Source organism: Leptodactylus fuscus, chromosome 7, assembly GCF_031893055.1.
Source record: "Leptodactylus fuscus isolate aLepFus1 chromosome 7, aLepFus1.hap2, whole genome shotgun sequence".
Classification (NCBI taxonomy): Eukaryota; Metazoa; Chordata; class Amphibia; order Anura; family Leptodactylidae; genus Leptodactylus; species Leptodactylus fuscus.
Genome location: NC_134271.1, coordinates 73,651,974 through 73,906,208, shown reverse-complemented (window position 1 = coordinate 73,906,208; position 254,235 = coordinate 73,651,974). Strand labels below are relative to the sequence as shown.

At 41.7% G+C, this 254,235-nt stretch overlaps 1 protein-coding gene across 2 annotated transcripts; it reads left to right on the top strand.

The window, feature by feature from the left end:
* The first annotated feature begins 55,227 nt into the window (after positions 1–55,227).
* Positions 55,228–195,530, top strand: ZNF469 (zinc finger protein 469). 2 transcript variants are annotated; one of them, XM_075282142.1, is made up of 2 exons: positions 55,228–55,305; positions 182,900–195,530. In XM_075282142.1, exon 2 carries the CDS (start codon positions 183,092–183,094, stop codon positions 194,879–194,881), a length of 11,790 nt encoding a protein of 3,929 aa, XP_075138243.1. In that variant the 5' UTR covers positions 55,228–55,305; positions 182,900–183,091; the 3' UTR covers positions 194,882–195,530. The 2 variants fall into 2 exon arrangements, with proteins under 2 accessions (XP_075138243.1, XP_075138242.1); XM_075282141.1 differs by lacking the exon at positions 55,228–55,305 and adding an exon at positions 122,816–122,916.
* Positions 195,531–254,235: the final 58,705 nt, after the last annotated feature.

Here is a 254,235-nt window from a genome sequence, read left to right as displayed (position 1 = left end):
CGAGGCAATTGAAGGTCTGGCCAATTGATCAGAGTTCTGGCAGTGAACTGTAAGGATGACCTTATTATGTACTAAGCAATGCGAAGAGGGGGTCTAAACAGTTGCTTACAAGAAATAAGCTAATAGCCAAAGAAGACTTGGCTCTGTCCAGGAGTCGTAGGGTTAAGCCTCTCATATAAACCAAGTTTATGGAGTGTGGACTGATTTTTCATGTGGTAATAATATGAGTTATGGAAACCTAATGGCTTAATCATACCTTCCTTTGATCTCCACAAGCTAAGTAAACAAACAACTGCTTCTCCAAGTCTACATGCCAAGACATATTGAGCTTGATGCAATGCTGATGAAATACCAATTCCATAATGTTAAAGGTTGGATGCAGTTAACATTTGCTATGTGTTTTATAGCTCCTGGATCACTAGGTCTAGAATGCATTCAGAGACTAAAGAAATGGCTAAAAGAGGAAGGATGCAGGTTCTATATACTCTGCCAAGCATGAATGTTGTGTGCAAGCATATTACTGTAAAATGGAATATAATACAGGGGCAGACAATAGGATTTATCTTTCTGTTTGCCACTGTCCATGGTACTGATAAGACTGATAAGACGTGACTTCCTGCCAATAATTTGAGGACCGCAAAAGATCAGGCCATGACAAATCAGGTACAGGATGCAAGTAGCAGAAAAAGAATGAATGATATACAAGAGATATTGTGGCAGAAATATGTACAATTATAATAGAATTAGCAAAGAGTTTGGGAATACAAATTTCAGGGCCAGTGGACTACATTTTCACATGCCCAAAGAAATTGCCTTTATACAGTATCTGGGGCTGAAACATACATGCATGTACTGTACAGAACATGCCAATAGTACAATGTTTCTTAAAGATCTGCAGGAGATTACAACAAGAATCTTCCTGTGGTGGCTGTTGTATCCCGCTACAGTAAATTTCATTACAACAAATCAGATTCCTCCGCTTTTAATGGAGATGTAACCCAAATGTGTTCTTTCTTACTTTTTACTGCATAACTTTCTAAACTCCTGTAAATCCAAGTATGTGCAAAGCTATTCGGCATTTTCATCAGTAAACTGCTGTTAAAAGTGGACTAACAATTTGACATCAGCTCTTTGGAGGGGGATTTAGTAAACTCTCTACAATATTAATGTGGTGTAAAAAAGTCATATGCCTTGTTAAAGCCCGGTTTTGTGCAAAAATGCGTGACTTGTCCTATTTTACAGCACTCATTCAACTTTTCTGAAAACGCGGCAAGGCTTGTCAAGTATACTATAAGTTGCTCCAGAATCTGGCATACATTATATCACAAATCTAAACCAGCTAGATATAAACCTAATTCTAAAGAGGCACCAGGCAGACATATACCTAATTCTAAAGAGGCACCAGGCACATCCACACTGGCATATGCCAGAGTGATACATTTCTGCCATTATGTCCCTCCATGATGACTTCATTGCTGTTTCTATATTTTTTATAGCCGGGTTATGGCCAAACCATATAAATTATAGGTTGATGGGTTCTTATTGCATTGAGAGTCACAGACATATCTGGAATATTACTCACTTTTAGCTGCCTCCCCTCTCTAAGTCACTGGGTTTAGCATCTGATTCCTCAGCACACACAGTGTTTCACAGTGACCTTTGCAGCGGGGCAACACATTCAGTAAGAGGTGGACAGAAGCAATAAGATCTTTAAGAATGTCTCGTTCATCCTAAAATATTTCGCTGTAGCTTTTGGCAAACTGGAAAAGCCCAACACAACTGCACGTCTTTATAAACACTAATAAAAAACGGTCCAAAAAGCCAACTGGCATCCTCCAGCCGTCCAGAGAGTCTACAATCTGCAGCCTGATGCCTCATTTATCACCAGGAATTAATAAAATCTGCTACAGAAAAAAAGAGCTAGAGAGAGAGAGACTTATTTAGAAGGAAACCAACATGTGTCCAAAATAAATCTTAGGTGACAAACGTAGCTTATGAGCTACTTGAGAGGTTGCAGCACATACAGCAGTCATAGACATGTGCTGGGTATATAAACACACTGTGTGCCAGGATACCCCCGTGCCAAAGCTATATCCAGTTACATATTTTGCATCTACAGTTAAACTGTGTGTAGTGAAGCTGTCACAACTTTGAATGTGTAGATGAAACACTCCGCTCAGTACACTGAGGCTCACAAACATTCCACCTTGGAACATTTAACACTTTTTTTATAGCTTAATGTGACACTTTAAATACCTTGCTGTGCCTGTGCGCCATTGTTTCATATTCGTTTATTTAACCTTTGCAGGAAGCTGGCAGAGATTTTTCTACCAGAAACATACGCTAAAGACATTCAGAGATAAGCAGTAGGTAGAGCAAATTTATTCTTAAATGGAGCCAGAATATAAGCTAGGGCATGGCAATTATTGTAAAATAACTCAATTAATAGGAACTTACCCACATTGATTATTACGATTATTTTTCCCCCATGTTGCTCCTTTCCCAGACTGCCATTGGCTAATGGATATGTCAGTTACATTAGGATCACTTTAGCATTGTGTTCTCCATCATTCGCATCCCCTGGGGGAACTGAATGACAGAGAGCCAGAGCACTAAAACAACGGTTACACGTGGACACCAGCAGACCCTATTGACTATAATGGGCTGGGTGTCTGCCATTTTTAAACTAAAAGAGGCAACGAGAAAAGTCCTCGGTGTAGGACTTTTCTCTCCATCTATTTTCAGCAGTTTCTGCGATGGAGTACATTATCCAATCCAATGTGGATAAGTGAATAACTAAAATGTAGCTATTGTAATGAAAGTAAAATGTTCAATTAATTGGGATTCTGATTTAGGTCATGGCCCAACTCTAGTATAAGCCCAACTAAATGATTTCCTTTCTGCAATGTGATCTTTAGCAGAAACATTGGCTAAATATAGTATTTCATTCTCTAACATGGGCTCACTGTAGCCTTTTAACAACTAGAGATGTACCGCACCAGGTTCTACCGGAACATTCCAAATTGTCTCCAAGTTTGTTTTTTTTACAAAACCGAACAAATAGAGGTTTGTTTTGGGTGAACTAAAATGCCCACCGAGTTTAATGAGTGACAAGGGAAGGTGACAAAAAAAAAGAAAAAGCAATTATACTCACCTTGCATTACCTCTTTTGGGCATTCATACAGCGTCCAGCACTCTCCTGGTGATGTCATGAGCCCAGGTTCACCACTGAGGCCTGTAGTTGGGCCACCAGCGGTAACGCTGGGCATCATGACGCCATCACAGGCCTCAGTGGTGCAAAAGAGGTAAGGGGGCGTTCACACTACCATCTGTGTCCGACAGGTAGTGTCCGCTCAAAATCTGGCACGGACATTAGGAGCGGACACTAGCTGTGTCCGTGACACCTGTCATTTATTTAAATGGGCATCGGGTGCGTTCTTTTGCACTCCGTGCCCTTCCTTCACTGTCCGCATGTAAAGATGTCCGACATTTCAAGCGGACAGAAAAACCCTACAAAACCCTAATTTCACTGATAGTAATAGTCACACAAGCAAACACTCTGCAGGAGATTTGTGTCCAGGACATCTGTAATGTATTTCTAACACTGGAACACTTTAATATGACACAGAGGGAAATGTCTCCTGATATATTGTGCAGACATTTCTGACACAAGCGTAAACTCCATTGTTTTATCACTGAACTGGACATTGGCTGCACTGTCTAGTGAATTGAATTGCATTTTTCTTATTTACAAGCATTCCTCACTTTTTAGTGAAGGTATTTTAACACTTATGTAAGCAAACTACCAGGCTACCATTTATGTATATATGCACCATAGTATGATACACATTCAAAATAAGCTAACCAAACCCAGTGTAGAGCTGAGACTTGCCAATAAATATCGTTGTTTGCAGCATCATCCTGACCATCCTTTAGGGGCAGATGTTTTAGAAAATATATAACAGACATGTTTGATTTCATGCTGTCCAATGAGCAAATGTATAAGATGATCCGAGAAGTGTCTAAACAATAAAATAAACATGCACACAAGAGAGCCGAGCATACAAGTCTATAAAGAATACTGAAAGATTGTTCTTATGGCCAACAGCTTATCTTATTTATTGTGTATGGACATCTTAAGAAACACAAGGAACATATATTTGGCAATGGATATTGTTAATATTTGTTTGCCATTGGTGGTCATGCACATTTACTTTTCATATTCTGTATATGCAGTGGTGCTTGAAAGTTTGCAAATTTTTCTACATTTTCTATACTTTTGCAGAAATTTGATTTAACACTATATCAGATTTTAAGTCCTAAAAGAAAATAAAGAAAACCAAATCAAACAAATGAGTCACAAATGTTACTCTTGGTCATTTATTTATAGAAGAAAATGGCCCAATATTACATATAGCAGATAATTTAGTGGTGACTTTAGACGGGATCAATGGGATGTGAATCAGGTGTGAGCGGGTGACCTGTTTTATCTAGAGATCAGGAATCTATCAATTTGATCTTCACAACACATATGTGGAAGTACATTACAGAATGAGCAAAGGAGATCTTTTAGAACCTCAGAATAGTGGTCGATGCTCATCAGCCTGGAGAAACTTCCAAAAACAGCTTTAGGCTGGGGCCCCATGGACTGGAAACACCGTGATTTGCCTGCAGCGGAGACGCTGCTGGAAAAATCGTGGCATTGTACAGTGCAGGCAAAGTGGATGGGATTCATGCGAATCCCACCCCCACTTTGCGGAAAGATCACAGCACGGACACGCTGCGATTTGCAAAGCCGTTGTGGCTTTGCAAATCGCAGCATGTCAATTATATCTACAGAAACGCCGGCGGCTTTCCCGTAGATATAATGTTAAGAGAAAGTCTTCAGAGGAAAACTCTGTGAACTTTCTCTTAAAAGCGCTGCGGAAAGAACCGCAATGCGTTCACGCAGCGGTTCTTCCCGCAGCGCGTTAGTGCTGCAAATACGGCCCATGGCTAAGGCAGAAACATAACTTTTTTTGTTTCAAATTTTGTTGCTATAAAAGGAACAGGAAATATATAAGAAGTTATACTTCTGCCCTCTGCTCAATCCGCTCCTGATATTGGCTAAAAAAAAAAAAACGCAGCAAAAATAATCTGTGTTTCCGCAACATGGGGCCTCAGCCTTAAAGAGTTTGGACAGCAACATTCCATAATCAGACAGACTGTTTAAGAACGGAGGAAATTTATGACCATTACTAGCTTTTACCCGCGACTTCGTCTGCGGTGATTTGAGAATTGGGCAGACACAGACGTGTGAAACTGTAAAAGTGCTTTAAAAGGTTTGGTGGGCTAGAAAATGTGATTTGATGTGTTATATTGTGTATGTTGTGATACAGACAATGTGATGTGTTATACAGCCTGTGTACAGGAGTATGTATGTATCAGGTACTGTATATAGCAGTGATAGGAGATACATGTAATATATAGTATATACAGCCTGTGTACAGGAGTATATATGTATCAGGTACTGTATATAGCAGTGATAGGAGATACATGTAATATATAGTATATACAGCCTGTGCACAGGAGTATATATGTATCAGGCACTGTATATAGCAGTGATAGGAGATACATGTAATATATAGTATATACAGCCTGTGTACAGGAGTATATATGTATCAGGTACTGTATATAGCAGTGATAGGAGATACATGTAATATATAGTATATACAGCCTGTGTACAGGAGTATATATGTATCAGGTACTGTATATAGCAGTGATAGGAGATACATGTAATTACAATGTGATGTGTTGTATTGTGTATGTATAGTGGAAAGCTATATGTAAATGTGAGTGAGTAGAGTGAGGGCTACTCCTGAGGTAACAGTAAGGAGTGTGCAGGCAGGTTGAGGCAGGAAATGCCAGGCAGTGTGTGTGAGTCTATAGCTGGGGCTAGGAGTCCTGCTTTTGTGAGTCTCCTGCTAGGAAGCCATGTTGTTTAGTGGCACCAAAAGTAGCCTGTGACTCAATCCTGAGGGAAAACTATGTTTGTGGAAAATTGCACGCAAATCCGTCCAGGCGTTTTAGTGTGATTGAGGAACAAACATCCAAACTCACAAACATCCAAACACACAAACTTTCACATTTATAATATTAGTAGGATTACCCTTCTCAGGAGCGGATGAACAAGAATGATCACACCAAAAACAAAGCGTATAATAGACTGCAAACTTACAAAGAACCCAAGGAAAGCTCTAAGCCATTAAAGATCTTTCTTATATTAGCTAAGAAGGACAGTAACAGTGTGTATATCAGGATTGCAAGGGGAAAGCTTCTGCTCTCCGAACAGAACATTACTGTCTGTGTGTTCCTGATAGCTAAGAAAAATGTAAACACATTTCGGATCATGTTCACATTGACCCGTACAGGTTTGGCATCCTTCAAGCAAAAGTACCTAAACATTCAAGGGCTCACCAATAAAGGTTTCTAAATTTTCAAGTAGATTATTTTTTTACAATTTTGGTGACTTTTCCAGTGGTGATGTATTAAAATAAAATTAGTATACAAAATTCTGGACACTGCAATTTCTAGCATGGTTCAAAAATTGTGAGAGCATTACAACCAACCAGCCAATGTAGAATTGTACACTCTGCTTGAATACCTCTATGAATACCTCTATGGACATAGAACACCTTCAGGTTTGACATAAATTTTCTAGTTAAGCATGGTCAATGGTTTTCTCCAGGCTCTTTGTAGTAGGCTCAGGAATACATCCGGTAAGCTCATCAGCACAATGACAATAACAATGTCCACCTTCACATATTTCTACTTCCAATGTGTTTTGGACTATATTTCACACTAGATCATGTGCCAGTGTACCACATCTTCCGGACTCTATAAAACCAGCTGTTCTGCTGCATGATACCACATACACATCTCTTCATGCAGTCTGCTCGTGACCTGCTGCTTTGTTCCATAAATGACATACATCTGTGCACATCATATGATCTGCAAACCTTAGATATTTGAATTTCCATCCCTTGTCAGCCATCTCTCATTTACTGAAGATTAAGTAAAGTGAGTGTGTCCTAAATGTTCTTGTTGTGATGGTTCAGAGACCCTTCTGTTGTCTGGGTCCCATATGTGCTGTGTTCTCTAGATCATCTCCCCACGTGCAGCGTGTATCTTCGCTTTTACATATAAACACAGCTCTGTCTTAATAGCGATCGCTGAATCCAGAGGAGCACAATGTGATATCATTCCGACACCCTGCAGAAAGCAGAGCAACCTCCACAGAGAGACAGCTACATAAACAGAGAAGAGAGGACACACCGGTGTAGTCCTTGGAGCTGCCAGAGACCTCACAGTAACTGTCTGGACCAAGTGGATTACATTATGCTTCAATGTAGTGACTAGTGCTAGATTATTGGGTGCCTGACTAAGGGAAGCTTCTATCCAAAAGTAGAGCACTGTAGTAAATGCAGCGTGTACATCCCCACGTCCTAAAATTAGTAATAGAAGATGTATGTACAGTACTATGCAAATGTTTTAGGCAGCTGTAGAAAAAAAAATGATTCAAAATAACAATGTTTAAAAAAAATATAAAATAAAAATAGAAATGTTAGTTTATGGGGGGCGCTCACGCTACCGTCATTGTCCGACAGGTAGTGTCCACTGTTAGTGTCCATTCAAAATCTTGCACGGACATTAGCAGTGGACACTAGCTGTGTCCGTGACATTTTTCATTCATTTAAATGGCGATTGGGTGCTTTCTTTTACACTCCGTGCCTGCCCTTAAGTGTCCGTTCCTAAAGATGTCCGACTTTTCAAGCGGACAGAAAAAACCTACATGTCGGGTTTTGCTGTCCACTTGAAAAGTCGGACAGCTTTAGGGAACGGACACTTAAGGACAGGCACGGACTGCAAAACAACGCACCCGATCGCCATTTAAATGAATGAAAAATGTCATGGACACAGCTAGTGTCCACTGCTAATGTCCGTGCAAGATTTTGAACGGACACTAGCAGCGGACACTACCTGTCGAACAATGACGGTAGTGTGAACGCTCCCTATCTTGTCAATTAACAAAATGAATTGAATGAACAAGAGAGAAATCTAAATGAAAACAGTATTTGGTGTGATCTCCTTTTGGAGGAGGAGTCCTGGAAGTGAAGATTTGGCCCCCACAGAGCCATGATCCTAACATCAAGTCTGTCTGGGATTACATTATTATTATTGTTTCTTTATATAGCACCATTAATTCCATGGTGCTTTACATTTGGGGGTTTACATACAGTACACAAAATATACAGGTGGATATAATACTAACAGTGATTGGCTGGCACAGTGGGGTAGAGGGCCCTGCCCGCGAGGGCTTACAAATAGGGTTGAGCCGATCTTGAGATTTCAAGATCGATTTTAAAATCCGATTTCCGATCATTTTCCAGCCGATCTCGATCCTGATCGCGATCGTGAAATTTGCTCGATCACCGATCGGAATCCGATCCTTTCCAAACCCGATCCTCAACCCTAGTCAATGCTTCTCTATGGGAAAAGTCACTTTTAGGGTTGAGCCGATCTTGAGATAACCTCCGATCTCAATCCCGCTGGAAAAGATCGGGTCGGAATTCCGATCGCGATCGTGAAATTTACTCGATCGCCGATCGAAATCCGATCTTTTCCGATCCCGATCGCTCAACCCTACTTACAAGCTACATGAAAAGACAGATGAATTGAGCAAGCCTACATCCATAGAAGGTCTGTGCTTAGTTCTCCAAGACATTTGGAAACTCCCTGCTGAATTCCTTCAACTGTGCCTAGAAGAACTGATGCTGTTTTGAAGACAAAGGGTGGTCACACAGAATACCGATGTGATTTAGATTTATCTTATGTTCATTCACTTCATTCTGCTAATTGACAAAAATAAACTATTAAAACTTCTATTTCTGAAAGCATTCTTACTTATTTTAGGAAATTGCAGCATGTCAGTTATACCTACAGAAGCACTGATGGTTTCCCTATAGGTATAATGGAAGCAGAAAGTCTGCAGAGGAAATCTCTGCTGACTTTCTGCAAAAAGCGCTGTCTGAAAGCCTGCGATACATTGCGTTTTTCCTGCAATGATTTTATGATTTTTTTTTACCATCATCCATCACTCATGGTAAATTTGGCTCCCCAGTGGCCCTGCACACCTTATTATCCACAGTGGCTTCTGCATCCTTAGAACATATCTTCCCACCAGAGTGTAAGTGTCCCTGGCAGGTCTACAAGTCAACCTGGTTGGGGGTCACTGTTCTAGATGGACATATTAATCTGTACTGCAATTTATTACAGCTTTCATTATGACTTTATAAATAATTTAAAGCCACATTACAGCTATATCTTTGCGGTCTAGAAAAATACATTTATGACTTTCTTTCATACATGTTTCAATATTTTGGCCTGTATTACAAAACTTAAAGAGTTATTTATTTGGGAATTCTCAGGAAGCGCAAATGTACTACATTATGCCATTTCCCAGAAACACCTGGCACCCATACAGCCTTAATTTACAAGTGTCCATAGACAAGTGCCTGCTATATCTGGAGGAAACGCCGTGCTGGATGTACACGCATGTACAAGCATGGAGATTTGTTGCCTTTTAAATCAGTTTTATTCCACAATTTCACTAGCAAAAAATATTAAAGTAGAAAAAAATATTTCCAGTGCCAACCAAAGCGGTAAATCCTGCTAAAGGGCAAAAGACCTCTGCACGTAGACAGTCCAATAAACATAAATAGGCTGTCATGACTCATGTATTTCACATTTTGAGAAAATTCATCCACAAAAAAAGTGTGGTATGCTATACATTTACAAGTGAACATATTAAAGATCAAATAGCCACATACATGGCCAATAAACATGAGAAGCAATAGAAAACTTGCGAAGGTTTTGTGCATTGACATGGCTGCATATGTGTGATTTTTAAACAGATCATTAAATAGCCACATTATTTTACCAGAAAACCACTGTTTCACCCACAAAACCACATGGCATGTGACCGCACTGTTCAGTGGGCGAAACAGCTGTTTTTGCAGCAAAAGCATATGGCCATTTGACAATCAACTGAAATCTGCAGCAGCTGCATGCTATGGATTTCAGCGGCATTGTAATTACTTTCCATGCAGCCTAATGTGGAAAATCGCTACAATGGTGGATTTCCTTTACCACTACATCCATCACCTATTTGTTATTTACTTACCTATATAGCGCCATCATACCACAGCACGTTACAGAGAAATTTTCAACACTGTTCCAAGTAGGGCTCAAAATTCAAATTCCCTATCAGTATGTATTTGGAGTGTGGGAGGAAACACATGCAAACACAGGCAAAACATACAAACTCTCTGCAGATGACATCCTTGGCTGAATTCAAACCCATGTACTCCAGCACTGCAAGGTTACGATGTTAACCATTGATCCATCTCTCACTATCTACTTAATTGGTCAATCCTAAAAACTGGTCCACAAACATGGTAAAATCATATGCCTCACAGCTACTGTGGATCAGGGTCTGAACAAATTTAATCTGTAACTACAATGGTTTTCCAAGCACTAGGATAGCAGAAATATGATCACAGGTAGGTTGTGCTAGTGTGATCTGCCTGTGATGCTGCCAATTATTCAAGTGAATTGCCAGGAGGTCCCTGTTTTCAATTGCAGGTCAGATCCACCTGGAAATTCATTTGAATAGCTGGAAGCTTCTTCCTTGGCCTGTCCCTCAGCTCTACCTCAGTGAAGTGTTTAATAACATTGATCCAGTGTGGAGGGAGCCAGTTAGTTTTATGCTGACAGTACATCGGAAAGCTAGTACAGGTGTACTACACAATTTTCTGGGGTACTAAGATAGCATACAACTTGTCTGCTGCCTCCACACTGGATTGATATTATTACATTTCAATTCATTTACCACAGAAGAAAAAAGTTATTTTTTATACTGCTGTTTTATTGTTCTTCAGGTTAAGCTAGATTGCTAGAATTATGTTGGATACAATGAACTGCGTTGATTATTGGTTTCAATAAAATGGTCAATTGTCTGGGGAAGTCTGTGTTTTTTGTTTTTTTTTTAAATACTTTGGTAATGCCTTAGCAACTGTCACTCTGACAGCGCCCATTACTAAGGTGAGGCTTTGTGTTAGCCAGAGAAAAGACTAGCACCAAGTCCCCCCTCCCCCCACTATTATTACCACAGTATCCAATGCCATATGCCATCAGGGGTACTGGGAAGAGCCAGGTATTGGCTGGTTATGAAAAGTTGTGGAGAACCCCATGTCATTTCTTCAATTATTTATTTTTGAATAAAAATAAATAACAATGGGTCCTCCCTGATAATTCCATAGATGGCCAGGTATTGGATAATATGCCGCTCCTCGCAGCACCCTGATGGTGTTCGGAATCTGGGTAATACTTGGGGTGTTAGTGCTATCCTTTTAACCAGCTACCTGGGAAAGCCTGTAATAGAAGTAATCTAATGACAATGTGTGGCCGTTGGCCTCCTCGGGTGGGCAGAACTCTGGATACAGCAGTGGTAGCACTAGCAACAGTTGTTGCTACAAGTGTCCATACTCTTACTGTACATTCTTTACTAACTATATAACTTGTACTTTCCATCTGTGTATATTTAAGGCACCTTTCTAGAGTGGTTTGGTTCAATGCCACAAAACACTGCTCTAATGGAACTGTTATATTCAATGAATAGAATAAAATGTAGCAGTCAAGAATAATGCACATATACACAAAGATAGCTGATGTCTGAGTGAGAAAAATGAGCAAATGGAAGTCAGAATACCAGACAAGCAATGGAGAGTTTGTATACAGACAAGAGGCTATCCGGCCAGCAAGTGTGTCATTATTACCATCATACAGTTTCAGCTGTGTTTATAGACAATATTCTGCTCTCACAACTAAGCTTAAGGATGGAGGTTAATGTCATGTGGGACAGTGTCTGACAGACAGATGGTGTTTAAGGGCATGACCTGCAGTAAAAGCAGAATAGGATATTGCAGCTTGGAGACTTCCTCTTCCCATGGAATGACAAGGACTTTTCTCCCCAGCTTCCAACCAAAGAGTCATAAACCACATTCAGATGTCCCACACCAGAAGGAAGAGGGGCTTAATGCTTTTCCCATCTGTACAGATAGAGGGCAGAGCATTGCTTAACTGATACACAATTGCTGCGTAACTGTTAAGATAATTCTTATAATGACTTCAATAATTGCATTGTTTCATATAAGACAATATAATACCTCTACATAGGTCTATACATAGTGGCTGAAGAAGTGCTCCATAAAATGCTACAGAGAAATTTTGGATATTTAAAAAATGGATCTATTGGGAAGATCAAAGCTTAAAAAAAGTCTTTCTATGAAGCGGCAAAAATTAACTTAACCTTTATCACATTACACACTATTGTATTGCATGATATATAATGCATTAAAAGACATGTTAACATCTTTTGAGTCAAGCTACTCATCTATATGAGGTTCACCATAAGAGTAGAAATTTAATGCATTGAATGGGACACTGCTGAAGCACCCATAACCGCCACTCTTCATAACATAGCCAGGGGAAACAGCTGATTAGCAGGGTTTCCAATAGTCAGACTTCTTAAGGATAGGCCATCAGTTTTGAAAAGATGGATGAAGAGGAAATGTGGCAGATTTGTACTTTCCTGCTACATTTCTTCTATTTCTTCCATTTGGCACAACTCTGTAAAATACACTTAATTGTGGATGCAAATACAGTAGCTATGTCCATTCTTCAGTCTGCCAGTACCCCATGTGAAAGTGCGGCATTCCATACCGTCAGTAACGTGAATAAAAAGGAGCAACACACATGGTTCTGATTTCCAGTAGGGAATCTGGGAATGTAAGAGATAGATTGTTTAGAGAAAATTTCACTATTGATTAGGCTTTCTTGGAGAAATCTTATAGCACACATCAACATGGTGGGACTCATACCATCTGTTATCAATATCACTGAGACGTATAAAGGGAACAGAGGCCTGTAGAGACGTTCGGATTCATTTACCCATATAGTTGAAAAATAAAAATGTACAATGTTACCGTTGGTATTAAACACAGAACAGCAATGTCTGACTTAATAATATCTATGGATGTGACTGGAATATATTAAAATATCATCTTCTCTTGAGACTACAAGTTGTAGGTTTCCTGCTCTGCTTAGTTGAGAAGTCTAAACAGAACCTCAGAAATGTAATTTAAAAAAATATATATTTCCTTCCTTATTTCAACAACTACTGAGCCAATTCCATTTATATAGGCAGATGGAACAGCAGTAAGAAATTTGAAGGAGAAGATAGGTGTAAGCATCACCAGCACCTCTGTCCCCTCTAGACACCGCTGGCAACACTAGTAGGGCTATTCCAATACACGCTAAATCACTGGATGAGCCTATTAATAGTTGAATCTGGAGTAAATACAAGGAAAAGCAGAATAACACATTTCCATGATATTGCTGCTATGTTCAGGAAACGTGCGCCAGTGGCAGGGTGTAAGATTAGTGTGCATCATGTACACCCATCCTATAAGAGGGGACCTTTACATCTCGTGTTAGTGAACACACTGATTTGCAGCCTCATAGTAATGTGGTTTATAGTTAACATGACATCATGCAGTGTCCACTGCTGTCTCCACCACGCTCGGCTCTGCATGTCTGCAGACCAGGTATTTTCTGCCTTTTCCTATATGGTTGATTTACTATGGTCTAATCGTTCACGGGTAATAAACACTGTGCAAGGGGAAGAGAACATAATATATCATTTCTTCTCAACACACAGATTATTTAACTGTTCAAAAATATGTAATTTTCTCTAAAATTCTTAATCGATTTGAAAAAGATAAACGTTAGTATCTGTCAGAGTTTCTTAGTGCTCTTTCATCTATATTTAAGGGGGTTGTCAAGGAATTTGGTATTTATTACCTGTCCATAAGGTATAACAGAGATATATGAACAGTTGGGGGCCGCTTCCAGCATCTGTAGTATACACAACACAAGGCCATAATCAGTTGGCTCTGTGCCCTGTGTGATAGCTGGGCCACACTCAGTGGCGTAACTAGGAATGGCAGGGCCCTGTGGCGAACTTTTGACATCTGAAAATCCCCCCCCCCCCCCCCCCCCCCCCGAGTATAGTATAGTGTTTGTGGGATTTACGGGCCCCCAGCCTTACTTACCGATCCCGGTCCTCCTTCGCAGAAGTTGAAGCACAGGCAGCCATGAGCAGGAGCCAGGATCGGTAAATAAATAGGGCCTGTTACCTGCGGGAGTTACTCCAGCATGTAACGGCCTATTAAAAAAAATATATATAAAAATCCACAGCAGTAGTGGCTGCCACCGGGCCCCCTAGTGTCCGGGGCCCTGTGGTAGCCAATATCCCAATAATTGCACCCCTGGCCACACAAATCAATGGGAGCTGAGCTGCACTACCAGCACCCAGCCACAGCACAGGGATTGGAGCTAACTTCCAGTGCCCATTCTATGCATAGCAGGATGAAATAAAATGTGATGGTCATCTATAGGGCAGGAATTATATTTAGCAATTTTAGAAATTATAATTTGTTGCTCTGAATAGAGAGAGCGTGGGGCTTATGTTGAAATTAATCTTCTTTATAAAGATGGCAGCGAGCACAGATGATGTTATTTCATCTCAAATATGGTTTTATCAAAATACATTGGGCCATATTTACTAACACTAGTATGACATGAAGCAGGGCTGTGCATCCCCTAACACCATGTATGCGTCACAATCCCTAGTTATATTTGTCTTTACACACTGAGTGTGAATGGGAGGCCACATCCAATTTCTACTACTAGAAATCACACAATTCCGTGTCTCCTAAGTGGAAAATGAAGAACAAAATGCTCTGAGATTCTGTATTTTCCCCGTCTACAAAGCACAAAGAAATGACATGAGTTGGCAATGGCACACATTGGAAGGAGGGTTCCATAAAGACAGCATGTTACATGGATTTTCAATGCCAGTAGAAAAGATGTCACAATGCAGCATCTCAGATTATGGAATTTGCGGGTGAGTAAACCACACAGACTATTTATGTAACTTGCAAACTGCAAATAGCTCTTAAGTACAGAGGTTTAGTCTTGAGTAATGCCACTCTTTTCTTTGCCCTGGTTATAGCTCAATGCCAGGCAGTCAGACTATGCCCAGTATTAATGGAGTCAACCAAGATTAAGGCAAGAATCACTTGGGTTCATTTACAATTGACAGTAAGCTTGGTAAACATAGGCGAAGTCTACATAAATGCTGGGAATAGAGTCTGCATGCGCTCGGTCTTAGCCATGCTAACTCATGATGACTTAACATGTGTTATGTTAAATTTGGCGGATTGTCTAGAGCCAACCAAACATCCCCCAGGCTGGACACCCACGGCTGGTGTTTTTTTAGGAGTAGTACCCAGGCCAGAGGTTGTAGAAGGAGGGGGATAACTGTAAATAAACAGAGATCTCTGTGGGATCCTGGGCCTGTAGCCGGTATATATATAAATCATCTGGCTCCAGAGCCAGTGCAGAATAACAGCAGGCCAATGAGACATTGTTTCCACAGACAGACAACGCATTACCAACCACATGTTAGATGTAGCAAATGTCTCCTTGGCATCATCTAATGTCACCTCTGGAGCAAAGAGACCTTTATACTCAGGAGTTTGTTTTACTGTTTTCCTTACAGTCTACGGTCAGGATTTTGTCTTCAGTCATTTTTAGTTATGCTGCTAAAAACATTTATTTTATTGTAGTGATTCTTCAAGAACATCTGTAACTAATAACCAATAGTCTGGATTTTTTTTTAAAATTCAGAATCCCAAGTAAAATATGTGATGTTAGCCTGGGCTTTTGTTTGTGAAACTGGTCATAACAAAGAAGATGTCTCATAAAAAGTTACTGTTGTTAGCATCACTTGCTACGTTTCTGTATAAAGTGGTAGGTCAGGAAGCCAACTGGGATACACCCCATACTGTGCTATGGAAGAAAGCAAAAACTGCCATTTGAGGTGACAGTAATGCTCGTACACTTGAGATTCACATGACTATATCTATATCTGTCTGTCAAAGTGGACAAAGATACAGCATGTGAATAGAAATTGGGTAAAAAACGGGAAATATTGGTCACAGTTGCAGCTCCTCCCGGACACCGACCTGTGAGGTGGTGGAAATGCAGAGAAATTGGATAAAAAACGGGGATGGTTGATGGAGCGCTACTGAAAGGCTGAAGACTCAGGATTGGTTCCCACGCTCTGTGTACCTTGCATTGGACTGAAGAAGATGCCAGTCCGGTGTCGAAACATTTAGCCATTTTTTCTGTCCTCTGGAGCCAATAAGACTTTTTACTCAATCCTGAGTCTTCAGCCTTTCAGTAGCGCTCCATCAACCATCCCTGTTTTTTACCCAATTTCTCTGCATTTCCACCACCTCACAGGTCGGTGTCCAGAAGGAGCTGCAACTGTGACCAATATATAATATATATATATATATATATATATATATATATATATATTTTTATTTTTTTTCTCCCCAGACACAAGGATGCCCAATGTGTTTTTGTTTATTTTCATCTGTGGCTTAACGATAGCAGCAGATTTTAATTTTTTTTTAATGTAAGTATATTTTTTAAATGTTTTTATTTTTTATTATTATTATTTTGTTTTACATTTAGACCCTATGGCAGTGTTTTGGCAGTGAGAAAAAGATCCCAAGCAAGTATCCCTAAATAACTAAGATAACTTATAGATGTTAACAAAATAAGGTTTTGTTTGTAGCCTCCATCAACAGTTATTTAATGGCTCCCTGAGCGCCACCAAACTACATTTAGTATAATGGTCCCTCAGTGCCCCCACAAATAGCATAATTCTCCCATCAGTGTTGCCACATGTAGTAGTGTACTTACTCACACATTAGAATGGCCACCTCAATGCTTCACATATAATATAATGGCCCCCACAGTGCCCCACATGTAATATAATGGCCCCCACAGTGCCCCACATGTAATATAATGCCCCCCACATGTAATATAATGGCCTCCACAGTGCCCCACATGTAATATAATGGCCCCACAGTGCTCCATGTGTACTCAGCTGGAATTGAAACACATTTTACCAATGCACCATTTCAACTAAAAAAAATCCATTTCTACTAATGTAAATTTGCCTAGAATGCTTTAAATAGAAATGTCTCGGTAGCCCTAGTAAAGTAAGTAGTGTAAAGCATCATTTTGTCATAGACAGTAAGGGGCAGCTCTGTAGGGGATTTCAGGTCCCAGAGTGTAAGGATTAATCTGGCTGAATTACATGATGGACATTCTGGCAGCAAGTCTTTGCACCTGTGGCTTGGCTCCTAGTCAGAATTTTGTATTTCAATGAGGAAGAACTATGAAGTGGAATAGAAGCCAAAAATGTGCTTCTTTCTGATCTGCTTCCATCTTGCTTTTGGCTGGAGGAGCAGGTGTCAGTATGTGCAGGGCGTGTGAGGAGGCTGTAGCAGTACACAGCTCCGGGCTTTAATGCACAGGGCTGGGAACAACTCCATTCACAGCATTGATCATTCTCAACACGGCAGCATGTATGTCACTGCTCTTCACAGCTGAATGTAATAAATCATCTCTTGAAAAATGATCTGTTGTAAACTTAATAATTGTATCTTCCAAATTGGCATTGTGCAAAATATTCATTTCCCAGTGTTAAAGATTAGATAGATTGTCATCCTATAAAGTGGGATTACAATGAAGAGTCAGAGAAAGATAAATACACAGACACTTCACAAAGACAAATCTGTTGATAACATTTACAGTAAATGTCCAAATTCACATGTGAACAGCCATATTTGAGCATCTGTATTCAGCATTCAGACATCCTGTGTCTCTACTGAACCAAGCTTGGATCTGGTCTGAAGCTGATCTTACAGGCATTCTCCACCTACATCATTTTAAAACATGTCAATAATAAAGGTGGAGTCAGTGGATGGGACCAGTGGCGTAACTAAAGTCTTGTGGGCCCAATGCAATCTTTTGTTCGGGGCCTCCTACCTCATCCCTACAGCAAATTCTTGATAGTGTTGGTTACGGGTGCTAAGGAATTTAATCATTTTAGCGTGGTTAGGCTAATCTGTGGGTCTCCTTGGTTTATGGGCCAGATGGAAGCTGCAATCTCAATACTGATGCTAGTGCTTATGGGCCCCCTAAGGCTTCTGCGCCCTGGTGTGACTTAACTCTCTGCACCCCCTCAAGTTATGCCCCTGAATGGGACCCTTGACTGATCTTGAGTATTAGCAATGCCTCTTCATTCTCAATGAAACAGTAAAAGCACACACATAACCAGTTTCTACAACAATGAATAAGAGTTCACAACATCAATTCACAATCTGAATTCCACTTTTGCCATACCCTTTCTTACTACAGGGTAATCCACTTAAAGGTGATCCTTGATTGATATAATCTTTTCATTTTTTAATCCTATACATGACATTATTAGGTAATATGAAAGTTACTTCTAGTTTTATAGATCCCCTTAAGTGATGAATCATTGCGGACATGGGGTTCCATATAATAGTCCATAATACATGCTCTTTACAGAGACTGGTGTAGAGGTTAAACAAAGCAATGACTTTAAATTGGAAACACACTCTGACTCACAGATACAATGATCCATTTAGAATATCTGTCGCTGTATGCATTTTTCTTCAAACTCACATTAGATTGAGGAAAACCACATGAAACAGACTGTATTTAAAGATTCATTGCAACACTGAATATGTCTATAACCTTTGTGCAGTATGTGAGACTCCTGGGTTGGTGCATCAGAGATTATTCAGACCTTGTCTTTGGCTGTCATACTCAAAAGATTAAAAGGGTTGTCCACTTTCAAATCAATATTGAGAGAGCAATGCTATTGTTTGTATAAAAATAATATTCCAATATACTTTCTGGATCTGTTCCTCACAGTTTTCTAGATCTCTGCTTGCTTTCATTCATTTTGCTTACTCCCAGGGGATAAAAAAACAGTCCATGGTCATGTGATGTAGGGTCCATGGTCATGTGATGGACACACAGGTGCACAGCTCGTTACCAGGCAGATGTCTGATTACTGTAATGAGCGGTTCACCTGTCTCTCAATATCGCTGTTAATTAAAAACCCAATCAAAACAATTAAATATGTTAAAACATACCGTATTTTTCGGACTATAAGACGCACTTTTTTTCCTCCCAATATGAGAGGAAAATGTGTGTGCGTCTTATAGTCCGAATGCAGCGTGCGCAGTGTCTGTGTCCCGTCTGTGCGAATGAAAAGAAGAGCAGCACGGTGCCTGCCTGCTCTGCCCCTCCTTCCCTGTCTGTGTCACGTGTTTGCAGGAGCGAGATCTGAGAGGCAGGGAAGTAGGGGCGGGCCAGACAGGTGAAGGAAGCGTGGTTTCAAGCTTGCAGAGAAAACCACGCCTCTTTCACCCGTCTGGCTCGTCCCTCCTTCACTGCCTCTCAGATCTGGCTCCGGCAATGAAACCACACAGACAGGGAAGGAGGGGCGGGCCAAACGGAGGAGGAGGCGTGGTTTTCTCGGCAAGCTTGAAACCACGCCTCCTTCACCCGTCTGGCCCGCCCCTACTTCCCTGCCTGTGTGGCTTCATTGCAGAAGCAAGATCTGAGAGGCAGTGAAGGAGGGACGAGCCAGATGGGTGAAAGAGGCGTGCTTTCAAGTTTGCTTAGAAAACCACACCTCCTTCACCCGTCTGGCCCGCCCCTTTTTCTCTTCTTACATAGCTTCACTGCAGGGTGTCTCTTTCCATCCATGGATGAGATTAGATAGAATAGATAGACAGATAGACAGACAAATAGATAGACAGACAGACAGACAGACAGACAGATAGATAGATAGATAGGATAGATTAGATAGATAGATATGTTCAAATCACCCCCATAGCCCTACAATACATATAAAACAAAAACATTACTGTGAAACACATACACATTTGGTATCCCTGTGTCCGAAAGCCCCCGGTTCTATTTACATTGGTGAAATATTATATTATTAGGTTATTAAATATTTCACCAATTTTTTTTTCCTTAAAATTTTTTTTTTTCCCTATTTTCCTCCTCTAAAACCGTCTTATGGTCCGGTGCGTCTTATAATCCGAAAAATACGGTAACTAACCTTTTGGAAACTTTTCCTGTAGTATTTGTGTCATTAATACATTTTGTAACAAACTTTATTAACAAATTTTGGATAATTTCTGTGAAATCCTTTATTTTGTCACTCTTTTTTTCACTCTCTTCTGTATTGAGAACTGTTTCTGCCTGTCACGGAATGTTACTGTGTACAGGAGTACAGGGCTGTGTAATATGCAGAGAAAATGAGGTGTGGGGGAAGGTCACTTCAAACAGTTATATCCTGGACATTATAAAATATTCAAACTTGTCATATTAATGAGGCGATTCTCTTCTTCTATAAGACACTAAGGTTACAGTGAAATCTATTTGTCTATATCATTTACCGACACATCACTGGTTAAACACACAGTCGGGTTTAGGATATTTACAGTATATGCAAATGCATAGTGTATATATTAGCATCTGCCCGCGACTTCGTCTGCGGGTCAGCGTTGGTGCTGAGCCGCGTACATGTAGGCAATTGGCATCGGTTATGGTACGAGTGCCTAGGCCACCCCCCTCCTGCGGCACCCTACTCCGATGGCACCCACCGCCCCCCTCCTGTGGCGGCCCCCGCACCCACCTCCGGCTCCCCCCCTCCCGCGGCAACTCCTGTCCCCCCGCAGCCTCAACACTGACCTCTTATTCCCCCCCCACCTCCCTTCCCGCAGCGAACCCCCCCCCCCCGCCTACCTCCTGGCCACAGCTTCCATGCCCCCCCCCCCTTCCACCCCAATCCTCCGCCCTCCCGGCCCCCGGCGCAAAAAAAAAAAATCTATGATCAAAGAATACAATAATAATGGGCAGGATAGTGGCCTTGCAGCACTGGAGTCCTGGGTTTGAATCCAGCCAAGGACATCTGCAATTTTTTGTGGGTTTCCTCCCATACTCCAACATATACTGATAGGGAATTTAGATTGTGAGCCCTATATGGGACAGTGACTAACAATGCCTGTATAGCGCTGCGGAATATGATGACGCTATATAAGTAAGCAAAATAAATAAGTACTAAAAAAATATTAGAGCAAAATTAAATAGAATATGTATCTGGTTTTAATTAGTAGAAAAAAATAGGATTGTGTAAGACCCCTTGCAGACAATTGTGGCCGTGATCAGTGTGCTATCTATGTATTTCACGGATAGCACACTGAACCATTAATTTCTCTGGAACCGTATACATGACCGTGAATTTCATGGTCATGTGTGCAGACTGACAGTCTTAGTCACAGGTCCTATTTTGTCCTATTTTGGCGGCTCTTGCTTCCGTGGCTCCTATTTATTTAATGAAAGGGGCACAGAAGCACAGACAATGCACGGGAGGTACAGATTTGACATCCACATGTCTCCCGTGCCTTTAAATTACGGCCGGCCATCAGCATACAGTTGTCTGCAACCGGCCTTAGGCATACAAACAATGCACCATCTACAGAGAGTCAGAGGAGGCATCCTCAATGGCACACCTTTGATCTGTCTGTTAATGACCGGTAAAACCAACACAGCCGCTCTACAATATCACAGAATGGGTTAACTATGAACAGCGAATGGAATACATGAAGACCTTGAATTTACAATTTCTGATTCTCCCTCATTCATCAATGCATTTCAGACAGCCCATTTCTTTTCCCTCTTCTAGATTATTCCCATCTGTACTATAGATCGGCCTGGTTGTGTACATCAAACGTTTAATACAGTAGTTCATGTGATGCACATGTCACAAAATGCTCTTCATCCACTTAGTTGGGGATTTGTTTGCTCACATCAGGATGAATTAGATTTGTCCTCAAGAAAACATTTTGTCTTCCATTATAGATGTGTTTTTATTTTACAGAAACATTTACTGTGTATATTGTAGAGAGCAGAAAACTATTTGCACACACATACTGCAGACCTCCAAACAATATGCAATGTAATAAAATACACAATAATACACATCACCATGACCTTGAAATATAAGATTCCTTTCTATTGAAATATAGTATTTCTCAGACTTTAGAATGCATAAAATATATGTGAAAGTAGGAAAAAAAAACAAAAACATATCTTTCAGACCAGATGCACAAACCTTTCCCCAAAACAGCTTCAAGTAAAAACCAGTTGAATCTTAGTATCCTACAGTGCAGTATTTTAAGGCAGCATGTTCAAGGCAAGACACTTTATTTCACAAGTCACAAACAGCAGCTGTGAATGTTCTGCATATTTATATCTTACCTCACCCTTCTTGACAGGTTGGTATGAGAAATGACTGTAATGTCCTCTCTCCCATATCATTGAAGGTTTTACAAGTATTCTCTTTACTTTCATCCTTTAACTTTCCTTACACCCCAATATTAAGCAGGCATGTTTCATGTGAAACTCAAGTTATGTTACATAATGATGTCAGGTTAGAAATGTGAGTGGTCTGATCCACAAGATATTTTTAAAGAGAGAACCTTTCACGTCCTCTGGCGCCAGCAGTATTATATACCGCTAGAAAGATTTGATGGTATGTGCCCGAGTCATATTGGTACCATTAGTTTTGGTACTTACATCCCTTCACCATCAGAAGGGTGGGCTTTACTACTCAGCATCAGCACTGGGCGGTAAGGATCACCCCATCTAACAGTAGAAGGCTATTTAAGAGTACTCTTTGGGGGTTGTTCCTTACTGACCAGCGATGTTGCTAGGCTATGTCGCCTGTCCTTCTGACAGTGGAGAGATATTGGTGCCGAAACTAATTGCACAGATATCTGCAGCATCGGGGTGCATATCAGGAGAGCTTTCTAGTGGTATTTAAAGGGGTTGTCCCACGTCACATACTCACCAGTCTTCGTTTCTTTGAAATCTTCTGTCTTCCGGCTTTATTTCGTCATAGGTGGGCGGGGTCACATATGCAAAGCCAAGCGGCGAGATGCCGCCGGCCCTGCGTGCGCGTTCATAGACCAGTCTAGCCTTCACAATGCAAATACAGACCTGACAGGGTGCCGGGTCTGTATTCGCATTGTGAAGGCTAGACTGGTGTATGAGCGTGCACACAGGGCCGGCGGCATCTCGCCACTTGGCTTTGCATATGTGACCCCGGAGCGGAATAACAGCATCGCTTCTGCCGGCACAGGTGAAGTCAGCAAAATCGCTATGCTTCTGCCCTGCATGAAGCCAGCAGCGGCAGAAGCGATGCTGTTATTCCGCTCCTCCCCCCCCCCCCTTTGTTTAGAGGTAGAACTAGCAGTGCTGCTCATATGTGGATATTCCTATTCAGTCCTGACAGTAAAGCTAAGCTAGAATGGAAGTATCCAAGTCCTGGAAAAGTTATCTCAAGAGTGTATAGAGAAATGGACAATACCTCGTATGTCAGTCATATACTTTACTTCTAGCAATCCAGTTATCATTATGAATGCTTATCAAGAAGAAGACTTGTACAACATGGAAATGTTGTCCAAGGGTATGTTGCTCCTTTTGCAATAACACTTTGACTTTCAGAATATCTGAAGTATTCTGACTTCAACCCTGTTTAATTTTCTTATTCTTATTCTTACCCTAACAACTCCCATATGCACTCTTGGCTTGAAGGGTGTAAACAGTGTCTGAATAAATGTCATTATGCTTTATTACACTATACATGCACTAATGTCAGTTAGCAAGTAACCTAAAGGGTAGTTTAGTTTTCATGAGAAGCTGAAATATCTGCAGGATCTTTCTGGGCAGTGTATTCTCTGGCTGTATAAGCCTTCATACACAATTTACTATCTGTTTTTTGCTGCTCATAGCTCATTATGGCTGCAGCACATTTTGCATTTCACCCCAAGGAAACCAATAGTAGAAGAATTAAATAAGGTTTCCCACTCCCCCATTTATTACTTCTACTACTGGTTTCTTTACATGTAATTCTACCAGAAGTAACTGTATAGCAAAATAGCAAAGACATCATTGAAAAAATCCCAAGAGAATATAATATGGGAGAGACAGGGACGCTGTTTTCCAAATCCATTTTATGACAGCTATAAAGATCCCTGACACATAAAAATAGAAATCTATAACCACAATAAGGAAACTCCTTGGTGTCTATGACTAATATCCCAGCAATAACACATATAACCTGAAGTAGATACAAGTACATAGTAGATGGTTCTAATATTGTATGCTTTGAGATACTGCAGAAACCTCTCAGTAGTATACAGTAAAAATACAGTGCAGACATGTAAATGCTATGAACCAGCCCCTACCCTCTCCATTGATTTTGTGAAGAAAAACAGTCCCTCCTCCCTCCACTCTACTAACCTGTCTTGATTTTGAAGACAACAAATAGACTGAGCTTCCTTAGCAACAGGGAGTGAGCAGCAAATTATCTAGAAAAAGCCACCAAGTATCAGCAACTTTAGAGAGTTTAAGGTAAAAAACGGCAACATTTTTAAATAAAGTGCATTACATATAGATCCAGAATCACATGCTCTATTAAATTAGTCTAAGTTGTCTGAAAAGTCAGCAACCATTTCAGTGGGCCAGAGGCAGGTAGACAATTTGACTAGAGAGTAATTTTATGCAGCTCTGTTTTTCTCTTATTTTTCTGTTTATATGTAAGTAGACAATATAAAAATATAATCATAATATACTGTTTTTGAGGGGTTTTTTTTGTAAATTAGTTGTTCAAATGATATAGCCCCTAAGAAAATAAAGGTTGCTGCCCACCTGAAGAATCAGAGATAGTGTATAACCATCCAGGGCCATATATTTTGTACTGGAAAAAAACTTTAACATAAAAGTAGAAAAAAAAACGGAGCAGGTATATGCAAAAGCACACTCTTTTGGCACGCACTAGTTGTAAGGGGGCTTTATGGATTTGGTGAATACACAGAACACAAAGAAATAATAAAACCTAACATGTACTGTACATGCCTGACAGAGCTAACAAATGAAGTTTTGGATTGTGAGTGGAACAGAAAGATACACTGATGCCTGTAACATTGACTTTAACCTGCCTTCCCTACGGGGAATTTGCATTCCACCAGCAGTCAGCCTGTAAGTGACAGGCAGCTTTCCGTAGATGGCTTTGTGCTAGCACATGGATTACCAGGAGACTCTATGATGGAAAGAAGTTGTAGCTTTGGGCTTGCCTGGCTGCTATGACTTGTTTTTGGAGACAGCAACTGGTTACTTACCCAGGTTTCCTGTCCATCATTATAACAATGTTATCGTAAGACAATCACATTTTCATGTTTAAAGAAGCGCTACGAGGAAGCAGCTGTAAGAAAGATCTTTCCAAGAACTGATACTTTACTGATGGCACAATTGTAAAATGTCACTATTTAACACCTACATACATGACACTCCTGAAAACAAAGCCGGCATTAGATGGATGTCATACAGAAGACATATTCAAGTTTGTAATTTGCCCTGTTCATTTATCAAAAACATTATATATATTAAAAATAACATAAAATTATAATGATTACTGTATATTCATAAAAAAACCCTATTTATTAATTAAGTAAGGTTCTGTTTGTAGTGACATCATGGCTTACATTCTTACAGGATTCATAACTTATCACCGAATGCCTCCGCATGGAATTGCTCAGTGGACTGCACAATTCCACAGAGCAGAAAGAAGTATACTGACATACATCAGCCTGACACAGGCCAGAAGAACACTCTTTTGGCCTTCATCAGTTGTATCGGAGTCTATGGAAACAGACACTGCAAAACAGAGTGTGAAAGTACCCTTAGGCCAGGTCCATGCAGTGTTTTTTCCAACACAGAAAATGCATTGGAATCAACATGTAAAAACAACTCAAATAGTTCTCCTATTGTATTGGAAGTGACCAATGGTATCTTTTTATTCATTTATTTTTTTTAAAAGAATTGTCCCGCCTATTATTGCCATTGTTTTAGAGATGGAAACCGTGGTGAAACCATGGCTGGTGGCCACGTACGGATTAGATTGAGTGGTGAATCAGTGTGCAGACCTGTGGCAGAAATTCAAGGCTCAACCTCGGGATTTCACAGCAAAAATACACTTCATTTTTTCATTATGTATGTATGCAATAACTCCACATAGCAGCAATATGATAAAGAGGTTTTCCAGGGATTACTGATGTCCTAGCCTCAGAGTATCTCATCAGTGGGGAACGGATACACAAATCAGCTCAATGTATATGGTCTACATGCTGCATAATGCAGCCAGAATGGCATTAAAGGTCCGAGATGCTACAGAGTGGTCTTTGCTTTATGACTATCACAGAAGATGGAACAAAAGTGACCTTGTCAATACTGAGGACATGTTTACATGTTGCTGAAATACTTATTTTGCGTTATGGAATTAAGTGCGAAAAATATGCAGTGTATTATAGTACCAGCATAGTGATTGTGATTTCCATACTTGTTAACATGATGCAGAAAAACAACTGCTGCAGAAACTGATCTGTTGTATGTCAATTTATACTGCAGATTTTACCATCTACAATGCATTTTCGCCCTTTCTTAATAATTTTCTGACACTGAAAATCTTCAGTATTTTAACCCTGTGTAAACATACTCTAAAAGCAATTACCATTTTGTGTCAGTATATTATACTATATAACATCATATCATTAAGCGTCCTCATATCATGGTTTTCACTGGTCATTGTGTAGAAACAATACCATAAGATACTACTGGTGAACTGATAGAGTCTGGTTGGAAGTGAAAAAATTTCCAAGTGATGTACACACTGCCATATGAAAGTGTAATAGTATATGTATAATTCTGCTGTGGCCAGGCGCTGGTTGCTGCATCAGCTCTCCACTAATAGATGTAATTCTGCTTGCATTGCTTGCTTTGCAGAATGATGAGATCACAATGTTTTTTACTAAGACAAACATCAGAAAACTTTCCTGGATAACACTACAGCTCCAGAATCCATCATTTCCAGTGGGACTTCTCCCAGATCTCTCTTGGCACAGCCTAAACTAGAAGGCTGGCTTCAGGGGATCCCACAGACTGGAGACAAGGAGAGAGAAGCGCTAATACTCTGGGCACCTCTCCGACATAACCCAGTCTGATGTCATAACCATATAGTCTGTTGTTGCCAAAACTACCCTTTAAATAATACTGTGGTCTCTAGATTCAGACCACAATCTTTGTGCAATATGCATTTAACTATTTGCTGCCAAGAGGAAATAAAGTTTACAAATGCTTTCATAGTAACCGATATAGAGCTATCCTTTAATAAACATATAGGATCAGTTGAGTCATAGTGTCAGGCGTGAAAAAAGACTTAGCGTAAGCCCAGAAATTATTTGGTAAATATTATTTTTTGCTTGAGCAAAATAGATTATGCATCTCCTATGTATTCTACAGTACTCTGTCTATAGTTGTAGTGTGACCAATAGCTGCACCACTGGTGTCTTTCTAGCACAATGGCAGCTATGTGAATCTATTGAAATTATGCCATTAGTTGGAACTGCTCTCATTAAAATTACAGTGAATGAGGTGGAAGTGGACTGAGTCAGATACTTGGTGGGCGCCTCCAAACTGCCTTAAAAAAACACAATTTCCCCGGCAGTCACTTAATTCATTCCAATTTACAGACACCCCTGAACTCTCCCGTAAGTCTTAATGAAGCTAATTTGGGGAGACTCAAGGGGTTCTTGCTCGTCTGCACCCCTCCATCACCTCATGGCAGAGTCAACCTCTCCTGTACCGAGGGCTGGACAACACTTCTATAGAACTTTGCCTGGATCGTCCTGCAAAACCCTCTGCCTCCAATTCCTTGTCCCTTGGCCGACATTGGAGACCAAGGACATCCTAAAATTTGCAGTCTGATTCCCTCTGATATGATTATAACCTTTACTGCTGGCAGGCATCTGCCCTGTCTGACTATGGAGCATGTAGGCGCCATTTTTTTCTTGCCTTGTCTGCACCTTCTACCTTGTGGCTGCCTGAGATCTGCCTTGACCTCACTCATCATCTAACTAATTACATTTTTGCGGGTGCTCACTGCTTCTGCATTACTCATTATGTTCTAGCACACTGGGATGAAAAGCGGCCAATATACAGATATCAGGGGCGTTGTTATGTCACAAATTGGTTGCAGTCTCTAGACTAAGTACAGAGACTCTTTATACTGGTCCGGTGGGTGAAGCCTAGGCAAAGCCATCATACCCACCTCTTTAATGGTCCAATGGTCTACTTGATTGCTAATGGCAACTATGTTCTGTTCAAATACAGATTTGACATGAGATACCATGAGGGAACCTAAAATAAACTTTATACTGAACATAGAACGTTTGGGTCCACATGCGAAGTGGATTTCTTCGAACATGGAGGGACTAGGTTAAAGGACTAAGGACATATAATGAATTATATGACTAGGAAGCAAAGAGAATACACACAAAGGCATGACTCTTTATACGCAGCTTTGTCTGAGGCACACTCTGCAAATATTACCACCCCTCTACTTCTAGATATAGAGATAAGTATGTCCCAGTGTAAAAGGACTATGACGGCCACATGGAACAACAGGTTGTCCAAAAGTTACTTGTTTTGGAAATAACGTATCAGTTAGAAATATAAGTGAGCGGGAAATAAACCTGGAAAGTTCTTGGCAAGAATAGCAGGCAAATATATTGTTGAACGAAAATTTGTCTCCAGGCTATACACCCGGACAATAGATTAGTTACGGCCCAAAAAGAAAGTCTACAGGAATTCACTATTACGCAGAGCTATACAACATTCCAAAACACCCCCACCACACTCTGGTATTGCTATATGAGGGAGGCCAATAGTAGGTGCTGTGATAAACCACACAGAGTAGGAGGACCTCTATTATTGTATTTGAAGGAAGGACAGAGGAAGAACCAATTTCCCTTTAAACTGAAAAGTGAGTCAAGTCCCTAGGAATTTGGCTTTCTAGAGACATTGGCTCTCTATATGAGCTGAGCTATAAACCAGTAATAGCATTGACCTGAAGTCAGTCTTGAGAGGCCTTGATTTTTTCTTACTATGGTCATATACATCTAGAAATCATGGTCTTCCCATGACTATTATGTTATCTTACCATACTCCTTTCATCGCAACGCAGAAAACGGCTTCCTCTTTTAAATAGACAATTCACACTCTTTATCTAGCAGAAGAGGAAACCTAGAATAGCTTTATTTAAATTACACTGAACAAAACTGTGAGGTGGACTTCATTATCCACATATAGAGCATTGTTGTTTGGCGGCTCAGTATTGGATTGGCTCCTGCACCAATTGTTCTGACACAGAGTTTGAGGGCCAGTTCTTAAAAGATAGAGCTTTGTCCTTGTTACTACATTCCTCTATCACAACATTATCAGTGGGTGTCATGGCGATTATCAGTAAGCAAGTCATTACCTCATTCAGATCAAACACCACTTGGAAGATGAGAATATGGAATATGTCATTGACAATTGAAACTGGGCCTCTATGGAAACAATACATTCGATTCGCTCAATATAAATACAACCACACACAGTCTGGAGGGGAATGACTGTGTGGTTATGAGAATTTCTGAGGTTAATGGACAGAAATACTCCCCCAGGCCTACAGTTGAATGATGAAAATACTTAATGCCGCAATGTATGCAAATATGCAACTTACATTGCTGCATAGAGGCTGTGTTTTGCCTAAAATTAAGATCCTAATGGAGATGATGGATACAGCAAAATTTTGGAGTCCAAGAGGTGGATCTGCTTCATTATTTGTGGAAGTGTAAAGATATTGAATGGGTAGGAGAAAATGCATAGATAGGAAATTACATATAACATTCCAGAACGGGTATTCTCGTACAAAGAGACATTCAAACCATTACTAAACACCACAAACCTCCTTTGCTTATATTGTGGAGAAGTAAGTTGATATTTTACATGTGGATGTCACATAGCGCCCACGCCAGTCATCTGTTCTTTAGTAAACTAGAATGGATCCTTAGAATGGATTGGCTGCATGCAAATACAATAAAGGGACTCTGGAAAGTTCTTTTCTACCTGAGGTAATGTTATATTCTTGATATGGGTGAGGAGTGGGATGACACCACAATTTGAGGATTGTTTATGACTGTTTTATGGATGGGGATTGGTTGATTTTATAAGTTATCCTATAGATTATAGGGTATGAAACATACAAAAATTTGCTGTATTTACTTATTTTAGGTGTTGTACATTCTTATGCGAACCGATTGTGCTGGTATTAATATATTGTTATGACATGCTTATGTTATTTTTTAGATGAGATTGGTATTTCTGACTTGACCATAAATAAAGATAAAAAAAACTACAGTGAATATAAAAAATCCTGGTAGAATCTAAAATTCTAGGAGATTCTCTAATACCTTGTTATTGGTGTGGCTCAGCAGGGAAGATCTGTCTATAAGCTGCGGAGTATTTGCCAGGCTTCAGCAACAGAATTGACTACTTTTGTGCTTATTTATTATTATATTGGGTTCAAAAGACAAGTAGAGAAACAAATTAAATTAACAATATTTTATTGTTATTCATTTTGGAATGGATTCTAACCAATGGAGTTGAGGCCCAGATATCACATGCTCTCACTGGTGAGGTTTGAGCAGAAAAAGTTTGAGAACCACAGATCTACAGAAAGTGGTGCATGGACACATCTAGTTTTAGAAATTGTTCTGACAAGCTGACAAGTGAGTGAGTCTTTGCTGGGAAAGGGGGAGTAGCTTAAATGCAACAAAATGCACCAAATTGTGCAATCATTTTGGTGTATAACTTTGGCTCATAGTGCAACGTGATATAAACTTAGGCTAGACAGTCTAAATTGGGATGAGATTTATCTCCCAGCATCAGCTACTGCGATAAATATAGCACATTAGCAGATACAATTTTACCCTGTATATCTATTAGCAAATGTGGAACATAGTCTTCACATCAGACTCAAACCATAGGACAACTTATCAGTACAGACAAGCAAGAATGGCAAAATTGTATAGAGCCAATTAACCTGCGAGTGCGCTGTGGAAACTACAGCGAGTGGCGGAATCCCAGATACAGGAACAGAACATTAACTCCAGACCAATGTTATGACTAATGTAGATCTCCTGGGCCGAAGCTGTCTGAAGTGATGATGAGAGGTCCAGGAAGGGCCATATATGATGCCATTGACACACAGCAACAGCACAACTATGTAGCAAATTCTGCAAATAACAAAAAAGCAATGTGTGATTGTGGCCCTATTTTTCTCCATGTTTCTAATCGGCAGTTTGATGCCATGCTACTGTAATATGCTTCTCCTCTCCCATTCTAAGTACAATAAATGCAGTTTTAAATATTGGAGATCTGTAAATTCAGGCTACTGATCCACAAATCTGATTGATCACATTCTCCAAATCCTGCTGGCTTATTTATAGATCAGGAGTTACCCCCCCCCCCCCCCTCCCTCTATTACTTGTCTGCCAACAGTAGACAATGTGCCAGTGGGATGCCAGCCAAAAAAAAAGGGAAAGCCTCTACCATAAAGGAAGTGAGATCATCATTCATATGGCTTACATTAACCCCCTACCTTCTGAGTTGACGTTTAGTACATTTTCTCATTAAAAGGTGTAAAAGCCAAAATTCCTGTAGGGGAATAATATTTATGAATTATAAACAAAGAATGTGCTATGAATCCAATATACAGAAGGGCCATATTGTCATGATATAGCTCACTCAATGCTGATGTCAGTTACAGGACATATACGTCAGTATATAAAATAGCTTCTGTGCAAATCTTCATTTTTAATGCTTCACAGAATAGAAATACTAGCAGCATTCTCCAAAACACATTCCTGAGTGCTAATTTTAGGAGAGAGGAAATCTTTGTGAGCAGTCTTAGCAGACGTGAGTAAAAAGTGCTCAAAGTGTTATTTAAGCTAACTTCTACAGAGACTTTCCAAGAAAAAAAAAAGGAGATCATTTTCATAGCTGCGTTCCAGAAGGAAGTGGAGGGGAAAGGGGAATCTGACTGGTATGTTTCCATCATAGCAAATGCAGAAATTATTCATGACAGAATGAAAAGGAACGATTTATCCAAGCACTGCTGCTTTGTTGCTTCCAGGAAGGGTTAATATAGCGGAATATGTCTCGCGTTTCAGCCAAAGCATAATAAACAATGAGGCAGAAAGAGGTGTTACCTGGGGGTTAAAAGAAAGGCTCAAACGGCTTGGAGCCTGGATTGTTCCTACTTCCAATATAGAAATGATCTACACACACACATAAGAACAGTATAGAAAGAGATTTGCTGAGAACCGATCTAGTCTATATCAGATCCTTATAATATTTCTTAAGGACTGCTATAACTAAATTAAACAAATCTGTAAATGCCTGGGTAATAGTGCAATTCCTTGGACTCTTACAAGGTGTTAAAAGCAATGGTGAAGAGAAGGGCAACAGCAAATATGTTGTGTTTTGCATGTCAACCAATCAAATTGTACCAGGAAGGCTGGAAAATGAGTCATGCGTGGCCACTGTATTGCCTTCGCTACGCGGCTTAAGAAAGATAGGAAGGCTCGGGAGCTCGCTTTGATTGTTAAAATATGTACATTTACTGATCTCCTAGTGGCTCGCCCTTCCTTGTCCCTTTTTCATCCACTAGTAGCAACTTGAGCTGACCTATGTGATCTAGCATTGCATGCCACACCGTGACACCTCAAAACCCGCCAGGGCTATTATGAAGGGGGCAATAAGGCACCCATGTTATTGGTCAAAATGTTGCGTGATTACCAGGCCTCTTCTACTCCTCATGCAGTGCGTGATACCTCATGTTTTCTCCATCACCACCCTGAAACCATTGCTACCACATTCCAGAACTATCACGCTTAACTGTATAACCTCCCTTCGTGGGACCCAGCTGATACATACTCTGACCTTCGAAAATTGAGAGATTACTTAGATAGGTGTTGTCCTCCTCCATCCCTCCCTCCTTCAGCTTTGGATTCTCTTAATGTTCTGATCTCTAATGAGGAGTTTACAGAAATACTGAAAAAAAGCCCTAACAGCAAAGCTCCTGGCCCTGATGGTTTTGTTTACCTATACTATAACAAATTCAAGATGGACATCCTCCCTTATATGTGTTGCCTCTTTAATTCTTTTGTCAACGGCAACCATATCCCACAGACAATGCTTCATTCCCACATTACCTTAGTTACTAAACCAATAAGGACTTGCAGGAGTGCTCCAATTATCGCCAAATTGCACTTTTGAACTCCGACCTCAAACTTTTTATGACAGTTTTAGCTAATCAGCTTAACGCTTGGCTTGCCTCTCTCGTCCACAAGGACCAGGTGGGTTTTGCTGTTGGGAAGAGACAACACCAGGAGGGCTGTGGAATAGATCAATGCAGTCAATTGTTCTGCTACACCCACTCTACTCTTTAGCTTGGATGCCAAGAAGGCTTTCGACTTCTTGGATTGGTCCTTTATGCTTTCCACTCTGGAGAACTATGGCTTCTCAGGGGCCTTCCCAACTGAAATTAGGGCACTCTATTTCCTCCACACAGCAGTTGTTAAACTTCCCTACACATCTTCTGCCCCCTTCCCTATTCGCAATGGCATTCACCAGGGTTGCCCCCTGTTCCTCCATAATTTTTGCCCTCTCTATTGAACCTTGAGTGTATGAGACAAGGACTTCAAAATTAGCCTATTTGCTGATGACATCCTTCTCATTCTCACTATTCCCCATACCACCCTTCCAAATCTCCTACACACTGTGCAGGAGTATGGTAACCGTAGCGTCTCTCGTTATAAAGTAAACTCTTCAAACACAGAAGCTCTCCCCATAGACATCGCGCATGGTTCTGTAAAACTACTCCACCAGAATTATGATTTTCAATATAAGCTCATTCTGTTATTTGGGAATCCAGCTATCTTCCTCCTATGTCACCTTATACTTATTTACCTATCTGTGTTTGTTTCTTGACCTCCGATCTCTTGATAAATGGCACCTCCTACATATATTCCCTATCGGTCACACAATGGTGGTAAAAGATGACCCTGCTTCTGAAACTGCTGTATTTTTTCAGACCCTCCCAATAGCAGTTCCCCGCTCTGTAATACGTTCTCTTCAAAAGGCTATTTTACACTTAACTTGTAACATGAAGTGTCACTGGATCCTGCATTTGGTGATGTTGGCTGGTAAGGCAGATAGGGGGTTATCACTCCTGCACATCCTCCACTACTATTGGACAACCCATGACCCTTCTGCGCTGTATTCCCTTTTGAGCAGCCCCGCAAGCCTGTACAAAGTGGTTAGAGACTAAAAATCTTTGACTGGTGCCTGTACACCCCAATGCTTTTCTGCGGTCCTGCTCTCCTTCCCTTGCCCGCCATCCTCTCCCGTTCGGCCACAGGAAAATGGCTGACGGACATGCACAGTTGGCAATTTTGGACGAAGAGAAGAGAAGCGCAAGAGAACAGGCAGGAGGCGGTGAAGAAGACAGAGGCCATCACTGGGGAGTTTTCAAGCAGCACTGGGGACGACCCCAGTGCTGTTTGAGCACAGGGGAACGCCCCCAGTGCTGCGAGAGAACTCATTTACATAAGGAAGAAAGATGATATTTCTCAGGAATGGCGGCACGGCTCAGAATAATAAAGGAAAGAGAAGAATAGCCTACGTGTATTTAGTTCAAAAAGGGTATTGTAGTCATAGAATCCCTTTAACATCATTAACCAAATCAATGAGATATACAATATGACTGTATCCACCTTCTACTGATGTGAGTGGAAACCTTGCTGACTATATATGATGAAAGGACTTCTTATTCTCTCTATTTTTTGTCCTAGGCAATGAAGTTTCCTGATGATTGATCTGTTTAATTTAAGCATTGCCAATTTAATCTTTTTTTTTTTAAAGTCCAACCTTATGTTACCCTGTCGTAGAACCCCAGACACTAGCATAACCCTGATCTCTGACCCCTTAACAGGAACGCACATACAACAATACACACTAGATTTGGTTGCCCATTCTACCCATCATCAGGTCAGTGAAATTATTTTTATAACGCCTACATGAAAGGACAGTTTAAAGTCTCAGAGGAAATGTGTTTAACTTGATGTTTGCAGAAAGGACCTCTTTACTGTATGTATATTCAAGAAGTTGATTTATTTTTCCAGAATTAACATTAATCAAGTGGGAAGGTGAAGTCGGCTGGTAACTTCCCGGTACAGCATGGGATTTGCTCCTTTGAGTGATTGACATTCCTATTCTGAAAGCCTTCCTCTTGTATATTTGCTTAGTAGTTCCTTAGATTAAATCCGTTATTTCGACAAAGAATTTAATGCAGTTTTCTTCCAAACAAGGCAATACAGTATTTACACAAGATGGATCTAAATTCCAACCCAGTTATATGAAATATACCATTTTACTAAACCTTCCACTGTTGAGCGCATGGTGACACTCTAGCGGTTTGCTTAAACAAACTTTCCTAATTAAGAACAGGGTTACAATTCATCAAGTAGCCATAGTCTGAAGATATTTTCCGAGAGCTTCACCTCTAAATCTGCAAAGTGTTATGCTATGGAAATTGCGGTTCTACATTTATTTCATGCAACTATTCTGATAATTAGATCTATATAGTGGAAACCTCAGCTATGGCCACAAGTAGTGAACTAGGCCCTTACATACTACAAAATGTATTTTGTATTTCAATATTGAGTGACCCTTTAAGATCTGACCGTAGCCTTCATCTAATATTTTGTGAAAGTCTTCAAAGACGTTGTTTCATTTTTTTCGATTTGACATTTTCCTAGCTCAAAATTGAGAAAACGTGAAGGTTATGTAACCCGAGACGTTTATTGTGCCAAGGTTATAACATTCAGTTCATTCTGGGATGCCCTTGGTTGATCTTAGCATAGTTATAAGAACTATCATATGTATCTAGTTTCAAACACATTACACAGCACCTAAACCGAGTCTTGAGTGTCCATGTTAGAGCACATTTAGGCAGGCAGCTGGAATCCATGTCTACGAGTGAGGGTGGTGGAGGCTGAATCAGGCCAGTGAAGACAATATAGGAGACAAGTGTCCTTTGTTAACAGGTGGTCTTATAAAAGGTTGCTCTAATGTTGGCCTCTTGACAACAGTAATTGCACCACAGAGCACATCCATACTTGTTAGGCAAACACTGTGCCCTGTTCATTAATGCCAAATAACTCTGATATCCAATCTCCATATCCTTCCAAAACCACTAATAACTCTTCTGCAGGTGAGGGAAACTTATTCTGAGCTGACAGTCACAGCAGTAAGGTAACCGTGGGGTAATGAGGGCAGGTTAGTCTCAATGCATACATTTAGGATATTTAGACACAATGATGAGGTTATCCAATGGCAGAGTAAACCAATGTCATGTTACATGCTTAAAACCACCTTCTTTATCACAGTAGATTATAATTTACAATCCCTGATAACAAAACTACAGGAAGTAAAAGATAAACTAAATTGCATTTGGTCACCAATCGGCGAAATTCAGATTTATAAAATATTTAGTATAAAAATGGAAATCTTTGAAGTTTACTTAGTGGGTAGTATAAGAGGTATACAACTTAGGTTTGATTTTATTAAATAACATGTGTATGATATTCACCTTCAGGGCATATAACAGAAATATGATAGCTGCCAAGATGGTAAAACACTATTCTGTCAATGGGATCATTATACAATTCATGCACTTACACAATGAAGAATTTTCCATTGGCTTATGATGTATAAATACTGGTGCACAGTTCAAATAATTTCCAAATTCTTGGTTGTGACTCTACAAACACCTAATAGCACAGCTGACCTGGGCATTCTGTTTTTGTCTATATATTCAATATCATTATTTTCATAAAAATATCACTGTCAGCCTTGCTACAACATTTTGTACACATAAAGACTTCAACAGGAGCTAAAACCAAGGTGATATACAGGATTATAGCATACGTCTATAACAATATCTGAACAAATGGTGGATATCTCAAAAATAACATCAGCTATTTATTATATTAACTAGTAAAAAAAAAATCTCAACATGAACCTATAAAACATAAAGCAACAGATGGAGTGTTAATGAATGGCTTTAAGAGATGCTTTCCACCAACACGGGTATAAAGTAACAGATCAAGTCCATTGAAGCCACCAATGAGAGTCTCACAGGATGCAACCATGGGCTGCAAAATTGAAAGAAGTCACGATCTACAAGGCCATCTCATAAACTTTCTGATGCCTGTGTGTATTCAAGATATTTGGCTTTTTCCCAAAGCACACAGCTCACTGTACATGAAAAAGCAACCTGCAGTGCCAAGCAGAATCTATGGCCAGTGATATGTCCTTTTCTTCTTCCTTCTACAACCTATTTCTCCGTGCCACAAGGCTGACTACAGAAGGATCTAAGCATTTAGATAGAACAAAGTCTTTTTGTGTTGCCCTGATATAAAGCTAGCAGTAAAGAAATCTCATTCTCTTGGGATGTTCGTTGACACTAGAAAGATAAATAACATCAATCATTTTGACAGGTGATATGTGCAGGAATATGCGTAAATGTTTGTGCACGCCTCCATTTATGCTTGTGTATCTGTTTACGCACAAATCTACAAGCCAATCAGTGTGCAAGTGTTTATGTACGCTGCGGCTGATGTGTATCTATTAGCATACGTGAGTAAGTGTCACTGTGTCTCGGGATGTGTATGCAGATTCATCATCAACCAATGTGTGCGCCTATTCATTCTCTCTATGTATATTTACTTAAAGGGAATATTTTCAGATCGGATTCACATGTACAGAAGTGCAGCTCGTGACGTGAGTTAATGTATGGAATACTTGTTAGTGATGGCCACTGTGCTGCGGGATATCAAAAACTATTTGAAATGGTCTGTTTTCACATCTCCTGTGTTAAAATTACTCTCTCATCACCATATTATAGAACAATATAAACATTTAAACACAGACTCATTTCATACAGGTCTATGTGCTCTATACTTGTGCAGTTTAATATCTGACAGTCTTTCTCAGTTCCCATTTTCAGATATAAGGTCTCGTGTCCATTATACATAGCAATATGAGCACATTACAATAAGTGTGCCATATACAAGACCATATAACTAGAGATGAGCGAACACTGTTTGATCAAATAGATATTTGATCGAATATCAGGCCGTTCAATGTATTCGATTCCAATCGAATACCACGAGGCAAGCGCACTAAAAATTCGTATCCCCTCCCACCTCCCTTGGCGCTTTTTTTGCACCAATAACTGAGCAGGGGAGGTAGGACGGGAACTAGGACAACACAGGCAACGAAAAAAAATGGAAAAAGTAATTGGCTGGCTAAATCAGGTGACCTCCAATTTATACGAATGGTGGATTTAACATTTGGTTAATTTGAGACTATGAACTATGTGACTGTGAGACAGGGATAGATGTACAGGCAGGGTTAGCTAGGGATTACCTTTATTTAAGTGGGAATGTTACTCACCCAGCTCTTTGGGGCTCTATCTGGTCGGGATCCCTGTCAGCTTGCGATATACGTGAGCTGACTTTTTCCCATAGGAATGCATTGACCAGCGTTGATTGGCTGGATGCCATACAGAGTACAGCATTCGGCCAATCAATGCTGGTTCTGCCGGAGGCTTGTCTGTGAGGAGGCGGAGTCTAAGATCGGACCAGAATGGAGACTGCTGTGGACCGATCTTAGACTCCGCCTCCTCCGACAGAATCAGCGTTGATTGGCCGAATGCTGTACTCTGTATGGCATTCGACCAATCAACGCTGGTCAATGCATTCTTATGCCGAGATATAGCGGTGCTGGCCGTGCGCTCAGTCCGGCTACACCGGAGATACAGCCGAGCTGAGCGCACAGCCAGCACTGCTACACTGGAGAACCGCTGCTACACCTGAGAACTGCTGAACCCTGCTGCACACTCAGCTCTGCTGCATCAGAGATGCATTGAATCCTGCTGCACACTCAGCTCTGCTGAGATGCAGCAGAGCTGAGTGTTCAGCAAGGTTCAGCACACAGTCAGCTATGCTACATCTCTGATGCAGCAGAGCTGAGTGTGCAGCAGGGTTCAGTGCATCTCAGATGCAGCAGAGCTGAGTGTGCAGCAGGGTTCAGCGCATCTCTGATGCAGCAGAGCTGAGTGTGCAGGAGGGTTCACATCTCCAGTGTAGCAGTGCTGGCCATGCAGGCCCCGACTACAATAAAGCCTGAAGCAGATGGGTCCTTTGCCCTATAGTTAGAGCAGTCTGTCTTTATGGCACAAGTACTAAATTTACTTCTAAATATTTATCAAAGATCCTTTCACTAAACACAATGGTGGAGATTTATGGAATTGTCTGAAATCTTTGCGCCCACAGCAACCAATTGCAGTGCAGGTTTCATTTTCATGAGGCTACAAAATGAAAGGCACACTGTGATTGGTTACTATATCCAACAAAGTTAGTTTTATGCATCTCCTCCAGTGTTTAGTGAATGGATTCCAACTGATGTTTCCAATTTTAACTCTTGTAACTCTTCAGAAAACAACATCTCCCACCACACCTAAGTCCTCCTCTTTTTAGACTGGACATATCCTGGAGATGATTGTTGTACATTGTGAGTTGCACACACAAAAATATAATTTTTTTTTTATAATGGAGGTACATAAAACACTGGAAACAGATGAAGACCAAAGTGTTCCATATAGTCTACTTTTTTCCATAATTATGGACTTGTAAGGAAACACTTACATGTTCATCCAAACGCGCTTGTACTGGTCCAGGGATGTAACAGAAAACAGATTGCTGGTAGGTTATCTAAGATGTCTATAACTTACAGCTATCCTCAAGCAATCAATAAATCAATGCAGGATGAGCAATGGTGACAGCTGGAGATGTAATCTGCCATTGACCAGTCTTATCCGATATTATTTACTACATGTGGAAACACTATAACAAATATTGGATTTTCCTAGGAAATCAGCAAATTCCTTTGTGTTCCTCCAAACAGGTAATAAAAAAGTGATGTCTATGAATCCTTAATTACATGAATTACTTCTCCTGGCACCAAGTACTTAGCATAATCTGCAGTTACACCTCAGACTCATTCCAAAACCCAGGAGACATGAGCAGCTGGGAATGAAATGATGTTGGCTTTCTTTCCTAACCAGCCAGTTTTAGGCCAAAAAGTCCTTCTACAATAAAGCCTTGGGCTGGGATGTAAGGAGTAGACATGTCTTAGAACTTCATTCTTTGTTTCTTTATTGACTTTTAGAGATCAGATTAAGTAAACAGTTTTGAAATGTTAACAATTGTGTGGAACCAGTCTGTTATTTCATTTCCAAAGAGCCTCAGGACAAGTATCATAGCTGTAACTTTTGAAGAGAGAAAGATATTGGTTACCCTGATTTCCCAGCTCACGCAGATTGTGGATCTTCACAGCGAGCTGTTTCAGATTTCAGCTTGGCTTAAGTAGAGGGACACAAGCCTAACTCTGTCAAGTTATTAACCAGTCACGTCTTAAAACAATCTGCATATTATGAAATGCATCTTTTTTCTTGCATCATGGACTGAAAAGAAATTTTAATGTTCCAGCACTGACTTTGTGGTCAGGCTTGAAGAGCAGCTCCAGAAGATGTCATTTCAATTTCATCATGGTGGAAGGCCCCTGGCAGATAAAAGGGTGAAAGATTTTTCTCCATTATAATTTGTTGACAGTTTAGAAAAGTAAAGAAAACTCATTGTTAAAGGGATTCTATCATTAGAATTCCCTTTTTAAACTAAGTACACATAGGAATATCCTTAAGAAAGACTATTCATCTGTTACCTTTATTACTCTGATCCATGCTGCTATTCCTGAGACACATCTTTTTTCTTCCATATGTAAATGAGTTTTCAGACAGCACAGGGGGCGTGAAAACTCTCCAGCGACGCCTCAATCTTCTTCTCCAGACCGCCTCTTCTTGCTCATTGCCTTTGTGTCTTCATCCAAAAGTGCCCACTGCGTATGTCCGTTGGCCATTTTCCTGTGGCCTCTCCCATTCGGCCACACTAAAATGGCCGAAGGACATGCGCAGTGGGTGCTTCTGGATGAAGACACGAAGGTGACACGGAAGAAAAGGTGGTCTGGAGAAGAAGATTGAGGAGTCATTGGAGAGTTTTCGAACAGCACAGGAGACACCCCTTGTGCTGTTTGAGCGCAGGGGAGCGCCTCCAGTGTTGTCTGAAAATTCATTTACATATGGAAGAAAGAATATATTTCTCCAGAACAGCTGCACAGATCAGAATAATAAAGGTAAGAGAAGAATAGCCTTTCTTAAGGCTATTCCTATGTGTACTTAGTTAAAAAAGGGAATTCTAATGATAGAATCATTAGGCAAAAAGTTTAAATTCAGCTGCTGGTCAGTCCCAAATAGGCATAAGACAAACTGAACGTGGCCACAGCCTTGAGCAATCTAAAGAATTCTTATACGTGAGTCGCAGAGATGACAATGAGGTATGAGATGGTTAACACACTGGAACAGAGATATGCCAAAGAAGTCTTTAAAAAAAAAAAAAAAAAAAAAAAAAAGCACAATAGAGAAAATTAGCAAATATCTTGACTATTGTGTGTTAAAATCTATTTTGTTCTCAAATACAAATTTCTTTGATGCTTCAGCACTGAAATCCTGGTTTGCAGTCAGAGTGTGGGCAACATGTGCATGGGCTTTTTATGATCTCCCCAGGTATGCATCGATTTCCTCTGTATATTCTTCCACACTCTATAATATACTGCTCTTCTCAACCTATGACACTGACACTTTATAATAGATTTAGTAGGTAACTAAGTTCTATGTAAGAGTCCTTTTACACAGGCCAATTGTTGCCTGGAATGAGTACAGACCAACAATGAAACAAGCTGATCAGCGTTTGTTGACTGGTAAGAATACACGCTCAGGATTTTTTAAGCCCAAAGCAGAATCGGACTAAAAACATGTCCATCTCTCATTATAGGTTGTAATCTTTTTTGATCCACACCTGGATTTGTCTTCAAAAACTGAATCCAAAAACCTGATTATGTGTATTTACCTTTAGACAGCCTGAATGGGAGCAAACGATTGTTAATACAATATTTCATCCATATTCAGTTTGCATTTTTTAGGAAAGTGTAGGAGTTGGTGATGAAACACCACTTTCCATTCTGCACTCAGCGGAAAAGGGAAGCAAACGAAAAACTATACAATGCAAATGGGCAATTTGTGGGTCAAAGGACACCTGGAACTCTGCTTTCCGCTGTTTTGGAAATCTGATGCGTTTGCTCAATTATAGGCTCCTGCAAATTCATTAGGACATTTGGATATGATTAGAAAGACTTCCATGCTAGCCATACGTGAGAATACAGTGTAGTCTTCTGACTATTCCAGGACTTGGGCTTTTTTGACTCCTATAGATTTGTGTATGTACAGTGCATGATATCCCAGTGGTTCTCTCATTCCACAAAATTCACTAAGTGACAAGCTTACGTCATGTACTATATGTGTGCGACCAGCAGAGGATCCGAATAAACATGCACATTAGTTACTACCAAATATCTTTAGACCATTCTCTGGTCTTCTAATATGCTAGTGTTCAGCAGGCAAATCTATTATTAATAGGGGTTAGCTAAATATTTACTGGGTCATACAGGTTCTCACCAGCATCACCAGGCAAGTCTGTGTAGAAAGCTTCAAGACAAGCAAGGACAATCTCCAAGAAGTAATAAATCCAGGGGTTCGTATAAGGAACATAACTGCAGAGGGGATTGAAAGTTGCTCTGGATTGTTTCCTTCCTGTTTTTTTATTACAAGCCCACTATAAGTGGAGAACATACAAAAAAAAATATTTAAATTTACTGTCCAGGAAATGACATCTATTTTGCAGAGTACGTAATACCCTCGTTGCCCTGACAGATTACGTGTCTTGTACAAAATGCTCTGTTTTGCATATACTAATATATATATATATATATATATATATATATATATATATTATCTGTCTCAAGAGAATAAAACAATTAGGACACATAATTTCTTAGAGTTTGTCATCGATGCAGCTGTTGGTTAAACCCATTAAACAGAACCAATAACAGTGGTGACAGTAACTCGGTGACAAGGAGCCCAGACGGAAATGCCTCCAGAGTTCAAGATGGATCAAAAACAAACAAACTAAGCAAGATCAGATGCTCCCCTACAATATCAAAGCATTGTGTGTAGAATTCCTCTCTAAAAATACTGGTAGGCATTAGAATATGAAAATTGTCCTTGCACAGTCTATATTCGACAATGCAATCTATCATAAGAGTTAAAGCAACATTCCCATGTCATTATTTATGGCTGCATCCATAGCTTAATCCATTGGATATGCCATAAATAGCAAATTAATGTGGGCCCTACCTTTTGAAAAGCAGGGCTCCGCCTGTGCCCCCAAGTACATATTTGTTCATTCTCTTGCATGGATGTTATACAAATAGCCAAGCAAGCAACTTCTGCTATTTCTGTAACTCCTATGCAAGTGAATGGAGAGATGTGCATATGCAGCTCCTTTCCACTAATTTACAGGATGGGTCCAATTCTCAAGATTGAGGTGGTCTCCAGGACATAGGCATAAATACCATTATGACAATACCCCATTGAAGGGAATGTGTTACCAATTAAAAAAAAAAAAAACCAGAAACTGAAATCTCACTGTTTTCTAATTACTTTTAGTTTCTGATTTTTTTTATTCCAATTTCTGGCCGTAGGCAGCAGTAGAGTGAAGCCACAATACTCTGGGGTCTGAAGGGACACCAATTTTAGATTGATATTCATCTGATTGGACATAAATGACTTAGAGTTAGGCTGTCTGGTTGACAAGTGACAATTGATGATACATAGCTTGTCTACATTGGTCTATTACACTGCCCAATGCAAAGTACATTGGCAAGGATCAGTGTCCCATACAGCATTGCAGATCCGTGGTTAGCACTGTCGCCTTGGCAGTGCTGGGGTCCTGGGTCCAGCCAAGGACAACATCTGCATGGAGTTTCTATGCTCTCCCTGTGTTTGTGTGGGTTTCCTCCGTCACTGACATGGAATTTAGACAGTGAATGAAGACATTACCTCTAAACCGCGGAGGAATAAGTTGGTGCTATGTAAGAGAAATGATAGATTTTTGGAAGTGCATGTATATTGATATCAGGAGTTGTGCAGACCTGTCAACGCTGTCCTTCTTGTTGGGAGTCTCACAGTTTTCTGGCCTCCTCCATAAGTCACAGATATTTGTTTTCATCACTCCATTGGTATTCACTAGTGCAGACCAGGAACCAGGTGTACTGTGGGAATGGGGGAATGCCCTGCAGCAATTGCTGGGGGATTCCCCACAATTAAGAAATGTATTGTGTTTACTTTTTTCTTTAAAGGAGATGTATTACCAATTTTCTTTCTTCTCTTTTTTTTTTTTTTTGATGGCAGATTTTGTTATTATACATGCTTATGGGGGCTGCCATGTTTTCTGAGCTTCTTATCTACTCTATAAGCAGCAGTTAGAGATATACTTTTCTGTAGTCTCATAGCCTAGGCAGCAATAGATGGAAGTCAGTGGAAGAGAGAGGAAGAGCAGATAAGCTATGACATTACCTATTGTCCATAGTGGGTGCAGTGAAGGGTCAATGGTGTTATCTAAAGATGTGGTCCAGCTCGTTACAGTCACAGCACAGTAATCAGACATCTGCCTGGTAATGATTGGGGATATGCTGTTGCATAGTCATGTGACCAGTGAACATGATGTCACTTCCTGAGAAGAAGAATTCAGCTATTTGTTCTAATCCTAAACAACCACTATAAGTATTTTTGAACCCTTTCCCGATCCCTACTCCAACTTTGAATGGTCCCTTGGCTTTGATGATTGAATACCTGGTTCTAGCCCTTGCTAGGACATGGTTATACTTCATCTCTCTGCTTTGTTAGCTGGACATTACTACACAGAAGCATCCTGGGGATTGTAGGAGCAAGGGCCAAATCCTTGTTTAAGGTTAACGGGTGAATTTAATCCCTAAAACTCTGTTAATCCAAGCCCTACTGGCGGAAACCTGTTTAATGTAGCAGATTATACTATTGCAGATCTAAAAATAATTGGAGGGGTATCAGCTACTGTGGTCATGTGATTCTTCAAACATGGAATACTGATAGTTATTCTATTATAAATCAGCTTTGCAAAAAAACAAAGAAAAAGTGTTGTGAACAGTGTGACTTTCCAGGCAAGCCACAGTTAAGAATCTGCATCTTTTTCCTCCATTTGGCTCATGTTTGGCAGAGTATCCAAGCATCATATGTTGGATGGGAGCAGTGAGAAAGTTGTCATTTCGGCATTTCCAGGGCCTGGAGTATCAGTCCAGTGTTTGGCACCTTTGCGCAAAATAAATCAAAACAATTCTGAAACGCTAAATCAGATGCAGAGGTTGTTTGTGGGTTTATACACAGAAAGACATGAGCCGATCTGTGACGGCTGCTCGAATTCTGTTTTACAAATTTCTACATACATTTGCTATGAAAAGGCGTTATGGACTTCAGCCTAAAACAACTTTCCATATAGTCATCAAATACAGTATAACCAACATCTTTCTGGCTGTTGGTATGTAGCCATAAATATATGCAAACAAATACAGTATAAGTCACTATCCTCAGGATATATCTTATCCTCATACAGTACTGGAAATGAAGAGAACCTTATCAGTAGTTGACTATAAACGTGAAGTTCCTGCCATTAGATGTAAATCCTTTCCCTGGGCCCCTAACCATTATACCAACAAATAAAGCCTTTAAGGGTCAGGTCACATGTACTGTATTGGATTTGACAGTATGAAATGTATATCTTATGCATTTGAATGGGGTTCTACAAAGTCTGATCAAAGGCTATGAAAAATTTCTGTATGTCTTTTGTTCATACAGGGTAAAATAAATTAGTGCTACTTATTCTCTGAGACTGATCATGATGAATAAATCTGATATGGATTAGCCACAGTGAAAAGGGTTAATGCTCATGTGGATGTGTGGCACATCTCACTGCACATCTGCAGCAGCCCATATATATGTGCCGCATTGTGTCAGCAGTGTGTTGGTGACTTTTATACGCTATGTACCTTAGCACTCGGCTATCCTGCTCTGTAACTTTTCATGGTCTGACACTTTGTCACTGAGATGTTGTGGCTCTTTAATGATTCCATCTTTCAATAATACTCACAGATGATTGTAAAACATCTAGGGGTACATGCACATATGGAGATTTTATGGCGATATTGCAAGTGGAATATCTGCAGTGCATACCTCCCAACTTTTGAAGAACCGAAAGAGGGACAAAATGTGCGGCACGCGTAGCGCGCCGCGGCAAATTTAGCCACGCCCACTTTTGTGTTGACTCCGCCTACTCATTAATTTTTCATGTGCCCGCACACAGTATAATCCTCCTACAGTCACCCGTAAATTATATGTCCCCCCTCTATCTCTCCCCCAGTTTCATATACACCCTTCATCTGCCCCCAGTTTCATGTCCCTCTTCCATCTCTGCCCCCAGATTCATGTCCCTCCATCTCTGCCCCCAGATTCATGTCCTCTCCATCTCTGCCCCCAGATTCATGTCCCCACATCTCTGCCCCCAGATTCATGTCCCACATCTCTGCCCCCAGATTCATGTCCCTCCATCTCTGCCCCCAGATTCATGTCCCTCCATCTCTGCCCCCAGATTCATGTCCTCTCCATCTCTGCCCCCAGATTCATGTCCCCCATCTCTGCCCCCAGATTCATGTCCCCCATCTCTGCCCTCAGATTCATGTCCTCTCCATCTCTGCCCCCAGTTTCATGTCCACTCCATCTCTGCCCCCAGTTTCATGTCCACTCCATCTCTGCCCCCAGTTTCATGTCCACTCCATCTCTGCCCCCAGATTCATGTCCCTCCATCTCTGCCCCCAGATTCATGTCCCTCTATCTCTGCCCCCAGATTCATGTCCTCTCCATCTCTGCCCCCAGATTCATGTCCCCGAACTCTGCCCCCAGATTCATGTCCCCCATCTCTGCCCTCAGATTCATGTCCTCTCCATCTCTGCCCCCAGATTCATGTCCCCCATCTCTGCCCCCAGTTTCATGTCCACTCCATCTCTGCCCCCAGTTTCATGTCCACTCCATCTCTGCCCCCAGATTCATGTCCCTCCATCTCTGCCCCCAGATTCATGTCCCTCCATCTCTGCCCCCAGATTCATGTCCCTCCATCTCTGCCCCCAGATTCATGTCCCTCCATCTCTGCCCCCAGATTCATGTCCTCTCCATCCCTGCCCCCAGATTCATGTCCCCCATCTCTGCCCCCAGATTCATGTCCCCCATCTCTGCCCTCAGATTCATGTCCTCTCCATCTCTGCCCCCAGATTCATGTCCCACATCTCTGCCCCCAGATTCATGTCCCTCCATCTCTGCCCCTAGATTCATGTCCCTCCATCTCTGCCCCCAAATTCATGTCCTCTCCATCTCTGCCCCCAGATTCATGCCCCCCATCTCTGCCCTCAGATTCCTGTCCCTCCATCTCTGCCCCCAGTGTCATGCCGTCCTCTCCTTCATCTGCCCCCAGATTCACGTTCCACCTCCACATTAAACTTACCTTCTCCTCCGCTCCCTCGCCGCTCTCTGCCTGCCTCTCTCGCTGACACATGCGGCTGAAGGAAGGAGCTGACACAGGTCAGCTCCTCGCTTCGCTGCTGCCCGCCTCTCTCCCTGACACATGCGGCTGAAGCTGCTCGCGTGCTCACTTCGCCACTGCGTCTCTCTCTCGCTGACACATGCGGCTGAAGCGAGGAGCTGACATCACAGGTTTGGGGAGTATTCATTGTTTTTTTTTTATGTAACATTGGTGGTTGAGGGGGGCAGGAGAAATTAAGTTATGTGGGGGGTATTGGGGGCCCCACTTTTAAAAAGTTTGCACAGGGCCCCCCCAGGTACATTAAATCGGCGCTGGTACTATGCTACTAACATACACTATACAGCATATAAATGATTTAGAAGTGATTTTGGTGGTGGTAGATTTCCTTTAAGTAGTGAAAAAGGAAAACATAAATGACACAACGTCTGGATCAACAGTTGAGTTGTTGGTTGGCTAGAATTCACACTAAAATAATTTAGAGACCATTGTGGCCATCTACATGCCAGCTTCATTATAATGCATATGACAGGTGAAAGCCTAGACTACATGTCACAATCTGGACCATGAATATATGGTCTGCAGTCTCTCTTAAGAACAATGAATTAGAAACATTTTGGGAACGATGAATCAATAGATTTCCAGAAAACTATAAATTAAACTTGTGCTGCTTCTAAAAGATCCTTCTACAACACAGTACTCAGGGCAGGCATACAATGACTCTACCCAAAGATGGAAAATTGTTTCCTTAGCTAGGAAAAAATGAAACCAATAAAAAAAAAAAAAAATTATCTATAAATCAGAGTGAGAGTCCCTTGTTTGGGACTGGAATATTCCCACATGAGGGATACGAAATGCATCAGCGCCTCTTTGCAAATTATAGAAAAATTATTTCTTGCAATAAATTAATTGCTTGTATATGTCATAAAATAAATAGCTCCCAGGGTTTATGTCTGCAGATCATGTTATATGTTCTAGTACTGTATTCAATCTACTTTACTAAGAGAATGCTCGGTCAGGAAAGGTTTATTATCTCCACTAATTCCTATGATTGCATTGACTGTGGGGGCAGTAAAAGTAGCCCCCATGAGGGTGAATTGTTATAGAAACATATATAGGCTGTTCAAAACAAGACTATATATAGTAAATGTATGTTATAGGGACTAATATTCTGCTAACCTCTTAATGATGGTCCTTTACTTTGTGCAGCTCCAATAGTGTCATGAGTCTTACTGGCACAGACAAAATCAAGTGTGTTACAAATGCCACAATAAAACAGAGTCTGTTAGATGCTTATACTGCCCTCTCAGTAATGACAGACATGTGCAGTAATGTAACTAAAGTATTGTGGGCCTCAGTGCAAATTTTTGTCTGGGACCCCCTCCCTACAGTTGCCCCACACAGTATAATATGCTCCACAGTGACCTCCACACTATAATATACTCCAAACTGGCCCCACACAGTATCATATGCTCCACAGTGGTCCCCACAAAGTATTATATGCTGCCAAGACCCCTCATTCCTGTATCCAGTGCTATTATTATACTCTGGGGTTGCCTCAGACCCCAGAGTATAATAAGTAGAGGCCCAAGGAAGTGATTAAAAATAACAAACACTTATACTCACCTTATCTCAACTCTCCTGGGCATCCTCGCTCTGTCCTGCTGTTTTCATCATATCTAAGTAATGCAGACATGCACAGTGGCGTAACTATAGTCTTGTGGACCCCAGTACAAATTTTTGTCTGGGGTCCCCTACTCCCTCCACTGCCAGTGAGGAATGTAATGTATTCACTAATTGACAGATTTCTCCCTATGTGCAACAACAGAGATAAATCTGCAATTGACAGCTGAATGGAGAGTAGGTTAAGATTATTTGCATATCAGTAATGCATTAGATTTGTAATACATGGCAAGAAATATGATGAGGGTATCAGGAAGGGCTATTACTATTTGAGAAACTTGAGCCTCAATTTTTCTCCAAAGACCATTCCTGTGGAATTTGTGGCTGAAAACTGAATCTGAGCCTTTGTCTTCTGTTGCGGGTTTGCCTCATATACAATGGGGATAATGAAGCCTGAGGCCTCATTCCACAGTTTCTGTGGTGATTCAGACACAGATCCATGGCAAGATTGGGCAGGATGCTTCTTTTTTCATCATGCTACTTCCGCCCATTGAAAATAATATCATGCTAAGGCCTCAAGTAGCAAAAAAACACAATGGAAAAAAAAAAAAACACGGTGGAAATGCATCACTTTTTTTCTGTAGTGTTTAACATTTAGATTTTGCAGAGTTTTCCTCTGAGCACTTTCTGCCCCTATTAGGGTGCCTTCACACAGAGTCTTTTTCACACAGCGCAAAAAGACGCATGTTAAAAAAAAGCCATTGAACTCAATGGCTAACTACATTTTACACGTGTATGTTTACACGTGTAAAATGGACAAAAAGCACGGACGTAACTCCATATGAAGGCACCCTTATACCTATATGGAAAACCCCAATATTTTCGCAGGTATAAATCACATGCTGGAATTTTCAAAAATGCAAGTGTTTTTTTTTTTTTAAAAAAACAGCTTTTCTGCTGCAGATTTTTTTCTGCAATGTGTGAATGGGATTAGCCAGAATCAGTCAGCTTTTCCGTTGTTCTGGTCCATCGGAGTACCAGAGCAACGGATAGGTGGACTGTAACAATAGCGTTCACATATGGAGCCATACAGACCTATTAACTATAATGGGATCTTTCGGGTGTTTATTCTTTAAAACTGAAACCAATGAAAAAAAGTTGGACTTGCAGGACTTTGTCATCTGGTGATTTTCAATGCACACTACGAGGGAGTCTGCAAATGTAGCCTTAATAGGCCACAATATGAAGAAAGTTGTGCAGTTTGCAGATTAAATTGATAATTTGGCTGTTTGGAACTAAAGGGATATTCCCATTTTATAAAGTGATGGTATATTAATAGGACATTCCATCACTTTAAAATCAGTGAACATGAAGGGCCACAGTGCAGCCCTATCACAATCCATGGAGACTGCTGTTTTCTGCAGTGGCCAGGAGCCACTTCATTCTCAGGATCATTGGGTATCCTAGAGACAATATGACATCATTCTATCAGATGAGAATATCCCCTCACCTGGCAAAATAAATGTATGAAAACAAGCAAACAACCTGGCCCTTTGTGAAAAATTAATTGCCCCCCCCCCAATCAATTAACTGTGATTGACCACATTTTTTTGAAAGCGGAGTTTAATTGCACGAAAAAACAGATTGAGGTGGTCCCACAACTTCTCAATTGGGTTCAAGTCCGGGGAATTTGCTGGCCAAGGGAGTACGGTAAACTCATCCTGGTGCTCCTCGAAACACGCATGTACACTTCGAGCTTTATGACACATCGCATTGTCCTGCTGGTAGATGCCATCATCCTGAGGAAGAACAATTCCCATGAAGGGGTGAACATGGTCCGCAAGGATAGATGCATACTTGTGTTGATCTATCGTACCTTCCACAATGATGAGTGCACCCAGATGGTTGAGGACACGTGCCTTCTGCAACTGGTTATTTAACGTTAACGTCAAAAATAGGCGGTGGTCACATTAATATGACTGGACTGTGTATAACTATATACACACAAACACATAGAGGTGTAAATTCAAGCTCCTGGACCCCAATGCTAAAATATATAATGGGGCCCCCCACTTAGCATGCGCTATCTACAATTCTGATGAGTTCTTATGTTATAGAGAGGCCCAGAGGCTGCTGGGCCCAGTAGCGATTGCTATATACACACATATGCTAAAAGAACAATGAGCATTTCCCACTAGACAGATAGGACTAATTTCTCTGACTTTTAGCCTTATGTGAACTGCTTCCATAGGATAAGTAATGGCAATTCACGTCTAGTCAGAGCCAAGAACAAGCAACAAATATGTTTAAAGTACTTGTCACTCATTAAGCCTCAGGTCAAGTAATCCACAGCAATCCAAGACTTCTAACCAGGGATTATGGAGAAAGTCTAGCAATTCAATAAGGCATATGAAGGTCTAAAGTTCATAGTGAACCTAATTTGAACAATATTCTAATATTTGTTTTTGTATTCAGTCCACAGAATAAGGTTTCGTACATTTCTGCCATCTGGACAGCAAATGTGCCCTATTCTTAAATTCTAACTTTTCCTTTTTTTTGTCTTGTTTAGATGTGAGAGAAAGACAATTAAGAATGTTTAAACTGTGAACGAGCTTTATGGGAGAATAATTTAATAAACACAAGTGATCTGTAAGACTAAGACAAAAAACGGATAAATGTGCTTTGGCTCACCTGCAGCCTTCTCTACGGGCCCCCACTTCAATTTCTAAGGTTGAAAGCCACTGCAGCGGCTAACCCACTGCGGTCCGGACCTAAGATGGAGTTGGGGCTCTGGACAATTTAATTATATCAAAGCAATGGTACAGACACATAGTAGGGGAGATTCAGTTACGATATGTATATAGCCTTACCACACATTGGCATTGTTTGCAAGTAATAGTTAATGTCCATGTGTTTTGCAGATAAATAGCGGTTTAAAGCAGAAAAATTGCAGAAATTAACAATAAATTGGAAGTTTATCATGATTTACAATCAGAAAGTTAACAATAGCCAATTTGAGAAACAAAAGGTTCAGGATAGAATGAAATAATGTTGCACTGCACTGTAAAGTGAAGGCTATTTCTTTAGATAATCTCAAAGCTTGTCTAGTTTAGGGGCCATTCACATCACGCTTTACTCATCCATTGAGAAGACAAGTTTTGACACAGAAAAAAAGCGGTTTAAAACATGTTGCTCAACATTCCCAATAACATCGGTAAAATGGAAGTCGAAAGTGCATACTTTTGATCCAGTTTTATCTCAAGTACTATATGTCATACTTTGTTGTATGTAATGGACAGAAAACATGGTATACCACGCTTTATCATCCCTTCAAATGTACAGCAGATGGAAATATATACTAGCCATGATGGAAATGTATAACATTCTGAGCCCCAGGAGAGGTGAGTGATAATAAGAATACAGGTGGGCATCCAATGGTCTCCTGTCATCTTCTTCTGACTCAACATCACAACTTCAGCCATCCTAAGTGACCACTGAGGTCCAATCACAGGCCTCAGTGGTGACTTGGAGGCACTTGATATCATGCGGGGCTGGAAGAGGCCCGAAGAAGATTCCAGGAGACTGCTGGACATCCAGGAGAGGTGAGTATAGCTGTTTTTTTTTTTTTTCAGTCACCTCTGCTTATTATACTTTGGTCTGAGGAGACTTGACAAATGAGTAAGAGCAGGAGAACAAGAAATAATATATAATTAAACCGCTGAACTAGACCACAGAATTTGCCTTCATTCTCATGCAGCATATCACCCAGTCAAAGCGTTATCCCAGCATCTATTTTGTATAGGGCAGTATATTAGGCCAATGCAAACAAGTGCTAATGGACATATTTATCACTTATTGGAGCTTGTTCACAACCTGCATCTGCACATATATTAAAGCTGTAGTACACAGTTAGATTTGGGGCAGCCAAGGTGCTGACCAACAAGAAATACGTTGATTGACATTCATCTGTATCAGTCTAATTACACAGGTCAATGCAAGCTGTATGGGGGGAGGGAGCAATCTCTATTGCAATAGTTTCTCCACCATTCATGCTGTGTGGATTTTCTACAGGACTGTCCTGATAACACAAGCAATGGCTGCTGATAATCTGCATCTTTTATCCTGCATCAATGATACAATACGCTGCTCACTAGTCAGCTCATCTGTAAGACACTATTAGATAGGACTGTTATTGCCAATGGGTACTCCTAGGAGCACTGGTTGCTGGTAATTGCCTGAATAACGGGCTGTGTAATAGGGCCATCAGAGTCTAATGTTGTTGTTATCAGAATTCTCAATGACAAAATTATACAAATACAATAAAATCATCAAGTCTCACTAATTCTACAATGGAGATAAAATGTATAAGCTTGTCATCCAGCTCCAGTTCTTAAGTAGCTTCAACTATACCTAGCGCAAGTAGACCCATAAGTAGGTTTTCTAATTCGTTAATTAAGGCAGTGTATTATATATAAAAAAAAAACAAAAAAAAAAACGTCAGCTAAAATAATCGCAAAAAAACCCCCATGAAACTAAAGTTGTCATGTTTGACCTGCAGGCGTAGTCGAAATTATTCTGAAATAATGGAGGAATGGGGGTGGCCTCTGTTCAGGATTGTCATATCTTGGCCAGAGTGTAGAGTGGTTACAGAGAACTTCTTTCACCTTGGAGTGCCCCCCTCTATAAACCAGAACAGAGTGACTTCCAAGCTCAAGCCATCCTTGACTTATATGCATGGCTACTAGCTTGCATTACTGTCATGCTATACTATATTTACTCTAGAGCAGCAACGGCAGAGGAAAGGCTTGGCTACCATGGCTTTCCCTCCAAATCAGCTTCTTTCCAAGGTGCTGGAAGCAGGACCCAAAGTGCCTGCATTTTAAAAGGAGTTGTCTCCTTTTAAACCTTTTAAGACAGAATGCGTAACTACTGTGAATATCAAAGATGTGAATGATTTCTCTTGGGATCTCAGCTGTATTGATAAAAACTCTTATCTGCACTTGAACTACACACATCACAGATTATTGATAATGCTCAATAAAGCTTAAGTAGAATGTTGAAATGTGATTATACAAAAAGAATGACCTCCCACAGCCGATTATGTAACCCCCCAGGGAATCTGAGCGGGATGGCTGCCGTAAAATAGCAGATTGATGGATATATTTTTAAATCTCGCTACAAAAACAAGATTGTGGATGGATGGTGTATGGAAAATGACTCAAAGCAACAGTAAAGCAGTATCTGCTATGAGATATTCTGTGTGTCGGGTTACCAGCTAAAGTCCAGGAATGCTGTGGTTTCATGGTGAGGATTAACCCTGCTAATATCATGTCTTTAAGGGGAGCTTGGCTAGGGGACCAGCTCATGTGCGGTTCCGGCACAGCTCTATTTCTACTGTGGAAAAGCTGGGACAGGCAGTTTTCTATGAGTCCTATATAACTGGTGCCACTTCTTCTTCAGCCAGAACTACAGCAAAAATAAAATTTAACTGGCAAGAGACAACATCGTTATTTGTAGGATTTTCTTTCACATAGAACTGACATAAGCATGTTGAAAACAAATACAAACAGAGTTAAGATTTTCATCTATTGCATTGTATTGTATAACATGAGCTGCCTATTTGTAATATCACATAAGGAGTAAGTCTCTAGACAACAGGAACTTGTACAGTAAAGCAAAAATAAGTTTCTATGGCCCATGTCTGGGTAGTTAAAAGTATGTGATCTATTCACTTAATACAGTTCCCCCATCTTGTTTGTTTTATTCATACTCTTTACTTGTAGTAGAACCTAATATGTTTATTTCTCCTTTTCTTAGCTAATACTGCCAAGAAGTAACCTGAAATATTGTCTGTCAGCTCGAGCTGCTGTAACCCAAGTATGACTGTGAATAGGTCCTGACCAGGGTAAGCCAAACCGTTTTCTCCTACCGTGTCTATTCACTAGGATTATGAATCTACAGAAACTGGAAATGAAATGGCATGTTTTATAGCTATCTGATGGGAAATGATGTTCTTATGCTGTGTAAAACCTTTTCCTCGAGCCAAAGAAATGAAGTCTTTGAAAACAATCACCCTAGTGATCAGCAGCTTGCAGAATAATATAAACTTTTCTCTAGGAAGGAAAAAGCTTCCAAATTATACTGTACTGCCAATACACCTTCAATGGAAGCCGGTGGATTGCAGGAAAAAAAGTCTTGTTTATAGGACCATGCAAAAATATGGTAAAAAAAAGTTCAAGACAGATCCTTATGAACTGGGTTTTTTTTAGATCACAAATAGCTCTGTTGTACAGTTTTCTGTGCCCGCATTAGCCTAAGCGCGCACATTGCAGAAAAGCTGCTTTTTTTTTCTGCAGATTTTGTTGTGGGTTTTTTGAGCCAAAGCCAGGAGTGGATTGAGCAGAATGGAAAAGTATAAGAACTTTACTTATATTTACCATTCCTTTTGTAGCCATTTTTGGCTTTGGCTCAAAAAACTGCAACAAAATCTGCAACAATAAAAAAGCAGCATTTCCGCAAAGTGGGGCCCTAGCCTAAAAGGTATGGCACTGTTCTTGATTTAGTGTGAAAAGGATGAAATGTGTTTTTGAACACTGTGGCTGAGTCGCCCTGGCTCGGCTTTTTGGATTCACGGCACGAGCAGGCCCAACACCAGGGGCGGCAGTGCCTTGAAAAAGGGGAATTTGTAGCAAAAAAATTGGATTAAAGAAAAATAATATAGTAAAATAAAAGTTTGTTGTGACGCCAGTTGGAGGTTTCGGCTTGGGGTGAAGTCGGGCACTGTAGACAGGGCCTCTAGGAATAGGTGGTGATGGAGTGCCAAATGTTATACCCTCCCCAACTAGGGCAGGTCCCAGGGCCAGATTATACAGGTAAGGAAGGGATGATTTCCAGGAGGAGTAAGAGGAAGGATGACCAATGAAGGGATATAGTCCAGACAAGGGTTAACCAAACACTTACGGTTTACTTCTGTAGACAGCAGGAGATAACAGATTGGATGCACACACTGACCCCAACTCTGTATGTTACTGAGCCTCCAGGAAACTTGCATTCACTAGGCCTCATTTCAGTGAGTTACTCAATAGTGTAAGTGTTAGGAATTGATGGTCCTATGACTGCAGCTCCGTGCCTGTGAGGCCTTATCTCACCTCTGCATGTCTCCGGCCTCCTGTGCTGTGCTATCATACGCCATGCGGCTGCAGAACACACTGCACCTCCACACCCCTCTGCTCTCTCCTTTAGACTCCTGCACTCTCTGTTCTGGAGTTCAAAGACAGGCTCACTTCCAGTCTGTAGCTCCACCCCTCTTCCTGAAGAGGCAATGGCTGTAGAACTTTGTGTGTGCAAACAGGTTGCCTGGATCTCACTATACCTTCACAGTACACAATGTAGATCACATAAGATGACATTTGTAGTGACCCACTCTGTAGGGCGCTACATGGCCTCTACAAACAGATGATCAGTGGGACCCCGAGTGTCGGACCCCCACCAATCTTTAACTGATGACCTATCCTAAGGATCGGTCATTAGTTGATAATCTAAGAAAACCCTTTAGAAATCCAAGGGGGACCTGCCTGTGGCAAATCGATGCAAAGTAAATAGATGTGTTATTTATCAGTGTTTAAGCCCCACCAGGCAAGGAACAGGTTAATAACTATTTAACACTGGCAGAGTATAAAAGAATGGTCTAATATTTTGCAGCTGGTTCATGGAGAAAAGAGACGGCTTTATCAAACTGTTTGATGTTTCTTGCTCAGAGAAGGAAAGGCATTAATTGTGGAACAAATAAACCTGTTTCTATTAATGCGGAAGGCCATTTCCAGGAAGAGACAAAGACCTGCATGCCGCTTCATGTTTACAGTCCTCGAAGTATTACATGTGGTCAGGCACCCCTGTGGCAGCGACTCTTCTAAAGCTTACTGCTTGGAATCCAGGGAATGGCTGCAATGTCTAGGCTAGAAGTTGCCTTCTCTCTTCTTTCTCATTTATCATAGCTCCGTTTCTGAAGTTTAAGATTTAATTTTCCAACCAAGCTATGTACGTGACAGATGTAACAGAATAAACCCATGTAAATTATTTAATATGTTAATTGTAATCCCAACACAAGCTTGTGAGATAACTTGCATAGAGTAAAACACTCTGCACTCACACGACCATGCCATTTTTGGTAGCTTCAACATCCTAGAAAAAAACTACATTGTCGATTTTTCACAGCCTTTGTGCATCTGTTTTGCGTCTGTTCCATTCTGATTTTCAGTCTTTGATGGCTGAGTGTCATCCATTTTGATTCTGTTTTCAAAGGGCCCAACAGACTGATCTTTTTTTTAACCCCTTCCAAACATCCGCCATTCTATTACAGCAGATGATGGGTATTTAAATACGGTAGCTGTTCCAGAGCACTGGTTGTGGGCATTAAGCTCTCCTGCTTTGACCGAGGTGCCATTTTTGTGGAACAAGATTCAGGGCCAGTACTCAGTTGTTATAACAGCCAGGAGCTTATTGAAAGCTCCCAGGCTTGTCTCTCATTTATTTGTTTTACAGACAGCTCTAGGCTCTAAGACTTAAGGTCAGAGGTGAGAATGACAAACAAGATTACAATGTCTTATTTCTGAGTATATCATCACAGATATACACACATACAATATAATTTGCTAATCCTATTAATATTATAAATGTGAAAGTTTGTGAGTTTGTGGGTTTGTGTGTTTGGATGTTTGCATGTTCGGATGTTTGTTCCTCAATCACGGAAAAAACGCTCCACCGATGTGTGTTTGGATGTTTGCATGTTCGGATGTTCCATGTTCCACGGATTTGGCTGAAATTTTCCACAAACATAGTTAATACACCCGATTAAACAATAGGCTACTTTCCGTCACAATAGCGCACATACGTTTGTGCCAGGACCCCCACAAAACCCAAACTCACACCACCATCTCTGCAATCTCATACACTTTGGACCATAGCAAGCCACAAAATTCATATTGCCCTCTACAGCCTAGCCCCTAACCCCACACAATCTCATATACATATACTTTACCACTTTGCCCCTCACCTTAACGATACTCCAGGAGGCTCTCTTTAACGCTCCGACAATCCGTGACACCGCCCACCCATGTCAATACCCCTAGGAGGACTAATAAATGCAAAAAAAAAAAGTAAAAATATAAAAAAAAAAATTAAAAAGGATTAAAAGTTCAAATCACCCCCCTTTCCCTAGAACACATATAAAAGTAGTTAAAAACTGTGAAACACATACATGTTAGGTATCCCCATGTCCGAAATCGTCCGCTCTACAAAGCTATACAAATATTTTTCCTGTTCGGTAAACGCCGTAGCGGGAAAAATGGTCAAAAGTGCCAAACCGCCATTTTTTCACGGTTTTCATTCTGATAAAAACTTGAATAAAAAGTGATCAAAGCAATAACATTTCCCGAAAATGGTAGAACTACAAAGTACACCCGGTCCCGCAAAAAAAGACGCCCTATACATCCCCGTACATGCACGTATAAAAAAGTTACGGCTGTCGGAATATGGCGACTTTTCAAAAAATAATTTTTTAACACAGTTTTGGATTTTTTTTTAAGGGGTCAAAATGTAAATAAAACCATATAAATTTGGTATCCCCGAAATCGTAACGAAACACAATACAGCGGACATGTCATTTTGGTTGTACAGTGAACGCCATAAAACCAAAGCCCGTATGAAAGTCGCAGTAATGCATTTTTTCTTCAAATCCACCCCATTATGAATTTTTTCCCTTCTTCCCAGTACATTATATAGAATAAATAATGGTGGCATCATGAAGAAAAATTTGTCCCAGGAAAAATTAAGACCTCATATGGCTCTGGGAGCGGAGAAATAAAAAAGTTATGGGGTTTAGAAGGAGGGGAGTCAAAAACGAAAATCAAAAAATGCCATCGGCGGGAAAGGGTTAACTTCAAATACTTCTGTCCCAAAGTCACTATGTAAAGTTTCTCACAACACCGTATATATAGCAGCTCTAATACAAATTCACTTCAACACAAAAGTCTCACGTATTCTTTAAATCATAGCAAAAACAAGATACAAACTTACATTTCATATCCCATACCTTATACACAGTACGAAAACCTTACCCACGCCTGTATATACCCACTGCTACAATCACCGCAGACGAAGTCGCGGGTACCAGCTAGTAATACATACAAGTAAGTTTTTTCATTACAATTAAGGCTGGATTCACACCTTCGTTGCAGTCCTCGTAAGAGACTCCGCCTCAGAATCTGCTTAACTTCACTAGCGAGCAAACTCCTGCAAGGAGGAGAACTTTTCTATCCGCTGGTTTCAGTATAAAAAAGGCGGAAACCGGGCAGATGCCATTACAGCTTATGGGTTTCGCAAGTTTCCGTGGGTAACTGCTTTTGAGCAGACAGGGTCTCTGTCCATACTGACCCAAATGACAGAGATCTGATCGCTAGTGTAAACCAAGCAACAGCTAGTGATTTGTTCTTTTAACAGATTGCTGAGATAGCCAAGCCTGAGCCTACAAACAGCAAACATTCAACGCTGCAGTGTAAAGCATGAAGGGTAGAAAGGGTAACATTCCTAGTCTCTGTGCAGGTGAAAAGTAAGATTTCCTTTGTAGCTATGACTGACATGCAGTTTATCATATCTATGTCCTAATTGGGTAGAACTATAAAATATATTTAGCAAACAATGGGGAAAACAAATGACAAGTATAATAAAACCCTGTACATAACTATTTTAGCCCCTGTCACCTCAGGCACCCCAGTGCCCCCTCCAACTTTGTCCAATATACCGTAATTAAATAACTTGTCCAATACCAGAAATTACCATAAAACATAGGAAAAGAATATACTATATTTATGCTGTTTCTAGTTATCCCAGCTGGGTTTTGTGTAGTTGGGATGACGTTCCATATACTCCCTTCCCGTTACTTCACTTGCCTGAGTCGGCTTGTGCCATACACCGATCACTAAAGTAATAATAATAATAATAATAATAATACTGCATTTTATTTATATAGCGCCAACATATTCCGCAGCGCTGTACAATTTATAGGGTTCAGATACAGACATACATAACAAAGAACGTCATTTCACACAATGGGACTGCGGGCCCTGCTCAAAAGAGCTTACAATCTATGAGGTAGAGGGGGTGACACAAGAGGTAGCCAATCACTTGTATAAACAGTCCTAGTTTTGTGCCATATACCCGTCACCACTGAAGCCAATCATTTGCCTGAGCCGGCTTATGCCATGTACCGATCACCGCTACAGCCAATCACTTGCCTACAATAAATCAGTGAGTATAGGTTCTTTATTATTTTATGACAATTATCTTGGACAAACCGATTAAATACAATTTTTAACTGAACTGAAATTTAACTTGAAGGGAATTTTTTTAGCTTTTCTGCAAGAAATAAAAAGAGGTATCAATATATTGTTGAGCTGTAAGAGGTTCCAAACAGAGACTTGAAAGCTGCTGCCAAGTGATTTTCTATCATACTAACAGGCCCATGAGTGGATGACTTGGAGAGAAAGGCTCCTCTTACATGGCGCACCTTTCGTCTGCCTCCTAAATTCCATTTGAGAATCCTCACCATGCTTTAATTAGGACTGCGACCGGGCAGTGAACTTACGATCTGCCCCAACGGTGCCCCGTTTTCTCTACAGCAGATGATCATGCAAATGTGCCTGTCTAAAATACTGCTCAGAGCAATGGTGCTGAGGACAGAAATATGCTTTGAAATCATAAGCCAAGCTTGGCGGTGATGGAAATCCTGCAGATTGATGCATTAATAGTAAGATGGATGCTACCTTTTCAGCAGCACCATAAAATAATAAGGTGCTAAAATAATCTCTCCTCTGACATCCCATCCCTGGCTGGCCCTGTTCCATACCGATCTAGCTGGAGGTGTAAACAGAGCATCAGCCACATGTTCCTTATTAATCACAAGAACCGTTCCTTTTATTCAGCGTCTATTCTTATACTTTCTAATGATTTGGCAATGTGCCTCTGATCCTTCTAGATGATATCTCCACATCTGCTGACTCTTTCTTTTCTTCCGATTCCCTGCACACAAGTTATCAGAAGCTGACAGCTGATAATATTTAAGAGGTAATCAGAAACTGACAACTGGCAGTATAGAACTGATCGGAAATTGACAACTGGCAAAATTTACTTACAATGATCATAAACTGATGACTGGCAGTAATATCAGATTTATCTGCATATGTCTTTAGCTGGCACTTGGTTGATTGCTGGTTCCTTACTACATCTCCTAGTGGGCTCAGAAGTGAAGGACACATGGAAGACATCATCTTTTTATTGGGTAAAGAGGCATGACCAATTCTGGATTATCAGTTGGCACTTTCAGTCTGTAGGAGCCACTCTCCAAGAGATAGAGGCCAACTGTCAGATCAAACTGGTGGTTTGTAAGCTTAACTGACTGCTGGAGAGAAAGCGGTGTGGGCAAAAGACTGTTTTTCTGCTTGTAACAGTCCTGATCTATATCATCCTAGGTCCGTGGTGGCAAACCTATGGCACGTGTGCCAGAGATGGCACTCACAGCCCTCTCTGTGGGTATCCATCTGTGGAACAGATTATATTGTGTCGGGGACACTTTGCAGCAAATTGTACTGTGTGGGGGCCACTGTGGAGCAGGTTGTGTTGTGTGGAGGCTCCTCATTCTTTATATCACACAATATCTGTTTTATAACAGACAAATGATATTGTTACAGGCTGTAAAAACCTTGCACAGTCACTATAAAACAGATGTTGTGTGATGTAAATAGTCAACATTAATTGTTCAAAATTCTGCCAAATGCAGACTATTACCTTTCACTACAAAGTTATTTTGCATCATTGACAGCTCTGTAAAGCCCCATTCACACGATTGTATTTAGGGAGTCTGTAACTGTCCGCAATTGTGGATCCGCACAGTATTTAGTTTAAATTGCCGTGTTGGCACAAAAACAAACATTTTCCTTATACCTAGTGGGTTTGGGGTTAGGGTGAATTCACACTGAGTAAACGCTAGCTTATTCTGAACGTAAAACACGTTCAGAATAAGCGGCGTCTAAAGCAGCTCCATTCATTTCTATGGGAGCGGGGATACGAGCGCTCCCCATAGAAATGAATGGGCTGCTTCTTTCACTCCGTGCAGTCCCATTGAAGTGAATGGGGAGTGCCGGCGTATACGGCAAGCTCTGCTCATGCCGGAGCGTACACGCCGGCACTCCCCATTCACTTCAATGGGACTGCACGGAGTGAAAGAAGCAGCCCATTCATTTCTATGGGGAGTGCTCGTATCCCCGCTCCCATAGAAATGAATGGAGCTGCTTTAGACGCCGCTTATTCTGAACGTGTTTTACGTTCAGAATAAGCTAGCGTTTACTCAGTGTGAATGCACCCTTACTGTTTGGGCACTTGGTCTCTAAAAGATTCAAGATCACTGTCCTAGGCCATAGATATATTGGTTGGCATGCATTATACAAGTAAGATGCACAATAAGTAGTTCATAATTCACTCAAGGTACCATTCAAGGTTGTGGCATAATAGAAGATATAACAACGAAGAAACAGCCAAATATCCACTCATTGAAGAGGTGCTTGAAACCCTGACATAGGTGTTTCCTAGCCAAAGATTTCTGCACCTACTCTGAAAAATGTGAAAGAAGAAAGGGGCCAAACACAATCAGGACAAGTGAACGCATAGCCTAAAATTGACACTACAGCTTTGGATAGAGTGGGTATTTATAAAGACTTTGTAGCCCTCATATAGCAAGAGTTATATAAGGGCTGCATATTCTTCATGAATACTAACTATATCCATTGCAGTAGTGTCAGTTTTAGAAGTGACTGTTTCCTAGAACTGGTAATGGTAACATTGGAGGTGCTACGCCTGTAAAGGTGAGGAATGTTGGCATCCAGCTCCATATAAGTGGCTGTTTTTCAAATCAATGTGATGCAGATACAGTATAAAGTCCCAGTGAGACTAATAGAAAAGATGCTAAAAACTGTTAAAACTCCTGTATCTTCCCCAGCTTTAGTGTTGGAGAAATACTGAAGTAATCTGACAGCCTACCTGTCAGTGCTTCTGCAGAAAGTATTGTGATAAGTATGTGATTTCCAAGGCTGCCAAGCTATTGTGATGTTTCCAGCTACCGTTTATACTGTACAGTGGACGGCTCCCAAGGGACTGGGAGATTACAGATAATGGTATACTGATTTGTTCCTAGTATCAGAAGCTGTTCCATTATACATGAAATGTTTCCAAGAAATCTTATTTACATTAGCAGAGTAATTTTGTTCCTAGAAATGTCGCTGCACAGTCTCCTTTTGGTTTTAGGCTAAGTGAAGCGCTGACTGCATTTTATTAGAAAACATTGCCTAGACTACAAGGTAGATGTTAAGATTAAAATGTATTTATCATTTCAGTAACATTAGATATGTATATATAGACATTGGTGAGGCTGTGACATTCTTCTATCCGTCACTTAAATGACTTCCCAGTATTCAGATGCTCCCAAAACTAACAGCAGGGCTGAATGGTGCAACAGCCAGACAGTCACAAGAGCAATAACATGTAGCCTGTATCAAAAATGCTTGAAAAAGTGCTATCAGCACAAAACAGCTGTCCCTCTCCTCTCCTAGGCGTGCCTCCTGCCATATTGTATTTTAACATGGATTTCTGAAATAAAGATTCAAATTTTTATACTCTTCCAACGGTGAGTGCTCAGCTTTTTCTACTTTTTGGATTGAATTGAGAAAGTAGCCAGATATTAAATACATATATATAACAAAAGATGCTTTCTACTGCGACCTCTACCCAGAGCCCCGACACACATTTCGCACCCTGCTTCGTCAGGGGGCTACTGGATGGAGGCCGGAGGGGTCTTTATATTAGGTAGATACCTGTGTAAAAGACCAAAGGCGCCATTGGAGTGATGTCACAAACCACGCCCACATGGGAGTCACATGAGATGTGCATGAGACACAGAGTATAATTGTATAATACCAAAATTGAATAACAGTATACATGTATCTCCCTTATTTGAAATTTGCAATGCATATAAAAATAAGATGTACCTGGATAATCAAATGCACGCAGAGCACATATATTGAAGCCGTCAGCCAGTATCAAAACGAGGCTTGTGTTCTGGCATACGCAGTAGATCCCATCTCCCATATCAGTAGGACGCCTCTACACTGATTCATATCTGCATCCACACGTACACAGACATCCAACCTGCAGGCCCGTAAAGCTCACACTGCACATGCATTCCATGCATACAACTGATACCAGAGTCCCACAGATTCAGGTGTAAGCAATCGCTCCAACTGCACTGAATTTTGCTGCAAACAGGTGGCTATCATCCATATGTATTCATAGAAAGAAAAGAAAAAAAGGAATATAGTGAATGGAAAAATGTGATGACTGGTGGAAAACTGCAAAAAATAATGAAACGGTGAAAAATTATATATATATATATATATATATATATATATATATATATATATATATATAACGTGTGTATATAATGTGACAATAATGAATAAAAAGTTTTTTTATAAATCATGTGTGATTAAATGTATAAGTACAGAAAAGATCTGTAAAATACACATTACACTTTTTTTTCCAGATCTTTTCTGTACTTATACATTTAATCACACATGATTTATATTATTTATATGATATATATATATATATATATATATATATGAATTCAAATTCAGTTTACCTCTGTGGAATTTCTGCCCCTATTGTATTTATACAAAAAATGTTAGCGTTTTCACAGGTATAATTCAGATGCTGTGATTTTTTATTTTATTTTTTAATGTAGATTGTGAGCCCACGTAGGGCTCACAGTGTACATTTTTCCCTATCAGTATGTCTTTGGAGTATGGGATGGAAATCCACGCAAACACGGGGAGAACATACAAACTCCTTGCAGATAGTTTTTTGCCCTTGGTGGGATTCAAACCAAGGACTCCAGTGCTGCAAGGCTGCAGTGCTAACCACTGAGCCACCATGTGGCCCCAGATGCTGTGATTTTTAAAACTGCAGCTTTTCTGCTGCGGATATTTTTCTACAATGTGTGGATGGGATTAGCTAGAATCCCATCAACTTTCCAAGTACTATAAAACACAACTGTTCTTTGCAAGCCTATGCCTGAGGCTAAGGCCCCAGATTGCGGAAACATAGTGCATTTGGCTGCTGTGGAAATGCAGGGGAAAAAATGTTGCATTTTACAGTAACAGTAAAGTGAATAAGATTTTGTTTAATCTCATTCACACATTGCAGGAAAAAAGATGGTCTGGCCCCTTAATAATACTGGTGCACCACGGAAGGTCCCATTGATATCAGGGACCCGCATGCGGATGAGGTATAGTAAATCTGGTGGCCTGCCTTGATACCTGCCTACTATTTGTGAAAGAAGCTGCATTTTCTGTATATACATTTACTACCCTGTACTACAACCTTAGTGATGTATGTTTAGTATGAGAGTATAAAATATGCAGCATATGGTCACCAGTCAATGTTTTTATACTATGACTCTATGCATGACATGGCAGTGTAATATGCGTGAGAATATTGCGTAGCCGTTATTATGCTGATGACAGTAGTAACTGTTAATAGTTCTTGTGCTATATAACACATATAGGGATCTTGTGCGATATCATGCATATAGGGATCTATACCCAAGCACACTGTCCGCCAACACGAGATGATTCCGTGGTGGATTCACCTTCAGCGATCAGGAAACATTTCTGTACGGTCCTGGAGAACAAATCCAGGCGGGTAATGGAAGCCATCATTAATCTCTGTTCAGGTTGCTGCTATCATGTTACATGTCCAAAGTAAATCAAAACCTCAATGATCCACACAATCTCTTTGGATCTTGTAATGTGTCAAACAGCTTAAAAGTCAATTCATTTAGGAAAGAAACCTCCATGTGCCTGGCATCTGTTCGAGTGGAACTTTTCTCTTTGTAATTCTGCTTGTTGAGATACTGATATTTCTGACTGTATATTAATAATCCATGAATTATTAGAAACTTTGTAACAGATAATGCTAAGCCTCTGGATCTGGGCACTGAACATCAGGTATGCTGAAGGAATCTAGTTCCTTAGACAAAGATAGGAATCAGTGGTCATCAAATGTGGAGTGTTGACAGGAGGATAATATCTTAAGCCCTAATAAGCACATATATCAAAGGCCTGACCCTTACTTCTCCTATGTCCCATAATTATGGTGTAATTGACCATCTTTACTTTGTAAACCAGTTGAACTTTGCTGACAAGGACTTTTCAGCAATGGCCAATGAGAAGGCACATCAATGTGTTATAGATACACCATATATACACCAGTGTCTGTTCATAACCACAGTAGTAAGCTGAAATCAATGGGGATGATTTATTAACCCCTACATGGATGTATTTGGATGTGAGGAATTGTATAGAGGGCAGGGCCATAACTAGCAAAGACTGGTCCTCATATCAAACTTTTGACTTGGGCCCTCCCCCACCCCCACACACCAAAGTGTCCCTTATTCTGACAGTATAACACCCCATTTACAAACACTATAATGTCCCATAGTGGCTTCCAGACAGTATAATATGTCATGGTGGCCCCTTCACACAGCGTAAATGAAAATTGGCTCAAAGCTTGAGGGGTTAAGCAAAACGCACCAAAATTCTGGTATAACCAAAAAACTATTTAGCCTACTGTGTGCCACATTTCTCAGTTTGGACGTATAGCCAACAAAAAAATCTGAGATGTATGAGTGCTGCTTGGTTAAGGTTCACACACATGAGCAAGTGATGTATCAATTTATTTTGTGGCTCTATTTCTATTAAATAAAGGCAACATGTTTCAATGCTGGCATCTACATCAGACCAACTAAAAAAACAACAACTATATTTTCATAAATACATAATAAAATGTAATATGTAATATAAAAATATATAAATATATAGTATATAATACTTTGTATATAAGTATGAGATAAATAAATAATTAGACAATTAAATAATATTAAAATAAAATAAATGTATATGTAATTGGTTCATACAGCAAAACAAAATTCAATCAAATGAATGGTCCTAATATATAAACTACCATAATGGTTTATTGTTAGGTCATATGGAAAGGTGAGAGGGCTGATAAATATATGTGGTTAATACATGAAATAGATCTAAATATATAATTCATGTATCAGGTAAGGGCTCGTTCACATCTGCGCCCGGTCTCCGTTCTGCAGGTTTCCGTTTCCTGCACAAAACAGAGGCAGGACACGGAAACCTGCAGGACTCTTTCTCACCCATTCATTTGAATGGGTTTGAAAGCTGTCCAGCCATGAGTGGTGGTGAGCGTTTTATGCTCTCCGCCACAAAACCGTTTTTTTTAAATCTGGACACAGAGACGGACATGCAGTACTCTGTGTCTGGTTTAAAAAAAAAAAAACCTTTCGCGGCGGAGAGCATAAAACGCTCACCGCCGCTCACGGCCGGACCCGGTCTGTGGTTTCCGTCTTCTGCATGCAGAAGACGGAAACCACAGAACGGAGACCCGAACGCAAGTGTGAACCTAGCGGAAAAGACATGACAGTATTATTTGGAGTAATTTGGAGGGGGATTGTGAATGGTCTTACGGAAATCAAGTTCCCAGATTTCCTAATATTTTTCAATAGTATAAATTTAGGAAGTCTGAAAATTTGCTTAGATTTCTTACATTGGCTGATGCTGGATGAAATAATCTGAAATATCTTTAGATGTCTAGTCTAGATTTTTACAACCATTTGGATTAGTTTGAGTCTTAATTTTACTGCAAAATTTTAGCACATTTTTGGCATATTTAAGCAACTACCCTTTTCTTTTTTTTTAAATCAAAAAGTTTATTGAGTTTTTTACATTTGTAAAAGAACAAAGAATGTAATAGACAGTATTGTTACAATGAATGCACTCATGAAATAACGGGAATACTATAAGCAAAACACAGATGAGAAACAAAGACCCGTATGGGAAACAAAATCAGTGAAACCATTAACAGGTGTCGAAGTGAAGTATGAAACTGATTGCAGGTACGCGTGTTCGGGCAGAAAAACAGGCCTAACCGGGCGCCCCCAAATAGACCAAGCAAAAGGAGAAAGGAAAAATAGATGGTAAAGAAGCGACGAAGAGAGAGGAAGAGAAAAGAGAAGAAAGGAAAGAGAGAAAGAGAAGGAAGAAAAAGGGGGGGGGGGGAAGGGGAGTGTTCAGATGTCCAGCAAGTCAATGTTTATAAAGTATCCAGGGGGTCCAGGTCTTCACATAACGGTCGTGAGACCTGGAAGACCAGCACATGAGTTCATCGAAGCGAGATATTTGGTTAACCTTATCTTTCCAGGATGAAATCAGGGGAGCAGATGTGTTGAGCCAATACAATGGGATAAGAGATTTGGCTGCCACCAACAGGTGAGTAACTAAGCGGTCCTTTCCAGGGGTATAGTCTCCTGAAGATAGAGACAAGATCACGGTCTCAGGGGTGAGGCGGAAATAAGGGTAGCTGACGGCACGGATCACCTCTTCGACTTTTAGCCAGAATTCCTGTATCACGGGGCAAGACCACCAAATGTGTAGGTGAGTGCAACTACCCTTTTCTGAGAAGCTATATGTCCACATGTCTAGCATGTCAGAAAAAAACATTAGCACAAACTAGATGTGCCAATTTGCACTAAAGATGTACCATATTTACACCAGTGTATAGTCATAACTACTAATAGTTATCTGTCTAGTCAATAACTGATAGTTATCTGTCATATAATATAGTAACTAATTAAACAGTTTTAGTGTATGTAAAGCAATTGGAGTGAGATAGAAAACTTACTATTAGCTGCAGCCACCTCCACTGTGCAAGCAGAAATTTCACATTTGCATAATTAGATGAGATGCTCATGAGATCCACACAATGTACCAGCAGTTACCTTTAATGAAGGCCCCCCAATTCCTAACCAAAAAGGTTTCAAAACCAGTCTTGGACAGCATGGCAAATATGGTAAGAAATGTAGCTGCTACAGATAACGTGGCACAAATAATTTGTTATTATGGAGTAATACATTCTTTGGATACTTTTTAATCTTCCAAACATTCCTTAAGGGATTGCATAATGAATGCAGTGATCTGGTTTACTAGGAAAGTGTCTGTCATGATGATGATGTGTAGAACAGATGTGGGATCTTTATTAAAACTGACACACTGTAACACACATCCTCTCTCTGTTCGTGAGAAATGGCTAGGAATATTTTCCAAGCTGCAGGGAATCCGTATATCAGAAGTATCTAGGTTTTCACTGTCATTTAATATCAATAGCACCACCCATTATATGACATCTGCCACTACATTTTAACCTGTCAATACCATTCTGAAATATGAACTAGACCAAGCTCTTAGGTATGTCTGGAAGCTAAAATGCATTACCAAGGCCTATCTACATAAATACCCTTAATATCGCCATTTAGAGGTAATCTTCATACAGGATCATTCTTTTTGGATAGGTAGGTATGCTTGTGATGATGGGAGTTTTAGCATTTCCCTCACTCTACACATACTGTATATACAACCTCCTTCACTTAGTTTCTGTATTATATACTTAACCATTTTGTAACAGAGCACAAAGCTTCAAAGAGTGAAGGAGGTTGTAAATGTGTGGCATGGAAAGGCAACCAGCTCTTTTCATGCTAAAACCAAGATTTAATGGCCCAGAAAAGATTTTTATAAATGTGTTGAAAGAAATGAAAAATATACTGCTTTGCGTGCACTCATAAAAAAAAAAATCTGCTTGCAGCACATCTACTGATCAACGGTACCAAATGAAGTATTTCATGGCCTGTGACACAAACCATGTTTTACCTATAATACAGTTCACATGGTGGCTGGTCTATGAAAAAGTGAATACCATGCATACATAATAAAGAGGTAGCCTTGTGCTTTTATGGCATCCTATCCTACTAATAATATAAATGTGATGTTTGGATGTTTGTTCCTCAATCACGCAAAAACTGCTGTAGGGATTCGGCTTACATTTGGCACATGCATACCTTGGAACCTGGAATGAAACATAGGCTACATATTTTCCCGGTAAATGCCCCCACATCGCCACCTCTAGCCCTGACTCCACTGTGCCGCAAGGCTAACGGAGCTGAGATGATGTCATACACTGTTCTTCAGCTGCTTTCCGATAGGCCTGCGGCATTGTGTGGGCGGTGCTAAGGACATTGTAAATGCTGGAGAACATGGAGCCTACTGCAAGCTCTGCAGTAAGCGGCCATGTTGTGGGTGCACAAGAAGTCCCTCGGCTGTGTGCGTACGCTGGGGTACTGACCGGTTCTGCCTCCGCAGGGGAGGGGTCATCTGCGCCGCTGTCAACAACGACGAGTCAGCCTGCTGTGCCGCAGCGGATGCTGGCAGATGCCCCCTATGGAGTCTGCTAGACAGTCCGGCATGTAGCGACCAGGCAGCCGCTTTCTACAGTCGCACACAGTATCGAGTGCCTAACATTTTGTGAGTACGCCGGGTGTTTCAGCTCTGCTACCTATGCTGCGGGAGGGGGGGTTTTGGAGGAAAGGCAGGGGGGAAGGGGAATTTGGGGAGGAGGAGGATGGGTGAGATGAGTGAGGGGGCGCAAGAAAACAGAGGGGGCACGTGATGGGGGGGCCGCAAGGGACGAGAGTTTGGGGTGAGGAGCTGGGGGTCCAGGGTCAGGGTGGTTAAGTGGGGGGCATGCGGGAGGGGGCTCAGGGACCCATGGTACTGCAGGGGACCCCGGGATGGCAGGCGCACACACGAGGGTGGTTGGAGGGTGCTGACCCACACCTGCATACACTGAACAAGAGGGGAAGGAGTGGGTCTGTTGATGGGATGGAGTGTGCCGTTGGTTCGTGGGGGGAGGGAATGCCACGGACGAAGTCGCAGGAAGTGCTAGTATATAAACCTATTAGAGGTGGAGAATAGGAGAGACACCTCCACAATTGAGGAGACTCAGGCATATTACAATATTAGAAAGTAGGTTCCCGCAGGGTTTGTACTGGAAAGAGCTATATATTGTACATTTACTAGCCACACTTGTGCAGGCTTGAACTGGTCCCTGAGCCGATTGGCTTCCTGTTCACCCTGGTATGGGACAGTGCACAAATTGTACTTTGTACAGATATTCATCATACAGCATCTTAACCAGACTACGTATTTACCCAGTTCATTTGTATATACTGTACACACACGAGGTGGATGAAATGATATCTAGTTGCAGAATCAGGTCAACTAGTATCCTTCTTCTCAGTCGCAATGCGGGGGCCCCGGTCACCATTGCTTATCTGTTGCAGATCAGTTAGGGTATGTTCATACGGCAGAAAATGAAGAGGAATTCCTTTTCATTTTCCACCGCTGTCATTTTCACCATGGGCTAGACGTGACGGGATTCCAATGCAGTACATTAGCATTCGTTCCGTTGCAGCATCCCACTCCTGACTACGCCCGGATGAATGGACCTAATCAGGAGGGAGTCTTGAGCCACAAATCCCTGAATCCACGAAAAGATCGGGCAGGACACTTCTTTTTTCCGCGTCCTGCTGTTATCTTTGCCTCCCATTGAAAACAATGGAGGTGGATTCCGGGAGGAATCTGTTCCGGATTCAGGGGCAAAATCCACCCCCAAAATCCACAGCAAATATGAACATACCTTTAGGCAGGGCTCCAACACCTGACACTCCACCGCTGTTTGTAGAAAGCACACTGTTTGGACAATGCTCACACTGACACTGCACATCCTAGATATTGTGGTTAGCCTACATTTCAGGCATACATTACTACCACAAACTCCATTGTGTCCTTTTCTAAGATACAATAGCCAGTACATCTCAGAGGCATAAGACAGCACACACCAATATCTGGCAGCTATGTCTGGCTTTTACTTTATCATCTGCTTGAGACAGGTAGAATGAATTTCCTTCTGACTAAGTCCTGCTCATCTGTCTGCAGCTTGATATTTTGTGATTGAGTCACAACTGATGAAAATGCTTACTGGCAAGAAGCAGATGTGCATCTGACCATGTTTTATATCACTGGGATCATCTCATATTAAGCTCTTCTAAATTTAGTCCTCTGTGATATTAACGTAAGAAGAAGTTTAAGGCACTAGGTCAGAAATATATAAAGAATAATTGGATTTGCAGAAGTCGGAGCACATTTATGTGCCTCAAATATTCTAAAAAGCCAGACTATTCACACAGTACAAAATCATGCAACCTAGAATAACCCCAGTACAATGTTCTGGACAGAATTATGAAGGAATAATTCTTTATAATTTCTATAATAATTTCTTCATTCAATTTATAACCAGACAACTTGTACAGTGGAACAGCTCCGAGCCCTAGTCTTTCAACAATGGAAGAGAGCAGAAATGACTAGGCATAATTTTACCGCACAGAGGTTTCAACTTTGTTGCTTTGGTTAAAAAATGGATTTTTGGGATTTTTAAACTGACTAAATTTTGGGGGTCTCCGACACCCAAGCCCCCAGCCAATCAGGTGTTTGAAGAGGCTGCAGCCCTTGGATGAGCACTGCAGCCTCTAAAGTACTTACCAAGTACAGCACTGTACCTTTGTACAGTGACTGTGGTTGATATCACAGCTTAGCCCATTTACTTGAAAGGGACTGAACTAGGATATTGCCAGGTGACTGAAGAACTTGATGTCACTTGACCTGTAAAGTGAGAGCGGTTATCAGGGATTGCTGCTGCTTTATCCCAGGTGTGAGACCACCATCTTGCTTGTAGATTGTACTGCATTTTCATGGTGATAGGTTCTCTTTAAAGGGGTTGTTGAAATTCTGGTAAAAAAATAACGCCTGTATAACATGTGAAGTAGCAAAAATAACGTGTACGTAAAAAATATAAGTGTTTGCTTGAGTTCACATAACTGCTGGAGACACACACTGTTCTCATTGGTGACCAGGAGTGCACCTTCCATGCGGCAACCGGAGGTGTTGACCTGAGACGTTGCCTCATGGAATAAATAGGGGGCGGTATTCTTTTTCTAATCAACCGCTACTTATTGTATTATTGCATTATTATACACTCGGCAGAGGAGCTGACCTGAACAGGAATGTGGATTAATGAGTAAAAAATATTGGCCAGTACTTATTGTAATACAATAAGTAGCAGCCAAATAAAAAAAGTCATCTACTTGGTGGGACCGCATAACACCAGTGTCATGTAATGTTGGGGGGGGGAGCAATAAAAGGGAGTCATATACTCTGGGGGTTATACACTGTAGGGGGTGGCAAAAAAGGGATGCCATATACTATGAGGGCAAAAAAGGGGGTCATATACTGTTGAGGGGCCATAAAAAATGGTTGCTATATACTGTGGATGGCAAAAAATGGGTCAAATATTGTTTGGGGGACCAAGAAAAGGGATCATATACTATGGGGGCTGTATATTGAGAAGGGCCAAAAAAAAAAGGTGGTTATGTACTATGTAGGGCATAAAAAAGGGGCTTGTGTACTGCGTGGGGACCAAATATGGGTATTTGTTAATCTACAAATTGGGCACATGTCCTACAGTTTATACTAGTGGGGCCCCATCACTCAGCCAAAGATAGCTTGGTTAGGTATCTCTTTTTGAGGGGTGGGGGGGGCGCCTTTCTAGATTTCATCTCAGGCAGCAGAGAGGCTTGGTTCCATCCTGTAGGTGACCTGTAACATGCCATTTGGTCCAGCAAGGACCTGGAAAAGCAAAAGACCTGGAAACGGTGAGTAAGCTTTATTTACATTGCAGAAATGCAGCTTTTTTGTTTCAGATTTTGTTCCTTTTTTTTTGAGACAAAGACCAAGAATGACTGCAAAATGAATAGGAAATATATAGGAAATACTTCTACCTTTTCCCCAATTCACAACTGGCTTTGGCTCAAAAAAACACAACAGAACCTGCTACATAAAAAGCTGTGTTTCTGCAAGGCCCCACGTAGTGATAGACGGCATAAAAACACAGTGGAAAAAAACACAGTAGAAATGCATTGTGTTTTTTCCGCAGCTTTTTTCATTGTGTTTTCTGCAAGCTTTCCTCCCACATTATACCTATACCTAAAATGGCAGAATTAAGGTATAATTAACATATTGGAATAATTGAAAAATGAGGGAGTTTTTCCAAACCAGAGCATTTCCATTGCATATTTTTTCTGCAATGTGTGGATGGGATTAGCCATTCACTTTGTAGGTACTGTAAAATGCCTACAACTGCTGGAAAACTGACAAAGTTTTAATGAAAGTGATGTGATTTAAAAAATTGATGGGTCTTGCAGAACATTGGAACTCATAAGCCCGTATTTTAAATTGTATTTTAGAAAAATTATTTTTTGTTACAGTAAAATTAAAAGTGGAATGTGAAGTCATCTGATAACTTTGGATAGTAAACAAAGTGGCAATATGTTCCCAGTTTTAGCATACATGTTATTATAAAGAGGTCCCCTGGGGCAACTCTTAATAGCTTCTCCAGTTTGACACTAGAGCATCTGAACAATCCTACATTGTACTGGGAAGCTAACCACCTCTTCATTTCCGATGAAACCCCACTGGCTTATACCAGGCCAGGGGTAACTATATCTTTTTTTTCATGAATTTGTATACTTTCATTGTATAAGTTATTTGCCAAACCAACACTTCCCAGGGATATAACTGTAAGTAGGAGGAAGAGCCATTCTTACCTAATACCGGAAGAATTATTTATACACAGCTCCTCTTAGCTCTTAGTTGTGCTCAGTTAGCTCTATATTTATCAATGCTGTATGTATTTCACAATATAAATGGGATCTAAACGTATTACCTTTTTTTAAAAAATACTTTCCCAATAACCTCTACCACTGCAGTACTCAAAGAATGTTAAATAATATTACTAGCATCTATTGAACAGAGAAACTACTGACATTATCAAAGTAAGGCCCCGTTCACACGGGGCAAGAGGAGGTGGATTTTGGCACTGAATCCACTTCATTATCCACCCCCTCACAATATAAAGTATAAAGTATCTAGTGGTGCCAAAATCTTTATGTAGACCGCTAGCTTACTTTTTCCATGAGCGGCATGTTTAGTTTTATTGCGGTAAAATACCTTGATGGTAGGTCCCAGTACTTCAATCGGTCTGAGGACCTACCATCAAGGTCCCAGTAACTGCGGTTTTTACCGCAATAATACTATCTCCATCCTGCATATTGAAATACTCTCCTGAGGAGCCACTGTAGGTGGCGAAGCACATTGAGAGATTTTGGCACCGCTAGATACTTTATAGATCAGCAATTCCCCACACTCTAGTGATCAGCTGCTTACATATTGTTAATCTGAACAGCAAGACACTTAAGAGGGAGAAAGTGTATCATACAGCTGTCTGACCAGTATTAGAGACTATAACGGCAATCCTCTCTATATGTGTCTTTGAGCACTAATACAATTGACACTCAGGATCTGCAGTGTCACTATTAGAGGTGGGGGTTAGATTGTACATCTTTCTATCTATACAGGAGATAGTGATATATATCCCTGTGGTGGAGGTTGTATTCTAGCAAAAGGATACACTTACTGTTGAGTAACTGAATGTAGCAGCCTAAGTGACTAGATTGCGTTGACTATCCACTGCTCTACCCTCCCCCTTTATTTAGGGAATGTGAACATGAGGTCATGATCATCTAAGAGGCCTTTTTGATGTTTTTAGGGATATAATTCTTTTAGCCTACACTATTAAAAGTTATATTTTAGTGTTTTACTATCTTTTGTTTTTTGGGGGGTACCCCTTTTGCTAAATTCAATAAGAGAATGGGGGCAGATTATGTGAGAAGCAAAGGAGGAGCAGTGAGGTATTTTAATAGCTAGGTCACATGGTAGCTCTCAATAGCATGTGCAGGCAGCAGTGAGAGACATCCTGTTTGCACAGCAACCCAAGCTAGAAAAAGCAGGTTATCACTGTGATCACTTGACTTATTAAAGAAGGTGTAAGCAAAATAAAGGAAAGACAATGTGAGTAGATAACTATTACTAGTTAGGGGGTCAATCCATGTCTTATAGACAGATTACAGATCCATTGTGGTCACTTACATTCTCTCTCCTTCTTCCCTCATTGTATTATAATTGGATCATCAGATTTTTAAATTTAACAAAAATAATAATTATTAAATTTGCAAATACTCTGCTATATCTTAATATATAGTACATAAATCCATAATTTATTTTTTTTTACTTTCCACTAGAAACTGATAGCTCAGACTTGAGCCCTAACAGCTAAAATCTGAGAGACTTACATTTCTGTTCTGTTGCGGAACTTATTTTGCAAAACAAGAAGCATGAGGTGAACCATATTATTTGTCACTTTGGAATTAACCTTTCAGAAACTGAGGATCAACTTCAGTTCAAAGGTGACAACCGACCGTACTTACTATGTGCATCTCAGTAAAGCTGCCAAACACTGACTGATTCCCTAAGTTTTAATTGTCAATGTATGAAATTCTGTGTCTGAAACAAGTCAATGAGGGGTTAAATCTGACAGGTGAACACAGTGTATTATTGTCTTTCAGAAGGCTATAAACACTTTCTGAAAAGATGATAGATGTAATGCAAGAACTGGTCTGACACACACAAGCTCCAGTACATACACTATGTCATAGAGATTCTGTGTAATCATGTGGTCACATCAGACCTTGAGGCTTAAAATCTGGAATGCCAATCAGTTATGTGAGAGAAAGATGGCCCTGGCCGGGTCATGGGGTGAAACAATGAGCAGAGTGTGTAAGGCAAAATATCTCCCAGTAATGAGGATGGATAGTATGAGAAGAACGATTGCTGCCGCAGGCTCATCATCTGCTATTACAGTTAAAGAATTTCCAAAAAGATGAACGACAGAAGACGATGTCCCTGATATACTGTAAAACTATACAGCAGGAGTTGGACTTATCCCAGAAGCTACAATATGAGAAATATTTCCCAAGACGACATAACAACATATAATAGACCCTGAGAGTATTATCAGGTGGATCAAAGACTTATGCACTGGAGACATTTCTATTGGTAAATCAGACCAGTGATGGGACTTGTGTATCTTTAGGCCTTATTCACATGACAATGAAAAATGGCTATTTTTAAAACCAAGAGTTGCCTATGGCTCTATTCACATGTTTTTTTTTTTTTCAGAGATTGTTTTTCACGGGCATAAAAATACTGTTATGCTCTATCTTCGCCTGTTTTGATGGACATAGAATAAATTCACTGACGGGAGATCGATGGTCCTAACAAATCAATAAAATCGAAATTTTATTTAGGCAAATTGATAACATTTAAATGAACCAAAGTAAAGAAGAGCTCAAAGTGTATTCTAAAAGTAGAGCTGACACATCAGACTTGATTCAGGATATTGCCTGTCTGTGATAAATGCGGGCAGTGTATACTATCAGCCCCTATTCACATTCTGCTGCTACCAGTGTGCAGACTTTTTCCCTAGACTCTATCGCTGAGTCAAAGGACAGTTTCCAAGGACCACTATAATGTAGCTAAGCAGGACCGATTATTAGTCCTATCTGTAGACCCTACGCGTTTCCTAAATCATCAGGGGTCTGATAAAAATCCATAAATTAAATCAATAATTTTGCTCGGACAGTATGTCTGCATTGGTGTCAGCGGCGCCACTGCACTGAGCCCCAAAGGCTATGAAGGGAAGACTCCTCCCACATCCCCACCTGAGTTAAGAGGGCCGGCCAATGAGCAAGCACTATGTATTAGGGACCGCCCCAATGACGAGAATAATCATCATCGCTCACTACCCCCGATATACAGCCAATCAGAGGATGCAACTCTGGAGGCTTGTCCAGTTGCCAGGATAACCAAGATGCTACAACCACAGCTTCTCGGCCGCTGTCATATATGATAAATACATACCGATCATCACACTGAATCAGTGGATGGTAATGAAAGAAGCAAAGCAGATCACAAAGTGATTATGGCGACAACCCTATAGATACATAGGGCCATGCAATGGAGCATGATAAAGAGATACATAGATGGAAATAAAAATAAACCCTACAGAAGCTTTGGAAAGCTGGGTACTACACAGAATAAATGCTAATAATAGAAGCCATCACATGCTGATAATCAAATAATGATAATCATAATCACAGTGAGCCCAAAGATGTAGACCCTGCAGAGGCTTGGGAAAGCTGGGTACTAATCACCATAAGTGGTAATAACAGAAACCATCACCTTGTATAAGCCGAAAGATTTTAGAGGGCCATATAGTGAAACACAGTATGGACAGAGACATGTGTAACCCAGCCCGAATTTGGAAAAGCCAGCGACTTAATAAGATATATATGTATAAACCCGAGGGAAACACATGAATTAATGATATAAAAAAAACACATAAGGAGATACCTCTCGAATCAGAGAAGCTATGGTAGATTATATATACTAAAACCTAAGTGACCAATAATCCCTACCGAAGCTAAATTGATTATAAATATATATAAAAGTACTCCCAATGAGGAAGAAACGAACAATATATCGGCCGAATATATATGGATGAATGGAAGAATCACCAGATGATGCATGTAAAATTGATATTCTCATTTAAACCTTCAGGAGAGATACATCTCATCTGAAAACTCCAGCGGGTCTCCTTTGTCAAAATGATGTTATCCCAGTCACCTCCTCAAACCGGGAGATGGATACATTCAATTGCCTGAAACCTCAGAGAGTCTGTTCGACCCTGATGTTTCTCATGAACATGTTTGGAAATAGGGGTGTCACGTTCATGTGTGATGTCCAAGATGTGTGGGCAAGAACAAGTAAGCCACATATACTACCTCCATGGTCTTACAATTAACAAAGTCACAAATTTTAAAGTCTTCTCCTGTTGTGAGACTTCTGAATGTCTTGACAATCAGTGACAATTCAGAAATAAGCAGTGCATGAGATTCATGTTAAGAACCTAAAACCACAAAGAGGGGGGGACGCACTGACAGTCCTTTAGACTCCATTCTCCAGTGCGGCACAAAGTCCAAGGGGTTGGGGTTCACATCCTCATACATATGAATTTGCTAGCAAATTTTTTAGTATAAAGACCTATTTCAGACCACATGAAGCCAAGAATCCCTAGCATTATATAGTTTGAAGTAGCTGATGAGAACAGTTTAAGGTGTTGACGAATTAATATGAACCATCTTGTCTGGAGTTCATCTACATACGGTAGACAGACCGTCTTGACTGTTCCTTTCATACAACAGTAAGGTTTGAAGCCCATCCTCCCACACAGCGGATGTTTTCTTTTTAATCCACACCAGAAAGGGTCTCTTGCAACTGAGATATTAACTAAATAAGAGTCTGTAAGACACACGTGACCACTCATGGAAACAAGAGACTGATGAACATCACTCATACTGGTGAAGACAGACAATGAGAGATGCGAGATCTGAGCAGCTGGTTCTTGCATTCTGCTATATTTAAGCAAGTTAAACTTTTAAAACAGGAGACGGAAAAATAACAGGCAATTTGCCGTGAAGTCTGTATCAAGGAATGATTATGAGGTTTCCTGAAACCCCTTGATCTATCTGAAGCGAGGGAAGACAATTGTTTATGGTCTGAGTTTTATTTTGATTCAGGAAATTATGCAGTGATCTATACGCTAGCAATTCATAGCATCTGTGTTTCACATGGATCATACACACATCCTTTAGACCATCTAAAGACTGAAGGAAAGTGAGGCAAGAAGCAAGCTAAGCAAGTTAGATGCTATACTGCTTTTCAAGTGGAAATGGTATGCCGACCACTGAGAAGGGAAAAGAAGATTGCCCTACATGTGCTCTACTTCTCCATCCAGACAGGAGGCTAAGGGACCCATGTTCTTCTGATCATTGGGAGTCTCAGTGATAGGACCCAATCAGTAAGTCAGTGTGTGGCTATAGGATAAGTGTTGTAGGAAATCTGCTGTTATATCATTTATTATTCACTATTTACTATGCACTAGTGGAACTATATAGCTTTGCATGGGTCTATTTTGTTTGTTTGTGTATGGGGTTAAAAACTTTGTTTGCTACTGATACGAAGCAAATATTTGTTTTTTAAATAAATTTGTATTAAAATTTTTCAAAAGGAACATACAAAAGAGTGTGATGCAATACACATGTTAGAAACAGTGAAACAGTTGGTCGTATGAAAAGACCAGTAAAACAGAATGGTACGGGCACTGGCGTTTTGTGAAACGCCTCTTTGAAATGACATCAATTATATAACAATATAATTACATCAGAGAATAACAGTGTAACAAAGTAATAACACGAGAAAAAGTAAAAGGGGGGAGAACATAAAACCGGGTAGAACAAAGCCAATATCTCAAATAATGGCATGTAACATTTGGTGTATGTCAGTGAGGCTAAGATCGATGAGTCTGTGAGTTTCTATTGGCTAATATGGTTCATCTGATGTGATATGGAGGAAGTCCCTTAATATGGAATCCAGTGATGCCATTTTTACTTTTGTCATTATTTCACTGGTTTGCTATGGAAACCCAGTGTAAACAGCAAAAAATGAATGGGTTGTTAGGGAAACCTGGTCCAAAATTGTGTGTATGACAGTGTGGATAACAATGAAGAATTGGCAAGTTTTTATTGGCTAATACAAGCCTAATACAAGTAGAATGTGATATGGAATGTGATATGTGATATGTGGAAGCCAGTGATGCCATATTTGCTTGTGTGAATATCTTGCTGAGTTGTTATGGAAATCCAATATAAAACAATAATGACTGTATAACAGTGAAGATACAAATGACAGATTTCTGAATACTTCCAATTGTGATCCCAGGTGGTTATGTAGTCTCTGATGGTGGTTATGAGTCTGACTGGCTCACTTGTAATCCCCAGGTAGTGTAGTTAAGTAGTCTCTGACTGGCTCACTTGTAATCCCAATCCCAAGGTAGTGTAGTTATGTAGTCTCTGACTGGCTCCCTTGAAATCCCCAGGTAGTGTAGTTAAGTAGTCTCTGACTGGCTCACTTGTAATCCTGAGGTAGTGTAGTTAGGTAGTCTCTGACTAGCTCCCTTGAAATCCCCATGTAGTGTAGTTAAGTAGTCTCTGACTGGCTCACTTGTAATCCCCAGGTAGTGTAGTTATGTAGTCTCTGACTGGCTCACTTGTAATCCTGAGGTAGTGTAGTTAGGTAGTCTCTGACTGGCACCCTTGAAATCCCCAGGTAGTGTAGTTAAGTAGTCTCTGACTGGTTTACTTATAATCCTGAGGTAGTGTGGTTAGGTAGTCTCTGACTAGCTCCCTTGAAATCCCCATGTAGTGTAGTTAAGTAGTCTCTGACTGTCTCACTTGTAATCCCCAGGTAGTGTAGTTATGTAGTCTCTGACTGGCTCACTTGTATTCCACAGGTAGTGTAGTTAGGTAGTCTCTGACTGGCTCCCTTGAAATCCCCAGGTAATGTAGTTAAGTAGTCTCTGACTGGCTCACTTGTAATCCCCAGGTAGTGTAGTTATGTAGTCTCTGACTGGCTCACTTGTAATCCCCAGGTAGTGTAGTTATGTAGTCTCTGACTGGCTCACTTGTAATCCCCAGGTAGTGTAGTTATGTAGTCTCTGACTGGCTCACTTGTATTCCCCAGGTAGTGTAGTTAGGTAGTCTCTGACTGGCTCACTTGTAATCCCCAGGTAGTGTAGTTAAGTAGTCTCTGACTGGCTCACTTGTAATCTTGAGGTAGTGTAGTTAGGTAGTCTCTGACTAGCTCCCTTGTAATCCCCAGGTAGTGTAGTTAAGTAGTCTCTGACTGGCTCACTTGTAATCCCCAGGTAGTGTAGTTAGGTAGTCTCTGACTGGCTCACTTGTAATCCCCAGGTAGTGTAGTTAGGTAGTCTCTGACTGGCTCCCTTGAAATCCCCAGGTAGTGTAGTTAAATAGTCTCTGACTGGCTCACTTGTAATCTTGAGGTAGTGTAGTTAGGTAGTCTCTGACTAGCTCCCTTGTAATCCCCAGGTAATGTAGTTAAGTAGTCTCTGACTGGCTCACTTGTAATCCCCAGGTAGTGTAGTTAGGTAGTCTCTGACTGGCTCACTTGTAATCCCCAGGTAGTGTAGTTAGGTAGTCTCTGACTGGCTCCCTTGAAATCCCCAGGTAGTGTAGTTAAGTAGTCTCTGACTGGCTCACTTGTAATCTTGAGGTAGTGTAGTTATGTAGTCTCTGACTAGCTCCCTTGTAATCCCCAGGTAGTGTAGTTAAGTAGTCTCTGACTGGCTCACTTGTAATCCCCAGGTAGTGTAGTTAGGTAGTCTCTGACTGGCTCACTTGTAATCCCCAGGTAGTGTAGTTAGGTAGTCTCTGACTAGCTCCCTTGTAATCCTCAGGTAGTGTAGTTAAGTAGTCTCTGACTGGCTCACTTGTAATCCCCAGGTAGTGTAGTTAAGTAGTCTCTGAATGGCTCATTTTTAATCCCCAGGTAGTGTAGTTAGGTTGGCCCTCAATGACTCTCAATACATGGGCTATCATTAACCTGCACTCAAGCTATGTACTATAATTCCCCTCCTAAACCATTGTTCTCTCTTGGGTCTGATTCCAACATATGATTTACTCTGAACCTCTCCTTGTGCATGTGCTTTTCTGAAGGAAGTTCTCCTATTGGTCAGAATGTCTTCTAATGGGTGGAGCTTCTTATGTCATTTTATTCTGGCCCCTGTGGCTTCTTTCAGGCTTCTTTTGGCCTCCTGCTTTCACTGCCTCTGGAATGATTGTATTAGTTCTGCATACTAATATTTATAACCCATCCAAGGGGTGTGGTTATGATGTCATTCATGATGTGGCAGCACAGGATTGGTCTTTAAATCAATCCTCTCTCTATATAACAATAATCTCAGGGAGACACACACCTCTGTGACTTGCAGCTACAGGACTGGTTAGTTTTCAATACCTCAGTGCTGACTGGACAAGAGTTCCAACTCCATTTTGAACTGTCTCTGAGACACAGTCACCATAGCATCTGTAACCCAGTGACCAAGCAACAGAACAAAGTTTTATATATAGGCCCAAACATACAATAAAAAGCTGTTTTGCTATCTCATTGGGGAAGACAATTGTGCCACATTTTCTTTTATGATTATATTGTTGGGTTGTTATTGAAACCTGGTGCTATATTTGCTTTTGTGAACATGCTGGTGTTAGGATCGCATCCTCCATCTTGTATTTGTCATCCATCTTTCTCTATCAAAGATAAGTGGTTTGTCTCAAAAAGGAATTGGTTAGACTGATTGACATGGAGATGCTATGGGCTACCAGGAAATGGAATGCTAATGAATCCTTATCTAGCTGATCGACTTCAGAGCTGCACCTTTGTGTCAATGTAACGTGTGTAAACAGACGCCAAGAAGTAGTGGGTTCAAAAAAGATGAAAGGTGTTCTGAAAACTTCGGAGGCACCTGATTTATTCATGTGCCAATTTGGTGCAGACTTGTCGAGTTTTTTGGCCATGCGTAATGAACAGACATCAGAATTTTTTTATATATGTAAGATATGCACTAATGATTTTCCATATTTCTGAACCTGTAGGGAATTGTAACATTTTTGCTGAGCTTATTCTAGAAAAATAATAAAAAATGCTGATTTCACACAATTGATGAAAAACAGAAAGCCCCAAAAACGTGCCTGAACAAGACCAATAAGTATAGCTTAGACTTTGTAAATTGACCACAGGCACTGAGGAAATCCAACACATGCCAGCGGTACCAGTGTCAACAATCACCACATTAGGAGTGGTGGATTATGAGTGCAAGGCTGAAAACATAGTCATATCCTAAAAAAAATATCATCTTTCTGATTTGAGAAAAAAAAAAAAATCAGATAAGTTTCCCTGGTTTGCAAAACAACTCATTTCTTTTGACAATAAGTTGGCTGCAGTGGATATAAATGTAAGTAAGGCTATATTCACCTCTGCAACGGAGTCTCCATTGGTGAGTCAGGCACAGTGTCCGCCTGAAAATCAGCAGAGCAAGAAGTCAGTGAGATTCATCTGACTCTGTGTGTAACCGCTTTTTATGCAGTTATCCAATAGACTAGAACAATAGTTAGCAGATGCTAGTGTGAACCAAGCGTGATATGTTCTGAGCTGTCTCATACTAGGTTCACACCTACATTTGGGTTTTCATTCTTTGAGTCCAAATGGAGACCTGAAAAAAGTAAACCCAATCCATTTAAAAAGTGATTACCCTGCAAGGCCCATGGACTATAAGGGCTCATTCACATAGCGGAAAATTTTTCCACTATGTGGTTTTTTGGTGCAGTTAGCTGCAATGAGATGCCAATGCAGTGCAGTGCATCAGCATTCAGTTGCGGCATCCCTTTCCTGATTAGGCCCGAATGAATGGGCCTAAACAGGAGCGTGTCACTGATGCCATGGCTGACTCAGCTGTGGAATCCGCAGCAAGATAGGTCATGTCACTTCTTTTTCCACAACTAGCTAGCGGAAAAAAAAAGCGAGTGGCTACTATTGAAGTCAATGGGAGCCATTTTTGCAGGCGGATTCTGCATCAAAATCCGCCTGCAAAAAACTCAGTCTGAACATACATTAATGGGGTTCGCTGGGTTTCTGCCCGGTTTCCACCTTAAAAATGGGTAGAAAAATGCCATTTTGCAGGACTTTTTTCTCAACATTTTTCAAGGATTCGGGGACAGAAACCTCAAATGGAATCCAGGCACAGGTGTGAACCTAGCTTTACATAGTAGAGGATATCTTTAGTCTTTAGTATTTTCCTCAAACATTGTAATACTCATAAAAAATCTCATTAAGATCTGATGCAATACTACTTAGCTCAAATATAAAAAATTCTCGCTCTCCGCCCCTAGCTTATTTGAATTGTGAATGACATATGTGAATGACACCAGAGGGAACAAGAAGGGTCTTTTGGCCATGTATTACATAGCGTAAGATAAGTGTGCTACCTTGACTTACACTCTCCTTGAGCTGGGACATGTCTCACAAGCATGCTGAGGCAAGTTGAATCAACTGCTTGGGCTTGGAGAAACTTGAGCAGGTGTGCTTATAAACATTGACCTGAGAAGTAGATATTCATAAAATGGGAAAATTGTAGCTCTGGGCTACATGAAAACTTGCTTCATTGAGGAAAGAAGCACCTTGGCATCCTGCCACAGATTACATTATCCCATCCCTAAAAACTTTTTTGACCTATAAGTGTGAGATAAAAGTATGTCTATCAAAAATTCACAGGATTCATCCAAGAAGCTTTCAAAAATATCAGAAACCATCTATGAAAAACTAAATGTAAAATAAGGTAAATACTTAGAATAGGCCAACCGTTTGACTGCCACATTCAAGGTGTTAACACTTGACCCCCAACCGGGGGTTATAGAGCGCTAACACCTGCTCCTGATGCTGTGGGCGGCCGCAAAGTGGTTAAAGGGTTGTGACATCACAGGACTGCTTGGCTGCTGATTGGCTGCACACAGGACATTGTGGGTGATCCCACGTCCCCAGAGCTCCTTACCCTATGCCCTAAAGTGCAGCAGCCATTTTTAGAAAAAATGCAATTCGTTACCATGAAGTTTGAGGAAATCAATATTCAATGCAAATCAAAAATTTCCTGAAATTTAGGTCGAATTCCACCTCAGTAGCTTCGATTTGCTCATCTCTTATTATATTATATATAATTATATTATATAACTATATTTTCTTAAATAACAATAATAACTTTATTTATATACTGCCAACATAGTCTGCAGCACTCTACAAGTCATAAAATAAGAGGCCATAGCTATACAGTCATCTTTCTCATTACAACTAGAGCTTGTTTAGGGGACCACACGGTGGCTCAGTGCTTAGCGCTGGAGTCCTCGGTTCGAATATTGCCAACGGCAAAAAAACAAGGAGTTTGTATGTTCTCCTCGTGTTTGCATGGCTTTCTATCCCATACTCCAAAGACATACTGATAGGAAAAATTGTACATTGTCAGCTCTATATGGGGCTCACAATCTACATAAAAAACAAACAAAAAAAAAATCCCCAAAACTAGAGCTTGTTTAATGACCTGCAGTAACTGAGTAGAACAGGCAGCCTGTGATAGAAGTATGGAGATTTTACTATACATTGCAATGTAATGTATGCAATGCAATGCATTAGCATTGCAATATATTGTATTAGTTATCAGACCTCCTGGCGTTCAAGATCTCTAGGGAGTCTAAAAATAAAAGTAAAAAGTAAAAAAAATATATAAATGTAAATATTCCCTTTTCCTTAGATCAGTTATAAAAATAAATGCATACATAAATAAATAAATAAATAAATAAATGTAACACACACGCACACATTACTTATCTCTGTGTCCGAATAAAAAGTCAAACTGCTATTTTTTCACTTCTCATATAAGTTTAGATTAAAAAAAAAATCAAAACAATAGACATTCCCTAAAATGTTACAAATAAAAATATCCGATACTGCAAAAATAAATAAATAAATAAAAAACAAACCAAGCCTTATGCAGCTCAGTATATGGAAATATAAAACAATTGCTGCTATCACAATGAGGCGCTCTAAAAAGTTGTTTTTCTTGGAGTTAGTTTTTTTTGTTGTTTGTAAAGAAAAAAAATATATATAAATTTAGTATCGCCATAATCCTGACGATCCAATGAACACAGGTAACGTCATTTTGACTGGACAGTGAACACTGTAAAAATGAAGCCAATAAGAAAGTCACACAAATTCACTTTTTCTCTAATTCCACCCCACTCTGACTTTTTCTTTCAGCTTCCCACCATACTACAAAATGTAAGCTCTCACATGGCTCTCTTGGAAGGTGGGGAGTGAAAAACAAGAATCAAAAACTGAAAATTGTCACCGACCTTAAAAAATATTTTTGTCTGTTTTTGCAGATCCCTACACACACTGTAATGTATGGGGGATCCATAAAAATGGGTGCCCCTCAGATGTAATATGGTCATGAAAATGGACATTTTTTTTATAGCTGTTTTGCACCTTGATCATCTGAATGTAGCCCAAGGATGAATCCCCATGTGGCATAAAATGCTGTGGTTTGGCCACGGCGGAAATGTTGCAGCAAAAAACGCGGTATTTTACAGGCCCTTGGATGGGATTATAGTGAATCCAATGCAAACATTGCATAAAAATACCCGCAACGGAAATGCTGCGATTTACAAAGCTGTTGCGGTTTTGGAAATTCTAGTATGTAAATTATACTCACAGAAATGCTGACAGTTTCTGTATAGGTATAATAGAAGCATCGATGAAAACCCTGCGGACTTTCTGTGAAAAACTCTGATGCGTTTCTGTCGCGTTTTAATTTCCCACACACCTTTTTGACTGTGACTCACTACATGGGGCTTTAGAGTATCTTTTCTGCTTGTCAAAAGATATGCTAAGAAAGTGATAACTGATTGAGACACTGACACTGTACGGATAAGTTCACACAGGGTTTTTTGGTAGCGGATTTTGCACTGCAGCGGCTTCCAGTCGCGGCTAGCCGTTTTTTGGACCGGATTCTGAGGCAGCCCCCACGTCAAAATCCGGTCCAAAAATCCCTGTGTGAACTTACCCTTATTGCACTCCCAGAAGCATGCAAAAATGATGCTGCAGCTTGAGGCCTGCGCCCCACGTGGTGTAAACGCTGCAGTTTGCCAAAGAGAAAGGCACAGTTTTTGGAAATCTTTATAGACTTTCTGTTTAAAGCACTGCAGGAAAAAATCATGATGTGTTGCCGCTGTGTTTTTTCCCACAGCGCTTTTTTGCTGTGGCCTGCTACGTGGGGCCTTAGCCTAATTCACCTTTCCTGTGCTCAAGCTCTGCCCTGGTCTTCTTCCACCCACCTGAATGAATTCAGAGACCACTGAGGCCCATGTCACTTGGGTCACTCAACATAGTCACGATTGCTGAGGCCCAATCACAGGCACAAAATAATATTGTTTATCTGAATTTACGGATGGTTTTGATTACTCTCCATTAATTGCCTAGCCCTAACTCTAAGATCTATGAAATTTGGGAAACTGACTAATTTCTAGCCCCTATATAAATGGCCGTATGTGGGCCCTTATATTACCTCTTTCATGTTGTGCTGAGACCTGACTTCCATTATCAAACTTGGGGAGTTTGTGTTGCTGAATATAAACATGAACTGCACACTTCACCAGTCACTTTAGGGATTTCCCTCAGGACTCCATGTTACAGGGAAAAAACTAGAAAGGGAATAAAGATTACGGTGGTTTAAGGTTTCTCGGTTTTCTGGTAAATATTCGACATCCGAGTGAAAGCAGAATAGAACAGTAAATGGGGTGAAGATTGATACTCTTTTGTCCCATCAACATGCGTCAGAACTGCTGATTAATAGCGCTTTGCTTTTACTTATGCACAATGGAAACTATGTGTTACAAGTACCCTTTGTTAATATAATCATTGCTGTAGGGCTTACCATAAGTACAGGTTCCTTCTATTGTCAAGCCGGGCGTGGACTGGTTATTGGGCAAGCTGGCTCATGCTTCTTATAATCAGACAAACAGCAGGGTTGTAGGACTGATCCACAGTCACTGATAGACACCTTCTATGTTTTATTAAGGTTAAGTAAACATCAGATTTATTAAAGTGTATAGCACCTGCTGAAGATAAACCAGATGCAGTGAGGAAGTTGTAAGGCATTATATAAAGGAATATACAGTCATGAGAAAAATAACGTATACCCTATTTGAATTCTATGGTTTTATGTATTGGGACATGACAAAAAAAATCTGGTCATTAGAAGGTCTTAAAGGGATTCTACCATTAAAACACTTTTTTTTATTTTTTCTGGTTGACATGTAGGAATAGCCTTAAGAAAGGCTATTCTTCTCCTACCTTTAGATGTCTTCTCCGTGCTGCCGTTCCATAGAAATCCCAGTTTTTGTCGGTATGCAAATGAGTTCTCTCGCAGCACTGGGGGCGGGCCCCAGTGCTCAAACAGCACTGGGGGCATCCCCAATGCTGTGAGAGAACTCTCCAGCAACGCCTCCATCTTCTTCAGGAATGTTCTCTTCACACGTCTTCTTCTAGCACAGGCGGTCAACTTGTAGGCCTCGGGCAGAACCGACTGCGCATGCCCGCGGCCACAACAAAAATGACTGCTTACACGGTAAGTAAGCGGCTTTTTCTTGTGGCCATTTGCTTGTAGATAGTTTAATGTAGTCCTGTAGATACTTAAATGTAGCTCTCAGGTTTTTTATCCAAGCATTATGTGGTCTGACCTTGTGGTGAATTTGCTGCAACGTTCACTCCTAAGATCATCAGCTGTCTTTGATGTTTTCCACTTGTAAATAATCTTACTCTCTGTGGAATAAATCATTGCTGACATATTTCTTCTTTGGCATTGCATCAACACTAAAGGCTGAATGCTCCAGAGCAGTCAACTACCAAAACTGCTTTTACAGCGATAGTCAAAGTTGCTGAGGATTAGTCAATCGAGGGTATTTGATTAGCAGTACCTGCTACTTACCCTCTTGATTCCTAAGGAAACAGTAAGGGGGTACTTAATATGTTGTTTCTGCCTTTTGATCTAGTTTTTGTTCATGTGAGATTGTATTTTAAGATCTTCTAAGGACCAGATTTTTTTATATGCCCTGATATGTAAAACTATTGAATTTAAAGTGGGTGTACTTTACCTGTTATATGGCCATAGACCTATATCTCTATACTATTTTTTTAAATAATTGTGTTACAACTAAAATTCTGCCTTCTTATGTATACATCATAAGAAAAATGTTAAGGCTCTTGAAAGACAGGAATGAACAAAAAACTGCTGCAATGGAAAGTGGTAAAAGGAAACTTCTCTGGATAAATCATTGTAAGGGTATAAAATATTGACAACAATTTTTTTTTTATATCAGAACAAAATGAAATGCAGACACTGAGTAAATATGGTGTCATGAACCTCCATGAAATAACAGTGCCAGTCTAAAAAAGCCTTCCATTTCTTTCATTATTTTTTTTAAATGTGGAAGTTTCTGGTCTCCATATGTCTGTGACTTGATGGCCCAGCTCAGGGAGTGGTGTGTGAGTATGTATGCCTGGATCATATCTATTCAGGAATGTGACATTACTATTTTTTAAAATAATAATAAAAAATAGGTTTAGGGGCCCATATGTATTTGCTGAGTTGTAAAAACCTGCTAGATGTATAATTTTGTAGACCTTTTGGAATGTCCATTACTCTTCATGAGTCAGTAAATATAAAAACACCCTGAATGGAAGACTCAAACTCCAACAGAAGTCTTCAATCTGAGAAAATAATGGCAGAAAATAGAAACAGATAAGTAAGTAAGAGATGCTCTAATGAATCCTTATAGTAAAATATTAAATATTAATATTAAATGGCACCCATGTTTGTGCATATTGACTTTGTATTAACACAGCTTTTTCCACATCACACTTGGGCCCAGTCATTTATCTTTCAGGGGGCATTTACATGGAGGAAGTTGGCGCTGATTCTGCCACGATAACTCGTGGCAGTATCAGCGCTGAAAAAAAGACTCCCATTGACTTCAAAGGGTTCCGTTTTCCACGTGGAACCCATTGAAGTCAATGGGTGTCTTGTCTTTTTTTCAGTGCTGATTCTGCCGTGAGTTATTGTGCCAGAATCAGCACCAACTTCCTCCGTATGAGCGCCCCTTTAAGCATGCTCTACACATGTGCCAATAGAGTCACATACTTCTGAGTTGACTTGTATTAATATCTGTATTCTGGCCAAACTTAGACCAAAAGAGACCTCTTTTGACATAGAATAAGAGATGACAGGTAGACAGAGCCTTACAAGATATGTTTTCAATCAGGTTATCTTTTTTTAGGATATTTCATTATACTTGTGGGATTTGTGATTCATAAAGAAGGGAATTTAGCAAAGTAAGTATCTAGATGCATCATTATGTAAAGAGGATATATATAAAGTAATTATAAACTGACATGAAAGAATGGTTTTGCTGACATCACAATTTCCTTATTTTATTTTCTCATATAAGAAAGTATTGTCCACTATGTGATCTGCTTCACTGTAGAATATTCTCTTCTGATGCTTGACTGAAAAAATTATATTTCCATTGTTAAAAACTAAGCCTTCCATGGACAGTCTTAAGACTCTTCTTGTTTTACTATTAGTTACTACAGAGTTCCTCGTGTATTCCATTCTCTCCATTCCAGCACATGGACATCAGATCAGTCAGCCATTTTTCTCAAGGGATTTCCCTTTGCGATGAAAGCCAATGCCTGACACATCCTTTTGATTTACTTAGGTGATTAAACATAAAGGTACTTTTTACAAATAAAATAGTAAAACTCATTGAGGATTAAACATTGTTTCCTTATGGTTCATAAGTTTAGCTGGTTGCCTTGAGAACAGAACACAGGCGTAACCTCGAGGCGAGACGAGAGCTAAAGGCTCATGACAAGTTTATTACATTTCCCGGTAATGTCAAGGTTCCATGATACATAGTCTTATTCCAGCTAACCAAAAAAAAAAAACGTACAAATTAAAAAGTTAAAAAGTGAAGTAATATGTTAATGTGTCACAACTTAAGCTGTGTATACAGATAGGAATAATCTCAGAAGATTCCACCAATCTTCAAACAGGTGAAGAAATTATTGCAATAGACTTTGCCTGTGAGAATAAACGTCTGGCTAGGGCATAGTCACTCTGAGCGAACAGACATGTACACGGCTTATTTTCAGAAGCTTTGCACTGCTCAGGTTAGCAAAGAGCAGGAAGATTTTCATAGTTTTAAAATAAGTGAACATATCTAGGCCAGCATAAAACTGCAGGATGTTTAAAGGGGTTGCCTGGGATAAATATAAATCCCTACACTAATCTAAACACCCTCCCCCACGCCTACTTTCTAAATTACATAATTAATCAAAAATGTATAGTTACCCATATTACAGGGGCAGTCTGGGTACGGGAGTGGGCTGAGTGAGTTGGGAAGGAGTGGGCGGAACAGCTAGGGAGACAGGGAGGGGTGTTAGAGAGGGAGGGAGGAGTGAGAGAAAGATAGTGTGAGAGCCTACAACTACCAGAATGCATTGCATTAGCTAAGGCAGCAGGAAGCTACATCATGTAAACAAATGCATAAGATGCTAGGTGCACCCAGAGAAACCCAGAAATCACTCAAAACATTGCTATAGTTGGGTGCACTTATTAACCCAGCAGGAAGCTACATCATTGCATTAGCTAAAGCAGCAGGAAGCTACATCATGTAAACAAATGCATAAGATGCTAGGTGCACCCAGAGAAACCCAGAAATCACTCAAAACATTGCTATAGTTAGGTGCACTTATTAACTCATTATTAACACTAACAGACCTTTTGTTTAAAATATTTTTTGCCAGGAAAACTGCTTTAAGACCCATTCACATGTTGTAAAATGAAGAGGAATTTGAGGCAGACACCCTCTCTAGGTTCCTCTTCATTTTCCAGCTCCCTGTGACAGAATGCCAATGCATCAGACCCAATCAATGCCTAATTTATCAGCCTAATCGGCGGGAAGTCTTCTCGCAGACTCTACAGGTGAATAAGCCACAAAATCTGTAACAAGATTGAGCAGGATGCTTATTTTATCAGTGCCCTGCTGTGAATCTGGGGCACACAGATTTTAGGGTGGAAGCCACCACAAAATCAGCAGCAGATTTTGCTGTGTGAACGGTGCCTTACTTTCTTATATATCTAATTATATCTGTTTATAGGAAATATAAATTTTGGATGAGCTAAGATCCTCAGACACAAAGCAAAGTTGCATAAGAAACGGTATACAACACATCTTGGCCATTATGTTACAATTTCGAAGCCAATAATGGAGTTTAGAGCTTAAGCTTGATTTCCATGATGTTACAGCAGATTGTGCTACGCTGTCCAAAAGTTAAAGTCTGATTTAACTGAAAAAGCTGGAGCTGGAAGGAACATGCTAAAGAAGTGATGTCACCGGCACACTGCAAGGTCGCCTCTAGCTGTCTATAGCACAGGTATATATACTGCCTTATCCTTGGGGAGACTAGTAGCTGTAAGTTGTCACTCTGTCATTCAGCTGTTCACTGTAGATTTTTTCCATTCTTTCATTTCCAATGGGATATTATTTTTCTCATTTTGCAAATAATGTCACGGTCTGTGGCCTGAGTGTGAACACATGGACGTTCCAGTGACAAGAAGCATCCACCAGAGAAAACCGGTGAGGCTGCTCTGTACAAGTACTAAGCTGAGGGGTTCTCAATAGACAAAAAAGACCCAGTTTGAGGGTAGTTTCATTAAAAAATGTGTTTATCGTAGAACAGAATTAAGAAAATATTTAGAGCAAAAGAATAATCTTAATGATTTAATAACTTGTATTTCCAGATTTGGTGGCTATATAACTGCTAAGTGTAAGTGTATACAACAGAAAGGTGAATTAAGCTGTCGAGAACTTTTTTGGCCGGTGACCCATATCGAGAAAGCACAGCTTTTTTGGCAAAAGCACGCCATGTTTTGCATTACCTGTAAAGTGGATGGCATTCTGGCTCACACATCATCCACACATTTCAGAAAAAAATCGGCATTAGAAATGTTGAGAGTTCAAAAAATCAAGCGTTTTTGTAAATTGCAGCATGTCACTTATACCTACGGAAACAGGCGTTTTCCGTATAGGTGTAATAGAAGCAGAAAGTCTGCAGAGATGCGTTTTCGCCACGGTCATTTCTGCAGTGTTGTTTTCGGCTCCAGCTCGTTATTTGGGACCTTTAAGTGTCTTATTTGTAATAACAGTAAGCTTTTATTATCAAGAAACTTTAGTCTTTTAGTGAACATTTTCATTGCCTCCAAGGTAATTTCAACTTTTTACTTATTTCGGGGAAAAAACTATTTTACCTCGATATGCCCTTGAAATCCATGGCTTCAGCTAGATTAATTGAATATAGAATATCCTACACTGCTCAAAAAAATAAAGGAAACACTTAAGCAATACAATGTAACTCCAAGCAACACTGATTGACAATCAATTTCACATGCTGTTGTGCAAATGGAATAGACAACAGATGGAACTGATTGGCAATTATGGAGACACTCAATAAAGGAGGGTTCTGCAGGTGGGGACCACAGACCACATCTCAGTAGCAATGCTTTCTGGCTGATGTTTTGGTCACTTTTGAATGTTGGTTGTGCTTTCACACTCGTGGTAGCATGAGGCGGACTCTACAACCCACACAAGTGGCTCAGGTAGTGCAGCTCATCCAGGATGGCACATCAATGTGAGCTGTGGCAAGAAGGTTTGCTGTGTCTGTCAGCGTAGTGTAAAGTAGTAGTAAAAGCAATACCAAGAGACAGGCCAGTACACCAGCAGATGTGGAAGGGGCTGTAGGAGAGCAACAACCCAAGCAGCAGGACCACTAACTCCGCCTTTGTGAAAGGAGGAACAGAAGGAGAACTGCTAGAGCCTTGCAAAATGACCTCCAGCAGGCCACAAATATGCATGTGTCTGCACAAACAGTTAGAAACTGACTCCATGAGGATGATATGAGGGCCCAATGTCCACAGATAGGGGGTAGTGATCACAGCCCAACAGTCCATACAGGACGTATAGCATTTGTCACAGAACACCAGGATTGGCAACTTTGCCACTGGCACCCTCTTCACAGATGAAAGCAGGTTCACACTGAGCACATGTGACAGACGTGACAGAATCTGGAGACGCTGTGTAGAGCGATCTGCTGCCTGCAACATCCTTCAGCATGACCAGTTTGGCAGTGGGTCAGTAATTTCTTTGGAGGGCCACACAGCCCTCCATGTGCTCGCCAGAGGTAGCCTGATTGCCGTTAGGTACCGAAATGAGATCCTCAGACCCCTTGTGAGACCATATGCTGGTGCGGTTGGCCATGGGTTCCTCTTAATGCAGGACAGTGCCAGACCTTATGTGGCTGGAGTGTGTCAGCAGTTCCTGCAAGTTGAAGGCATTGAAGCTATGTACTTGCCCGCCTGTTCCCCAGACTTCAATCCGATTGAGCACATTTGGGACATCATGTCTTGCTCCATTCACCAACATCACGTCGCGCCACAGACTGTCCAGGAGTTGTCAGATGCTTTAGTCCAGGTCTGGGAGGAGATCCCTCAGGAGACCATCTGCAACTTCATCAGGAGCATGTCCAGGCATTGTAGGTAGGTTATGCAGGCACGTGGAAGCCACACACACTACTGAGCCTCATTTTGACATGTTTTATGGACATTAAATCAAAGCTGGATCAGTCTGTAGTGTGTTTTTCCACTTTAATTTTGAGGGTGACTCCAAATCCAGGCCTCCATTGGTTAATACATTTGATTTCCATTGATGATTTTTGTGTGATTTTGTTGTCATCACATTCAACTTTGTACAGAACAAAGTATTCAATGATAATATGTCATTCATTCAGATCTATCATGTGTTATTTGAGTGTTCCCTTTATTTTTTTGAGCAGTGTATTATTATATATCAGACATGTAGGTAGAGTTATCTGTTTAGATCCATAGCGGAAAACTAGCAATTGCATAAATCTGTGTAGAGATAAAAGCAGTAATGCTGTTGGGAAAATTGCTAGGACAGCAATTCCTCAGTAGCTGCTGGAAACGCTGGGAAAGAAGCACAAGAGACAGTGAGCTCTAATATGAAGCCCCCCACTGTCACTTCCTGTTTGCCTAGTCTTATCCTACGTAATAGGCGGCAACTGAGCAACAGACCATTCCTAAATACGTGACACACAAAACGCGGACAAGACAAACAACAAGAAGGGATGTCAGCTAGCCAGGGGTCAGTAACAGTTGAGCAATGCATTGTCAAAATCGATATCCAAAAAAGTAGTCAATAGGGAAAGCCAGAGGTCAAGAATTGGAATACAAGAATAAACAGCGAGAGAAAAGCCAGCACGCACAAAGCAATAGCAAGCACCAATGTGAATGTGAGCAAAGAATAAATAGGGGGGAAGAACCCGCCCTGAAGTTGATAGGTGAACAGGCTGTCAAACACAGGGCAAGACTAGAATTAACCAGTTCCTGAACAGAGGCAAACAAGGGCAGAAGACGGGTGTGGTTGAAATTCATTTACAGAACTAGAGCCATGTTCACAGAGTGCAATCAAAAACTCTAAGCAAGTAATGAAACTGCACACGCCTCCTGCACTGCAGCATATGAGCAGAGCATGACACAGTGACCCGAACAGGCAGAGACGTTACAAAAGCATCATTACTAATAGGCTATAAATCCCCTTCATTTGTTTAAAAGCAACTTGAAAAACTAAAATTGATGTTCTTCCTATACATTGTAAAGTATATTAGTATAAATTTCTACCCTTGTTCAATCAAAGATAATTGTGTTTTACCATCTTATTAAGTCATCAGTTTATGACATTTAGGCCACGTTCCCACAGAGTATCATGCCACTCATTTAGACACGTAAACACGTGTCAGAGCGAGGCGCATCAAAACAGATCCCAATGACTTCAATGGGCGCCGGCTTACGCGCGCTACACATTGAAATCAATGGGAGGCTTTATAATCCATTGATTTCAATGTGTAGCGCGCATAAGCCAGCACCCTAAATGAGCGGCACGTTACTCCGTGGGAACGAGGCCTTAGGACCTCGCCTATCCTGAGAATAAAGGAGTGGCAGCCTTCTAAGCTTTTTGTGCACTGTGGTATTCTCAGTCACCCAGCTGTGTAGAGAATATTAGTAGGGCTCATTGGGCACATTTATTGAGACTGGTGTGAGTTATAATAAATATATTTGGCTGAGGAGTCCTCACAGCATCATGTTCACTACACTGCTATACCCACATTTGCACAATATGGCGAGAATCGGGTTGTGGCACATATTTGGCACAAGAAAGCACCTTGAACAAATGTGAGCCACAATATCATCCTTTAATGTCAAAAGATTGTTGTGGAGGAATTGATAAATGTCCCCTATTCACTTGAAATGGTCTGTGCTGCAGTTCCATACACTGCGGTGGCTTGTGTTGCTGCTATACTTGCCCCCAATCCCATTAGATCCCGAATCCCAGCAGTACAAGTGATACCATAAGTAAAAAAAACATGTCTGAACTTCAGTTATACCTAAGGGGAACCACTGGCATTCCTGTAGGTATAATTGACATGTTGCGATTCCCAAAAACGTGCAGGTTTTGGAAATTCTTGTATGTTTTTACCGAAAAGTGGGCATGAAATTCTCTAGAATGCCATTCACTTTGCTCTGTAAAACAATTTTTTTTTTCTCACGCCATTTTACGGCGTTTATGCCATGTGGGGACCTGGCCTAAAGGGGTTTTCCTACAAATGTCCTCTGGGACCCACAGCTAGCTCTAAAGTCTCACTGTTCTGCTTTAACTCCCATTCACTTCCATGGAAGTTACCAAAATAGCGTAGCCAACCATCGATGACAGTCTTTACAGCAAGGTCACAGTTAAATAGGGCTTAGTGGAGGGGCAGCCAGGGCAAAGAAGCTCGGGAAGGGAGTTCAGTTTGACAATTACTATGTTATAGAAGATTCGCACTCCTATGTCCTATATCTCTCTGTAAAAGTCAGTTCAATACTGAAAGCTTCATATCAAAGTTTCCCACAAAAGTCCCATCTATACAATTCCAAGAATTCTAAATTTGGAAATTTTAAACTACTGTATAGTGAATTACTAATGTGTCTGATACAAAGGATTCTGACAGCGCAGTCGGTAAAAGGCCGGTGTCCCTGCATGGGAGGTGAGAAAAAATGTCTCTGTTTTGTCTACCTGCCTGTTAGTCTGGCTACATTCTGGTTAATGATTATAAATGTGTACAATACTTCACATCACTTCTCCGACACTTAACCACATCTGAAGCACAAGTGAAAGTTCTGGGATTTATTAGCTAGTTAAATAAACCTCCTTAGTGTGAACAATTCTCTAAATCTCTTTCTAATCAACAAGGTGCAATTACAAAAATGATCCAACTTTTGTAGGGGTCGAAGTGCAGAGAATGAAAGTAGAATCCAGGGAAAAAATACATGTGGTATCATTTCGGCAGATACAGGCTCTGGTTTGTGCAGTGGGTCAGCATAATGTACACATGCAATAATGGACAGCAATGTGATATTTAAAACATATAAAAGGTACCTGACTTTTTATGAAAAGTTGAAATATGTGCAGGGTCTGGGTACTCCCTTATGGCCTTATGCTGTAGTATATCTCTATAACTAATGTAACTGAATATACTGTTTGCCCCCCCAAAAAAAAAAATCACTCATCCAGATAGAAATGTTGGATTGCTGCAAAACTCGGCATGATATGTAAAAGATTACAAGTGTGGTCTGATTAGCCACTGGATCTTGCCACTAAAAGATGTATAAGGACTTCCCCCTCTGCTGTAACAAAAGGTTCTCAGAGGTTACTTTTGGGTAGTGTACATGTTGGTGAGAGACCCCTGACTGTTAAACATGCCTCTATAACACAGTCACAGACATTTTGCCCAGTTTACAGCCTTTGATAGGGGGTGCATCACTGGACTGCAGGATGGAGAAACAAGAGGGTTGTTATGATGAGCTGCCTGCTATCTAGCTCATTCTAATCTAGCTGTTCGGAGGTGTTGGGAGCAGTGGTCATGTGAGAGTATACACATATGACAAACAGGTTCAGAATGACACAGACAGACCAGCATTAGAGAGGATTGTTTCACCCACCAATCGGCACAAGTAGCTTCCAGAGTTTGCTTGTTCACCATCCAGACCCAGGGGGCACCTTCATTACACACCCTTGTCTCTGCCCTGACCATTCCTAGGTGCTTAGCAGAAGGAAATTTGGTGTGAGAGCACCCATTACATATCCTGTCATTGACAGACAGCCACTGACACCTTGGTTTGCAGTGGTGTCATAAACAAGAAACCTATTCACGCACTGGAATTATATCACCATTAGTGAAAAATCCAGATTCTGTATGGAATTTGTTTCAGTCCTGCTTTTGCTGTGGAGGGACACATTGCCCTTACTGCTGGTGGGATGATCTGGGGAGCCATCACATATGACAATCGGTCACACCTATTACTGTAGTGTTTCCTAGGAATGTCTCCATCAGATTGCAACATGGTTTATTACTAATGGATCATTTATGGCACAGGCTTGAGCAATCTACAAATGTGCAGCATCTACAAGTCCAGCTGCAACATCTGTGAGCAAATGTACTGCAGATTACCATATGGACCTGTGTGCTCCATGCATGACTGTATCTCATTTTGTATGCAGCATTGAGGCGGCTCAAGAGGGTACTAGAGACTACTTTCAATTGGACATTTTTCCCAATAAACGTATCCTTTTTCTTTAATATTACAGTCACTTCCATGTATCATCATTACATATACACATTTCATTTGATTCCATCTACTTCTTAGTGAAATACTATTTTTCTCAAAGAGCACGTATTCAGCCAGTTATCGCTACCAGGTTTTATTTGGTTCATGGCAAATAATACTGGTGTGCACAATACAACACTACAACACTTAACACTACACTCAACACTACTACACTTAATTTTATCGCAGATCTTGGTTCAAATGATGCTGCCTGTTCCATTATTGAGAACGATTACAATAACAGGTATGTATTGGGCAATAACTCTACTTCTTTGGTTCATGCAGGTGAATCCGTACTTTATGGCATAAAAAGAATTATTATTCTTAAGGGCCTCCATCAATGTTTTCAATAAGGAGTATGTTGCTGAAGGGCTAATTCTTAAGAAAGAGCCTCTGGTCACTACAACTTTCATGTCTTTGATTTTCTCTAGATGCTCCACATTCATTCCTTAAAGTGTCAGCTATGAGATCTGATATAGAATCACTTCTAACAGACAGTACCTTCCTTCTGGCCTGATCTGTACTTTAGAACAAAAGTTCATATAAGGTTGGTTCTGCAAATTTCTCACCTTCACACCATTCATTCCATGGTTCTGTTCTGTCTTAGGTACAGAAAAACAAGATGTATGCTAGAGATGGATCTGTTATATGAGGGACACCAATGGAGACTGACAGATTCATAATTATATAGGGATCTATAAGCTTTCCCTTTTGGTCTGTCATCTTCCTGAACAAAATATTGAAACTTGTAGGACTTTTTCCAAGGAATCTGCACTGGAGGCTGCTGATGGCTTCTTTGTAAAGAAATTTGTGCAGGGCTCTGATCCTGATATGACTGCTGATGGATGGGGTCATGCCTTTACCAGTGTGTGCCAATGCCGCTATCAGTCAAAAGCCAATATACACTTTTTTTTTGCCATTCACATGATGGTGTCTTCACTTTACCCTGGGCAGAGAAGTCACCATAAAAGTAGTGACTGTATACTAGATATATATTGTAGTACTGGCGCCCATAATAATTACTGTGTAGACTGATCTAACTGTGTTAGCATATACAGCTAGGACAGAAGATATAGGAGAACAAAAGAGTAGGGGAATAGGTGACAACTTTTTATAAATGAATGGTACATGTGAATACCGTATTTTTCGGACTATAAGACGCACTTTTTTTCCTCCCAATATGGGAGGAAAATGTGTGTGCGTCTTATAGTCCGAATGCAGCGTGCGCAGCGTCTGTGTCCCGTCTGTGCGAATGAAAAGAAGAGCAGCACGGTGCCTGCCTGCTCTGCCCCTCCTTCCCTGTCTGTGTCGTGTGTTTGCAGGAGCGAGATCTGAGAGGCAGGGAAGTAGGGGCGGGCCAGACAGGTGAAGGAAGCGTGGTTTCAAGCTTGCAGAGAAAACCACGCCTCCTTCTCCCGTCTGGCCCGCCCCTCCTTCACTGCCTCTCAGATCTGGCTCCGGCAATGAAACCACACAGACAGGGAAGGAGGGGCGGGCCAAACGGGAGGAGGAGGCCTGGTTTTCTCGGCAAGCTTGAAACCACGCCTCCTTCACCCGTCTGGCCCGCCCCTACTTCCCTGCCTGTGTGGCTTCATTGCAGAAGCAAGATCTGAGAGGCAGTGAAGGAGGGACGAGCCAGACAGGTGAAAGAGGTGTGTTTTCAAGTTTGCTTAGAAAACCACACCTCCTTCACCCGTCTGGCCCGCCCCTTTTTCTCTTCTTACATAGCTTCACTGCAGGGTGTCTCTTTCCATTCATGGATGAGATTAGATAGAATAGATAGATAGATAGACAGATAGACAGACAGATAGACAGATAGATAGACAGACAGACAGACAGACAGACAGACAGATAGATAGATAGATAGATAGATTAGATAGATTAGATAGATATGTTCAAATCACCCCCATAGCCCTACAATACATATAAAACAAAAACATTACTGTGAAACACATACACATTTGGTATCCCTGTGTCCGAAAGCCCCCGGTTCTATTTACATTGGTGAAATATTATATTATTAGGTTATTAAATATTTCACCAATTTTTTTTCCTTAAATTTTTTTTTTCCCTATTTTCCTCCTCTAAAACCGTCTTATGGTCCGGTGCGTCTTATAGTCCGAAAAATACGGTATATTAAACTATATCATTATTTTATCAAAAAATAATCCTTCACTTACCAGTCTGTTTTCCTCATCCTTCCTTGGATATGAATCCAGCCTCACATCAATGCTGTCTATGGATCAGAAAACAAATGATTTATTGCCTCATTGATTATAAACAAACAAACAAAAAAAGAACACAAAAAAGTTTTAAATCAATGGTGGATTGTCTAATACCCCTCTGTATGACTAATATTCTGCTGAGGGAAATCTATGACTAACCAGGTTCACCTCACATAGTAACTAATGAGACAGTTAGGGACAGAAGAGGATATATTAGCAGTCCTACAATAAGGTACAGTCCTATGAAAAAGTTTGGGCACCCCTATTAATCTTAATCATTTTTTGTTCTAAATATTTTGGTGTTTGCAACAGCCATTTCAGTTTGATATATCTAATAACTGATGGACACAGTAATATTTCAGGATTGAAATGAGGTTTATTGTACTAACAGAAAATGTGCAATATGCATTAAACCAAAATTTGACCGGTGCAAAAGTATGGGCACCCCTATCATTTTATTGATTTGAATTCCCCTAACTACTTTTTACTGACTTACTGAAGCACAAAATTGGTTTTGTAACCTCAGTGAGCTTTGAACTTCATAGCCAGATGTATCCAATCATAAGAAAAGGTATTTAAGGTGGCCAATTGCAAGTTGATCTCCTATTTGAATCTCCTCTGAAGAGTGGCATCATGGGCTACTCAAAACAACTCTCAAATGATCTGAAAACAAAGATTGTTCAACATAGTTGTTCAGGGGAAGGATACAAAAAGTTGTCTCAGAGATTTAACCTGTCAGTTTCCACTGTGAGGAACATAGTAAGGAAATGGAAGACCACAGGGACAGTTCTTGTTAAGCCCAGAAGTGGCAGGCCAAGAAAAATATCAGAAAGGCAGAGAAGAAGAATGGTGAGAACAGTCAAGGACAATCCACAGACCACCTCCAAAGAGCTGCAGCATCATCTTGCTGCAGATGGTGTCACTGTGCATCGGTCAACTATACAGCGCACTTTGCACAAATAGAAGCTGTATGGGAGAGTGATGAGAAAGAAGCCGTTTCTGCACGTACGCCACAAATAGAGTTGCCTGAGGTATGAAAAAGCACATTTGGACAAGGCAGCTTCATTTTGGAAACAAAAATTGAGTTGTTTGGTTATAAAAAAAGGCGTTATGCATGGCGTCCAAAAAGAAACAGCATTCCAAGAAAAACACATGCTACCCACTGTAAAATTTGGTGGAGGTTCCATCATGCTTTGGGGCTGTGTGGCCAATGCCGGCATCGGGAATCTTGTTAAAGTTGAGAGTCGCATGGATTCCACTCAGTATCAGCAGATTCTTGAGAATAATGTTCAAGAATCAGTGACGAAGTTGAAGTTACGCCGGGGATGGATATTTCAGCAAGACAATGATCCAAAACACCGCTCCAAATCCTCAGGCATTCATGCAGAGGAACAATTACAATGTTCTGGAATGGCCATCCCAGTCCCCAGACCTGAATATCATTGAACATCTGTGGGATGATTTGAAGCGGGCTGTCCATGCTCGGCGACCATCTAACTTAACTGAACTTGAATTGTTTGTCCAAAATACCTTTATCCAGGATCCAGGAACTGATTAAAAGCTACAGGAAGCGACTAGAGGCTGTTATCTTTGCAAAAGGAGGATCTACTAAATATTAATGTCACTTTTCTGTTGAGGTGCCCATACTTTTGCACCGGTCAAATTTTGGTTTAATGCATATTGCACATTTTCTGTTAGTACAATAAACCTCATTTCAATCCTGAAATATTACTGTGTCCATCAGTTATTAGATATATCAAACTGAAATGGCTGTTATAAACACCAAAATATTTAGAACTAAAAATGATTAAGATTAATAGGGGTGCCCAAACTTTTTCTGCTCCCCCCAGGCTGAAAGACATGTCTGTTAGGCTAAGGCCCCATCGTAGCATTTCTGCTGCACATATTTTCCGGCAATGTGTGGATGGGATTTGCTGGTTTTTGCCATGTGGGGACCAGCTTTAAGGGCTCTTCCAGGTCAACGTTTCTGGTTATTATCACTTTGACCTCTCCTCCCAGTGCTCATGACTGGTTGAGAGCCGTGATGATACCAGAAGCCCAGAAGCCCTCCTAGATGATGGAGCATGTGATCCCCCTCTCTATGCTCTTTTATTTCATGTCATATGTGGTTGCGCCCATTTCTGTAGGTTAGTTCACAGTAGATTTTTTTCATAAGAAACCAAAATTTTAGCAAAATTTATTTTAATCCAGTATGTTATAAACAGATTGGCCCAATCTCTCATTTTGTTAAAGAGTACCTCCAATTCTAAATCAATTTTTTATAAATGAGTAGTGACAGTGCAACTATGGCAAGTTTTTAGCAAAAAATATGAAAATAGGAATGTATTTATATAAAGAAGCAGGGTTTTTTTTCTCCTCTTTTACTGTATAACAACCTGGAAAGTGGCTGGTTTGGACTGGGAAGGAAAGAGTAGCTTCCATTCTATCTAGTAGGGCAGTCCAAGGCTTGGATTGCTTAATGAACTTCATTAGGTGTCTGCTGAGAAGACTCCTGAATAAGAGATCATTACTCAGGTTGATTTGTGAGTGGTCTAAATAAAGTAAACAATTGCGCCATTTTTAGTTACGCTAAATATTGTGTTAATAATACTGTGTAGTTCACAATAGTTAATGTGATGCCAAATATTTCTCTGTTACTTGCTATATTTGTGCCAGCCATTTAATATACTGTATAGGTTTGTTGTAATTTACTTTCTTACCCATGATCACACCTAATGATGATGCATATAAGGCTGGCTGAGTGACTGGCTCCATTACTCTCAATGGGAGGTTTTTCTCTTAATAGCAATAGTAAGCATACAGTGTCTGCTATTTATATTAATGAAGACTTTCCATACATCATACATCAGCATTAGGTGTGATCCTGGGATCAAGCCTATGAAAAAATACATATTTATTAATATCCACTGCACTGAGCTGACATCACAGTGCAGTCATGAAAGTGTATTGATCGGGTGTAGGGGCCTTTTTGGGAGATGATAGCAGCTCAAGCAAAGCATCTCCAGCACAATTTTACTGGAACCCCCCCCCCCCCCCTCCATAAAAATAGCTGTACTGCTACTGATTTATAGGGGAGGACTCTGGGATAGGGACTAGTTACATTTATTCATTTAGAAAGATAGATATAGGTAGAGAGTTGATAGGAGCAGGGGGTACAAGTAGTGCTGCACTGTGCTATACTGTAACTGTCTCAGGCTACATTCACACTACAGTGCAGTGCACTCGGCCATTCTGGTCTATATAATGAGTCTAGTACATGAGCCTATTCAGGGGACCGTGAAATTGGGTTGACAAATAGCATGTTCTATTTTTTTTTTTTGGATCAGGGACTGTTAAAGCAACAGTTGTATGAATAGACCCATTAAAGTCTATGGGGCTGTGTGAATGAGCCCTTACATATAGTATGACTAGCTGGGTCACGCTTTGCTCTTACATGCCAGTTAGGGCACATTAACCAGGAACTATTTATTTCTTGCAGTACCAATTAGTTATGTGCCCATTATATCGGGCAGATTTACAAGGACATTGTTCTGCCATTCTCCACCGTCTACTGCTTGTAATGCTAGTTAGTTACATGCCAGGTAGGTACTGTAAGGTACAGATACCAGAAAATATTGAAACTGTCATCCACACATTTATCTCTTGCAGTGCCAGTTATTTATATGCCAATGAGGTAGGGTACGTTTACCAGCAAATCTTGATAATGTTGCTTGCACATTTATTTCTTGCAGTGCCATTCCTTTTTAAGTTAGAAGCCACCACTCCTCATGTACAGCTTCAGCAACTGAATGTGAACCAAGAATGATGGCAAGTGAGTACAGATGAGCGTAGATAAGTCACAGCCCCTGGTTACTGACTGCAGTGCCAAGAAACCGTTTCCTCTCCATGTGCTAGTTGGTCTCTTTGTTCAGCCACACATCTGAGATACAGGTGTAGGATGAAGGGCAAATGCACACGGTGCTGGTTATTCTCTTATGTGAGCGAGAACACCAGGGGAGCTTTGATCATGATAACCCTTCAGAGGCTCTGCTACACTATACTAAACTACAATATGTCACCAAAGAAATAAAGAAGGGCTGACTGTACCCTTCCTATGCAAATTAAAGCCTTCTGCATTGGATGATTTCTGGTTATCAATGTGCATAACAGCTAGAGAACAATATCGCCATCTGCATGACACATGTGACACTGCAGATGGATAAATCATGCTGGTGCTCGGCTGAGTCCTGACAGGGAACGATATAAATAGACACTGCATCTATAGAGCCACATGTTACATAAATATAGGATATATGTAAAAAGCAAACTACTGCATTTCATTTCCTACACTGAAGGCTGAGGAAGACTGATCATGTGTTATTGGAATAATGAGGGTGTTCTTTCTGTCGGCACAGAGTACACCGCATATCAGAGCTCACTGGGTGTTATGGGAATACCACTTCTCCGTTTTAAGCAATTTCTTGAGCAACATCTTTTCAGGATTCTCTTTAATGTGCATATCTGACGGAGATCAATATAAACGGATTCAGTCATAGTGACAGGTTCAATTGAATATACTTTTTTCTCACTGGGAAAGTTAATACCAATAGGTGACTAGTACAAAAAAATTCATAACCTAACAGTTTTCCAGAAAAAACTCCAAAAAACATATATTTAAATAACTAAGTACACAGAAAATATATTAACCAGGCAGTGTGTGCTTCCGAAAAGAGTCAGAACTGTTAAGGTCCCTTGATGACTGGTTATGTGTGATGTAATGCAGAACACCTTTAAGAGGAAGCCTGCTATTTAACCATTTCCCAGGGTGGGTCTAAGTTCTCAGGCATTAACTTGTCATATTACGGTCATAAGGAAGTGCGTATGTATTACATGTGACCATCAATATTTCCCTTAGGTTTAAATATGGCTGAACCTGTAACAACTGAAATAATTATATTAGGTAACTAAATGTTGGGGTCTATGGAGCTGGAAAGAGCCAGCAAGTGAGGCCTCCTCAAAGCCTATTTTTTATATTGATGTATTCCCTTTAACCTAGAGATACAATCAAATGATGAGACTCCTATTAATGTAACTGACTATATTTGTCTAAATATATCGTCAGCTTATATTAAGGGGAAATTTACTATATGCCATTTTTCTAGCATACAAAAATCACAAATTGTGATTTGTTTTTCTTGCACCCATCTTGAAGACAGGCGCCATCTTATCAATTAACGTTATACCAGTTTCAAGCATAAGCAACTATATCTAGCTTTCAACTTTAAAGGATAACAATGTTTTTTTTCATACATTACATGTTTATAAACTTCCCAGAGCCCTTGATAGGAAGTGCAGGACTGAGACTCAGAAGATGGTGTTGTACATAGCCAAAGCTCATAGTTTACCAAATGAAAACCCATGTACAAACAGTTGAACTATGTCCATGAGGTGGAAGAACAATCCATTGAGCTAAGGTCTTATGGTAGTACTTCCTAGTCAGTCAGTGCCTTCCTTGCAGGGACAGTTTTCCCCTTGAACAGTGTGCTGTAAGTTTCACTCTCTATACGTTGTACTTTTCATACCCATAGTACTCAAGTGTACAAAGTAACTCACCTTGTAGGATACTCACATATAGCACAGCATTGAGACCACCATCGATCCAGATCAAGTATCCAATGCCTTTGGCTGTGAAACAACCCATATAATCAGGCTTCCTCCACTAAATTTGAAAGTTCCTTCAATTTCTCCATCTGTTAGCCCCCCTTTCCCTTGTTTCTTCTGCACCCATCAAATCCCAATCTATTGACTTTTGTCTCATTGTTCCAAATCACCTACTGTCCACTTTTTGTAATTTTTTGCAAACTTGAACTGACGATTCTTATGACAATATTGAAGTCGAGGCTTTTTCAGGCAACCATTGCAGACTTATGTAACGCACATTGCTTTCATGGATGTCTGTGATCTCACTATAACAAAGCAAACAAGTCACCTCCAGTCACCTCCACCTCCAGATATCGATAAGCTGGATGATGCTGTTTCTCTTTTCTTGGGAAATCTTCTTCGTGGCTGATCCTCGATTAGAGCCAGTGGCCTTTTGCTTGGGAGCAACCTAATAAAACACTGAGATATTAGAGAATGTGAGAACAGATTGTAATTTGTAGTATACAAGAAGAAAATGATTTTTGCACTACCAGCAGCAAAGCGGTAACAATCCGTTTACATAACAAGAATCTGCATAACTAGTCATATGCAAAATAGTTGCAAGTCAAATTTATGATGATTGTCTATACAATGATGGTAGTCTCACCTTTGAAGCTATAGTGGATGGTGAGATATGGGGTCTGAAAGTCACAAGTTCAAAACATTGTTACTTTTTTGCTTGTCAGTATAACTCACAACTCAATGTTTTTTTTCCGATTAAAGGCACTTTATTCATAAAGTTGTATCAATATTATAATATGTGGCTGTTTACACACACATGAAGCAAAGTAAATGACTTATCTTTTGGTCCACTCTCATTGAGGCACTATATAAGCAGGAGTGGAAGTCTGACAAATTTACTATAATTTACAACATAAACTGGTGTAAATTATAGTAAAATCCACAACAGCTTTTACCTTCTGCTGCACATACAGGTGAAATAAACTGTGTCTCTTAATAAATTTGTCACATCTTCCTCTAAGTCAGTTTCCACTAAGAGCAGAATGTCAGTAATTTCCACCCTAAATGTTTAGCGTAAGCCTGTCATATCTTTTGAGGATCTAAATGTTTTTGTATATTTTGTCATTTATGTAATCTAAAGACATGTGAGAAACATGATATAAGCAGATTGCATTTTTTATGACCTATTTCTGATGTTCTGGGCCCCTTGTAGAAATTATTGCAGGAGCAATTACTTTTTCCACTTGATCAGTTGCAATGTCTTCTCCTTTCTTAAAACATTCTGGTCTCTGCACTGAGGTCTACTGGTTGATAGCTACTGACAACCACTAATCTATACCATAGTGAAGTTGACAATTGGGACTACCCAGCATAATGTCACTTGGGAGATACACAAACCAACAGCACTGTATAACCATAAGCACTGTATTCCTATACAAAAACATGCTTGAGTATCTGAACTTTAAAGGACAGGGCCAATACAAACTAGTTGGCATGCAGCCGCTTCCCATTGCACTAAATTCTACAGAGACAGGATGAGCACACTGAGGCCAGATGGTGACCATACCACCGTCAAGAAGCAATCCATGCCATACATACTTGTATTTTTGCATACAGTATTATTTGTGGTAGAGGATTGACAAGCTTGTGCTGGACTGGAAGGTACTGGTCAAACGAAAACCACTGTAACTATTTACCCAAGGAGTATACAGATACACTGGGGATATTAACTGCCGTTTGTTTGAGATATTTGACTATCTGACATGACCACAATGTGTCAACAAAGCCTTATGTCGAACACCAAATTTTCATTAATTTTTGGGTAGAACTTATTAAGAATTGTATTTGATACTCCTTTCTTAAACAGAAGTGCACTGGAGTACAATGCATCACATTTACTTAAATAAAGTATGTCTCTTAATAAATTTTTTGTATCCTAAGTGTCTATAAGCCATACAATGAAATCTACAGCTGCTACAAGCAATTCCTTGATATAGTCTCCAAGTATTTTATAATGTAAAGAGTACCTTCTCCCACCTCGGCCAAGTCCAACTCTTAGAATCATTTAATAGATGCTGCTCCACTGAGTCCAATGCAAGTATACTCTAGTCGCCACCATTTCCAAGAAGTTTGTGCAGTTAGCTTTGGTGCTTAATTTGCTAACTTGACTTCCTAAAGTTAAGTGAGTGGTGCCAGGCAGGAGCAGGCAATGGTGCGTGACACCACCTTATTGTTGGTCCTCTTTAAGCTACATCTGCGCCCGTCTCTCTATTGTTTCAATCTGCCACAGGACCTGAACTGACCATGGGACAGAGAACCAGACCACTAAACACCAAACACCGGCGGACCCCATAGACTATAATGGAGTCTGTCATGTGTCCAATGTTTTTATACTTAAACCAACAGAGAGAAAAGTCCCCTGTGCATAACTTTTCTCTCCGCTGATTTCAGACAGCTCCTCTAGTAGAGACTCTGGCATAGATGTGAACTTAGACAAAAACCATGCCTATTTAGCAAGGGCTGTAAAATAATTTTGGGCAATATTTCTATGACATCCTCAGAATAGCAGGTGTGGAGCGTGCACTGGTGCTGAAATTCATAGACAAGAAGCTCTAGAATTAGTCAAAGCATAAACGACACTTAAAATGATTCCAACTTGCAAATGAAAGGAGCAACAGTGATAGTGACAGCAGATGCTTTCAGAAGAGAAAGCTGACATTGTCCCAGCCTTGGTACACAGAACCTGTAGCAGCTTAACTCATGCATGTTTGCATATGTTAAAAATATTTAGTCCGCTGCTAAAAAAAATATTAAGTCTGAGATGTGGGGCCAGATAAATATAATAGCATCTATGTGAGTGAAGGACTGTGAGCACAGAGAGGTACTGTGCCTCCTGTACCCTTTTACCCATCCTGTATACTGCTCCATTGCAACAGGTTAGAGGAAAAGGTCATGAGAGCCAGTGTTCATTAACTAGCTTTGTCCTAAACTAGAATTTTAGAGGGATTCAATGCAGAAAAAGACAAAGGTAATAAAAACCAGCTTGGGCACAGCATGTATCTTAAGAAAATGATCACAGTTGTACTTTCACAACATCCAGTGTTGTTGCAGTCTAATCTAAACTTTGCTTCTGTTCTTCAGTTCGATTTTTCTGCCTAAAATAATTGGAACCTGGCCAAATGCCCAGATACTTTTTTTTTTGTTTTGTTTTTTACATTTTGCCCAGACACTTCTGAATAAGCACTCATCTAGCAAACATTCTCAGTGCTGCCCGTAGCAAACCCCTTAGATCTCAGCTGTCATTGTCCAAACCAGGTTTAAAAGTAAAGCACATAACCTGTATGTGCTCCATAAACATCTGCATGGAGTTTGTATGTTCTCCCCATGTTTGCATGTACGCTGCTTTCATCCCACATGCCAAAGACATACTGACAGGTGACACGTAAAACAACTGAGGCCCGGTTCTCATCTGCTTTCGGTATTCTGTTCAGGGAGTTCAATTGGGGACCCTTCCCCCAATGGAAACCTATACGTATTAAAAAGCGGTTAACTAAGAAACCACACAGACTCCATAGCCTATAATGGAGTCCCTGTGGTTTCCGCTCAATTTTCACGCGAAACATGCAGAGAGAAAAGTGCTATATACCTAAAAGACTTATGTCACAAACTCTTTTAGACCGCATCACGGTTTTTCCCACTGCGCTTTTCACAGAAAGTCCACAGAGGATTCCGTAGGTATAATTGACATACTGTAAATTCCAAAACCGCAACGGTGTTGGAAATTGCAGCATTTCCACTGTACGTATTTTTTCCATAATATTGTTTCCATTTATTGTTTTTTTCCATAATATGTTTGCAGGGATTGTAAAATGCTGCAATTTTTTTCCGAGGCATTTCTGCCATGGCCAAACTGCAGTGTTAATTCCACATGGGGCCCTAGCTTTACAAAGAAAATACTATTGGCATACACATAAGGTTACTGTGTAATGCTAACCAATATCACTAACTGCTTTCTCTGCTCCATAACTGATTTTCAGCACCTTGTGGCCCATTTTGAATGCCTTTTTCCAATAACTTTGGGCTTGTATCCCAGCATACCACAGAACCAGTTAACCAGGGTTAAATACTATTACACCCCCCCCCCCCCAATTACCATTCCTCATAAGCCATGCTAGGCTTCCAGAGTACATGCCCTAAATTCCTTCTCACTTGTCCCCAACCAATATAATTGCAGCTGGTATGTTATATGCATGTTGAGAGGAGAATGGCACTGCACATATTCAACATCTCTGCTTGGAAGCAGAGAAGAAGATGAAGAACAAGGGATATCCTACACCTCAGCAGGGATCCCTATACACTGCTGAGGACCAGTTCAAACATCCCATAAATGGCATATGTGTGTCCACTGGTGGCTGCCTAGAAAGAGGGACGTAGGATTTTTTTTAATTTTAGAGAATTTTTTTTAGGTATCCCCTTACTAATGTCCTCATACTACTACATTTTAAAAACGTCCCTCTTCATATTTTTGTACGAATGCAAATGGACAAGGAAACCGTAATCTGACCCATAATCCTGGAATATATCACACAAATTGCAATTTGTATGACCTTTAGCGTCCACTCTTCCTAAATATCTTTGTCATGTACGTTCATTCACCTTGGATCTCAAGTCAGACACAAAGGAGTACGCAAACTGGTCATGGAGTAAGGACAAGGCAGGCAGAGTTATATCAAGTTATTCCATACACTTACTCATTCATACTGCTCCTACGATCGTCTTGTTTATATACACAGAGTTTATAAAACTCACAATGTGCTTCAATGGTGCAGTTGTTTCTCAGACTTTCTACAGAGGTGAATGTGAAAATTTGCTACAGAAATATTCCATTAAGGCCCTTAAGCGCATAAGAATAACCTTTGCAGTTTTGGTGAAGAAAGCATAGGAGAAAAATAACCTATATCTGCACGTAAAAATGGTTTGCATGGGCATTTAGATTATTACTAATGAACTACTGAATCCAGTAGTGATACAATAATGAACATCTACGGAATCCAGATATAAGTAAACACAATTTTACTTCTTAAAGTCTAGTCTAGAATAATATTAGAATTATATCTTAATGATCTTAAACTATGTCTTCATATTTCCCCTACTGTTTTCTTCTACCACTTGCAAAGGAATCCTTGAAATTCTTGGGCTTCTATGGCAGCGGCCTGTGTAGCTGGACCAGAGTGAAAGGGTTTATTCATGGTTACCGCCCTGCCGTCTTAAATTACCACACCTAGGGCCTCACTGCTCCCTGGGCTGCTGTGTTTTTCTTTCACTAGAAGGAATCTCCGATTCAGTGTCTAGGTTTGGATGCAGGAAGATGCTGCACCTATTCTGCAAGTCTCAATTTTAGCCGGAGGTGCAAGAAAGACATAAATAATTAAATAAATAAATAATATTAAATAAAGCATAAATATGCCAATATTATGTCACATATTTAGTGACAATCATAATATTAGGAAGTCACTCAACAACATGACATCTGCTAAAGGCATTGGAAACAGGGAAACCTTCATCAATCGGAAATGATCTGTTAATTGATAATGCTTTAGAGCCCTTTATGGGATAGTGATAGACAATGTCTGTAAAGCGTTGCAGGATATATGGGAGCTATACAAGTAAAGCTAAATAATAATAATAATAATAATAATAATAATAATAATAATCATAAATAGTAATCCAGTAGTAGTGTCGCTTCAATCTCCGGGCATGCATAGTGCAACGACCTTGAGAAATCTAAGAAATGACAAAAATATTCAGTGTAGAAAGTAAACTTTATATTAACCTAATTTGGTGGTACTTTAGGCAGGACTACTGGAAATATATCCACTGCCATACCTTACTGGATTGAGTTTGTATATTTAGGGACATTTTTGGGGACCAAGCATGGTGTAAACCTAGGCTAAATTCTGTGGATAACCTTCAATGTGATTTCAAGACAGTTTATACAGTAAACTCCACAGTAAAATGTGTAATAACCAGCTCTGCTTTATTTCACTGCCGAAGAGAACAATTGATAGCAAGATTTACTACATATTCACTAGCTTCTGTTTCTTTTTATAACTGCATAAAGCTGTCTTGGGTGTACTTCATCCCTAATCCTGAATACATAAAAATAGTAGGAAATAATACACAGATATGAAAGTGTTAGAAGCCTGCTCTGCTATTTAGGTTTCCTTGGCACCGCTTGTCCTTTGTCCTGACACCAATTCTCCTATTGGTATACCGTTGTATCTGCGCTTTGTTCGCTCAGCTTTTTTACCTTGATGATTGGGTTGCCACATCTCCCTGAAAACACAATTGTTCTGTATTTGCTAATACATAGATGGTATTCAAGAAATTGGGGTTTATGACTCTTTACAGTGGCATGACTACCGCTGTAGCATCAGAGGCAGCTGCCACAGGGCCCAGGACATTAGGGGCCCAGTGACAGTCGCTACCGCTGCTATCATTATACTCGGGGGTCTTTTCGGACCCCCGAGTATAATGATCGGCGGCCCAGGAGAAGTAAGAAACATAAAAAACACTGTTACTTACCTCTCCACGATCCAGGCAGGCTTCGGCCTAGTCGTCTGACGTCTCATGACCCCGGCCTGCATCCCGGGTTATGTGACATCTGACGTCATTGAAGATGGACTACTTCGGAGGCCAACAGTGTAGGAACCGGGAGATGGGTGAGTAACAGAGGTTTTTTTTATGTTTTTCTACCCCTGGGTCTCCGATTATTATACTCTGGGGTCTGAAAAGGGGGCCACTAAGGGACATAATACTGTGTGCAGGGGCCACTATGGGGTAAGATACTGTGTGCAGGGGCCACTATGCATAATAGAGTGTGCAGGAATGCGTAGGAGGGGGTCAGTCGAGGTCTTCAGTGTCGGTCGGGGGGGGGGCCCATGTCAAAAGATCGCCACGGGGCCCCGCCATTCCTAGTTACGCCACTAACTCTTTACATATAAAGAGTCTGTATATATGTCTGTACAGCTCTGGTCCTGGAGAGCCAGGATTCTGTAGAGTCTTTACAGAAATGTGAGGAACCAGGAAGGTTGGTAAAGAGCCAGTTTTGATATTGACTTCCTAACTGGGCAGTATTGACAAGCATGACTTCAGTTCATTGCATGGTTTGTATTGATAAGTGTTTCTAAGGTGCAGTTACTGGTAGGTATCACTCAACATTACGCTATTAATGGTGAGAGATACTTATTTACATGGCTGTTTCTGTGAGCATGACTTCGGTACAGTATTTATGGGGTTGGTTTTATTGCATTGTTTAACCTTGTTCTGGGATATACAGACTAATTTATAAACTATAGTAGTACTTGTCAGCATACCGCCTCTCCCAGCAGCCATGATCACCCAGTTACCTTCACTACATACTGTCTATTCCTTGCTAATTCAGTGTACCATTCATGTTCCCTTCCTGATTCTGCTCCTGCCGGGCCTGCCCATACGGCAGATGTGTGTGGCAGTCTACAGGTATAAAAATCTTTTTCACCTGTCACACTTAACCTGAGCAAAGGTTCCTAATTCTCTAGTATCTTCTAAGGGTCCATTCACACGGTGGAAAATGGTAAGAAATTTGGTGTGGAATTTCAGTGCTGAAAAAAAGCCTCCCATTGACTTCGATGGGTTCCTTTCTCTGCCAGTAGAAAAAGGAACCAATTGAAGTCAATGGGAGGCTTTTTTTTATTCAGCGCTGAAATTCCACACCAAATTCCTCACCATTTTCCTCTGTTTGAATGGACCCTAAGGCTGAGGCCCCACGTTGCTTAAATGAAGCTTTTTTGTTTGAGATTTTGTTGCGGTTTTTTTAGCCAAAGCTAAGAATGACTACAAGAGGAATGGGAAATATATAGGAAGTTCTTATACTTCTACCTTCTGCTTAATCCACTCCTGGTTTTAGCTCAAAAACCGCAACAAAATCTGCAACAAAAAAATGGCTTGGCTTGTGTTCCTTACCTTGTTTCCTGTCTGCTGAGCTGTATCAGCAATCTGATAACCCATTGCTGACTTGGCCTGTTTGTGACTACCACTACCTTTTCACACTCTTCTTTTTCCTGATTCCTTCAAGCACTGCACTGTAATCCCTGACTGGTCTGGTCAACTGTCACCAACTCCAGGAGCACTCCAGGGTAGTGACCTAGTGGTCTTTCTGTAGCAAAGTCCGGATCCTCATACAAGGTTTAAAGGTTGAAGACGTGAAGAAAGGGGTTAAACAAACAATGGCCTCAGGAGTGGCCCTCAGTCAAACTGGTTTGGTGACGCAGTGGGACCACAGCCTGCAATAGGTTTTGGATATTTGTTGTTAGGGTAAGGTCAGATGGAGTTTTTTGGTCAGGATTTTGAGGCCATATCCACCTCAGAGATGGCTCCTATTGAAATTAAAGAAGTGACATGCTCATTCTTCTGGCGGAGTTGCCTCGCGATTCGGCCTGAATACACTCCCTCCTCTGGACTAAGCCCATTCATTGGGCCTAATCCGGAGCAGAGTGCGCAGCTGGATGTCGGTGCAGTGTAATGGCTTTCAGTCGCGGCTACCCGGCTTTCGGTCCAGAATCTGAGGCGGTCTCCGCCTCAGTTCCGGACAAAAAATCTCTGTGTGATCTTACCCTAATATCATTGCTAGAATTAGCCCTGAGCCAGTATTAAGGTGTAGGCCTAACACAGTCTGTAACTAGTATTGAATCCAGATGAGTGACATGCGGTCAGTACCATTTTGTTTTTAAATATCACTTGTTTATTATTGCAGGTCCCCTAGAGAAAAGAGACTGTGTTCTTCAATGTATGTGCTAATATGTAACTAATGTCAAGCTGACATTAAACCCTCCTACAGGGCATCCCCTTTAACAGGGCATATACCCACCAATCAGCTTTTTTCTTGAAATGTTCAGAACCCAGCATTGCTAATAAGTGCACACATCAGGGAGTGCGCTTATGTTTGTAAGTCGTGACCTCTGCAGAAGACAGACATGAAATACTGCCCTATAAAGGTTGACACTAAGGATATTCCTATTATATGCTTAAGACCTCACATGTACAGCCAACAAATAGAAGTAAAGGAAGTTCATATGCTTTTACAATACAATAAACAGTAAAAGTAACAAATATGATAATGACATTGACTGCACAAAGCTTCTTTTATCATAGAACACCTGCCCTGATGATTCTGACACTAATATTATCCCTACCCGACGCAAATATGTGTTGTATTCCAATATAGGTAGAAAACGTCCTAAATCATTGTATACTGTGTGTATACTGTATTTTATGAATGCTGGCTAAAAAAAAATATATTCAGAGAGCTGCTCATATAATTGGATAGTACAGAAGGTTCCCAAGATTTTGTAGACCATGAGCCATGATGAATAATAAATGGATTTCAAGGACTATGATATTGATGACATATCATTACACTTAGACTTCAAAGTGAAGGTTTATGGAGATTCTGGATGCCAGAGCCCAAACAACTTAAGGATAGATTATCAATATTTAACTTCTGAAAAATCACTTCAGGCTAAGGTCTCACATAGAAATTATTATTATTATTTATTCATAGACAACATTATTTCCATCATGCTATACATTTGAACCCCTCTACCCAACTACTTACTGTTCCTCATCCCTGACCTGTTTCTCCTCCATAACTGACGAAAAACTCTCCTCCCTAATCTCCAAATCCCACCTCACCTCCTGCGTGCTCGACCCGATCCAGTCACACCTCATCCCCAAACTCGCTGAAGTCATTACTCCAGCCCTAACCCATCTTTTCAATCTATCCCTAACCAATGGATCCTTCCCCTCAGCCTTCAAACACGCCACTGTCACTCCTATACTTAAGAAACCGTCCCTTGACCCGTCCTCTACTGCCAACTATCGTCCCATCTCACTGCTCCCGTACGCCTCAAAACTTCTTGAGCAGCATGTCCACTCCAAACTCTCCTCCTATCTCTCATCCAACCTGCTCTTTGACAGACTTCAGTCAGGCTTCAGACCCCGGCACTCCACTGAAACTACACTAACAAAAGTCACTAATGACCTGCTAACCGCCAAAGCCAAGCACCACTACTCTGTCCTCCTCCTCCTCGACCTCTCCTCTGCCTTTGACACAGTTGACCACTCCCTCCTGTTAGAAATTCTCTCATCCCTTGGTATCTCAGACCTGGCCCATTCCTGGATCTCCTCATACCTCACCGACCGCACATTCAGCGTCTCCCACTCGCACACCACCTCCTCACCACGCCCTCTCTCTGTAGTTGTCCCCCAGGGCTCTGTCCTAGGACCCCTCCTGTTCTCCATCTACACCCTTGGCCTGGGCCAACTCCTAGAATCTCATGGCTTTCAGTACCACTGCTATGCCGATGACACCCAAATATACATCTCTGGACCAGACATTACCTCCCTGCTGGCCAGAGTTCCAGATTGTTTAGCGGCCGTAGCCTCCTTCCTCTCCTCCCGCTTTCTCAAACTCAACATGGAGAAAACAGAGTTTATCATCTTCAGCCCATCCTGTATGGCCCCTCCACCTGACCCATCTATCAAAGTTAATGGACCACAATTACCCCTGTCCCACATGCCCGATGCCTTGGGGTAACCCTGGACTCTGACCTATCCTTCAAGCCACATATTCAAGCCCTCAACACCTCCTGCCGCCTCCAGCTCAAGAACATCCACCGAATTCGCCCCTTCCTCACCCAGGAAACTACCAAGATGCTTGTCCAGGCCCTCATAATCTCCCGCCTAGACTACTGCAACACCCTTCTCCATGGACTCCCAGCTAACACCCTTGCCCCCCTCCAGTCCACCTTAAACTGCGCTGCTTGCTTAATCCACCTCATGCCCCGATCTTCATCAGCTGCTCCCCTCTGCCAGTCCCTCCACTGGCTACCTATTGCCCAGCGAATTGAGTTCAAGCTACTAACACTAACATACAAAGCCATCCACAACCCGGCCCCTCCATACATCTCTGAACTAATCTCCCACTACCTGCCCACACGTAACCTCAGATCCTCCAATGACCTCCTACTCCGCTCTGCTTTCATCTGCTCCTCACACAACCGTCTCCAAGATTTCTCTCGTGCATCCCCCATACTCTGGAACTCCTTACCAAGACACATAAGACTGACCCCCACAATCACAGGCTTCAAGAAGGCCCTGAAGACTCATCTATTCAGGAAGGCCTACAACCTCCAATAACACTATCACCGCACCACCATCTGTACAGTCTCCCCCTCTCCTTCTGTCTCTACCCCCCTTCCCTCATAGATTGTAAGCCCTCGCGGGCAGGGCCTTCTACCCCACTGTGCCAGTCGGTCATTGTTAGCATTATATCTACCTGTACATTCTGTGTATTGTATGTAACCCCCAAATGTAAAGCACCATGGAATTAATGGTGCTATATAAATAAATAAATAAATAATAATAATAATAATAATAATAATAATAGAGATATATGGAGGGGACAGGTTGTGAATGGCTTTGTATGTCAGCATTAACATTTTGAACTCTATCCACTGGGTGATGGATAGCCAGTGAAGGGTTTTGCAGAGGGCAGAGGCTGATGGAAAATGGGAAGAGAGGTGGATTAAGGGTGCATTCACACTAAGTATACGCTGAGCTGATTCTGAACGTAAAACACGTTCAGAATCAGTGCGTACAAAGCAGATCCCATTCATTTCAATGGGAGCCGGCATACGAGCGCTCCCCATTGAAATGAATGGGCTTTTTTCCCTATTGGTTTCAATGTGATACGCGCGTATCACATTGAAAGCAATAGGGAAAAAAGCCTCCCATTGATTTCAATGGGTAGCGCTCGTATGCCGACACCCAATCAAGTCAATGGAAGCTGGTTTTTATGCGCTCATTCTGAACAACTTTTACGTTCAGAATGAGCGGAGCGTATACTCCGTGTGAAAGCTCCCTAAGGGTGCATGCACACTACGTAACGCCGGGCGTGTATGAGAGCCGTACACGCCGGCGTTACAGCAGGGCTGCCGAACACTTCCCATTCACTTCAATGGGAGCGCTCGTAAACGCCGCTGTTACGAGCGCTCCCATTGAAGTGAATGGGAAGTGTTCGGCAGTCTGCCGTAATGCCGGCGTGTACGGCTCTCATACACGCCCGGCGTTACGTAGTGTGCATGCACCCTAAGGCTGTATTCACACAGAGTAACGCCAGGCGTTTTTTGTGTGTTTTTTGCACATAGCGCCGCGTTTACGCCGCGTAGCGCCGCGTATACGCCGCGTTAACGCCGGGCAACGTCACCGCTAAATAGCGAGGCGTTAACGCTGCGTATACGCGGCGTTAACGCGGCGCTACGCGGCGTAAACGCGGCGCTATGTGCAAAAAACACACAAAAAACGCCTGGCGTTACTCTGTGTGAATACAGCCTAAGGGTGCATTCACATGGAGTAACGTGCCGCGTGACCTGGCATGTATATGCCGTGTGAGATTTTTAAGAGCCATATATGCTCCCATTGATTTCAATGGGAGCCTGGATTGTATACGCCGCGTTATTTTGCGGCCGTGTGAATGCACCCTAAATACTGCAATTTGCAGCAGGTTAACTACCTGTGATTTTGAGGCTACTAACCAGCTGCGAGTACACATCAGAGAGCTGTGTTTTTTGTTGCAGATAGTGGCTGTGGTTGGAGTCACTTTTGTCTTTGGCTGAAAGAACTTTGCAATATCTGCAAAAAAAAAATAAAATGCAGCTATTCCGTAGCATGTAACCAGCCTTAGGCTAAGGCCCCATGTTGCAACACGCAGGAAAAGAACATTGCAGCATTTTTCAATGTATTTTCGTGGAGTTTTCCTCTGCACCTAGAATGCCTATATGGTAAACACCAGGGTTTCCTCGGGTAATGATACAGTTTTTGAAAACACAGCTTTTCTGCTGCAGATATTTTCCTGCAACCTGAGGCCTTCATATGCCCAAATTGCACTTCAGCCTCATTTGCATATTTCCACAAACTGCTTTTTCAAGGAAATAACTTTCTCTTGACCATATAAAGGTCTATATCATGGTACTCAGTACTACAATGGCTAGTTTGATATTGAGTGTTCTGGTGACAGATTCCCTTCAAAGAAATGTCCAGGTGACATGGCTATTATCCTATTGACAACAATCAAAAAGCCAAAAATCGCTGTGGAAAAGACTGCGGTGGAAACATATAGGGATTTTTTTTCTGCAGCACTTTTCACAGAAAATCCGTACAGTTTTCCTCTGCAGACTTTCCGTACCTATTTTAACTATACAGAAAACGCCAGCATTTCCATAGGTATAATTGATATGCTGGGAAACAGTGTCCTAGAAAATGCTTTTCTCTGGGAACTGGGACTCACATTCATGTCTACTTTGATATATGGGGGCCAATGTCATTACTCATAAGGGCCACAAAGGAGCCTTGCAGTATCTTTAAAAAGTAGGAATCAGTACTACTATAATACAGTCAATGTTAGGGTAAGTTCAAGCGGAGTATTTTGGTCAGGATTTTGAGGCCGTATCCGCCTCAAAATCCTGACCAAAAAGACGGCTCCCATTGAAATCAATGGGAGCCGCTCATGAGTTTTTTCCGGGAGCCGGCTTGTTCCAGCTCCCGGAAAAAGAAGAAAGGTGCTCATTCTTCAGGCTGTTTCACCTCACGATTCGGCCTGAAGTCACACCCTCCTCCGGACTAGGCCCATTCATTGGGCCTAATCAGGAGTGGAGTGCGCGACTGGATGCTGGTGCAGTGCACCAGCTTTCAGTCGCGGCTACCCGGTTTTTGGACTGGAACCTGAGGCGGCCTCCGCCTCAGGTTCCGGTCCAGAACACCTCGTGTGAACCCGGCCTTAGGTGTCAGGAACACTTTTCAGGAGCCAGTCTCTAATACATAAAAAAAAACCTTATATAATAGGGACTGGTAGACATTTTGGTGTGAATTATTTTTTCAATAGTCTTTTTATAGTGAGATTATATATAGTTTGCTGGAGTCCAGCAGTGTAATATATACCAGCAGACTTCATAATCACAATTTTTAAAGGAATTAACAATATTGTATTTTCATCATTGGGATTAAAGCAGCAGTTTACTGTACTGTCACATCCCAATGTCTTGGGCAATGTGCTAATAGTTCACTGACCCATTCTTTTCTATGAGGCCATTATCACAGGTCCATATGGTGGGTTGTGAGCTTGGACGCATAACTCAGGACAGCCCCTATTCCTGTCTGTTCTGCGATCTAGGCTCATTCATTGAAATTTATAGAACCATGTAGGTCATGGAAGGCTCTTCAAGATCTTGGGTCCCAATGCAAAATATGTAAAGAGTCCTCTATCTACCTTGTGCTATTTAGAATAGTGGTATCTTTTATGTGGCAGAGCTATGTTTGGGGCCCCTCAGAATTTAGGGCCTAGTAGCAACTGGTACCACTGCACCCCTTATGGCTACGTCCCTGGATACCATCCATATGCTGTCCCTGCCATTTTTTCATGGCCCCATATATGCACTCAGTAGTGTGCCTGTAGCCCCTCAATAAATGCTGGTTATATACAGTCAGAAGCAGAATCTATTCAACTGTATTAACTAAAAATCAATGTTGCCCAGTCTTAGAAAGCTGAATTCTGAGTCTTTAATGATAGTTAGCACTACTTTGATGATATGACAGATACCCAGTAAATGTTGATCTTTTTTATAGTATAGACTAGACGCATCCCACTAAAATTCACACACAATCTGTTGCACGTTTTCAACAGACTATCTTTAGTCTGATCCCCTGTTGTCCCATCTGGGAGATGTTTGGAGATCTGTAATAAATTTAGCTTCAAAAAGCATTTGTGTATTAATGCATTTGATAAAAAAAAGGGGAACCAGAGAAGGTGAATTAGCGGCTCTTAATCTGAAGCAGCAGTAGGTACTGACAGATGACAGAAGAAGTGACATTGCAGCCTGTAGGAGGGGATCCATGGTTCTAGCAGCTGAGCTGAGATTGAGCTTTTTTCGCTGTGTCTTCAGCCTTCTCCACACTGTGTGCTACTGGCTGGAGCCACTGGAGAGGGCGTGAGCTATACTGCCGGAGACTGTGCTCAGTAATGAAGCTCTCTCAGTCTGTTCATACATTACTACGGAACTAGAATACCGCTGCTGTCCTTCAATCCCAATGGTTGCTGCGGGCGCAGGAGTGGGGACGCCTGATAATAGCGTGCTGATGATGAGGTAAGAGATCTCCTCATCCACAACCAAATCATGGAAAGTAGAAAGTGCTTGCAGTCTTAGCAGCTGGTGACGGAAAGGATTTTTTTTCTTCTTTTTTGAGTACATTTGCTTAGCTCAAGATACCTTTCACCAATTTCTTTGCCATTTGCAGGATCTGTGGCTGGATCTAGTAGTAGTTGTTTTCTGTTGGCACCAAGTGCAAAGGGTAGAACACTTTGTGAAGTTTCCATGAACAGCTCTGACAGGCAGCCAGTCTATGGCACCGGATGGTATAAGCAGTTATGTGGTTTACAATTTACATGAAATCCAGTATGTGAGGAAAATGCATCCAGCTGCCAGAGTGCTGTAGTCCTGACAGTGTATAAGAAATAACTAAACTGGAGAACGAGTCTGGAATTATAAGGACTTTCTTATGTCACCTGTCATCTGCCTTGAAATGCCTTTGCACACATACACCCCTTCCATGCCAGGTGGCATCCTGATTGAATGATGCCTATGTACGCATTGTCAATTCCGGATGACAGATTCTAAAGCATTGGCTAGCTCCCCCTGCCTCTTATTTCGGAAGTTACTCCGGTTCAGCTGTACAGCACTTCTAAGGATTTTAAGTTAACCCTTGAAAGCTTTTACAGTACAACAGCTTGGATTTCCATTTAACCTCTATCGTCGGAGCTGGTATAAGTTATGACAATGTGTTTGATCATATTTGTGAATGTTGAACAGCAATGATAACCTTATTGTGAGTTGATATGGGAAGGATGTCTTTAAATAGCCAGTCAATTACATCATGTGATACCTAGAAGGATCTGAATGAATGGATGAATGAATGAATGAATGAATGGTTAAATGAATGAACAGTTCTTATTGCATGCATAGCCTTATTTAGAGACAAATGGAAACATTTTATTCTTTCTTACACAACGTAGTGGTTTTTCAACTAAGGTGTCTCAACTGGGATGGCGTTTTCAGTTCTGTGCCTCTAGGCTGAAGAAGGGGAGTGCACTCCGAATCAGCTGTAGGGGAAAGCAGCTGTCTTTGGAAGGGGAGTTCCTGACATTACTAAGGCGGGTTTCATACTCTACACTTAGGGGCATTCCTTTCTTTTTGCTACAGTCTGCGCTACTACTATTGTTAACCCCTGCAGCACCATACTATATGCAACACAAACCCTTTCCTACTGTCCCTAAAGCAATCAGGTAGTCTCTTCTTGCTTACTGCAGAGGAATTTACTTCTCTAAAGTCCCTTTTTCACTGCATAGTACTGGGTTGACTTAGATCAGTTCACTCTGTTCAGGTAGTTTGTTTCCACTCCAGAAAGTACCTGCCTCATGATTCTGGTTGTCATCTATGTGTCTCCGTTGGTGAGATCTAGGCTCCCTTGGTAATTAGCCTAAAGTACTAAAAGATATTTTCTTGTTACTTTTCACATTGTAAAAATGAAAAAAAAAAGTTGTTCCAGGGCAAGCTGAGGCAACCTGGTACCATGCAGTGGAAAAGGGGCTTACGTTCACCATTGCTTGTGTGGTTCTGGGCGATACGTACACTTTAACAATCACCCCCACACAGGAATAATTTGTGATTCTGGAAAGGAAAATAGATTTTTTTTGTCTGCTGGAACTGAGGGCCTTTTTTGTTTGATTTCTTCTGCAGATAATGACAGCAGTGAGCAGAGGTATTTAGACTAAGTGAGTACAGTGGGGTTATTCTCCAGGCACACGTGCAACCGTCTATGTGTGGAACTCCTGTCCAAACCATGCAATCTGCCAAGACAAGTACCATTCTCCCAATAGTAATGGGCGGTATTACAGACGGGAGCACTTACCATGGGCTTCTGCAAGTCTATTAACCTTACACTTTCCGGTACTGCTCCTACAAATTAGGTTAGGATTGAATACATTCAACTCACTGGTTGTAGCTGAATGACATTTTTATAGTGTTATGCCCTGATTGCTACTGAAATGCTAACAGTACTGCCCCTTACTAAAGCATAGGTAGGTCTGCTTATAAGAAAGCTACTGGCAGATGAAACTGACAGTTATATTATGGGGCTGTTGCTTCTGGTATTTACTGCTACACAAGGCTGGATGTGTACACTGGATTCTGTCACTGTAAGACGAGGCACTTAAGTGAAATCCCATTCACTGTTGGGCAGAGTAGACTTTGTGGTTTCCCAACTTTCAGACTGTTTAACTCTCAGTGAGCCTGTTAGGTCTAAGACTGGTAGAATAAAAAGATAGAATCAGTTAAGTAATGTGCTACTTTTGCACTAATAAAAGCATAAGATAGATAGATAGATAGATAGATAGATAGATAGATAGATAGATAGATAGATGACTATTATTATTGCAAGCAGGATAGAAAATCATGCAAAAAAATGCAATGACAGGCTTCACTGCTTGCAAAATGATTTGAAGGCTTTGATGTTGTCCTATATGTTACCATATGTTAGTATAATGTGATGAAATGTATAGAAACAAATGGCTAAAGTCCCATGGCCGGGCACAGATACATAGAAACTAAAAAGATGGCAATCTGAGCAAATAAGAACTATCTCAGTTCTAAGAAATGTTAGGGAAACCACATGCACAAGTGTGTCATTACTAAACCACGGTCATTCACAACACATAATGTAAAATCTGAGCGGAAGGAAAGATAGAGCATGGATTCCACTACTCCCCCTCAGTGGAATTTATCAAGATGTAGTGACATTAAATACAGTAGCTTTTAGACTAATGTGGTATTGCCAAAGTAACTCAATGATGTCAATAAGTTGTAGCAATTCAATGGATTCAAAAGCAGATTTTTCTCAAAATGTGATGGCCTTCATTTTACAAGGTATGTCCTTCAGGGTACCGTTTACCATAATAATAATACATTTTATTTATATTGCGACAACATATTCCGCATCTCTTTACAAATTGTAGGTTTCAAATACAGACAAATAGATACATTACAGAGTAAAGTGTCAGTTCACACAATGGGACCGAGGGCCCTGCTCGCACGTACTTACAATCTATGAGGTAGAGAGGGTGACACAAAAGGTAGATGGGACAGCATAGGAAGTTGCATTGCTTATATAGTGGACCAGAGGTTACAAGTCAGTGTTCTTTAATGTGCAGATGGTGCTAAGACATGTAAAGTTACAGTCCTATACAGCATCATATCCTGTGGGGTAATTTGGGAGCATGCACAGAGGAGGGTTAGTTTTAGGGATTCTAACTACAGAAGGGTTTACACTAGGAATTGTGAAAGACCTGTCTGATAAAATGTGTCTTTAGTTTGTGCCTGAAGCTGTTGAAATTGGGAGTTAATCTGATTGTCCGGGTTAGAGCATTCCAGAGAAGTGGTGCAACTCAGGAAAAGTCTTGAATACGGGAGTGGGAGGTTCTGATAATCGAGCATGTTAGTCTTAGTTCATTGAGTGAACGGAGCGCACGGGTTGGGCAATAGACAGAGATGAGGGTAGAAATCTAGGAAGCTGCAGCATTATGGAGAGCCTTGTGAATGAGGGTGATACGTTTATATTGTATTTGTAATGAATATGTAGCCATTGTTGTAGGCATCGTTGTAGCGTCTAGACTGATAGATGAGCTTGGCTGCTGCATTCAGAATAGATTGTAGAGGGGAGAGTTTAGTAAGGTGAAGACCGATTAGTAAGGAGTTACAATAGTCAAGTCGTCAGTGGATCAGGGCATCAATAAATGTCTTTAATGTATCTGTGGTAAGGAAAGGGCGGATTCTGGAGATACTTTTGTGGTGGAAATGACATGAGCGTGTGAGTGATTTTATATGGCGGTGAAAGAAATTTCTGAGTCAAATATAACCCCAAGGCAAGGGCCATACTGCCTAGGAGTTATGGTAAGGCCAGAGACTGAAATGGAGATATCAAGGTTAGGTCTGTTAGTTGGTAGAAACAGTAGTCTTTATCAGTCTTTGAGAGATTCCGTTTCAGATAAAGCAAAGACATGGTGTTCTGTATTAGCACAGGGGTGATGTCACAGGATGAGGTGTATAGTTGGGTGTCATCAGCATAAAGATGGTACCAGAAGCCAAATCTGGTGATGGTTTCTCCAATAGGGGCTGTGTAGAGAGTTAAGAGCAAGGGGCCTAGGACCAAGCCCTGAGAAATCCCAATGGCAAGGGGAAGAGACAGAGCCCGCAAATAATACACTGATACGATAGCCATCCTTTCTACTGCATCTATGACTATGAAGGAGCCATGTTTGTTTTAAAACAACCGCTATGTTCCCAAAGGTGAATTGATTTATCTAGTGACATTTTGGATAAGGTTTGCATTACTGATGACCCAAAAGACTCCACACTAAGCACAGATTGCTTTGCTGCTCCTCACAGTCTGCTCTCAAAGCAAGCTGGGAGTTTTGTGAGATGAGAGTAATGTTTTTCCATTTAGCATTTATTTTTCCTTTCGTTGTTCCCTCTCTAAGAAATGAGGTGTTCTGGGGTTAGCTCATAAACTTAAGGACAAGCAGCAGTGTCTGGAGCCAGTCATAACACAGGACACAAGTGCGCAGGCCTGACACACACATCACTATATTCTGATTCCTGCCCCATACAAGTTAGATAGGGAGAATATGCTCAAGAGCAGGACACCTTGACAGGAAAATAAAGTGAAGTGAAACTGTAGAAAAGATCTTGGAGAGTATGAGGCTCTAGTCCTCCCAGTGGAAGAATACAAAGCCCCCCCCCAGCTGATATTTGGCATCTTGAGACTTCCCAGCTTTATGAAGAGGTCTGTTGCAGTAGGTTGTTTTGCATACTCTTGTACACTATCATAGAGACATTCTAGAATTACCTTAGTAATACACCTAAGATTTGAGGCGTTGTCTAAGGCTAAGTTTATACGGCACAAGTTTTGCAGTGGAATATGCAATGGAATTTTGCCATACATTCATTTGAATGGGAGGCAGACACTTCATTTTCCACTAGCTCCCATTAATATGAATAGAAATAGGAAATATTTCTGCTACCAATAGGAAGAACACCACAAAATCCACTGTGTGAACCTAGCCTAAGGCTACATTCACAGGACTGTGGTCCAAAATGTCCATTTTGCATCTGAGGAACATCTGTTTTCACAGTTACATTGAGGAATCCATGAAAAAGGGTTAGCACTAGAGATGAGTGAGTAGTATTCGATCGAATACCTCCCCAGCACAGATATTGGTGTACTCAGTCGAATACCAGGCGGTAAATGCTTTTTTTACACCAATATCTATGCAGGGGAGGTATTCGATCGAATACTACTCGCTCATCTCTAGTTAGCACCATTGCCTTGTAACACTCTCTAGGTTCGAGTCCGACCAAAGGCACAATCTTGTACGCTCTCCCCGTGTTTTTTGTGAGTGTCTTCCCATACTACATAAACATACTCATAGCGAGTTTAGAGTCAGTGACTGACTATATTTGTAAAGCACTGTTATGTTGGCACAATAAAGAATAAAATAGGACATGTGAAAATAATGCAGCCATGTGACAGCTATTAAGAAAATAGCCATCATACAGAAATTTTCACTTTTGTATGAAAACAGGTTTAGGATGGTTTTATACAGCATGGTGGTTCAGTGGTTAGCACTGCAGCCTTGCAGTGCTGGATTCCTGGGTTCAAATCCTGCCACGGACAACATCTGAATGGAGTATGTATGTTTTCCCTGTCCTTGCGTGAGTTTCCTCTGAGTACGCTGGTTTCCTCCCACACTCCAAAGACATACTGATAGGGAATTTAGATTGTGAGCCCTATATGGGACAGCGACTGATAATGTCTGTAAAGCACTGCAAAATATGATGGTGCTATATAAGTATGCATAATAAATAAATACTGCAGCTTCACTGTAACAAGTGGTGATCAACAATATGCATTTCAATCAGCATTTCTTATTACAGTCATTGGTGGATGAAAGCAGTCTTGTGAAGCACTACAGATGCAATGAAATCTGAGTCGATGAAAAAACCAATGACATCTGCATGTTATCTGTTTTTCACAGACCCAGAAACAAGCAAAATAGAAAATGAAACTAAAAATAAGTTGACCTACTTTTCACAGACATTAAAAATGGACCACGAGCAGTATACCACCCCCAAATGAGCTGGGTGGAGTACTGTCCGTAAATAGCGTGAACCTCACACGACTGTGGATGCGGACATGTGAATGAGGCTTAGGTCTGTTATTTGTTGAGATTTGCTCTAGGGTCATAAATTCCAAAGAAAAATATTGTTTTTCAACAATAATCTAGACAAAAAAAAAGAGACAGGCCAGTATGTGTGTTACATGTATTTGCTGCCCTTTAGCGCCTAATGCTATTACATTACATGGTCCACAAACAGATAGTTTAGGTCTACATTTCTAAAAACCTGCCCTAGGGTATATCTTTTGACTTTGACCTTTAGTTTACCTTCTACACTTGGTTGTTGCCTCTGCCAGTCTCTGGCTTAGTGTCACTGACACAGCTGTCAATTACAAAAGCCCCCGCAGAGCTCACAATCAAATTTATTTCAGAACAGGTTCAGATTTCGGAAACAGTAACAAAAAACGGTTTAATCTTTTGCCCATAGGCATTCACTATGTACTGTAAAATGAGGATGGAGGCTGCTTAGCTTAGAGGGTTGATTTAGTAGAAATACGGCTTCCGTTCCACATCTGTGTCTGGTCTGTGCCTCCCAGACCATGTCTGCAGTGTCTAGAATAGGAGAGCCACACAGTGCATGTCATACCATACTTCTCCCATGAAATTGAGTTATTTCAAGTAAACTGTACACAGACATTCACTATGGCATAATCCACCTGATATGAGTGTTTATATTTGGTTACGGGTTTTTTCTTCAAGCCATATAATTGCAATTACCTCCTTATAGCCCTCCCCTCTATATTAGAACCTCTTTTCTAGCCTATTATTCAATTGCAAGCCTATTACTAATATGTCAATAGAATAGATCTGCAATGTAAGCATACTCTTCCAGGTGTCTTTATTACTCATACACTTGGCTGTGCAGACAGGCAAGTTCCAAGACCAATGACTCCCATGAATTTATGGAGAAAGGACAACCTAAAGTGTCATCTGAGTCATAAGCTGCTACTATATAGAAGTTATACGCCCACTGCATAAAGAAAACATACCATCTATTCTGCACTTGCTCATTCTTTCACAGTTGCCAATGGCAAAATAAGATCAAAGAGTATAATCTGTCTGACTATTGAGAAAAAAACAACTCCTATCTCATAGTCATAAACTCTCCTATTGTTCATATATCCTCTACAACGGAACCTCTCCATAAAAACACCCCTTTTACTCAGACCACATTTTCTGCGACAAATATTCAGTTTTCCATAGCTTCGAGAAGACAATCCTTTGAGAAGACCACTTTTTAATGTAATTTTGGATGGTTGTCTCAAAGAAGATTCATAACGCTATGCCACTGCTGGTATGAAATCTGTTTACTAGTACTCCAGTAAAGGCACCGAGAAAGAAAATGGTTGGACTGAACTTTAGTCTGGAGGTCTAGCTGGAGGGGGATATTAAATTGTGAGATGGCTGGATGGGGACATTATTCTGTGGATATACCAGGAGATGGAGTTTGTACTATGTAGGCAACTGGAAGGGGACTTTATACTATGGGGGAACAGCTGGAGATGGACGTTATAACGTTGGGGCATACCATGTCAGGGTTACTGTAGGGGCATTATACTGTGTCAGGGCACAAAGAAAAATTGATGTCAATGGGCAGAGTCTAATTGGAAATGGATTGGGTCAACATATTCTGTCCTTCTGTCAGAAAGTTGTGCGCATGCTACAGTATGGCCATGTGATCAATGAAAGTAATGTCCTTGACCTCATTTCACTTTACTTGTGAGTTTTGGTGATAATTTACTGGGTTTGGTAAATGTAAATAGTGTTTGCCCCTAGCTGGGAGCAGTATTACCCTTGCCCCAGTAATTAACCCCATAATTGCTGTATAAGCATTCCACTACAGTTCAAGAAAAATACTATACACCCTCTATAATAACTAATTAAAGAAAATGATGCAACCCACTAATTAAATGGAAATAAAGTCTGAATGACTCCCCCCAGGGACACCCAGCAGCTGCTAGTCTAAAGCCAAGAACAAGAAACAGTAGCACTATGGCCTATGGGAAGAGAAAACTTCTACTTAATTCTCTACTTAGCGGAATATAACTTAGTGTCTCTTCTTCTTGATAACTTAAGAAGCTACAATATATGATGAAGGATCTGCCTCAAGATGTTATTTTACACAAAATACAATACCAGTTGCCATGGCTATGTTCATGTACATATATAAACATAGAAATGACAGGTACAAGTTATATAAAAGGTATAAGTCATATACATAGATCACCTGGGTCATGGCAACAAAAAATGGAAATATTCTATACATTATTTACATTGCTGTTTTTCATTTAGAAAAGTGATTATCTGTGTATCACAGAGAAAATAGAATAAAATTATGTTTTGTTTTAACGTTAAGGCGCCAAGTAGAGAGTCAAAGCCAAAAAGGCAAAACGCATCACAGAAAGTCCGCATAGGTTTCCTCTGTGAAATTTCTGCTTCCCTGACGCCCATACGGAAACCTTCAGGGTCTCTTTAGGTATAATTGACATGCTGCGATTTGCAAAAATGTAAGCGTTTTTTTTTTAAATCGCAGCATTTCTGCTGCAGATTATTTTCTGCAATGTGTGGATGGGATTAATGATAATTCCATTCTCTTTGTATGGACTGTATAACACTACAGTATGTGAAGCCCCGGCCTAAAGGAGATTTCCCCCACTAATAACATTTAGCATCTATCTACAGGACTAGAAGGGATTAGGAGAATGCCAGTCTGTAAATAACCCCTGTCAATGCAGCAGAGGTAGAAGATGGTGTGGTTTTTAGGTATCATTTACATCAGTAAGGCTGGTTTCACATCTGTGCCATAATCTTGAAACCGCTGAAAATCGTCAGACAGAATATTCCTAAATGGAGGACTTTCTTTCTCCGCCACTATCACTGTTTCAGCGATGTGCCTCTCCATCGTTCAGGTCCACAGCACCGTGTCCTGATTTTTACACAGTAATGTGCATGAGCTAACAGAAATTAATGTGGTGCAGATTTACTGTCTAAAAGCTAGACTTAAATTGCACTGGATTTGTTTCATGCCATTTGATAAATCTCGCACATTGTTAGACTATGTAGTCTAAGTTTACACCTTCAATTAGTTGAAGCCCCACATTGTGGAAAAGATACTCTTTTTGTTGCAGATTTTGCTGCAGTTTTTTGAGACAAACCTAGGAATGGCTACAAAAGGAATGGGAAATATATAGGAAGTTCTTATACTTCTCCTTTATGTTCAACCCACTCCTGGCTTTGGCTCAAAAAACTACCTTAAAATCTGCAACTAAAAAAGCTGTTTTTCCGCAACATGGGGCCTTAGGGCGGGTTCACACCTGTGCCCGGTCTCCGCTTTGTGGGTTTCTGTCTTCTGCAAGAAGAAACTGGACAGGAAACGGAAACCTGGTGGTCAGTTTTCAAACACATTCAATTGAATGAGTTTGCAAAGTGTCTGGCCGTGAGTGTCTTATGCCTCTACGTGGCGAAACCGTTTTTTATAACCGGACAGAAAGTCGGACATGCAGGACTTTGTGTCCGGTTAAAAAAAAAACGGTTTAGCTGCGGAGAGTCACAAGACACTCACGGGCGGACACTTTGCAAACCCATTCAAGCGAATGGGTTTGAAAACTGACCGCCGGGTTTCCGTCTTCTGTCCAGTTTCTCGGGCAGAAGACAGAAACCCACAAAGCAGAGACTGGCCGCAGGTGTGAACCCGCCCTTAGTCTTAAAGATCTTGGCACATTTTTTGGTGCACGAGGTACAACTGAGACCACGTCCCTTTCCCACTAATCCATGCCTCTTTTCCGCAGAGTAACACCAATTTTCATTCAAGTGTCTAAGATAGTTGATAAATGTGGTGCACAGCACGCTAGATGTTTTGGTGCACATTACACCAGAATTCTGGAATGTTTTGCTTAATAAATCTCCTTTAGTGTTTTTGACTGCTGTGGATCTAACAGGCCATATTTTACAGTCTCAGTAAAGTGAAGTAGTTTTAGTTAATCTAATCTACACATTGAAGGAAAATACTACAGAAAACTGATGAAGTCTAACAAATAAGGAGAAGTTACTGAATCAGATTTGTGATCTAGTTTAAAACCTATTAAGTGAAAGATGGCACAGCCTTGCCCATGTACAGTATATGGGTGTAGCCCGTAAAGCACGGCTCGCGGCTATGGAAGTGTATAGAGATAATCATAATCATTATCCAGTGTGCTGCAGGTTAGGTTAGGATTACTCTTCTGAAAGCCTCCCATTTCTTCCCTCAAGTGCTTATTTCGTTTTCATTCACAGACCTTCCTGTTACCTTCTGTCAGCAGCAAATACTCTCGGCCTTCTGCTTGTAATTGCCACTTTGGGCCTAAATTGCAGTTTAAGGATTTTTTCACACACAACCTGGTCCAGCTTAGTGAAGTCTGGATAAGAGACAAAGGAATAAACTTGCTTTGGGATATGAGAGGCCTTGTTTATGTTCAAGTATACACTGCACACATTTTAGCTGAATACACTCGTATTCACAAGGGTTGACTCAGGTTCACAAGGGGAATTTTTGGACTGGATTTTGAGGTGGAGGCCGCGACTGGATGCCGCTGCTGTGCAAATAATGCATTGGCATCCAGTCGGGGCACTCCGCTCTGGATTAGGCCCAAATGAATGGGCCTAGTCGGGAGGGAGTGTCGTGCCGCTGAATCAGCTGCGGAATCCACCTGAAGAAAGGGCATGTCGCTTTTTTTTTTCCACAATTGGAAACAAACCGCTTGCGGAAAAAGGAACCCATTGAATTCAATGGGAGGCGATTTTTTGAGCAAGATTCTGACACGGATTCCTCGTCAAAATCCGGCCCAAAAAACCCTGTCTGAATCCAGCTTTACAATGCTCAGCTGAGTATTTGCTATTTTTTGCTCTAGACTGCTTTTTGACATTTACTACCCGGGCTTCACAGTTCTTCATGCAGGACCATCTATAGCCCTATTTGTGCAGTTGACACAGCTGGGCACTACATCCAGCACAACAGGGGTTAGTAAGTGAAGAAGGCCTTACAGCTCTGGGTTGTGGGTGAGGAAAAGCTCCTGTTTATTATTGGAAGGCATATTCTTTTTCCAGGCGAGAATCAGTAATCTCCAGCGTGCAGCCACTATGTGAGCTGACTGAACGTCAAGCCTTTCTTTTACATTTATACAGGCCTCTTTTGTAGCAGCAGACTGACCCTGCTCCCAGTGGAGGGCAAAGCAGGATGATCTGAGCAAGACTAAACCAAAAGTAGGTAAAAAAAAGGTTCTGCAGAAAAACACTTCCATAAGATCACTGTTAAGATCTTTGTTAATACCGAAGATTCCGGCCTGTGCCTCCGCATATCGCTTCATCTGCTTATATTATTAGTATTGGATACAACTCGTGCTATAGTTAACCATGTAAGGTACTGCATTAAAAGGCACACACAGTGAATACAAAAGGTTTATTCAGAATTTCAGTACCTACTAACAACCATCATATGTGTGACAATAACAAAATGTTCCTAAAAATTATTTTTTTACAGTCTACAATTTTGAGTTTATGATATAGTGCTTTGTGAAAAAGTATCTTAGAAGTGCCTTCTTATACCTATTCACCTCCTTACTGTTGGGCGGGGGAGGTATGGAACTGCCCTGAACCCACTTTTGGCTGGGAGCAATGGCACAATATGGTAAAGTGCTGGTGCAATTCATTCCACAGAAACATCATATGGTACAGATTACTAGTGTATACAATTTTTCAGGTAACAAGAAGGCTTTTATAAAATTTCTAGCCTTAGAATGAGGCTATACTTAGTATAGTCACAGCAAGTTAGTCACCAACATCTAAATCGCTAAGATATACAGTATCGGTGTAGTAGATAGGTTTAAATACCATCTACCAGCCACACATTGCTGAAAACCAGGAAGGAAGAGGCGTGTTGAACCTTTGCAGTGCACGTGGCCTTAACTTAAAGATGTACAAGCCTGGCCATACATAAAAATTAGCTGATCCAAGAAATTTTAAGTCTGCAAAAATAACTCAACTCTCTCATTGCAAGAAGGAAGAGGTCTGTTGAACTTTAACATGATAGTACTTTCATTCCACGAGGCTTAAGTTGTTGCCAAAGGTGTCTGACAGCAATTTATTTTTCTCTTCCCACAGAAATAAACATATACACTTAGCCAAGGTGACCATGCATAGTTGTTGGCTGAGAGAGTAATTGGCCAACAGCTCGGTAATGTTTATGACTGGCTTTAGTTTATACTTTTGTTGTGCTGAGACTAAAACTAGGGATGAGCGAACCACCCAACGTTCATTTTGTTTCGAGTCAAATGAGTTCAGTACAAAGAGGAAGGGATATTATTATACTAAGGGGCCTCTTCAGACTCCAGAGTATAATAGGTGGAGCCCCAAGGGAGGTGTAAAAAATAAAAAAAAACATTTATACTAATCTTCCCTTACCTTTTTTGAACTTCTTTGCGGTGTTCTCTCTCAGTCTTGGTGATGTCATGCACCTGGGGTCATCATTGAGGCCTGTGATTGTGCCTCAGCACTGACATGGACATGCTGAGCGTCATGACATCACAGGCCTCAGCAATGACACGGGGCGCATGACATCAGCAGGAGAGCACCAGATGCCATAAGTAGGCACAAAAGAGGTAAGGGAAGGAGAGTAAAAATGTTTATTGTATTCTTTTTTTTCACATCTCCTGGGCTTCTGAGTTTAATAACTTACCTCAGTGTATGTCACAGTGACCATTTTAGTTTGTCTGAGACTAATCCCAAATTGTTGGATTTCGTTAAACAAATCTGGGATATAACCTAAAACATATAATAAATCTGGTAGATTTCTGATGCTAGTGTCTAAGCTGGTCTCATTATTGTTCGATAGGCGATAAATCTGGTAACCGAGCAGGCCAGAGAAATGTTGCAATCTGGCAGAGACACTCCTGGGAAACTCTTGATGTGTGAGGGAACATTAAAAATACCAATTGGAATCCTTGCCATGAGAAGAGACACAGCTTTCTTGGTACATTATTTTTTTGTCAATGACTGTAGTTTGTAAGCTGTAATTACCTTTCTGATATCTTGCTCTAAATCATTACACCACATATATGCAGAATTTTAGAGTAAAAATTAAAATCATTGAAGAATTTTGAGGAAATCTTTTGTAAAATCTAGTTATAAATCTATATTTAGAACTGTAAAACTCCTCTGCTAGACTGAACCATTTGATGTTATACCACAGGATCTTAAAGGATGTGGCTGTTTTCCAAAATACCAGCTATCCAGCAGTGGTTACATCTATAGATATTAGACTATATAATGATATATTATTCTGTATGTGGGCTGCTTGGATTTCAGCCAGTGCCAACTACCTTAATAGCCACAGGCCACTGAAGTTCAAATCTTAACAAAGAGTCTACTGATCATCATCCACTAGCGACTAGCCAAACTTCCCCAGCTATATGGTTACAAAGACTTATATCAAGTATTAATTAAAGGGATATGGTATTAAAATTGTAGTATGTCACATAGATATAACATTGGCTAAAAGTAAAAGGGCAAACTAGGATTTGCACATCAAAGAGGAAGGTTAATATTTAAAGTAACATTACTCATACTAAGGTAACCTCCTCTTGGGTCACAGCTAAAAATTGTCATGGAAAAGAAAGGGGTTGTCCTACTACTAGTTTCTTAAAAATGTTCAGAATGCTTTCAAATAATAAACTACATATGGTAATACTCACCTCTCTGATTTTATGCTGCTTTGTTTCTGATGCATCCTGGGTCCTCTGTCAGTATTTGTATTTTCTGGTCAATACAGAAGTGTGACCACTCAGTTAGCAACCATCATGGAAGAAGGGTTGACATCACACTATCAACTGGGCATTCTAAAAAGCACTATGGATATATTGGGGGAAAGAAAAGGGTCCTGGGTATTGGTGCATCACTCTGTACCTCTATTAACAAAATAACAAACTAGTAGTTTGGGGGTTGTTCAGATTTTCCAGGGACCTGGAAACAAAGCTCACATTAAGTTGCAATCCTGTCAACATATTTTTGAATCTGGTTAGATATGTGTATATTTTTTTACTATGTACAGGTTATCCGGCATGAGGTAAATTGTGCAAATTTTGGCACAACCATTTTATCAGAAAAATTTTAGATTTTTTTTCGGCTCTTTTTAGTCACTTTTAAGTATGAAACCACATTCCAACATAGCTGGCGTAGAATTAATTTTGTTGCACATGGACAGCCAACGATGTGGCAAATTTATGGAAAAGCGCGAGCCTCTTAATAAATGTGCGGCATTATAGTAAAGGGGTGGTCCACTTCTATTTTTTATTGATAGCCTATTCTCAGGAGAAAGAGCTGATCAATGGGGTTCCTGAGTCCTTTAAGGAGATTATATCAAATGCCCTTCTTAATATATTCAGTCCATACTGCCCGAATGACATTGCTCTTTCAGTCTAACAGCCTACAGACATCTCAGCTCAAGGACCACACCAGTAACATTTCCAAACATGTCTTAGAACATGCAAACACTATTAATATGGTGCCAGTCCATGCAATATCTATGGGTAAATTCTTAAATGCTTTGCTCCAAATTCAGGTCTGGAACTCCAGCCTCTCATGTGGTTTCCTTCAAGCTGTGTCTTTACATCAAACATCAAAATAACATCTTGGGGGTCTGGAGGCTTAGCCTTGAAGGATAAATGTGTGTCTCATACTTCTTTATTCTCCTTTGTGGGGTGTCTATGAACTAGCTGAATAAAGGAAAATTCCCCAAAACAACAACTGGAATAAATCAGCAAAGTCAGCAGTTCATTCATTCAAGAGACAGTATATGGGCACAAGATGCTTGTTGGTCGACAGTTGTCTAAATATTTCCACTGGTTGATAAGAGAGCTTTAATCTGTAATTCCTGGTCGGTCAGAGGAAATGATCTGCTGAGTACAATTTAGTCTAAATAATTTTTTTGTTTTTCTACAGTGCAATATTATTTTTCCTCCCAAAACTTCAATAGGAATCTTTACAATATGAAGAGTTAAGACCATTTCAGTCTTTTTCCATAGTGGAAATGTTTTATTAACAGCATTGCTAAACACTTAGATTGTGTTATAAAGCTACAGTATATGTAATATTGTAATTTTGTTGGCCTACTTAACGTGTCTGTGATTTGCTCTATGATCAATGCCCAGTTTTAAGTCAACCTATATGCAGCTAGTACAGATATCATTGTCAGAAGTTAGTCAATATCTGCTTCTTAATGTCCTCACCCTAGGACAGTGATGGCGAACCTTTTAGAAACTGAGTGCCCAAACTGCAACCCAAAATCCACTAATTTATCACAAAGTGCCAACATGGCAATTTAACCTTAGTACTGTGTGGATCCACAAATGCAGACAATTATGTACTCGCAACACACAGTCGTGTGAATGGGGGTTTATTAAGCTTTCAATATTGCAAGCAACTTTGTACTGCATTTGGTACTTTTGAACAATTAATGTTCACTATATACGGGGGGTGTGGCCAGCGCGTGCAGCTGAGCGGTCGCATGTAGCGAGAGATCCGTCTGAGCCGAACACTCATCCTGACTGCCAGCCTGCTATCCCAGTGCCCCGAGTCCCCTTTCTCGCAGGTCTTCCATTCCTGGAGCATTCAAAAAATAGTGTTTGTCCGCACTTCCGCTCCTGGCTCCGGTCTTTCCGTCGGCAGGTCCCCGTAGCGGCGCTCTTGCTGCGGAACTAGTCTGCAGGGGTTGCGGCCTCCAAATGGCAGTCGGCCATCTTGCCCTCTTCCGGATTGCCGGCGTAGCATGCATCCTCGGGCGTTGCAGGAACTTGGCCACCTTGCTTCCCCCAACCTGCTTGGACTCCGGCACGGCGCTCCCCCCCTGCTCCCCCTGGATGGTTGATCAGTGCATGGTAGTTACACTGCCGCTGCAGCCTGCTGGTGAGTGCAGCCCCAGCTGGGGGCCATCTATCCCGCCTCTCCTGCCTAAACAAGACCCGTTATCCTCCCCATAGTGGAATGCCCGGTCCTTATTGGCATTACCAGACTGTTTCTTTGGGGGCCCTCAGCTAGTTCCTTCGGGTATCGGCGCCTTTGTTGTTCCTCCTGGCCCTCAGACGATCTATGGTGGATTAAGACAGTTGTGGCTTGTTTCAGCGGACTGCCCTTTACATTTATATATATACTGGCTCCATTTTGTGCTATTTGCTTATACTACTGGAACTGTTGAACTTTGCCCCTGTGCATTTGGTCTTACGTATCTGCCACCATACCTACCTCCGCAGCACGCAAAAGGGGCGGCAGTGGACTCTCCAAGATGAGTCGCCCGCAGTCCACCTCTGCTTCTGAACGTTTACAGGGGTTTGCCAGATCTGTTACCCCCCCCCCCCCCCGCCTCTATTTCTCCTGCTGCCTCCCCTCCCGGTCCATCCGTGGAAGATGTTGAGCCCACCTTGAAACAATTTACTGCTCAGTTACTAGAAGCGATCCAAGCCGGCACTTCCTCCCTGACTGGCAAAATCTAGGAGGTCAAGATTGATCTTGGCCTACTCCGCCAAGACTTTCAAACCTTGCAGGGTGGGTGAAGTAGAGGACCGTGTTTCCCAGGTGGAGGACTCTGTTCAACCCCTCCCTGCTAAAATTCAGGAGTTGGAGTGGGCTGAGAACCTTTGGACCCAGAGGGTGGATGACTTGGAGAACAGACTGCACCGCAACAATCTACGGATTCTGGGTCTCCCGGAGTGGGCTGAGGGTGCTGATCCTCGCTCCTTTATTGAACAGTGGCTGAAGGCCACCCTTCCGGAAGCACGTTTTTCATCAATATTTGCCGTTGAAAGTGCCCACAGAGTCCCTTCCAAACCTCCTCCCCAGGGGGCCCCTCCACGTCCTCTGTTGGCTCGTCTGATTACTAGTACTGATCGGGACACTGCACTACGGGCTGCACGCCAAGCCGGAGAAATTAAGTTCAATGGAGCTACAGTGGAAATCTTCCCTAATTTCCCGGCTGCCCTCCAGAAGACCCGGGCATCCTTTGTGGCAGTTAAGAGGCGGCTATGTGAGGAAGCTATACAATACTCCATGGTTGACCCTGCCAGGCTTCGTGTCATTCATGGTGATAGCTCCATATTCTTCACTTCTCCTAAGGATGCAGAGGACTGGCTGTCTCTTCTGCCCGGATCCCCACAGCGCTGACTCCGATTCCTGGTGGTGAGAGGTCCAGCTGGACCGTGTATATGGACTTATGATTCTGGTGTTATTTTGATTATGCTCTCCTGTTGTGCCTGCTATGTATCCTTCTAACTTCATTGTCAAGCGGACGTTTTTACTGCTTTAATGGACCTGGGAGCCTGGGATATTTGCATTGTTATGGGTTTTGTGTTTTCGGCTCCACTGTATGACTGTATTTGGCTTCATTGCGCTATTTCTTGAGAGAGCGCACAGAGCACCATCGGTATTGGGTGCACTTTCTCCCCCGTTGTCCAGTGTTTTGAAACTGTTTGCATTGCTTTTTGCACCTCTTGCAGGTGTATTGTTATGTTCTGTTTATGTTTTTTCCTGAACTTGCTCTGCCGCGCGCTATCTTGTCTCTGCCCTGAAGTCTCCTACCTGTACTTATGAGGTAATGGATTGTCATGGCGTCACTTAATGTGCTCTCCTGGAATGTGAGGGGTATGGGCAGCCCGCGTAAACGCTCCACTATCTTTTTCCAGATTAGACAGTTTAATCCTCATATCGTATGTCTCCAGGAGACCCACTTGGTGTCCGAGACTTCCAGGTGGTTACAGAAACCGTGGGTCCAATGGACAGCTCATTCTATGCACACTACTTTCTCCAGAGGGGTGTCTGTTTTGGTGCATCGAAGCCTTAGATGGGAGTTGGGTGTGGTTGAAAGGGATCCTGAAGATAGGTATGTGTATGTCCATGCGTGGATTGACTCGACCTTATATGTGATACTGGGTGTATATCTGCCCCCCGCCTCCGACCTTTCTGTACTCCAGAAGGCGGCCCAGTTTGTAGCTAAATTCCATAGTACTGTAGTGCTTTGTCTGGGAGACTTTAACAAAGTAATGAATAATGCTCTGGACCGATTTCATACTGGTTCGGCTCCTCCGCCCCCCTCTCGTTCCACTCCCATGGCTAGGTTGGTCCAGGAGTTGGGATAGCAGGATTTGTGGAGGATTTTTTCTCCCGACTCTAGAGTTTTCTCCTGTCATTCTGCCCATAGACATGCCCTGTCCCACATTGATTACGTCTTTGGGAACGTAAAAACATGCTCTATTTTACACTTGTCCTATTTACCCAGGCCGGTTTCAGACCACTCGCCCTGTTCGTCACGCTGAATCATGGTGACACTGTTAGATCAAGCCGGAGTTGCCGAATACACCCCTTCTGGCTCAAGTTATTTCAGCCACATGACAGGATTCCCTACCAGCTGCAGGTTTTCCTGGAGATTAACTCCCCTGGCACTCCCCAGTCTCTTTTATGGGAGACCACTAAGGCATACCTTAGAGGCTGTATTAAATCTTCCATTTCTTTTATCAAGCGGGAATCCTCGTTGCTGGAGACTAGCCTAGCAGCTCAATGTACCTCCCTAGAGGCGGCCTATGTTGCCGACCCGAATGATGACGCTAGGTCCCAGTGGTTGCATGCTGGTAGACAATATTTACATGCACTACACGATAAAACTTGCAGGTCCCTATTTTTTAATAAGCAGAGATTTTATGAACTGGGTAACCAATCGAGCAGCTTACTAGCCCATTTGGTGCATCAGAATACGGCTTCCCCTGCTATTCTTCGTGTGCACTCGGCCACGGGCGACACTGTCTCTAATAGCCAAGGCATTCGTGATAGACTCCACCAGTATTATAGTGAGTTGTATTGCTCCAAACTCAGGGCTAGTGACCGGGAGATGTCGGATTACCTCGACTCCATTCCTTTTCCCACCTTGTCCGCCGAGCAGCATGCTCTTTTGGACTCCCCTTTCACCTTGGAGGAGTTGACGGAGGCGCTGTCTGGTATGACAACAGGGAAAACTCCAGGCCCAGATGGCACTCCTGTGGAGGTGTACACCCAGTATAAAGATGTGCTTTTCCCTGTGCTGCTGGAGTGTTATAAATCTGCTTTTGAGGGCCGCAGTCTCCCAGCGTCCTTTTACGATGCCACCATTATCCTGCTACTCAAGCCAGATAAGGACCCGCTGGACTGTGGCTCTTACAGACCTATAAATTTGTTGAATATTGATTATAAACTCCTGGCCAAAATGTTGGCTAACAGACTTAACTCGGTGGTCCTAGATCTGGTCCATCCCGACCAAACAGGTTTCATGCCAGGTAAATCTACATCTGACAATCTCAGATGCGTCCAGGTGGTGACCCAGATTGGGTTGGTATCTTCTGAGGACTGGGCGATAGCCTCCTTGGATGCAACCAAGGCCTTTGACTCAGTTGAATGGCCTTTTCTTTTGCAATCTCTACATAGATATGGATTCGGGGATAATAATAACAATAATAATAAATTTTATTTATATAGCGCCAACATATTTACGCAGCACTGTACAATGGCTTCATCACTTGGGTGTCCCTTCTGTATAGTTCTCCTAGGGCGGCTTTGTCCATTAATGGCTCACTGTCCCCGTATTTTTCATTGGGTAGAGGCACGCGGCAGGGCTATCCACTCTCACCGCTGCTGTTTGCCTTAGCTGTGGAACCCCTGGCCACATGTCTGTTTACCAGGGTATACTTATTGGCTCCCGGGAGGAGAGAGTCGTGCTTTATGCCGACGATCTCCTTCTCTTTCTAACTAATCCTTCTGCATCATTTCCCCGTGCTATGGAGCTTATAGATACATTTGGCGATTATTCAGACCTATGCACTAACTGGGCTAAATCCTCTTATATGCATATTGGTCATACCTCAGCAGCGGTGGGAGCTGGAATGATGTGTGGGCTGCCGGTCGTTCCGGCCTGTAAATACCTTGGCATAGTGATTCCTAGGGACCATAAGAGGTTCCTGGACCAGAATGTATTCCCACTCCTTTCGCATTTTAAACCTAAATTCCAGACCTGGGCTGCACTGCCCCTATCTGTTGCAGGTCGGATTAATCTGTTTAAGATGATAGTCCTGCCCAAATGTTTATATGTTTTGAGATATTCAGCCATGCCCGTGCCTCTTCGATTCTTTAAACAGATGGATTCTTTGATGACTTACTTTGTGTGGGGCCACTCCAGATCCAAGTTGAGATTGTCTGCTCTCCAGATACTGAAACAGCTCGGTGGTGCGTCTCTTCCCGACCTGTTTCTCTATTATTTAGCCAGTCAGCTTCGCTTTGACAAGCCTTGGCTTTCCCTGGAGCCGCTCCTGGGCCCCAAGGCACATTTGGCTCACCACCTGGACTTGCATATCCTGTGGCCGGTGTTGGAACAACCTCAATTGTTTAGAGGCAAACTTTTGCCCCTTCACACTCTGGCAGCACAGGTTTGGAAGCAGGCCTGGAAGTGTCTTCATACTCACAAACTTGCAGAGACCCCCCTGTGGGACAATCTTGGTTTACCTGACCTTTATTAGTTACCTGATGCCCGGTCCTGGTCACGATATGGTGTGTACTCCTTATCAGATCTGTACATACAAGGAATCTTTGTTACATTTAACTCTTTAACTGCCATTGAAATCAATGGGAGCGTTTACAGCGCTCAAAGTCTCACACGCCGTATACGTGTCACATCACGCGGCACGTTACTCCATGTGAACTCCCCCTTATATAGTTTAATCTGTTCCACAGTGGCCCCCACACAGTGTAATCTGCTGCAAAGTGGCCCCCACATAGAACAATTTACTCCACAGTGGACCCCACACAGTATAATCTGTTCTGCAGATGGGTGCCCACCCATGCCAGAGGTTCGCTATCACGGCCCCAGGATAAGGCTTAAAAAAAGTGTGACAATTCTTGAGTCCACTCTAGAGACTGTTAAACTGTACTCAGGAGCATAAGCAGTGGTTAGAGAGTTTTAAAAGGGTTTTCCAGGCATTTTCTATTGATGGTTTACTCACGGGATAGTCTATCAATGGGAGGGTTAACACTCAGCACCTACACCAATCATTTGTCTCCAGCCGCCGCTGAAACTGAGTAGTGGACAAAACCAGATAGCAGTGTCCACTGTATAGTGATGGTTTTTGATTACTGTAGCTCAGCTACTATTCAAGTGAAAGGGGGCTGAACTGCTGGATTCTGGCACTGCTACTAGACAGTGGATGGAGCAGTCTACTGTATGATTTCATGACCTGGGTGCAGCATTTAACAGCTGATCAGTGGCGGGTATGGGACCCCCACTGATTAAATATGAATGACCTAAGGAGATTCCATCAATAGAAAATGACTCAAGATCCCTTTAACTACTGGGAACACAGGACACTTCATTACTAGAGAACACCTAGTGGACACTTGGCATTAGGGCATGTGAAAGATTTCCCGGTCGTAGATCCAAGTGGGGTCAGCAGGTTTGTTGCAGACACAACTACAGACTGATTCCTGTTAAGAATAAACAGCCGTTCTTTGTATCATGTCAATCCAGTGTAAACCAAAAACAAATCCGTTTCTAGGGCACACTGACAATTACAGTCTTTGGGTCAGGTCATGTATATCTAGCATGCAGTCTGTTTCAGAATTCTCTGATTTTTAAGTTAATGCACCTGGTGCAACTAAGGATTTCTGTTTCTTACTACTCTATTAGTAGGATTCCTTCTACTATATTAGTAGAAATCATTTCACTTTAGAACATCTTGAAAGAGATTCTCTGCCCCGCTAGTCATTTTAATAATGATGACCCATTCACAGGATACCTCATCATTATCTGATCATATAGGGTCTGATACCAGACTGTGAACCAGTCATGTGATACAGCCGCCTCCGGGGCCACTATAAGAAGAAACTCAGTTCCTATTTACCAGATCCAGAGCTACAGGCTCCATTCGTTATACAGTGGTACTACGCTACTTCTAATACCTGAATAGGAACTGAGCTGTTCCTGGCGCCGTCACTGTAATTTCTAAGACCCAGAGGCAGATGGATCAGTTGATCAATGCATGGTCCAGGTATTGGACTCCACCAATTAGATACGGTGATTCCTGTGGAAAAGTCATCAGTAAGAAAAATTACTGGGGGGGGCCGAAAACTCCATAAGTATTGCAGAAGTAAATTTCAAACCTAAATAACACAAAGTTGCTATACAAAGTATTTATTCCATATCCGGGTTATATAGTACTACATAGTTATGTAAGAGTATAGTTAAATTCCTCGATAGACAACATCTGGCTCTGATATTTTGGATCATTGCTTCTTTTCACTGTGGATGGACTTTTATTCCCGAGCTGAGAGATGGAAGGGCGGAGATAGTGTATCGTACCACACATATACTATACTTTAAGCACAGCTTCTGATTGTAAGACTGCTAGCCAACACTAATAAACAGAAGCTTGTTTTATAGCTGCCATGAGCGGCTATAGATAGAGCTGCAGATTCAACATGTCAGGGTACATTAGAGGAAAGATCTGCAGATTGCGCTGTAGGAGAGCATGATGAAACTATTACCATGTGAAAATCGGGTACTAGTCATTGTATCATACATACTTCTTGCTAAATACCAATAAAACTGTACTATTAAACTTAAAAGGAATGGTATATACTAATACACTGATAAAAGGCCCCCTTCAGAAACCTTGAAGGTGAGCAACCTCATATCATATCAATACCTGACATATAAGAGAACAGTTGTATTATATGGAAGAAGTATGATGGAAAACTATCAGAATTACATATTAATATGTGCTACTATGCAAATATATTATTTTTCCATCATATCTCTTTTCTGTACTGAAGATTCTATATAGTGTAAAGTCACAGAACACAATGGCCCATGGTTCTTAGGAGGTGAATAATGGCACTAATGTTTCACTTTACATTGAAAAGGAGACATTATTAGACATGCCTGTGCCTCACTTAGGCTGTGGGACCAACGTGGTGTGAACACAGAAAAAAACGCTGTGTTTTACAGGCTAGTAAATCCCATCCACAGATTGCGGTTTTGGAATTCGCAACATGTCAATTATACCTAAGGAAACACTGGCAGTTTCCCTACAGGTATAATTGAAGCAGAAACCTATGTGGGGCCTTAGTCTTAAAGTGGAATTTCAGAAAGGCAAGAATTGGTGGCAGTGGACTGAACTGGTGGACACTGTTCCAAAGCTGTCAGGGGCCCATGCTGATCTCTAATTCCTGATACCGTCTTGACAAAATAAGAAATTCCTAGAAATTATCCGCTCCGCCAGTCACTGACTGAGGCAAGTCATCAATGTGACACATTATTGGCTGAGAAAGCACTTCCAGAATGCAGGAAGAAGGCAAGTGGGAAAGACTGGGCCTCATAGGAAGCTTTTGATTGGGCTCCCTCAGTTCCCCACATGTTAACCTCCTTTACTGGACTAGACATGATATAATGCCTCCTCTCCTGTCCCCATATGAAATGACGTCCACTTTACTTACCATCCACACAGTATATTGGCCTTTTATTGGATTCCATATAGTATTTTACCTCCTTTATTGGCCCTCATACAGTATACTGCCTCTTTACTGGCTCCCATATAGTAAGCACCTCCCTTACAGGTCCCCAAACAATATACTGCCCCCTAACTGGCCTCCGTAGAGTGGCTTTAGGCCGCTAACTGGTGGATTACTTCAGCAGGTAACAGCCGATATTCACTTACCCATCCACGTTCCTGTCATGGGAGCTTGTGCTCCAGCTTGTTGCTGCATGTCCCAACGATGAACAGCATCAGGACGCAATGTGAAGGCTGGAGACAAAGCTGAGAACAGGACCAGGTATGGGTAAGTGAATATCAGCCATTGTCTGCTGAAATAACAAAGTAGTTAACAGCCTACCGTATTTTCCAGACTATAAGGCGCACATAAAAACCTACGATTTCCTCAGAAATCGTAAGTGCGCCTTATAGTCCGGTGTGCCTTATATATGGATGGAAGCGGCGGCAAAGTCTGCGTGCCGCTTCCATACATACATAAAAGGCACAGTAAAAGTTATATTAAACTACCCCCCCGTTTTAAAATAAAACCCTGAACCAGAATGTGAAACTTACCGAACGGTGCAGGGTGGGCGGGCATTCAGGCCTCCTGTTCCTCCGATGTCCTGACCACTTCCTCCGGCGCTCGCGAACTGATAATGGCCTGGGCGCATGCGCAGTATCATAATGCTTCTACTACGGCTACTGCGCATGCGCCCAGGCCATTATCAGTTCGCGAGTGCCGGAGGAGGAGGACGGAACATCGGAGGAAGAGGAGGCCTGAATGCCCGCCCACCCTGCACCGTTCGGTAAGTTTCACATTCTGTTTCAGGGTTTTATTTTAAAACGGGGGGGGGGGGGTAGTTTGATATAACTTTTACGGTGGGGCTCTATCAGCATGATTCTGCTGATAGAGCCCCTTTAACTCCTCGCCTGCCGAGCGCTTCCAATAGAAGCGGCTGGCACGCGGGGGGTTAAGCGGCCGCTGGCAAAGTCTGCGTGCCGCTGCTTTCAATAACATATAAGGCGCACCGGACTGCGCCTTATAGTCTAGTGCGCCTTATAGTCCGTAAAATACGGTATGTAAAAAAAGTGGGGGAGCAGGCTCTGTAATGTCACAGGCCAGATACAGCCCCTACGACTGCTGTGGTGGTAGTTCTGTCCATGCTCCATGAAAAATACAAGTATTTACTACAATAGACATATCAGAGTTCGTACAGATCCTCTAAGTTGTTCCTTGATGTTTTATTGTCAAAATTTTCATTGTGATGAGTTTTGGGCCTCCTGTCAAAAATCCTTCACTTCTGTGATATATTGATGCAGCGTAAAAGGATATGTGCTAACTGTGGGGATTCCCAACAGTAGCTGCTATTAGTTGGGGTTAGTACCATGCTATGATCCTGTAGCAAATCTCCGTCAGCCGCCTGGGCTGATTTGTAACATTATAAGAGGCATCTGTTTTTTATATATGCTGTGTTTTAGTATTAGAGCCGGTTGTCTCTAGCATGATTCACATGAGATTTGCATCAGCATAGGTATTAACATATTGCTTGCCAGTATGCTTAAACAGTACTCTGATATCCAGGATGGTTGCATCTATGATTTCAGGGTGTCAAATTAGTCTCTGCATTATAAATATGCTTTCTCTATATTTAGAGAGATATAAAGAACGAGAGTAAGGCAAACTAGCATATTATCCTAGTTCTAGGTTTTCTATGACTGTACCCTTCAGAAAATACCAGCCTTCTTTGCTAGCTTCCACAGTTTAAATCATAAGTGCTATAGTCTTTAGTATGGCACATTTTTTTCATATATTTTTGTATATTGTTTTACACTACACTTTACTTTCTTATACTGGCAGCAACAGGGATTAATGCTTGAGCTTGTTAACGCTCCATGCATAAAAAAAGAGTTAGGAGAAACCCCACAAAGGCTAAGGCCCCACGTTGCAGAAACGCAGCTTTTTTTGTTGCAGATTTTGCTGTGTTTTTTTTGAGCCAAAGACAAAAATAGCTACAAAAGGAATGGGAAATATATAGGAAGCTCTTATACTTCTCCCTTTTGCTCAATATATTTCTGACTTTGGCTCAAAAAAATACAACAAAATCTGTAACAAAAAAAGCTGCGTTTCTGCAATGTGGGGCTTCAGCCTAAAGAAGAGTAAAACTTCGAAAAGTTTGGTTTAGCACAAGCTTAAATCTATCTCCCAGCTTCCAAAGGACAGAAGGGGGAACGCAATGTGCTGAGTGCACTGGGTAATGTAGCCACACCCACTTCTACTTTGACTCCGCCTATTCCCATCCAATTCTCTTTGTGCCCTCACACAGTATAATTCTCCTACAGTCACCCTAACGTGATATTCCCACACACTGTAATGTCCCCCTCCAGCTTCCCAGTTTAACATCCCCCTACAGCTGCCCCAAAATTATAATGATCTCCTCCTGGTGCCTCCATAAGTTAATGTTCCTCTCCAGCTGCCCCAGTTAAATGTCCCCCTGCATCTACCCCCACAGTGTAGTGTCCCTCTCCAGCTGCCATCACAGTTAAACGTCCCCCCTTTATCTCCACTCACAGTTTAATGCCCCTTCCATCTACCCCAGTTTAATTCCTCCTACATCTTCCCCTATAATTTATTGTCCCCCTCCTGGTAACAAACAAATATTAAAAAAAAAAAAAAACGTAATTCTCATCTAGCCCCTTTCCCTGCTTCTGGAGTCTTAAGGGGACTGCTATCATAATGTGAGTGATGTCATCACATCATGCCTACAGCTCCCTGCCTTACCATTCAACTAACTGTTTTCAACTAAAACCAGAAAATACCTCCAGCAAAGCAGGAGAGCTGGATTGGACCCGAAATCTGGTACTGTCCTGCTAAAACCAGGATGGTTGGGAAGTATGCTAAAACAACTAAAAGTGATCATGTAAGCTTACTTTTTCAATCTGCATCAAGTCATTAATGGTATTGTACATCTCTGATACAGACAATACTGAAGACAAGTAGAGGTGAACGTAAGAAAGACGTGAACAAGGGAATAACTAAAGGCTCACTGGCCCTGCTGCAAAAGCTCAGCTTGGGCCCTCTTAGGTGCGACATCTTCACAGCCATCAGCTGCATTAATTTTTGCAGGGCAAATTGTACTTTAATATTCCATATAATGTACTGGAATGTACTGGGAAAGCTGGAAAAAATTCTGAATGAAGTGGAATTAGAGAAAAACTAGATTTGCGCGACTTTCTGTCAGGCTTAATTTTTACCATGTTCACTTGGCAGCTAAAATGACACATTACTTGTATTATGTGGGTTGGTATGATTATAGAGAGGCCAAATTTCTACAGTTTTTCTTTAGCACCTTTTTTTTTATTTTTTTTAATTCTTGAAATTGCCATATTCTAACACCTGCAACTTTTTTTTTATATTTTCCTATACGGGGATTTTTTTATATGCATAAAACGTCTTTTTTTTCTGGGCTCAATGTACTCTTTGCTAATACCGTTTTGAAGAATGTCTGATGTTTGCGATTGCGGATTAGCTATTTTGATTTTTCTTCCGGCTATGGTGTTTAACCATATGGGAAAAATATTTTTGAAAGTTTGTTTATTGGGCACTTTCCATGCTGAGATACCTCAAGTGTATGTGTTTTACATTATTATTTTAGGTTTTTTTTCTGATATAGGGAAAGGGGGGTATACATGTGTATCCAGCCCTAGTGTGTTGAGGGCGACCTGTGGGCCCACTTGGCTTCTGGGCACAGTAGCAGTTGCAACCATTGTGACAAAAATACTTAAACCACTGGATGTGGACCATATTAATATCAATATATCATTTAAGGTTTACTGTCAATTGGATGATAAACACTGCCATGAAATTGATCATATATACATATTAAAGGTTTTATCCAAAAGCTTAGGGTAGGCCATTAATATAAGATCAGTGAGGGGTTCTACACATGGGATCCCCATTGATCAGGTTTTGCCTATACAGTGTACAGTACACAGCCAAGAAGGAGATATCTCTGTAGACTGAGTAAAGGTCTGAACGGCATTGCAACTCAGCTTCCTTACATTTAAGAAGAGTCTCGACCATCTGCTTTACATAACACTCTTCATGGTAGAATTGATAAGACTGAATGTTATTATTGACACTGCTAACAGAAAGAGGTTTATAATACCTCAAAACTCCTTATAGGAAATCTAAATCATTTTATAATGGTCAGCACTAGAGATGAGCGAACACTAAAATGTTCGAGGTTCGAAATTCGATTCGAACAGCCGCTCACTGTTCGAGTGTTCGAATGGGTTTCGAACCCCATTATAGTCTATGCGGAACATAAACTCGTTAAGGGGGAAACCCAAATTCGTGTCTGGAGGGTCACCAAGTCCACTATGACACCCCAGGAAATGATACCAACACCCTGGAATGACACTGGGACAGCAGGGGAAGCATGTCTGGGGGCATAAAAGTCACTTTATTTCATGGAAATCCCTGTCAGTTTGCGATTTTCGCAAGCTAACTTTTCCCCATAGAAATGCATTGGCCAGTGCTGATTGGCCAGAGTACGGAACTCAACCAATCAGCGCTGGCTCTGCTGGAGGAGGCGGAGTCTAAGATCGCTCCACACCAGTCTCCATTCAGGTCCGACCTTAGACTCCGCCTCCTCCGGCAGAGCCAGAGCTGATTGGCCGAAGGCTGGCCAATGCATTCCTATGCGAATGCAGAGACTTAGCAGTGCTGAGTCAGTTTTTCTCAACTACACATCTGATGCACACTCGGCACTGCTACATCAGATGTAGCAATCTGATGTAGCAGAGCCGAGGGTGCACTAGAACCCCTGTGCAAACTCAGTTCACGCTAATAGAATGCATTGGCCAGCGCTGATTGGCCAATGCATTCTATTAGCCCGATGAAGTAGAGCTGAATGTGTGTGCTAAGCACACACATTCAGCACTGCTTCATCACGCCAATACAATGCATTAGCCAGTGCTGATTGGCCAGAGTACGGAATTCGGCCAATCAGCGCTGGCTCTGCTGGAGGAGGCGGAGTCTAAGGTTGGACCTGAATGGAGACTGGTGTGGAGCGATCTTAGACTCCGCCTCCTCCAGCAGAGCCAGCGCTGATTGGCCGAATTCCATACTCTGGCCAATCAGCGCTGGCCAATGCATTTTATTAGCCCGATGAAGTAGAGCTGAATGTGTGTGCTTAGCACACACATTCAGCTCTACTTCATCGGGCTAATAGAATGCATTGGCCAATCAGCGCTGGCCAATGCATTCTATTAGCTTGATGAAGCAGAGTGTGCACAAGGGTTCAAGTGCACCCTCGGCTCTCCTACATCAGAGCCGAGGGTGCGCTTGAACCCTTGTGCACACTCTGCTTCATCAAGCTAATAGAATGCATTGGCCAGCACTGATTGGCCAGAGTACGGAATTCGGCCAATCAGCGCTGGCCAATGCATCCCTATGGGAAAAAGTTTATCTCACAAAAATCACAATTACACACCCGATAGAGCCCCAAAAAGTTATTTTTAATAACATTCCCCCCTAAATAAAGGTTATCCCTAGCTATCCCTGCCTGTACAGCTATCCCTGTCTCATAGTCACAAAGTTCACATTCTCATATGACCCAGATTTGAAATCCACTATTCGTCTAAAATGGAGGTCACCTGATTTCGGCAGCCAATGACTTTTTCCAATTTTTTTCAATGCCCCCGGTGTCGTAGTTCCTGTCCCACCTCCCCTGCGCTGTTATTGGTGCAAAAAAGGCGCCAGGGAAGGTGGGAGGGGAATCGAATTTTGGCGCACTTTACCACGCGGTGTTCGATTCATTTCGAACATGGCGAACACCCTGATATCCGATCGAACATGTGTTCGATAGAACACTGTTCGCTCATCTCTAGTCAGCACTCGAGTCGTGCCATAGGTTCTTCGAAAATAAGAATTAATAGTTTTGGTTCTATAACGGAGGATTGTATAAATACGAAATATAATAATAATTATATACTGTGATCATATACCTCTGGGAGTCTTCTATCTAGTGGGGTACTAGCAACAGGGACTGTCCCTTGGCTGGAAATGGATTTGCTCCATTGCTTCTTGAGTTCATACACTGAGGCTCTCAGCACATGGGGAGTAATATAAGGGTGATTGCTTATAATGTAAGGCATATGCACAAGTCTGCAAAGGAGCCAATAAGAAATGCTTCCCTTTCATCCAGGATGTTTGTACAGATGTCTTATTTTTTAATATATCAAATCAAATTGAGAAATTCAATACTGCCTGCTAAAAGTAAAGAATACATGGCGATATTTTAGTCAGTCTTCTCATCCAAGTCTACATTGAACTGGTTGAGTACCAGCATTGATTGGTTGGTAACAAAACCAGAACAGAATGCACAAACAAGCCTTTAAAGAAATCTTTTATCGAATGACTTAAGTGTGGACTATTATTAGCTATAGCCACCATAAGGAAGAGATCCAGAGCTACACCAGATTGTGTCACCTGCTCCAGTAGTGGTGTGGTAACCAGGCAAGTATTGCCTTAGGGCAGTGTCAAAGGCACCTGAAGCAGTTGGTATAGCGCACTTATCAATCGAGTTGTCTTCATAAATATGAACAATTTCTACAGGCATATGTATCATCTAAAAATCTTAGCATCTAAAGCAAATATCTGATTCCATATAAAATAGGCACTATACTACCGCAGTAATATTCGTAGTGTTCAACAGTAAAAGACAATAGATTTCTTCATTTAGGAGGTTCCGGTACTGCTGAACATACTATAGTTTAGTTGTTCCTTTCTGGTCTCTTGAGTATTTTTCTCTATTTACTGAAGACATAGTATCACACCTAATTTTATAGTCATCTTTAGCATGTATCCAGGAGGAGCTGGTAAATTAAAGCAGCCATCTGAAAATGTACTATCGATAACCCATCCATAAATCCGTTGAATGCACACAAGAACTGGCTACATGGTACATTGGCGAAAAGCTGTATAGCAGCCCTGCGTGGTTTATAGCAATGAAATAGTGTAAGAAAATAAAAAATATAGAAGAAAACCCAAAATGTGATTATTCAGAGCAGCTAGTCAGGTATTCCGGCAGTGTTACCTGCACATAGCACCAAATTCAAAATGTGACATATTTTTGACACTGATCTTGAACGTTGGATAACCTTAGTTCAGCAATGGCCCTTAGTCCATCCCTGACTATGTATTTTTAAACTTCTAGCCCTTTTCCAGCTCCCACATGTTTCACTAGTCTTGTTACTGTCTCAGCGAGAAAATGGACATAGTGAAAACAGACAGGAAGAAACGTCAGATGCTGTAAGTCAGATACAGCCTCTGCATAGTGTGTGTCACTAGGCTTATGACTGATACATTATGTAGATAGTTCTCATGTACAGCAGGCCCTAAAACAAGCCAGTTTCAGAGGTTGGACCTCAACCGACCTGCCATATCCTAAAGTTAGGACATCAAAAACCCCTGTAAATCTAAGGCCCCGTGTTGTGGAAATGCAGCTTTTTTGTTGCAAATATTGCTGCATGTTTTGACCCAATATCAGGAGTGGATTGAGCAGAAGGTAGAAGTACAAGTAATTCTTATATATTTCCCATTCCTTTTGTAGCCATTTTTGGCTTTGGCTCAAAAAATAGTAGCAAAGTATGCAACAAGAAAAGCTGCATTTCTGGAACGAGGGGCCTCAGCCTAAAGCTCTTGGTGTGACAACTTGGGGAGAAAGTAATAGAAGCTTATATGTGTGTTCAGTATAATTTCTTTGGTAAAAACTATACTCAAAACCACAGCCACTGCTCCACCCTGTCTGTCAGATTACAATGCGTAAACTACTCCACCTGTATAGTGTCAGCCTGAAATGAAGGCATAACGTAAAGCTCACGATGAAGAGGCGTTAAGACTGGCTTCATCAAGTGTGAGGACACTGAAATTCAGCTTTCAGAAATATTTTCCATTATTTCATTTCTCTTTCTCATCAAAATTTCTGTATTTGGTCATATACGTAGCGAGTCGGAAACCTAATGTTTTCCGGGCTGCCAACAGTCTAGGGTTTCAGTGGAATGTAAGTGGAAGCAAATGGTTTAGTGGAAATTGCATTTACAGGACTAGTTAACCACTTACTGTCCACCTTTTTTTTTTTTATAAGATCTCTATAAATAGTAGCAGTCTTACAAATACAGTAGCAGCTTAAGAATAATAACATCTTTGGAAGCTAAACTCACATGCTGTCCTGATAATATTGAGAAAATTTACTGTTCCCTAGTGTTCTACATCAGCAGGCTAAATGCCACAACTTACACCAGTCTTTAGTCCGTAAGTGGATCAAAACAATCTGGTAACAACCTGGTAACCAGTAGAAAGGTAGATATATATTTAACTTTCCCTGGTAGAAGATCTTTCCTCCAAATGGGAGAAGGTTCTAATAACATATTGAAGAATTGCACTATGGGCAATTTCTTTCTATTTTCTACAAACCCTTACGTAGAGGCTATAAATAGAGCTATTAACATTGTAAGAACTGTAGATGTTTCGGGCAGTCCTAGCACCAGTACTGATGAAACAGAGATCACGTTGATCCAGGGTTTTTATACTGACTGCTACGGTAGATTGGAGTTGGGAAGGAATTTTTTCCCCTGAAATGGGGCAATTGGCATGAGCCTCATGGTTTTTTTTTTGCCTTCCTCTGGATCAACACTGTAGAGGACTGTAGGGTTATAGGTTGGACTTGATGGACTGATGTCTACATCCAACCTCATCTGCTATGTAACTATGGGGTGAAGGATTTTTCTGCATTCTTCAAAGTATTCTAATGAAATAGCATCATAGTAAACCTGCCACACATGAAACAGTGCTTGCTAGGGACCCCTGACATGTTTAACTGTAAAGGCATGTACTTAACAATGAGGGTTTCTAACTTCAGCTACCTTAATTGAAGGATACTGCTTGAAATTATTAATAGGATTTCATTGGGTTGGTAATCTTGATACCAGGTCAAAATCCAAATCCGTTATCCAAGATGCCCCCAAAAAGCAGCCACAATCTGGAAATTTGCCAGTTAGTCATATCTGTGCCTGATATATCTAACATATCTGGGTCTGAGTGAATTATACTCCTATAAGTAGACTATTGCCAGAACTTGAAGGCAAGGGGCTTGGACTGACCAGGATACTGTGGCCTATTTGTGCACTCTCATGACGTAAAGACTCAAAGATAACCGTACATACAGTCATATTGATTTTCCTGCACTGTTTATACAGCTGGGAAGAATATACAGCGTTGATGTCTGTGTCTTCATTTGGCTGACACTTACCCTGTATAATTCACCTGGGGTTTTCTTTCCAGTCTTGGGTAATTAACTGCTTGGCTACTAGTGAAGTCATTAATGTAATACAGAACTACTTCCAGACTATTTAGCCCAGTGAGAATTATTGTCTAGAACTCAATTCACAAATTAATAGCACTGATTTTTTTTACCATCTCATATCAAGTTTTTTGGGGGGTTTTCTCACAGAAGATATTGATAGGGGGAAGTCCACATACCAGAACTTTGTCCAGGAATAAAAAGTGAATAAATCACGGTTCAGATTTATCATCCTGGCCAGTTACTTTAGGCAATTGCTGATCCTAATCCACTGTTGTCAGACCCAGTCTGCACGTAATTGCTGTAATTTTACAAATAGACCAAAGAAAAACCTTCTATCCATGGACAACACCAAGAACTTCTTATCGACACTAGTTTTTGAATAAGATGCCCACTGTTCACATAAGTAAAATTACTTCTAATGTCTCCTCATATTTATAGTCATCACAATCAATAAAATGTAGATATAATAATACATCATAAATCAGACTGTACCAATCAGTCTTGCCGAATACATTTGACTATGGCTGGCGCCTCACATCCATTACAAATGGAGTTTTTTATGAGCTCAAAATCTGATCTGGGTGTCTTATTTCTGACAGAAAATTTATAGGTACTATTAACTCAGGTTAAGATCTGCTCTAGAGGAGGCTCCATTCCTTGTCTGCATTTGAATCCTCACATGTATTGTGTTAACCCAGCAATTTTGCACAAAAACTGAGCAACAATTCAGAAATATCATTATTTTGACATTACGTGCATGGACAGCAGATTATTTAATTTTTTTCACCCAAGAAGCTAACAATCTATTTTAGAGCTGCAAACTGTAGGCTTTATTTGGATGTAAAATGGACGGGGCCACATCAAAGCTCCCAGATCTGCACGGTCATTCTCTCTGTCAGCTTAAAACGTCTTGTGATTACAAGTGTCTATTCTAGTTTTTAGATGTGGCCGAGTTTATTTTCATCTCTGAATTACTGATAGGGAGGGGTGCGGCTGCATGTGCTGAGACTAAGATTTCAGAAACTCATAATATGGGGTTAGGGATGTATGGTGACTTCTATTCATTCGTGCTGTTGTCTAGTGGATTAAAATGAATAGCTCTTACAGATGTTGGACTACAAATCCCTTGACTTGTAATTTACTACTTCACCCAAAACAGAACCTTAGTAACACCTTTGGTAACAAAATGCAACAATTTGCAAGAATGTAAACATAAGTAACACCTAAGTATTGCCTATGTAAGACAAATGCCACTCATAGTGAGTCTCAGATAAAAACGCTGCAGAAACAAAAACTGCGCAGGTGACAAAAACGCAGAAAAATGGTTTGCTCCTCCTATAATGTAGGGATGAGATGAAATAAAATCTCATTTAGGCTAAGGCCCCATGGGAGCGCTGCGTGAAAAACCACGGCGGGAATGCAGCACGGTTCTTCCCGCAGCACTTTAAACAGAAAGTTCATGCAGTTTTCCTCCGCAGACTTTCTGTTACCATTATATCTACGGTGAAACTGCCAGCATTTCCATAGATATAATTGACATGCTACGATTTCCTAAACTGTGCTGGTTTTGGAAATTGCAGAGTATCTGCGGTGCAGTTTTTACTGCAAAGTGGGCATGGGATTCACATGAATCCTATCCACTTTGCAATTACTGTAAAACACTGTGATTTTTCCCGCAGCGTATCTGCCGCAGGCAAATCGTGGCGTTTCTGACCCATAGGGCCCCGGCCTTACTTTTATGTAATTGTAAAATTTTGTGTTTTTTTTTTTTTCCACTGTATTTCCGCAAAGGCCAAAGGTGCATCTCCTAAATATGATACTATACTTACTAAAGTACCTAGCACTATATTGCATTACACAGCCAACCCAAAGCAGTTTATTACCAGAACATGTTCTACTTAAATAAAAAAGAATCCCATAGTAAGTAGAGGAGTAAGCAGACATTGTTTAAACCGATACATTAACATTTGCTTCATATCCTACATAGATTACATATCTACTTCACAGTTTTAGGAAGAATCTGAGCATTGGGTGGTCCCCAAACTAGTGCAAAGTTCCAGTGACATCAAGTCATGCATGTAGCATGTGGAATGCAGGCCTGCACTCTGAAAACAGTCTGATGGCCTGGAGTGTGAAATCACTCTACTAAGCTGCTGTAAATCATTCACAAAACTGTCCCACAATAAAATGGATAAAAAATTATAAAAACACCTTAAAAAAAACTTTATACACTTCAAAATTTACTACTGGCAGCCAATACTGGTAACATCCAAGTAGAAGTACATCTGAAAAACACTGATTTTGCTACTATTTGTGAGACCAGATATTTAGGAGTGATTTATGAATCAAAAGATTAAGAAAGAAACACATCTTTAGAATTCCTCCATGACATGACAGAGCCTGAAAAATACCACAACATCACAATATATGTGCACCCCTTCACATGCACAAATTACTTGTTAATGATGGCTTGGTGAAGAGGGCCGAAAGGGATTGTCCAAGATTTATTTTAAAAAATAAAAGAAGCGAATGTCATAAAATAATAAAAAAGAATATATACTTACCTGGTAAATACCACCCCACCACCACCACCACCCCCGCACTGTAGACCTCTTATTGTGGCTGTTTACTCGGTGATCTTGTTGACTTTTCCGGCAGTGATGACATGCCATGCATGTGTGTGACCCCTGCAGACAATCGCCTGCCATGGTGGTGATGCCTGTGCGTATGGGCATGAGTCAAAAAGACCATCGGGGCTACAGTAACCATGGATTTACCAGGTAAAAACACATTTCTACTCAGCACAGCAGAGGGATAGCACTTAGACACAAAAAAAGTATGTTCAGTATTAAACAAGCAGCACCTACAAAAGCATATACATGGTTTACAAGTGATTTTGGAGTTGGTAGTCCCATAGGAAATAGTGTAAGAGGTCACTATGATGTTGTTATTCATATCTTGCAGATTGTATCTTCATATAATCTATATTCTTGAAAGTGACAGAAAACAATTCTGCCCTCTTGAGAAGTCTGTTGTAATCCTTATGTCTGAATGTTGCATTCACAGGGAATTCTTGGTTGTTATCAGATAGCTGCTGTCTCTTTCAATTACAACTGTTGAGTCAAGAGCTGTAGGCAATGACTCGGCTGCCAACATGTACCTTAAAGGGAACCTGTCTACTCCATCTCACCAATGAAACTGCTATTATTATTTTATGGGTCATCACAGGGATGAGAGCTAATGCCAGAAGTCAAGCTCTCCATTTTTCTATCCCAACCTCTCCACTCTGATGGATGTCCTATCTTTGTTTGTGTGGAGAGCTTGACCTCTGCTATTAGCTTTTCCCCTTGGCTCCAAAAGAACCCATTAGCTTATTCAATAAAAGTTCTTTTTATGTAGGATTGTGACTTTGGAGCAGCCTTATAAAGACAACATAGAAGACCTCCTGAGATGGGTGTTAGTTCAAAATGTGAACTAGAGCTCACAGGATACTTTAAGAACATTTACCATTTGTGCAATACCATTGAAGCTGAAAGTAGAGTAGAGACTTGTAAAGAAGAGCTGGTGATCGGAACCTGCAGACAGGGTTTTCTGTTATGGCAGCGATTTGCCAAGCTGGGGATAGCTCTTTAATTCAAAGAAGATATAAACACAATAATCATTTGTAGTTTACAAAAGTTACTATTTTTGCAGTTTTTTGAAGGTTTATCTTTACCAAAAAGCTATAAATGATAAAGGTGAGGACTATGGTAACCTTCTAATAAGTCATGTAAGTATAGGATGGCAGGAGTTATGCCAGGAATAAGAAGAAATAAAGAGGAAGTAATATTGGGGAAGCCATTCCAATTTAGAAGGATGCTGAAGTTTTTTTCATTGTGCTTTTCTGTTTTTTTCAAAGAAAGTCCACAAAGGTTTCTTCTGCAGACTTTCTGCTTCCATTACACTTATAAGGAAACTGCCAGCATTTCTATAGGCATAACTGACATGCATTTCCGCTTCACATATTTTTCTGCAATATGTGGATAGGATTCACATGGGCCCTGGCCTTATACACAGACACAATTAGAAGGAAACCAAGCACACAGCCAATATGGGAAGATGAATGGAGCAGCATAGACAAGAGGAGCAACTGTTTATTTCTACAGCTTGTAATGCTGTATAATAATAAACTCAGCAGTATGTGTTGGACGAAGAAAGATGTGGAGGATCTTACTTTATCACAGTACAAAAAAGGGCAGAACCTTCTTCCACAACTCTGTAGCGCCAGCAAGAAGCAGAAGCACTGAGAGATATCTATAACCCACCCTTCACCTTCTTCATATAGACACTATATATTTGCCACCTCCACACAAAGTGCCGGGCCTGGAGAGCTCGCCCACTCTCTGCAAAGATTCGACAGTATCTCCATTTAGTTCCTGTGTTTGCACATCTGTTAGTTGTGAAGAGTCCCTTCACAGGGAACATGTGAGGAGCTGCTTTCATCCCTCAGCCCAGCGAGAGAGATAAATCAAACTGAAATGGTCACATAAAATATTCAGCTAAATAACATGCTCCAGGGAGCCCAGAAATGTCAACCTTTTTCCTGCCTTTTATCTGAAAATGGTGCTGGAGAGATGAGGATTCTCTTCCTGGCTAGATCAAGACTTTTTCATTTACAAATAGGAATGAGTACATGGCCCATGCAAGTAACGGTTTTAATTATCATTGTATTAAAGTTGCTGAGACTTTTACACTTCTTGAGACATTTTACTCAATTTTTTCCAAACAAACAGTAAAAAACACATACACTGACATTACACACGTACTATAACTATAACTGTGGACATATGCAAGTGATTCTCTGTGAGACCTGTGAAACGGACAAAATGCAGGTGGTTAAAAACCGGTACAGCCACAAGAGCTAAACTGCTTTCTGTGCACAAGCAAGGCTGGAATGCCAGGCCTGGAGCCATAGTTAATGTTAGATTGCAATGTTGCTACATAAACAATGGGGAAAATGTACTAAGCTACATAAGCTACATGCGCCAGAAGACTAGCTCAGTTTGGCTGGCGTACATGTTGCGTGACTCATTTATTAATTGTTTGAAACACTTTTTCTGTTTTCCTTCACAAGGGGGTTTGCTTTAGTAAGAAAGGGGAGGTAGCTTAAGACATGACACCGTGTGCCAAAATATGATGCAAAACTTTGTCAGAAAGTAAGCCAATATGTATAAAAGTTAGACAAAAGTATCTAATTATTCACTAGGGTTATCATACAGCATAGTGGTAAATATGTGGTAAATATGCTGCATCCTTACAATGCCTGGTTTACTATCTAAATATTAAACAGGATTAGTAAATCTGCTTCATGGCGCCCAGTCCAGCTAGCCGCAGTGCAACTGCTTGTCCATCCAAAGTGCAACAAATATAAGATCTTCTGTAGCCTTTGCAGTTTCCCCAGATAAAGTTATATTTTACTGGCTAAAACAAGTACAGATGTGCACTGGAGATTCACAACCCTGCATATGTGCCATAAAACTGCTGCCACCATTAACTGGCATGGCCAAAACCTGCAGTCAAAGATATCAGGAAAGATTTGTGCTGCTGTGTTTCCCTTGCAGAGGATTATCTACACTTGGCTGTCAGAAAATCAGTAAGGCTGGGCAAACCCCTTGGCATTGGTTAGCAGTTGCAAAATAGGTGGTTGCTAACCTACTGCAATGTGCGGTTGCAGTGCAATGAATGGGATCCATTGACATCACACAGAAAAACTCACAGAGGAAAGAGCTTTGCAGTGGAGATTTAGAATATGCCAAGTATGTCAATGACTGCTGCGTGTGCGGTCGTGGTTCTCGATCATTGCAACGTATAGGCTAAATGCTGGGCAAGCTGCCCAGAAATTGTGGCTGAAGGCTGCAGGAAATAATAGCCAATTTCATCTGGTTATTGCCACGGGTGGCTCCGCTGTGGGATGTCCGCTGCAGGAACCACCCTGTGTTGCCTTAGGCTAGCTGCAGACACTCTTTCAACAATAAAATGAATATGTTTATATGTTTCGTTTGGGAAGATCGCACTTATTTCGGCAAAATCTAATGATTTTATTGCTGAAACAAAACAGGCTAATGCAAATTTAGAAAGAACCAGCTGGTGATTAAAGAACCTTCCTTTCTCTGAATCAGTAGTAACCACAATAAAATAAGTCATTCAATAAAGATAGTGTCTGGAATCCTCTCACCCTCAAGGCATAGAGCAAAGGAACAGACTATTAGTCTAAGGTTTATGGTATTACAACATACATTGTCATAGGCCACACACTAACCTATTGGCTCATGGACAGTTATACACATAGACATTGCCCTCCATCATCTCCAGGAATCCCCCACTATCGAGTGTCAGCAAGCCTATGGCTTACGATCATCATCATGACTGACCACAACTAATACCACAACAGATCACCGTGTAGGCATCACACACCAGCATGTAATATGTAGGTGCTGAATGAAGAGCTCTCCTTTAATTAATCAATGCTTGGCAGTCTGATATCACTTCAATGACAGATGTTGTAATTATACAAATGCCAGTCTCATTTCACACAACTACTAAACCCCAAATCATCCGACAGACAGGCAAACATTCAAAGACACTTCTGAAGAATCTGGTATACCTTCTAAATTATACACTATTAAAATGACATCAATGCAAAAAATAATAAGGGCTCCAGTTACTACACTTATAGTGTAATTCTGTTACATGTGGATCTGAATATGTTGAAAAGCAGGCTTGGCTATTTTTTGAACTCCCATAGAAATAAATGGAGACGGACATGCATGCATTGCCATGTGCTATAGCACATCCTGTGTTTGATGGGAAATACCCCTTTAAGCCACACATGTTGGGTCAGCTGCGAGCGTCTGCTGCAGACATCCTATAGAGGACCTGCCTGTGACAAATGTCAGCCAAAAATGGGTGTTCTGCATCAAGCCAGGAATCCTGTGCTGCTGGCCCAATTCTCAACATTTGTAGCAGATTAGTTACCAGCAATTTTACCAGCAACGTGTGTCTCCACCTTAAAAGGAAGCTATCAGGTCCAAAATGCCCCCCAAACCAATAATATTATTATCTAAGGGGCTCACTTTAATATGAGTAGGTTGCAGAAACATACCTCTGTGGCCGCAAAGCGATAAAGCAATGTAAAGACAATGGCAAATGACAAACATTTGTAATGCACTTTTCTTACAGAGACTCAAAGCACAGGGAGCATTGAAGAGTATGGGAGATAGTGGCTGCCATACAGGTGTTTGTTTTTACAGGAAGCCAATTTACCTATCAGTATATTTTTGACATGTGGGAGGAAACCAGAATACCTGGAGAAAACCTCACAAAGACATGGAGAAAATACCAACTGCATGTAGATGCTGCAGGACGCCAACATTGCAAGGCAACAGTGGTAACCACTGAGCCACTGTGCTGATAACCATCTTTTTATAGATACACAAATGAGCCAGGAAGTACACCAGGGAGGGCCTGATCTGCCTACAGATAGCCATAACTGCCTTCATGGCACTCTTATGTTTCAGTTTTTTGGTTTAGAAGATTCCAATGTTAAAAATTAATACTTTATATCGTAATAGCCCCCACTATCCACCCACATAATTGTCCCTACGATGCATTGCAAGGACTCCTGAGTGCACACAGCTAATGGAGAGGACTTAACTTGTTCTCTCTATGCATTGCAGGGCCTGTTTGCAGATGAGCAAAGAGCATAAAAATAAATATTATCAGCCTAGTCACCCAAAGTCTACTTAAGGCTAAGGCCACATGAGCGGGCCACAGTGAAAAAGTGCTTCAGGGGAAACGCAATATGTTTTTTCCTATAGAGCTTTTCACAGAAAGTCCACAGAGTTTTCCTCTGCAGACTTTCAGCTTCAATTATACCTAAATAGGTAGGTATAATTGATATGCTTATATTTACAAAAATGCAACAATTTTAGAAATCGCAGCATTCCATATTTTGTTGCAGTGTGTCGGATTTCCTAGACACATGGAATCCACTTTACAGGACTGTACAACATTGTGTCTTTGCTGCGGTCAAACTGCAGAGATTCTCCAAAAAAAGGCAGGTTATCTTGTTATTGCAACACCATGCAAGCCATGGTAATCTGCATTAAAACATGCAAGTCTGCCATACTCCTGCAGCACTTCCATAGGAGACATGAAGTATTACACACTACTCCCATTAAAATAAACAGGTTTTAATGTATAGTGTCATGAGTCCTCCAGAGAGGACTCAAACAACAGACTATCAACTTATTGTGCTCTTATAGGGTATCGAAAACTCATTTCTGTAAAACAGACATTTTCTTTATTTTACAGATTGAAATGCAGTGATTTAATGGAATTGGGACATTATTAAAAAGGGCCTACCTGTGAGATTGTACATAAAAATCTTGATGTGTCTATTGACTTGCATGCTCTTGGTCAAGATATTTGAAAGGCATTGTTTTCATCCAGACTGTTAGACCAAGACTAGTGTAGGTAATAGTAGTAGTAGTGTAAGGTAGTAGTGTAGTGCAATAGTAGTAGTAGTAGTGGCGTAAGGTAGTAGTGTAGTGCAATAGTAGTAGTAGTAGTGGTGTAAGGTAGTAGTGTAGTGTAATAGTAGTAGTGTAGTGTAATAGTAGTGTAGTGTAATAGTAGTAGAGTAGTGTAATAGTAGTAAAGTAGTAGTAGTGTAGTAGTTGTAGTGTAAGGTAGTAGTGTAGTGTAATAGTAGCAGTTGTAATGTAAGGTAGTAGTGTAGTGTAGTATTAGTAGTAGTAGTGTAGTGTAATAGTAGTAGTAGTAGTAGTGTAACTACTGTTTACACTACATAAAATAACATCTATACGCTGTACTAATGCACTGTGTGATATCGCAATCCAAATATTGCTAGCTAGCACTAAAGTCTGAATACCAAAAGATCAGGAAATTAAGATGATTGCTGAGGGAGGAGCTAAATGAAGAAAAAAAAGATCATTCTGTTGGAGAGAACATAAATTGTAGCCTGTTTACTTCTGTAAAAACACATGTCAGTGGCAGCGATTGGGTGCTGTGCACACAGAGTACCCTGTGTGGGTTGACAGTGATGGGAAGTTGTGGTGTAAAGTGATCCCATCACCCAGAACACAGATCCTTTCAGACGAGCCATAAGCTGCCTCCACCCTTCCTATGTCCCTCTGAACAGAGCAGGCAGGTAATGATGGAACCATGCGCCAATAGATTCAGCAGATGTGGACCATACAAGCACATAGTTTCTTATGATCTACTCACCATAGAGTAACATTGCACTCAGCTTGCTATTTAAGTTACGGGAAGGATAGTATATTTACAAACTGTTTTCTTTTTCTAAATGCAGGTCTTATACTGTGTCTAAAGCTGAAAATAAATCCTCCCATATGGAGAAGTCTCTAACATACAGCACAACAAGCATTTTTCCTGTCTACAGAAAAATACTGAATGTAATTTTTTTTCTCTATGCTACAAATTATGTTTGGCACCCAATAATAATAGAAAATGCAGGATAATTTCACATTATGGTTTTTTTTGCACCATTCACCACATTTTATACATTACACATGAAAAGTATATCTGGTGTACACACTGTCAAGCAAATTTATTCTGACTGACTATTTAATTTCCACCATCCGAAAGCTTCCGTTTAAGACCGGGGCCCTACGTTGTGAAAAAACAGTGTTTTGGCTGCAAATTCCACAGTGGAAAAGCTGCAATTTCAAACGCTTGAGTATGTCAATTATGTTGGCATTTTCATATAGGTATAATAGGGGCAGAAAAACGCTGCGGAAAAGCTCCTTTTTTTATTGCAGATTTTGCTGCGTTTTTTTGAGCCAAAGCCAGGAGTGGATTGAACAGAAGGGTGAAGTATAAGAGTGTTCTTTACATTTCCCTTTTCTTTTGTAGAAACTCCTAAGTTTGGCTAAAAAAAACGCAGTAAAATCTTCAACAAAAAAGAAGCATTTCCGCAACATGGGGCCATAGCTTTTAAATGGACTGATTCAAAATGGAATCAAAATGTGATGGAAACCACAGACATGGTTTCCTCCAGACTCATGGGGAGAGGGACCATACACAGCTTGTTACCAGCCCAAAGTTCAGAAGCTTAAATCTCTGATGGTATGAGACTGCATTAGAAGCAAGTAGCATCTTACACATCTTGAAAGGCACTTTCAAGGCTGAGCAGTATGTACAGGTTTTAGAACAACATATGATTCACAACTTTTTGGGAATTGGGCAGGGACTGCAGTACAGATGTTCTTGTAGAATAAAAATATCCCTCTTAACATTTTTGAGGAGCATTTTTAGCTAAGGAGAATATGAAATTGACAGTAATGCCAATAAATAATATATAGGCATGAATATCATGTAGATATTTTTGCAGGAAGCCATTACTAAAACTATCGTCCATGCATAAATTGTGAATAGCTATTGGATGGAGAAACTCAGAGTACATAATGCTATAAAGGGGGGAAGTAGTATTATGTACATGGGAGTGAAGAGGAATTCTGCTGTGATTACTATGGATGGTCCAATAGCCCTTCCAAATTGACTTTGGGGCTGCAGCCTTCTTATTAGTAACAAAGCTCTATACCTTTCTGCCAATCTGTAAATCTGTCTGTACAGTCCTACAATGCAATAGAATGCAAAGTACTTTTAATATGGTCAACTTAGGGATGCTGCTAGCGCATGGCATTATTCTCAGTACCTTTACCCAATGGCAGAGAACAGGTTAACCAATTTGACCCTGGTGTGTATCAGCTCTTTCCCTTGCTCAGACATGGATGATCTGGGCCATGGACAGAGCTGGTTCATGCCGGTGTTAAATGACTTTAATCGGTTGCAGCATTTATTAACCTGTTTTCTGCCACTGGCAAGGACCACGTTAACAGATAATCAATTAAAGTCACAGAAAATGGCGGTATGTAGTTATGGCAGCATCCCCAGGCCTGCTCTCCTCTCATCAGACCCAGAACTGCCACGTACCTCACTCACTCTCTTCCCTGATCTGGTATTTTGGGATGCAAAGGGCGATCAAACATCAGGACAGTGGGGTGTCAGGGGTGACAGGGGGTCGCCCAATGAGCAAAGACACCAGATCAGCATGTGGCCTGAGTTTGAGCCCCGGGGGTGGGCCTTGCTTGTACATCCTTGCAGAGGCTGCTTCAGGTTAAATCAAGTGCTTAGAATGACTGGTAAAGTCTCATATGAGTCTTTTTTTTCAACTAGTAAATTTGCTTTTACGTTTCCATTTTTTGCACAGCATTTCATTCTAAGAAAACATCTAAATTTCTTTGGAAGCCATCACCAGTTACCAATGTCACCAGGTCCTAAGATCACTGTCTAACGCTAGGTTCACACCTGCGTTCAGGTCTCCGATCTGTGGTTTCCGTCTTCTGCATGCACAGACCAGGTCCGGCCATGAGCGGCGGTGAGCGTTTTATGCTCTCCGCCGCGAAACCGTTTTTTTAAAATCGGACACAGAGTACTGCATGTCCGACTCTGTGTCTGAATTAAAAAAATGGTTTTGCGGTGGAGAGCATAAAACACTCACCGCCGCTCACGGCCGGACAGCTTTCAAACCAATTCAAATGAATGGGTGAGAAAGAGTCCTGCAGGTTTCCGTCTCCTGCTCTGTTTTGTGCAGGAAACGGAAACCTTCAGAACGGAGACCGGGCGCAGATGTGAACGAGCCCTTAGTGATTACCAGCTCTTATAGTAAAGTGTCCATTGTGCATGAGTCTTAGCCATTAGCCTTAGACAAAATAAAGTTTACTTCTACACATTTGGTTAGACTCTATCTTTGTCTAATAAGTCTCACAATGTGGACAAAGCTTCTCAGAAGTTAAAATCCAATAGGAAGGGCATGGACTTCTATAATGCCTTTTTCAGCCTTGCTCAAGTACGTTATTTGTACTTTTTGCTACTAAAAGGAAAATCCCCAGACAGAAGGTAAGCAATAGGGTACCTAACATAAGGCAGCCACACTATTGCATGAATATTGGTATTATGCTGTGGTCAGGAAAAGGGTTAAGTAAAGCTTCTCGCACTGCAGGCTTCACCATAACAGCCATGATCTTGTGGCTGATAAAAAGAAAGGGACAGTCTGTGTCGGTGATGGGAAGCCATACTGGTTATAGAAATGTGGTTTGGTGTCCTACTGCCAAGTCCACAGTGGCTTTTAACCTCTGGATTTTGAAGGAATAGCTATGAGTATAAGAATGTAGAATTTGTATAGTATGCTTGTAATGTTTTCCATTATTTATACTGGTCCCAGTGGCAGCATGTTATGTAGCTGTTGCATGCACTACGGCTTTTAAAATAGAATATATAGAGCAAGAGAAGGCTTGTTCTAACAGAAATGGCTTAGCATTTGCAATAATTGAATTCACTGGTGTATTCCCTTTGATCCGCAAGCTCTGGTCCCCATATTGGAGATAAAAGCAAGATGCCTGCACAGTATACCTAGTAATGAACTTGCATAATACCATCTATTCATAAAGGCAAAAATGTACCCACTCTATAAATGAACAAAGAACTTCTCCACAAGATATCAACAAAACAGGATGCAGAATACAATGTTTAAAGGCTCTCGGGATCACAAAAAGAAACATTTCCACTCACAATTTAAGAATACATTTATACCTACCTCATGCACACGACTGAGTATGCATCCGATGTGGGGCCAAGGGCGTAGCGGAATACACTCGGATGACGTTCAATTTGCCATCTGAGTGCATTCCGTGATACATTCACGTTTATGGGGGCTTCTGATCCATTCCGTGACACAGAGCAGGATAAGACCTGCTCTATCACCATCCGTGTCATCATTTCCATTATGTGTATTTTTCTGCAATGTGTGGATGGGATTTGATAAAATTTGCCTTGACCTTAAAACGCCTTGGTTTTTGCCAGGTGTTTATGTCACGTAGGGCCCCGGCCTTAAAAAGCACTCCAGCAAAATCAAATTTTCTATCCCTCTACCTAGCATCTCCCTGCAGTCCCGCTTCTCCTCAATTCCTGATCAGACATGATCTTGGTTTTTCTATTTCTCTGTCTCTTTGTTCTGTTGTAAATCCCACAAGGCATCAGCCCAGCATCACAGGGGCAGCTAGAGACTGTACAATAGATACCTGCTGGGGGGCAGTGAATTATCTGTCTATATTCTTGTAAATCATCTAAGAGACTTTAAGAATATAGTTAGGGAGGCCAAGTCATGACCTCCTTGGGTGACAGGAACTGTCTGCGCTTTTCACTCATTGCCTTCACTGCCCAATGAATGTGCAGTTATCACTGAGAGATGAAATTCTTACCATTTGGCTAAATATAATGGCAATAGAGGCAGGACAGAGCTGCCATGTCATAAAATGGCCATCAGTCCTAGCTCTACTTTCACACTGATACTGAATGGTAATAGTAATTGAAGTGGCTATAAGAACAAGCAGTATAAACATCAGATGTATACAAGACTTGTGTATTCCAGCTGTGCAAACTAAACAGCACTGTCCTTCCTGATCCCCCCTGAGGAGTAATACCAGTAAGTCCTCTTCTGTTGACCCCTCAACTACAGGTCAGAGTTCACATGCTTGTCCAATGCTTTGGTTATTGGTGTTTGCTTTATTGCACAGTAACACAGAATTTGACACCAGTTAAATACATTTCTACTATGCATTCTGACCTACCTGCTTTTATATATCACTTCTTAATCCGTGGCCTTGCGACTGCACAATTCTGATTGTTATCAATTTAATGCTAAGGAATGACTTTAATTTTGGGCATAGGGTCAAAAAGTGAAGTTGAGGAAAGTCACCATCTACTTATTAACCTATAAGCTACTCTTAGACCTCAAGCAGACAACCAGGACAGCTATGTTCTTCTATAGGATGTAACAGGTACACAGTGCTCTGCTAGTCACAGACATGAGATAGCTATCAATCCCGATGGAAAATGTAATATTGAATTTCAGTCTATACACAACCTTATCAATACTCATTTACATTGACAACATGGGAACAACCTGCATATCATAAGGATAGGTCATCAATATCATTTACCTGGAAAACACCATGAATTTTCACACGTAAGATATGAAATGGATATTTTTAGGATGTTACATTGATATGGTATTGCAGTGGGTGCCATTATTTGAGGAACTTTTTGGTCTTTTACAATACAATGCTACCCATCAAGACTGATCATCTGCGCTCCGGTAGCATCTATTCTCTATGGAGTTTAGTTGTATGACAAATGGGAGTGCTCACAAAATATGATAGACAGGTTATTCCTTCATGTGTTACCGATGGCAGTGTCAGGCCTTAGCTGTGTTATTCTCGACACTAATGCCACTCTCTTTAACTCTTTCCTTGCTAAGAGTTCCGTTCTGGCTGTGCTTCTCACACTTTCCAAGACCTGTCAGTGTCTTTTCCCAGCCACATCCACATAACAAGGTGTGCGTGTTTTTCTTTAAGGGAGGGACGCCTTCCAATTAATAGAGGCCGTTTTTTTAAAGAAGACCTTGTTGGATAAATAGACACTAAATGGAACGGCCAGACAGGAGCCGGCTTCAAATCTCTCGCTGCAAGCTGTGAAAATTGGCAACCGGGTCCATTTTCCAGAGCTTGCCTGGAGTGTCTGTCTGACATCTGCGCATTTCTTAACCCCTGCTTAACCGCATTTTATCAACAATAACATAAGGGTTAAACATACATATGTGGAGGCACTATCAGATCCATGTTAATTCCTCTATGACTATACTTAAGACATCCTGTACTTTATTATTTTATATTAAACTATGCAAATAGGTGGCACAAATATATAAAAATCTGAGCATAAAGTAAATGCCTATAGCACAGTAACAGCACTCAGGTAAAAAATACAACATACTGTAATAGGAAGACACATAAGGTGGATAATACCTACTTGTTACTTGCAAACTATCTACAAAAGAAGCCGGATACACTGGAGCGAGGTGCGCACTTCAGTATACAGAAGTGATATGATATTTGTATTAGATAGACACATTCTCCATGTAACTAGCCCTGATGACTGAGCAGCACAGAATGACGGAGTCACATGTGGGGGCCTCTCCGATATAGCGGCAGAGATCACCTTTACTCTAAGGACGTAATCCCTATTTCACATAGGCAGATGCAGTAGTGCTGTATACATGAAACAATATTAATACATCAATGAAATATTATTCCAATATTTAAACCTACAGAACCACATTTCAAATTCTCCCAGTCCAGGAAGGTTAAACATAGTTGACCTAGGAAGTTCCTTAAAAAGCCTTTACCTTTACTATGTGCAAGTTTTTCTATATTGGTGGAAATCAAATAACCATTTTAATCTGAGAAATGAAGTATATATTTCAGCAGCATTCAAGTTCTATAACTACAGTTATACTAATGCCTTGACCTTATAGAGCTGAGTATAAAAGAACTCATATATAAAATGAACTCATTGAAATTACACTAGCTCCCTCTGCAGGAAAGCCAAATAATTGCATTGCTGTTAAACCAAAGTGTCGCTTCCTGTCAGTCTAGCAAGTGTTCCCATTTATTGAGTAACTACTCTAGTTGTATATAGACTGTCACATTTGGGATAACTAGCAAAAGGTTTGTGCAAAAGTTGCTGTGATTGACATAATGACTCAAGAGTTAGAACCTTCATAGCATTGACTTAATGTTATCATAGAAAAAGCAAGATATCTCAATTGCATTTCTATTATAATCCATTTGCATTGGATTCATCAGTTCGGATTTGGTACTCTGATCCTTTCAGCACTTCAGTGAAGTAGAAAGCCCCTGGCCTCAATACTATTCATATACAGTACGTCTTCACCAAGATCATAATATAGATGAAGATATACACGTGTATGGAATACACGTATAAAAATAACACTCCCATTGACTTCAATGAAATTTTTTACATTCCTTTTGGAATAGATCTACTGGTTTGGCTAAACCTCGCATCATAGCAATAGGCTTGTTGAAAAAGTCATGTATGATGTTTAAGAGAGCTACCCCTAGAGGGCAGCAAACAGAGGCACTGTTTTTCTATTTACATCTTGGAAAACAGATTTGCATATTTTTCCAATAATCCCCCAGTGGAGCGAAAATGACTAATAAGTCTCCATACTCCTTAAAAGGTGCTCCCTCACTAAGGAGTGTTATTATTCCTTGATTTTTAAATCAAGAAAGTATTGGGCACATGCACGGGTGAACCTGCCCCTTTTGCTGCCCGAGGCGAATGACAGAAAGCCCCCCCCCCCCGGGAGGAGGGGGTGGAGCGGAGGAGGCAGGGCTAAGTGAAGGGGGTGGGGCTTAACGGCGTTCGCAGGCAGAGAGCAGGCACAGAGAGGACCTGCTCTCTGCCTGAGCGTGAGGGGAGGCTGCTGGAGCAGCGCTGCTTCAGTGGCCTCCCCAATCCCCCGCTCGGTGCTAAGCCAGTCTAGGACAGCTTGTCCTGGACTGGCTTAGGTAAGCAAAAATGCCGCCCTCCCTGGGGCCCTGGCATAGCGCCGCCTGAAGCGCTCGCTTCAGGTCGCCTCATGGGAGGTGCGGCGGTGGGCACATGCACCAGAGTTCCCTGCTGGCTCGCCATGTTCATTTCACTACATCTTGTACTGGTTTGCCCATGCTGTATCTGTATAGTGCTGCACAAGTTGCACATTTATTTATAGAGCACCATTAATTCTAGTGTCATACAATACAAACCCTTTAAAGAAAACTTACTTAGGTCTCATGCACGCAAACATTTTTTCCTATCCGTAATTGTGGCTCGAAATGTAATCTTACCAGTTTGTATGGATACTAGTATTTGTAGCACTCTACATACTGTCTTCTTCTCAACTTTTTACCTGCAGTGTTTCATGGAGCATTTAATGGTGTCATCAGTCACAAAATTTGTGAAATTTTGTTCTTTTTTTCCTCGAAGTTACTGATGCTTGAGTGAAAGTGTAATTTATTATCATTGCATATGTAGCCCCCTACATCACTCACACAGCCCCTGGAAATCCGTCCACATGCGATGCAATGTACTGTGTGGCTTTTCAATCAGTATGGATCTTAATGTTCCATTCCACTAGTCTTTACAGGCTGATGCTGCACAGAGGATACATTCTTCTACTGAGGGAAAAAAGCACTTTATGTTATCACAGACCCTCAAGCGGCGATCCACCAGGCTAACAAAAATACCTTCATACCCGACTTTTTCTTTGCAGTTAAACAGTTATAGCATATCTTAAAATGAGTTTCCGAATGAGTATTTTCATAAAATCTCATAAACTCAATGGAGGAGTGTATCCAGCAGCTGGAACCACAACCAGTGTGAGGTTTCAGTATTACTGTCTCTTAATGGAGAGATTACATTATAGTAAATTTCGAGGAAGACTAGCAGAAGAAAAGCACAATTCTAAGAAGAGATGCTCCTGAATTTCCATTATATCCAATACGTTACTGCATAGGACATAAGTATCTACTAAATAAAAAAAAATCACGAGATATCAAGTTCTCATAATGGATTTTGCTGGGGACCTGCCATACAAAGCCCACTGTCAGTGGCAGAAAGATTTCCTGCTTGCATTCACTTCTAAAGGAGGTTTGGGCAGAATCGGCCCAAAGATTGAGCAGGATGCTTCTTTTTTTGCCAGCTGATCTTATTCATCTAGTGGAAAATGAAGCATCTGGCTCCAATTGAAATGAATGAGAGGCATAAATTTTGTGGTGAATTCCGCCACAAAAATTCTACCATGTGAAGTTAGCCTTAAGGTGCAAAATACACATTACATAACCGTCAGCTGAACAAATTTGATAAGCAATTATTTAGGTCCAATCTCCATAAACATGCATATACTACCAAGCGTATGTGTGTATTTCAACAATCTCTCCTTCCCTTAATACAGTGGCACCATACACACATTGTCAACCACTCACACTTAAATAGTCAGGTTTGTTGGAATCATCTAATGTGTATGGGCACATTTACAGTAGGTTCACAAAAAAGATGCACATGCTTTTCAGATGCACAATACAGTACAAAGAAAATCTACTAGAACAAGAATGTTTGTTTATAGTCGGAGTGGAAAAAACACATTGTTTGTAAAGCGCCCTTACAAATGCTAGAATTCCCTAGCCCCGGAAGATTGCGTGAGATGAAAAAAGGTCCACAACGATCAGATTTAGTCAAGAATACAGTCTGATGTCTACATTATTTTTACAGTAAATCTAATTTCTTTGAGCATACGGTACTGAACAATGGGGTGATTTATCGGTGGGCTATTTAAATTAAGGGGGCATGCCACCATAATAAACTCCACTTGTGTAAATACCTTTTAAAAGGGAGCTTTCTCCTTAACCCAATCCTTTCCATAGGAAATCATGATCAGGGGAAAGGTCATTTCATTAGTCAAAAAAATTACCATTTCATGAGCTAGTCATGAGAACTTCCAGTGTAAGAGGACTCAAGATTTATCCATATGGTTAATTAAAAACAATCTTTTCAGTGAAGTTTTGTTAAATATAAAACAATTTTTCTGTGTTTCGATGTAAACTCAAACTTTTTGCACAATAATTTTTAAGTATAACACATTAATAAAGGTACAAGTACTTTCCTCCACTTTATAAGTGCGCCCCTTGAGGTCAGCTGGAAAACCATATTTTTTAATATTCTGGCTCAGAAACTAAAAATGCTTCTATAATGTTCCAGCTATAACAAAAAAAATCCTGAATTTAAGCTGGACTAGTTCATGCTAATGTTGGAACTCAGACCCACTATATATCTCGATGACGAACTTTTACTAGTGTCCATTAACTTTTACTAGTGATCAGTAAAGTTTTGTTGAACAATGGTTATGGTCAATGCAAAACAGATGTAATGATCACCTGTATGATGGACCCCTGCAATAAAATATTGTCTTACAGATTTAGTGCACGTGCTTCACTACAGGTTCTATGTGCATAAACCTACAGGGCAGGCTCTGGTGGGGTATTCTCTTACCAAAGTCATTAAGATTAATGCAATAGATAATTTAGGAAGTATGTTTAGATGTAGCTGTCTGCACAGTATCAGCAGAGATATCACTTTACCCAGTGATTTATCAGAGGCTGCTGTAATGGAGCTTCCTGCAAAGAGAGAAGACATTTAACTCTTCATTGTGTTACACGGCAGTATAGGACTAATGGGACCAAATGTAGCAGCACATTGGTGCGATAGCAATTTATTTGAACAAATTTTCTGTCGAATCAATAGCAACTATGAGAATGCATTTATATGAATCAAATGTGCAGTTCCAAATGTGCTACTAGCCAGCAGGCATGCACTACCAGATTCTTCGAATAGCTAAACTTTGACATTGGCTAAAGGAATTTCTACTCCATAGAGACAACAAGCTAGTGCCAAGGTGAGCTGCTGAGCTGACAGATCTGTTAGACGCTTAGTGTGGCCCTTAAGGATTGAAGACTTCCAAGGGAACCTGCGAATAGCTTCCTATATGTCATCAGACATAGCCTACAATACTTCTTTCACCCACTGAAAGGAACCTTCTTTAATGTATAGCTTATGGAATATGCAAATAAGACCGCCTTGGTGGAAAAGTGGCACTTGCTCTAGCACCACCATGTGGAAGGTTGCTCCCTAGTGATTAATACAAGGTTTTTCATAAAACCTTGCCGAATCTGGAAATAATACCCAATCCAGAATAAAAAGGAAGAGGGACTCATCTGCAGACAGCTGTTTCAAAGTTATTGCCTATTATCAGTGCAGAGCAGAGTACAGGAACATATTCTTTGATGGTCCAACATTTTTTACATTCCTGTAAATAAACCTTCCCCTCTTTGCAATTAAGCTTTATTAAGAGTAAGCCAGAAAGGATTTAATATGAGGATTGTACACCAAATCTGCATCGATTTACAATACATGATAAGCTCTCACTCTTCCCTCACTGACTTACTATTTCTTTTAGCAGACATAGACATTAGAGACCTCTGCTTCACAATATGCGGTTGCTGTTTCTCTATTTTTCAGTGTACTTCTGCTGCTGATACTGTTGGGCCAACGCATAGGGACAGCGTGTCCCTTCTTCCAAGCAACTTGTAGGATTAAAAAGTATACCTGTGATCCTATTACAGCCAATCACAAGCAATACCCACCTATGGAGACCTGCTCAGCCCTCTGCATTGTTATGACCACTATACGTTCTTTGTAGCCAGTTCTTCTCAGGGTTTTGAGATTATGTTTCTGTTTGATTATGTATTGACCTTGGCCTGTTTCCTAAATCTGCTGACCTACTAAAATTCTGTGTATGACCCTTTGGCATCCTAAGACTCTGCATCTTCACTGCCTGACCTTTACTAGAATTGACGACTGTCTGTGAGGTCAGCTGGCATTCACCCGGACCACTCCTAGAGGTGCGGCAAAAAAACAGATTCTCATACAGTAGTTAAAGGATGAAGACTGTAATAGATATTTAGTTAATGCCTTTGGGAGGGGTCCAAAGTCAAACCATCTAGGTGGTAGCCCATGATCCACTGTCCTTTACAGCACAAAACAAGCAGATGGAGTTCAAAAAATTGTTCATGAAAATTACAGTGTGTGTTCTTTCATCACGCTCCATCTACTGGGAAATGCTATAGTTTTCACTGTGGATATCAACCACTGCAATACGTTATATTGATATCCATCTACATGAAATAAGAGCAGATGTTGCTGCAGAAATGTCACTGATGTGCCACAGATTCAGAGATACAGCTTAAGGGAGCCTTCACACGGAGTAAACGCACGTGTATTTTTGCAAAATACACATGTAAAAATAAGACTCCCATTCACTTCAATGACATTTTACAGACGTATTTTTACAGGCATATTTTTACACGTGTAAAAAATATCATTGAAGTCAATGGGAGTCTTAATTTTACACGTGTATTTTGCAAAAATACACGTGCGTTTACTCCGTGTGAAGGCTCCCTTAAATCTCAAACCCAATATTTGAATGAACCTTGGTTTGAAAAGCTAAGATAACATTGAAAAAAACCCACTTGTGCTAACAACTTATGCTACGACTATGTGCCTGACGCTAGGTTCACACTAGCGTTTCGGTTTCTGTTCTTCAGGTCTGCTTGCAGACCCAAAAAATGGAAAGCCTATCTGCTTAAAAAGCGGTTACCTGTGTAAACCCGCGGAACCCATAGACTATAATGGGGTCCGCTAGGTTTCTGCATGATTTCCAATTGAAGTCAGCAGAGAGAAAAGTCCTGCTTGCAAGACATTTCTCCCTGCATAGTTTAAGCAGAATGGGTATGGAGTCCCCAAATGGTCACTAAACACTAGTGTGACCGCAGCCTGATACGCATAATATCCTTTTCACATTGATGGATTTTATCTGTAAATAAAGCCATTGGTTTTAACCAGAAGAATTGGATATTTGACCTTCTGCGTATTATCGACAATATTTTAAACTGATTTCATTCCGATTTCGATTATGTAGAATTGTGACTTTTCTTAAACTGAATTGTGCTAAACTATTCCAAATAGTCTACGAGCCACTAAGTGAAAGAGGAACCTATAGTTCAGTCCTACGGGATAAGATGTACTTGATAATTCCGTCTGCTGCTTCAATCATCACTATGTAAGAAACTTAAGGATTAATGTGAGCCACAATCTGTTCCTGAGAGGGGTCAATTCACAGTAGCAAGTCATTTTTTACAAGCAAGGCATAGACTTGGCAAGAGCCCCAAACTAAAGTCTGTCATTCTATATAACGTATTGAGACTGTAAAATAGAAAAGAAGCAGCATTTGGCAAACAAGACATGCTATACCAAGCATATGAATCTTCAACATGCAACATTCTCAGTAGATAAAATGTATAGGCACGTGCATGTATTAGGCTGAGGTCCCATGTCGCAGAAAAGCAGTTTTATTTTATTTTTTTTATTTTTTTTGGGGGGGGAGGGGGTGCTGAGTTTATTTGGGCCAAAGCCAAGAATGGCTGCTAAGGGATGGTAAATATACAGTATAGGATGCACTTATACTTCTACCTTCTGCTCACTCCACTCCTGGCTCTGGCTCAAAAAAACCACAGCAAAATCTGCAACAAAAAAAGCTGCATTTTGGCAACATGAGGCCTCAGCTTTTTGGATGATTAACTATCACTGTGCTGTTAGTCTATTTACTCAGTTTTATTGAAATAAGCTTGAATATACATACAACAAAACAGCACATTGATAGTTAATCATCCAAGATATATGCATGCATACCTTCCAACCGCCCCGTTTTCCGCAGGACATTCACGAATTTGGTGTCCTGTCCCGGTCGGGAGGAGGCATATCCCGATTTAAACTCATCGGCGTCCGGAGGACGCGATGAGTTGAACATATAAGCGAGTAAAGCAGGAGCTGTCACAGCTCAGCTCCTGCCTTACCACTGCGCTCCGGCTTCGGTGTGTGTAGGCGCGATGTGATGACGTCATATCAGGCCTACAACTATGTGAATGGAGTGAGAGAGCGGAGAGAGCGGCGGGGGAGCATTGGAAGGTGAGTATATGAAACTTGGGGCATATGAGGGGGGGAGAACGGCATGACACTGGGGCAGGTGAAGGGCGGTGGAGAACGGCATGACACTGGGGCAGATGAAGAGGGGGGAGAACAGCATGACACTGGGGCAGATGAAGGGGGGAGAACGGCATGGCATGAAACTGGGGCAGATGAAGGGGGGAGAACGGCATGACACTGGAGCAGATGAAGGGGGGAGAACAGCATGGCTTGACACTGGGGCAGATGAAGGGGGAAACATGAATCTGGGGGCAGAGATGGGGGACATGAATCTGGGGGCAGAGATGGGGGGACATGAATCTGGGGGCAGAGATGAGGGATTTGAAACTGGGGTCATAGATGGGGGGGCATGAAACTGGGGGCAGATAAAGGGGTTATATGAAACTGGGAGAGATGGAGGGGGGAATATAATTTACAGGTGACTGTAGGAAGATTATACTGTGTGGAAGCACATGAAAAATAAATGAGAATGGGCGTGGGCAACATAAAAGTGGGCAGAGCTAAGTTTGCATATTTTGTCCCTCTTTCGGCTCTTCAAAAGTTGGGAGGTATGTGCAGGGGCAGAGGCGGAGGGGGAGTCACTTTAAGCAATCATATCTCTACCATTATAAAACAAAACAGTGCTTTTGGTGTCATATTAAATACTAGCTGGTACCCGCGACTTCGTCTGCGGTGATTGTAGCAGTGGGTATATACAGGCGTGGGTAAGGTTTTCGTACTGTGTATAAGGTATGGGATATGAAATGTAACTTTGTATCTTGTTTTTGCTGTAATTCAGAGAATACGTGAGACTTTTGTGTTGGATGTAATTTGTATTAGAGCTGCTATGTATACGGTGTTGTGAGAAACTTTACATAGTGACCTTGGGACATAAGTATTTGAAGTTAACCCTTTCCCGCCGATGGCATTTTTGTGATTTTGGTTTTTCGTTTTTGACTCCCCTCCTTCTAAACCCCATAAAGTTTTTATTTCTCCGCTCCCAGAGCCATATGAGGTCTTAATTTTTCTGGGACACATTTTTCTTCATGATGCCACCATTATTTATTCTATATAATGTACTGGGAAGCAGGGAAAAAATTTAGAATGGGGTGGATTTGAAGAAAAAATGCATTTCTGCGACTTTCTTACGGGCTTTGGTTTTACGGCATTCACTGTGCAGCCACAATGACCTGTCCCCTGTATTCTGTGTTTCGTTACGATTCTGGGGATATGAAATTTATATGGTTTTATTTACATTTTGACCCCTTAAAAAAATCCAAAACTATGTTAAAAAATTTTTTTTTGAAAAGTCGCCATATTCCGCCAGCCGTAACTTTTTTATACGTCCGTGTACGGAGATGCATAGGGCGTCTTTTTTTGCGGGACCAGGTGTACTTTGTAGTTCTACCATTTTTGGGAAATGTTATTGCTTTGATCACTTTTTATTCAAATTTTTATCAGAATCAAAACAGTGAAAAAATGGCGGTTTGGCACTTTTGACTATTTTTCCCGCTACGGCGTTTACCGAACAGGAAAAATATTTGTATAGCTTTGTAGAGCGGGCAATTTCGGACGCGGGGATACCTAACATGTATGTGTTTCACAGTTTTTAACTACTTTTATATGTGTTCTAGGGAAAGGGGGGTGATTTGAATTTTTAATCCTTTTTATTTGTTTTTATATTTTTTTAAACTTTTTTTTTGCATTTATTAGACCGCCTAAGGGTATTGACATGGGTGGGCGGTGTCGCGGATTGTCAGAGCGGTAGGGGTCGGCAAACATGGCTGCTCCGGAGCGTTATAGAGCGCCTCCTGGAGTATCGTTAAGGTGAGGGGCAAAGTGGTAAAGTATATGTATATGAGATTGTGTGGGGCTAGGGGCGAGGCTGCAGAGGGCAATATAAATTTTGTGGCTTGCCATGGTCCAAAGTGTGTGAGATTGCAGAGATGGTGGTGTGAGTTCGGGGTTTGTGGGGGTCCTGGCACAAACGTATGTGCGCTATTGTGACGAAAAGTAGCCTATTGCGCAATCGGGTGTATTAACTATGTTTGTGGAAAATTTCAGCCAAATCGGTCGAGTGGGTTTTGCGTGATTGAGGAACAAACATCCGAACATCCAAACTCACAAACCCACAAACTTTCACATTTATAATATTAATAGGATGAGGTTGCAATGTTTTATGTATATATTAAATATTATTCTTTAGAATATGAAAGTCAGGATCTATCAGGCTGAGGTCATATGGCTGACTAGGCCTTTGCAAAATATGCTGTTATTTTGCCTAAATATAATATGTTATCTGGTTGTAGTATGCCTTGGTCCTTATCTATCCCTACTGAGAAGCTGTGTTTTGTAGCACTTCACTGAATATGCATGGAATGTATAGAATTCTGAATTCACTGAAAAATAAATCCTGAAGATTGCTTTTTTAATAGGCTTTAAATGGGTGTCCAGGCAAAACTTTTAAAGTGTGAATCTGCAAGGGGCAGTGAAAAAAAAATAAAAAAAATACATACTCACCTGTCCCAGTTGCTCTGTTGTTGTCCTGTACCTCCTGGTTCGTCTACTCTCCTGGGTCTCTTTCAGTGTTGTACTGAAGCCGCTGAATGGCGTCAGTGGTCATGTGATCTCTTAGACCAATCATTGGCCTCAGCAGGCCTCAGGAAGAGGACAAATGAAATTGCAAAAATTGGGATTTTATATGGTGACTACTTCATTTCTGATCACACATACCTTTTTATTAGGATTCCCTGCAATGGTCACACTTCTATCTTTTTTTCTCAACATAAGATATAGCCTCAAGCCTGAATTTTGCTTTTTATGCTACTGAAAGGCTACAACTGTGATAATATGGCATGGGTAAGCCTGTCTTATTTTGTCTTGGCAGGAAGTCCTTGCAAATCTGTACAGACTTTATAGTTAAGCAGTATTAAGCAGAGTATAAGTGGTGGATTGTTGTCAGGCTAATATCATGCACACTGATTGCCTGTGGATTTAGTTATGTCAACTCAGCATGGGCTGAATAAGTGCCTACAGCTCAACGGATAGCATCAGGCCTGCAATAAGAAATTCACAGGAAGGTTGTACAGTAGGGGGTGTTAAAACTAATGAAAAAGAAGTTTCATTTTACTTTTACTGCTAGTAAACTAGCAGCTTGTCTGAAATGGATCTCATTTTCTGTATACAGAAAGCAGAATATCCTATTTCATTGGCAAACCATCCATTCATTGTTGTGTACTGAGACTTCACACGATATACAACAATACTACTTTGAGTGTGTTTATGTCAGCAGCTTGTTGGGTTGTTTGCTTATCATATATACTCGAGTATAAGCCGACTTTATGCTGAAACCCCCACCCCCTCGACTTATACTCAAGTCAGGATCTCCCCCTTGGTTTAATTTATTCAGGTCCTTGCAGGTCTCTGTGCTCCGTGAAGAGAGATGAAAGCACGGGAGGCCCTTGCTGCTGCCCTGCATCATGGAGAGGAAGCTACAGCAATGTGAAAGTAAAACACACAGATACTTACTCGGGTTACTATTCCTAGTAATATCAGGCATTTGAGGTTATTAATTTAGTTTCAGTAACTCCATGTGCCTCACATTAATAGCAGTTAACCCCATCATGTCCCTTATATTAACCCCTATGTGCCCTATATAAGGGTTACTAATATGTGAGATATAGGGAGGTAATAATAAAGGACTTTAATTATGAAGATACCTAATTATTACCTCCATATGTCCCACATATCAGTAACTCTTATGTGAGGCACACAGGGGGTTAATGTGAGGGACATGATGGGGTTAACTGCTATTACTAGGGGGCGCATGAAGGTACTAAGCTGTAATGCACATGACTAGACTTTTTATCTGCAATGGAGGATCCCCCCCCCCCAGGCTTATATTCGAGTCAATAAGTTTTCCCATTTTTCGTGGTAAAATTAGGGGTCTCGGCTTATATTCAGGTCAGCTTATACTCGAGTATATAAGGTAATTACCCAAAACATGTTTATGTAAAATACAGACCCCATAATGCCCGGATTATCAAAACTGATGCTGGTCTTGTACAGGGACTCCTTGCAGCATAGGGATGTTTGGAGTCCCAGACTCTGCACAGCTTTACTGCCATGGTATGGAAGCACACAGTGAAAACTGGTGTTGCAGTATCTATAATTTTGAAAGAAAGAACAGTACTGACTGATAGGCTATTTTTTTGTGACATTTGCTATAGCTGGCAATTGAAGGCACCAAATGGAGCCTCAAATGGTATTGGGAAACCAACCTATAGACAGATGCATAAATTACATCTTTGAAAAATAAAAAACTAAACATCATTCATTTTGTTTTGTTTTGTAGGTTCATCCTAGATGTTTAAAAAAGATACATTCCACAATGAAGTCTAAGGAGTAGCAATGAAAAAAAGCATCAATGGAGCTGTTTCTGTGATCTTCTACCATGTATCTCAAAGAACGACCGTCTACAGTCACTATGTGAAAATATGAGCACACAAAAGGTGACTGGTGCCACCTATTCCCTCTGAGTGGTACCATGACAAGGGAAACAAAGCCTGCGTATCCCATCAATGCTAAATCACCCAACTCCAAAGATAACTCTGCCTTTGAACAGTTTGGCAAGAAGAATTCGGCAGATAGCAAACCAAGTGGGGAGTCAGAAAACTCCAATAATGCTTTCATTTCTGAGAAAGCATCTCTTTTAAATAGTCGAGAAAGAGAAAGTCACAGTCAAAGAGAAGCTGTGATAAGGCCTCAACAAGCAGGGAAAATAGACTTTAAATCTCTTCAGAATAGGCCAAAGTTTTCCAGTGATACTACATGGGCTAATGGTAAAAGTATCCCACTCTCTCCGACAGGGAAGAGCAGAGGGAAAGACAAAAATAAGAGGTCTGGAAAGGGAGATCGCAATCAACACCAACTCTACAGACTCAGTATTAGCAGTTCCAGGTCCAATCCTACCATTGGGATTGCATATCCTCAGCAAAAGGTGACACCACCTAAAAAAATAGAAGTCAATCAAGGGCCCATCCCTAGAAATTATCGCTTTAATGTTTCAAGTGTTTCTGACAGAGAAGGAGAAGTCCATCAAGAAGACCATAACTTTAACAGGTCTCACCCAGAGCCCAGTCCCAGTCTTACCTCCACAAGCTATACCTCACAAACAGCTCCAGTATCTAGGATCCACCAAGGCTTAAAGATCCAGCCGGGTAATCTTCATGACACAGCTAACTCTAGTGGGCAGTTGCATTACTTGGAATATCAACCAAATACATGGCATCCATCTGATAAACACTTCACTGGTACTGGTGGATATGTCATCTCTAATCAAAAAGTATGTCCATTTCCAGAGGGCAACAAGTCAGACTATGGCTCTGTGTCATTTCAGTATCCATTTCCATCATTGCAGGAGCAAGTTGGGAACACATTCTGCAATAATGGGAGTAATCAAGATTTTGTTGATGCTGCACTGGCTGCAAACCAGGTAACACACAATACTTATTCCTTCCAGTCCTCATCACGAGAAGGACCAGAGGATTCACAGGGCAATGGATCCTATAATACTGTTTTGCCAGACAACAGGACGTATGGAATACCTTCTCAGCAGGCTACATTTGTACATACCCAACAAGGGGTTCAGCATTCACCCACACCCCCTTGTTACACGGGACGTAATGATCACGTCTCTGATCACAATGGTGCTATTTCATCTACTGGTGCTTTCACTTCCTCTGGTGCTACAGAACAAACCCAAAGCACTTTTCAAGAAAACCAATCAATTTTTAATCCTAGTGAATTTAGTTTACATAGTAACAGTATGCCAGCTTTAATCAATAAAAGGCAACAGCCATCTAAAGACTTTGTACATAGTCAAAGACTCCTGACTCCAGGGAGTACACTACGAAGGAATATACCACAGACTTCTCTAAGCAAAGTGCACTTCCCCGGTAAGGTCTACAGCAGTGTAAACACAGGATCTGTGCCTTTTGATAAAAATATTTTAAGAATACCTCAGACTTGGGACGATGGAAGCAATAATTTTCCACCTTTGGACCAAAACTCTGCTTCATATTCCAATGCTCCTGGAAATGTAATTCCATATCAATGCCAGCCAAATGAGCAGAGACAGGTGTTGAAAAACCAGAGAATACCTTGGCAGCAGAGTCTCAATACACCACCTACAGCCAACCAAAATCTCATAGATCTGTCAAGGCACATCGGAAGTCAAAAATCATATCCACTCAGTAATCCTGACTGGCAAAACAATAATTTGATGACAAAAATTCCACCAAGTTATCATACAAAGAAACACTTAGTTGTTGAAGGGAGTCCCACACAAAGAGCTGATATGACAAGGCAAAACTACAGCTCAAATACAGAAATTTTGTACGATAATGCAAACAAGGACCCAAAGGATACAAGAACCAAGAGTATTACTTACGGTGTAAGCCAACCAATTCAACAGTCACGAAATAACTCCAAACAGCCACTATCATTGTCAGGAAAGCCTTTTGTACCTGAATCTCCCTATGAATCCCCTCTTTCCTCCCCTGTGACCAACCCTGTTTCTGGAAGTACCTGCTCATCACTTTCACCCATGTCAAGCAGCCCGGTCAATCCAGATGAGAATCAAGTGCCTCATACACTAACATCTTCGCCTTATTTTCACCAGCCTTGTCAACCACCTGAAAAGCCTTTCAGCATCTCTGATTCAATTAACTCGGGTTCGTTTCTCTATCCCAATTCAGAACCTACCAAAACATACAATTACATACCAGATCCTTCTAAAGATGAACATGCATTCAAAACTCTATCAGAGAATCAATACCAGAAAATAGCCAACGAGCCAAGTAAAGGCTGCCTTGAGAATTTTGAAAGTGAGCCACCACCTCCCTATTCTTCTCACCACTTTCTTGCCAGTTCACTCAGCAGTGCAAATTTGGACCAGCTTGATGTTCTTCTAACCTGCAAACAGTGTGACCAAAATTTTGGCAATTTATCCTCATTTTTAGAGCACCGCCAGTACTGTAATTTGAATTCAGCTATCCAAACTGAGATGAAGGATTCTTTACATGGAGGAGATTTAAGAAAGTCTTCTCTTGAACCATTGAAGTCCTCTCAAATACTACCAGGAATATCCTTAGCCAAATCACAAACAGAATTTAATTCACATTTAACTGGATTCAGCAAAGACTATCTTCTTGAGAGTGATGCCAAAGTGGATGCCAAAGAAGATCCAATAAAAGGAAATATTTTACAAAATGCCACACCACATTTAATGCCTTTGACTGCCTGTGACACTTTAGAAATGGATGACGCAAAACTTGACAGTTTAATCATAGAAGCACTGAATGGCTTAGAGTTTCAAGCAGACAATCCTGAATTAGACAGCACCTTTATTGATGTTTTTGTAGATGACGATCTCACCACTACTAAGGCATGTAACAACTCCCAAAAGGTGAAAGAGAGTAAAGAAACCAAAAAAAGATTAAGTGTTGAACAAAAACAAGTTCACTACAACTCAATATCATACGCATTGGAAGAGAAATATGACACAGATGGACCCCAACTTCAAAAAGATGCGATAAAAATGCGAAATGAACAAAAATTTCCAGGAATAGGAAGTGCTCATAAACATTCAATAGACACTGAGTCAACAAACAGCAAAAATATCCCAAAAACAAATTTAGATGACTGTGAATGGCAGAAGACAGACAACAGTTCTAAAAGTACAAGTTTACGGGAAGTAAAGAAAACCGAGCTAAACAAAACTGATTTTGAATACACTGATGGTAGAGACATAAAATCATATGAATCCAAACAAGGGAAAGTAGTGAAAAATGATTCAAAAGATTCTTCCATCACAGACACCCCAAAGTCACGTAAAGCAGGCTTGAAAGACACTAAGAAAAAGAAATCTCATAGTGGGACCTGGAGTAAAGAGCTTATACACAAAATTGTACAGCAAAAAAATAAACTTCATAAGTTACATGTGAAGAGTAATAAAAATGTGCAATTTTCACTGGTCACTGAGAGACTTTTTCCTCCAACAAAAACACATCCCTTTGGTGAATATGACTACATCTCAGATTCCGATGAAGAGCTTGCTACTTCTTTACCACAAAACAGCAGGATGAAATACAATTTTAATCGGGATCTTCAAGGGCGGGGAAGTAGAACAAAAGTAAAGGAACCAATATGGTGTATGGGAGAGGCTACAAGATTCCCACTGCAAAACAAAGATTTGAGGAATACAAATAAAGAGACTTCAAACAGAATTCGAAGAAGAAACAGTCAGTCTTCAAACAGCAGTGACCAGAGCACAAGTATTTCCAGCGAGACAGGGTCAAGTCCAAAAAGCACAGAGCGCACGGATTCTGAAAATGAGCAGGAGTGCGTGCCTAGGTGCAAAAGTTTTAATGTTCAACCACAAAATAATGCAGAAAGAAACTTGATAAAGCCTCTGCTAAGAGAAAATCCACCAGAAACGTTAGAACATACAGATTTTACCAAAGGAACAAAGAAGTTTGGATCTGCTAAATTCTTATTGGCAAGTTCAAAAGCGTACCAAAAGATTAATGAAACACAGTATGCCGAAAATGAAAAACTACAACAAACCACTGATTCTACAAATAAAAACACAAGTACAATACATGCAATTCAGGGCCTCAAGAGCGCTGAAGAGGAAAGACTAAGCACTTACCAAGAAGCAATGGCAGCTAGCACCTTATCACAAAATAATTACCCATCTAAATTATTGGTAAACGTCGATGCTCCACCTCAACAGCATTCTTCTTTCAATACGAGCTACCAAGAGAAACAACTAAACTCTATGTCATGTGAAATAAATCCAGCTTTCTGTGATGACACTGTCAAGTTCTTAAACAATCAGATATGCAATGGCAGAAAAGACTTTTCCATATCAGTGCCATGCTATAATGGAGATTCATCAGTGCCTACATTGCCGCAACAAAATGACAAGTCCTTTACAGGCGAGTGTCAACAATATCCACACAATAAAGCTGTGCATAATTTATATAGAAATAATATTTTTTCGAAAAGCCAAAGCAGTGCTTCCACAGATATGGAACAGATATATACAACTCAAAATAATAGCAATAATATGCATTCTTTTGAGGATAATGGTTCAGAACTGGCATCTTATCCATCTGACAACAATGAAAATAAAGTTTCAGCGGGTCTTTCATTTGATTCCTCCTCTATATTTGCAGAGCTACCGATATCTGACTTTGAAACCCCCTTGTACAATGATGCTTCAAAACATAACTATGTTGAATTTAACCAATCTAACAAATCAAGCAACTTTGAACAGCAATTTCCAGAGTTTTTGCAAGAGAAAAGTTGGGATCTTATTGGAAGCATTGCAGTGTCAAATGATAATGTTCCTCCGTTTAATGTACAAGAAAACCAAAGCGCAGACAAGTATGTTGAACACATACCAGTGTCATCAGAACAAATACCAAGCCTCTCAGATTACAATGTAGCATTTATTAACAACATTTCAGAAGACGAACTAGAAATCAAAAGACTGGTAACAGAATTAGAAAGCCAACTTCAAACAAGCAAAGTTCATAATGACATGTGTACAAAAGCATTGCCTACAGATCAGATCAACCAAGAGCTCACAGATTCCACTCTTACATTAACAGAGATGGCTGTCAATCCAATTGAAAGCTGCAGAAATAATACATACTTTAATGAAATTCCTAACAATGTACACAACCCAAAACATGCAACACCTCAACTTCAGGATTCTCAACCACTTGCAAAAGTTGATAGAAGCTGTGAAAATCTCAGGAACTCTTGGACTAATTCAGTTCAATTTGATTCTTTCACTTCTGACATCCAATGCCACAAACAGAACAGTATGCTAAATGACACGTCTTTGACGGAAGGACTGGTCCCATTGGGAAATAATCATAGCCCCTCTGCTGACATGTCTGATGAGCGTCTGTCTGACCTCTCAAGTCAGCTGAAATGTCCAAGATATCCTCAGCATGACCTTCTGAAAGAGACACTGACCCCAGAGAAAGTACACCTGCCTAAAAACAATGAAAATAAAGGTACTCATGAAAAAGACAACCAATACAATGATACCAAAGAACAGAAAGCTGAAGAGCGATACGACGACCCACCAAAGCTGGAACCTGTTCAAAGTGTGACTGAAATTGATTCTGAATTTCATTTGCCAGGTGACATCACCCCTGTGTTAAATATAAGTGACACTCCAGTGCACAAGAACAGTGCACCAGATGAGAGACTATGTGACCAAGAACTGCTGGCTACAAATTCAGACACTGCAGCAGACGCGGAATACAACAAAAAGCATTTACTAGTTCAGAATAAAGAAGGACTGCAGGACAACAACAATCAAAAAGACTTTGTCCTTCTTGACATGCCAGTCCTGGTAAAAGAAGAGAACACTTCAACAATTCCTGAAAAATCCTTAATTTCTAAAGAATCTTCCGAAAATCCTTTGCAACAGCTGCAACTATTTGTGGCGAGAACAGCCAAAAACAATGAGGAAGACATGCTTATCCCATGCTTCCCAATGCTACTAGCAGCTTCATCAGTATCTGATTCCAAGACAGAAGCAGAGAGTCATGTTTTATGCGCTGTGGACAGTACATTAACTTCTATGGGAGAATCAGAGAAGAATTCCAATGTCGTAGAGCATACATCATGCACACAGCAAGCGGACACAGTTGATCTTGCAGGGACTGACTGCTGCACGTTCTTGAAGTCATTAAGTAATGAAGTTCATTGTGAGGACAAACAATCTAATGCTAAAGAATGCTCCGATCTGAGTGTTCTTAATGTTGGCCCAGGTGGCCTGGGAAATGAACCTGGCAGTCTGCAGTCAGAAAAGCTGTCACAGGTGCATGTGGACGACAATGGAAAAGTCAGAAGCTACGGAGAAATTGATGCTAAGAAATCATCATCTCTTATGAAAAAGTCAACTAGCACAAGCACAGCCTATGACACTGAGTCATTCACACATAATAATATCACATCTACATTGATCAATGCTCAGAAACACTCATCTGATATTTCTGAAATGGACTGTCTAGAAAATGGGACCTTAGAACCTATAAAGCCATACACTTCCAAAAAGAATGATTTTGAGACCGCTACTGAAGTCTCAGGTTTTAGAGCTTCAGAAAATAATCTGCAGCATATGAATATCCTACAAGAAACAGAACTATTTTTGGGAAGTGACAACTCAAAAGAAACTTCTCTGTTGAGTGAAGATAAATGTGATGCTCAGATCACCGCTGACAAGTCATCCACTCATTTCCCTTTACCTATTAATACTGAAGAAGGAATATGTAATAGTAACAATGACTATGAAACCCATCTACTAAGCATACCGGAAGCGCACCCTGTGTTGAGTTTTGATCTGCTCTCTCATACATCACTGAAAGAATCCATTTCGCCACAAAAAATTTTATACACATCCACAGATGATGGCTTAAGTTCCATAGAAAGAGATTCATTATGCAAAAACAGTGAACAATGTCCAAATGAACAAGAATTAGAAAAACACTCAGTGGAAGATATGGATGTACAGCTTTATCTTCACAAAGACAAAACACTGACATTAGATAATAGCCAAAAACTGGTAGAGGAGAAAGTCTTATTGGAACCAGCACCATGTTACTGCTCTGAATTAGTTTGTGTACATTACAAGGATCAACAACAAGAATCTGTTACAGATCTGATTCTTGGTTGTCAATCTACACCAACAAATGATAGCTATCCAATATACAATGGAGAAAATGCTACTTATTTAACGTTGCAAAATGACATATTTCCTGAAAGCTTACAGACACCTGTAGGACCAACAATGTGTAACCAACAAGAGGAGACAAATAAGTGTGACTGGAGCAATATGCATGATGGCCCGAATATGGAACATGTATTTGCAAACAAGGAGGATAGGTCATCATCTACATTATGTGACCTCATGGGTATGGCCAATCCGGGGTTTGTACAGTTCAACTGTCAGAAAACTACAGATAAAATAACTGTACAATCAGTTACAGGTCTTCATAATGCCGAGGTTGAAAACAAAATTGTGACAGATGAACCCGAAAATCGATGTACCAATGATATGCACTCTGTCATAGATGGCGTTCTTCGAATTCTAGAAGGTGACAAGAGCAAGGAAATACTCCAGAGCATTGGGATTTCACCAAAAAGTAGTCCCATCAAAGAAAAGAAATCTGTTGGCTTATCACTAACCTGTGATATATGTTCAGTTTCTTTCCGTTCTAAACCTGGACTAACAAGACACAAAGCAGTTAAGCATAATGGGTCATTGGCATTACAAAAAGATGGTGTGAATAATGTTAAACCACTTAATGTGAAGAATGCAGCGTGTGAGTGGAACAGCACCAATGACAGTCAACACAGTCTTGACACATCTCACAATATAATTGCAGATTTGCTAAACTCCGACAATAATCTTCAATCTCAGATCCTAATACCAGATGAAGAACAGAGACCCTTGACAACCAAAACCAGTGAAGATGCTGTTATTTGTAACTCATCTAGTAAAAATAAGTTGAATGGAAAAGTCAAGAAAAGAAAGCGCAAGTCCTTAAACAAATCTACAGATTCACAAATTCCCTCGGATGACGTCCTAAACATTCTAAAAACGAATATATTGAAGGCCATTGGACAATCAAACAGCTTCAATCCTCCTGAGATGGGGTTGGAACAGTCCTTAAATAAAGATATGGTGCATGCAGAGATCAGTCCCAAAAACATAAGCACAGAAACATACTCAACAACAATAACTATAGATGATGATGAAAAGCTGGTGAGTGATGTTCTAGACATGGAAATGAATGGAGAGAGCTTGCTTCAAGAACAAACGTGGGCAAAAAACCTGAACAGCCACAATGAGCACATTATAAATGACTGCAAAGTTCAACCTGTGGAAACCATGATGGCGAATGATCAAGGTTTGTTAACTGGAGGGAAGGAGCATTCGATAGGAACTGTTGAAATGCCTAAAGAAGTTGAGTTGTCACACATGCCCAAAGAAACTGTAACTGACTTTCATATATTCTTTGATGACGACAATACATTTTCCCAATTATTTCCACGAGACGATCAATTCATTAGAAGAAAATGCACCCGTGTTTATGGGAAAAGGAACAAAAGACAAACTCCACCTTTTGAGTCAGATTTCAAGCACACAGATATAGCTGAACAATGCCATACCCCACAAATAAATTACGCCAATGACTATGGGAACATTTCACTGGAATCAACCTTAGAAGGCAGCCATTACTCCGATCAAAATGAACACTTGGCACATTATAAACACCTTAGTCCTTCAAAGGAAACCAGTGAGGGGGGTGAAAGTAAAAGTCTCTCTTTTGTCTGCCACAGTCAGGAGGGCATAAATGGACCATCACTTTCTGATCGGACTGAAAATGAGAATGACAGAGATTTGTCTCCGCACATTGCCCTTTACCAATCATCTAGTGAATCTTCAGATCTGTCAGTAGAAATGAGCCCAGATACAACAGACTCACCAACATTAGATATTGTCAACTGCACTGCCAGTGATGACACAGGTCTTCCTGAGGTCCCTACCATTGACATGAAGATGCTTAGTACAAAGTTTGACATGAGAGAACTGTCTTTTTTCAGTGCTTGTGGAGATGACTCTGATCAATCTGATTTAGAAATATCAGATATTAACCAAATGCCAGAAAAACGAAAAAAGAATGGCAAAAATAGATTCAATGATAAAAAGCAAGTAAAAAATCACAATAATACAAAAATGAAAAGTAAAGACAAGCAATATAAATGTAAAGTGTGCTTTCAGTGGTTTCTGACTTTAGGTGAGCTGGATTTCCATAAGCTAACTCATAACCCTTCACCTCCTCCAACCTGTTACATGTGTGTTCAACGTAAGTTTAGTTCACGTGAGCAGTTAAGAGATCACCTGAAAGACAAGCATGCAAAAAATAAGGCAGGCCTCTGGATTTGTGGAATGTGCTTAAAGGAAATCTCTGACGTCTGGATGTACAATGAACACTTAAGAGAGCATGCTACACAGTTTGCTAGGAAAGGACAAGCACAGAAATCTGTAATGGGCATTCCAGGCTGTTTCGGAGGTGACAATATGGTCAGGACTTTCCTTAGTACCTTCATATACAGAACACCTAGCACATTATCAAAGATTTCCGAGGCAGATGATAAAGGTTCATCTCATAAAAAACAAGATCAGAATGAACACAAAGGTGAGGAAGAAACAATCAGCGAAAAAGAACCAGAGAACTTTATCCATGTTGTTCCTCCTGCTCCAATCCAACAAGTAAAATTTTCAGTTAGTCCTTCAATGGACAATTCTCAAAAGAGTGACATCATTTCTAAGAATGCAGCTATGCATCCTCATTGTAAAGACCCCTCCAGAGATTGTCACCACTGCGGGAAGCAGTTCCCTAAACCTTTCAAACTACAACGGCATCTTGTTGTTCACAGTTTGCAAAAAATCTACCTGTGCCACAAATGTCCCAAATCTTACCAGGAAGCGCAGGAATTGAGAACTCATCTTAGTAGTGAGCATCAATTGACGGAAAAATCTGAAATTAAGCACACCACTCTATACGCATGTGAGCTATGTGCCGATGTTATGCATGTGATAAAGAAGTCGTTCATCTGCAGCACATGCAATTACACATTTTCTAAAAAAGAACAATACGACAGGCACATGGAAAAACACCTGATCGGCGGAAGTATGACTTTCAAATTTAGAGGCGTAACCAGACCAGCAATTTTTGGAAAAGATCTCAAGCTAAAAATAAAAGATTCTCCAGCATACGATGATGCACCTCCTCCAAAAAAGATAAAGACATGTTCTTATTCTCCTACATGTGGAGATGTACCAATCGATCACAATGATCTTTCTCAATACCCAAAACTGTCACCTGGTGTGATTTTTGATGAAATGATGGAACAAAATATGAGAACCGAACATGAAAACACAGTAAAAATAGAGGAGATACTAATGGATGCGCCATTGCTCCAAGCAGAAGGAAAGGAAGAGCATATTAATGGTGTTGCTGAAGAATGTCTATCGTCTCCTAAAATTTGTGATGTGAAAATAAGTGAGAAAGATAATGACGTAATTGGGGACACAGCAGAATTGGTAGAATCTTCTGGACATACAGAGAAAAATATTGCTTTTCCAGAGAGCGATACTGAATACGCTGACATTACAGATATGTCAGTAGATGATCCACCAACATGTAAACTAGATGAACCAACAGACTTGCAAACCTCTCAAATAAAAGTAGACAATCATCTCACTGCAATGCTCATAGAAGAACCTGTAGAATTTTTTACTTCCGTTAAAACAATGCCAGCATCCAATGACAACCCTGTAGATCTCCAAGTATTACTACATAAAAGCGTGGAGGAGGATAAAGAGGAAACCTCAGGATCACTTCCTCTCGATGAGAAATCAGTTCTGACTGATATAGAAACATCAGTAAAAAGCCTTAAAAAGAACAAGTCATCCAGTCAACTAACAGAGACAAGTGTCCCGGAAAGTCAAAGCGAAGACGTGCTGAAAATCTTTACATCAAAATTAAAGCCAGAAGGCTTTCTATCTAGGGATACTGATGGCTGTAATTTGAAGGAAACAAATGCTGCCCAAACAAAGACAGCAAAAAAAGATCTGACTGCAAATGGGTCAAAAAATAACACAGACTTTAAAATGCTTGACAAGATGTCTGGAGCGATAGGCCAAAAACTACACCAAAGGAAACGTAAGGAGTACAAACTTTCTAACCATAAAGGCAATACAGCATCCCAAGAGAATCTAGTCAAGAAAAAAAAGACCAAAGTGGTAGTGACCGGTAAAAGTGAATCTTCTGTAAATGTAAAAAAGTCAGAATGGATAAGTAGTCTTCTGGACACAAAAGATGAAACTTCAGGCATCCGGCCTCACCCCAAGCCACATACTGGAGGAATTGGGAGTCAGTTCAAAAAGGCTGTATTGGACACACACAACCAGAAGAAACTGAACTCTCAGTCTATCAATGGCGAGTACAAGAGTAAAAGAACTACTATTACTAAAAGTAAACATCAGTTGTCACCAAAAAGCTCTAGTCTCTCATCTAACAGCCCTTCACACAAACGTAAAATGGGGCACAACACAAAACCCACTGAGCCAACAAATTATAGGACCGCTGAATCCCAGAATCATTTGTTAAGCCAACTCTTTGGACAGAAACTAACTAGCTTTAAAATTCCTCTAAGGAGAGATGTTACAGAATGACATTCGGTCATCATGTAAAGAAAGGTCGTAAACATTTTTATTATTGATGCATTCCCTAAGCTTTGCCAAACTTGCACTGCCTCCACTGTAAATGAGTCCTTTTGTGCTGTAATCTACTTTGACGCCTTTGATTTGTTATGCTATTGTTGGAACATGCATATGAACTACACAACCAACATTTTGGATTCTTTGGACAAGCATACCAGTCAAAAGCTCTTTTCTACTGTTGTATATAGTTTCTGTATTGTTCAGGATGAAGAGTTGGGGTTAAACGTTAAAAATAATTTAACCTGTGCTCTTCAATAAAAAAAAAAAATAATAATAATTCATACAAAACACAGGATCTCTCTGTAATTTGGTTTATGTGAGCATATATGATCAAAGAAAAAATGAAAGATTTAAAAGGTATAAGATGGAAGTGCTATTGCTGAGGATTTTAGTAATTTTCCAGTCCGCTAGTCATGATGACAGATTCCAATTACTACTTACACATGAAATGCCGATATGACATAGACATCAAGTATAGATTTAGATGACATTAAGTTTGTATTGGTGAAACTTTAATATGGATAAACCGGATCTATCAACTACAAGAGAGAGGAAAACGTAATATTACAGACAAGCTAACCAGTTTGTAGTAGAACTTCTAGAAGTCTATTATACGTTGTTGATAGAAGCCATCATGTGTAATTTCCTCAATCCAAAAAAGTGCATTATTGTGCAAATGTACTAAAAAATACACTGAATCAATGTCATGTAAGAAATGCTTTCTTGGCTTTGATGTATGCTGCCTATTACGTTTCAATAACAGAAAAGGGCTATGAGCAAAATCTAACTATTTAACTTGTAAAAACAATTGTATGTTAAGTCAATTGCCTCCATACTGACACAGTACTGACATAGCATAGCATAGTATATAATGCAGATACCACATTGCTGTGAGCTGGGAACCCTAGTACATGAAATTGCACTAGTGAGTCACACGGAACTCACAATCACAAGAGGGAACATGGTGACTGCACCCCTCTAATATTTGCCAAATATATTTATCTTTCTAGTTTCTTACAGTTTTCATATGTGTTTTTAGCATTGGGCAGAATAATTTACTTCTATTTCTATGAGAGATGACACAAATTAGATAAGCTCTATGTATTTGAAAAAATGTGCGACTCTGCCCTATGAACTAATACACAGCTGAAGATTTCTGAAAACATTGTGTTCGCTATTTAAGTAACTTGTCATACTGTACAGGAAAGATTTTCCAATACTGTTTGAACGTGCTTCAGAACTCAAACACTCCTAACAATACGTCAAATTTCTGTGACCACTGTAAAACAATACATTTTACCCTTTTACTAGATTACGTACATTTAATATGTGCCTTCTCAGCTTCTGGTAATGCATTAATAAACCGCAATGCTGCAGACACTTCAGAAGAACTTGGGGTGTCCCATCTTTGAAGGACTTTATATTAATATTTTATTCTTGACAATCTTACTGTAAATCAGCCAAACTTTTTGCTTAATGATATCCATGGTGCTATATTTGTTCATAGTTCTATTAATGTGAAAACAAACTGAAATGTTCATTGTCCAGTGCCGGAACAGTGTTAAAAATCACTCTCCTCCTATCTAGCGTATGTAAGCCTATATGCAACTATATCTACTATATACAGAGAGACATGAAAACTCAGGTGCAATGGACAGTCACTCTGGTTCAGCTGAAAACCTCTAAGAGATGTTATATCCTAAAGCACTGATGTAGCTTGTGAGACCAGAGTACTATTCCAGCACAGAATCCTGAGAAATGTACCAACATGCAAGGCCTTAACTTGTTTATATGTATCATTAAAGAACATTGTATTGTATAAAATATATTCTAGTTATCTGGTGCAATGACTAATTCAAAAGATTTTATTTTGATATTTGTGTCCAAAAAAACAGAGCAGAAAGAGCATTATGCATTTTTATATCATTATTTTGTATGACTTAAAGTGCCTCTTTATATTGTTGTTAAATAAAATTTAAGATGAAGAATCGCTGCCTGTGCCTGAATGTCTTTACACATAAGAAAACCAACATACTTGCAACGGGGTTCAACTCTACCATTTGCAGGACTTTGAAAACATGGCTGCTTACATCGTGCTCATTGGCCATGCTGTAGCTCAGTCCCATTCATTTTAAAGAAGACCTTTCATGGTCCAGGGCACAGGCAGTTCTATATAATGCTGGGAAGCCAACAGTGTGCTGAATTCAGAGCACTGTCGGCTTTCCCAATCTGTGCCCCGGGTAAAGAGCTATCGGTCCCGGTACCGTAGCTCTTTACAGTCAGAAGGGCGTTCCTGAAAGTCTGTGAGGTACGTCCTTCATCAAAGCAGCGCTTATTGCGCTGTACAGTGTGAGCGGGGAGGAAGGCCCCCTCCCTCTGCTCACAGTGCTCGTCCATAGACGAATATTATCCTCCCTGCTCACACTGTACAGCGCTATTGGCGCTGCTTGTACAGAAGGACGTACCTGACTGACTGTCAGGAATGCCCTTCTGACTGTAAAGAGCTATGGTACCGGGACCGATAGCGCTTTACCCGGGGCACAGATCGGGAAAGCCGACAGTGCGCTGAATTCAGCACACTGTCGGCTTTCCAGCAATATATAGAACTGCCTGTGCCCCAAACCATGAAAGGTCCTCTTTAAAGGGATTTAGATATAGCATGGCCATGTGACCAAGACAGATGATGTCACTTCTCTGAGAAGAAGAAAGCAGCCATGTTTTGAGTCCTGCACAAGACCTTTAAGCAGCAGCATGTTCAGAACTTGAAAAGTATAAGATTATTTTGGCCTCCTTTACACACAGGTATAATGCACATAGCAGTTATAAAGTACAAATATGGTAATGTCACAGTACCTGGATAATACACACGGTGACATCACAGTAAGAAACAGTGTTGTGGTTGCAGACTGGCCCAACAGAGTACCAGAGAGAGAGAGAGCTCTAGCATGATAATGGTCCAGAAGAAGACACCCGTATTAAAAGAGTACTGTGGTCTATTTCCTAGGGTTTGGAAAGTGGGCCCTCTGGTAAGCCCAAGGAACCTCAGTCTGACACTGCATTGATGTGACAGTACCTGGATATTACAGACAGTCAGATAATGCACACAATGCACACCGTGATGTCACTGTACAGGGATAAAGCACACAGTGATGTCATAATACTGGGATAATAAACACATTGAATCACAGTACCAGATAATGCAAACAGTGATGTCACCTTGCACTACATATTTCCCCCCCCCCCCAAAAGTAAAAATATCCCTTTCATCATGTTTGAGGAGTATTTTTCGACATGAAGGATTACAAAGTTTACACCAATAGAAATAAATGATATGTAGGCATAATAATTCTAAGAGGTCACTATTTAAGTGGGGAACCATTACTGTACATTAGAGATGAGCGAACACTAAAATGTTCGAGGTTCGAAATTCGAATCGAGCAGCCGCTCACTGTTCGTGTGTTCGAACGGGTTTCGAACCCCATTATAGTCTATGGGGAACATATACTCGTTAAGGGGGAAACCCAAATCCGTGTCTGGAGGGTCACCAAGTCCACTATGACACCACAGGAAATGATGCCAACACCTCTGGAATGACACTGGGACAGCAGGGGAAGCATGTCTGGGGGCATCTAACATACCAAAGACCCTCTATTACCCCAACATCACAGCCTAACAACTACACACTTTACACACTCAATACCACCTCTCTGACAGTAGGAAAACACCTTGAAACATGTGTATTTGGCACTTGCAGTGAGGAGAGCTTGTCACCAGCAGTGAATTTGGCCCTTGTAGTAAGTTGAGGTTGGCACCAACATTTGTTTTGAAAATCAGGGTGAATTGAGCCTCTAACCAGCAGAGTTTGGGCAAATTCATGGTGGAGGGAGCCTCTAAAAACCCCAGTTTGGACCAATTCATGGTGGAGGGAGCCTCTAAAAACCCCAGTTTGGACCAATTCATGGTGGAGGGAGCCTCTAAAAAACCCAGTTTGGACCAATTCATGGTGGAGGGAGCCTCTAAACAGCCCAGTTTGGACCAATTCATGGTGGAGGGAGCCTCTAACCAGCAGAGTTGTGGGAAAGCAGGGTGGAGGGAGCCTCTAAACAGCCCAGTTTGGACCAATTCATGGTGGAGGGAGCCTCTAAAAACCCCAATTTGGACCAATTCATGGTGGAGGGAGCCTCTAACCAGCCCAGTTTGGACCAATTCATGGTGGAGGGAGCCTCTAACCAGCCCAGTTTGGGCAAATTCATGGTGGAGGGAGCCTCTAAAAACCCCAATTTGGACCAATTCATGGTGGAGGGAGCCTCTAAAAACCCCAGTTTGGACCAATTCATGGTGGAGGGAGCCTCTAAACAGCCCAGTTTGGACCAATTCATGGTGGAGGGAGCCTCTAAAAACCCCAGTTTGGACCAATTCATGGTGGAGGGAGCCTCTAACCAGCCCAGTTTGGGCAAATTCATGGTGGAGGGAGCCTCTAAAAACCCCAATTTGGACCAATTCATGGTGGAGGGAGCCTCTAAACAGCCCAGTTTGGGCAAATTCATGGTGGAGGGAGCCTCTAAAAACCCCAGTTTGGACCAATTCATGGTGGAGGGAGCCTCTAAAAAACCCAGTTTGGACCAATTCATGGTGGAGGGAGCCTCTAAACAGCCCAGTTTGGGCAAATTCATGGTGGAGGGAGCCTCTAAAAACCCCAGTTTGGACCAATTCATGGTGGAGGGAGCCTCTAAAAACCCCAGTTTGGACCAATTCATGGTGGAGGGAGCCTCTAAAAACCCCAGTTTGGACCAATTCATGGTGGAGGGAGCCTCTAAAAAACCCAGTTTGGACCAATTCATGGTGGAGGGAGCCTCTAACCAGCCCAGTTTGGACCAATTCATGGTGGAGGGAGCCTCTAAAAACCCCAGTTTGGACCAATTCATGGTGGAGGGAGCCTCTAAACAGCCCAGTTTGGACCAATTCATGGTGGAGGGAGCCTCTAAAAACCCCAATTTGGACCAATTCATGGTGGAGGGAGCCTCTAACCAGCCCAGTTTGGACCAATTCATGGTGGAGGGAGCCTCTAACCAGCCCAGTTTGGGCAAATTCATGGTGGAGGGAGCCTCTAAAAACCCCAATTTGGACCAATTCATGGTGGAGGGAGCCTCTAAACAGCCCAGTTTTGGCAAATTCATGGTGGAGGGAGCCTCTAAAAACCCCAGTTTGGACCAATTCATGGTGGAGGGAGCCTCTAACCAGCCCAGTTTGGGCAAATTCATGGTGGAGGGAGCCTCTAACCAGCAGAGTTGTGGGAAAGCAGGGTGGAGGGAGCCTCTAACCAGCAGAGTTGGTGGAAATCAGGGTGGAGGGAGCCTCTAACCAGCAGAGTTGGGGGAAATCATGTTGGAGGGAGCCTAGTATTAGCAGAATTGTGCAACGCTTATGGTGGATGAGTATGAGGATGCGGAGGAATTGGAGAGGTTCTATCCAGTGGTGGTTCATTTTTATCAAAGTGAGCCGGTCGGCACTCTCAGCTGACAGACGGGTGCGCTTGTCAGTGATGATGCCACCGGCTGCACTGAACACCCTCTCAGATAGGACGCTGGCGGCAGGACAGGACAGCACCTCCAAGGCATATAGGGCAAGTTCAAGCCACAGGTCCAACTTCGACACCCAATACGTGTAGGGCGCAGAGGGGTCGGAGAGGACAGGGCTGTGGTCGGAAAGGTATTCCCGCAACATGCGCCTATACTTCTCACGCCTGGTGACACTAGGACCCTCTGTGGCGGCACTTTGGCGAGGGGGTGCCATCAAGGTGTCCCAGACCTTAGACAGTGTGCCCCTCGTTTGTGTGGACCGGTGAGAACTTGGTCGCCTACTGGAGGAACTGTCCTCCCTGCCGCCAACGTCACATGCTGGAAACATCTCCATCATATTCTTCACCAATTGCCTGTGGCAAGCATTGATGCGATTGGCCCTCCCCTCTACCGGAATAAAAGACGAGATGTTGTTTTTATACCGGGGGTCAAGGATAGCAAAGATCCAGTACTGGTTGTCCTCCATGATTCTGACAATACGCTTGTCGGTTGTAAAGCACCCCAACATGAACTCAGCCATGTCTGCCACAGTGTTAGTTGGCATGACTCCTCTGGCCCCACCGGAAAGTTCAATCTCCATTTCCTCCTCATCCTCCATGTCTACCCATCCGCGCTGCAACAATGGGACGATTCGAAGTTGCCCGGAAGCCTCCTGTATCACCATCACATCATCGGACAACTCTTCTTCCTCCTCCTCCTCCTCCTCCTCCTCCATTAAACGCGATGAAGCGGACAGATGTGTGGACCTACTCTCCAGCTGTGACGGATCGGATGCTATCCCTGACTCCTCTGTGTGATCTGAGTTATCCCTGATGTCAATCAGGGATTCTCTCAGAACACACAAGAGCGGGATTGTAAGGCTCACCATCGCATCCTCAGAGCTCACCCTCCTTGTGGACTCCTCAAACACCCGTAGGATGTCACAAAGGTCTCTCATCCATGGCCACTCATGGATGAGAAACTGAGGCAGCTGACTTTGTGGCACCCTAGGGTTTTGTAGCTGGTATTCCATCAAAGGTCTCTGCTGCTCAACCACTCTATTCAACATCTGAAACGTTGAGTTCCAGCGTGTGGGGACGTCGCACAAAAGCCGGTGTTGTGGCACATGCAGGCGTTGCTGGAGAGATTTTAAGCTAGCAGCGGCTACTGTCGACTTGCGAAAGTGGGCGCACATGCGCCGCACTTTCACCAGTAGCTCTGGAACATTGGGGTAGCTCTTTAGGAAACGTTGCACCACTAGGTTGAAGACGTGGGCCAGGCATGGAACATGTTTGAGTCCGGCAAGCTCCAGAGCTGCTACCAGGTTCCGGCCGTTATCACAAACGACCATGCCTGGGCCCAGGTGCAGCGGCTCAAACCATATTGCCGTCTCATCGAGGAGGGCATCCCTCACCTCGGAGGCAGTGTGCTGTCTGTCCCCCAAGGTGATCAGCTTCAGCACAGCCTGCTGACGTCTACCAACGCCAGTGCTGCAACGTTTCCAACTCGTAGCTGGGGTCAATCTAACAGCAGAGGAGGAGGCGGTGGCGGAGGAGGAGGCGGTGGCGGAGGAGGAGGCGGTAGAGGAGGAGGAGGAGGGGGGTGTTCTTCTCGTGTCCCTGCCAGGAATGTTAGGCGGGGAGACGAGGTACACCGGGCCAGTTTGGGAAGCAGTCCCAGCCTCAACTACATTCACCCAGTGTGCCGTCAGTGAAATGTAGCGTCCCTGTCCGCATGCACTTGTCCACGCGTCGGTGGTCAAGTGGACCTTTGTGCAAAGCGCGGAACTAAGGGCCCGCCTGATGTTGAGTGACACGTGCTGGTGCAAGGCGGGGACGGCACACCGGGAGAAGTAGTGACGGCTAGGGACGGCATAGCGAGGTGCCGCAGTTGCCATCAGGTCCAGGAAGGCGGGAGTTTCAACAAGCCGGAACGCCAACATCTCCTGGGCCAGCAGTTTAGCGATGTTGGCGTTCAAGGCTTGCGCGTGTGGGTGGTTAGCAGTGTATTTCTGCCGCCGCTCCAATGTCTGAGAGATGGTGGGTTGTTGTAAAGAAGCGCCTGATGGTGCCTTTGATGGTGCAGGAGAAGGAGATAAGAAAGGAACAGGGGAGGATGAGGGAGAAGTCAACAAAGTGGCGGAGGCAGATGAAGTGGTGTCCTGGCTCGTCCTCTGGAGTGCATCGCCAGCACAGTCAGCAGTGGCAGTGGCAGAGGCAGAGGCAGTGGCAGAGGCAGTGGCAGTGGCGTGAACGGCAGGCGGCCTTTGTCCTGCCGTTGCTGCCTGCCACTGATTCCAGTGCTTGGATTCCAAATGACGGCGCATTGAAGTGGTGGACAGGTTGCTCTTCTCAGAGCCCCTAATCAATTTCGAGAGGCAAATTGTGCAGACAACACTATATCTGTCCTCGGCGCATTCCTTGAAAAAACTCCACACCTTCGAGAAACGTGCCCTCGAGGTGGGAGTTTTTCGGGGCTGGGTACGAACTGGAACATCTTGGGAGATTCCGGGTGTGGCCTGGCTTCGCCTAAGCTGCTGACCTCTGCCTCTGCCTCTAGCTACCCTTTTTGGTGCTGCACTTGCCTCAACATCCACACTACTTTCCCCGCTTGACATCCCCCCTGTCCAGGTCGGGTCAGTGTCCTCATCATCCACCACTTCCTCTTCCAACTCCTGTCTCATCTCCTCCTCCCGCACAATGCGCCGGTCAACTGGATGCCCTGACGGCAACTGCGTCACATCATCGTCGATGAGGGTGGGTTGCTGGTCATCCACCACCAAATCGAACGGAGATGGAGGAGACTCTAGTGTTTGAGCATCTGGACACAGATGCTCCTCTGTTAGGTTCGTGGAATCGTGACGTGGAGAGGCAGGTTGAGGGACAATGAAAGGAGCGGAGAACAGCTCTGGGGAGCAGGGACAGTTGGGGTTATTGTTCTGTGAAGCTTGGGAATTTTGGGAGGAAGGAGGACAAGACTGTTGGGTAATAGGAGGAGAGGAGGCAGAGTCTGACTGGCTGCTGGACAATGTGCTGTAAGCGTTCTCTGACAGCCATTGCAAGACCTGTTCCTGGTTCTCGGGCCTACTAAGGTTTGTACCCTGCAGTTTAGTTAATGTGGCAAGCAACCCTGGCACTGTGGAGTGGCGCAATGCTTGCTGCCCCACAGGAGTAGGCACGGGACGCCCTGTGGCTTCACTGCTACCTTGCTCCCCAGAACCATTCCCCCGACCTCGCCCACGGCCTCGTCCACGTCCCTTTCCGGGAGCCTTGCGCATTTTGAATTCCCAGTTAGAAATTGGCACTATATACCAGTAGCAAAAATTGTGGGTGCACGTAACCCCAATATATTCTTTGAATTCCCAGTCAGACAATGGCACTATATGGCAGTAGCAAGAAATGAGGGTATTTATAACCCCAATATATTCTTTGAATTCCCAGTCAGACAATGGCACTGTATACCAGTAGTAAAAATTGTGGGTGCACGTAACCCCAATATATTCTTTGAATTACCAGTCAGAAACTGGCACTATATGGCAGTAGCAAGAAATGAGGGTATTTGTAACCCCAATATATTCTTTGAATTCCCAGTCAGAAACTGGCACTGTATACCAGTAGTAAAAATTGTGGGTGCACGTAACCCCAATATATTCTTTGAATTCCCAGTCAGACAATGGCACTGTATACCAGTAGTAAAAATTGTGGGTGCACGTAACCCCAATATATTCTTTGAATTCCCAGTCAGAAACTGGCACTATATGGCAGTAGCAAGAAATGAGGGTATTTATAACCCCAATATATTCTTTGAATTCCCAGTCAGACAATGGCACTGTATACCAGTAGTAAAAATTGTGGGTGCACGTAACCCCAATATATTCTTTGAATTACCAGTCAGAAACTGGCACTATATGGCAGTAGCAAGAAATGAGGGTATTTATAACCCCAATATATTCTTTGAATTCCCAGTCAGACAATGGCACTGTATACCAGTAGTAAAAATTGTGGGTGCACGTAACCCCAATATATTCTTTGAATTACCAGTCAGAAACTGGCACTATATGGCAGTAGCAAGAAATGAGGGTATTTGTAACCCCAATATATTCTTTGAATTCCCAGTCAGAAACTGGCACTGTATACCAGTAGTAAAAATTGTGGGTGCACGTAACCCCAATATATTCTTTGAATTCCCAGTCAGAAACTGGCACTATATGGCAGTAGCAAGAAATGAGGGTATTTATAACCCCAATATATTCTTTGAATTCCCAGTCAGACAATGGCACTGTATACCAGTAGTAAAAATTGTGGGTGCACGTAACCCCAATATATTCTTTGAATTACCAGTCAGAAACTGGCACTATATGGCAGTAGCAAGAAATGAGGGTATTTGTAACCCCAATATATTCTTTGAATTCCCAGTCAGAAACTGGCACTGTATACCAGTAGTAAAAATTGTGGGTGCACGTAACCCCAATATATTCTTTGAATTCCCAGTCAGACAATGGCACTGTATACCAGTAGTAAAAATTGTGGGTGCACGTAACCCCAATATATTCTTTGAATTCCCAGTCAGAAACTGGCACTATATGGCAGTAGCAAGAAATGAGGGTATTTATAACCCCAATATATTCTTTGAATTCCCAGTCAGACAATGGCACTGTATACCAGTAGTAAAAATTGTGGGTGCACGTAACCCCAATATATTCTTTGAATTACCAGTCAGAAACTGGCACTATATGGCAGTAGCAAGAAATGAGGGTATTTATAACCCCAATATATTCTTTGAATTCCCAGTCAGACAATGGCACTGTATACCAGTAGTAAAAATTGTGGGTGCACGTAACCCCAATATATTCTTTGAATTACCAGTCAGAAACTGGCACTATATGGCAGTAGCAAGAAATGAGGGTATTTGTAACCCCAATATATTCTTTGAATTCCCAGTCAGAAACTGGCACTGTATACCAGTAGTAAAAATTGTGGGTGCACGTAACCCCAATATATTCTTTGAATTCCCAGTCAGAAACTGGCACTATATGGCAGTAGCAAGAAATGAGGGTATTTATAACCCCAATATATTCTTTGAATTCCCAGTCAGACAATGGCACTGTATACCAGTAGTAAAAATTGTGGGTGCACGTAACCCCAATATATTCTTTGAATTACCAGTCAGAAACTGGCACTATATGGCAGTAGCAAGAAATGAGGGTATTTGTAACCCCAATATATTCTTTGAATTCCCAGTCAGAAACTGGCACTGTATACCAGTAGTAAAAATTGTGGGTGCACGTAACCCCAATATATTCTTTGAATTCCCAGTCAGACAATGGCACTGTATACCAGTAGTAAAAATTGTGGGTGCACGTAACCCCAATATATTCTTTGAATTCCCAGTCAGAAACTGGCACTATATGGCAGTAGCAAGAAATGAGGGTATTTATAACCCCAATATATTCTTTGAATTCCCAGTCAGACAATGGCACTGTATACCAGTAGTAAAAATTGTGGGTGCACGTAACCCCAATATATTCTTGAATTACCAGTCAGAAACTGGCACTATATGGCAGTAGCAAGAAATGAGGGTATTTATAACCCCAATATATTCTTTGAATTCCCAGTCAGACAATGGCACTGTATACCAGTAGTAAAAATTGTGGGTGCACGTAACCCCAATATATTCTTTGAATTACCAGTCAGAAACTGGCACTATATGGCAGTAGCAAGAAATGAGGGTATTTGTAACCCCAATATATTCTTTGAATTCCCAGTCAGAAACTGGCACTGTATACCAGTAGTAAAAATTGTGGGTGCACGTAACCCCAATATATTCTTTGAATTCCCAGTCAGAAACTGGCACTATATGGCAGTAGCAAGAAATGAGGGTATTTATAACCCCAATATATTCTTTGAATTCCCAGTCAGACAATGGCACTGTATACCAGTAGTAAAAATTGTGGGTGCACGTAACCCCAATATATTCTTTGAATTACCAGTCAGAAACTGGCACTATATGGCAGTAGCAAGAAATGAGGGTATTTGTAACCCCAATATATTCTTTGAATTCCCAGTCAGAAACTGGCACTGTATACCAGTAGTAAAAATTGTGGGTGCACGTAACCCCAATATATTCTTTGAATTCCCAGTCAGACAATGGCACTGTATACCAGTAGTAAAAATTGTGGGTGCACGTAACCCCAATATATTCTTTGAATTCCCAGTCAGACAATGGCACTGTATACCAGTAGTAAAAATTGTGGGTGCACGTAACCCCAATATATTCTTTGAATTCCCAGTCAGACAATGGCACTATATGGCAGTAGCAAAAATAGTGGGTGTATATAGCCCCAATTCTATTGCTAGGGGACTTGCAGGGTATTTCTGGGGTGAAGGTGGGGGGGCACACCGTTGGAACGGGTATCGGGGGTATATATCGGGTATACGGGAATACACTGACAGTGTATTCCATTCAGGATCCTGGGAAAGCTGGGTTGCGGCGATTGAGCCCGTCAGTGCCACGTTACACTGACAAGCTTCTCCCTGGAATTTAGCTCTTACAAGAGCTGTTGTGGTTGTCTTCTCCTTCCTATCCTAGCCTGTCCCTGCCTACCCAGAATCTAAGCCCTAGCTAGCTGGACGGAAACCTCCGTCCTCGGTGAATTGCAAGCTCAGAATGACGCGAACCTGGGCGGCGCTGTTTTTTTAAATTAGAGGTCACATGTTTTCGGCAGCCAATGGGTTTTGCCTACTTTTCTCAACGTCACCGGTGTCGTAGTTCCTGTCCCACCTACCCTGCGCTGTTATTGGAGCAAAAAAGGCGCCAGGGAAGGTGGGAGGGGAATCGAGTAATGGCGCACTTTACCACGCGGTGTTCGATTCGATTCGAACATGCCGAACAGCCTAATATCCGATCGAACATGAGTTCGATAGAACACTGTTCGCTCATCTCTACTGTACATGTCTTCCATGTACGAATAGCAAATTTAAGGTTTTGTTTTCACCTTGGCATCATAGTATATGAAGAAAGTAAATCTAATTCTATCTTCCTAGTAAATTAATGCAGAATCATTCAGTTTTCCATCATACATAGTTCTCACTAACTGTACTCTATGACTCAGTGGAAATGGGCCCCCTTAGTTGTTGAGCCCCATAGAAGCTGCTTTGTCTGTTCCCTTGGTAGTTCTTAAGCACAATGGGCATACGCCCATGACGTTGGTAGAACAATTTACTGACAAAAACACAAAAACCAATCCTACCTCTAGTAACACCATAAACATAAATCACATTTGTAGCTCAAATGTTTGGTGTTTATTCCCCACATTCTTTTAGTTACAGCTTAAGAGCTTATTCACATTGGCACCAAAGCTCTATCAGACTGTATACATGAAGCCATTCTCCTGCTAGAAGCAATGCCCCATCCGCATGAAATCCATTACAGTATGGCACATTTTATCTGCTGGACTGGTACTTTCATTTCTCGCTGGGTTTTCAAAAAATAAAAGCAATTCTGTGATTGATAACTAGGGGCAAAAAGACAGCTTTCATGAATCTGCCCCACTGTGTCCACTATCTGTTATGGTCTTGGGAATCAGAAGCCAGTCATACATTTTTCTTTCATTCACAATGCATTTACACCTATTGTTGGCAGTATACCTTATATAACAAGATAAATCAGGTACCTTGTAGAAAATGAGTAAAACGTAACATTTATTTACACATTTGCACCGTTCTCCTCAGAGGGCAACATCAGAATCACCAGGCCAGAAGAAGTAAGAAGTTCATCAGATCAATCATGATTACAATCATACATATACGGATCTTACCAGGAGATGAACTTCATCCTTCAGAATGCAAAATGACAAGATACACAAACGTGGAGCTGAATGTCACCAGGGGGTTGTGTCAGGAATTTAGTCTCCCTATTGTACTATAAACCACTTACTCAGCTTCCATGTATAGGTTCCACCATAATATGGCAGCCCCCAGGCTTACCTTAAAGCAATGCCCTGTAACCCTGTCTCTATACGGATTTCACCTCAGAAACACTGGGGTTCATCAGTTTAAAGAGTTAAAGACCCCAGAGTATAATGATTGAAGGCCCAGGGGAGGTGACAAACATAACCAGTGGTACTCACCTCCCCAGCGCTCTGTTGCTTCCTCCTCCTACTTTCAGCTTTCAATACAGCAGTGTTTGTATACTATATTCCCCTTGTTGTTGTTTAAAGTGAGTCTATCAGGTCAAAAAAAGCATATGAGCTGTTTGGTGCACTTGGGTCGGGGTCAAACTTGCACCATTTTCTTTTGTTGTCACCACCCAAGGCTGCATACAAAGCAGAAAGACTGACATATCTCATGGGCAGCGAGTTACAGCAACCTCTGCAGAAGATGGTATTCCAGCAGGTATGGTCCTGTATAACGTGCACTTATTTATTTGCATCTGGAAGAAAAGTTGAATTTCTCAGGAGCGAGATAGCAAGGTATGCGCAGTAATGTGAGCAACCGTCCATATAAGTCCCTTTAAGACTGAGGCCTTAAAAGCTACTTTTTTGTTGCAGATTTTGTTTTGTTTTTGTTTTGGTTCCTGTTTGCACACACACATAGGAGATAATACCAGGGACGAGTGCTGCTGGGAACTTACTGTGCTAGCTGGAAGCTCATTAGCATATGAATAAAAACGGACTTATTCAGAAACCACTGAGGCAATCTACATACTAAAGGTAGGTGTGGAATAGACTTTCTAAAGGCTATGCAAGGATGTGATTAGTTAAAAATTACTTTTCCCAATGATAGAGCCCCTTTAAAAGGTCGTTCTTTTGGCCTCATATGTATAGGAGCCAGTGATATGCTTGATGTATGCACCAGAACGTTCACACTAACATTGAAGTTTCTGTCTTTTGGGTTCGTATGAGGTCCCTATTGACAGAAACCCTGTCTGCTTGAAAGACAATAGACTATAATTGGGTCCACCGGGTTTCTATCCGGTTTACGTGAATTTTATACTGAGACTAGCGGAGAGAAAAGTCTTTCTTGCAGGACTTTTCGCTCTCCTGATTTTAAGTAGAATCTGGGATCATACAGAGACTGGAATGCTATTGTCAACCCAGTGGTGAACCTAGCCTCTCTGCTGCCTGACGCGGACAATCAAAACGCCCCTACCCCTGGACTGAATACTGGGGGGGTGTTCATCTTTTGATTGTCCACCTCAGACAACAGAGAAGGGGGGTGGGGTGCTAGTGGTAACATTACAGTGCATACAATGCAGTAATATTTTGTACAGTAATACTTACAGGAGACGTCTTCCCACATTTCCCGTTTCTTCCTTTTGGACCGCCATGACCACTTCTTCCAGCTTGTTACTGCTAGCCCAGGCTTCGGGCCTGTATGATAATGTCCCAGACGTCACGTGGTCTGGGACATTACCAAACAGGCCCGAAGCCTGTGCTAGCAGTAACAGCCTGTTACAGCTAGCACATGCTTCGAGCCTGTATGATACTGCTAGCACAGGCTTCTGGCCTGTATGGTAATCTCCCAGACCACGTGACGTCTGGGACTTTACTATACAGGCTTGAAGCCTTCTAGGATTAACATCGGATTGCAGAGAGGTGAGTAACAGTGTTTATTATGCTGGGGATACTCCAGCAGGTAGCAGCCTATTATATATTTTTTTAAAAGTATGTTAGTAAGTATGTTACTTACTGACCTTACTGCCACTGCTCCTGCTGCCGCTGCCTCCTTTTACCTGGCAATAAGACGTCTGCGTCGCAGTGCAGGCGGTGTGATGATGCTACAAACGATGCTTTTTTTTTGTAAATATCTTATAGTTCTGAGTATCCATATTTCACACTCACCCTATTTTCATATCTGTAGCCCTATACTCACCCGCCTGGTGATTGAACAACATTTTAACAATACAGATGACAATTTCAGTGCTTGCGGCAAGACTTTAGCAGTAGACCACAAGTAAAGTAATTGATTTTGGTATAACGTACTGTAGAATAATCTCTTCTTTTATCAGATTTTTTTCTCCGCAGGGCATTAAAAATGGGAAAGTGATTAAAAGAAAAGTTGCAATGTAAATAGTGTTAATTTTTAGACACATAACTATAGAAATAAATTACATATACACACATGTATATATATACACTCATATCTGTGCAAGTGTAAATAATATTGATGCGGAGCTATTAAAGCATGAAACCTGGTAACACATAGATTTCCACAACATAATTGATAATTGTCCACTGGGTGGTGATATTGCCCTTTATTAACAAGTCTAGCTCTTTGTATTATATGATCCCTCCTATTTGATACTGACAAAAAAAGGTAAAAGTGAAGGTGTTTTCATTATCTGTTAATGTGAAGAATGTAACATTTTAAGAACGAAAGCATGCATCTGGTTTATGTAAAATATGGCATCAGGTGTAATAAAAAAAATGCTTTGTCTCTAGCAGTCTGTATAAGATCTTGATTATTTTACTCCATCGTGTCCGAGGCTGTTTCTGAAGTTACTCTACTGTTTGTCCATTGTTTCATAACCTACCTGGAACAAAGTAACCAAGATTTTAGGCAGAGTATTGGAAGAAGCCATATGCTTTTTCATCTACTGTGGTACCAGTGACTGATATAGTCACCTGGAGTCATTACACTGTCATATATATAGTGGAGTTCCCTGGATTCTTCAGTGAGCAGACTGTCAATTTTATAAATATATTTATAGATAAAATCTTTATTATTATAGATAGGTCATGCACCCCCCCCCCCCCATCATCTTAATGCCAAAACTGTGAATTTTGGTGAAATTACCAGATTGACCAGGAACCTCTTCATTAATATTCTCAGCACTGAGGTGACGTCACTGTGACACTGTGCAGTAAATACTAATGGTTCGGGAACCAGGTAAAAGAAGCTATTCATTGTGTGGCCGGGTGACGGGACCTGAAAATGGGGAGACTCCCAGAAGCCCCGAGTGAGTTGACATGTTTGCATTTTTTTGAATCTCTACATAAACGATTATTGGTTGACTTAATATCTTCCAGGAGTTGATTCAACCACATTACGCCTTGAACGGCATAGGCAGCAGATACATATTCCACTTCTGTAGATGAAAAAGCAATAGACCAGGAATATGATAAGATAAGCTTTCACCTAACTTGAATAAGTAACCACTTGTTGATTTACGGTCCTCTGAATCACCGGCACAATCTGCATCTACATAGCATATGAGTTTCAGATATCCTGATACAGATATCTTCTAATTTGTTTTTAGAGTTACTTTCAAGTATCAAGACTTAGGCTGGTCTTACACGACCGTAGTTTAAGTCCGCAAATGGTCCGCAATTGAGGGTTTTCAATTGCGGACCATTTGCGGACACATTATACTCAATGCAGCCTCTTACACCACCGGATATTTTATCCGTGGTGTGCCAGGCCGCAACCGAGGTCCGCACTTTTTGGAACATGTCTTCAATGGCCGCAATTCACAGCACTGCACGGACTCGCCCATAGAACTCTATGGGCGAGTGCGGCAGCTCACGGACATCTGCGGAGTGTAAGTTGATGATGTTGCTGTGATATCTGGGTGAGTTGTGTCTGCTACATAAAAAACGCCCCCACTGCTTGATTGTAACTTTAATTGTCATGTAACAGATCATCTTTCCTTCTAACTTCAAATAGGATGGAAACATTGGCGTCAATACACATTTAACTTCTGACATTCCTGAATCAGAATATCTTCCTTGGCATGAGATTCCTAAATATTTTGTGGGGAAGGTAACTTGGTAGAAGCAATGGCGTGGACCCAACCAATCAGAGACAGGGACACAAAATCTTGCAGCAAACAAGTTTATTTAGAAAAAAAAAAGCAAAATAAATAAACCTTTACTTCAGGCACTAAAATGAGCAAAATAAAATACACCCTTAACTTCAGGCAAAAGGCATATCAAAAGTCCTGCTTGTCCGAGCTCTAGATAATACAGAATGAAGCTAACTATACGTGTGGCTTACTTTCGGCCACACAAACAAACAAAACACAGCACAGTTAGCTCTCACCAGACTCTCAGCATTCCTAAACAGCCCCAGGCACCTCCTCTCGCTCCCAGAATCTGCCCTGAAGTGCAGGGTCTGCAGCCTTTTATGACCCAGTAATGAGCCCAGGACCCACACCTGGGCTGAGGCCTACTCAAGTCCCGCCCTGGACCACACTTAGGTCAGAAACCTGGGGCTGATATATTGTGACTCTAGCACTCTGCCTGTCACTTAACTCACAATTTATATGTGCTGTAGTTTACTCTTCTTGTTATTGAATTGCTCCTGTGGCTAGGTTATCAGTATGAAAATTCGGTTTGGGGTTGGAAAAACCCTTGAAGACTGGAGAATGAAATGCCAGTCTTAATAAATTCCCACAGTAGGGTTTGGCAGGAAGAGAACAGCTACATATCAGGTACAGTAAAACTAGAACTTGCAGCATAATATAACAAGATTACACAAAATTTGCCCTGGCATGAAGACTCTCCCTCGGGTGATGTTCTGTCCCTTATTTATATTCTCTCACTGACTAATGTTTTCCCACCAAATAGGTGCCTGGTATGCACATTATCAGCTAGGATTCACCATACTGTTGCTGATAACGTCACCAGTTCAGTTCCTCCATCTCCATAGTTCTAACTTAATAATAACAGTCTCTTAGGGAAAGAATGGTACAGGGACTTAATAGATGTGTACCCTGTGTGAGAAGGTGACAGGCAAAGTGCTGGAGTGCAGCTATATCAGCCCCAGATTCCTGTGTTAGATGTAGTCCATTGAAGGTCTGGAATAGGTTTCAGCCTCAGGTTTGGGTTCTAAGGCTCGTTACTGGCCCATAAAAGGTAGAGAACGCACTTCAGGACAGATCCTAAGAAGAGAGGAAGTGGCTGGGTCTGTCCTGATACTGAGAGCCTTGTGATACGGTACCGTGTTTTTTGATTGATTTGTGTGGCTGGTAGTAAGCCACATGTACAGTTAGAATTTTCTGTTTAGTTAGTGCTCAGACAAGCGGGTTTTGTTTTGCCTTTCGCCTGAAGTTAAGGCTGCATTCTATTTTGCTCATTTTTGTGCCTGACATAAAGATTTATTTATTTTGTTGTTTTTCTTAAATAAACCACTTTTCTGCAAGATTTGTGTCTCTGACTGGTTGGGTCCGCACTAACACTTCTACTGGGCTATCTTCCCCACACCTGCTAAGAATTCTAGATAAGGTGGATATATGCAAATAAAATGTAGTAAAAAGAGGACTTTGCCTGTATCACCTCCTATTGGAAGGTAGTTCTGTATAGATTAGTAGCTGGTTCTCAAAGACATAATCTGGAAATAATAGCCAAACCAGCATAACTCCTCCAAAAGGAAGCTATTTCCAGGTTTTTGCCTCTCCTCAGTGGAGAGTCATTACTACATTTGATCCATGTTGAGACCTCCCACACAGCCAGAACTCTGCTCCTTCCAAAAACCATAACTTTTTCGATTCACAGAACAGCATGAAGGCTTATGTTTTGTGGGACAAACTGTAATAAGGACATCATTAATCTTCCATACAATATACTGGAAAACTGGAAAAAAAAATTCAGATAGAAGTGGAATTACAGAAATCAATTAGTCTTTGCCACATCCTAGGTTTTTATTATTTTTTATTTTATACCTCCTACCCGCCACATTGGTTGCTTCATTTCCTGGACAACCTCTTTAAGGGCTCGTTCACATCTGCGCCCGGGCCTCTGTTCTGCAGGTTTCCGTTTCCTGCTCGAAACTGGGCAGGAAACGGAAACCTGCAGACATCTTTCAAACCCATTCATTTGAATGGGTTTGAAAAGTGTCTGGCCGTGAGCACTGGTGAGCGTTTTATGCTCTCCGCGGCAAACCTGTTTTTTTTTTTTAACCGGATACAGAGTCGGACATGCAGGACTTTGTGTTCAGTTTTAAAAAAAACGGTTTCGCCACGGAGAGCATAAAAAGCTCACCGGCTCTCATGGCCGGACTCGGTCTGACAGGTTTCTGTCTTCTGAATGCAGAAGACGGAAACCTCAGAATGGAGACCCGAACGCTGGTGTGAACCCAGCGTAAAGGTTTTACCTATCTTTAAAATGTTGTCCTTAGGATAGGCCATCAATATTGCATCTGCATGGGTCTGACAGCCGGGATCTCTTCAGATCAGCTTTTCCAGGACAGTGCAGCTGCTATAGGGAATAGTAACAATCTCAAGAGCCATGCTGCTCGCTTGCCTTACAGAATATAGCGGTAGGTTTAGGTGGTGCAGTGGTGCACATTGTATGGTTAGTGAGCAGCATGGCCGTGCTGTCTTAGGATCTAATTTTCCAGATTTGCCTACAGTCCTTTATGACACAGACAGAAGCTTATACTATCATTCACTATCATGCACGATATTGGTAGCAATTTTAGAGGACATTTCTGGCTCTCTGTAAACAAATCTCTGCATGTCTTCATCAGGTTGTAACCACAACCATATGCATCTGCCCCTATCCAATGCTTCTACGCAGCACTATTATTGGTCCTCGGGACATTTTACGCCTGATACATTCCCATAAAGGTCTCATGTGCGTGAAGGTGAACAACGTCTGTCATACGTCTGGTATTAAAATAATGGAAGGCAATGACTTTTTTTTAACTGACTGTGCTTAACATTGGCTAAAGTATATGGCATGTCCTATGGATCAGTTTTTAACAACCGTTTTTCGACTAGTAAATCTGTTTCACTGACATTAAAAATGGATGAGTGGGTTGGGTCAAAAAATATGGATGAAGTTCGTCTTTTTTTTAATTGACATCTAAAAATGGATGTCAGACTAATGCAAAACAGATGTTAAAAACTGATCCATGGCCAGAAAATGGATAAAAAATATGTGACACGCTGATGGAAGTTAAAAATTGACAGTTTGATCCATTTTTAACATCTGCATATGCATGAGTCTTAACCCTTGATAAGCTGCTATCAGAAAATGATTACAGTTTATTTTCAGAAATTGAGGTGAGCTGTATAATCTGGGATGTCCACATATTGAGCTGAACAAGTAGACCAGAACTTGCATCCATGTTCCCAGGCTTCTGTCTCCACTCAGCAGTATATGGGGCCTCATCAAAGCCAGTGATATTGGGATCAGGCTGATAAATCTGTGTGGTTGGCAACTGAATGGAAGTATTTAGGCGATTTAATTGATGCGGCAGTACCAGTCGGGAATTGCTGTCAACATGAGATAGTGTTACAAGAAGCTCGTCCGCTGGGGACTTGTAACTAGAACTTGCTTGGTTAATTAGATTACCGGATAGAATTATGCTCAGGGTCTTCCTTTTGTTTGGGGAGGTTTAAAGAGTTCCCAGTCCCCTTCATCTAGTGCTTTGCATGACTGAGATAAAACTGGCTGAAGAAACATCACGCAGTGGATTAGTCTCAAGTAATTTGCCCCTAAATCTCACTGGATTTTTTTTTCCAGTAGTTGGTTGCCTGGCGCATAAATCCAAAGCATATGATAAGGAATATTCAATTGTTTTGAAATATACAGTATTACGTGCTTCTGTGTAATAGCTGTGGGCATTTTTTGCATGGGGTATTTTTGCGTTATATGGTCCTGTGCATGCTCAGAAACCAGAAAAGAAAAAAAAGGCAAAAAAACCCCAGACAGTATAAAAATGTACATTAATGGACACTAACTGATGCTAATGTGTCCATTTTCTTAAAGGGATCCATTATTGTCTGTTAATGTCGGTTATGATCCGTGACTGTTTTTTTTGTTTGTTTTTTTTGAACGGACAGTTTCATATTGGAAGAAGCAGACTTTCCAGCAGCAGCAAATATTTTCCCAGTAGAGCATGCTGGTCTTGTGATGAGTCTTTTGTGGGGCTTACATCATCCATTGGCCACAGTGTAAAAAAAAAAATGCAGTCGTATTTCATATAGATGTACAGTCCACTCTACTGTGCTTTATTATATAGTAAAAAATAAGGTATACCAATGTTCAGCAAAAATCGGACCAAAAATCAACATCTGCAAGAATCTATATATTCTGTTGGCGTGTGGTTTCTCTGTGTACTCTGGTTTCCAAAAACATACTAATAGGGAATGTAGATTGTGAGCCCTATTTGGGACCAGACCATGTCTGTAAAGCGAAATATGATGGCGCTATATAAGTAATCAAAATAAATAAATAATTATAAAGCCATATAGCCAGAGAGTGTGTATAAAACCCAGGGCTTAAAGGGGGTGTCTCCGGGCTAAAAATTAATCCCTACACTAATCTAAACACCCTCCCCCGCTTACTTTCCAAATAACATAATATATCAAAAATATACTCGTATATTTACCCAGACTGCCCCAGGGATATTTGCTGGTTATCTGTTGTCGACCTGTTTCCCAGGAACGTCACTACTACTCACCCCCACATCCACTCCATCATAGTTACCTATCTTCCTTCGAGACTTCTTCCTGCGTGATGGCTCCTCCCTCTTTTCTGACTGCCATGATACGCTATAGTCCCTGCACTGCTCTGTGCTCTGCAGCCGATAATCCACCTCTACTGTGTAGCTCGCGCGCCTGCGCAATAGAGTTGTTTCATTGCTGAAGAGCACAGAGCAGTGCTGGGACAACAGCACGCGCCGACAGTCAGAAAAGAGGAAGGAGCATGTTTCATACTATCAATCAGTATCTCCTCCGTACAGATGTGTTAGTCAGGCAGCCTCCAGGTGTCAGAAGCTTCTGCAGAGGACAGGGAGCAGAAACAGTTTGCTCCTACTTGAATAATAGGAGCAGCTATGCAGCCCCATCCACTGTACAGCGGTGATACTAAAGAACTACAGCTTCCAATGCCCTGAGACTGTTGGAAGAGCTGCTCTGTGCGGAGCCTGGATGTCAGACCCATACAGATCAGATTCTGATGATCTATCCTGTGAATAGGGCCAAATGGTGGCTCAGTGGTTAGTACTGCAGCCTTGCAGCGCTGGAGTCCTGGTGTTCAAATCCCACAAATGGCAAAAAAACATCTGCAAGGAGTTTGAATGTTCTTCTCGTGTTTGCATGGGTTTCCATCCCATATTCCAAAAACATACTGATAGGGGAAAATGTACATTGTGAGCTCTATGTGGGGCTCACAATATACATTTAAAAAAAAACCAAACATGCATTGGAAAAAACACTTTAACCTTACATTGATTAAATAGACCATGATTTTAACTAATGCTTTTTATCACTAGGTGCTTTCCAGGAGAAACTAACCAATTTCCAAAGTAGTAAGTAGCATTTTGGGAAACAATCAACAAGCTTGTCAAACAAATAATGGCTTACATCTTATTTTTCAGATGATTTTGTGAATCAAAACTCTTGTTTAGAATAATATTGGCCAGTAGGTGGCACCAGGTCACTGGACAATCTTTATTTTACCTAATTTAACTTGATTTTCTTTAAAAAAAACAACAACCCCCCCCCCCCCCGAAGTAGTCATTTGTCGTTGCACAGTCTGTACGATGACTTAGTAAGCTTTTCTTTATTCCTGCTAATATTAACTTTTAATATTAATATTCTATTCTGTAAATCTGTGTAATTGTTATGGGAATCTTATCTAGCTTGCTCAATTGTTTTTCTCTTAAGATCATTATAATGTCTGCCTTTGGTGTAATATATCACAATATGAGTGATATAACTAGCCAGGGTTAGTTCACTGTTGTGGTTATAGTGGGTTAATTTTTTATATTAGCTTTTTGCCTTTAGGAGTAAACTCTTAGGCAATCTGTTTGGGAATTCCGCATGTGGACCCCCCCAGAACGGAGTACGGAACGCAATGGCAAGCGGTGTGCCGTGAAAGCATATGGACCCAAAAGATTATAATGGGGTCCGTGTGCTTGCCGCAAGATCTTGGCACGGGTAAATGAAAGTAGATTGTGAAGTACTTTCCTCTCTGCATGTTCCCTGCGGAGATCTGGCGGCAAGCATACGGACCACATTATAGTCTATGGGGTCCGTGTGCTTTCACTGCACACCGCTTGCAAATGCATTCGGTAGTCCATTCGGATTACCGAACGCAGATGTGAACGAGGGGTAACAAATATGTTTTAGTGACATGAGTTCTGTGTTTTTTTCGCTTAAGAAGATTGAAATGCTGCACATTTTCTACAGCAGTATTATTCTTTGCAGAAATCTTGTAGATTTCATACTTCCAAAGTGTCCCTTTTCTAGAGGGACAGCCCTATTTTTGCCCCAAGTCCCTCTATCCCTCTTTTTTTTTTATTATTGGGAATAATAATCTGGACAGTATGCAAAATTACAGCAAAGATTGTAAGGACATCAATAGCTGTCTTTGGGGTTGATATCGCATGTGATATTGCCATGTGACATAAAGTTGAACAAGGCTGGATTTCAGCCACAGCGTGTCACATGCAACACCATACAAATGAATGATTTATTTTTTGCTGTGTGTCTTTGGTGAGATTTGTAAGTTGCAGGATAAATGTCACCTTCTAGCCCTAGACTCAACTCAGAGAATGTCAGCGATTGCTGAAGGCTCTGTCTGTAGCTTTCAGCTGTAGTTCCTGCACCACATCTTTGGCAATAACCACCTGATTTCAGGTGCTTTTTCATGCCAGGGTCAGGTAATAAGAGTCGGGGTCAATGTTGGGTGGTGTAAGATTTGAGGTTGTCAGAAATGTACCAAGTGCAATCAGTGACATAACTAAAAAGCAACAGTAACACAACACATTTGGGGAGGGGTGGTTGCAGCACTGTTCGTTGTGTTTTTTTTACTGAAGTTTTGTCTGTGGCTTTTCTTCCCTTATTAAATATATAGTGAAAATATGAGCATTTCCACAGGCACAATTGACATGTTTTTCAACTTTCCCGCTGTAATTTTTTTCCACAACATGTGGATGGGACTGGCCAGAATCTCATTCATTTTGCTTGTACTGTAACATGCAGCAGAAAAAATGCTGCATTTCTGTGATGTTAGGCATTTGCCTTAGGCGTTTTTTTCTGCAGCTTTTTCCGCTGTCGATTTTCTGCCCCTATTATACCTATACAGAAAACGCTAGCATTTTATTATTATCCGGAATCACATCCATTTTGCAGGTACTGTTAAATGCAGCCTCATACAGTTTTTTTTCCAGTAAATCAGAGGAGCTTTGCCTGTTCACTCCTCCTCTTCACTGCCATGGAATATGCTGATGTCTCTGTAATATGGCTTCAGCACTAGATTAGCTATAATCCTTGTAAAAAGCACCAGATGTTCTACTAACCATGATTCTGCTTTTATATACTGTCTACCAATAAGTATTTGGACACCTATGGTAGAATAGGAAAACAACATTTATTCATATTTAGAGATGAGCGAACGCCGTTCGATCGAATAGGTATTCAATCGAATATCAGGCCGTTCGAGGTATTTGTTTCCAATCGAATACCACGCAACATGCGCAGTAAAAATTTGTATCCCCTCCCACCTTCCCTGGCACATTTTTTGCGCCAATAACTGTGCAGGGGAGGTGGGACAGGAACAACGGAGGCATTGAAAAAAATTTAAAAAACCCATTGGCTGCCGAAAACATGTGACCTCACATTTATAAGAATAGCCAGCGCCATCTTCATGTCATTTTGCGGCTTGTAGACATAAGGACAGACGTGCTGCTGAGGGCTAGAGAAGATTAGCTTCTAGTCGGCAGGGAAAAACTGAAGAAAAACAACATATCTTTTCAGAGCTATACTGATGGGAGAGGAGTCGAGCTTTCCACGGGGTGTCCCCCAAAAACAGGAATACAGAGCAATTCAGTCCAGTTCTATACGCTCAACCCAGCTTTCCACGGGGTATTCCCCCAAACACCTAACAGGGATACAGAACCATTCAGTCCAGTTCTATACCCTCAACACAGCTTTCCACGGGGTGTCCCCCCAAATACCTAAAAGGGATACAGAGCAATTCAGTTCAATTCTATTCGCTCAACCCAACTTTGCAAGCGGTGTCCCCCCAAACACCTAACAGGGATACAGAGCAATTCAGTCCAGTTCTATACGCTCAACCCAGCTTTCCACGGGGTCCCCCCAAACACTTAACAGGGATACAGAGCAATTCAGTCCAGTTCTATACGCTCAACCCAGCTTTGCAGGCGGTGTCCCCCCAAACACCTAACAGGGATACAGAGCAATTCAGTCCAGTTCTATACGCTCAACCCAGCTTTGCAGACGGTGTCCCCCCAAACACCTAACAGGGATACAGAGCAATTCAGTCCAGTTCTATACGCTCAACCCAGCTTTCCATGCGGTGTCCCCCCAAACACCTAACAGGGATACAGAGCAATTCAGTCCAGTTCTATACGCTCAACCCAGCTTTCCACGGGGTCCCCCCCCCCAAACACTTAACAGGGATACAGAGCAATTCCGTCCAGTTCTATACGCTCAACCCAGCTTTGCAGGCGGTGTCCCCCCAAACACCTAACAGGGATACAGAGCAATTCAGTCCAGTTCTATACGCTCAACCCAGCTTTGCAGACGGTGTCCCCCCAAACACCTAACAGGGATACAGAGCAATTCAGTCCAGTTCTATACGCTCAACCCAGCTTTCCAGGCGGTGTCCCCCCAAACACCTAACAGGAATACAGAGCAATTCAGTCCAGTTCTATACCCTCAACACAGCTTTCCACGGGGTGTCCCCCCAAACACCTACAGGGATACAGAATTCAGTCCAGCGATATACACTCAACCCAGCTTTCCAGGTGGTGTCCCCCCAAAACAGGGATACAGAGCAGTTAGGTCCGGGTATGTACGCTCAAGCACCATGGAATTAATGGTGCTATATAAATAAACAATAATAATAATAACAACCTAGGCGGGAGACACAGAAATTCAGTAAGGCTATGTACGCTCAATCCAATTTTTCACAGTGTGTAACCCCAAAACCTAGATATCCACGGTGTGTACCCCCAAAACATATGTGGGAGAAACAGAAATTCAGTCTGGCTCAATCCAATTTTTAAGGGTCTACCCCCCAAAAGCTATGTGTGAAACACAGCAATTCAGTCACGCTATAAAATCTCAATCCAGTTTTTTAATGCTGTACCCCCCAAAGCTAAGTGGGAGACACAGCAATTCAATCAGGCTATATCAGCTCAATCCAATTTTTAAGGGTTTACCCCCCAAAAGCTAAGTGTGATACACAGCAAATCAGTCATGCTACATAAACTCAATCCAATTTTTCATTCAATCCAGTATTGATTGCTCTCCATGATGTGAACTATGCCTTAGTCTTTTGAAAAGCAGCCCAACATGAAGTCAGCCATGTGTGCCAGTGTGTTACTTGGCATGACTTCGCTGCCCCCAACTGTAAAGGTCACTCTCCATTTCCTCCATTTTACACTCCCCTTCACACCATCCGTGCTGAAACAATAGGATGCACTGAACTTCACCCTCAAGCCTCATGTGGGACAGTGACATGAAATGCCACTTCATCCACCTCGTCTTCCTCTGCCAGCCAATGGTGCGAAGATGACAGGAGTGTGCTCTGAATGTTTTCAGCCTAGCAGAGGCTACTTTTCACTTATGAAAATGGCCACACTTTGACCAGTATATCAGGCACAATGGTGTAGGTTTCAAAGAACCTTTGCATCAACAAATTGAAAACGTGGGCCATGTGTGGACCGTGTTTGAGTCTGGCAAGCTCCAGATCTGCTACTAGGTTCTGGCCATTATCACATACGCAAACATGCCTGAGCCCAGGTGCAGTGGGGAAAACCATATTGCCATATCATCCTGGATGGCATCCCTCACCTTGGAGGCAGTGTGCTGTCTGTCCCCCAAGCTGATGAGCTTCAGCACAGCCTGCTGACATCGCCCCATGCCAGTGTTACAGCGTTTCCAGCTCGTAGCTGGGGTCGAGTTTGCAGCGCAGGAGTAGACTTTCAGAGAACCCCTGCCATGAATTTTGGGCGGAGAGAGTAGATAGACCACCCCAGTTTGCACCCCGGGCCCAGACTCCACTACATTCACCCAGCCTGTCATTAAAGTGAAGCAGCATCCCTGACCGCAGGCGCTTGTCGATGCGTCGGTAGTCAAGTGGACCTTGCAGCAAAGCGCGGAACTCTGGGTCCGACTGATGTTATGGGACACGTGCAGGCGCAAGGCGGGGACAGCTCACCAAGAGAAGTAGTAATGGCTAGGCCCAGCATAGCGAGGTGCCACAGCTGCCATCTGGTGACGGAAGGCCTGAGTATCCAGAAGCATAAACGCCAACATCTCCAGGGCCAGCAGTTTTTAGATGAAGCCGTTGAAGGCTTGGGCATGTGGGTGGCTTGCACTGTACTTCTGCCTGCAATGAAACGCCTGAGAGATGGGGAATGGCTGGGAAGAGGCGCATGATGGTGCAGCCAAAAAGGGCGGGTGGGGGTGAACTCCCCAAAGATTCAGAGACAGATGTGTAGGTGTCCAGGCTGGTGGTCTGGACTGCAGCAATAGCACTGTAAACAGTGGAAGAGGCAGTGTCGGCAACGCTGGGCGATGAATGTCCTGCGTTTGCTCTCTCCCACTGAGCCCAGGGCTTGCCTTCAAAATGACAGCGCACGCAAGAGGTGGTAAGGTTGCTCTTTTCAGAGCCCCTACTCAGTTTAGACTTGCAAAGTGTGCAAACCGCACTAAATTTGTCATGTAACTGGCATGTAAATGATGGGTCTATCCATTGGCTGTTCATTTTGATGACAGTCAGCCGGTCAGCACTGTCAGCTGACAGCCGGCTGTACTTATCCGTGATGATGCCACCGACTGTGCTGAAGACACTTTCCGATAGTACGCTGGCGTCAGGGCAGGAAAGGACCTGCAAGGCGTATAGCGCAAGTTTCAGCCACAAATCCAACTTGGAGACCCAATAAGTGTAGGGCGCAGAGGGATCGGAGAGGACAGGGCTGGGGTCGGCCAGGTACTCCCGCAACATGAGCCTATACTTGTCCCTCCTGGTGACACTAGGCCCCTTAGTGTCGGTACTTTGGCAGGGGGTGCCACTAGCCTCCTGTGTGACAATGAGATCATCTGCCACTTCGTCATCCTCCTCTTCCTCCATCAATATACGCTGTGAAGCGGACAGGAGTGAGCACTGACTATCCTGCTGGGATGGTTCTGCTCCTATGCCCGACTCCTCAGCGTACAGTGCGTTATCCCTGATGGCGAGGAGAGATTCTTGCATCACACACAGGAGCGGGATTGTTACACTCACGAGTGCGTCATCACAACTGACCCTCTTGGTGGACTCATCAAAGACACAGAGAGATCTCGCATAAGTCTTCAAACATGGGCGAGTTTTGCGCGAGTGGCTAGTATATAGAAAATCTTTGGCCTTGCTGCCTCTGGACATGTTTCTGCCTCTAGCCACCTTTTTTCCTGCTTAGCTTGCCTTCACATCTACACTGCTTTCGCCCCTAGACATCACCTCTGTCCATACCTCTTCCTCTAGCCAACTTTTTTCCTGGTTAGCTTGCCTCCACATCTACACTGCTTTCCCCTCTAGACATCACTCCTGTTCATGTCGGGTCGGTGACCTCGTTGTCCACCAACTCCTCTTCCAATTGCTCACTCTCCCCTTACTGCAAACCGCACATAACCACAGCTTGCCCTGATGGCAACTGTGTGTCACGGTATGAGTGGATACGCAGGAGGCCAGTGGTCCGGTTTCAATCCTTTATTGCAAATCTGACACAGGACAGACAAGCAGACAGTGAGGGCCGGCTGAGAGCGGGAAGGTGGTGCGTAACCAGGCAGAGGTCAAATGGATGTCAGGGCAGATAGAGTCTGTCGGTGGACGGGAATCCCGGAGAGCGGACCAGGTGGACGAATAGGCACCGGGGTCTTCAGCGACAGAAGGAGCAGACCTTTCGCACTTCCGTGTGGGCAGCGGAGTCGCCAGGTGCAGCAGCTAAGCTGAAGGACATGTAGTCAGGTGACTGAGTCGGGGAGCCCAGCAGGGGTACAGCAGCAAGTAGAGATGATCCTGAGGTGGACTGCAAGACCCAGCAGGATTGGGGAACCAGCGGGATAAAGCCAGCTCCAGGAGCTTGAGGTCAGCCAGAGGAAACTCCAATGGAATACACAAGCAATGTGCAGAAGATACCACGCCCCTTAAAAGGCATGTGACCAGAGGCATGTGACCAGGAGTCCAGCCCAGCTGCAGGAAACAGGAAACTTAGTTCAGCGAAGCCCTTCCCGCCATCTTGCTTCAGGGCACCTGATTCCAGTACACACGGTACACAAGGCAGAATCCTAACACTGTGTCTCGTCATCATCACTAAGGCCCAGAAATGCCGATGGCGGGTCCACATTCACAAAATTGGTAGGAAATGGAGGATGCTCCAGTATTTGGGCATTAGGACACACAAAGTTGTCTGATAGCTCCTGCGATTCGGGAATTGGTTCAACAGAGGGAGAGACGGTAAAAGGACCCGAAAAGAGATCCTGGGAGGGGGCAAGGGTGGGATGACTCTGTTGGGAAGAGTGGGCATTTTGGGAGGAAGGAGGGGCAGACTCTTGGGTATGAACACGACTGCAGGTAGTGGCCGACTGGCTGGTGGAAAAGCAGCTGGAAGCATTATCCGCTAGCCATTGTAATACCTGTTCCTGGTGCTCGGGCCTGGTCTGCGTTGTACCCTGCACTCTGCTTAACGCAGCTGTCATATCAGGAATTATGATGAGCGCATGCGAATGTTGATGAACCCTTGGGTTTTGGAGATGGAACTCCATCAAAGGTCTCTGCTGCTCACACACCCTGCTCAACATATGGTACCAAGGTTTTCAGCATGTGGTGAGCTTGCACAACAGCCGGTGGTTCAGGCAGATGTAGGCATTGCTGGAGGGTATTGAGGCTAGCAGCAGCTACTGTAGACTTGCCAAAGTGGGCGCACGAGCACCACACTTTAACCAGTAGCTCGTGTAAATTGGGGTACGTTTTTAAAAACCGTTGCACCAATAAGTTGAAAATGTGGGCCAGGCATGGACCGTGTTGGAGGTTGGCAAGCTCGAGAGCCGCTACCAGGTTCAGTCCATTATCACACATGACAAAAATGACCCCAGGTGCAGCAGGGAAAAACACATTGCCATATCATCCAGGATGGCATCCCTCACCTCGGAGGCAGTGTGCTGCCTGTCCCCCAAGCTGATGAGCTTCAGCATGGCCTTCTAACGTCTCCCCACGCCAGTGTTGCAGCGTTTCAGGCTCGTAGCTGGGGTCGATTTAACGGCGGAGGAGGAGGGTGGTGTTTCAGCACTCCTGCCAGGAATATTGGGCGGGGAGACAAGGCAAGGCACAATTTGCGACCCGGTCCCAGCCTCAACTACATTCAGCCAGTGTGCCGTGATTGAGATGTAGCATCCCTTGCCGCATACACTTGTCCACGCGTCGGTGGTCAAGTGGAACTTTGTGCAACTTAGCGCACAACTTAGGGCCCGGCTGATGTTATGGGACATGTGCTGGTGCAAGGCTCAACTCACCCTAAGGACCAAAAACACTGCTGGTGAATTTTGTTCAGTTCCAAACGACTCTGTGTTTAGATTTGGCTCAGTCACAGCTCCAAAACATGCCTTGGAAAGCAAGGATGATGATGATGAAGCTTGGTTAAATCTGGTGTTGGAATGGAAAGTGGTTTCTGATCTACATGTGAAGTACTGGAGCATGTTTGGACTATTAACACCTGATCAGAACCTAGTAGAGGTAATGTAGAGTCCGATATTAAAGGACTATTACCGGTAGTAGTGGTTTCAGCCAAAATGTTATCAATTTCACAATCAAGGTCAATGTCTGGGTCCTCAGTCCAATCCACTTCATCAATCCCACACAATGAGAGTGATGGTTCTGGAACCACCGTTTTAGGGGCTAACAATTTTAAAGGGGCTAACACTCTGCTGGTGCAAGGCTCTACTCACCCAAAGGGCAAAAAACTCTGCTGGTGCAAGGCTGAACTAAGTTAAAGGGCCTAAAATTCTGCTGGTAAGAGGCTGAAGTCACCTAAAGGCCCTCAATCTCTGCTGGTAGCTCAGTTTATGGGCCACATCACACACACACACACATCCACAATGACAGATAAGGGTGGGTACTGTTGGATTTCCCATTGCCTACCGCAGATATCTTCATTTGCATGGGTGTCCAAATACGTATTGGTAGACAGTGTAGCACTAGAACAGTCATATGTAATGAGTGCCTCCACCTCTAGACCATATTTACTTATTTTGTACTCTTCTAATAGCTCTAGAGACAGGGGAGGAGTTCCTATGCCAGCCTTAATAAAGCACAAGACTGGCTCTAAGCACCAGTGGCATAATGACTGTGCATGGCAGGGTACGGGGCCCATGGCCAGCTGGAGATATCTGGGGACCCAGACCACTATAATAGCGTTTGGGGAAAATCCTGGTCCCTAACCGCTATACATATTATTAATGGATATAGACACTGGTATATCGCAGGACCCCTTTGCTATAGATGCCAGCCCAGGGGAGCTGACTAAAAATAATAAATTATACACACCTCTCCTGTGCTCAACATCCATTCTAGGACTCTTCCGTGATGTGACTGAGTCCACGCTGAGGCCTGTGATTAGGCCCCAGCAGTCACATGGGGCGTGGTGACATAATGACGTCAATCACAGGCCTCAGCAGTGACGTCTGAAGATGGCAGGCAGAGCAAGGTTGCCCAGGGAGGTGAGGCAAGGTGAGTATGATTGTTATTTTTAATTACCTTCCCTGGGTCTCCGAATATTATACTATGGCATCTGAGGTGCTCTCAGAGTATAATAATAGCATCAAAGCAGAGGTGGACTGTTGAGAGCATATAATATGGGGTGGGGGCCACTGTGGAGCATATAATACTGGGTAGGGGCCACTGTGGAGTGCATAATAATGGGTGAGGGCCACTGTGGAGCATATAAAACTGGGTGGGGGCCACTGTGAAGCATATAATACTGTGTGGGGCACACTGTGGGGAGTATATAATACTGTGTGTGTGTGTGGGGGGGGGTACTGTACAGAGCATATAATACTGTGAAGGCCACTGTGGGAAACATACAATCCTGTGTGGGGGCCACTGTGGTGCATGTAATACTGGGTGGGGGGTCACTGTTGAGTATACAATACTATGTGGGGGGCCACTATGGAGCATATAATACTGTGTGGGGTACATTGTAAGGAGTATATAATACTGTGTGAGGGCCTCTGTACAGAGCATATAATACTGTGAAGGCCACTCTGGGAAGCATAAAATCCTGTGTGGGGGCCACAGTGGAGCATATAATACTGTGTGGGGCCCTGTAACCATCACTATCAAGAAATTGCTGTAGGGGGGCCCAGAAAAAAGTTTGCACCAAGCCCACTAGACTTTAGTTACGCCACTGCTAAGCACCTTAATTATTGAGGGGTGCTAGCCTACTAATAAATCAGGTGCACTGCCAGGAACTGGCATAGATTTCATGTGCAACTCATACCAGTTTTTTGGTGTGAGTTATAATAAATGTATTGCTCTCCACCACACTCTTCCCACTTTAAACAGACAAGTGTGTTGGGCATTAAGGGGACATTGTTTACGTAACTGTGTGTTCTGCATATGTACCACCCAACATTCCCACCATCCTAAGTTCAATTCTTACAGCAGAAGTCCTCAATCTTTTTGGGAGGTGCAGCCAAAGTCACCATGTAGTCCTAACCCAGCTGTCCACAGATGGTATCTGGTATGCTCTACTGAAATAACTGGAGCCTAGCTGCAATACCATATACAACCTGAGGCAGGCGTGGCACTGTTTTTGATCAAAGCAGACATGCTTTTAAGGCGACCTCTTTAAATAGAACAAAATGGAAAAGTCTAGAAATATGTCAATTTATATATTTCCAGATTTTTATTTATTTATTTTTAACTGTAGATATTGTCTGTGATGGCCAAATATGGTATAAAACCAGGTCAGCTTAAGAGATTCTGGATGCTGTGCCCATGTCAATAAAATCTACTTGGAATTCTCCTATCACTAGTTGCCCAGACAGCAAGAGAGGGAAAACACGCTTGAGGCGGCTCCCAGTTTGATGGGCTGAAAGGGAATTAAGTCCTCTGTGTTGTGCACACACCAGCAGACCATAACATTCCTCAACCAGCCCCACTCAGTTCTTTAATAATATCAGCACAGACTAATTGGCTCTTATACAAGTGTGCAAAAGTATGTAAGAGGTGTCAGCCAGAGCACAATAGCAGCTGCGCTTCCTGGGCCATTATCTCCTCCCTGCAGACCTGCTACTCATTTCTCTGCAAAACAGCATTTATTTCCATATATCTGAACAATAGGCATGCAGATAGGAGTGCAATAGGAAAAACACAGCAGGAAGGATTAACCATTGCTGTGAATATGCTGTATATCTTAATATGCTCTCGCATCCCATTCATTGTTGTGGAAGTCATTAGCGCCAGCACTCAACCAGGGATGAATTAAACTAATGGAAGCCGCTCCGAGGATCTGTTATTGTGAGAGGCCATTCACAAAGAGGTCGGTTCTTATCCAGTGAAACTTATTATCAGAATGGGACAGTATATACAGAATGCTACATTCCAGCTCAGATATTTTTAACCCTCTCCCAAGTAGAATTTTTTTTTTGTTATATGAAAGTCAATTTAGAGACTCCTTGGACGTTTGTTATGTGGTCCTCCTGAGAGTAGTCACCAAGCATAACCTTTACCTATTTGACCCCAGAAGTAGCAGATGGAAAGCCCAGTTTTACATGCCAAAGCTAATTTTTCAGATGTAATGCTCATATAAGGGTACTGCCACTTGGTGCTCTAAATGTAGCCATAGCTGCATTCAATGCTCAGGTCACCAGGGCTTTAATTTCAAAAAAGAGACCTGTCACCAACTCTACCTCTTGCATCCACAGGTATGAGTCCCACTCCACCGATTTTGTCACAGTTACAGTTTTTTTCTCTAGTTGCTACCATTCCCAAGAAATCGTTTCTGTTAGTTTCAGCACATGTATGCTCTGTTGTCAGAAGGACAGACCCTGTCTTTCTGTTCCACCTGAATATGATTATGCAGAATTATTAATTCTGAAAATATTAATCAGGAATGGTGTGGGCTATAGAGAAAATTCCAACGGCACCAGAATCAGTGGAGTAGCATCTATTGAAAGATGCAGTGGATTGGATAAGTTGGGACTTTTGAAAATGCATCTACATCCGTCATAATTGGGCTTTATTCCATCGCAATAAGGTTTCATGTTAGTTGCATCTGAATAATACTGAGACTCCAACATTGCGAGCACCTGCTTCTGATGCCCGGGGATGGCAAACCACTGATCCCAGATGTTTAACCCATTAGATGCAATGTCAATAGCAACTGCAGTATCTAAAGGGTTTTGGAGAGAGATGACTCCCTCCAGTAGATATTAAGACCCCTGTGAATGAGATTACAGGGGTCCAAAGCCTTTACATGACAGTAGGTCTACCTATATATAATCCTGCATTTATAATGCCTTTGTCAGAAATGACAGGCAGAGTAATGCATTGCCCCAATGATCGCAAGTTAAAGTACCCTAAGGGCACAAAAAAATGTAATTTTTTTTAAAAAAATCACTTTGCGCCATGTTGCGGAAATACAGCTTTTTTTTTGCCAATTTTGCTTACCCAAAGCCAGGATTGGATTGAGCAGAAGGTAGATGTATATATACTTCCTATATATTTTCCATTCCTCTTGTAGCTATTCTTGGCTTTGGCTCCAAAAAAAGCTCCAAATCCGCAATGTGGAGCCTCACCCTAACAACTTAATTCCCCCATCCCAAAATGTTTAATAAATAATAAAACATATATACTTGGGGTTATTTATAACCTGCCCCTTTTTTGGACATTTTTTTTAAACGGTGGTGTTTATTTATGAATTAGTTGCAGCTCCTTTTAAATTATGTGCACTTCTTAGTTTAGATTTGCCTTTATAAGCTACTTTTTAATGACAGTCTTTACACTGCCCATGTACAGGAGAGCATTGCAAACTTTTTTTTACCCTTTTTCTAAAAAGTTGCAAATCATAACTATAGTGTGAAAGGGATCTCCATTTAGGCCACACCTCTATTGAGGCAAATGAATTGCAAGGACAGCATAGCATATGGTAAAAAAAATGTGCAAATGTTTCATAAATAAAGCTCAGATCAGAAAAAGACCACAAAGGCACAATTTACGCCAAAAAAAGTGCCAGTAGCTTAATAATTGTGCCCCACTGAGTACTGCCACATCCATAAGGACCACAGCAATACATTTATAATGTTATTTTACATACACACTGAACAGCGTAGAAACAACTAAAACATACACTCACACATTTACATTGATGGAAAAACAACCCCTTTAAGTGAAAGCACCAGTGGTCCCTGCTATGGCTGTATTCAGGACACCATGTGGCAAGAACCTTTAGCCTCATTACTGATTACCCTGATGACATGGGCACAACTCCTAAGACTAGATTCACACTACCTGGATTAACCTGTGTGTTGGCTGGATTTACAGCCTGAACTGCATATCAGGAGCAGGACTCCTAGCATCCTAGGTAGCTATGATGTTAGGAGTCCCTGCCTCCCGTACTATAATCAGTAGCATAAGAAATGAAAACTAAGACAGGGAGTGACTCTCGAGGTGTTACCGGCTGACTACATTTTAAGTAGATCGCTGGACCTGGCATCGCAAACACTGCTAGCTGAAGAAGGAGAGCTGTAGCTAAATGTTGGGTTGTCATGTCCGAAATCAAGAAAAGTGGAGGATACTGACATCAGCCAAAGATACAGTTGCCCTCCTGGATGTGGTGCTGGAACTGGGGGGTGAGCTGAGTAATGCTTACATTTCTAATCTCGTAAAAGAAAAAATATATATCCTTGTACCGTGTTAGCCACATTCATAGATGAGCTGATTAAGGTTCCACTCGGCACAATAGATCATGGCAATGATATAAGAAATCCAGAACATGATCTGTTAACTGTAAGTGCTTAACTATGCTAACCTATGGTCACTGCTTCTGAGCAACAGAGATGCCTCGAGGTGTAGCCGGTGACTCCTCAACCCCGCCATCACTTACTATTTATAGTGCTGCTGTACTCACTCAACCCTTAGGAAACATGCTCACAACTGTAGTGGTTTTTACTGTCTACAAATACTTATCTGTAATCCACAGAAAACATGTCCGCATTGTATCAGTATGTCAACTGCAATGACGTATCCGCAAAAAGACTTGTATCTATATCTACCCTTACACTTATATCTGTTAGGGCAGGTTCACACCTGTGCCTGGTCTCCGCTTTAGCCAAACCGTTGGGTTTCTGTCTTCTGCCCTGAGAAACTGGACAGGAGACGGATACCCAGTGGTCAGTTTTCAAACCCAAGTGAATGGGTTTACAAAGGGACTGCCTGTGTGCGTCTTCTGCCTGTCCACGGCAAAACCGTTTTTTTTAACCGGACACAAAGTTGGACATGCAGGACTTTGTGTCTGGTTAAAAAAACAGTTTTGCCACAGACAGGCAGAAGATGCACATGGGCTGTCACTTTGCAAACCCATTCAAGTGAATGGGTTTGAAAACTGACCACCGGTTTTCCGTCTTTTGTCCATTTTCTCGGGGCAGAAGATGAAAAACCCCCAGAGTGGCTAAAGCAGAGACCGAGTGCAAGGGTGAACCCGCCCTGAGTTGGTGTTGAAAATACGGACAAGAATAGGACCTGATCCATATTTGCAATTTGTAGACAATATACGGAAAAAAGCTGCGGTCATTTGCACGAGGTCTTAATGTCACCAGTTCTGCTGAATCATTTAAAGAAAAATATGTAATTGCATATTTCCTGAATATATTATAAAATTGCTAAGAAACTTTCTGAAACTTGAAACTTCTTTGTAATTTCTTAAATTGTGTATTCAGATTAACTACAATCGGAGACTCCGGGTTACTTTACTACAAGCACAATTATATAAACATGAAATCCTACCGATGTAACAGATTTAGCTGGTTGGAATTTATTGTTACTGGGGATCGTCTGTTACTCTGTATCCATCTTACAAATGCTGTGGGGTTTCTTTTTCTTTTTAATTTTCTGCATGGAAAGTAACAATTGCCATTTGCAGCCCTTTTTTCAAATTCATTTCTGCTCCTTCTAAAAGCTGGTGGTTATGTTATCATTTATCAAATGATAACATCTTTGCCTGAAAGTCACGAAAAATGACCTTTTACAGAATGATGAAGCGATAAAAGCAGAGAACATCAAAATATAGTTTGATCATGTGAAGGAGGCAGAGGTGCTTTCAGTACACAGTATAATACATTTGACATATTCCGTATCATTTTAGTATTATTATAATAAGATAATGCACAAACTAAATACTGAATAAAATCTGATGCTGTCAAACATTATGTAGACTGACAATTTCACAAACTGACAGCTAACATGGTCACTTCTTTAGGATACCTTCACTGAATTCCCTCCACAAGTAGGCTTGTGATGGCTCCCTACACTTGGCTCTCAATATCTACACTGTGTACATGGTATCAGTTCCTGATCAAATTACATGTTCTGTTCCCCTTAGCCCCTGACATTTGCTGGCATTGTAGCAGTGAGAAGAGTATCATGCTCCGCATATGGTGGCGTTGTTCTAGCATATGACCATTTTGAGATCAGATCTTCTCCCTTTATCAGTGGATCACAGATAACCAAATAGAACATACACCACAGATTGCTCTCCTTTCTATACTCTCAGGTCCTATCAGAAGAGAAAGCTTCTCTATTTCTGCAGCCATGTTGTGTCATACCATGTCACTGGAATTTGATGCATATCCAATGTGGCAGGCAGAAATTACTTACACTGTATGAAATTCCTGTCCGCTGGATACTTTGGCTTTAACAAAAAAATTTCTCAAGATTTGGCAAACCTGGATAATTTTTATGTACCCAGTAGAATTCCACACCTTATTTCCTTAAAGCCTCCTTCTTAGTGCTGTGGTGCCCTGTACTGTGACCCAACATAGCAATCAGACACCCTGGCATTGTCAATATTTTTAGTTTTCACTCCCACCTTCCCAATCCTTCACCACCCAGTCACTTCCCCCCCTTTTTTATTACACTTCATGTCCTTCATTCTGTGTCTCTTCCTTGTCCTTTTCCTTCTTTCAAATGTTTCTGTTATCGTTCTCTACACTCTTCGGTCTACACTCTTCGGTCTGAAGAATGAGCAACTCGCTTCTTTTTTCCGGGACCCAGAAGAAACGGCTCCCAGAAAAAACTCCTGAGCGGCTCCCATTGATTCCAATGGGAGCCATCTTTTTGGTCAGGATTTTGAGGCGGATACGGCCTCAAAATCCTGACCAAAAAACTCTGTGAACTTATGTAATGTCCCGGTACTGCTAGTCCAATTCCCTCTAATCATCCATGCAGACCGAGATGATATGGACATTTGCACATAAGGTAAAAAAAGATTCCTCCCCCGTCATTCCTTCTATATTTCACCAGAGCATGCGCCATCTTGTGGATGTTTTTTGTGAACTACACCTGCCTATACTTTGTCATTGTAATTTGAGCTGGCACTGTAAAGGGAGTGTCCATTATAATTAGTTGACCTCCAGGACCACTCAAGGGAGCTTGGCTGGCCTGGAGGCGGAGCTGAGTGACCGCCCACTCTAGAGAGGGGGTGGGGAACTTTGTGGTCTTTTGGTCTTTGGTGTTGAGCTGAGCACATGGGAAGCTGTAAAAATGGCAGCTAAGTCTCCGGGAAATTGTAACAGAGACGTCTTTTCCTCTGTACCCAAGCTTCTTCTCAGAGAATACTTTCTTCTGAATCTCCAAGCAGAGATGCCTTTTCCTCTGCCTCCAAGATGTTCCTCAGGGAGTGTTTTCCCCTGAAGCTCCACGTCTCTACGAGTAGGCCGTCCGGTATCCATACATCTGGGAACTCCACACGTATTTCTTTATTCAAGTAAGTCTTTGGGACAAATATATATTTAAGGAGCCCATAGCTAATCTGACGGAAATTAAGGGTCCCCTGCCGTCGATAACTTGTATCGCCTCTTCTATATACGTGTACCCAGCTTTGTTGGGGAATAACCCCCTGGATACAGGCCATCCCTACAAGTATATACAAGTTTAACTTCCCAAGCTACTACGAGTTAACCAAGTCCAAGGTATTCTTGCTCAAAGCTCCATCACCTGATTAAGTGGACATTGTCTATAAAGATCGCTGTATTGTATGTGAAGAATCACTCCGTCATCTGTATATTTGTATCGACTCGTCCTGCTAGTAAAAAGAGCAACGATTACCCCCGAAGCCTGGTTGTCTGTTGTCACTGTCAGGTATCAGAGCAGGGGTGGGTAGTCGGGGACATCAAAAAGGGAGATTTGGGGCACATTCGGGACCCAGGGACTCCCTGCAAGCCGGCCACATCGGATATATTACCGTGATACCAGCCCTGGCCTTCCCGAGTGTTGCAAACCCTTTTCCTTTTTTGTGGCATCACGAACAGGATTGTGCCTCTGTGCCTGCCTAATAAAAACTGTATGTTGCTTCTGGAGAACTACTGCTCCCAGACTAACCGAAATCACCAGTACTCTCTGCAAAGTGGGGGTTAAAGCATTGTCTCTCTGTGCCTGCCTCAAAGACTGTATGTTATCTCTATAGAACTACTGCTCCCAGCATATCCTAAATAACCAGTACTCTCTACAAAGTGGGGGTGAAAGCATGGTGTCTCTGTGCCTGCCTCAAAGACTGTATGTTATCTCTGTAGAACTACTGCTCCCAGCATAACCGAAATTACCAGTGATTTCTACAAAGTGGGGGTGAAAGCCTTATCGAGACTGTGTTGTTGTATTCCATGCTGTGTGACTGTATATTCCACCATTTTGGATTGACTAGCTACTTGGGCAATTCAGCAGGAGTAAACTCCACCCACCAAACTTCCCCCAAGTGCCAAAACTGGGTGTTGCCATCTTTACTAAAGCACTGAATCCAAATCCATCTAAACTGTAACAGGACTCCAGCTTCCCTGCCCCCAATTCTTTTTGCAAAGACTCCTTATCTCTTCAAGGATCAAAGTGATCTCCATCCTGCCTGCCAGAACCTCCACTGCCATTGTCTGCTGTTACCTGCCATTCCTGGGATACAGATAAGTGCATTTTATAAAGTGACTTTGTATTTGCTGAGATTTGCATTTCATAAAAGAGACAGAAGTCTTATTATGTTACTTAAAGAGACAGTATTCTAATTTTTGCAAAAAATGTCAGCACCACCACAAGCTACAACTGTCTACCGACCAGTTCCTGTGATGGCAACTCCTCCAAGACAGCCGTCTGTAGATGAATCGATTTTCAGATCTCAATTTCTTATCCCAGGCTGTTACCAGTTTGTCCCTGTTCCGGTTTCTATCCGGACTCCAGTGTTGCTGCTCCAATTGCTGCTTCTGAACCAACACAAGATGGAATTCCGGACTCCAGTGTTGCTACTCCAATTGCTGCTCCTGAACCGGCACAAGATGGAGTTCCAGTTTCCAGTGTTCCTGCGCAAGTAGAAGACCAAGTGCTGAGGCGATCAGAGCAAACCCCCAGGTGAACTCTACCAGCTCGCTATAGAGACTGAGCAACCATATCCTTTCATGTATATATACTTTGCCTCTTTCATATACCTATGTTCTTATTAATTAGTTAGTTTGCAACCGTTTAAGCCTCCGCACCTGGGTGATCCCAAGCATTTTGTTATGTTCTTGTTTTGCATTACATCTTTCTCTACAGCCTATGGAATACTGAGGACTGTATTTTGCCACATAGTGCCTACCTTGAGCCTTTCCATGGACAATGCCCTATTGCTGAAAGAGACTCTACCCACCTATTGGCATTATGTTTCTACTGTTTACTATGTTTTGGTTTTGCATATAATCACGGGGTATCGTTCTTTTACATAAGTCATGTCACATTGTTGGTTGCTATTATTCTGTTTATTGTTTATCAGGTATCCAACCCTACCACTTGTGCGCATCCCATCTCTCTAGGTTACTCCATGCTAGTTAGTCGCCGAGGACGGCTCTTTTCTTAGTGGGGGTGTATGTAATGTCCCGGTACTGCTAGTCCAATTCCCTCTAATCATCCATGCAGACCGAGATGATATGGACATTTGCACATAAGGTAAAAAAAGATTCCTCCCCCGTCATTCCTTCTATATTTCACCAGAGCATGCGCCATCTTGTGGATGTTTTTTGTGAACTACACCTGCCTATACTTTGTCATTGTAATTTGAGCTGGCACTGTAAAGGGAGTGTCCATTATAATTAGTTGACCTCCAGGACCACTCAAGGGAGCTTGGCTGGCCTGGAGGCGGAGCTGAGTGACCGCCCACTCTAGAGAGGGGGTGGGGAACTTTGTGGTCTTTTGGTCTTTGGTGTTGAGCTGAGCACATGGGAAGCTGTAAAAATGGCAGCTAAGTCTCCGGGAAATTGTAACAGAGACGTCTTTTCCTCTGTACCCAAGCTTCTTCTCAGAGAATACTTTCTTCTGAATCTCCAAGCAGAGATGCCTTTTCCTCTGCCTCCAAGATGTTCCTCAGGGAGTGTTTTCCCCTGAAGCTCCACGTCTCTACGAGTAGGCCGTCCGGTATCCATACATCTGGGAACTCCACACGTATTTCTTTATTCAAGTAAGTCTTTGGGACAAATATATATTTAAGGAGCCCATAGCTAATCTGACGGAAATTGAGGGTCCCCTGCCGTCGATAACTTGTATCGCCTCTTCTATATACGTGTACCCAGCTTTGTTGGGGAATAACCCCCTGGATACAGGCCATCCCTACAAGTATATACAAGTTTAACTTCCTAAGCTACTACGAGTTAACCAAGTCCAAGGTATTCTTGCTCAAAGCTCCATCACCTGATTAAGTGGACATTGTCTATAAAGATCGCTGTATTGTATGTGAAGAATCACTCCGTCATCTGTATATTTGTATCGACTCGTCCTGCTAGTAAAAAGAGCAACGATTACCCCCGAAGCCTGGTTGTCTGTTGTCACTGTCAGGTATCAGAGCAGGGGTGGGTAGTCGGGGACATCAAAAAGGGAGATTTGGGGCACATTCGGGACCCAGGGACTCCCTGCAAGCCGGCCACATCGGATATATTACCGTGATACCAGCCCTGGCCTTCCCGAGTGTTGCACTTACCCTTATTGTTTCACTGTTTCTGACACTGGAGGCCCAAGAGAGTTTTTGATTTTCTTTTTCAAATACTGTTCTTTGGCCCTGAAAGACAGCATGGTCCTGATTTGTTCTATAGTTCTATGGTTTGTCTTACTGTTATATATGTTACAAAATATGTCTTTAATAAAATGAACTAAAATCTCATGCTGCAAAGGATGCAGGGAATGAAGACATTGTACTCTGAATAAGTGTGTTTGTGTATGCCTTCACACAAGGAGTAACACAATTTCTGACCATTATACAATGGTGAGTAAGAAATTGCTTACACTTCGTTATAGTAAAACTTATGTTGGCGGCACTGTCTTATCTGCATTTTCTATACGAGGTCAGTGTTTCTCCAGTCACTGCAATTCTGGCTGAATATGTAACATCAGTTCACTTGTGACTGCAATACAAGAAAAAAGCCCCACTTGTGCTTTAGGCCTGTTTCACATCTGCATTCGGTTTAGGGAGTCTGCTTGGGGACCCCCCAAAACCTATACACATTAAAAATTGGTTTGCTAAGAAACCACACTTACCCCATAGATTATAATGAGGTCTGTGTGGTTTCCGCTCAGTTTCCACACGAAACATGTGGAGAGAAAAGTGCTGCTTGCCAGCGGCTCAGGGGAGGTGACTGAAATAAAAGAAATACTTATACTCACCTTTCCTGGGCTGACAGTCTTCGGTATCCTCTCTGGGGCTCTTCCAACCTGTAATTTAGGTGACGTCAGTGCACCCCACATGATCACTGAGGCCCAATCACAGGTCCCAGCAGTGACGTCTGGGGCACGTCAACTCAGTCACCAGGCAAAAGAGGACCGAAGAAGATGCTTAGGAAAGCTGGACAGATGAGGACGCCCAGTAAAGGTGAGGCAAGGTAAATATGTGTTTGTCAAGTTTTCATAGTCCACTGGGCCATTGCTTTGAGGGTCAGTGGTCACGATCTAGAAACGCATTAAGACCAGGTGCTTTCCAGTGGGTGCAGGCCCAGGTTCAACACCAGGCAGATCCTATGCACCTCCTCTAATTCTTTCACTTTGACCTATTTCCCTCTGCTAACTTCACCACAGCAAGCCATTGCTTCTATTCCCCCTCCCTCATTTTCCTGGCTACAAGGTTGAGTGCTACTGTGGCACATGCTAGAGTGTAGGTTTTGGGTAGTAGTATATGGAGAATTATTACTGCATGCAGCAAACCGCAGAAACTGAGCAGATAAGTGTGGCTACTTTTGGAAAATAGTTTAGCTTATTCAGCCGGCAGACTAGGCACACTAATGGTGTGTTCCAAATTTTTCTTGAAATTCTGTAATTGTCACTACTTAGTGCTGCATGTGCACCTATAAAGGGGTAATATTTAGTGGCTTTTTCTACTTTCAATTGTCTATTACTTCTTAACTTGCAGGCACACTGATGGTGTACCACAATTTTTCTTGAAATTCAGTAAATTGTCACTCCGCCAATATGATATTGATGTGGAATTTGCTCCTATTCAGGGATAACCGGCAGGATAATCCAAGTTATTTTCTGGCTCCCAAGTGCTGTTTTCATGGTCATTAAATCCTTTCCACTTCAGAGGATATTCTAGCTTTTTCAGCTGGTAGACCAGGCTTGCTAATAGTGTACAATTTTTTCTTGAAATTCTGTAATTGTCACTTCTTGGTGCTGCATCTGCTCCTATTAAAGCAATCATTTTTTGGTGGCTTTTTTTTATACAGTCAATTCTTTATCACTTTACTTTAAGTGGCAGGCATCCTGACAGTGTGTTACAAATTTTTCTTCCGCTCCTGTAGTTGCCAGTGCCACACTATTGGCATAATAACAAGAAAATAAAACACAAAACCCCACCATTGCTTCTTCCAATACCAACACTATGTTGGTGTGGCATTCTGCTCCCATAAAGGGATCATATAGGTAGCTTTTTTTTCTTCATCACTTTTCAACTAGGCACACAGCTACAAATTTGTCTCCGAAATAACAAGCCTCTAGCACTTACAAGTCATGAAAATTAGGAGCACGTATCCACTGCCTACTATCCATTTTTCCATAGACATACATGTCCTGTTGACTTTGACATAACTTTGTGTTTGCCTTAGAGAGCTAGAAATTGTATTACAGGTTAGTAGGAGCCCTGACAGTGTTATACACTATGTCTTCAGTCAATGGAAGCTGCGGTTTGTACCAAACTTGTTCGACCTAACACTAATCTTTGGATCGAACCACCAGAACCCAAAACGTTGGTTGGTTGGTTGGGCCAGCAGAAGTTATATTCCCCTATGTCTGTACCCTTTGCTTGAAATAAAGTAGCTTTTTTATGGATGTGAGTGCCACTTTTTTTCTAATATATTGTCATGTGGGACTTCATACAGCTGAGAACGACCCTAATCCGCAGACTATGGAGATTATGGCCTTGGATAAAAGAGCAGAGTGCTTTGGTGAACAGTGGAGGAAAATACCAGCATCTTGAACTTCATTTTTTTTTTCTTTTTTTATGCACCCAAAAATTACACCTTCTCACAACTGATCAATGTGCCATAATAAAATGTTTGAGAGTAAAACCTTAAATAAGCAGAAAAACTGGTGAAATTAGGCAAATACCCACTTGAACCAGATATGAAAAACAGTCTGTAGCCACAAATCATAAGTGATATGAGCCATGGTAAGGCCGCATTCCAATTATAGGCACCGGAAGCAGACAGAGGATCATACTGTCTAATTTGAGAGCAGGAACATAAAGAGGTTTTCCACTACTTTCAAACTGATGACCTACTCGGTACCCCCATGGATTGGTTGGATTACACTTTAATGGAGCTCCCTGAGTGCCACTTTTGCTTCACAAGCCATGTGTAGTCACATTCTTTGGTCTCATGGTCTATTGCAGTTCAGTCTTATTCAAATGAATGGGCTGAGCTTCGATGTACAAATGCATGGCAATGTGCTGGGTAAGAACTGAGGCTGCAGCGCTCACCTGAATCCTGGAGTCTCTGACAGCTGATTGGCCAGAGGCCCATGTGTCAGACCCCAGTCAATCTTTAATTGAAAACTAAGGACTGGTCATTAATTTTGAAGCCTTGAAAACTCCTATAAGTACTGGTCGCAGGATGTTTTTGTGAGACATTACGTGGATGAGGCCCCATTTTGTTTTTTGTCATGGGTCTACTTTCGTATATAGTGTATGTGTCTCAATGGGCAGCAGTCTGTGTCAATGGTAAGAATCGGTTTTGCACACAGGAATATACTTCATCTGCTCATTTTTGTACTCTAGTAAATTACCTTAAATGTTTCCACAGAGTTAAATGAACCTTTATCCTTGTCGATGTCTCCTCTACTGATGTGATGTAAATCTATTTTTTATTATACGTTTTTCCCCTTCTATCCCATAGAAACCTAAAGTAATTTTCAGCTGCACAACCAACAATAAAACTAATCTTTATAGTTATTTTTTCATCCTATCTGAAGCTTTCAGTGCAGGCGCTCATGATTGGCAGACACTTCCCTTTGATGTTAAATTATAATACTTGCACAGAAGAGTCAAATAGTGCCCTGTGCAATTTAGAAACTCATGTATTGCCGGAGGAGAAGAAAAAAAATTCCGGTGCTTTTTATCCGGTGGTTGTAAAAATCCATAAAAGCATTAACGCTAGTGAAAGCTGGCAGAAGCAAGCTGGATTGTGGACTATTGGTATGTAAAACTAGGGACAAAGCTGCTCGTCTGCTGCCCTGAATGAGAGGAATTGAGAGTCTATGGGATCCATTTTCTTCTTAATCTTACCTTGTTAAACATTTGCGAAAAGCATCATAGGATTAAAAAAAATCAGCAGTTTAACCGGGACGGATTAGCATACAGCATTATATAGTCATAAAGGGGCGGAGGGCTTTTATAGCTCATTTCAGATCTAGCTGACCACTGGGTGACACAAAATGCAGTCAGCTCCAGCATTTTTGTGAGCCAGTCTCATAGCTGGCCGTATAGAGGGACATATCTATTAATAATGGCATGTCTTATAGTTACAAGTTCCTGGTGCAAGCTGTGTATTCATGTAAATTCTTCACATTCATACTATACCAGTGGTTCTTACCCTTGTTTGAGGTAACGAACCCACCAGTTTCATATGCACATTCACCAAACCCTTCTTTAGTGATAAATCAAATATGATTTTTTTCCAAATTCATATCTATGTTTTTTTACTGGTACACAAAATGACTGTGCATATGACCTAGGGTTCGATCGAACTCCGGTTAAGAACCACTGTACTATACATAAAAATAAAAACTGAATATCATTTTGTGTTCCAAATGATGATCACTAGAGATGAGCGAGTAGTATTCGATCGAGTAGGTATTCCCTGTACACTGGCCAATCAACACTGGTCAATGCATTCCTATGACAAAAAAGTCAGCTCCCTCGTAACAGCAAGCTGCCAGCTCTCCCGACTAGCAAGGACGAGCCTGCTGCAGAACGAGCGTTGATTTGCCGCAGGCTCGTCTTTGCTAGTCGGGAGAGCTGGCAGCTTGATGTTATGAGGGAGCTTACTTTTTATTAGCGCAACTGAAAGCGCTGTGCAGTTAAAGCGCACGGACCCCATAGACTATAATGGGGTCCGTGCGCTTTAACTGCACAGTGCTTCTCCTAAACACTCTCCTCCTGCTACTCGTGGACTTGGTGACTCTTCTGTAGTCGAATAGTGGTTTCCCCTGAAACGAGCATTTTTTCCCATAGACCATAATGGGATTCGATATTCAATCGAGTAGTCGAATATTGAGGCTCTATTCGAAACGAATCTCGAATATTTCACTGTTCACTCATCTCTAATGATCACATATATTTGTCAGGTCATTCAGAAACCTTAACAAATAATTCACGTAGTGATCTCATGGGTATCCTATGACTCATGATGACAGCGGGTGATACAAACTGAATTATGAGCTACATAGTCTAGGAGGTTTACATCATTCTGGCTCATAAAGAGTAAAGTTCAACTTGCTGAAATATTGCCAACAGATCTCAGCAATGTGGATAGGACCCTCTGACCATAATGTGGATGAATGCAGTCTGATCTTCCTTTGATACCTTCTGTCAAGTGATCAAGGGTCAGACAGGAGGGATTTTTACTCCTATGGAGATCACATTAAACTGCATGCCAGTTACAGGTACGCCTGACAAATTTTGTTTTGTAGATTAACTAGCAAAGTTTTCGTAAGGTAGTTGGCTATGATGGGAGTTGGTAGTCTCTGTGGGGCCTTCCCTGCCCCTAATGTATGGTGTGAAGTGGAAGAATAGATGAAAAACTTGGTGTTCCAGTTTCTATTTTTTTTTTTTTTTCTCACAGGTGACTTGCAACTGTTTTCTTCTCTGATGAACTAACTGGGCATGTTATTTCTGGATTTGGCCACATGAATTTTTAGTCAAAATTATTTTTTTGGCTAGCAACAGGTTAATATATGGCTGGATTTATAAAAATAAATACATTGAAACGTTCATTCTTTTTGCATTGTGGACTTTCCATGGATTTTGCTACATTCCTATTCAATTGACCATTTCAGTAATTACAATCTGTGTGCTTAATAAAGGAATATGTTGGCACTATAGAAATAATGGGTTATAGGTTTCTGTTTTGTCCAGAATATCATTGTCATACCGTTTAAAAACCTGCTGGTGTCGCTGTTGCTCTTGGTGTTTTCATTGAGAACGTTGTTTCCACGATATTATACACCATACAGTATGTGCCTTATAAGTATCTTCTGATTTCCATTGATAATTTCAATACACCATTACTTTTGAAATAGAGGATGGCAAAAAGAAGTAAAAAAAAAAGTTTGCCTGGTTTTTTTCCAAAAACTGCTCCATTCTTGCTCACTGGCTGTAACCGGTATTGCAGCTCATCTCCATTCAAGTGCACACCAGATACAGCCTATGAAGAAGAGTAGTTCTGGGAAAAAAATAGATCGTTTTGTATCCTATCCTATTCCTACTAATACTAATACTAATATTATATAAATACTAATACTATATACTATACTTATACTTACTAATATTATAATTATAAATGTGAAAGTTTGTATGTTTGTGTGTTTGTTCCTCAATCACTCAAAAACAGCTGAACGGATTTGAATGAAATTTGGCACACAGATAGATTGTAACCTCGATTAAAATATAGGCTACTTTTTATCCCGGTAAATGACATGGCTTCATGACTGTTATGAATTTAGGTTCACATACTATATTACACTGCTTTTAGGAGCAGCCTTATCCCATCCATGGCTGTTATCGTGTGTAGACACCTTTGCATATTATCTGGTCAGCTCCAGGCACTAGTGACACACTGACATGGGCAATCACCTTTAATCCAAATTGGAAGTTTGTCGATTTTCAACATTCCTGGAAAAAGAGAATCTAATTTGTCGCAAACAACGACAGCGATGAAGGTAGCCAGAAGTCACAGACTTCTCAAGCGCAGCTGAGGGGGATCATCAACGTCAACAACATGTTCATTATACGGCTTCCCAGCGCGGTGCTGAGATGCCAGAACAATCCCAGGCACAGTGCAAGAACCAAGTTCAAAGGCAGGCCAGCTTGAGAGCTGCTGAAACGCCGGAGCATGCGGATCATCAACGCCAACAACACGCTCATTATATGGCGTCCCAGTGAGCTGCTGAGATGCCAGAACAATCACGGCACAGCACCAGGATCGACTTTAGCGGCAGGCCAGCTTGACAGCTGCCGAAACGCCGGAGCAGGCAGATCATCAACACCAACAACACACTCATTATATCATGTTCCAGTGAGGTACTGAGATCCCGGAACAATCCCAGGCACAGTGCAAGAAACAAGTTCAGTGGCAGGCCAGCTTGAGAGCTGCTGAAACGCCGGAGCATTCGGATCATCAACGCCAAGAACACACTCTCTGGGATGCTGGAACAATCACAGGGATGGTGTGAGAAACAAGTTCAGCAACAGGACAGCTTAACAGCTGCCGAAATGCCGGAGCAGCCAAACCATCGACGGCAGCAATTTGCTAAATATAGGCGGATCATCAACGCCAACAACACACAGACGAAGTCGTGAGCAGAGGCTAGTAATCTCAGAAAGCTCTTTAACTCGCAAAAGTAACCATTACATTGAAGTCAATGGGAGCTAAACAGCAGTAACTGAACCCAGTCATTATATACAACATTGAGCCAACTGCTTCTGACCCAGTGTTGTATATAGTGTGGGCATCTAAAGCAGTCCTTTATAGCTGATCCATGCAGTTGCTGCCTGATGCCCTCCCTCCCCCCATGATCAATTATTAATTATCTAAACTAAGTATAGGCCATAAAAAAATAATTCATGGACAACCCCTTTAAGATGCTGTGCTGAACCAGATGGTGCTGTGATAAGACAACCCCCTTTAATATTGTGATCCTATTATTTTACAAATGAATTACAGAATCCCAGAGCCATTTTAACACATTGGTGGCCCAGTGCAAAGGTTTCATTAGTGGCTCTCCCACCCAGGGGTGAACCTATCCTCTCTGCTGAGAATGCCCCTCCTCCAAAAAAACCCCATACATATTATACAACTTCCTCTTTTCTTTTTGTATCTCCCCCCCCCCCCCCCCACAAAGTATACGACCCCTTTTTTTTTGTGAACCATTCAGAGCACACTGTACCTGAAACTGAAAAACATTAGGACGCTGGACATAGCATCCTGGTGTTCTTCTCCATCCTGACGTAAATGCAATACCACCACCATTTAGACATACCTGATCTGCACCGCCTCCAATGGCCCCCACATTGTTTAAAACTCCCCAGTGACCCCTCACACCAGGGGTGAACCTGTCCCTTTCGCCACCCGAGGCGAAGTGCAGAAAGCCGCCCCGCCCCCTTGCCGGGGGAGCGGGTGGGGCTTAGCGGAGGGACGTGGCTTATCGGAGGAGGCGGGGCTTAGCGCTGTTCGCCGGCAGAGAGCAGGCCCGGAGACTGCCTACGCTCTGCCTGAGCATGTGGGGAGGCTGCTGGAGCAGCGCTGCTTCAGTGGCCTCCCCAAACCACCGCTCCGTGCTAAGCCAGTCCAGGACAGCTTGTCCTGAACTGGCTTAGGTTAGCAAAAATGCCGCCCTCCCTGGGGCCCTGGCATAGCGCCGCCTGAAGCGCTCGCTTCAGGTCGCCTCATGGGAGGTGCGGCGCTGCCTCACACATTAACCTGTACACCCCTGTGGCCCCTCAGACATTAGCCTTTCCCCCTCAGATATTAACCTGTGCCACCCAGTAATGGAAAGAAGTAATACATAGGCATACATAATGTTGAGAACTTAATGTTAAGTTGCTATTTATTTAGCATACGATACACATATAAATTCCACGCATAAATAGCAAATTTAGGCAGTTGTAACAATAGTGATTTGGCCATTCACTGTACGGGGTAGATACTTGCATGTTTTAACAACGCAGACATTTTCAAATATGGATATAACTAATGTGCCTATTTATTTATTTTGTGTATTAATATTATTTTGAAATTTTTTGACCAACTAACTAAAGTGTGAACTCAGCCTTAGATGTCAATGTTAGTGCCAGGTATAAAGAACCGTGCCGAGGCCCAAAATACTACTGTAGCATGAAAGAGCAAACTCCTTTGACACCCTCGTCTGCTGATTCCACAGAGATGTCTACAGAACCTATTCTAGTAGACGATTATACAAGAAGAGCACCCCTGACAGAGTGGAGAGGGCGAAATAGTGACATAGTAGCAGCAGCATGAGATCACAGAGTGGCAAGATGATATAATATGGAGGTAACAGCAGCCTTAGGAGGCATAGAGTGACCCGGTGACATAGTGTGGAAGTGGCAGCAGCGTGAGGAGGACATACAGTGCTTGTTGACATAATATGGAGCAGCAACCTTAATATAATATGGTAGCAGCAGCCTTAGGAGGCCATACAGTGACCCTGTGAAAGTGAGTTGGTGGCAGCAGTGTGAGGAGGCCATAGAGTGCCTGGTGACAGAGTATGCAGGTAGTAGAAGCCTTATGAGGCCATAGAATGCCCGATGACATATTGTGGAAGTTGCAGCAACCTTAAGAGGCCATACAGTGACCCTGTGACAGAGTGGGGAGGTAGCAGCAGCATGAGGAGGCCATAGAGTGCCCGGTGACTCACTACACAGGTAGTAGTAGCCTTAGGAGGCCATACAGTGCCCGATGACATAATGTGGAGGTTGCAGCAGCCTTAGGAGTTAATAGAGTGACCCCCTGTGGCACAAACAGTACCCGCTGAAGATGGTGGCTGTAAGAAGGAGCACTTGGCATCAGATGTGTGGCATCAGGATGGCAGCATCAGAATAGTAGCTGAGGCAGGTAGCCAGAAGAAACGGGTCTCTTTTGTCAAGCTTTGGGTGAGGCAGCATTGATCATTTTAACCTGATGTATCAGGCATTGGTGGGTGGAAATCCTGGCTGATCCACACCCAATTCATCTTGACAAAGGTCAGTCTCTCCACATTTTGGGTGGACACGTGAGTTCTCTTTAGGGTGACTATGGCCCCCACCGCACTAAACACCCTCTCTAATGCCATACTACTGGCCGAGCAGGACAGCTTTTCCAGGGCAAACTCAACCAGTTGCAGCCGCTGATGATGAGCAGTTTCTTCACTATGCAGGTGGCTGCTGCTGATGGAGCTGATACTGCTCCTGCCGCCCTCTTCCCCCACAGCTTCCATGGCAGCGCAAGGTGAATGCTCAGGTCCCCCCCTTCTCGGTTGGACATGCAAGAGGATGGACAATGGCGCAGATAGGCAGCGGCCAACCTGCTACATAGGATGTCTCTATAGTAGTTCAGTGTGTCCTCCCTCTCAGCGGGTGTAAAAAAGGACCCCAATATTTGACCGGTACCAAGGGTCTAACATGCTGCAGAACCAGTAGTCATTTCTTTGCTGAATGGTGACAATTCGGCTGTCACTACCCAAGCAAGTGAGTATGCATCGGGCCATTTCTGCAAGTGACTTGGAGGGACTCCCTGCATCCATCTGCACTGCATACTGCCATGGTGTGTCTAGGTCATCTGCATTGTCTTCTTCATTTCCATCTTGGTGTTCTGGTTGCGCATGCTCCTCCTCTCCTGTCACCTGTGTAAAAAACCCACCCATTTCTCTACACATTACTTGTGCTCCAGTGTTCCTCATCCTCCTCCAGTTCAGCCCTCACAGGGCTCATGTGGCCGTGTGATGTAGGCGCCACGTCTCCAGTCACCCGACCAGCCAGATTTACAAGCATCTTTTCCAGGATATAAATACTGGAATGACATTGTTCATCCTGTAGTCCTTGTGACTGACTAATAAAGTGGCCTCCTCAAAGGGAACAAGCAAACGGCAGGTGTCACACACAAGCTGCCACTGGCTAACATTGAAGTTACACAGGGGAGTACCTCTGTCTGCTTGTATCATCAAGAAATTGTTTATGGCCTTTCTCTGTTAGTACAGTCGGTCTAACATATGGAGGGTTGAATTCTAACGGGTTAAATCATCGCCTATGTTGTGGGAGGCCGTTCTGCTGCTGCAGCTCCAGAAGGGTGTGCTTGGCTGTTTACAAGTGTCTGAAGTACACTACCTCCATGAACCCCTACACCACTGCTTTCTGGGCAGGTAGGCTCCTGCGAAGTGGGTGGTCTACCCAGGCCACGTTTGACTCCCGACCTCCCACTGCTGTCACCCTGCTGACTCTGCTGCTGCCTCATGTGCAAGCTGTCACCCTCTTCTCCCGATGACGGTGCAGCCCCTTAGTCACCTGCCTCAAAATTGCGATCGGCTACATCGTCATCCAGTACTGTCTGTAGGTCACTGATGTTGTTCTCAATGGTCCCTGAGCCAGGAGTCTGACCACTCGCAACACCAGCAACCACAACACCCTCATAACTACTTGCCCGCCTACCGGAGGAAGCGGCGGATGTCTCCTCCAGATCTTGACTGGGCACTAGCTGCTGACTATCCTGTAGTAGGTCTTCCTCACTGTATAGTGGATCTTAGCCTACAGCATAGAGTACTTCTCTAGCTGAGGGAACAGAAAAGGACAGAGGCAGGTTGAGGACACGAGGGCACAGGGCCTGCTTCTGGGCCATGGCAACTAAGGGTTGTGTCTGACTGTTCTGAACCCACTGACTCTTGTTTAGGGGTATCTGATGTGACTTGGGATGAAGTGGATGACCGAGTCAACCATTCTACAACCATTGGGTTGCTGGTTAAGACACGAGACGCTAGTTGACACTGGGAGCTCAGGCCTCTGTAAGTGACCCAAGCCCCCTTACTTTGCTGCTACCTGTGCCTGCACCAGAAACATTTAGGCCTGTGCCCTTCCCCTGTGCATGGCCTGTTGCTTCTCTGTCTGACATACTGTTAGCTCAAAAAAGTAATTGAAAAGAGAATTAATCCAGGGCAAAAAGGGATGTAATTTTTTACTTTCAAGAGAACCGTGAATAAGCCCCTTGTTTCCCCGGTAATAAACGCCTTTAAAAAGGCGTTATAACAGATAACTGCAGCGATTGTTGGAAAATAATTATGGGTTTTTTGCCACTACTGTACTCCAAAATGGCCTGTAATTTTATACTTTGAAGAGAACAGCGAATAAGCAAAAGGCTTGTAATGTTCTACGTTGAACACACAGGTATGATCTATTGCAAACCTGCAATGAGAAGCAGTATAATGTCAATGAGTGCTGCAATGTGTAGTACAATTGTTGCTATTACCGACAACGTAACCACCCCAAATGAACCCTGTTCTGCTTCGATACTCTTATGTAAATGCCATGACTAAGGAACAGTAGGTTCTGAAACGCGTTGGCGTTTTTTTATTTCTTGTTTTTCTTTTCTTTTGTATGTCCTCTTTTTTATTATAATATGGAATAAAAACTAATTTTTTAATGAAAAGAAAACCTCAGAGAGTTGCGGAGCTTTTTTCTATTCCTTCCTGCTTATGTTGAAGCCCTCAACATAAGCCCTCAACATAAGCCCTCAGAGTCCGAGGGAGAAGTCTCGTGCACCCCGAAGAGTTCCATTACATACATGGTGAGCTCCAAAAACTTTTTTCTTTATTTAAATATTTTACACAAGGCACTGTTCCTTTTGCCCCTACTGCCTACCTGGCAGTTACTAGTCTGATAAAATGAACTGCCGGCCCCACTTAGCTACATCACTATTTCATATTTAGGGCCCCTTCACACTACTGATACGCTGTCTGATTCTGAACGTTAAAACACGGTCAGAATCAGCGCTTATAAAGCAGATCCCATTCATTTCAATGGGAGTCGGCATACGAGCGCTCCCCATTGAAATGAATGGGCTGCTTTTTACTCTACGAGCGCTCCCATTGAAGTGAATGGGAGGCGCTGACGTGTACGGCTCGGAATGAGCCCGAGCGCCGGGCCCCTTCACACAGCGAGCCGTACACGTGAGCGCTTCCCATTCACTTCAATGGGAGCGCTCGTAGAGTAAAAAGCAGCCCATTCATTTCAATGAGGAGCGCTCGTATGCCGGCTCCCCATTGAAATGAATGGGATCTGCTTTATACGCACTGATTCTGACCGTGTTTTAACATTCAGAATCAGGCAGCGTATCAGTAGTGTGAAGGGGCCCTAAGTTTACTTACCTTGCTTACCTAAGTATATCTTGTGATATCTCAGTTACTCTTGAGATAAATTTGGATGGATCACAGAAGCAGCTGCTGAATGGGGCAAATCTCTGTGCCAACAGGACAAGACTGCAGCAGGTGCACTGTGTGTGTGTAGAATACAAGCTGTGTGGCATTATGACATCACATCATGAGCTAACAGTGGATGATCTTTGTAGCTGAGCTCTGATTGGTCACTGTGGGCAACATATTGTTCTTAGCAGAGCTCTGATTGGTCAGTACGCAGCAAAAGCAATATTACTGTTTGGGCATATAATCAGCAGCATATTACAATCTTGTATAGTAGTTTAACTCTCATTGGTACACAATTCTGTTGCACAGATTTTACTGGAGTCCATCTCCATTCAATAACATATTATGGCAACATTTTCATAAAATACAGTTCTTTCCAATGGACTGTCTAGTGAGAAGGGGACTGGTGACAAATATGAGATCACGCCTCAAGGATTTCAATTGTAACGTATGCTGTAAAGCAAATGACATATTACATTGTACACATTCAAATGAATTTCTTATCTTGCTAACTTCTCCAGAAAAGGAGCAGAGCTATATAGTAGCCCTAGTTAAGCCTGAGTTATGAAATTCAGAGGAACCATTCTATAAGATAAGATAAGATAAGATATTCCTTTAATAGTCCCACAATGGGGAAATTTCAGTGATACAGTTTCATAGATGGTACAGTAGTATATAACAAGAGAGAAAACACATAGAAGCTCATGGCAGATAGAGAAATCCTAGGAATCATAGCAACTAAAAAAGAAAGAAACACAGACACACTGCAGGATCATTTAGTTCTCTGTGCAGATTGGTGTTAATAATAATAGTTATAATAATAATAATAATAATACAGCCGACTTGGTTGTAGGACACGAGGAGGGGGGGTCACAGCATGTGGATATAACAAGCAGAAATTTTTGCAGAGGTGGGGGACATAGTCAGCTATCATGATAACATGTGGCAGTTCCTTTGGTAGGTGGTGAGATCTCCTGCTCACAGCTGATAGTTCGGTATCTTGCATCAGCACTATTGTCCTTTTAACCACAAAAAATGCCCCAAATGTCCTTCATCACAAGCCCTCCTCCTCCTCCTCCTTACCACAGTGTTCTACTGCCCCAAGGAAGTCAGAAACCATCCAGGTATACAGGGTGCTGCTCTCTTGCCAAGCTTCCATAACTCCTGGGGTAGGTGGGTGATGGTAGGTTCCCAGGTTGTAACAGTGTCCCACGTGTCCACAGTAATAGAAAGAAATACCAGTCAGCTGTAGCATCTTCACACATCAGCAATTGACGCCAGAAATCATCTCCTTGAATGAAGAAGTCCGCATTTCCATGTAGGTTTCTCTTCCATGCCGCATGTTGAGCCATGCTGTCCTAGCTGGGGGGATGGTAACAGGCACATGTGGAAACCAGCTGAACCAGGTCTTGAGTCCATGCTTTACAATGGAAACAAAAGGAACAAAAAACTCCACAGGGTCTTCCATTCGATTTATAGTTGCTAAATTCATAGTGCTAGATTGCTTGGTTACCGGATTCTTGAAGATATAGAGAAAAAGAGTGAAAAGGAAAGAAAAAGTTTGCTCCCAGCTTGGAGCACTGCATCAAAGGCAGCCAGCCTCTCAGGGGGATCTGCTATTTATGTGTTTATTGTGTTTCTGGGCTATGTTGGTATGTCCTGTCCTTTATGTTGTGTGTCATTATGTACCGCTATCCTTTTGTTTCCCCCTGCATTGTTTAAATCCTTGCCTTGGTACAGCCCTGGGCTATCACAGGCCACTGGGTGGGGTTGTAGGAGACCTGTCTCCATGGTGACCCTTGGTCTAGACTCTAGAGCAGAGGTTCTCAAACTTATTTTGTCTACCGCCCACTTCGAGAATTAATTATTTTCTAATTAATTCTCCCCCCCCCCCCAATTTTTTTTACTTTACTACATCTTAAGAATCACAATCGCAGTCATTATGTTAATAATTAAATTATGTGTGTCATGTGAAAATAAGACTTTCTGATGAGGGTAATGTAAAACACCATTTTGTAATATTAGGAAATGATGTCATCAAAAGGTCCTGTAGACTTGGATTTACCTTGTACGGAGTTTCCTAAAGGACCTGGCTCCTCTGCCCACTAGCAGCCTGCTCTATATAATAAAGCTTTATCCTAGTGAACAGAGAGACCAGGTCCTTTATCCCAGTAGGATTTAGACTGCTTTATATAAGAAAGCAGCACTTACTCCACCCCCACCCCTCTATCTCACAGCAGGGAGCTAGGTGATATGTATGTGATGTGTATGTGTGGTGCAGACACAGGCTGGCTCCGTACACTTAGCCCCCCCCCCCCCTCTCTCCCCCCACACAGCAGGGAGCTATGTCATGTGGCTCCCTCAGCAATGAGCAGGGGGCCAGGTGCTAGTGTCCATAATGAAGTGAATAAAGTAAGATAGTGGACAAACAAAGCAGTTTTGCTGAAGCAGTGTATTTAGGAAAAGTCTTAAATCCACATTAACAAGCAGTATAGATAGAATCATTGTTATGATACCACCCCTTTAAATTAGCCATCGCCCCCCTAAACCGCTTCAACGCCCCCCAATCTTCTCTGTGCCCTTTACTGCCCCCCTATAGGCCTCCAGCGCCCACAAGGGGGCATTATCACCCACTTTGAGAAAGACTGCTCTAGAGGGTCAGTTTAGAGTTAGCCTTGGAAGTGTCCAGAGCTTACCTGCACCACAGCTGGATTTTGTGCCAATGGTCGGTCATTACAGCTCCAAGGAGCATCTTTTACTGCCCCAGGCTCTTCCAGAGACAGCCCTGCAACAAGGGGACGCTTGCCTGGACTTTTGTCTGCTGTGCCAGGAGGAACTACAGAGGACTCTGACAGGAGGAACCTATTCGGGCCTAGTATCCAGATAACCAGATCCCTGTCAGAGCTCCCTGTTCTACTACTTGCCTCAACATCCCAGGCTTGGAGTGGCATGAGACGAGGAGTAGTGGAGGGTTACATTCAAGAGCCTGAATATCCCTGGGCAACCTCCTGTAACCAAGGCTGGGGTTTCGACATTGTCAAGCTGCTGTTTTGCTTATTGTTCCAGCTAATAAACTGTTATTAAGCTGTAAAATTGACATGCTGTAATTTACAAAAACACAATGGTTTTTGAAATCGTAGCATTTCCGCTGGCTATTTAATAATGTATTTTGGTCACCTTGCTTCCCACCAAAAAATAGCAATAAAAAGTGATCAAAAAGTCATACATACCAAAAATTGGTATAAATAAAAACTTGCTCTGCAAATAAAGAGACTGGACACATCTATGTCAACTAAACAGTAAAAAAAAAAACAAAAAAACAAAAGTTAAAGGTGTCAGACTACTATATTAATATATATAATTACGTTTTATTCAAAAATGTAGTAAAATATAATTAAAACAATATAAATATGTTATTGCCGGAATTGTAATGACCAGCCGGAAAGAGAAGCCATGGCATTTCTAATGCTGACTGAACGCTGCAAAAAATTAATTATTGGAGCACAGACGGTTTGGTTTTTGGATGCCATGACACTTTTGCAGAGCTGAAACACCAGTAAAGTGGAATCCAATGATATGTGTCCTTATTTTGGAACCTACACCCCTGAAGGATTTATCCAGGGGTACAAAGAGCATTTTTAACCCCCAAGTGTTGCTATAACTTATTATCTCCCTCTCCCTTTATTATAAAAATGAATTTCTGTCTGTCTGTCTGTCTGTCTGTTCTCTAATGCGAACCAAACGACTGGACCGATCTTCACCAAATTTGGTACAGAGATACTTCAGATATCCGGGAAGGTTTAAGACGAGACTCCAACTTGCTCGGACGTACCGTTGCTGAGATACAGCATTCCAAACACAGTGCCCCCCCCTTAGCCAATACAAAACTGCAAGACTTTCACTCA

Coding starts and splice junctions, on each gene's coding strand:
- ZNF469 (XM_075282142.1), top strand. CDS start 183,092: ATGACAAGGGAAACAAAGCCTGCGTATCCCATCAATGCTAAATCACCC.